This window comes from Elgaria multicarinata, chromosome 9 (assembly GCF_023053635.1).
Source record: "Elgaria multicarinata webbii isolate HBS135686 ecotype San Diego chromosome 9, rElgMul1.1.pri, whole genome shotgun sequence".
Classification (NCBI taxonomy): domain Eukaryota; kingdom Metazoa; phylum Chordata; class Lepidosauria; order Squamata; family Anguidae; genus Elgaria; species Elgaria multicarinata.
This window is the reverse complement of record NC_086179.1, coordinates 66,725,328-67,013,685: the sequence shown is the minus strand read 5'-3', so window position 1 is coordinate 67,013,685 and position 288,358 is coordinate 66,725,328. Positions and strand designations below refer to the sequence as shown.

Below are 288,358 nucleotides of genomic sequence, written 5' to 3'. Positions count from 1 at the left end.
ACTTGCTGCCTGTCAGGCAAGTGAGTAATGATGAGAAAGAAGAGAAGGAACAATGGCAGCTGGTGATAATGGTGGTGAGAAGATAGACTCACTGAGGGAGGATGGCCATTGAGGGTGTCTTATCCAAGAGACCCCAAAAACCTGCAGCTGGCACAGCTCGGCTGTACCTGTTCCTATTATTAATATAGTACAAGGCAACTTCACAAATCTGTAAGAATTGAAGCTCTGGGTTTTCATGATTATTGGTGATTATTCACAGCAATGGCATTTTGCCTGGTGTATCTTCCTCACTCTTCCTAACTCCAACTTTGGCCTGTCTATTCAACTTGCTTGGCCCTTTGGGTGTTGGCTACTGAGCAGCTAGAGGTTGTCATCGCTGTATTTAAGGGTTCTTCAGGATAGCTAATAAAACATATCAAACATATTGCATACACTGTGGAAGAATTTTGCTGGCATCAAGCTGGTGCTTTAATCATCTTTCCGCAATCTCTCATTAAAGCGTAACATTCAACAATAATCCAACCAAAGGCACATGATCCACACTTTGCCTATGTAGTACTATATAAAGTGCCAAAAAGGCACACAACTACTCCAAACACCAATAAAAGGTGATAATTATCAAATAACCCATTTATTTACAATTTATAAATTTATTTATTTATTTATTTATTTATTACATTTTTATACCGCCCAATAGCCGAAGCTCTCTGGGCGGTTCCAACTGATGTGTCTCAAAGTGGTGAACCATCACAATGTTGGGTACTGTAACAACTTTCTTGATGGTTCAGTAGTCTTTCTATGATGTCGTTGTGTCATCATCTGCAGATCGAGAGGCTGACCAACTTTGGGGAGAAGGTGAATGAGGTTGTTTGTGTGTGTCGTAGTGACGTCTGCGCAATTTTCAGGATTTTGAAGTATGCATGAAAATACACAAGGGTTCTGAGCAACTGGTGTGAACCGCCTAGAGGGCTTCAGCGATTGGGTGGTATAGAAATGTAATAATAAATAAATAAATGTGCAATCTTGCTGTATCATGATGAATAAATGGTCTTCTGAACTTCAGAGGACAATTTCATAACAAAGCACAAAATAAGAGAACTGGAAGCAACCTCACAGTTCACCACATTATCTCATACATATAGGCTCCTCAACCACCAGCAGGGATCCTACCTATGTGTTTTGTTGTTTACCATCCTATCCAGGAATGAACAGAGATTTGGATAACGGCCAAGAAGATACCTCCAGAAACTGTCCAAGTCCTCTTTCTGAGTCATGGATTACATTATATAAATTAATCTCATCCAAATTGTTTGTCTAACTTTCTCTTAAGCACCCACAGTGATAAAGATTCAATAGCAGGGGTGGGCAACTTGTGGCCCTCCAGATGTTTGGGTTTGCAACTCTCACCACCTCTAGCCAGCATAGCTAATGATGAGGGATCGTGGTAGGCCAAAAAATCTGGAGAGCTACAAGCTGCCCACCCCTGTTCCACAGCCTCCCTGAGCTCCATAACTCTTCCAGTTCTATCCCCACTGAGTTCTTAATCGGCTAAATGGTTAATCTTACTAGATTTGTGTTAGGTAATTTTACAACTTTTAAGTTGTTAAACTTACTACCTAGCCAGGTTCAAATGTAACAATCTCAGTATGATAAGCCATGCTTTATTGGACCAAGAATTGCCATTCCGCCTGTGCGCTCTTTCTTCCCATTCCCTCGTACCACATTTATTAAACCACAACATACATGAGGTTACATCCAATGAGGAAACTGCAGTTTTATATCTCTCTACAAACCAGGGGCCTTTCCACACTTCGTACCGAGACCGCTTCTAAGCGACCCCAGTGCGACCCCAAACCGATTGTCTAGCTTACTTTTGGAAGAGACGAAGAAGAGGCGTCCTTGCCGCCGCCACCGCCATCACCCACCGACATTGGGTGACGGCGGCGGCAAGGACGCCTCTTCTTCGTCTCTTCCAAAAGTAAGCTAGACAATCGGTTTGGGGTCGCACTGGGGTCGCTTAGAAGCGGTCTCGGTACGACGTGTGGATTCCCTCCAGGTTTAAAACCAGGGGCAAGCCCAATGGTAGCTGTGGATCTGTGCTGCATCAATGCAGGTGGAGCTTCGCAGCCACCACAGGGTTTTCCTGCAAAGCTGCGGATTGAAAACGTCAGGGATTTACCATGACTTTTTTCAATCAGAGCGATGTCAGTACAGCTCGGACACTGTCTGACATCACTCCGGGGCCAATCCAGGGATGGTGCCTGATGGAAAGAGACTGGCAATTGGTCACCAGGAAGAGGGGGGCAACTCCAGTACCCGTATGGCCACCCAGAAACCCTCACGCTCCCTCCTCAGTGTTGGGATTACCTGACATCACCCCTGGAGAGGAAAACTGCAGGGTTTCGGAGGAAGAGGCACCAACCCAGTACCGTGAAGACAGCTCCAGGATGTGACTAGAAGATGCTGGGCATTTGAAGAAGAACTTAAGAGCTTGAAGCAGAGTGGGGCTGGAAGGGAAGAAATTTGCAAAGAGGAAAATGCAGACTACTACTTGTTAAAAGTATCTAGAAACTAAAAAGCAACTTAATTGTGGGTTGAGGTGAGGGTGGTAGGGCAAGAGAAAGAAACTGTGAGTCTATAAAAACTATAGTGCTGTAATGTGTTATTTGTTCCAGCTTTGATATGGTTACCTTATTACTTGGTACTGCTGTTTACCATAGTGCATTTGCAATCCTGAACAGTTCTGATCCGCTGATCTATATTTTAAGAAGCATCAGGAAGCCTCTTAAATAAAGAGCACAGCTACTGTGACAATGGAAATACAAGGATAACAGAGTGGTAGAAATAATAACGCCCTATAAACGGAGAAAATAATGATGTCAAGTACTGAGTCTGACTAATAATATCATTAGTTTGGATGGATACTTTTATAGAAGACTTAGCTGAGTTGCATGTATGAGACCCAGATTCAACATGAGGTTATTACATTCTCATCTCCAGAGAAAACCTCAGTGGTATTTCTAAACAGGGCTGGAAAAGACTCCTATCTGAAACCCTGAAGAGCCACAACTAGTCAGTGTGGACCAGTGCCCTTCAACTGGTGGGTCACAACATCAAAGTGGGTTGTGAGATCAGTCCAGATGGGTCACAGCAAAGCTGTTGCTGCCATGTTGGCCACAGAGAAAATTAAGAAAGTGGGTCCCATGTTGCAGATTGGGAGTTTGAGGTGGTTCTTGGGTCTGGACCTGTTGAAGACCACTGGGGTAGACAATACAACTAGACCAGGGGTGAAGGACCTCTTTCAGCCTGAGGGTTGCATTCCATTCCAGAGAGGCTCTCAGGGGCCTCATTCTAGGGGCGGGCAGGGCCAAAGTCAAAAGGTGTGAGACAAAAATGCCTGCACAGTCAATCTCAAAGCTCTTACTACCTTAGGAGCAGCATGCCAGCCTATTAGAATGAGGAATCAACTGCACAAAACTCAGGAAACCACCAAATGATCAATGGTTGGAGGAAAGTGGGTGGAGCTAGGGAAAGGGGGGTGGCCAACTATAGAACACCAGAGGGTTGGATTTGCTGCCACCCCCACCCCCCAGGCCTGAGTTTCTGCACCTCTGTGTTAGATGGACCAATGGTGTGATTTGGTAAAAGGTAGCTGCATGTGATCATTAATCTAAAAAACAGCTTTTAAACCATTTCCAGTTAACAAATCCTGCCTTGATAGTGATTTAAAAATAAAGGCTCACACAACTGTATAAATAGCCCCACTTGATAAAAAAAACAAAAAACCCGTACGTCCTCTGTGCAAAGGAAAATGACTCCTATATATTATGCTTAGTATACTGTTGGGGAAATACATACATATTAAAAAGCTACGTACAGGTTATATTTAATTTAAACAAATTATTAATGAGATCCTGGTCTACTTTACCATGTCACTGCCTGCTATCATTTTATCTTCTTGGTACGTATAGTAAAACAATTATTTATCAAGGTTAAGGAAGAGAGAAAAAGGAAATCAGAAACGGGTTCCTTGCTAGTGCACAGAATAGCATGAAGTTATAGAATCTTAGGGCAAAAGGAAGTTGCTAATTGGCCAGACATTCCCACCTGGAAACAAAGTTATTAAAGGCTGAAAATCTTGTGCACACTTTCCTTGGAGTAACATATTTTTATTTATTTATTTATTTATTTATTTATTTATTAATTTATTTATTTTTAGAACTTTGATCCCACCCTTTAGCCAAAAGAGACTCTCAAGGCAGCTTACAAAAATATTTTTAAGTCAATCCCTGCCCACAGGCTTACAATCTAAAAAAAAAACATGACACAAAAGGAAAGGGGATTGGGAGGGAGAAGGAGGGGGAAAGAAAGCAAATTTAGGCACTAGATTCTTAGTTGCAAAGTTCAGCAGGTCATGGAGACAGTGGAAGGGCTGCCACTTCCTCTCCCTCTCCCTCTAATAGCCTCACACAGATCCAGGCATGATGGAAGGATGCCTGCCTGCTGCATCCTTTCCCTCTGATGGCCTCAGCAGCAACATATTGGCCCTGATCCTGAGTTTGCTCCCATTGGCGGGCTCGCTCCGAAGAGGCGTTCCACTCACAGATGTTCCTGCCAGTGGAATGGGGGAAGGCAACTTTCAACAATTCCTTCTTCACTCTGCAGCATCTTGTGCTCTTGAAAGTCTGCTCTGGAGGGCTGAGGGACCCTCTGGAATACAGGGAGAAGGGGGAATTCATGAAAATGGTCTCCCCCTTCCTTTCCATTACTGAGATCCTCCAATGGATCTTAGTCCCATCCATGAACAGAAGAGCTCCTTCTGTTCACAGATGCCTTGTTAGGATCCAAGCCAATGGGATTTCTGATAAACATGCATTACACTTTGCTCTTAAGCAACAAAGTGGATTAAAAATATGTTACGTTAGGGAGGATTGGAATACAGTATTAGTTTTACTGTCTGTAATTAAGATTTCAAGAAAAGTTGACATATGTGTGTGCAAGTAATTAACATACAGAAGTGCGTGCATGTACAGTACTGTGCAAAAGTCTTAGGCCACCCAAAAAAGGCAACAAGCAGAAGAGATTGCAGTACACAAAAGACCATAAAGCATGGAGTGACAACCTGTGGCAGAAAGTCTTATGGAGCAATGAATACAAATTTGAAATCTTTGGTCCACAAAGATGCCAATATGTCAGAAGAATAGTTGGCGAGAAGTACATTGATACCTATCTGCAGCCTTCTATGAAACAGTGTCATTGTCTTGGGGTGCATTTCAGCCAACAGTGAAGGCGATCTACACTACTGCATATTGAAATGCACTGATAACTATGGGGACACATTCCATATACTGCTTTCATAGTGTTATTTCCTGCTTTTTATTCCACATAATCCAAAATACTGTAACAAATGTCATTGTGTGTCCTATGAGATATAAATGCGCAAGATAGATATAGTATTTCCATGATGGGATCATAGTGATTTAACTCAAGGTGTAGATCTGGCTCTGGTTAAAAAAAATGGAATTATGAATGCTGAATCTTGATTCATGATGCTATACCTTCAGGAAAACAACTGGTTGAGGGGGGACCTTTATCTTTCAGCACAAGAATTTACCACAGGACTACTTGAAAAAAATTACACAATAGTCTACCAAAGCAAATTGCTTCAGTTTTGCAATCTGAGAGACCACACAAAATACTGACTTGTTTTAAAAACACAAGAAGTTTTGTTACTTTTCATTGTATTAATGTTTCTTTGTGTTTACTTCAATGTTATATAGCTTTTTTTTTCAAACAAATAAACACTTACTGCTCAGATAAATGGCTTTAATTTGCATTTTTTCAGAGTGGCCTAAGACTTTTACACAGTATTGTATATGTAAGTAATTGGTGAAGACTAGCATCTTTGGAAAGAGGCAGAGGATGACGCACAAACACATCAAGCCTAATATGCTGAATCACCCAAAATAAACTGCTGATTTTTTACATTTCTAGCTACAAAAACAGGTGAAAATGATCTTCACTGTTTCCAAAATGATCATTATTATTTCATTGGTCATCAAGTCTTTGTAGGAAGTTGGTGCAGCAGGAAGTGCCATATGGTTATTAGTGTATTTACTGAGAGTTGTCAACCATCAGTCAACCATCTGTCACGTATGCTGTAGGGTGGACTCCTGCACTGAGCAGGGGGTTGGACTCGATGGCTTTTTAGGCCCCTTCCAACTCTACTATTCTATGATTCTATGAGTTCTGCAAGGATATTGAGCAGTATTCTTCCAAGGGTACTTCTTTACACTGCCATGTTCATGGAATTTTATGGGGGGTCCAAATGTTGTCATTATCTTCATTTGGAACCTTTTCATGTTTCTTCCATTGTTTTTCTTACCAAAAAACAAACACCTCCTAAAGAAGAAAAGACAGAGGCTGGGTTCAGACATAATGCTAAGCCACCATAGGTCACGTTTGACAGCAATCCGCTGTGGCTTGGTGTGTTGTGGGGGGGGGGGGTGTTTTGAAATCCTTGACCACAATCACTAAAGACCTACCCCAGTTACCCACCCCCTGCAGTGGGAGTAAGGGATCTCAGAGTGGCTTACCATTGTTTCATTGTTAAATCTGGCTGCTCCATAGAAAAAATGCAGCAAATATGGAGACGAACACCTAGAATATCCAGAACTTCTGCAGACACTTTATGCTGTATAGCCTATATGGACTCTATGGACAGTGTCACATAGTGATAGATGGTGCAGCCAGCACAACATGATTCCACTGCAGCAGCCACTGGGATAAGTAGGGGTAGTGGGAGAATAGGAATTTACCTATGGAGAGGGTAGAGGTAAGTAAACCATGGCACTGTGTATGGTTGCCAGTCATTTGAGGGGTTTTCCTACCCACCTACCCCATGATTGTGTGAATAGGGCCAGAATTGCTGCACAATACTTTTTGACTGCTAGCACTAGAAGCCTTCTACCCAGAAGTCCTATATAAATGTCTTTCTCCCAAATGTTGGTGTTGTGCTGCAATTCACGCATACGCATTCACTTTACCCACATGTGTAAAAGAAGCCTTAGAGATGAAGTAATGAAAAACGCATCTATGGAACAGGAAACCAGAAATACAAGTTGCCTAGCTACAGGAAGCAATACAAATCTGGAATGCATTTGAGAACAGAAGCCCAAGAAATCACACGTGAGAGATTACAACAATTACCTGCACCAAAAAGGTGTGACAATAACGAGCGTTCATAGTGCAGACCAAATTTAATTACCCTTAGCGCATTTTGACCAGATTTTTTGATGATTACGTAGTTGTAACAGGATGGGTGTTCATTTAAAATTTTCAGTACTTGCTTTTAGGTTGAGTAGCTTGCCAGGCACAAATTCCCCAGAAGGTGCTAGAGTTGATAGAAAATGATAATCAAGGATTAAAATAAGTGAAGAGAGCTAGATGTGTTCAAGAATAAAAGCAACTGCTTCTTCAAGAGCCAAATTATATATAATAGCGAGTAGCTCCAAAGGATCTCTCCAAACTGGGAAAATGGGCATCTAAATGGTAAATACGGTTTAATGTAAGCAAGTGTAAAGTGGTACACGATGGGGCAAAAATTCCCAACTTCATGTATAACCTGATGGGATGTGAGCTAGTGGTCACCGACCAAGAAAGAGATCTTGGGGTTGTGGTGGACAGCTCGATAAAAGTGTCAACCCAGTGTGTGGCTGTTGTAAAACGACAAACTCCATGTTAGGCCTAATTAGAAAAGCAATTGAAAATAAAGCTGCCAGTATCATACTGCCTTTATAAAAAATAAGTGGTGCGACCACTTGTGTACAGTTTTGGCCACCATACTTTAACAAAAGATATTGTGGGTGCAGAAAAGAGCAACTAAAATGATCAAGGGGGTGGAGCATCTCCCCTATGAAAGGTTACAACAGCTGCAACTGTTTAGCTTGGGGAAAAAGAAGCTAAGGGGAGACATGATAGATAACATGATGCACAGTGTGGAGAATGTAAATTGGGAGTCAGTTTTCTCTGTCTCTCAAAATAATAGAACCCGGTATCATCCCATGAAGCTGATTAGTGGGAGATTCACAATTGATAAAAGGAAGTACTTCACACAATGTATATTAAACTATGGAATTCACTACCACAAGATGTAGCAATGGCCACCAATTTGGATGCCTTTAAAGGGGGTTGGATAAATTCCTGGAGAAGGTTATCTATGGCTACTAGTCCTGACAGTTATGTGCTCCTTCTAGTACAGAGGCAGTAAGCCTATGTACACCAGTTGCTGGGCAGGGGAGTACTTTTGCACCCATGGCCTGCTTGTGGGTCCCTGATCAACAGCAGGCTGGCCACTGTATGAACAGAGTGCTTGACTAGATGGACCCTTGGTCTGATCCAGCATGGCTCCTCTTACGTTCTTATTTTTCAGTGGCAACCCCTTCCCTGCACAAAATGTTAAATGCAGAGTTAAGGTCTAGAAAACACATGTTGATACACACATGTTATTGTCAAACTCATTCACAAATGAGTTGCATGGATTTTGACCCAGTTAAGGTTGGTAAATTTGTTTTCAGGCATCTATGTTTCATAGGGTTGTTGCTATGCAGGTGCTTTTTTATTTTTAGCAACCCATTCTTTTACCGCCTCATGTTGTGGTGTGCAGCATTATAGTAGAAGTGAAACTGATCAATTTTTAATTGACGCGCTTTGCAGCATTTCACTTGTTCTAGCCTTGTGTGATGCTTCTGCAAATAGCAAAGGAGTTGGGGGGGGTTGTTTTGGTTTTGGCCATTTAAGAGTGGTTTCCTGCACTTCCAAATGTGTCCGATTAAGATATTCGCTTCTGCTCATTCTCTTTTGCCTCCTGTGCAAATTGAATGTTGACTGCTTAGAATTGCACGTTTCTTTAGGAAAGGATGTGGGGGGGTGTAGTTACTATAGTACATAGTTGCAAGTGCTATGAAGAAGCCCAATGAAACAGACCATCAAGTTTCTAGCTTGGTATCTCCTGTTTAGGCTACCAGTTGGTATAAAAATTCTGTTATGCACACAGAATGCTCAGTAAATCAATAGAACACCCTCCGGGCAAGCAACCCGGCCACACACAAGCCTGCAATCACATGGGAAACGTTAGTGTCAATCTGAGTTGTGTGCAGAGATACAGCTGGAAGTAATTTCTGCTCTTGCGGCTGCACTCCTCCCCCCCCCAGCTGCAGATATCACGTGCAGCCCAATTCACAGGAATATTTTCTCCGTGCAGTCGTAAGCATCTGCATGGCTAAGGAAGGAGGAGCTGCCATGACCCCATACTGTGAGAAATGACTACATGAATTGTCCCTCACCTCTTGCCGTAATTTTCAGCAGCTATGATTGCTGAACAATTTTGAAACTGCCTGGTCCAGGCAGAAAGACGTTGCAGGGTTGATGGAGAGGGGGAGACGCTCCCTGCAACAAGGGTGCGTCAACTGGCCTTGCCTATGGAAATTGTCTATGGTTTCATCATATGCCAGTTATTATTAGGGGAGGTGGGTGGAAATGCTCAAAGCAGGCGGAGAACATGTTTGACTACTCCTTTCACATCCTTTCTCTTTATGTATGTGCTGCGTTGTTGAAACAATTCTCCTTTTGTTTTAGTAACATGTAACACTAAGGTTGTTAGTTTTTACAAGTATAAATAAGTGCAAGTATTCCAAAAGAGGTACAATAATAATAATAATAATAATAATAATAATAATAATAATAATTTTATTTCTTACCCGCCTCTCCTTTTGGATTGAGACAGGGAACAACAATAAGTATAAAATACATAAAACTGATTAAAAACATAGTATACAGTACATTATTAAAACATCCTAAAAACATCCTAAAAAAGATGGGAAAGACTCAACAGACACCTATTTTTGCCTTGTGGTAGAAAAACATCCTCCCAATATTCTTTTCCTATGATTGCCTTGCCATGCAATCTTATGCATCTGTCTACTCAGGGGTAAGTCCCACTGAGTTCAATGGTTCCTACACACAGATAAGTGTGCTTAGGCTATGTATCTACTTGAAAGTAAGTCTAACTGATTTCAATAGGGCTTACTCCCTGGTAAGTGTGCTCAGGGGTGAATCCATGCAACTCAATGCAATTGGCTGAAAGTAAACTCAGTGGGACTTATGCAGGGGTAATGAATCCCTTTAAGAGCTGTATACAATTTCAGATGGTTTGCATTCTGGGGGTGGACAGGATTGAAGGAAAAAGGAGCAGGGTCAAAGTCAAGGGGTTGGGGCAAAAATAAAAAATGCTAGGATATTACAGCTTAAAGGTCTTACTGCTAATAATGAATCCTTAGGAGAGACATTGCAACCATTTAGGTTGAGAGAAAACTGTATAAAAGCTAGGGAACCACCAAATGATCAGTGGTTGGGGAAAGGTAATGGAGAATCCAAGAGGGCCACACTGGGAACCCAGGTGGGTCAGGTTTGGTCCCCCAAGCCTGAAGTTCCCCACCCCACTTATGTGTGAGTAGACAGGTATAGGATTGTGCTTTGAGGCTTCTACATTGTACTCATGTTATTATTTCAAATGTGTTGGCAAGAAATTGGCAAGCACTTTATCATATGCCCCAATTCTCAATGGCAGAGCACTTCGGGCTGTCTATCATTTTCCTGTAATTCAGTTCAAGCATCAGGAGAGCAATTTTCTGGCTACCGTGTTTATTAGCATTCAGTCTGACCCTTGCAAATGTGCTGCAGCAGTTTAGTTTTTCTGTCCTGCCGAAACAAACTGCCCCCTTTGTTTCTGTGGGTTTTAGTTGCAAAATGAGAGCAATCTCATTCAAAACAGGGCAACATCATACGTTTCTTTTCCTAACCAAGTGTCTGTTTTCCAGGTTGCAAAATGCAAGTATGTATTTTGTGACCTTGGAAGGAATACTTCCTTTTTTGCTGCAGATACATGGATCTAGAATCCAACATCTGTGTCGGCTTTTGAATCCAGACATCAATGAGTACACTTTTCAAATGTTGCCAGATGTAAAGTTGAACAGCAGCTTGACTCTTCACAGTGTATCCCAGCCTGTCTCATATTATATCTTTGGATTTAAGCTCTCAGCCCTAGCCTGAAGCCAGGGCTGGTGCAAAGGGTAGGTATGGTTGGGCACCTGCCAAGGGCCCACACCCCAGCAGGAGCCCACTGATAACAACCCTGTGGAGTTGTGCCTCCTCTTCACCACTGCAACCTGCTCATTCGACTGTCTCGTAGGGCTTCTCTAAATGAGCGATTTATAGCACACTCGTGACTGGCCACTCATGGAAGTTTGCAGGTCGATTTCATGACTTTGTCAACAAGCAGGGCATCTCCCATGGTTCCCCCACCTCATTCCATTTAAAAAATATATCAGAGATAAGCTGGAAAAAGCCCTTAATAGCGCAAATTGGCAGTGTGCTACGAACTTGCCGAGGAAAGACTTTCCCTGCTATCAGAGGGAGAAGAGAGTAAAATGCCTCCCTACAACAAAAGGAGACAGATCTGATCCCCACCCCACCAAGAGCATCGCTTTAAGTTCAATGGGGCTTATTCCCAAGTAAATGTGCCATGGGGCTAGAGGGTTTTAGAAGCAACAAGAACAAGGCCCTTCATTTTGCTCCGTTAGAGTTGTGCTAGGTTTAAATCCAATGTGATTCTTTTTAATTATTTTTTTCTATTGGTTAGTTCTCCATGTGTCTACTCAGAGGTAAGTCCCATTGTGTTCAATAGGGCTTTCTCCCAAGGGTTGCAGACTTACAGCAAGACTCCCACCCCGCTCCTTTGCACACATGCCAGGGAGGGAGGGAGGCTCTCCCTTAATTCAAATGTATCTGCCATTTAAAGGAGCCCTCACCCTAGGCCCAGACAGGGAGGGGGGGAGGTGAGAAGGAACAGCTGTTGAATTATGGCTTTAATAGCTGATTAGTTATGGCACAGACTGGGATTCTGGCACATAACCTTTTGTGTTAAGTCTCTGTCTGGGCCTTCCAGAGACTAGCAGAGGTTGCAGCGGTTCTCAGCCAAGTCAGCAAAGATGTGAATTAAGACAGAGATTTATGTAGGTTAAAATAAACCTTTTACTGGCAAATAAATATATAATTTAGTTATGGCAGTACAGATACAAATACTTACAAACGGTCAGTCAATACAGCTCACATCAAGTTGGGTAAGGGACATGGAAGTAAGGAACAATAAAACACATTTACTTTTATAGACAACCTGTACAATGATGCAACTCCTTGCAACCCTTAATTGAAGACAATCAGTTAGACAATTATTCAATTATGACACTCAATGTCCAGGTGTAGAGTTGACCTTTAAGTTTCTGCTGAGTCTTCTGTTCTTCCAGATCCTCAGCAATTAACAAATCAATGGAAAACATAACCAAGATCCATTCCAGGATCCAACAGCAGCAGCAGATGCCAGTTCACTGGTTCTCTGCTTGTCAAGCAAACAAGTGGGAGCAATGGTGAGGAAGAGGAGGAGGAGCAAGAGCAAGAGGTGACAATGATGGTGAAAAGGTAGACTCACTGAAGGAGGTTGACTTGCTCAAAGTGGCTTATACTTAGAGCCAACACCACCTGTAGATTACAGCAGGAGTGGGCAGCTTATGGGATCTGCTTCGGCTTTTAGAACCCCAAGATCCATCAACCAGAAAGAAAAAGGAAAGGAACCTCTCGTGCAAGCACTTGAGTCATTACTGACTCCTAGAGGGACGCCTGCTTTTGCTGATGTTTTCTTGGCAGACTTTGTAGCGGGGTGGTTCGCCATTGCCTTCCCCAATCGCAGTTACCTTTCCCACAGCTAGCTGGGTACTCATTTTCCCAACCTCGGAAGGATGGAAGGCTGAGTCAACCTAAGCCGGCTGCCTGAGAACCAGCTTCTGCTGGGATCGAACTCAGGCCAAGGGGAGAGTTTCAGCTGCAGTAACTGCCACTGCAAAAAGCATACACTGAGAATTAAAGAATTCTGAGCCTAGAAATTTGCTTTGATCATCAGAAATGAGCGTAACTCACAGTCCTACCACACAAAAATCCACCAGCGTTATACTGTGCAATCACTGCAAATTGCATGCAAAGGACTCAGAAGTTTTCCACCTTATAATCTGCTTTGATTGTGAAGTATTCCCATGCATCCTGCCTTAATTGTGCAATAAAGTAAAAAGGTTCACTGCATTTAGCCCCTACATTTTGAGCGTATCTTCCGAGCCGCCGCTGGGGCGCAGGAGCAAGATTTTAAAGAAATGCTTACATCTGAGTAAGCTTTAAAGATAAAGACACCAAAATTGGCACAGTAATAGATATTAGGGAGAGCTTTAAGCATACCAAATTTGAATTGAATTGGGTCATCCATTGATTTTTTTTAAATTATTTTTTACATTTCCACCCTTAAACTCACTTCCTGGTATGCAAAGGATCACTGTCGCCCGGTAGCAAAAACAACAACAACCGCGAAAGCTTAGCACTACGGGGATAATCCGAGGGAAGCAGGTATGTGGGATGAAGCTTTAAATCACCCAGAGATCAACTAGTATTTTGAGATGTACTGTAAACCTATGGCTTACAGTAGCCAACTTGTGAAGATAACTTTCAGCAGTGCCCCATACATTCTTGTCTATGTGAATACATTCTATGATCGATTAGTAGAACCCGCAGTATGTCTTTTTGAAAGCCTGTCAAGCTTCAAATCAGATGGCTATTCTATCCAATAGGGCCTCTCTGTTTTTCTGTTAGCCCTAAGTTCTATAAACACTTTGATATCCTCATAATGGTTTGCCTATGGTGCTGCAGAATACTGAACAAATGGAAATAATAGAAATATCCAAGGTTATGACCAATTATCTTGAAGACAAATAGCAATTTTCAAAGTGCCCCTGCTGTTATGTATATCGTTGGCCCTGTTGCATCAAAATGCTTAAAGCTGAATCTTACAAGGTGTCTGACTTCAGCTGCTGCATTTTCAGATCTTGCAACAGAAAAAAGGACCCATGACGATAATTAATACCTAATGGTGTTTAAACGCTGCTGTTTCTGTCGTTGCATGGCAACCGACATATCACAGGCCTGTCAATATGCAATAAAAGAAAGGAAAGAGCCACTTAAACTGAGAGACGCACGATTCCCTCCCCCCTCTCAAACCGACTTACCCATTTTGTTTTCTAGCAGGACTTTTTTCTCTCCACCAAATCCCCCAGGAGCCCTAGGTTTATGGCATGGAAAACGGAAATTGAATCATATGGGAAAATCTATAATTGAATGAAACAAAAGACTACTTTTTTCTTTTAAAAACATAGTTTGGACTACAAATAGTTTGGACTAGTAATAGTGTGGTTATTTGTCAAAATCTTACATTGTCTTATTTGTGGAAGGTGGGTTTTTAAGGCATCCTTCCTCCCTGCTCATAGTGAGATTTCTTTCCCAGCCCTAGGCTGGAATTAATCTAAACCCATGAGTTACCTTTTGCTAGAATGTGAACTTAAGTCATACAAGAGTTTTCAATAGTTGCATACAGTATGCCACAGGTTAGGAAACGTAGCACCAAGGGCCTTGCTAGACCCAGCCGGATAAGCCAGCAGAGAGGCGGGGCAACGGCGCGCTAACTTTAGTGCGTGCCGCCCTGCCTCCTAGATGCACGACGCGCAGGGACAGCAGAAGCCCTGCAGCGTTGGCCATTTTGTTGTTGTTGTTAAAGGGGCCACGTGCGCCCCGAAGACTCCGGAGAAAGTAGGTGAGTTTTTTAAAATTAAGCCCCCCACCCTTTTTTTATTAAGCCCCCTGCCCCTGCCCACTCTTTCCCCATCCTCCCTCCCCGTCCCCATCCCCTGTGTCGCCCTCCACCATCCCCCCGTCTCCCGTGTCGCCCTCCACCATCCCTCCACGTCTCCTGTGTCGCCCTCCGCCATCCCTCCCCATCCCGTGTCGCCCTCCGCCATCCCTCCCCATCCCGTGTCGCCCTCCGCCATCCCCCTCTCTTGCCGGTCCGGCCTTCCCCCCCATCTCCCCCTCCCGGGATCCCCCCGGCCCGATGGGCACAGCACTCGTGTGAGCGCTGTACCCAGTCCGTGGCTTTTCCCGGCTACTCGCGAGTAAGCGAGTAGCCGCAAAAAGCCACGGACCTTGCTAGACGTTCCGCAGCCCCAGCCTCAGGCCAGGGCTGCAGAAAAGGCGTGCCATAAGCGACTTCGCTTATGGAGCGTTAGGGGAGGCTTCAGTGCGGCCTGACTCCGGATTCCCCTGTGCGTCATCTGGACGCACAGCAGGGAAACCGGGCCTCACAGCGCGCTAAGGCCTCGTCTAGCAAGGCCCCAAGTCCAACAGGTCACTGGCATAGTTAACAAGCAGTGTCAAGGTACCTATTTGAGAAAAGAAGCCTTCCTTCAGAAAATGGCAGTCTTGCCCAAATGAGGAAAACAAAAGGGAACACAAGCTTGCACAACGGAGATGAAAGCAGACAATAAGAGATGCAAAACAACAACAACTCATTTTGAGGAGCATATCACTAACAATATCAAGGCCAACAATGAAGAATTTTTAAATATATCAGAAGCAGGAAACCAGCTAGGGAGGCAGTTGAACTGTTGGATAAAAACAGTGTTAAAGAATACTAAAGGAGGATAAGGAGATTGCGGGAAAGCTGAATCAATTATTTTTATCTGTCTTCACTGCAGAAGAGACAGATCACATACCTGTGCCTGAACTGATGTTTTCAAGAAGGGAGTCTGAGGAAAAGAAGCAAATAGTGGTGACAAAAGAGGAAATTCCCAACTTCAATGACAAAATAAAAATTAATAGATCACCAGGCTCAGAATGTATCCATCCTAGAGTTTTAAAAGAACTCAAATGCTGGTCTGATCCAGCATGGCTCTTCTTATGTTATAGTATAAGAGCATCTAAGCAAGACAGAGTGTAGTTAGTTCTTCAGAGTTAATTTCTCTCTCTCTCTCTCTCTCTCTCTCTCTCTCTCATAAATAACTAATAATTTCTGGTATAAAACTCTTTATCTTCATTCTCTGAGGATCCATCCCTTCCAACAACTGGGTAAAGCTACCCAATTTGGCTTCCATTGACTTCTTCTCTTTAAAACCTACTATATTATCTAAAATTATCTCCAGTTTTATCAATATAAAAATATCTAGTTTCTCTCTATGTCTGTTTTCCACCTACCAAGGAACCTGTGTCTTTTGTCTAAGGATGGAGATGGTTCTGAGTAACAGCTGGATTTTTATTTTCAAAAATGGGGATCAACCATTGTTTGTTTTCTGCTTTTCCACAGCAACTCTTGGGAGGGTCCCGAGTGCAACCTGAAACCATCTCAGTATCCGGTAGAGCATATGAATGTCTGCAGCTCTCTCCCACTTTCCATCTTAAGATTGTAACCAAATGCAGTCTCCACAGCTTAAACATCAGCCACTTCCCCCACCCTACCCCTCTTTGTACTTTGTTTACCATCTTGCCTGTGAAGAGTTCTGCAAAACCCTACCCAGTAATTTACGACATCAGAGTTGGCCTAATAAAGGCATGAGGGCGATACAGATTTTAGATTTTTTCCCCTTTGGGGATTTTTCTTTATCTTGGTAGCATTGTAACATAAAAAACTCTGTGTATTCCTTTGATACATTTATTAATAAATGCAGCTGGCATCCTGCAAAAATAGAAACCTGACAAATACCAAATGAAACCATTGATGGTGAAGCTCAGTGGTGTTGACACCAAGGTAGAACTCCAGGTATTTTGGACTTCAATTTCCAGAAGCCCCTGTCTCCATAGCCAATGGTCAGGAATGCTGTGAACTGAAATCTAGATATCTACTTTCTGCCCATCCCTGGCCTTCACTGATTGGCCAGTGCCTGTCCAAGGTTTCCAACAGGTGTTTTTCTCACCCAGCTCTACCTGGACATCCCAGAGATGCAACCTGGGTACTTTTCATTACAGAGTTCCATTTCATGTACTCTGTGGCCCTTGCCCCAACATATACATTCCTGGCTGCTACTAGAAATCCCCCTCCAAGGCTGAGTTCATTGAGCTCCAAGAACCTAGTTTTACCTGCCTATTCAGCAATGCTTTGCTGTAGTATGAGATAAGCTTCACATCCTTAGTTTTGATGGCTACATGTAAGGATGTTCCGTTTTCAGACTTCACTAGTAATACTTTTGATTCCTGAGTGAATGAGACCCAAGCATCTTTATATGCAGCAATATCATTGTGTGCTTCACATTGTATTATACACCTAAATTAAATATAAAGCATGAATAGGGCATCCGGTCCTCCTTTTAATTATTAGTTCCAATCTCACTGTCTGCCTCTAACATTATTTTAGATATGGTGGTTCCAATCCACAAACTAAAATGATCAGAGTATTTGGTTTCAAAGTGTTTAGGGTTACTATAGTACTCTTCTATAGTAAGATTTTTGGGGGTTGTGGCCACTATTTCTTGTGTTTATGCTGTATTGCTATGCATACTGTGGAATTTGATTCTCAGTGAACATGCCTACAGTCATGCTACACAAGTTCTAATCTTGCTCAACTCAAATGCTTTTTCTGAAGTTGTATTATGATATGCTTTGAGATAGGGGTGTGATCCGCTCCGATTAGGAGCGTAGAAGCAGTAGCGGATTGGCCTGCTCCGCCTTACCCAGAGGCGGAGTAGGAGCGGACCGCGGACCCCCTAGAAGCAAGGCGAAGAGAAGCGCCCATTTTTCGGAGCTCCTAGTTCAGGCGGAGCGCTCCGGTCGCCATCTTGAAAACATTTCGCCATAGGATTGCATTGTGGCAAATAATCGCGCATAACTAGGTTGTTTTTGAAGCTATCGTTCTAGAAATTCTTGTGCACAGAGAGTCGTGGATGGGGGTCATTTTGAGACCACTCTCACCTCTCTGCGTTGTCTGGGTCGCGTGCTATATTTTTTTTAAAATCGGGTCAACCGCGCGGCTCAAACGGCGTTTTCGGCTTTTCGCCCATAGGATTGCATTGAGGGAAAGAATCGGGGATAACTGGGGGGGGTTTAAGCTATCCTTCTGAAAATTCTTGTGCACAGAGAGTCGTGGATGGGGGTCATTTTGAGACCACTCTCACCTCTCTGCGTTGTCTGGGTCGCGTGCTATATTTTTGTGAAAATTGGGTCAACCGCGCGGCTCAAACGGCGTTTTCGGCTTTTCGCCCATAGGATTGCATTGAGGGAAAGAATCGGGGATAACTGGGGGGGGGGGTTTAAGCTATCATTCTGAAAATTCTTGTGCACAGAGAGTCGTGGATGGGGGTCATTTTGAGACCACTCTCACCTCTCTGCGTTGTCTGGGTCGCGTGCTATATTTTTGTGAAAATTGGGTCAACCGCGCGGCTCAAACGGCGTTTTCGGCTTTTCGCCCATAGGATTGCATTGAGGGAAAGAATCGGGGATAACTGGGGGGGGGTTTAAGCTATCATTCTGAAAATTCTTGTGCACAGAGAGTCGTGGATGGGGGTCATTTTGAGACTACTCTCAACTTTCTGCATCGTACGGGTCGCGCGCTAGAAGTTTTTAAAAAATCGGCGGGAAAAATACCTTTTTCAAAGGGCTGAGGGGCAGAGTCAGCTCCCGGTCATGATGATCCCAAAGTTGGAGGAGGGCATAGGCAAAACAGGTAACTTGGGATTCTGGGAAACTTCTCTTTCTTCATCTGAACGGGCTTTTCCCCGTGTTTTTTAACACAGTAGCCCCACCAAATGCACAAACACAACCTGAAATCATATACTAAGCCAAGAATAAGAGATAGAAACACAGCACTGCTCCCCACCCTAACCTTGGTGAACAACTGAATAGATGTGGTGCAAGGGGATGAGCTCCCCTAGGGCATCTCATCGTGGACGTGCCCCCACTCTCTCCTGCACTGGAAGGCCATTAGAGCCTTCCAAAGAGAGTAAAACGGTGGAGCAATGCCTATCATGAGTTGAAGTGAATGGTCACTTTTCAGTGGTGGAGCAATGCCTGTTATGAGTTGAAGTGAGCGTTTTACTTCTTCTCAGAGCTGTTGGTGGCTGTCTTGAACTGGCAGCTACTTCCCCCTCCCCCGGGCACGTCCCCCTATTGCTGGTAAAAGACAGATATAGCCTTTTTAAAAAAATTCTTCTTGCTGTTTATTGAGCAACACTGCTGCTTTTAATTCCACCCCTCCTTTGTTTATTTATTGATTTATTCCATTTTATATGCATTACTGGCTTATCCTTGGCTCACTTCCTTATGCCCCGAGAAATGCCAGCTGCATGCCTGCCTGCCTTCCCTCCCTCCTCCCCTGCCCACCTCGCAGGGATGTTGTGTGTGGGGTGCCCGATTTTCAAAAATTCCCCAAAAATCAGGGGATGATGGGATTGCTTTGAAACTTGGCGTGCGTGTGTATATCCCCATGAGGTGTCACGGTGCCAAACATGAGGTTTCTAACTTGAACAGAAAAAAAGTTGTATAATTTTTTAGCTTTCAATGCAAGCCTATGGGGGGGGAAACGGAGCTCCGGATCCGGATCCGGAGCTCCGAGCGGAGCGGAGCAGAAGTGGGCGGAGCGGGGGCGGGGCGGAGCGGCCCGATCCGGAAAATGGCGGATCTGCAAGTGAAGCGGAGCGGGGGGTCCGTGCACACCCCTACTTTGAGATGGTACATTATCATCATCTGAGTAGTCGGATCAATGTAAAATGTTATTTTAAAAAATAAAATAAAATTGGCCAGAGCCAAGGAGTTCCAGAACTTGGTGCTAACGTTTCTGCCAGCCACAGCTGTCAACATCTGTGGCTGCATAGTCAGCAAAGAAGTAACAAGTATGTGGACAGACTTCCTGGTTTACAATTCTTTCTTTTTTATTAATTTTTATTATTTAACAACAACGCAAGATAAATCATATATATACATAATATAACATTCCTCTTATTTCTTAGCTATACATTCTACTTCTTAACTAACTCACATTAGTAAGTGCCCCCCACCCTCGGGATCTTATTCTAGTTTCCAAAATTGCATTGAATCGTCTGGAGGTGTTCCTCTCCCTTTTAACAATACATGCTCTAGGAACAATTTCCATATCTCTTCAAAATCATTGTTTTTTGATATTCCCCTCCTAAATCTAATATTTCATGTTAATTTATCGTTTATAGCAATAGCCCATATTTCTTTATACCAGTCTTCTATATCATAATCTCTTTGAACTTTCCAATTTCTGGATATCATTAACCTTGCAGCTGTTAACAGGTTCATTATTAATTCTTTTTCCATCTGATTACATTTAAGATTTCCATACACTGATAATAATGCTACACTTGGTGTTTCTTCTAAATCCATTCCAGTTATTTCATTTATTTCTCTATACACCATTTTCCATAATTTTTGTACATGTTCACAATTCCACCACATATGTATATACGTACAATCCTTTCTGCTCCCAAATTGCTTGCTGTATGCGCTGACTTACATTGCCAGACCATAAATCAGAAATAGGGGACATGGGGCCCTCCAGTTGTTGCTGGACTGCAACTCTGATCATCCTGAATCCTTGGATATGCTAATGGGAGTTGAAGTCTAACAACAGCTGGAAGGCCACACATTCCCCATCCCTGGCATAAGTCATGGTTAGAAATGAACCAAGGTTTATTTGGTGCCCTGAGCCAGCCTACAGTTCCCACATCCCCAGCCAGCATGCTAGGTAAGAATTTAAATGCTACATGCCCCTGAGCTGACTGCTTCTCTACCTGCGCCCTGCACTTCTCCAGCCTTTGGGAAACGTTTTCTTTTTGGACAGTTGTCCTTTGCAACATGCTGCTTCCACCACCACCACCCCATCACATCCTCCTCTGCTGCCTCGTTCCTTCCCCCCTTCCCCAGAGTTCCGCAATTATGGTTTTAACTTTTGTGAACCGCCCAGAGAGCTTGGGCTATTGTAATTAATAAATAAATAAATAAAATGTATAGCTTCACTCGTCTGTGCTCTGTATCAGCGCACGTGCGCATGTGCACATTAATAACTACATTTAAAAAAAAATTCAGGCGATAAATCACTGTTGCTGCTGCAGTGTGACACTCTTTGCCTAGATTTGAATCAACGAAAATTCGGGTTTATATTCAATGAGGAGCAATCCTGTTGTTGTATAGACAGGGGCCCAGGTTACCTTGTTGTTAAAGTCCAACATGGCCATTCTGTCACTATCCCTGAATTTCAGGCCTGAGAATTAAAACCAAATCCCACTCATCCATACTGTGGGAAGATTGTAATTGCTATTTGAAGTGTTTGTTCATTTATTTTTACTTTGTTGTTTAGTGTTTTGTTGTTTTCATTCATTTGAAAAGAAAAGCCATAAGATGGACATTACAAAAACAAATAAATCAATAATGTTTGGAACAGAAATTCTCTATAATCAGGGAAATACAGGAAGTATATTAGCAGTCTACTCCATCAATGAATAAAAGGTTAGGTTTCATATTTGCTGTACTCCAACTGAAGCAATGAATTCAGAGATCCCTTAGTGTGACTTTTCCTTCTGAAGTTGGATTTATCTATTCCCTTGTGTCATGGCTCTGCGGTGGGACTAACAACCTAGTGAAATAGTTTCATTTCATTAGCAAGTCAATGTCTCCTGTGCGAAGCATTTTTACGCAAACAGTGTTTCATTACCAGCTCCCTAGCAGAGAAGTTTAAACTTGGACCTGAGGGAGTTAACTCTTCATTGTTAAAAGGTTCTCTTGACAGTCAAACAAATTAACTTCCCTGAAGATGTTATTTTCCTCAGTAATGGAATTAACTTCCCCAAACAAGGCAAGTTTTGTGTGCATTGAAGACTCATCTGAAGCAATGTGATGCCATCTGCATGACAACATAGTTACCTCTCCAGATAGTTCAGTGTTCTGTTCAGTACTTGCCATGAGTAGAAGTGTCTTTTTTTAAAAAAAAAAGAAAAGAAAAAGAAAAAGAAAATGGCAGGCACATTTATTTCTTGTCTTTGGCAGCATTGACTTGCTGCTAATACCATAGTTCCAAGCCAGCAGTAGTTATCCCATTCTGTGTAGAGAATGTGTTGGAATATAAAATGAGAAAATAAAGCATACTTTCACATGTAGTTGTGTCATGGGCCCCAACAGTTGTCAGTGCACTTTCATAGTGGAATATCCTACTTGGTGTAGATGAGCCCAATGTGTGTATAAGCACTAATTTAAAAAGTTGATTTGAACTATAAACTGTCTCTAGCCTGTGTTTATTGCCTCCAATACTAAATCTGTGTTGCCACACTTTCTCTACCCATAAGGAACCCTGCTATAAGTCACACCAGACTTTATAATAAGCAGAAGGGTACCCCTTTAACCCATGCAACCTTTTTGCTGTTGAAATTGAGCACAAACATTTATGCTTTAGGGTGGATTCCTGCACTGAGCAGGGTGTTGGACTAGATGGCCTTTTAGGACCCTTCCAACTCTACTATTCTATGATTCTGTAACCAAAATTGACCCCAATGAAACCAAGGGTGTTGCTAGACCTGCCGGGATAAGACGGCAGGGAGGCGAGGCGATGGCGCGCTGACGTTAGCGCGCGCCACCCCGGCTTCCAGACGCGGAACGCGCAGGGACGTCGGGATCCCTGCAGCGTCCGCCATTTTTAAAAAAAGTTTAAAAGGGCCACTTGCGGCCCGAAGACTCCGGAGAAGGTAAGCCGTTTTTTTTTACTTAACCCCCCCCCCATCAGGTCCTGATCCCTTCCCATGCCTTCTCCCTCCGTGTGTCCCGTGTCGCCTGTGCTCCCTTCTCCCTCCGTGTGTCCCGTGTCGTCTGTGCTCCCTTCTCCCTCCGTGTGTCCCGTGTCGTCTGTGCTCCCTTCTCCCTCCGTGTGTGTCCCCCCCCCCCCGGCTGATGGGCACAGCACTGAGCGCTGTGCCCAATCCACGGCTTTTTGTGGCTACTTGCGAGTAAGCGAGTAGCCTCAAAAAGCCACGGAAGTCTCTAGACGTTCTGCAGCCCCGGCCTCAGGCCGGAGCTGCGGAAAAGGCGTGCCATAAGCAACTTCGCTTATGGCGCGTTAGAGGAGGCTTCAGTGCGGCCTGGGGCCGGATTCCCCTGTGCGTCATGTGGACGCACAGCAGGGAAACCAGCTCTCAAGGTGCGCTAAGACCTCGTCTAGCAAGGCCCCAATTGTGGGGCTAAATGTACGTTTGGGCCAACTGCGTGCCATGTTGTTGTTTTTAAGGTGAGTGGATTATATGGTAGGGTGACCAACTGTCAGGATTTCCCCGGATTTGTCCTGGTTTTTGTTCTTTCCATGGTGTCAGGGGGGATTTTCTATAATTTTCAATAATGTCCTGGAATGACACACCTTCCCCTTTAAGGCTGCCATTAGCATGGCAGGAGGGAATGACATGCTTTCTTGAGGCACATCATTCTCCCCCGCCGAGCTCCAATTGAGGTCTTAAAGGGGAAAGTGGGTCATTCGTGGACATTATAGAAAAGGCCCCAATTGGAGTGGATGGTGGTGGTGCAGAATGAAATCCTTTCCCCTCCTCTGCTCCAATCGGGTTCTTTAAGGTGGCGGGGGAATAACGTACTTTCTGCAGGACTCAGAAAGCTGCTTCCCCACACACACACTAGGTGTCCTCTTTTTTGGTTTCCCAAATATGGTCACTCTATTATACGGTCTATAGAAATAAAAACAAAACAGAATTCACCTGCCAGAAATCTCATGTCAGATTTTATAAGAAATGAAATCTAGAACATATTTTCAGATAACGGCCTGTTGTGTTATTTTGAAGCTTGTTTCCCTTTCCAACAAGCCATGCCACCTGGTTTGGGCAACATGACAAGCCGTACCTGGGTGGGCAATTAGCCAAAGGTTGCTCAGTACGTACTGCAGATTAAACAAGCTTGTTTAAACTGCAGTGATTGTGCGAACTGGATCAATATGTCTCCAAAGAGCAGTAGACTGCCCTACCATAACTTCTAAAAATGATCACATGCATACTTATTTAGGATTCTGTGAGGGTGTGAATGCCATGAAATTACCTTGTCCACTCTTCCCCTGAAGCTGTCAGTGTTTCCTAATTCCTAATTCCCCTGTTCAAATGATAAACGATGGTTAAGCATTTTGAACTAAATATTATGGCTTTGTGTGTTGTGTGAACCATTCCTAACCATGCTGGCTACATAACCCCAGTTTAAACACACTCACTAACCATTTGCTGCAGAAGGATTTAGTAGCCTAACCATGGCTTAGCATGTTGTCTGAACAGGCCTATTGGAGCAACAGCAGCAATCTTGTTGCATCTTAAAGACTAACATCAAAACGACCAACATTGTTATCTTTTCGGCGCCAGGTCAAGTCTTTTCTCTTCTCCCAGGCATTTAACAGCATATTTTTTTAACTGGCCCCAGAATAGTTGTTTTTAAATGGATATTGTCTGTTTTTGTTTGTATTTTATGCTTTTTATGGTTTTAAAATTTTGTATATTTCTTTTTAATGTTCACTGTTTTTAACTTTAGTAAACCACCCAGAGAGATTCGGTTATGGGGCGGTATATAAATGATGATAATAATAATAATAATAATAATAATAATAATAATAATAATAATAATAATAATAATACATTATTTTAGCATATGCTTTTGAGAACTCTAGGCTCATTAGATCCATGGAGTGCTACCAGGAATTTCAGTTTATATACAATACTTATTTGTGTATGTTTGTGTAGAATTATACAAAGTGAGGTCAGAACAAAATTAAATGCAGAAAGTACTGACAGTGACAATTACATTATTAACAGAGGCCATTCTCAGTATAGTTGCCGCTGATAAAACAAACATCCTGGCACTGGGTAAGCTAGTTAACTCATGTAGTGTGAGAAAAATCCTCTATCTTGATTGAAGCCTCTGGCAATAGAATTGAACTTGTTGAGGATTCTAATTCAGCAGTCTCTCCCTCTAATCTCCATTTGAAGTTTCTTTTCTCCACAAAGGCCACTTTAAGGCCAGTGATAGTGTCCTCTCCCGCTGAAATGCTCTCCCACTGGTTTCTGAATATTGCAATTTCTGATGTCAGATTTGTGTCTATTTGTTTCTACAGAGACTAGCTTGCTTGCCCTATGTAGAATGCAAAACAATATTTCAGTCAGAAGAAGGCATATATCACATTGAAAGATAAGCAAATGAATGAGCCCCTAATGTTGTGGTTGACATTATTAGATCCTGTAATATTTTTTTCAGAGTAGATATGGGGACAAAGTCAGCAGCTTGGTTTGTTGCAGGTCTGGTCACTGTGTTAGTACCCTTGTTATCTGCTTTGTTGCTGCTGAGTTGTGGCAGTGGGGTGAGTATTGGTGTCTATAAGCAAGTCAGGTCTACCACCCAAGGATTGTCCAGGATGGGTTGTACATCACTGACTATAAGTTTGAGTGGTTTTAGCTGGGAACAACAGATGACAAGCTGGTTGTTCTGTCACTGGCTGTTGAGTTAGATTTCATCAACAGGTTTAATTCTAGATGGACAAGGCCAGACTAGTATCTAGGAATGCTCTACTGTAGGACAGACTCAGAACACCATGTGTTGTCACCTACACAGGTGCATGTCTAGACAGAAATAAGTTCCTTTGAGTTCAGTGGGACTTACTTCCAGGTATTTGTGTGTAGCACTGCTGCCTTATTTGTCCAGTATGGGACGTGTGGCCTGTTAAATCCCACCATTACCATTATAGTAATCGAACTCCGGAACTAGAGAATTTAGTAGAGCCCTGACCTGAATCAATTGTCTTCACCCAGAGCTGAAGAGGTGCTAGCTTTTCTGCACAGCTACTGGCAAGTTTGGAAATCTACATAAGATACGCAGGGACTTACCTAGTTCATACATGTAATCAAATTTAAACATTACTGGGTTTGAGTGGTCTTCTTTTTCCAGGGCCCATTCTCCTCCCTGTTCTTTGACATTCTCTTTCCTATCCTTGACAATAGTAAGGCTGCAATCCTATTTACACTACTGTGTCTTCAATATCAGTGGGATCTCCTCTTTCTAAGTCAGGAATATGTTGCTCTCCAGATGGTGTTGGACTACAACTCTCAACACCCCTGGCCATTGGGCATGTTGGCTGGGGCTGATGGGAGGTGGAGTCTACCATCATCTGCGAGGCCACACATTCCTCACCCTAGATCTAAGTAAATCACCTAGTGAATGTATTGGCATCAAAATGATTATCTTCCTGGCTTTCCAAATGAGAATCCCTTTGATAATTTCTGTCACAACAACAGCTTAAACAACTTCCAACATTAGGATGATGTATTGGGAGCAAGTGGTCTGGGGGTGGATTTTAGCTGAAGTCCTGCTGGTCTGTCTAGTCTTTTCATGTCTCTTTAACTGAGATTTGAAAATGGTTCCTTCTTCATGATCAGAAATTATTTTTAAATCTATCTTCTCATGAGAAAGGAGAATTAATATTCTGAAATCTGACTACTGCGTGGAGAGACTAATTCAGTAATCATTTGGCTTATGATATGGTCATGCAGTAACCAATACTGAAGAAAAACGTATTTACATCTCTTTCTCTAAGCTATGTAGTTCCCAGTGAAAAGGATATATGTACTGCAGGTAGGACAGAGCAAAGATTCTTGGGGATATACAGGTAATTGGACAATTCCATGTGTATCAGCTAGATTTTAATAGCAATAGTAATCTCAGAGGGCAGATTCCAATGCTGCCCTTGCCTGCGCAACCAGACCCGCCAATTCCGGTCCAGAAGTGGCCCCTACTGCTTGCAGAACAGCAATTTAACACTTCCAGAGGCAAGCCAAAATGAAAGAAATACCTGTTTCTAGAAGGTCTGCAGAGCTCACATAAGGGACCTTCCAAAATATGAGTGTTTCTGTTTGTTTCTGGGCTTGCCTTCGGAAGTGCTAGATTGGTATTCTGCAAGTGATCGGGACCACTTGCAGACCAGAATTGGTGAGCCTGGCCGTATGTGGACTAGACCACATACTAGACCACATACTAGGCCAGCTCTGCTAGTGGATGGGAGCATTGGATTCTTTCCAGAGTTTTAATAATGTCATTTTTACAAAAGGAATGGAAATATCTAGCCTTCAATTTGGGGAAGATTAAGCACAATGTGACACAAAGATATTAAATTGGCTCCTGATTTTGGAAAAAGGATGCTTAAAAGCCCAATCCTTATTTGATTGATTAATTGATTGATTGATTGATTGTATTTATATCCCGTTTTTTCCTCCAAGGAACACAAGGAAGCATACATGATCCTCCTCCTCTCCATTTTATTCTCACAACAACAACCTTGTGAGGTAGGTTGGACATAGGCCAGATCTACACCAAGCAGGATATGACACTTAGGCCATAGCTAGACCTAAGGTTTATCCCTGGATCGTCCAGGGGTCAAACCTGTTCATCTAGGTGACACACAGGGGATCCAGTGCTCAGGCAGGGGCGAACCCTGGATGATCCCAGGATAAACCTTAGGTTTAGCTGTAGCCTTAGAAAACGGTTTGAAAACTGTATATAGAGTGTCACTACTGTTATAAATCATCTTAAAGCAGTAGTGTAGATCCTGCCTGAGAGGCTGTGACTGGCCCAAAGTCACCCAGTAGGTTTCCATAGTCAAGTGGGGACCAGAACTCGGATCTCCCGACTCCCAGTCCAACACCCTAGCTACAACTCCCAGCATGCTGCCTGGGAAATTGGCCATGATGGCTATGTGCTACTGCTAGTATCATAGGCAACAGTCCTACATACACCAGTTGCTGGAAAACATGGGTGGTAGGATCCTGCTGCACTCACATCCTGCTTGTGGGTTTGCACAGGCAACTGTTTGGCCACTATGTTAACAGAATTTTGAATTAGATGGATGCTTGGTGTGATCCAGCACGACCCTTTTTATGTTCTTGCATTCTTATTCATGCAGTTATTTCAGTCAATGATGTGATCACCTGTCATTTTAGTTGCAAAGCTGGGAGGAGTTCTTAAGATTTCACTGTGAGCTTTATTTTCACACTAATGATAGATTTCCTCCAAATGCAAATGAAAACTTCAGAGGAAGGATTTTTGTCAGGACCAGAGCAGGGGAGGAAAGGATTAGATTCCCCTTTCCTGCCTTCTGCAATCTTTACTATTATCTCCCCCCACTCCCTCCATGGATGCCATATTCATCTTCTTTGGATATGTTTCCGAGTTCAATTCAAAGTGCTTGTTTTGAACTATGAAGACTCTCTTCCCACACGTACCTACCCAACCCAACCCCCCTTGTTAATCAACAGAGGTCCTTCTCTGAAGTTCAAGGGGGGTGCCTTTTGCCCATAGCCCCCTGGCAAAGAACACTCTCCCTAGAGAAGCCCACTAGGCCTCTTCACTAATGCATTTCTGCTGGTGCCAGGCAAAGACTTGTCTGCTCTCCCATGCCTTTTAACATAATCTTAATCCTTTAAAGAACCGCCCAGAGAGCTGAACCACCCAGAGAGCTCCAGCTATTGGGTGGTATAGAAATGTAATAAATAAATAACAAGATAATCCTATAGATGTCTACTCAGAAATAAGCCCCATTGAGTTCATTGGTGCTTACTACCAGATAAGCAGGTGTAAGATTGCAGCCTTCAGGCACAATCCTGTGCTTGTTTAGACAGAAAAAAGTCCTACAGCTCCAAGCATTCCCCGGCCAGCCATATTTTTAATCTAGGTTTGTTTTCATGGTAGTTGGGATGTGTTTTCCTCATTTAGGTCATTTTAGTTTTCTGTAATTAGGTTATTTTCTCTGTTCTGGTGTTGCCTTCTGTTATTATTGGTAGAGGTTTTTTTTTAAGGGTATAATGTAATTGAATTTTATGGGTTCTATGCTTGTTTTTAATACTTCGATTGTATGTATGCCAGAAAACCCATGGTATTGGGCAACTAACAATTTCTTTTTTAAAAAAAGTGCATGTCTAAATGCAAAGATGCATTTAACACATTTAATATAATTTTTGGCTTGACTCTTAGTAAAGAACCTGAGCTGCCTGGCAAAATACTTTGCCTAGAAAGCTTGACTTCTGAATGGAGTACAGTTGTTTAGAAATATCTAAGTGAAAGGGAAACTGACCAGAACAAGGACAAAATACAGAAGTCAAATTTCAAATAGGAAAGAGAAAGTGGCCAGCTCTAAAAAATATTGTACTTTCCTGTTCAAGGATTTGTACACACATGCATCCCTAACTATTAGGTTCAAATTAAATAACAATTTGTCTATCTGACTGCCTTTGCTGTGCAGGCCACCTTGAACACAGTGGCACTGAGGAAATAAATGAGTTTCTGTGCTCTATTAAACTATAAGTTCAGCAAGGTTTGTGAGCTCATGTTATTGTCAAAAGCCAGCTGGGCACTGAAGAGAGAGTAATACAGTGGCATCAGTGTGGTGTAATGGCTAAAGTGTTAGACTGGGAGTTGGGAGATCTGGGTTCTAGTACCCACTCGGCCACAGAAACCCACTGGGTGACTTTGGGCCAGTCACAGACTCTTAGCCCAACCTACCTCACAGGGTTGTTGTGAGGATAAAATGGAGAGGAGGACGATTATGTATGCTGCCTTGGGTTCCTTGGAGGAAAAAAATGGGATATAAATGCAATATTAATCAGAGAGTGGTGGCTCAGATATCAGTGACGCAGTAACCCCCTGGCACCTTGCACAGCTCCTTTAGAGTTCTGACTAGTTTTGACTGAAACCTGGTGCGGACGCACCACCTTACTGACACCAGAGACTCCACTGACTGGCATAGCAAAGCCAGGACTTGCAGGGACTACAGTGTCAGTACACCTGCTCCCCCCACCCCTGGACTTCCCTCTGAGCTTAGTTGCAATCCTCACAGTATTTGGGGTGGGGGAATGAATTTTCCCAGCAACAATATACCGTTCCCTGTTGTTATTTTTTTTAAAAATTACTTTTTATTTGTACCCTGCCTTTCTACGAAGAAAAACGACGCTCAAGGTGGCTGCACCAATGAAACAAAGGCATAAAAATACAATTAATAAATAATAAAAGCGAATGGAGGGAGGGGTATCAGCAGAGAGGGAAGTATTTGGGGTGGGGGTGGGGGGTTGAATGGGCAATTTCGATCCATTCGCTTCACAAAAGAGCTGCTCCTTTTGGGAGAGGAATGCTGCTTTAGAGCTGGTTCGTTGACATGGTTCAACCCAGCTGCCTGCATTTTGGGACTCTCCTTGGTGGCGCGTACAGCCCTGGAGTAATCAGGATCTTGATATAGCCAACGGGATCGGCTATATGGACATAAAACAGAAAATCCGTGCCGGGAGCGAGCGCAGGGGTCGTAGAAGACAAGAGCTTGTGGGATAAATGCACATCTGTTTTGAAACGCCGGTGGCTATATCGATGCTGCTGACTGTGGTTCTCTAGATCTGGGGTTGCCGGCTGGCTTTCCCCGTTCAACCGCTGGCCGGAGCAGGACCGGCAGGCGGGCACAGAGGCAGCAGGCGAGGCAGCGCGGCTTTCGGGCCAATGGCTCCACCTCCCGGTCCGCGTCGCATGGCGGCGCCCCGTTTCTAGGAGGGAGGGACGGAGGGAGGGAGAGGGGGAGGCGAGCAGAGGGAGAGCGAGCGGGAGCTGCTCGGAGGCCGCTGCGTGCCGGTGCCGAAGGGGTTACGCGGCGGCGGCGGGGGCCGCCGCTCGGCTGGGCTCGACTCCGCGCCGTTCTCCTGGGCTGAGAGTCGGGGCTCGCGCTGCCAGCGGGAAGATGGCGACGGAGGGAGTGAGCGGGGAGCCCGGCTCCGGCGGCCGGGGGGATCCGGCGGCAGCGGCGGCAGCAGCAGCGGTAGGCGAAGCGCGGGCAGCTCTTTCCCGCGGCGGTCCGGCGGCCGAGTCGCCGCGCAGGCTTGCGGGGCTGGGCAGGGGGAAGGGGCGCGGGCCCGGCGTGGGTGGCGGGGAGCGCCTTTCGGGCTCGGCTGGCACGGGTGGCCGGGCTGACTTGGAGCGGGGAGGGGGGAGAGCGACTCTTCGGCGCTTGGAGACGGAGGGAAGAGCAGCCAGGCGGAGCGCACGGGGCTTGGGCGCACCGTCCGTTAGCGCGCTGGGGTCGGGGATCCGCAGTCCCAGGGGTGCCTCTTGGCTCGAGCTCCGCGGGGCGGGATGAGGGGGGGGGGGAGAAAGAGCTCGGGGCGCAAGGACCCCAGGCTGAAGGCGAGTGGAGAGAGAGGCGATGGCAGGCGGCGCTGCTCCGCTTGGGAGCGGATCGTGCGTCCTTGGCAGGGAGGAGTGGACACAGGCGCCTTTCTTGTAACACACACACGCACACACCATCTTTCTATCCGTCCGGGGAGCGGGGACTGGATCGTGGAGGTTTCTGCTCTTCGGTGATGGAGAAGATCCCTCGCGCCCCCCACCCCACTTCGTTCTAGGAGGCGGCTCCCTATTGTTTCCCTGCGTGTGGGGGGGGGGGGCTCTACGAACACGATCTCCTCCTTTCCAATGGGACGGGTTGAGAGGGGAGAGGGTGTCCCCAAACTTGCCCTGGCACCAGCGGCCAGGCGGGCTCGGGGGTCAGAAGGAGCTGTCAGCATCGAGTCGCCCCGTAACCGTTTCCAAGGCTGATCGCCCCCTGGCATTAACTCCCGCCCCCTTCCATATGTGCTGCTTCTCTCCCGCCCCGCCAAGCCCCTGCATAACAAGCGTGGGATATTGTGTGAAGCGTTGGAAGGGGACGCGGAAGGAGGGAGTGGAGCTGCGTTTGAATCCCGAACTCTCGTGGATCTAGAAAGGCTTTAGGTTAGAAAAACAGGGCATCACTTCAAACTGGGAAAGGTTTGCTTTGGGGGGGGGCGGGTGGGAGCAGAGGGAGGAGATCAGGTGCTTTTCTGAGAGGCAGACAGATAACAATAAGCCTGCGCTAATTCTCTCTTATTACACCCACCCGCTCCAGCTTCGGAGTGGTGGAGCAGGAAGGACCTACGTTTTTTCATACCTTGGCTAGAGGCTTTATCTCACGCTAATAACAAGCACACTCCGCTCTCTAGAATGCCCCAAAGTACAGGTACTTTTAGGCTTTGCCCCTTCTTGGAACATGCCTTTCTAGCAGCCTTTCCTAGCTAGGCTCCCTTTGCTGTGGCAGCTTTGCCCTTTCCTTTTCTCATTTGTAGGTCAATTTCTGGTCCCCTTGCTTGTCAAGTTAAGCTGGCCGGACTCCTCCAGCTGTAAATGGAACCGCATGGTAAAATCCGTGCTTTGATTATTGCCCTCAAAGGCATACGTCAAAATTCTCCTGCAGCTTGAACAGCATGCCTTGTTTGCCCATAAAATCAAGATGCCAGTCCTCTCTGTTTTTGCCTACTAAATCATTTGGAGAGGGACAGGTCCCAAATGAGGCCGCTGTCCACCTCACCAGGGTCCATGTTGATTTTTCTATGGAATCAAATAATATTCCCAACATTTCTATTAAGCATATTTGGCGGCTGGGGCAGGGGACGACTTTAGGGGATGGTTATGAATCCCGATCTCTAGAAAAATGCTTTTGGACAGCAACATAGAATCTAAGAAATCTTTTTAAAAGGTTATACTGTGAAATGGACCCAAATGGATATACTGCAATGAAGACAGTGCCACATGTTATGGCTGTTACACCAGTGTTTCTTGTAGTAAAGATGTAACATGTGAACTTCATGTATGCTGTGTACGCACTTTTTAAACCACTCACACATGACTCTAGAGAGGGGCTGTTTTGCATGCAGAAAGACCCAGCTTCTCCAGGTAGGGCCAGGAAAGAATCCTGGCTGAAACCCTGGAGAGTTGGCTGCTGCCAGTCAGAGTGGACAATATTGGACTAGAAGGCCTCGTGGTTTGACCCTAAGGAAGCTCCCCATGTTAATTAGAACAGGGAATCCAAGACATGTGTACACTGATATTTAATGATGCTTGGAACTGCTATAAACGGAGTCCTCTGTTGAGATTACTCATTGAATTTTTCAGCCTTATGGTACAAATGTTTTATTAAACTCCCATTAAAATGGTTTGAAACAATAACCATCTGCTACACAAGGCAGTAGACAGGTACATAGCTGAATACATTGTGGTTTTATTGCTTAAGGTATGAGAGATTCATAAAGTAAACATGCAAGTAATTGAATGGTGAATTAAAACTTGACGGGCATTGCGTTTTGTATTATGAAAAGAAAAAGAGTTGTTTGAAATACTAATCCAATGCAAACCTTTATGTGGCTGCTTTTTGGCTCAGTATTGCTATTAGTTTTGAAAATCAGATCACTTATTTCTATAGAGGGAGTTAGAAAGCTATTCATAGGCAATTACTCTGTTTAAAAGTTGTTATTTTAAGGCTGATGGGGACAGATTGTTAAGTCTTGGTGTTTTTATAAATGTTGAATTTGTTACGTAACTTAATGTAAAAGAGATTTTTCCCCAGATTGCTAGGACGTATTAGAAAAAGCAATGTTCAAGTTGCAATTCAGTGCATACTTACTTGGGAGTAAGTCACTTTGAAATTAGTGGACCTTGCATCTGAGTAAATATGCATTGGACTGCATTGTAAAAGCAACCTCGTTGGTTTCTATTCTGTATAAAGAAGAAAAGCCAGTATCTTTGCTAACAGATAGATTCTGGATTTTTGCCCAGATCCCAGATTAATTTGTAACTTGGAAGTTCAGTAAGATTTCCAGTAGTGTGTTTTCAATTGAACATAAGCCTTCTGGCTTAGCTTTTCCAGCCCTGAAAATATAGATAGTCCAATAAACAATTTAAAATGAACAGCAACAGTTATAGAGCAGAGGTTCAGTGTTACTTAACTTTCAGCATTGGGCTGCCATTTTAAGCTCAACCGCCTTAGGTATTTTATGCTAGCTACTGCTTCCAGGACATCTTAACGAAGAAGAAAAACCTCAGTAACTTTCAGCAATAAAGTTGGCAGGCTTCTGATGGGGGAAAATGCATAGAATATTATGGAAAAATAACCCTGCCTTTGAATGTCAGCAAGAAATTTATGACTGAGGAAAAAAGAAGAAACAAGTTCTTTAATGGGCATATTTGGGAAGGAAGCCAAAATTCTTCCCATTCTAGGCTTTCCTGAACTAAGCATAGCAGTTGGTATGTGGGGGCATTGCAAACCTTTAGTATCTGCGTTGTTGCCATGGTAATCGTGACAAGGGAAAAACTTGAAAGCCGTTGGTGTGATTCACCCCTCACACCTACATGAAGCTGAAATCCACATTCACAGTGAAGTCTCTGCAGGCACTATACTTTACTGGTTGAGTCTACGCTTTACAAACAGAAGGCTACTGGTTCAAATCCTGACATCTCTAAAGGCACCTGGGTAGCAGGGTTGGGAATGGCCCTTACATGAGGTATTGGGGGGGGAGGGGAGGGGAGGGGGGTTCTGTCAGTTGGAGTAGAAGATCCCAAACCTTTTGGGGCCTGTGAGAACATTTGGAATTTTGAGGGAGTATCACAGGTACTCTCACAATATGGCCACCATGGCAGGTTGCCTATTCATAAAACGAATGCCAATGGTGGACATAGTCACAAAACACTCATTTCCCAGAAGGCAAACTGGTGGGGCTAAGGAAAAGTAGTCTGCCCAAGAACTTTAGTACAAAGCAGACATGGGATCTGAGCTCCAAAACACAAAAACATGCCTGTCAACCCAAAGAAAGGTGTCCTGGAAGGGCAGCATTTGCTGCAGGCAAACCCCCTGGTTCATTTCTGTTAATTAAAAACACCTTACTAAAAAAATAAATATTAGAAAGAACAGGGGGCCCAGTGGATCCAAGAGAGGTGCCTGCGAGTGTATAAGTGCCTATGGGTACCACATTGGAGACCTCAGGGTAGAAGATGGACAAAACAGATGGACCAATAATTGGTCTTAATGCAAGATGGCTTCAGATCTTCATGTATGCCCATGTAGTAATACTTCCAGGGTAATAGCCAGTTTCGATGTTGCCCCATATGCAGGCCATAGAAAAGGTCTTATTTGTCCTGATGCTGGGAGTAACCTACTTCAAAGTAGGCATGCACAACCCTCAGCAGTGGTACTGTCTGTGCACCTGCGCCGCATGCCCCTGGTGCCACCAAATACTGACCACATTGGGAGCTGTGTATGTGGTTGCAAGCATTTCAGCATTACGCTTTTGTAACCAACAGCATTACTGTGGCCTGCGTTGTGCCTTGACAACATCAAAACGGGCCTGAAGGGCTGGGTGATCCATACCCTAAAGCAGAGATGAGGAACCTTTTTGCCAAAGGCAAACGTGGATGGAACCAACACATCCCCCCAAACACACGCTGTTTACTTCTATGCAGAAGTAGGTCCCTAAAGGCTGCTGCTGTATGGCTGCTGTTTTCTGGACTCACAGGCATGGTCTGTTCATATGATCGGACTTACGTAGGGGAGGAGAATCATGGACCAAATCCAGCCCTCCTGGAGTCCCAATCTGGCCCCACCCACTTTTCCCCAACCACTGATGGTTTGGTGGTTTCCCAGCTTTTATATGTCCTCCCCCACCTTCTTTGAAACGTCTCTCCTGAGGCTTAGTTACTGGCAGTAAGAGCTTTAAGCTACAATGTGCTGGTATTTTAGCTCCACCCCAATAGCCTTTGGCTTCACCGCTTTTGCCTTTCGCCCCAACCAGCAGTGGAATGTGGACCCCAAGAGTTTCTCCAAAATGGAGTTTGGCCCTTGGGCTGGAAAAGATCGAACATCCCTGGTCTAATGGAAGTGCTCCCCATTTATAAGGCACGTTTCAGAGTTTAAGAGGTTGTGGAGCTAATTGTGTCTGAGATCCATGAATGGTGTTTTTTTTTAACCTTCTGTCTTTAGGGAATCCCATTTTACCTCAGCTACATTTGCTAATTCAGGATTGCCATGGATCCCCAGTGGATTGCAGGGAATTCTGGATATATTATAATCTACAGCACATAAGGAGCGGGGGCAAGTCTTTGATCCCCAACTGTTGCCTTACTGAGAACATAATCTAGAAGAGACCCAACGCTCTCCCTGAGCTGCGCTTTGCAGGAGTAAGATTTGGAAGTGGTGGGCAAGCTTCTTTTCATGCTCCTTCACACCTTGTTCCACTGAGGAAGGGCTGATAAAATTCAAGGGTTCATTTGAACACAATTTGAAAATGTGTATGTTATTCTAATCGCCTGAGTAAAACTGTTCCTTCGTGAGGAAAAAGCAGTGGCAATTGATGGTGTCCTGGCCATTCACCGTGGCCCACAAGGAAAACAGCTGGATAGAAGGCAACCTAATTTTGAAGAAGGCCCAAGCTTTGATTCCTCTTAAAAAAAAAAAATAGCAAGAGGATGGTGATCTTGTGATTGCCCCAAGCATCCATGCTGATGGGTGATTATGCAATGGTGTACAATGGCAAAATACATGAGGCCTTTTACATGGCATGTCACACGCACATGCCTTGGTTTCATGAAAGGTGGTCTTGGCAGATGGGTAGCATCAGACAATATAGCTATTTAAAGACATGCCATGCAAAGCATCTGAAAGCTATGGGGGATCCATTAACACTTTGCATCATGGAAGGCAGACATTGCTTTTGCCATCCTCATTGGAAACATTTAACCGCCAATATGGCTGGTAAGCTTGTAGGACCTGTGAGATGATCCTGTTGCATTCGACTATGTATCTTATTACTGATTGGTTTTATTTTATTACCTGTAGGTAGTCTTAATTTGCACAAACATGTTTCCGTACAACTATTCAGCAATATCTTCAGGCTTTATATATAAAGGTGGCACTGGAACGATGAGTGCTTGAGCCATAACTATCACTCCCAGTCTCACACTTGCAATAACTAGGTCCGAGTAGAACCCACGCTTCATAAAAAACACACATTGATATGTGTTTGGGAAGGGCGGTAGGTCAGTGCTAGAACATGTTTTGAATAGGGTGACCATATGAAAAGGAGGACAGGGCTCCTGTATCTTTAACAGTTCCATAGAAAAGGGAATTTTAGCAGGTGTCATTTGTATATACGGAGAACCTGGTGAAATTCCCTCTTCATCACAAGGAGGAGGGAGCTATACTAGAGTGGAGCTATACTAGACTGACCAGATTAAAAGAGGGCAGGGCACCTGCAGCTTTAACTGTTGTGATGAAGAGGAAATTTCACCAGGTTCTCCATATATACAAATGACACCTGCAGAAATTCCCTTTTCTATGCAACTGTTAAAGATACAGGAGCCCTGTCCTCCTTTCCATATGTTCAGCCTAGTAAAAGGTCACAGGTTCAATCCCCAGTATCTTCAGCTAGGGTCGGAAAAGACAGCTGTAGGAAACCCTGGAGAATCACTGCCAGTTTTTTGTCTTAAGATCCTGTTCAGATGACATGCTAAGCCATGGTGGTTAATCATTTTGAGCTAAACATTATTAAGGCTTAGTGTGTCGTGTGAACCATGATTTAGTGTTGTGTGAACCGTTCCTAGTCATGGTGGCTACATAACCATGGTTTAAACATGCTCACTAACCATTTGCTGCAAAAGGGTTAGTGGCCTAACCCTGGCTTAATGTGTTTTCTGGACTGGGTCATTACCAGGTAGCTTTTCTAAGTTCCTAAAAGGTGAACAAAAACCCTCTTTCCCCACCTCATTGCAAGTAGAACAAGATGGCAAAAAGCTGTTAATAACCAATCAAGGTGTTTGGTATGCCCTCTTCCAGCATGATTCATTCTAGGATTTATCTTTTAAAAGTAAGTACCAGTAGAAAGATAACAATTTGGCGGTGAATATTTTCACCTGATCTCTCTCTCTCTCTCTCTTTTAAGTTTCCCAGTTCTGTGTTCATGGTTCTCATGAAGGTTTTCCACTAGTGGATTTCTAAACATATTTGGGACTTGCTAGGCATTCATAGTCCTTGGCACAGATGTTATCCTTATGTTATATTGTCCCACTCCTTGGTGTGAGTATTTTTATTTTTTTTAACATCAGAGAGTGAGCTTTTTAATGGGCCATTTCAGGAGTATGAAACAGATGATCCCATAGGAATTAGCAGCTATTATAAATGTATCTACTTTCTTTTTCAAGTACCTTTGCTAATGCACATTTTTGGCAACACACAAGCAACATTTCCTCTCTTGAAACCTCCATGCTTGCCCAGGAAAAGACTTGCCAAAGACACTTGGTGCAAAATGATACCAGGAGTCACCGAAAGGACAGGATTAGAAACCTGAAGGACTTTCTTCCTTTTTTCTTGCAAGGCCTTCTCTTGAATTTTCAAAAGATTCATGCTGTTCTGCACTTGAGGCTGAGAACAGATAACCAGAATGGGTGATTTTAAAGTCTGCTTTTTTCTCTGCAAGTGTATACAGCCTATTCTTGTATTTGTAGCTGCAATGATCTGTTATGAAAATGCACTTCTAACTTATTCTAGAATGGGTGAATTCGTAATTTATTAATACTGCTGTGTTGGATGGTGTTTGCAATTTGTAACTTGTATGGCACTTTTGAAAAGCAACCTGTCCACATCTGTTTATTTGTTACATTCATATCCTCCCTTTACTCCAAGGAGTCCAAAGTGGGGTATATAGATTGAGGGGAGACATGATAGCACTCTTCAAATGCTAGGTAGCACTCTCCCCTACCTAGGGAGGTTGTGGGCTCTCCCGCACTAGAGGCATTCAAGAGGCAGCTGGACAAGCATCTGTCAGGGATGCTTTAGGGTGGATTCCTGCATTGAGCAGGGGGTTGGACTCGATGGCCTTGTAGGCCCCTTCCAACTCTGCTATTCTATGATTCTATGAAATACTTAAAAGGTTGTCACACAGAGGAGGGCCAGGATCTCTTCTCGATCCTCCCAGAGTGCAGGACACAGAATAACGGGCTCAAGTTAAAGGAAGCCAGATTCCGGCTGGACATCAGGGAAAACTTCCTGACTGTTAGAGCAGTACGACAATGGAATCAGTTACGTAGGGAGGTTGTGGGCTCTCCCACACTAGAGGCATTCAAGAGGCAGCTGGACAAGCATCTGTCAGGGATGCTTTAGGGTGGATTCCTGCATTGAGCAGGGGGTTGGACTCGATGGCCTTATAGGCCCCTTCCAACTCTGCAATTCTATGATTCTCCTCCTTATTTTATCCTCACAACAATCCTTTGAGGTAGACTAGATTGAGAACCAATGACTGGCCCAAAGTCACCTAGTGGGATCCATGGTCAAGTGGGAACTAGAAGCCAGGTCTCCTGAATCCTTGGCCAACACTGTAACCACTACACCATGATAGTGAATTGACAGGTGAATCTTGATTGCAAGAAGAAGGCAGCCTGCCCCAACCTGGTGCCCTCCCAGACTCCCAGCATGACCAATGCTTAGGAATGCTGGGAGTTGTAATCCAAAATATCTGGAGGGCACCCAGTTGGGGAAGGCTATAAGAAGAGAAGATGGCTAATATTGCAATCCTGTTCACACTTAAGTTGGAGTAAGCCCCATTGAATGCAATCGGTCTTGCTCTTGAGCAAACCTGTGTTAAGAGAGTTTCAAAGATGATCACAAGAAGCCAGTTTAGTTATTGCCCCTCCAGCACTGATGACATCACTACTGGGCTTACTGCCAAGTGGGTGGAGTTAAAGTAAACATAAATAGCTCATGTGCACCTGCCTGTGTTGCGAGACTCAGTAATGATGTCACTGGCAAGCACAGCATGAGGATGCCTACTGCTGGAATTACATTGCGGTGAGGATATTTGAAGTAGTCCTGGGGGCTCTTGGTTTAACTGATAAATCCACAATGAGTTCATATTGCTATGAAATCGACCTGCAGGTTCTGCAGCAGCCTGGTTTTTCCAAGTGATGTGGATTCTGCAGAATTGCAGACCAATTTTTCACTTTTGGGCTGTATGATTTGTATTGACTAATGCAGATCAACACATTTGCACAATGCTCAAGTATGTATTAGTGCTAATGTGCATTATCGCAAGTACGCATTTGCACTAATGCATAACACTGCAAGTACAATAAAATCCTGGTAAAAAAAATCTGATTCTGTCAACGACTGGATGATGGAACAAAGGACAACTGACAATCCACAAAACACAGATGGAATGGATTTAATAAAATCCATACATTCCTATATGCAGTGGAATCCTAGGCAAGTTTGCTTAGAAGTAAGTTCCACCGGGGTCAATGAAGTTTACTCTAAAGTAAGTGTAAATAGGATTGTAGCCCTATTAACTTAGTGCTCCTTGAAACAAGGGATGCTTGAGGAATTTGTGAATTGGGCTGCACCTGATCTGTACTGCTAGGGCTAATCCTTAGACTGGGACTTAGTTATCCAAGAGCTTTTGAATTTCCTGAATATTCTGACAGAGTTCTCAGCTCACAAACATATGAAAACTTTTAGAAAAGCATATTTTGAGAGAGGTGTTGTTGTTGTTTTAAGTATTTAAATGTGTGTGTGAATGCAGTTGTTTCCTGGACTATTTCAGGAAGATTTATAAAGAACCCAGCTGGAATGAATTTATGTGTGAAAGTGTCACAGACCAGAAATAGATGGATCCATCTTTTCCTGCCCTGAAATACTACAGCAGCCTTCCTCAACCTGGGGCCCTCCAGATGTGTTGGACTACAACTCCCATAATTCCAGCCAACACATCTGGAGGGTACCACATTGAGGATGTCTGCTCCACATGTTCTTAGGGGTCTTTGCACTACCTTGAAACATGATGTCACACCTATCTCCAAGATCAGAAGAGCTAGCAATTTTGTGTGTATGTGTACATTTCTCTAGATTATACCAGGTCCCTGTGTGTACTGCCTACCTGTGGCTTACATTTGCTCTCAAATCAACACAGCGACTTGAAACCTGCAAACTGGGTAGTAAACGATTCCAAGCTCTGAAATGGAGATAGATGCCCAAAAGTCAACTGAGGAATTACATTTTTCAATGCTTTTATTGTCCTCTCTCACGCAGCGACCAAACAGACTCTTTAAAATTTAAATAAAATCTGCAGTGTTTGGATTCTCCATGCCAAACGTCACCCAAGAGCCACGTCTTCTTACGCCTCACTCATAAAACCCAGTGGAATGGCAGCACTGGGCTCAGTGCTAAACTGGAAATCCATTACCTCGGCCTGTTATTACACATGAGTTTGTGAGGGAATTGCCAATCAGCAGTGTGGTGGCAGGCAGAGAAAGAGAGATGCTGTTCTTCTGAGCATCAATATTTTGTCTAGCGGCCAAAGGGGTTACACGGATTGTTTTTCTTGGTGGGACCAGCTTTCAGCAGGGTAGGAAGAAAGGAAAGGAACCTCTCGTGCATGCACTGAATCATTACTGACTCTTGGAGGGACGCCAGCTTTCGCTGACGTTTTCTTGGCAGGCCTTATAGCGGGGTGGTTTGCCGTTGCCTTCCCCGGCCGTTATTACCTTTCCCCCAGCTAACTGGGTACTCATTTTACCGACCTCGGGAGGATGGAAGGCTGAGTCGACCCGAGTAACCGTCAATCTATTCAAGCAAAAAAGCAGTCTAGCAACACTTCTGTAGTTCTAGCTTCTTTATCAAACCACGTTTTGGGACAGGCTGCATGCTTGCTTTGCTCTGTTCTGCTTTCGCTGTTAAGGCTTGACATCACACACACTCTTGTTTGCACCATTATGATAACCTCTTAACTGCCTTGACAGAAGAGATGAGGCCTTACTCTGGGCTAGTTATAGCAGGGCTGGGCAACATGTAGTCTGTAGTTTCCCCCTGCCCCATGGTTGCTTTTTTGCTCCCCTGACCCACTATTGAATTTGCCACAGTGTGCCTTGTTTGCAAGCAAAATCACGCTCTGCGCTGCTTGCAAAATTGCTGCCTTTTTTGTTTTGTTTGTTACTGTCACCACCAATTCAGCTACTGTGGCAAGAGAAGAGTGCAGCCCCAGTGGGTTCCAGGGGGTGGAGGTGGCAATTCAGCCTCCTGACCCCCAGAAGTCGCCCACCCCTGAGTTAGAGGAACTTACCTTATTACCAGGAAGGAAAAAGCATGTTTGTACATTAGCAAGGTTTTCCCACCTACTACAGGAGGTATCTTGCATCTGCTTTCAGTCTAACTTTTTCTGAATGGCACCCACTGACATTAATGGCATGGGGTTATCTCTGGTTATCTGGTCTACATTCCTTTTTTCTTCTTTTTTTAGTAAGGCGCTATAAAGAATAGCCTGTACTATCATTAGGAGGGCGATATGAGAACGTTAGGAAAACACTGCAATCCTAAACAGACCTACTCAGAAGTAAGTCTCACTGAGTTCATTGGGGTTTACTCCCAGGTCAGCAGGGAGAGGATTGCAGCCTGATTCATATGACCCTTGCTGCACATTCAGATATGCCATTCATTGTTTGAAGATGTTGTTTCTTGACGTCTGTGAAAAAGAACAAGAGTGGGTAATATGAACGAAATCAAAACTGATGTTCAATATGCTGTACCTTTTCAGTGTTGCCTATCCAACCCTATCAACCGCCATAGTTCATTTTCGTTGGGGACGCATTTATTTGAGAAGTAGAAGCCGATGAATGATATTCCCAGTGCTTCATTTTATTTTTACGTCTTCCATCTCTTTTGAGCCACCCATCTTCTTTTTTTGTATCAATAAAGATTGTTAAAAAAAAAAGTATTGATCTTTTGTCCTGAAACATTTCTTTCCAATTTTAAATGTCCTTACTATTTATCTATTTATTATTTATTTTTAAAAAGCTCTATATATCAGGTTTTGCAATTGTATATGTCAGGTTGTGAGATATGTTTACAGTATTACACCCTCTTCGTCAGAGTAGCTATAATTGAAAGGTTAGTAAATATGTCATTTCCAGGCAGGGATCCAACATTCAGTCCTCACCCCAACTGTGAAGTGGTGTTCTCCTTCCCTGTAGTGTGCTCATCCCAATCTCAGTTTAGTTTCCACTAGCTGGGTTATGCTGTGCCTGCCTGTTTGGAAGCCCTGGGATTCCAAGGCCTTCCCAGTGGGATGGTCAGGGGGGCAGCTGCAATGCTGGAGTTAACAACTGATGTGGGACTAGAGAAGGGAAAGGCAACATTTTGGGGGCCTGTGGACACTTTTTGGCAATTTGACCAACTGCCCTGGGCACAACCACAAAATGGGTGCACTGCAGATAATAGCATCAATCTGCAGCCACCTGCCATCTTCATTTCCTAAAAATGTCTTTGAATCCCACATGGGGCTCAGAAGATTCATGGGAAAAGAAGATGGGAGCAGCTAGGGACCCTCACTTTTGCTTTGAAGTGATCCTAGCCACCAATAAGAAATGTTATTTTTTTACAAAATAAAAAGTGGGAGGTGTGCAGCACCTCAGCAGGCATCAAGGAAGATATCTGAGGGTGCACTGGTGCTCATGGGTGCCATATTGCCCACCCCTGGACAAGACCAAGCACAACATGGGGAAAGGACAAGAGGAACATCCAGTTCATAACCAAGGCAACTTTGAAAGGTCTACAAATATTGGCTGGCAGAAGTAGCCATCCAAAATATATGGTTGCCACCAACTCTGTCCTTTCTCCAATCCTGATGAGATATGCAGGCTTTGGAGGTACTCATATCCTGTGAGAAATAAGCAGTGAGGGCCTCTGAAAGCTCAGCATGGGTATACATACCAGCCCCATACTTCTTGTAAGAGGGATATGGGTAGAGACTAGGTCCTGTAGTAATGGCTGTGCTTTGAGGGAGTCAATAGCAGTGAGACTGCTTACTACCTCTAGTAGACTCCAAAGCCGTGTGTGCAGTCAGAGATGAACCCCTGCACAACTCTCCCTTTGGCCTGGGGCAGATGCCACGAATGCACTTTCCCAAATTAATAATATAAGAACATAAGAAGAGCCCTGCTGGATCAGACCAAGGATCCATCTAGTCCAGCACTCTGTTAGCACAGTGGACAACCAGCCATCGGCCAGGGATGAACAAGCAGGACATGGTGCAACAGCACCCTCCCGCCCATGTTCCCCAGCAACTGGTGCACACAGGCTTATTGCCTCGAATACTGGAGATAGCTTGCAACCATCAGGGCTAGTAGCCATTGATAGCCTTTGCATCCAGGAATTTATCCAATCCCCTTTTAAAGCCATCCAGATTGGTGGCCATCACTACATCTTGTGGTAGTGAGTTCCATAGTTTAACTATGCGCTGTGTGAAGAAGTACTTCCTTTTATTTGTCCTGGATCTCCCACCAATCAGCTTCATGGATGACTCCGGGTTCTAGTATTTTGAGAGAGGGAGAAAAATGCCTCCCTGTCCACATTCTCCATACCATGCATAATTTTGTACACTTCTATCATGTCTCCCCTTAGTCTCCTTTTTTCCAAGCTAAACAATCCCAGTTGATGTAACCTTCCCTTGTAGAGGAGATGCTCCAGCCCCTTAATCATTTTAGTTGTCCTTTTCGGCACTTTTTCCAGCTCTATAATATCCCTTTTATAGTGCCACAATAAGCTTGAAAACATATTTATGGACCCCTGCAGCTACTTGGCTGCTGCTATTGAGGGAGAAACATGGGCGAGTAGATTTAGACTTTCAAAAACTCCCAGTTTCTTGCTTCCCATTGTGCAAATGCTTGACTGTCCTCTCATGGGAAGGATCAAGCTCCCTTCTACTACCCTCCATTTTTAGCCAAGTGCTCAAATGAGTTCCATTGTCATATTGGGGCATGACATTACTATTTTCCTTACTTTTCTGCTGCATTTGGTGAAATGTCTTCATTTGTACATTATGGTAATCATTGATCTACTTTCGTTTTGCAGAAGAGAGAGTTTGATGTGGACAGTCTCAGCAGATCGGAACTGAGGATGCTTCTGAGTGTTCTAGAAGGGGAGCTGGAGGCACGAGATCTTGTGATTGAAGCTTTAAGGGTACGTTGTGGGTTGGTTAGATCTTTGTTTTCCTAGATAGAATTAACAGTTTTATGGCATTGTGTTATTATACTTAAACTGGGGCAGGGAACTCTTTTCACCCCGAAGGGCTAAACCTCCTGCCAGCAATGTTGGGGGGGGGGGGCACAGTGAAGGGTAGATGGGCCCCAAAGCCAAAAGTGGGCAGGGCCAAAGCCATGTAAACAGACACATACATTCATATGCACACACCCATTCTCACACATAAGATTCGTCCCCCTCATGAAGATTCCTACTTGTGCTGTAATTAAGCTTCAAAAAACCCTCCCACTGGCTCCAATGGGAGACTTTTTTCAAGCCAAACCACTGCTGAGGAGGTGAGGAGTGGAGGTGCAGGCTGGTTTGGGAGGCCCATGGGCTGCATCCCACCTGGTTCCCCACTCCTAAACCAATACCATTGGACCTTCCTTCTACCCATTGCTTTAAGTAACAACATTCTGTGGTGCTAAAGCAGCCTTCTCCAACCCGGCCCCCTCCAGATATTTTGGACTACAAGTCCGATCAGCCCCAGCCAGCATGACCAGCTGGGGCTGATGGGAGTTGTGGTCAAAAACATCTAGAAGGCATCAGCTTTGGGGAGGCTGGGCTAAAACATCTCGGGTTCAAAGCGGGGACTTTTCTGTTGCAGCTTCAGTCTGCCTGAACTTCCTCTCTAATGTATCCTTCCGGAGCCTGATATGTGTCTGAATCATTGCTTGCATACAGGAAAAACACTGTTTCATGACGTGATATGTGATTCTGTTATTGTTTTTCCCTCTGTTTTATTGACTTTTCATTTCAATCATGCAAAAAACCATAAAATCCAATAAAAAAAATCACAATAAATTTACAGATCAATTTGCAAATGAGCAAACCCATGTATCATAATTTCCTCAAACCATGGGATAATCAGACTAAAAAGTGAGAATTGCTTGGATGGATATTGATGTGATGATACTGTTGATGATGTTAATTGTTCTTGAATTATAAGTTAAGACTGCAGTCCTGCGGATCAAGGGTGGGCAACTTGTAGCCCTACAGTTATTTTGGCCTACGACGCCTATCAGTTCTCACCATTGCCTATACCAGCTATAGACACTTACCTGGGATAAGCGTCATTAAACATTGCAGGATTGTACAGTTAGTTTTTGTAATCGGAGGCAAACAAAGCTTTTTATAAGCGGCCCCTACTAATACACTTCTATGAAGAATCACGCCCTGTGGCTATACGAACTTTCTTTAATGAAAATACCAGGGCCAAAACAGACATTACTTTAAATCCTTGTCTAGCAGCTATGTCTTTTTGTTCATGTTTACTCTTGAGTAGGGGCAGCTCCTCCAATCCAGATCTCCACCCCACACACACTTGGCCCCTGATCCAAATTGCACCTATGTAGAGTAAAAGAGATTGACCCTGTTCAGAAGACACACTAAGCCACGGTGCTTAAACATTTTGACCTAATTTTTTTGGTTAAGAACCATTCTTAACCATAGTAGCTACATAACCACTGTTTAAACACACTGGCCTGGTTCAGAAAACACACTAAACCATGCTGCTTAACCACAAAATGGAATTTTGTGGTTAAGCAGCATGGTTTATTTAGCATGTTGTATGAGCCAGGACATTAACTATTTGCTACAAAAGGGATAGCAGCCTAACCATGGCTTAGCATCTTGTCTGAAGAGGCCTGGAGAGAGAGAAAGAGAGAGAGAGAGAGAGAAGAGAGAAGACATAGCTGCTGGGCACAGATCTAAAATAATACCTGTTTTGGTCCTCATGGAGAATATCAATGAGATGGTAGGTGAGGTGTAGATTTATTTATTTATTTATTTATTTATTATTTATTGCATTTATAACCCACCTCTTTTCCTCCAAAGGACTCAAGACAACATACATAATACTCCTCGTCCTCTCCATTTTATCTTCACCACAACAACCCTGTGAGGTAGTTTGGGCTGAGAGTCTGTGACTGGCCGAAAGCCAGCCAGTGAGCTTCCATGGCCAAATGGTACTAGAATCCAGATCTCAGGACTCCCAGTCTGGCACTCTAGCCACTACATCACACTGGCTCTCTAGATTTATACACAACTTTCCAGAGAAATCTTGCCCTTTGGGGCATCCTAAAGTTTAGCCTTTAGTCCCTATGTGTTTTGCATGATTTCCTGTTTGGCAGGCTGTTTGGCACATCTGCTTCAGCGTTATGTTAATTTAAGGGGAAACAATGAAGATGAAAAGCTACTCAGTGTGACATCTAAACAGTTGCTCTCTCTTGTACACACTGAAGGTATTAGGCCATACTTCTTTATAGGGTATCTAATATGACAGTTGCCACAAAAAGACGAGATTGAGAGGTTTTTCAGTAGTGCAAGTTGTGAATAAAGATCAGCTAGGCACACAAAATCCGACGTCCCTAAGTTTGGTTTCCAAGGAAGGCAACATTCAAAATGTATTGCGAACGCCCAGTCAAGCTACAGAGGCTGGTAGATTGTATACAACGGGCTACATAAAATATGGATGGAGCCGCTATTTATTGTTTGTAGCAGCATTCCTCTGATTGTGAACTGCCCAGAAAGCCTTGGCTATTGGGCAGTATAAAAATGTAATAACTAAAATAATGGTAGCAGGCGGCGAGTAAAAAGTTGTTTACAGGCGACCAGGCAAATTTGAAAGTTTTTTTGTGTTTTTTAGTATTACCCTAACAGTGCTATGTTTCGACCAGACCTATATATATTGCGCCACTCTTTTTTGTGAACTTGTTTGTAAGGTTATCCCCAGCTCATCCACAACATATGTGGGTGTGATGTGATATAGTGGTTAGAGCAGTCTTCCCCAAGCTGGCACTACAATTACCCAGGCCATTGGCAGAGTCCAGTGGACCAACAACATATTGCTGGTGATAAGCCCCTTAATGCTGCCCCCCTACCGAAGCCCCCTGCTGCACCACTCATCTAAGCACCCTGAGTCCGCCTGCCACCAGTGCCACCAAAGCCTGCCCACCTCCAAAGCCCCCACCACCATCAAATCCCACCTGCTGGCTGCTCAAGCCCCCCACCTCCCCCCACTACCAAAATTTGCCCACCACCAAAGCCCCGGTCTCCTGCCTGCAACTACTGAAGCTCACCTGCAGCTGCCCAAGGCCACCAGAGCCGTCCTCCCAAGCTCACCGCCCTCCCATCACCCAGCCAGCCAAAATTCCCTTCCAAGTGTTTTTTTTTACTGGGGGAGGGGGATTCCTACTTCTACTCCTCCTGCTCTTCCCCCTTCTGCTGGGTAGACCACTACTTAAGTGCCACGGGATGCAGCCAGCCACGCTTGCAGATCCCACAGCTTGTGACTTCCTCCGCAAACCTTCCATGTTGAGTAGCGGTGATCTGAACAATCCAATACTGTCTTTGGGAAAGGCTCAGCCATAGGAGCAACCTGAAGACCACCTTGTAACCTCATTGGCCATGTCTTTTCCCCTCCCCCTGTGAAAGGCAGCTTTATGCTCTTAAAAATATAAGTTGAAATAGGGTGATGCAGGAAGGGCACTCTGCTGGCCTGGCCTGATCTAGAAAGAAGCATTTCCACTCATTTCCAGGATTGTTTTTAGAACACAAAAGCCCTGTGGGACAACCAGCATATCCCACAGGTGCAGCGGAAGCGGCTCACCGCAGAGCGGCTCCGTTGGATACTGCCCATGGGGTGGTGGGTATCCTAGGCTCTCTTCTTTCCTATTCTCTACGCCGTCTTAACATACTGTACAAGCGTTGCAACTGGATCAAGCCTTTTGTCTTGAAGTTTATAATAGATAAACATAGCGGCTGATGCCTTATTTCCTTGACTAATTAAGTCATAAACATGCAGGTTTTGTTTTTGATATCAATCATCTCTGGGATAGTTTGTTTAGGTTTGTTGCATTTTCATTTCTAATTTGGTTTGCCTTTTTAAAAACTCTGCAGGTGGTAAATGAGTATTTGCCTGTGAAAATAAATTTAGATCTCACCTCATGCTCTGTCGTGCAAATAATTAGAGAGAAAGGAGATAGATGGCACTGGATTCCTCCAAAATTAACAGAGCACATGAGCTGAGAATAAATTGCATCAGATGCCAAGAAGTCACCCCTCTCGATACTTATTTCAAAGTTAACAGCAGAGGAGTCTTTAATGGAAATATATATATACCATAGTGCTAAAGCAGGGGGAAAATAAATTCAGTTCATAAATAAACAAGGGAATCGTTGATTTATGGGATGGTTCCAGATTTAGGGTCTGTTCACAAAGCATGTTAACCCACAGTCAGTAGTTGAGTGTGGGTTGTTGTTGAACCATGGGCTGTTTGTTGAACCATAGTTTGCTGAATCCAGAACACCTTCTGCTGAGTGGCTTGTTAACCATGCAGTGTGCCTTGTTAATCACCCTGAACAACCCAACAAAAAACCATGGGTTCTCAATCCGGCTTGTTCAAGAAAAATAAGCCATAGTGCATGCTTAACAAGCCACCCTTCAGAAGATGTCCTGGGTTCAAACCCATGATTCAACAACAACCCACACTCAACCACTGAGTGTGGATTACCATGTTGTGTGAACATATACTAAATTGCTCGAATTTTGGTGCAACTAATTTGCAGAGCAATCCTAGGTGGCGTGGAAGTGGGGAGTGAAGTGGGCACTTCCAAAGCCCCTGCTGCTGATTTGGAGAAGGGTCCGGCCTAACTTTACCCCAGCACCTGTGGGATTTTTTAAAAATCTCTCCTGGATGGTTCCAACAAGAAGGGAAATATCTGCCCTGAAAGGTCCCTCTAAGATCCCAGTCTTAGAGTTTCACAGGGGGAGTGCCGGGGCCTTAGATGTAAGGCTGTCTCTACCTATTTAGTGTCTGAGAACACTGCCAGCAGTAGATTTATGCTTGTGGAGCTTTCCGTGGGTGTACCAGGGGCTTGTGGCAGCATGTCCTCCTTGCAGTTGGAACTCTCCTCTGTCAATGGAGGGGCCCTTCTATCCCATCTGCTTTGCATGCAGAAGGTCCCGGGTTCAATCCCCAGCATCTCCAGGTAGGGCTAGGAAAGAATCCTGCCCAAAACCCTAGAGGGCTGCTACCAGTTAGTGTTGACAATGCTGGGCTAGAAGGACCAATGGTCTAAGTTAGGAGAGGGCAGCTTCCTAGTTTCCTTTTGGCTGTGTATTAATAGGAAAAATGTGGGTCAAGAATGCTCTTGCTTAGGCACTACATGTTTTTCTTAAACAGAATTCTCTAGTAAAATTCATTGCCTTGAGTTTGAACGGACTGGAATCCATTCAGGATAACTGGACAAGAGTGATAATGTTTTTATTTAAACACAGGAAAGATATGAGTAGGGGGACTGGGAAATAAATACCTCTAAAGATCAGATCTGAGGTCCCTAGACAGATATTAAAACCAAGCTTTTCGGATGTTTACAGATTCCAATCAGAATTTCAGTTTCAGAGGGTATAAAAGTAGCCAAGAAGGATCACTTGCTCAGACTGTAGCTTTAAAAAGACGAGCAACTTGTTAGAAGTGAATCTGGAGTGTTATGATGCTGTTTCAGATGAATGTAGCCCTTGCAAAATAGATTGCGTTCCATATTTGGTTATGTTTCTCTGATGCAGCATGTGTATAATTTTTAGAGCACAGTGGGGAGCTGTAAGTGGAAAAGGCACAGTATACATAAGCATTGTGTGTATAAAGTATGCTCACTCTGCATATAGTGCACTCCATGTTTTACAACTAGCTTGTGTTATGTTTAGGTTTAGATGCCATTTGAACTAGAAAATATGTGGACAGAACTGGTAGGGATTAGGCAAGAAGAAATATTTTATATTTTTGCAAGGAACTGTTTGGTGGTGGTAAGGATAATAGAAATGCTAAACTAATTTTTCTTAATTTAGGTTAGTCCTTCATCACAAACCATCTAATCAAAATACTGGCCAGGGTCTGTCTTGCATAATAAAGTAGCAACTAATACCAAGATCAAGACCATGAACACAGATAATACAGTATCTGGACTAAGAAACTTCCAGGTAACCTTTGTCCCAGAATTTCAGAGTAGCCCTGAAATCAACCATATCATAACAGCTGGGGTACACGCATGATCCACCTGCATGATTGTATGGATTAGTCCTGGAAAAGGCCAGATCATACATTTTTCTTAGTCACACTGTAACCATACCTCTAGAATTTTGTGCGGTATTGACATAAAGCTGGCTCCCTGCATAGTTTGTGCATTGGGAACATGCCCTCCCTTCTCTGGAGATAACTCTTCTCCTCTCTCATCTTGCAGTGTTAACCATGGTTCAAGAGTTCCATTTGCATTGATGAGAAATATGCAGAGGCGGCCTTCCCATGAGTCATGATGGCCCGTGTGACTCATGTGACAGACTGGGAGGGGTGGTGGATTACACTCCCGATCTGCACCACTACAACCATGTTTCCCTGGCCAGCTGGTCAGCTCACTATTGCTGACGTTGTCCACCACCCATTGCCACTATTGGTGCTGCCCACCTGGTTGGCCACTGCTGCTGGCAAACTGGGGGAGACAGAGAGGAGGGTTTGCCTGCTTCAGGTGATGCAATGGCTTGCACCATTCTTGTGACTATGGTTAATGCTATCTAGGTAATTTCTTGGCCATAGCTTAGGAACATAGGTAGCTTCCTTAAACTGAGTCAGAACCTTGGTTCATCTAGCCCAGTGTTGTTGGCCCTAACTGGCAGTGACTCCCAGGGTTTCAGGCAATGTTATCCACAGTTAATGTTATCCATGGATGGCACCAGCACGCACACAACTCTAAATCATAGGACCAAACATTCTCCTTAAGCACAACTATACGTGACTGGTTTATTTATTTCTGAGTAGGCATACATGCCACTGATTCTGATTGGGACTGCAGTGCTCCAGGGGAGGTGTTAAGCTTTCTTGAAGACATGTTTTCATCCTGAAATTTCACCCCTCAAAATGGAGAAGGTTCTTTCTGTTTTTAAATCCCACCCACCCCTTCTCACAGGGGGGTGGAATTTTGGAATGAAACCCCTTAAATCCCTCTTCCGGAGCACTGCAGCCTCAGTCTGACTCAGTCAGCCACGCACACTTATTCTGAAGTAAATTAGAAGACCATTTAGTTTAGCCCATAGTTCATGCAAATGAGAGAAGATAAGATGGAATTCTCTCCAGAGCAAGGGGTGAAGAGATGAACTTCCCAGTTCTAAGGCTGGCTTCTGATTGGTAAATCATGGTTTGCAGTAGTGATGGTTGAACTCCTCACAGCTCAGTTCAGAATTGGGTCAGCATTATGAGTATCTTTGCAGGATACCCCACCCCCACCCTGGAAGAGTACTAAACTGACTCACAATGAGAGTATCACTAGTTTCCAGTGATTCAATGTTACACTTGTAGCCAACACTTGTGAGATAATTCATATTTTGTTAATCCCCGTGCCGCTTACCCTACATCCAGGTTTTTGGGTTTACAGGCGTTCATCAGGTAGAGAATTCTTTGTGGAGATGGGTCTTAAGAAGATGGAAAAGGAGAAAAGGAGGAGAAAGAACATATAACTTGCCAGAAGCAGAACATTTCTTTAGAGCCCAGATAGTTCCTTAGGGAGCAAAGTATAATCAGCAAAATTATCTGCTTAATTTGCTGGTACACTAGAAAAGCTTAATTGGCGAATATAATCTTAATAGTTCAACTGTGCTCCTATAGTTAGATGGGAATTTCTGTTTGTTTTCTAAGCACAGTGAGCCTAAATCTACTAGATTTCTTGGAAGTTTAAAGACTTATGTAGAGAAGATCGGCATTTTCATCCGAATAATAATATTTGCCGGAATGTGGCTGGTCACATTATAGCATCATTCCCTGCAATGTTGGTTTAGTCTTCTGATGTAAGCAGTGGTACATTCCATCCTTGCTCTTACTGGTTAGAGCATATCATATGATTGGCGTACATGTTCAGTATTCATGATTTAGATGTGAAAGAGCATGTGTCGTTGAATTAAGGCAGAACATTATAGCAGAGAGAATGAAAAATGACCACAATATGTTATTGACAGCTCAGCAAAATACCGAACAGTTTATTGAAGGCCACAGAAAAGTTGGTATACTATCACAAACTATATCAAGAAAATGAATAAATTAAAATAGGTCATTTTCAGGAAAGAATGCATTTCCACTGGGCATGCCGTTGACATTATTTTTGCGAGAAGTTATCTATTTGAAGTTACATTGTTAATGAATTAGTTTAAAGGATGTTACGATCAAGACACAGGCAGCCTGCGTGCGAAATTATGAAACAGATTGGGGGCTGTACATCATTTAGAAACTGAAATTAATTAACATAGCCTTCCCCAACCTGGTCCTTTCCAGATGTGCTGGACTAAAACTCCCCAGGCAGTATGGCCAAACATGGACCAAAAAATGGGATGGTTTCTCTTTAGGATAAGTCTCCTTTTTTGTAAGGGCTGCCTACATTATGTGATCTACAGCAGCCTTCTCCAATCTGGTGCCCTCCAGATGTTTTAAAAGGTTGGAGAAGGCTGATGTTCCCCAACCTTCCACTTTCGAGGCTGCTGGTGTAAGAGAGTTTAGTCCTTTTGATGGTATCAGTGCTAAACCATCTATACTCAGCCTGATCAAACCATCTGGGCACCATTTCTTTGTAGATTGTCATCTCTTGGGGTCCCTCTTCTTTAAGGCTGAGTCATTTCTGTTTTAGAAAAGCTTTTGATCTCTCATAACAGTCTAATGTTAGCTGCTCTGCATTCTTGATCTGATGTAGTTGTTTTATGTATTATGTATGATTGTTTTTATCTATATTTTAATTATTGCAAATCTCCCTGATTTTTTACCAGAAAAGGTGGTATATAAATGATTTAAAAGAACAATCATAAATAAGAATAATCTTCCTCAGCCAAATGATCCTTGTTTCTTGATTTGATTGTTTATTTTATATCCCACTTTTTTGCCAAATAAATGGTCCTCAAGGTGGTTAATAATATTCGGATTAACAAAATCTTAATTAAAACATATTATAAAAACAAGCTAAACACACAATTAAAACCAGTCTTTCTGCCATTGAGTGTACAATTGGATGAATGAACATGCCATGGGAACCAATGACAGTGTTCAGTGTTCAGATGTCACACTAAACTATGGTTTAATGAAAGATGAACAAGCCACGCCTTGCCCCCCAGGCTCGCCTGTTCCCCTCTTCCTCCTGCATAGCAGGTGTGTCAATGATTGGCCAGTAAGAACTAGCATTATATCTCAACCAGGATTCCTGATTAGTTACTTTCCTAACAGATCCGAAGCCAGGGTTTGTAGCTGGCTTACAATTCCGGGCTTGTTTGGAAGTCAAAACTCAGGAGTCGGATCTGTCTATAATGCTCAGCATTTTCTTACTGGAGAATTCCTGGTAACTGAAAATGCTCCTCCTGGCAGGAAAAGGAAAAGTCAAATGTAGGAGATTAGGCAGTATGCTTGTTTGTGAATGATAAGCTAAGATTTTGCAGAATTCTGGCTTCTCGTTTGAGTGAACTCAGCCATTGTGTCCTAGTTCCACACACACACACACACACACACACACACACACACACACTTCAATGGAAAGTACCTTATTCAAAATGTGTTGGACTTTTTTGGTCAGATAGTCAAGTTTGTTTATATATATATTTTTTTAAAAATCTACCTCAGCTGGATTTGTTATTAATTGCAATTACATCTGCTTCAGTTGTTTTTAAAATGAACCCTAAGTTACTAAAAGTCTCAGCGTGTACACACAACAGACATCTGCTGAAACCAAATGAAATTGTGGGCTCCCAAAAAATAGCTCAAAGTTAGAATTGAGTTCTTTGAAAGGTTACGGCAGCCAGCTAGGGAAATTACTTTCAGATTCCTTGTTTGATTTCTGAAATTGAAAGCTCTCGCCTGAGAGTATCCTATAGCCTCTACCTAGGCACTTGAGTACATTGACCTTGGTTCAGCTTATTCGGTGTCTTGGAAATGGAGCCAGCAATATGAGATAGTTTAGCAGTATGCGCCCCATGCAGATAGTCAGAAGGATATGCCAGCCTTTCTCTGTTGGCTGATTTGAAAAGACAGGGAAGTTTGCAAAGGAGGACTATAATCAGAGACCTATAACTTCCATAACCCCAGCCATCATGGCCAATGGTCAGGCATTATATGGGTTGTAGACCAAAACATCTGGAGGGTACCAAGTTTCCTGTCCCTGGCCTGTATGGTAACCTGCATGAATTCTAAGCTAGTTCTGTGGAATTTCTCCAAACAAGTCCTTTTCTCCAGAAGCTATAATTTGGGCATTATCACGACTGGTCCCCTGGCTTGCTCGATTGTGGTTCATTGACTCCAGGATAGAGGTGCACAAGCTGCAAGCCCCACTATGGATACTGTGGTTCCTCCTTGCCACTGCCAAATTCCTCTCTTCCTATTTCCCCAGTCCCTGTACTCCCCCTCCCCCCTCCCCAAGATCTTCATACAGATTCATAAAGTGGAGGCTGAACCCAATGGGTTCAGCACCTTGGATAGCTCCTTTAGAGTTCAGACGAGTTCTGACTGAAACCCAGATTCACAGCCCTACTGAAATCAGACCCACCACCTCAACTAGATTTCTCATTGCTAGTAGCAAGGAAAGTGTGATCTGTGTCAGGATTGCTGAGGTGTGTGTGTGTGCAGCTATTGACCCCTGAGCCCACATCACCTGCAGCCCTTGGGGCCAAAGAGCTTGCACGCCCTGCTCTAAAAGTTGTGTGTATCCCTGTGTCCTAGTCATTCTCTTCTGGGGATCCCTATAGCAGGTAAACATGTCCCTTGTAGCCCCTCTGTTAGGCTGGCTCCAGATCCCCATTAATGAGAATGTAGGAAAGTAATGCAATTCACTGAAGTTGGTAGCTCATTCCATGTAGGAGTTCTTATTGAGTTCAGAAGAACATCTCGAGGTCAACAAAACATTGTCATAGTGAACTGCCCAGAGAGCTCCGGCTATTGGGCGGTATAGAAATGTAATAAATAAATAAATAAATAAATAAATCTCTCTTTGCCTTAGTCACTCCCTTCTGGAGAGGAGGAGACTAAGGCAGCTGTCAGAGGAGGAAAGTGTCATTTCCTAGACTTAGGATGATGGGAATATCAGATTAGACCAGCCTTTCCTGACCTGGTGCTTCCAGATGTTGTGGACCTCAACCCCCAGCAGCCCTAACCAGCATGGCCAATGGGTAGGAATTCTGGGAGTTGCCATCCAAAACATCTGGAGGGCAGCAGGTTGGAAAACTGGTCTACACTGACATTTCACAATTTCAGGCAGGGGTCTTTCCCAGCCTTATCAGGAGATGTCAAGGTTTGAACCTGGGACCTTCTGCAGACAAAGTTCATGCTGTACTACTGATATAAAGCTATGGAGGACATCTTTGGAAGAAGATTTTAGAAGATCTTCACTGTACTGGATCTTACAGGGTGCAAAGACAGTGCCTGGAATAAGGTTTTATTTAGAGTGACCACATGAAAAGGAGGACAGGGCTCCTGTATCTTTAACAGTTGTATAGATAAGGGAATTTCTGCAGGTGTCATTTGTATGAACGCAGCACCTGGTGAAATTCCCTCTTCATCACAACTGTTAAAGCTGCAGGAGCTCTGTCCTCCTTTTTGTATGGTCACCCTAGTTTTCTCCAAATGGGTGGGCAGACTCATATGGAGGAAGTCAGGAGGAGAGGCAATCTGGGAGATGTTTAGGACCTTGGATCTATAATAGCCTTTCAGGTTGGAATCAGCATCTTGAATTGGATCAGGAAGCTAACCAATAGGCAGTTCAGTTGCTGCAGCTCAGGTGTTAAACATCCCTTCTCTCCTTTCCTTAACAATAGTTGGCTAAGGCATTCTTTGCCAGATGGAGCTTCCAAACACTCTTCAAGGGCATTCCCAAACAGAGTTCCTTGTAGTCCTTAAAGTTACAAAACCAGGAACAACGATGCTTGCTAAGTCCTTCTGCTTAAGAAAATGTTTTCAGGATATATTATTATTATTATTATTATTTATTTATATAGCACCATCAATGTACATGGTGCTGTACAGATAACACAGTACATAGCAAGACCCTGCCGCATAGGCTTACAATCTAATAAGTTGTAGTTAACAATAAAGAGGGAAGGAGAATGCAAACAGGCACAGGGAAGTGTAAACAGGCACCGGGTAGGGTAAAGCTAATAGTATAGAGTCAGAACAAACTCAATATTTGAAGGCTATAGGGAAAAGAAAAGTTTTTAGCTGAGTTTTAAAAGCAGTGATTGAGTTTGTAGTTCTCAAGTGTTCTGGAAGAGCGTTCCAGGCGTAAGGGGCAGCAGAAGAAAAAGGACGAAGCCGAGTAAGGGAAGTGGAGGTCCTTGGGCAGGCGAGAAGCATGGCATCAGAGGAGCGGAGAGCCCGGGCGGGGCGATAGTGTGAGATGAGAGAGGAGAGATAGGGAGGAGCTAGACCGTGAAGAGCCTTGAAGGTCAGCAGGAGAAGTTTATATTGGATTCTGGAGTGAATTGGAAGCCAATGAAGAGATTTCAGAAGTGGAGTGACATGGTCAGAGCGGCGGGCCAGGAAGATGATCTTAGCGGCAGAGTGGTGGACAGAGACCAGCGGACTGATGTGAGACGAAGGAAGGCCAGAGAGAAGAAGGTTGCAGTAGTCCAGCCGAGAGATAACCAGAGCGTGAACGAGAGTCTTGGCAGAAGAGACAGACAAAAATGGTCGAATCCTGGCAATATTATATAGGAAGAAACGACAGGATTTAGCTGCAGCCTCGATGTGAGGAGTAAAGGAGAGCGAGGAGTCAAATATAAAGCCAAGACTACGAGCTTCCTTGACCGGAGTAAGCGTGACATCGTTGACAGTAAGAGAGAATGAGAGGTGAGGAGAAGGTTTAGGAGGAAAAACAAGCAATTCAGTCTTTGCCATGTTAAGTTTCAAACGACGATGAAGCAGCCAGGCTGAGATATCTGAAAGACATGCTGAGATACGATCGTGAACATCTGGAGAAAGTTCCGGAGATGAAAGATATAATTGTGTATCATCGGCATACAGGTGATATTGGAGGCCGTGAGATTGAATAAGCTTGCCCAAGGGCAGCATGTATAGAGAGAACAACAACGGGCCAAGCACCGAGCCTTGCGGAACCCCAACTGAAAGGGGAAAAGAGGAGGACGAGCTACCGTTAGCCGACACGCTGAAAGAGCGACCCTCTAGATAGGAGGCGAACCAGTTATAGACAGAGCCACAGAGTCCAAGGTCATGGAGGGAATCTAAGAGAAGATCGTGATCAACCGTGTCAAAGGCTGCGGTTAGATCAAGGAGAATAAGAATGGAATAATGGCCTTTAGACTTGGCAGTAAGGAGATCATTGGTGATCTTGGTAAGGGCTGTTTCAGTGGAATGCAAAGGACGGAAGCCAGATTGAAAGGGATCCAGAGCAGAGTTATTAGAGAGAAAGTCAAGACAACGAGAGTAGACCAGACGTTCCAGGATCTTTGAGACAAAGGGCAGGAGGGAGACAGGTCGGTAGTTAGACAGTGATAGTCGATCAAGAGTGGGTTTTTTGAGAATGGGAGAGACTGTAGCATGTTTAAAAGCAGAAGGAAATGAACCAGAGGACAGAGAAGAATTAATGATGTGAAGCAAGGACGGGAGAATAGCGGGGATAAGATTAATAAAGACGCGAGAGGGAATCGGATCACGGGAACAAGTGGAAGGCTTCGATGAGCGCAGTATTTTAGACAGTTCATCAGCTGAGACCGAAGGGAACGCCGAGAGAGTTGAAGGAGGAACTGACAGGTGAGGGGCAGGAGCTGGAAGCGGAGCAGAGTTGGCTAGATCTGAGCGTATAGTTTGGATTTTAGCATTGAAGAAAGAGGCAAAGTCGTTGGCAGACAGAGAGGCGGGGAGAGATGGCGGATTAGGCTTCAGAAGAGAATTGAAGGACGCGAAGAGCCGCTGAGGGTGCTTAGCATTTGACTGGATCAACGTTGAGTAGTGCTGCTGTTTGGCCAGTGAAATGGCAGAAGAGAAGGAGGAGAGAACAAATTTGTAGTGGACAAAGTCCGCCCAGTCCTTGGTCTTACGCCACAGGCGTTCGGCTGCCCGGGAACAAGAGCGAAGGTAGCGGAGGAAAGAGGTGAGCCACGGTTGGGGTTGAGAGGGTCGAACTATCCGAGTTGTAGATGGAGCAAGATTATCAAGAGTTGAAGATAAGGAGGAGTTAAAGGAGGAGACGGCTGAGTCCAAGGAGACGGCTGTGTAGACAGAAGGGAGAGAGGAGGCTAAAGACTGAGAAAAAGCCTCGTAGTTGATAGAATGCAGGTCACGACAAGGGCGTGAAGCGGGACGTGAAGGAGGGGGATTGTGAGTGATATTGAAAGAGACTAGATGATGATCTGACAGAGGAAAGTCAGCAATAGAAAAGTCCAGGACAGAGCAGTTCCGAGTGAGGACAAGATCCAGACAGTGTCCAAGGGAATGAGTGGGTGCTTCAGAGCAGAGCTTAAGATCGTAAGAGGAAGATAAGGAGCGAAATCGTAGAGCTGCAGCATCGTGAGGGTCATCCACATGGATATTGAAGTCACCCAAGATCAGAGTAGGAGAGTTGTCAGAGAGGAGAAAGGACAGCCATGAGTCGAGATCAGAGAGAAATTTAGAGGATGAGCCAGGGGGGCGGTAGAGAACTGCAACACGCAGTCGCAGCGGAGTGAAGAGTCTCACCACATGTGCCTCAAAGGAGGAGAAGCAGTGTGAAGGTGGAATGGAAAGAGGTTGGAACTGGCACAAACTCGATAATAAAAGACCCACACCACCACCTCGACCCTCTGGGCGACTCGAGTGAGAGAAAGAGAGTCCTCCAAGAGAGAGGGCAGCAGAGGTGGCGGTATCATGGGCAGGAAGCCAGGTTTCAGTAAGAGCAAGGAGGTGGAGAGATCTAGAGAAGAACAAGTCCTGGATGACAGGGGCCTTGGAAGCAATAGAGCGACAGTTCCATAAGGAGCATGAGAAAGGCAGCTGTGAGGGGGGGAGACACCGAATAGGAACTAAGTTGGGAGAGATGAGCTTGGAGCGAGCCATAGGGAACAGATATGAGGAGAAAGGAATTAGGAGAAGAAATGGGGAGAGAGATAGCAAGTAGGCAGGGAAGTAAGACATGCGCAGGACGGGATTAGCCAGAGCTAGCCTGGCCAAGACCAGTGTTAGCAAGCAAGAAGGTAGGTATAGTGAAGTGCAAACAGCTGGGGTATGTTACGGCAGTCACATTGCCAGACTAATAACCTGACAGTGCAGGAGAGCATGTCTTGTAGCAGAGGTGGTGAATCACAGTTCCCCAATAATCAGCTTCCCTGCTAGGCTGCTAGGCTTAATTGCATGTGCTCAGTTAACTGCTTCTCTGCCAACTGGAGACTCAAGTACCTGGAAGAGGCGAAGCACAGTCTCAAATTCAAAGTCACAGCGGCCAATCACAGTTCCCCAATAATCAGCTTCCCTGCTAGGCTGCTAGGCTTAATTGCATGTGCTCAGTTAGGCGATAAAATGCACTCCTGGCTACAGCCACCAGCTAGGAATCTAGAAACACTCACTATGTTGAGTGATACACACACACACGAGGCATATAAAATGTTAGTGCTTTCTTTTGGAGTATTCAGAGACTTCATATTCACTGGCCTGAAGATGGAAAACAGTCCATAGTTGTCCCAGGGACTTTCCCCCTAGTTTCCAATACACATCATCCCTTAATTAGAAAGATCCAGATGTAGTCATACTTAGAGTAGGCCCATTCAAATGAATGACTAGCTTGTTACAACTAACTTAAGCTCCATTGACTTAGTTAAGTATGTCTATATCTGGATCCAACCCATTTAACTAATTTGAGTGGTATTTTAGTAATCAAATTTCCCTAGCTCTCGAAGCGTGCATCTTCTTGTCACCTTCTTGAAAGCTGCCCTCAAGCGATGGCCCGAGTCCATATTATTTAATGCCATGCTTTCTATAGCAGAGTTTGTAAGACACCTGTTGCAATTTAAGCTGCCTTGTTGGCAGCCGGCGTTACCCATGAACTCTGCCTTTATTTCACCCCCTGCTCCCTGCCTTCCTAGCTTGCATCTGTCCTTTGGCAAAAGAAAGTACATGGTGAGGGGAAAGAACTTATTCAGAGAAGATGTAGGGCTCTTGCACACATGCATTTGTATTGTTTTCCCCCAAAGTCATTGTCTCTGTCACTCATTTCATGGTAGCAATAGCACTTAGGTCATTGACTCTTCAGTGAGTTACCTCTACCCGCTTCTTAGAGGCTGACTTGTAGCTATGTAAGGAAAACAAAGTGACTGGCTCTTCAAGCGGCAGACAAAGGCAAAACATACTTGCCATGGGCTAGCCAAATATGTGCCTGACTCTCCCATAGAAATCAATGAGACTTCAAAGGGTTTAACATTTTATTCAGTGAAGAAATGTATATCCCAATTGTTTCAAGCTAGACTGCACCTACAAAGCAGTTTGCAAGTTAAAAAAAGAACAATATCAACAAAGTCAACATAATCATTCAAACCAAAACAGAGAATGCCACAGAAACACATGGGGAAAGCTTTTAATGCAGTGGTTTATGATCTGCACAGGTTGCCTGTCCATTTCCAGGCAAATTCAAAGTGCTGGTATTAATTTCCAAAGCCTTAAACAGCTTGGGACCAGGTTACCTGAAGGATGCTCTCTTTCCATGTATACCTGCCTGGACCTTAAGGTCATCCTCAGAGGCCTTCCTGCAGGAACCCCCACAGAATGAGGTGAGCCAGCTGGCTATGAAGGAGAGGGCTTTTCTGTGGTGGCACCCTGGTAGTGGAATACCCTACCCAAAGAGGCTAACCTGGTGCCTACATTGTAGTCTTTTCAGTGCCAGGTAAAAACTTCTTTATTTTCCTAGGCTGTTTAGCTGTTCAATTTTAAGAATTGTGCTAATGTGTTCTTAGATCTTTGCACTGCTGCCGCTGTTGATCTTGGTTACTACTTTAGTTTTATTTTGTTTTCAACTTATGGTGTTATATTATGTTTTACTATAATAATATAATAATGATAACATATTTATTTCTTACCCACCTCTCCCTGTGGATCAAGGCAGGGAAAAACATCAAATACAAAAATACTATAAAATACATAAAACTGATTAAAAATATAAAAAACTAATACATTATTAAAATAACAGCCAGACATCTTAAAATTTGACTGGGTAGGCCAATCTTTATAGCTTTTTTAAATTCAGGAAGATAGTTAAGTTGGCGAATGTAATTGTATTTTATGTTTTTAAGCTTTGCCTTATAAACTGCCCAGAGAGCTTCGGCTAATGGGCAGTATAGAAATGTAACTAATTAATAAATGTTAATTTCAGCAAATTCTCCCCACCTCTCATATACCCATCCTAGAAATAAATTAGGAGGCAGATGCCTGCGCTGCTGCTTCTCTAGCCATTACTTTTTCTACTACTACTTCCTTCTTATCTTCCTCCATCCCTCAGTACTGTTACATGCTGTCCGTAAGATTAAAAAATAATAATACTGGATACGGGTCCTTCCTCTCTGTGTGTGTGTCTTAACGGGAAATGGCCCTTTAAAGCTTGTAAAGGGAGGGAGGAAGTAGCCACCCATGCCAACAATGTTCTTTCTGTTCAGCTGGAGTGTGCGGGATACTCAGGAAGGTGTGTGCGATTGTCTGTTGTTGTTTTTAATGCTTTGTAATTATTTTTATTCTGTAAACTATCTTGGGGAAAGAAACAGTAAATCAAGTGCAGGTCCAAGTCCATAGATAAGCCTTCCCCAACTTGGTGCCCTCCAGATGTTTTAGACTACAATCCCAGCATTCCCTATCAATTGGCCATGCTGGCTGGGGATGATGGGAGTTGAAGTCCAAAGCATCTGGAGGGCACCAAGTTAGGAGAGACTGACGTAGATATTCTCAATTGTTCTGCACCCTTTCCACAGGCCACAATTTGAGAATCTGTGGACTAGGTGAACTCATAGGCCTTTCCAGCAGGACTCTTCCAAGGTACACTCACGGCCTACTCAAGGCTCTGAGATGAGGAGCAGGCCTTTTATAGCTGCTGCTTTTCCACGTCTGCTTGTGGTAAGAACTGGGAGGGAAGGATAGGTGATTGCTTCACCACCAGAGGCATACATCACTGTTGCAAGAAGCCTTTCTTGCTGCATTTTCCCCCTGGAGACTCAGAAGGCAGTGCCGCTTGCCACAACAGCCGCGTACAGCCGTAAGTAACGATCTGCAGTGGGGACTCAAGCCCAGATTGGCGTCACAGGCATTTATATGTACAGTTTATTAAGGCTGAGGCAGTGGGTTGAAAGAATGTCAGCGATTCAGCTCCTGAAATGTCAGGCGTGTATGTAAACGTCTCCACTTTAGATGAACATACACATAAATTACTCACAGTTTATTTTCAGTACTCTCCGCAGTGCACTTCTAAATTACTCCCCAAGAAAACATGATATCAAAGTAGCTCAAAGTATCACTCCAAGGCTAGCTACATACATTTTCGTCTTGGGAAGAACAATGAAATTTTAGGTCTGAGTACATCTCGCTGTTGAATGCCAAACCCTTCAGTGTTATTAAATATAAATTTGGAATTGCTGAGATTTTAAGCCAGGTAGCCCCACATAGTATAGTGCATGGTAAATTACTGTTGTTGTTTTTTGCTTGCTGGCAGCCATCTTGGTACCTTTATGACAGGTAGGTATTTAGCAGGTGCAACTTTTTCCTGGCATGATGAAGAAAATTGAGAGCCTGTGTTGTGTATTAGTTAAGAGTGTTGGACTGGGACGCAGGAAATCCAGGTTCTAGTCTCCACTCAGCCATGAAGCTCACTGGGTGACTTTGGGCCAGACACTGACTTTCAGCTTAACCTACCTGACAGGGTTATTGTGAGGATAAAATGAAGAGGAGGAGGAGGAGGAGGATGTAAGCCACTTTGGGTTACTGGCAAGATGGAAAAGGGTAGGATATAAATTAGGGTGACCATATGAAAAGGAGGACAGAGCTCCTGTATCTTTAACAGTTGTATTGAAAAGGGAATTTCAGCAGGTGTCATTTGTATATATGGAGAACCTGGTGAAATTCCCTCTTCATCACAACAGTTAAAGCTGCAGGAGCTATACTAGATTGACCAGATTTAAAAGAAGGCAGGGCACCTGTAGTTTTAACTGTTGTGATGAAGAGGAAATTTCACCAGGTTCCCTATATATACAAATGACACCTGCTGAAATTTCCTTTTCAATACATCCGTTAAAGATACAGGAGCCCTGTCCTCTTCTTCATGTGATCACCCTAATGCTGATTGATGAATTATATTAATGCCTTGAACAGGAGTAGGCAACTCCAGATATTTTGGCCTGCAATTCCCTGCAATCCTAGCCTCAAATTGCCTGTCTCTGAGCTAGAGAATATGGTACTGCCCAGTTAGGTTGCTCTAGTGCACATGCAGAGTTGTATGCTGGTTTGAGGAGAGGCATGTGGTTTGAGGAGAGGCATATTACCTCACACAAAAGGTGAGGGAAGGTCACCTGGGTGTGCACTGTGTCCCCAAAGCAATTTGTTAGGTTTTGACAACTCCCAATACAGGGTTGATGGTTTTTTTTGTCAAGTTAGATGTTAATATCTATACAGAGATTTTGGCTATTTTTTTAGAATATAAAAATTAGTTGTTGAAATATTATTGAATTGTGGATACTATGTTTGAAATGCGTTCTTGTTGAAATGCTTATTGATTATTTTTATGTGTTGCTGTTACAGTTTGCATACTTTGTATATTGTGAACCATCTTGAACACAATGTTCTTTGTAGAAAGTCTGCATATTAATTTAAAGTCTAATTTAATCAATTGAGAGGTTTTTCTTTAAGAACATAAAGAAAAACTTCTTTCTGTAAGAACATAAGAAGAGGCATGAATCAGACCAAGGGTCCATCTTGTCCAGCATTCTGTTGATACAGTGACCAACCTGTGAGAAAGCCACAAGTAGGATATGAGTGCAATGTTCATGTTCCCCAGTAACTGGTATTCAGAGGGAAACTGCCTCTGATACTGGGGCTGTAGCTAGACCTAAGGTTTATCCCAGGATCATCCTGGGTTCGTCCCTGACTGAGTGCTGGATGCCCTGTGTGGCACTTAGATGAACAGGTTTGACCCCAGGACAATCCTGGGATAAACCTTAGGTCTAGCTATGGCCTGGAGGTTTCATAGAGCCATTGACAGCAATGAAGACTGGTTATCCTTTAAATACCAACATTTTGAATAGGAGATTTTTCCTTGACAACCTTGATTCCAGCTAATCCTCTGGGTTTCCAGGGGTGAGGGGGCAGGATTTCAGACAGCAAATGGTGGGGGAGGGTTAATCCCTCCCTCTCAGTGCATGGTGGTCCCATTCTTAATCAGGATCACATGCACTTACTTTAGAATGTAAGTTATTTTAAATTGAATTGGTTGTGTTTTTTGTTTGGTTTGTTTTTGTTTGAATCTTGTTGTTATTGTTTAATTTGCTTTTTGACATGTAATCTTATGGCTTTTATTTGGATTTGTTGTTAATTTTTAGTGTTGTACATCACCCTGGGATCCTGTGGATGAAGGGTGTTTCATACATTTTAAAAATAAAGAAATGCCTCGTCCCCTAAGCTTCCATTTTGGATCTGGCTCCAGATAATGGATCTCAGGGTTCTACCAAAAAAAAGGGGGATGGGGGGAAGAAAAGGTCCTGCAATCCTGAAATTTATACTCCCTTTCCATAGGGGATTAGTTGTAGAAGATTAGTCATCTTATATTTTGCATGTGGCAAAGGGCATTTTCATTCTAGACCCAATTATGAGTATTAGTGCACTGAAAAATAGAACATTTGAGTCGATGTCTTTGCAATGCATTTCCTACGTCAGTACGGGGTTGGAACAGATGATCTTTGAGGTCCTTTGAGTTCTTTGATTCTGCAATTCTATGTTTCTTTTTCAAGAGAAATTTGCTGTGTTTGACTGTTTTTCACATATCTTTTACCATATCAAAGCTGTACATCGTTTAGCTCATGACTGCAATAACTCTCAAATGTCCTGATTTTTTTCGACTAAATATGCACCTGTGTGATTATAAAAGTCATAACCTTTTGACATACTGTACTGTTCACACTCTCTTACAATACTCCTTGTCAACTCCATGCTGGTGATAAAATCGATGTGTTTGGCTGGCATGAAAATTTTTAGATTTTAGAAACACCAGGTGCCTGTGAGTCATACAACTCTGGATTTCTCTAGAGCCCAGCCAAAGGTTCCAGTACTATAAAAAGACGAAATAAACATGTTTTTACTAGAAAATGTTCCTTAGCTATTTCTGGAGGTGATGTTTAAGGAAACTTCCATTGACTTCTACTCAATGTGTGCCTTGATTTTGAAGGGAAACTCTGTGTTTGGATCTTGGCATTATAAAAAAGAAACGTTTAAGGATATGAGGCACTTTTAAGGATGCATTTCCCTTCTTCGCCTTCTGTAGGCAAAAAAGCACTGTTGTCTTGAAATTTGATCTGACTTTCACTCCCCTTCTGTCAGGATTTCTTCTTCTTTTTTGAAATTTCAAGGAAATATTAAACTTTCTGCCATATGTTAATTTGTGGAATCTGCAGAAGATTCTAAAATGTGTTTTCTCTATGCAGTTGTCAATGGTGCAGGATTTTTACTATAAGGTCATTAAGAAGTTTCCTGTGCTTCTGGTTTACTGCTGCAGCACCCAGCTGTGAGTGCAGGATACTTTCCAGAAAAGCTGGATATCTTTATTGCCCATGTCACTCTAACGGTTGCCATAGGAAGCCAGCTTTGCAGAGTGCACAGCCCATTAGCTGTGTCATGTTCTTTTAATTTCAAGGTTAGTCTTGAATTCAGGATTGTATGCACTTCTTGCATGGAACTCAATCATGGTTACAGAATGTAATCTGCAACATGCAAACAAGCAAACACTTTGATGACCTTTATTTTTTTGGGGGGGGGGAATTCTTAATATCGGATTGTATCCAATGTTAGTCTAACATAAGACTCATTCATTTCAATGGCTCCACTCTAAGTAGGGCTGCCATTGGATACAACCAATAACATTTTGTGAATATTGTGTGTGTTAGCTTTCTCAAATTACTTTAAAAAAACATTTTCCAAGGATAGGCTTGGTCGCAAATGGCACAATATTACATTTAGTAGACATGTGGGTGATAGAAGTCTTCAAGAAAGTGAATGAAGCTGAAATAGTCACCTTTTGTTACCTGCATTAAGGAAACCCAAATTTTAAATTACTGATTTTTGTTTTGTGTAAGTGTATATTTTGCATTTATTTATTTTGTGGTGTTACTTGAAACATCTTTAAAGAAATAAGATTTAATTTAGTTCACTCTCATAAAAGATTGGCATTCTAAAATACATTGACCTGGATTGCGTAACATGACCAACTTTGTTGGTCATTAACAACCCCAAAGTTAGTTGGGGCCAAGCCTGCTTAGTGCTTCTTCTTTCTTTCCACATCACAAAACAACCCAGGAATACCCCATTCCTTGCTTGTTCATCATGACATGCGAACCCAGGAAGCAGAAGTGATGAGCAGGCAGGAGGCAGCATGCTCACTCACTCCTGCTTGGCCCTGACTGGAACAGCTTTTGGGTTGTTTACAAAAAACAGAAAAGAAGCAGAAGCGTTGGGCAAGCAGGAAACTGCATACTCGCTCGTTCCCAAGAACCCATGGATTAAACAACCCATGGGGTTGTTGTTATGAGCAAACTGGTCATTGGCTGATTTACTGTTAAAAATATGGAATTAATTTGGAATATTCTAAATGTGCTACTACTTATTTCCCTGATGCGCTAGGTGTACAGCTGTTGTGTATGTGTTGGTATTCCACTTAACTATCCTCTGATTGATGGTTTTGTTTCTCTCCCTGTTTAATGCTTCAGGCACGGAGGAAGGAGGTTTTTATCCAGGAACGATATGGGAGATTTAATCTTAGTGACCCATTTCTGGCTCTGCAGCGAGACTACGAGGCAGGTGCTGGTGATAAAGACAAGAAGTCCATCTGTACCAACCCACTCTCTATTTTAGAAGCTGTTATGGCTCACTGCAGAAAAATGCAAGAGAGAATGGCAGCTCAATTGGTTGCTGCAGAAAACAGAGAAAAGAAGGTACCATGTTTACCCTTCACCCTTTCCTTTTCCTTTCCAACTGATCAGTACATCTTCAAAATAATTCATTCCCTTATAGTTTTATGGAAAAAAAATCTTTTTTAAAAAAAACAACACACGTTTTTGGTCATTTAAGAGTGGTTGTATTAACTTTCTTTTATTATTAATGCCAAATTTCTGGTCAATAGTTTACATGCTAATTTTCAATGCTTGAAGAATTCTCTTTAAATAATAACAATAATAACAACAACAATATAAATAATAATAATAATATAGTCTATGTGGTAAGAAAAACTTCACATTGATATTTCTTTATTTGATTGATTTGTACCTTGCCTTTCTGCCAAAAAATGGCATTTAAGGTGGCTTACAGACACAATTAAAATTGATTAAAACGATAAAGCAGTACATTAAAATACAATAAAAGCATAACAATTACAGAACAAAATGCAAACAAATAGCACCCAACCCAACAAACTGAGATGCAGAATATAGCACTTTGAACATTTATTATAGTATTTTGTACATGTACATGTATTATTTTGCTGTAATCCTCACAGGAATCCTGTAAGGTAGTTCAGTATTATTCTGCCCAGATTGCAGATGTGGGACTGAGGCTGAGTAAAAAAGAATTATTAATCTAAGGCCTCCTTCATTTGAACTCAAGGCATAGTTGATATTTGAACTTGAGACTTCCTGGTTCATAACTCAGTCTCTGAAGGAACTATGCTGCTCTAGCAATATTTCCCGTCCCTGTTACCAAGCTGTAGGTATGATCACTCTAGACTAGAGCACAAGGAATTATTATTCCAAATGCTGGCATTTCTACATTACGATATCTTCAGCAGAGACAGTTATTTTATTTATTTTATTTATTTGCAAATAAATAAATATTAAACCAATAAAATAAACAAATATTAAACCAATAAAAAACCCCAGCAAAGAATAAAACCATTACAACACCATAAAACTAGATTTCAGCCAGCAGTAGAACAGAGAACTAAAAGCAATTCCAAAATGAATGGTAGAATTAAAAGGTTTTCACTGACCACCAAAATGACCATACGTAGGTGCCAGGTAAGCCTCTGAGAAGAGCATTCAACAAACAGGGTGCCTCCACTGAAAAGGCCCTCTTGTCATGAAAGTAAAATACCTCAAACTGTGTTAGGATGCTCCTCCTTCTGCATCACTTTTTTTCTGGGGAGTGTCTGGACAGATCAGTAGGAGCCTGGGCTCATGTGTTTCCACCTGACTTACCCCATTCGCCTGATCACAGGGTAGAAACTTGTAGATGAACTGGGAGATGCTGCATTCAGATATGTGTCACTTTTTGACACCCTCCTTCAACCTGGTGGTCCACCAGACAGACTAGGCTACAATGTCCATCATTCCCAGGCAGTTAGCTGGGGATGATGGGAGTTAAAGCCCTGTCCATCTGGAGGATACCAGGTTGAGGGCAGCTGCTTTATGATGTGAGGCCTACACCTGAACTTTCCTGGGTAAAGTCCTTGGGGGTAAAGTAAGGCACAATCCTATGCATGTTTAGACAGACACCCCCCCTAAAACTCCCAACATTCCAATGCTGGGAATTGTAGGACCTTTTTCCATTTAAATATGCATAGGGTTGTGCCTTAAATATGGCACAGCTAATCGAGTAGCAGATTTCTTGAGGGGAAAATATTTTTAACAGAAGTCTTAAAAGAGCATTCTCTCTTCCCTCACTTGCAGGAGGAAGGCTTCTTCACATATGCCATGACACTCGTGTGTATCATCTAAATCAAGGAATGGGCAACTTCTGGCCCTCCAGCTGCCATCAGCCCTTGCCAGCATAACCAGTGGTGAGGTGTAACAAGAGTTGTAGGCCAAGATGTCTGGAGGACCACAAGTTTCTCACCCTTGATCAAAATCAGAAAAAGTGTGCTTCTTGCTGCAGAAATATTTTTTTTACCTATATGCAAATTTATGCAAATTTTATTGCTAGATTAACTGACTAAAAATCATACATTTGATCAACTAAAATTAAGTTAGTCAGCCTGAGCCCTGCCTTCCAGAGCCCTACTCAAGAGCAGCATTTTGAATGCAGATAGAAGGCAACTTTTAGAACTTTTGCAACTAAGAATGTAGTGCCTGAATTTGCTTTGCTTTTTCCCTTCCTCCTCCCTCCCAATTCCCTTTCCTTTTGTGTCATTTTTTTTAGATTGTAAGCCTGTGGGCAGGGACTGTCAAGAAATATTTTTGTAAGCTGCCTTGAGAGCCTTTTTGGCTGAAGGGTGGAATTAAAATGCTTAAATAAATAAATAAGGCAGTGTTGCCACTTTCTGAACCTGGCAGAGAGCATACCTTTACTCCAAGCTAAGAACTAACAATAGTGCAATGTATCCAATATAGCTGCTGCTGGTTGACAGCTCAACGTAATTAGATCAGTTGCATGACACCTGAAACCAAACTTTCTTTGGACTTTATTTACATATATTTTGCTAAGTAATGAAAGTTAAACAGGACACATACAGTGATCCATATGCTTGCAGACAGCTGTGTTACAGTACTGCTAGGAGGGCAAGCCTTTAGATGATGACTTTTAAAAATAATAATCCTCTAATGAGTTTCTTTAGATCAGAGAAAAAACATGCCCAAGGGGTTATTTTGTCTGGTTTTGTAGGCAGTGGGGACAGGGCTGCAGCATGTGGGTCGACTCAAGCCATGTGGGAGGTAGCTTCACAGTGTCTTTCCAAGGTTTGGTCTGGGAAATCAGATTAACGTCAAGTTAGGATCAGGTGTAGATAGGACAATTGAATAAGCATAAGATGTGTTGGTAGGCAAGACCAGCTCTGGAAATCCTTAGATCAGGCTTTGTCATGTCTGAGCTTGACATGGCACTTCTAGTGAAGACTGGTATGCAGCAGTGGCACTGTCTGCAAAGCCTGGGTCATATCCAACACAGCTTTTATATTATATATTACTGCTTTTAAATTATATATTGTTTTAACTTGGTTCGTGGTTTAATTTGTTTTAACTGTGCATATTTATTGTTTTATACTGTATGCTTTTATCTGTATGCTGCCCTGAGATCTTAATGATATAGTGCGGGATACAAGTGTTTTAAATAAATAAGGTCATATCTGATGAGGCAATGTGTTATCCAATAAGGCAAAGTCAGGTAAGGCAATGCAGGTCGCAATATGTCAGGCAGAATCTGTCAGGACCTTGGACAGCTCACAAGCTGAAACTCACCCATGAAGAACAGTTGTCTCAGCAACGTGCAGAGGCCTCCTGAAGCCTTCTGAAATCAGGCAGGTTTGAACCTTCTGTTTGATGCCTCCTGAAGCCATCCAAAGGCAGGCAGGTTTGAACTCCATCCACTCTGAGGAATTGTCTACCTCTTAAAAGGCAATTGTCTGCTTCTGCAGACAGTGATTGCTACAACATGGAGGTTGTAAGGACTGCCCTTCTCCTCTCAGCTAGCATGGCCAATGGTTAGGGATGATGGGAGGTGTAGTTGAAAACATGTGGAGGTACCCAGGTTGGAAGAAGCTGATTTAGGGAGTTCTAGACAGAAAAATCCAAGATCAGGACCACAGTCAGGGAGAGAGGAACAAACTGGGAGCAGATTGAAACTGGGACAAACAGAAGGATAGGCAGATAGCTAGTTATGATGGCTTGAGTGTAAGCCAAAAACCTTATAAGGCACATAAGCAAATGGGGGAAATGGCTGCTTACCAATTTCACAAATGCACCGGCCTATTCCCTTTAGCAGAGTCTGCAAGGTAGGAGGTGATGATATTGTCTGACAAGTACATTCAAATACATACACGTAAGTATTTCAAAAGTATACTTACATTCAGTTTAGGCACAACAGGGTACAGTTGAAGGGATAACTGAGATAACTAATGTTTAGTAAGCCCTTCTATTTATTATCTTATTATTTTATACCCTACTTACTTTTCATCCCCAATAAGCTCTCTCCCTGGCCACTTTCATGCTAAATGGAAATATGCAACCAATTTAATTTAAAATAATCTTAAATTACGATACAATTGGGGGGGAACTTGTATCGGCATCTAAAAAGGTAAGGTGAATCCTAATAAAATAGTAGCAGAAATAAACACATGCAGCCTTTGCAATCCACCACTGCACAGGCCTTTTGAAATGAAAAACAGCAACTACCTTTAGGGCTTTTGTCTTCTAACCTTAACTGTACTTTGTAAAGGAAATATTTTTTTTATTGATTGATTGATTATATTTTTTAATCTACCCAATAACCCATGTTCTCTGGGCTGATTACAAACAGTTAAAAGACTAAGAGACATTTAAAAACATAAAATATAATACAAAAAGGTAAAAGAATAAAATAAAGTACTATACAAAACAACAAATGATAAAACAGCTATAAAAATCTACCGCTGCGTCTCTAAAATGCCTAGGAGAAAAGAAAGGTCTTTAACTGGCACTGAAAAGATAACAACGTAGATGCCGGATAAACCTCTTTGGGGAGGTCATTCCATAAGTAGGGTGGTACAGTTGAAAAGGCCCGCTCTTTTGTAGCCATCTGCCTAGTTTCCTTTGCCAGGGCACCAGAGGAGGGCTTCCAAAGATGCCCTAATGGTCTGAGCAGGTACAGTATATTCGAGAGGAGACGTTCCTTTCAATATCCTGCTCCCAAATTATCAAAAGTGATCCGCTTTATTCTTATCTCTACCCATCCCCTTGTCAATTTGGTTTGAGTGAGAGGTGTTGCAATGTGACACTTTTATACATGTAAGTGCTTGTATGCAGTGTACAAGCAGGATTCCCCCACCCCACCCCATTTCCTGAAAAAAAGACAACTTTTTTATCGGCACATCATATTGTATTTAGACTGCAATCTAGTCCATGTCCAGGCCTAATTCAAAGTGCTGGGATTAACATTCAAACCCTAGACATCTTGATTATCTGAAGTATCACCTCCTCTCATATGTACCTGCTCAGACTCTAAGAGGGGGTCTTCAGGAGTGTTTCTCCATGAGCTCTTGCCAAAGGAAGTGAGGTGGGTGGTTACCAGGAAGAGAGCCTTTTCTGCTGTGGCACCCCAGCTCAGGAATGAGCTCCCTAGAGAAGTTCACCTGGCACCTACATTGTACTCCTTTCAGCACCAGGTGAAGGTCTTTTCAGTTTCCCAGGATTTTAGCATCCTAGACTTTTAGCTCTGCTGTTTTAAATCTGTACTTTAAATCTCTTTATTGCTGCTAAGTTTTATTCTAGTTGCACTTTGATATTGTGGTTTTAAGCTTCCATATTTTTTATTTTGTGCTGTCCCTTGTTTTAATTTTTGTGAATCGCCCAAAGAGCTTCGGCTATTGGGCAGTATAAAAATGAAATGACGAGACCACATCATGCCAGTCCTTTTCCAGCTTTATTGGCTGCCAGTCCAGGTCCAGGCCCGATTCAAAGTGCTGGTATTAACATTTAAAGCTCTAAACAGCTTGGGGCCAGGCTATCTGAAGGAACGCCTCATCCCATATGTACCTAAGGTCATCCTCAGGGGTCCTTCTCCGTGAGCCCCTTCCTTTGTTGTTATTATTATTATTACTATATAAATAATAATAATAATAATAATAATAATAATAATAACAACAACAACAACAAAGGAAGTAAGGCAGGTGGCTACCAGGAGGAGGGCCTTCTCTGCTGTGGCACCCCGGCTGTCCGAGCTCCCTAAGGAGGTTCGCTTGTCACCTACATTAATTATTTTAAATGCCAGGTGAAGACCTTTTTATTCTCCCAATGTTTTAACAGTCTATAAATTAATTTTTACTTTGCTGTTTTGAATTTGTATTTTAAATTTGTATTTTTGCATTGCTGCTGTTTTTATCTTGGTTGTGCTTTTATATTGTATTTTATATTATGGTTTTATACTGTTGTTTTGTTTTGAATTGTCTTAAATTGTAAACCACCCAGAGAGCTTCGGCTATTGGGCGGTATAAAAATGCAATAAATAAAATAATAAATAAATAAATTTATAAATAAATCCTCCAGCCTGTCAGCTGGCCTTCAGCTGTAGGATGTTGTGAAAGTGCTGCTGTGCTCGCAGGATGGCAAGCTGCAGGGCAGGGGAAAGCATTTTGGGGGCATTTGAGGAAGAGGATTTCCCATGGCATGCCACTGGCAAGGGAGAAAACTGATACCAGTTATGGGAGCTGAAAGCCTAGTGTTTGTCCTTGCAGATAATAACTCCTGGTTCTTAGTCACATCCCATTGCTCATTATCTAATGTCATATCCTGATCCCTGTATACTGGCATCAAATTTGGATCCGCACCCAGTTGCAAACTCTTAAAGTAACCACTGTAATGCTGTTTCACATTGTTCGGTTGTCCTTCATTATCTCAGAACATTTACTGTCAAGTATCTTTAGTCTCTGATTCAAGAAAATTCAGGGAATGATGCTGTAAAACTTGCTCCACCAGGAGGGTGGTGGTAGTTGTTTTTGCTGGATGTAAAGCAAAAAAACTCCTTTTCTAATAATCATTCTGCCACATTGTTCTCCTCCCACTCCTCTTGCACCGAAAAAACAGGAAAAATCTTTATAAACAGAACTTACAAGTGAAATTAAGATCTTTTAAGCCATTTCAACAAAGTACCTCCATTACATTATGGCTGATACGACCATATGATACAAATGCTTTGCCATCTGCATCGTCTTTCAGTTTGTATCTGGGCCAAGTTCTAAGTGCTGGCATAACCTCTAAAGTTTTAAATGGCTTGAGGCCAAGTGACTTGAAGAATTTTCTCCACACAGATCCTAAGGTTATCTTTGGAGAGCCTTCTCCCCCACTGAATGAGGGCCTTTTCCTTGGTGGCACCCTGGTTGTGGTATACCCTACCCAAAGAGCCTCGCCTGGCACCTACATTGTGGTCTTGTTAGTGCCGGGTAAAGATTCCCCCCACCCCAGGCTTTTAAAAATCTTACAGTGTTGTAGTACTTCTTTAATTTTTTGCTCTAATATTGTCTCCTCTTTTTGCTTTTAGTTTGGTTTTATGTTGATGCTGGGTAGGTTTATTTTTCTTTCCTGTTTTAGACTTCATGTTTGCTTTTCTCACGCATCAAAGTACCAGGCTTTAGAATTCATCGTTGTTTTTGACATGCAGCTTTATCCTATCTCTGCTTCCTCTTTAGTGTGGTGCCTAATGCACCTCTGCTAAATACAAATGATGTTTTATTTGAAGTGGGTGGGGAGGACAGCAAAGCTGGCATTAATGTCTTGTTTAAAGCTTTCTACAAAACAAAACAGAAGCTGACCTATCAGAGAGTCAGGAGGGAATGTACACAAACAAGCAAACCCTTTAGAGGAGCTGTCCAAGAGGCTAACCATCCCGTCCCCTCCCCCCACCCCCCAGATTGGAGGGAAGAGGCAGAATGCTATTGGTGAACAGCAGACCACTCAGAAAGTCACTGGCTTATAATGATTTTCCTTCCGCTAGCAACCCAGGCCAAATTTGAACCACTGACCTAGAGATGAAATGCTCCATATCTCGTTACCAGTCCTCTGGGCCATCTGGTTTCCCAGATTACAGCGTACATGAAATATATTCACCATACAGTATCTTCTTACAACTCTGAAATTAGTATGATTTTAGCATCTAAAGGAATGTAAAACCCTTCTGGGCTCTCTAGTAATCACAAATACTGGACTGGAACCATTTTTATTTAGTTAGTTACCCTTGTGTAATTATTGCCTAACTGTGGAATCGTGTGTGTGTGTGTCCGTCCGAAGTGAATGAGTTGTCCCAGTAACATTAAAAACCAACAACAGTGCTTTCAGATTTGCTGTAATTTTTCCTCATGTTATTTAGTTATCTGTTTGAATTTGTCTGTAAAGTCAGGAAAAAACTATTTGAGTGTAGTTTTCACTTAGTTTTAAAAAGAAAAGGTATACAAACATTTTGGCTTAAAATGGCAAACTACCTAGCCCAGAAATGGTCTCATTTAGGTCTCATTAATGTCTGTGGATATGTTCCCAAACTACCTTGAATGCTTTTTGTAACTTATTTATAACATAAAATGCCATTGATTTATTACTTGAGACAAAAAAAAAAAAACTCATCCCTGCAAACCCGATGATAATGGGAGTATTGTTCTGCATTTCTTTGTAGTTGGAAATGGAGAAATCGCAGTTGCAGGCACTTGAAATGGAACATAAGAAGCTATGTGCTCGTCTTGAGGAGGAGCGCGGCAAGAATAAACATGTCGTATTGATGCTAGTGAAAGAATGTAAACAGTTATCCAGCAGAATTGTCGAAGAGGCCCAGAAGTTGGAAGACGTCATGGCAAAATTTGAGGAGGAAAAGAAGAAAGCCAGAGAACTAGAGCAATCTCTTGCCATTGAGAAACAACGGAGCACACAAATGGAGGCCCAAATGGAAAAACAGCTTTCTGAGTTCGACACGGAAAGGGAGCAACTGCATGCCAGGCTTGGCAGAGAGGAAGCACACACGGGTGACCTCAAGGAAGAGAGGGAGAGGATGAGAAAAATGATTGAGCAGCTGAAAAAGGAAAACGACAGTAAGTTGCACCATTCCCTCCCACGGAGGAACAGAGATAGAGGTCCTGTTTCTGTCTCGGTTGGGACAGAGGGACCGGCTTTAAGAACTCTTGCCTGCCAGACAGATGCAGCATTGATAGATGGTGGAACTGAAAGTGTTAGGAAGTTGCCTTTAACTGTACCTATAAAGCCTTCAGCTATCAACCCTTTGCTGTCTGGCCACACAAAGATGAACGTATGTGCCAATGCGTCATTTGTGAAGCCCGTCATCGACAGGCATTCTTCCTGTAGTGACCTGCTCCTGTCCCCCTCAACTCCCATTCTGACTCAAAGCCAAAGCAGAATTGAGGAGAACGGACCAAGTTCATCACTCGACTTAACAAGTCTGCCTTCCCCTTTTCCAAATAGCATTGCTTCCTCTCCAGGACCCAATATAGCACCTCAGAACTACCTGCAAGCTTCATCTATGCACTCTCCGCATTCTCCATCTGTTGGCACCACTGGACATCAAGGTCTGAATCCCCGTGTCCAGGCAGCTAGATTTAGGTTTCAGACCAACGCTAACGACCAAGACCAAAATGGAAACACTACCCAAAGCCCTCCATCGAGAGATGTGTCGCCCACGAGTCGAGACAACCTAGTTGCCAAGCAACTAGCTCGGAATACTGTCACCCAGGTCCTTTCAAGATTTACAAGTCCTCAGGGCGCTGCCCCTGGACGGCCAGGAATATCACATTCAATAGACGTTGGCACTTATCCTCCCCCTGTCGGTAGAATGGGTTTAAAGACTCCCAGTGTGTCGCGAATTGACAGAGGGAACCCTCCGCCCATTCCTCCCAAAAAGCCAGGCCTTTCACAAACGCCTTCTCCGCCGCACCCACAGCTTAAAGTAATTATGGATAGTGGTCGCTCCCCTAACGTAGGTGCCAAAACTGAGGGCAAAACCCTAGTTTCTCCTCCTTCCAGTTCACATCAAGGAATCAGGGTAATAAATGAGGAGGTTATTTCTAAGTCCTCACCTCAGCTGCCACCAAAGCCAACAATAGATATATCTGTGGCATCTGCAGGCTGTGCCATACCAGCCATGGCCACGTCTCAGGTGGGTGCCTGGCCTTCCCAATCCCCTGGACTGAGCCAACCTGCATGTTCAGAAAGTTCCTTTGTCATTCCCACCACCATTGCCTGTAGCTCCTCCATAAACCCTATTAGTGCTTCATCCTGTAGACCATGTGATTCAGACAGCCTACTGGTAACAGCATCAGGTAAAGGGATTGTTGATATACTCCTAAACTCTGTCCCTCTAAGAATGGTCTCCTCTGTTACTACTTTGCCATATACTTTTCCCCATAGCTTTTCTCTTTTCTAAATTTGTTTTGCCTTTTTCTTCTCTCTCTCTCTCTCTCTCTCTCTCTCTCTCTCTCTCTCTCTCTTTTGCAAAGTTTGAATTTCCATCTGCATTTTTTCTGAGTTTCAGGGGTATGGGAAATCCATTCTGTTTCAAACATTCTGGATTTTTGTGTGTGGCCATAAATTAGTTGCTATTGTTTCAAAGAAAAATATGTATGAAGAATGTTTCCTTGCAAGATAGATACTCTTTAAGATTAGAATGAATCTTCATTATTCCATTATCCTTTCCCCACCCTCACTCCCATTTTCCGAGGGGTTTCTTTTATCAGGTAAAGCAGCTTCAGAGCAGAAGGCAGGGAAAAATCTATTTAACCCTTTCCTTCCCAGCTGTTTGTCTTCTCAATATTCCTTTCTCCACGCCCTGCTTTTCTTCCAAAGAGGTAAAGGGTTACAGCCTCCTGGATGTTTTATATATCAGTGGAAAGGGGGGTAAATGTCTGGGAAAGAAAGGGTTAAACAGCTCCCCTTCCCTCCTCCTTTGCTTCATCTTTATTGTCTACTTTTTAGTTATTGTTGATACTACTGTTGATGTTGTTGTTGTTGTTGTTGTTGTTATTATTATTATTATTATTATTATTATTATTATTATTATTATTACATCCAAAGCAACTACCATTTCATAAAAACGTTTTAACAATCCACTAAGGAGACATAAAAACATGATTTTTATAGCCAGAATAGAACAGTGATGAAGATGATGGGGCAGCTACACTTCATGAGGCAAGGGTTTCCATCACACAGGTGCAGTCACCGGGAAGGCCCTCTCGCTCTTATGAAACTACACAGCGTGGCCAGGTCTCGAAATGATGGGACTTGTAGTCCAAGTTGGGGAAGCTGATGTAATCTGCAGTTTCTCCCTCGATGCCATGCATGGGAGGCTACAACCACAAACTCATCTAGACATGAAGATCTTCAACTACCTTGCCAGGTTCAGTGAGCTATTTCAGAACTGTCTGTGTATTGTTTGTCATTATGGGTTCATTCCACTCAGTTTCTGAGAACATTCTAGGAGTGGTTTCTTCAAGGCCTCTCTTGTGAAACCAAACTACTACAGTTAATTTTAAAAGGGTTAGTCAAGTTTTAGCATTTTTAAAAATAGGACTGAAGTATTTAGTTGGCTTTATTTATGGAAAGGAAAGGTTGGCTTTTCCTTTCCTCGCCTGTAGTTCCACTGGCTTTATTATTTTTTCTGGGCCATTGCACAGTTGGGTGTGGTTCAAGAACGAGGCTTGGCAGTCTCAGGAACAAGGACACACAGTTCACATTTAGGCCAGATGGTCTGTAGTACTCTGAAGCGTTCCTGAAAGACGCCGAAGACAGTTGGAGCTTGTCTATATGCCCTATTTACCCTGTGGTGGCTGTGCAGTGGCTCTGCATCAGTTATACAATGCAGCCGCAAACTCACAGCCATCACAGGGTATTACCCCGAAGCTGCGCACTAAAAAAGTCATGGACTTTTCCATTTGCTGTGAGGTCACCACCATTTCTCTTCTATGTGTCTGTGGTGAGCTCGGTTTGACTCCATGCCTTGGGGCAGATCATGGCCACTGATTGGTCACCAGAAGCAAGGGGCAGGGGGCAGGCTCATGGCCGCCAGAAAGCCCATGCTCCCTCCTGCCATGGAGATTTCTCACCCCCCCACACACACACACACCTCACAGCTGTGATACTGCAGGTTTTTGCCAAGAAGGAGCGGCAAAGCGTCGCCGTGAAGACAAAGCGTCGCCGTTGCCCTCCAGATGTTTTGGCCTACAGCTTCCATCAGCCCTAGCCAGCATAGCCCATGGTCAGGGCCGGTGCCAGACTATTTTGCGCCCTAGGCAGACACGACGTACTAAAACTGCCCTGCACCCACTCTGACGCTGGGGTTGGGGGGCGGTGGCTTCAAAGCTGCGCGCCCGAAAGCGGCTTCCGGGTGCGCCGTTCTGAAGCTGCTGTCCCGCCCCCCAACCCCAGCATCCTGGCTTTGGATGCTGGGGTTGGGGGCGGGGCGGAGGCATGTTCTGAAGCCACCGCCCCCCAACCCCAGCATCCTAGCTTCGAAGCCAGGAGCGGCTTCCGGCCGGGCGCTAGCTTCGAAGACAGAACGCTGGGGTTGGGGGGCGGCCGGGGGGCGGCAGCTTTGGAACAGCACGCCCGGAAGCCGCTCTAGGAGAGCAACTTCCGGGTGCGCCGTTCAGCGCCCTCCTTTGCTTGGCGCTCTAGGCCGCTGCCTGAGCTGCCTCTATGGCAGCGCCGGCCCTGCCCATGGTAAGGATGGGAATTGTAGGTCAAAATATCTGGAGTTGCTCATCCCTGCTTTTGGCAATGCTCTAATAGAATCATGCAGCCATGTAGTTAACGCTTGTGGCCGTATGAATGGGCCTCCCTTGTCTTTGAACTGAGAGTCACATTTGCCATCAGCTGATATGCTGCTAACACCCTTTGTAAGTAAGAATACAGATACCAGCATTTCAGTCCTGCAAAGGACTGGATGTGTCCACAAGAACCACTTTGAGGTTACACCAATAGAGAGAGACCACTGAAAAGAACTGTTGAGATTAATAGAAAGCCATTGATGAATTGATTCTGATTCAGATTCTGGTAGTTTTTTATGGTTCATGTGGAGTTTTATTTATCTGTTTGGGCATTTATATCCCACCTTTCTATTATTAAATCACAGTCAAGGCAGGTTTGAGTGTTTGGGTTTGATATAACAAGGAGAGGGAAACCTAAAATTCCTTTTTATCAATTAATAGGAAAATGGTTCACCTATTAACTAGGTCTCTGTTTCTGTGGGGTGGCAAGGTTGTCCTATTGCCCTAGTAACATATTACCTTTCTTATAATGGTGTATTCTCATTTCACAAAAGACTAATTATTTGAAAGGAAGTAAAAAGAGATTAGAATGCTTGAGGAGCTCCCATGATACATCCTAATGGATCCACCTGGCAATACATTGGTTTTTAAATCAGCATTCCCCAACATGGTGCCCCCCAGATGTTTTAAGCTAGAACTCCTAGAAGTCCTGACCAGTGACCATGTGGGCTGGGGGTTGATAGGAGTTTATTTAGGAGTTTGTTGATAAGAGTTTGCGTATTCCTATACCGCCTTTCTGAAACCAACTGAGGCAATTTTAGAAAAGTATCACATCATCAAAAACATAGTAAAACATTTAAAACTACTTTAAAAACTGTTAACAACCATAGGAACCATAACAACAATTTTAAAGCCAAGTTAAAAAGAGTTGAAATTCAAAACATCTGGAGGGCACTAGTTTGGGGAAAGCTGTTTTAAATAATTCTTCCTCTTTATTGTCATCATCTTAGGAGACCCGTTGCTTTAGCTTATGTAATTAACCTGGCAACAAATCTCTAGGATATTTTTTTCTATAGGCGGCCTACATTAAAGCAACATTGCTTGCTTCCAGGGATTGCATACTGGCTGCCTCTATGAGGCATTTCCCACAATGCAACAGCACCACAGAACACCCTTCATACCGTTTTATGCCACTTTACTCATACCATAATATATGGAGTCATAGGAACACAGAAAGTTTTCTTATACCAGGTCAGACTGGTTGTCCATCTAGTCCAGTATTATCTATTCCAGGGTTCCCCAGTGTGGGTGCCACATTCCTCCCCCCGCCCCGCAATTGGGGAATGGATTGCTCCATTCATTTGTACTGAGGTGGTGGGAGTCAACAAGGCTGAGAAATGGCTGGAGGGGAGGGTAAAGTGTACCTTGGCGTAACTGCTTCCTTGACAGGAGAAGAGCTTTGCCTCCCCCCGCCCCAGCTGATTTTTTAGCAGGGAAATATTTGGAGGGGAAGTGAAGTCCACCCCCCCACACACACACCAAGGGCCCTTGGGGCAACAGGGGTTTTTTTTTGGCAGGGGGGATTTTTCTCGCCCCATGCAAATGAATGGAAAAAATTGTTCCATTCAGTTGCATGGAGAAAGGGAGAAAGAAAGAAAAGTCCAGGGAGGGAGGGAGGGAGGGAGGGAGGAAGGGAGGGAGGGAGGGAAGGAAGGAAGGAAATGGAGCCAAAGTCAGTAGCATACACATACACATTCATTTTTGTGATGCTCCACCAACCCACCTTCAGTAGTCAATTTGTGGTGGCACCTAGGACACTTTTTCAAAATGCCAAATGTGCCCATGGGCCCCAAAAGGTTGGAGACCACTGGTCTATTGTGAATGATAGCTGCTCTCCATGGCCTCAGGAAGATATCTTCCACATCATATGGTAAAGATCTATTTAACTGGAAATGGCAGGGATTGAACCTGGGATCTTCTGCATCGAAAACATGTGCTCTGTCATTGAACTGTATGGTCCCTTCATGAACTAGAAGCACAAGCATATATGACTATGGGAAAGGACAGGGCTACAGTGGGTAAGGGCTCTTGCAGTCTTCTTAGCTTCCAAAAATGCCACCCAGGTCACCATTAGTACTACAGTCCTGTGGAGCCTGTGTATGCCTGTAATTCTGGTTAACCTAGCAATTCAGCATGGCCCCAGACATATATGACCAAGGTCAAGGAATGAAAAGGGCACTACAACATATATGAATTGGTCCTAAGTGTGTTTATAGTGTAATGCAAATGAAAAGGTTTTGACATACTGCTGTTACGCAATACAACCAGCTCCAAATTCCAGCTGCACTCAGCACAGCTCCCTTCTCAACCATAAGGCTTATCATGGTGAGTGCAGTGCAGTCCATCCAAAGATGATGCCAAATTTTGGGAGTCCCAGGTTGAAGATTGCTAGACTCAGTCCACTACACATACATGGCATCTTCATGAGCTGTCCAAGGTGTGAATATGGCTGCTGCTGCTGCTGCTTGAAGACCTTGGAGCTTGTTCAGTAAGAGCACATTCAGATCCAAGACGGGGATGGGGTGCCAGAACCAAGGGATGCCAATACATTGGCTGCGGCTGATGGTGACATCCCCAGCTGCATTCAGCATGGTTCCCACCACAGGAGTATTATTGAAATTGTACATGGAATTGGGTGTAAGCATTGCCAGTTGTAATACTGACTATATTTGCTGTCTGGCCTCCTCCCATCATTACCAAATTCATTTGTCACTTAGAATTAAACAAGAAAGAAAGAAAAAGCAATGCAGGCCGTTTGCGTGTCTTTACACATTGGTCAGTAACACATGACCTGGCTATCAGATGTCCACTACCTAGGGGGCATTTTTATGGAAATTGCTTGGAAGACATCAGTAATTAGCCTTCATAATTCATCTCTCTTAAGGACAATGACTATCCATTGGATTTACAATCTAAAGGAACAGAAGTATGGGTTTTGAAATGTCTCTGAACGATTGAATTTCCCATGCCCTTGGGACGATCCATTTCTTTTTCTTCTTAGCTTTGCTCTCTCTCTCTCTCTCTCTCTCTCTCTCTCTTTTTAAAATCACTTTTCAATCAACATATGGTTTTATTTGGTTCATCCAGATATGATTTATCTTTTGTATGTGGTTTGCTTGTAACATGAATGGGGTGCAGGAGAGGTTGGTAATGGACTCTGAAATTAACCATCTCCACAATCTGAAGCTGATGCCAGAAGCTGTTTCCCCCCACACACACCCGTTCCTTCCATCCTTCATCACTGCATGCCCAACACGCTTTCCCAGATGCTTCATATTTGCTAACTTTTGCATATGAAACCACAAAGCTTTCTCATGTTTCCTCATTTTATTATGCAATTTCCTCAGTGAATACAAATCTGTTCCGCTTCCTCGTGAGACCTTTGAAATTGGTGCAGATCCGGCATTATGCTTAAACACTGGAATTTGCATATTAAATATGCAATGCAACTATTATCGCTTTCTTTTGTTTTTTTTAATATGCAGTGTTTTAGAAGGCTTCCTCCTCCTCTTCCTCCTCCTCCTCCATGTGGGGCTGCTTTACACGTGAAATCTCTACATGGATCACCTCTTCCCAAGGCTCATACATGCAGTGATATCTGTGTGCATGTGTGATTGTCGCATGTAGTTATCTACATGTAGGTTTCAGGATCTTACACAGAATTGTTTTCCAGGCTAGGACTCTGTTAATTTGTATCAGGGTCCATAAAGAAGAGAATATTTCAGCTCTGCTAGGAAAGTGAATGCAGTATTAATAATATCCAGATCTATCACAACTCACAGTAAACCCACATTATCTAATATCTATTTTACTGTGGGGAAATGTCTTGTAATAATTTAAAGCAAAATGGCTTTTTCAGAATGACATTTAGTCTCAGACTGGCTTTGCCTATGTTTGTAGCCATTGCCGAAGTCTTCCCAAACTTCCCTCCCTACATACATTAGACAATTACAAATGGCATCCCATAATTTGATTGCTAAAATTCCTAAATAAGTGTTAAAGTGCTTGTGGTTGGAAGTCCATCGCTTTCCTCAATTCGTCACCCATCCCTACCTGACAACCAAAGAAAAAACAGGGTTCAGAATTGTAGGGAAATAAGATGTTGGAGCCAAAGACTCCTTCTATTTAGCCATGATTGACTAACTCTTGTTCAGTAAATATGCTCCTTAATTAGGTCCATGACAAGCTGTGACAACAGACTGATCTGTCCACCTTCTTGCCACACCTGCTGCATGTTGTACCTAGATGTAGTTGGTGAGCTTAAGAAAAATGGCTACGTGCAAAATAGGCTTACTCCCACACTAGCCATTTTCTCTGTGATTCTCCATCCCTTGTTTGTTCACTTTTTAAGGAGCATCCAGGTGATGTCATTGCCAGTCCATTGCATGCCAGTGTGTCCTCAGACCTGATTTATGGTGATTTGAGGACAGCATAGTAAAATGCATAAATCTGGCTAGTGTGGACAGGCAAAGCGCTATTGAGGCTCTTAAGAACTCCTATGCCTTTAATTAAACACTTCTATTTCCATTTTCAACTAATTTAATTGCTTCCGGATGAACATAGATGGGGGGGGCATTAATAAGAAAAGCCCTCTTAAATAGCTTTTCTTAATTGCCCCAATATAAGTTCAATTTTTGTGGGTCAGGGAAGTTTTAGTTACTGCTCCCCTCTTATTATTTTTTCTTTTCATGTTTAGGGAGCGAGCAAACACTATTTCAGTAATGCAAGAAAAGAATAATGAGAAATTAGTAATTAAAGCCTTTCCTTGCCCCACCCCCACGGGAACAGAAAGGGACACTTGAGCAATTAAGAGAGGCTATTCAAGGTACAATTAAGAGGTTGTTCTTCACTAATCCAGCACCTATGCTAATTAGAAAGCAATAGCATGGACTGAACCTACAAGGAAAAGAATTAATTAACATTGCTGGAAACCTTTGTTGTACGGGATTTACTTCTAAGTAAACGTTATAAGAGGATCATGGCCTTGGAGAAAGCATTGCTGGATAACTCAGTACTATACTACATACTTGATTGGGATCTCCATTTTAATTCTCCTTCCAGCTAACTGAGGAAAAATAATGTCAAAGTTAAAAGACTCTAATGTGGAAGCAACTTAAGTTAAACAATAAACTTCTATCTAGATTTTTTTTGTTTACACTTCTGCTTCATCCATCTTTTCCATTAGTCGAAATCATGATTTTGAATTGTTTGAACTTTTATTTTCTTTATATGATGTTCCTAAATTCTTACAGTGGTTTGTAGTTCTTTGGATAAAAAGAAAATCATGTGGAATTGAAACTAAGTAGCTCTTCACCTTTCCTTTCCTTTTTTTGCTTTCTTTCCTTTTATGGAAATTCAAAACTTTCCGTGATAGCCTGCCCTGCATGACCTCAATGAAATGCCATTGAAACTAATTTGAAACTGATTCATCATATGTTTTAATTCACAACATATCAATATTTAAGCAGAGCAGACCCTTTTGTTAAGGACTCATTGTGATTGGCCGTAAGTGCAGCAAACAACTAGGCAACTGTCCTGGGCTACCAAGCTTGGTTCCCTCTACCTGCTAGATGCATCTTCATAAGACAGCCTAACATGGTCTATTGCCTACGGCAGGGGTGTCAAATCACAGACTTGCAGGCAAAATTCAGCCTGTCTGGGGTCCCAAATCAGGCTTCCCTCCCCTAGCCCCACCACCTTTCCCCTGACCACTAATTGTTTGATAGCTTCCTTGCTTTCGCTTATGCTTTCCCCATTCAGCCTTTGTTACTGGCAGTAAGAACCTTAAATTAAAATATGCTGGTATTTTTTGGCTCCACCACTTTTTGCCTTTGGCCCAGCTGTCTTTGGCCTTCAGCCTCACCTGCCATGGTAATGTTTCCCCTGAGAGCGTCTCTGAAATTGAATTCCGCCCTCAGGATGAGAGAATTTCGACACCCCTGGCTTACGGTATAGGAGTATTCTCCATATTTGTTCTGGGATGTTTGCTCCTTTCTTCTGTAGAAAGACTCCCAGGTTTCCACGAACTCATTTGTGGCAATGCTGTATTGGGCAAGGGGGCAGGAAATTGGTATTGCCAGTAGTGGCAAGGTAAGTACTGTCAAGAAGATAAGGACGCCCTTTCCTGTTACTTTACTGCCCGTTATCTGCTCTCCTTTTATCCTCTCTGCCCTCTCCTATTCTTTTCTCCACCTCACCCCCACTGCGTTGTCTTCTCCATTTAAGGAGCCTTGTTGCCCATTTTCAGTCCTCCAGTGCCTCCCTGTTTGCCCTCTTGTTGGTCCTTACCCTCTTTGCCAGGAGAGACTGCAGCCACCTTTAAATATGCCATGAGCACACCAACTTTAATGAGATCCTGTAACACGGATATGTATCATTAGTCGGCAATAGATAAATAATAAATTATAATGGAGATGAGAAAACAATGATAATATACTTCCTACACCGAAACGGCCATAGAAATGACAAATTACAATGCAAACATCACCATGTATGGTACTTTCCTTACTAAATACATGACCATTTTAATTTATAGTGTGTGCAGTTCTTGTAAACTGATGATTACTTAATAAGGAGTGAAAATCCATTTCGGAATTCTCTTTTTCAATGGGCAATTCATACTTAAAAGCATCTCTTATTTTCAATCCTCTTTTCTATTTCCTTTTGCAGCCATTTGATCAAGGAAGAGTTCACAAAGTCTTCCGCACCCTATACTGCAAACTTCATGTCCTTAATAAACTCTCCTCTAAAGCTGCTAACGTCTGATACCTGGAATGTCTAACCAAGATAACTCCTATGATTTTCTAAAGTTCTGCTCTGCTAATTGACTTTTTCACTGGATGATGTGAAGCTTTTGCCAGTAATTTTGATGTTATTCACTAATCAGTGTTCTAAAGCCCTTCTTGTAAAAATACAACAAAAATTGCAGCACTGCCAAGTTAAAACTACTCTGTGCAGTGTTCTGGCCAGCTGAGGAACTAGCAGGCATCCATCATAGGGGCAGTGATCACTAGTCTGAGTTTTAAATGCACATTTTAACTGAAATGTCTGCCATATTTTCTGCTGATTTAAAGTACAGTTCCTTAAGAAATAGAGTGTTGATAAGAGGTTCAGTTAGCACATTTTTAAAAGAGGGATAATCATATACATTTTTTTTATCATAATCCTCTTAATTTTAATTTATTTTAAAGCCCAAAGAACTTTGAGCTAGCTGTTCAATTTAATACTTAAAAAAAAATCTGGACCATGGCAACTGGGTAGAAAGTTTATCTAGTGTTTTCTTGTGTTTATCAGCAATATTAAGTATCTATTTAGTTTTAGTAAACAGTGAAAATAACTCGTCATGATTGCGTGTGACTTTAATTATCTTTGGATGCAGAATTAAAAACACACATCAGAATTGTGCTAAATGTTTATAGGTGCTGAAATGCCAGAGAGTCTGTTTCTTTTGTGGAACATCGTTTAATGCCTTGCAAAGTGTGCAGTTGTAACTTCTTCTTGTGTGTTCTCTCTAATTGATGTTGCTTTTAACTCACAGGCTGGTCTCCCTCCCTAACCCCTTTATTAATGAGTGGTGGTCCTGTCCCCCTGGGTGGCAGGCCCACCCTTCTTCACCAAGCTGCTGCCCAGGGAAATGTCACTTTATTGTCAATGCTGCTTAATGAAGAAGGTCTGGACATTAATGATTCCTGTGAAGATGGCTATTCTGCCTTGTATTCTGCTGCTATGAATGGACATACAGGTACGGGGTTTGCCAGAGCCATTACTTTATTACCATTGTGTATATATTCTTTTGTAGTTAAGGGAGGGATGGGTGAGAAATTTGTTCTATCAAGATTTTTATGGAAATTTACCAGTTTTGCACCTCCACAGCCAATTAGTGAGTCAAGAAAATACACAGTTGTTTGAGCTTCATGATGCAGTTTGTTGGGGAGAAATACATACCACAAATGTGGATAATAGTCATAAGTGTGCACAAATTGCATATGGATGGAAAGTACTTGGGGAAATGCGTATATTTGAAAATATATATATGTGGGGGGAAATGGACATGCAAAAGTGTGGGACAGAATGAGTTTAATCTTGAAAATCCAACAGTCTCAGCGAGAATAAGAACGACAGATCCATCCATCCATATGTTATTGTAATTAACGTTGCAGTCCTGCACATACATCTACCCAGACGTAGGTAGTTCAATGGGGCTTGCCCTAGGTAAGTGGGTATGAATGCACTGTTGATAATGTGATACTTACTGGCATGGCCTTGACCTTGAATTGCGGAATGATGTAAAGAAAGCAATATTGTGAGTTAATCTCGAATTAGCACTGAGAAATTTCAAAACTACTTAAGCAAATGAAAGCTTTTTTGCTCAAATAATTTTGATCCCATATTATGCATGTACAGCACCCTAAGAAATAACAACAGGAAACTTTGGTGAACACGCAATATGTTAGAAATGGGCAGTTGTCTAGAGCCTGTCAATGGATGGATTTGTTCTCAAAATAATGAAGTATATTAGTAGTGAATTCAGTATATTATTTGTGCCGGTGAAGAGTAGGTGGTTACCATGAAATCCAGGCTCAACTCCCCAGTTGGACATTATTTTCACTGAGTCGCCTCGAGCAAGTCAGTGTCTCTCTGCTTAACTATAACTGTGCTTAACAGGCATCATCGTAAGCCTGAACAGCTGCTTTGTGCTCTGCTTGGAAGGGCTGGAGAAAACCTTCCTGCTCTATGAACTAGTGCAGATCTTGTACAGCCTGATCTTGCAGCACTGAGAGTCTTTCCTGTTTGAAAGATTTCTGCATAGATACAAAGGAACAAGACTATTTTACTTCGTAGAAAATCTGACAAAGAAAGTTGGGTGATTGTGTTGAATGGGGTGAGGTACAGTGAGGGGATCCCCAAAAATCAGAGGCATCATACATGGAAGGCTGATCCTGGAACCAACTCCATGACTTTAATTTAATTTACCAATACATTACCACCGAGAGTTCATGGTCTAAGAGTTAAATTCAACATTATGCTAGTGAAAAAATTACAAGTGTTAACGTTATGCTAGTGAAAAACGTTATGCTAGTGAAAAAATTACAAGTGTTAACGTTGTTCCGCTAACGGTTGCACAACCGCTAGCAGAACCACTAGCAGATCTAACACAAGCAACATCTAGCCTAATGAAGTCGTAATGACATGTGCAACTGTTTGTGCAATTTTTCTGGAACAGGTTGCACAGCGCCTTGTGCAACATCTTGAGCAAGTGGAATCAAATTACTGGCTTTGACACATGTGCAGGGATAAAAAAAGGGGGGTTCTTCAAAGGGTAGCAGTCTTGCATAAGTGGAATGACACCATTAGATACAACCCTAACCATGTAATAAATAAATACATAAATAACAGAAGCACTGGGCCTGGTTTTAAATTTTGTATACTTTTAATGTCCACTGTTTTTTAACTTTTGTAAACCACCCAGAAAGCTTCAGCTAAGGGGCGGTATATAAAATAAATAAATAAATAAATAAATCAGCACATAGTCACTACTAGCATTGGGCTCTTTCCTTGTGCACATAAGGTGTGTCTCACCCAGATCTCTCTTAGGGCAGAATCCTTTGAACACTTTGCTCAGCTTTGATCAGAAGTTACTTAGAAAGCAGTTTGGTGTTTCAGTGGGGAAGGCCATGGCTGAAAGCGTAACTATCATAAGAACGTAAGAAGAGAAGTGCTGGATGAGAATTTATTTTATTATTTATTTATTTATTTATTTATTACATTTCTATACCGCACAGCTAGTCCAAGATCCTGTTCCCCGCCCAGAAACAGGACAGGAAAGCATTTTCTCCCATACTGCTTCTAAAGTTGAAGGTTACACCTAGCCATTATGACTACTAGTAATTTGATTGATTTTTTTCTTTACCAGTTTGTCAACTCCCCTGTTAAAGCCAACTCAACCAGTGGATTTTACCACATCTTGTGGCAGCAAATGGCATCATCAGAAAATCCGCCATGAATGTGAAGGATAGTAGTAGGCGGAACATGAGTCTCACTGAAACTGCAATCCTGTACATCAGAGATGCAAAACCTCAAGACCAGGGCCAAATCCGGCCCTCCTCCATTTCCCAGGCCCAATCCCATAAACCAGGCCACTGATCATTTGGTAAATTTTGTGCATTTCCCCACATGCAGTTGAAATGCTTCCCCTAAAGCTTAGTTACCACCAGTTAAGAACGTTACGCTAAAATATGCTGTAGTTTTGGCCCCACCCTTTTCCCTTCAGCTCCACCCACCACTGCAAGGTGGCCCCAAAGAGCTTCTGCACAATGGAATTTGGCCCTTGGTCTGAAAGTGATTCTGCACCCTGTTAGACATACTTATCTGGGGGTGGGGGTGAAGTCACATTAAATGATTTTCTCAGAGACATCTGTACGATTTGCACTGTAAAGGACTAAAAAATGAGCTGAGTGGATAGAATTTGTTCCTTTATATTAAATTTTATTTTCTTATTTTTTAAAATAAAAGTTTGCCAAGATGTCTGGTTTTCAGAACTTCTTCTTTTCTTATACGTACACCAATCAGCCTTTGTGTTTTCCAACTCATAGATTGTGTAAGATTGCTGCTGACTTCAGATGCACAAGTTGATCCTGTTGATAAAAATGGCTTTACACCTTTATGTTCAGCAGTTGCTCAGGGACATTGCAAGTAAGTAACATGCCAATTATATATTTTTCCCCCATGTAAAAAACCTCCTTAAGAATTACACTTGAGGGTATATAAGCGGTAAAAGCGAGAGTATGCAATCAAAGGCCTGTTCCTACCTATAATTGTTGCAGAATTAATTATTGTGGTTTTTTCTTTTAGAAATAGAGATGACTTGGGATTTTTGTGAATGCACATGTGTTTCTGTGTTTGTATTACAGGCAAGTCACACCTAAAAATGTTTGTTTTGACACCTGTGTGTAGGGGCACGTTTTAGATGTTATATGTTATTATATTATTATATTTATGCATTTCAAATTGTAACCTTTAGGCATTTTTTTAAAACAGGAGTGGGGGTGGAGGAGAAAATTGTGTCTCTTGTGTCTTCCTTTCTTCAAATGCATCTCCAAACTGGGACTTTGAACTGATTTATGGATCCGTTTTTTCTGAAAGGTTTATCAGCTATTTCTCTGAGCACACAAATTAAGATTAAATGAAAAGCATATGCAGTAACTGGCAGCTGATGGGGAGATTGCATTCATGGATAGTTATTTTTTGCCTTTGATCCTTCAAAAAGTGGTCTGCCTGTAAAAAGCCTTCTCCGATGGGGTATAGTATGTCAAAGAACGAGGATGTTTCATTTAACACAGTGCCTGGGGAAACTGCATAAAAGCATAAGCGATTTTTATAATGCTTGGATACTGACTAACTGAAGAAGTACTTAACCATTTTGAGAAGTTGATTCTGCTCTGGTGAAAATAGCAAGATACTACATTTTACCATGCTAAGGTACTGGTAGTAATGGTTGTGCAAAGTGATGATGTTGATATAAAGCAGATGTAAAATTTGTCTCTTCTTAGCTATAAAACTGTGAGATACTGTTTAATTAACCACAAAAGTAAGAGACGTATAATATTGTGACCCTCGTCGTGCTCTAGGTGCTTTGACAGGTGTCTGTCTGAGAGCTTTCATGCTTAAAATTGGAATAGGGCTATGATGCTTTAAGGTGGATTCCTGCATTCAGTAGGGGGTTGGACTTGATGGCCTTATAGGCCCCTTTCAACTCTACTATTCTATGATTCTAATGGAGATGCACTAAATAGACATCCTTTCACAGCTCTGCTGAGAGAGAGATGTTGAATTAGTGTTTTTTTCTTTTTCTTTTTTGCAAACCACAGTGATGGTTTGCAAAGAATATCCTGATATCCTGGTCCCCACCTAAATAAAAAAACCGAACAAAACCTTTCAGCTTGATCCTAACCACATGTATGAATTGGAAGTAAATCCCATTGATTGAAGTAGGACTTGCCATCAAGAAAATTTGCTTAGATTTGTAGAGTAGGGATTTTAAGAAGATTCAAATAAAATTCAAAATATACCGTTCCTATAAAATGGTATAATGCCATTTCTTATTCCTGTTATTTTCATTACTTCCAAGATCCTACCATGTCAACCCTATAGTGTTACCCTGTCTCTTGGCAAGAGAACGCCAGAACACATCCAGTATGGATTATTAGGTACACCCCTGTCTGACATGACATGGGTAGAAATCCTTCCCATGTTACTTTTTTTTAGTTGTAGCTAGGGAGTTTTGAAGTGGCTCTCCTATGAATGGAAATCATAACATGGGAAGAAGCTCATAATTTGTTGAATGCGCCCTGGAAGATAAACAAACTGACAATCATGTTTATTTGTCCTGTCTTATTAATTTAGCACTGGCAGAGATAATTTGTTTGCTTATTTATATTTATGTCCCATCCTGACAACTCTGAGTTGTAAAAATGCTCTATTATAGAGCATTTATTTATTTATTTATTTATTTGTTTGTTTTTGTTAGAGCATTTGTATCCCGCCCTATATCACAAGGATCTTAGGGCAGCGTTGTTGTTGTGAGAAGCAGTAAGTGACTTTAGAAATGCCATTCTATTCTGCTGAGTGCTTTACATTCCTTGCTCAATGAAGTTGTCACTTTTCTGTAAGAGATCATAGGAGAATAGAGCTGATATCCACTCTCTAGTATCCATCCACACATTTAGGACTCAAATAGAATAATAATACAGCAGAGATCCATATTTTACTGATGGTTTGATTATGTCTGGCAGTGCATCCAGTCTTAGGAACAGTATCTTCTGCATATTTTTGTGGTCTATTTTTCCTTGCCAGCCCTCAGCGTAGTTGGCATTGCTGCTGCCCCACCAGCAATCTGGCATTTAAATCACTGAGATGCTATTATTATTGGCTAGAGGCAGACATAGTTCAGACAGGTGTGGTACAGGTTTTCCAGAGGGGCTGTCAGTCAACAGGATTCCTGACCTGTGGGCACCCTGTTATTCCAGTTACAGATGACATCCCTTCAATAGAAATTGTCACTTCTGCCAAATCGCCTGGTGGCTTGTCAGATTGTAGCCCAGAGTTCAGTACACAATTGAGCAACATCTTCTCTTGTGGCTGTAAATTTGTTCCTCCCCTCAACACACACACACACACACACACACACACACACACGCACATACACACATTCACAGTCTCTCAATATATACATTTTAATTATTTCTGCAGTTTTTACTCTCATCTCCATTTCCTGTTTATCCTGCTTCCTCCTCTTTTTGCCCATTTTGAAATATTCTTGGGCTTCTGTTCCCTAAATTATTTGCTTCCCCTTATGTTTGGCCCCAATTATTGTTATTATTATTATATTTATTTGTATCCTGCCTTTTGCCCAATACTGGTCACCTGTTTTGTCTTCTTCCCACCTAGATCTTTTCTCATCTCACCTTTTTCATCCCACATACGTTCTGCCTGCTCTTACTCTGACCACACCTATTTTTCAAACACAGAGTTCTTCTATCTGCACTAAATTTCTATTATAAGCTATGAAAAAAGGAGTGTGATGGCCAAACTCCACATTAACACTAATCACGCAGCATGCAGCAGAGCCTGATACTTTTATTTACTGTTTTGTAAGCACACACGGCCCCTGATTTAGATCATGACCGCCAATTTCTGGAAGTCAGAATCAAACCTTTAACCACCCACTCATTCCCCTCTGCGCCCAAATTAATGGAACCCATGGGGCGGGGGGAAGGTTTAATCCTCCACTCCTGGAGCACAGTGGTCCCAATCCAAATCAGGGCTATGTGTGCATTCACAACAGCAACGAAACACCTAAACCTCAGCTACACACTATGCATTTAATGTAACATGTAGTTTGGATCTTAGAAGGCAGTAAGATGAGTTCAACATTTATATTACAATGGGAGCTATTTAGATTACAGGAGACCTGTGAGTACATGAAGGAAGAGTACTTCAAACACATTATAGAAGTAGGAAGAAGAATCCCAACTATTTGAGGAGTGAAATTCAAGAATATGGAATCCTTTTGGAACAAAGGCATGAGTAGATTCAAGGTCTTGGAAATTCTGTGTCCATGCCTCAGTTTTGGCCAGGACAGGGACAGGGACCATGAATGCAGGAATATCCCCACCACTGCCCTAAGGCCTCTCTCTTTAGGTAGGCCTGATGGCATCTCTTTGAAAGCCTGTTCTTATTTTGTTATCTGGAGTTTGGGCTTTTAATATTTGCCGCTTCTTAGGATAAAGGCCGCTAGTTCTGGGATTGGGATAGAATGTCCTTGCAATGACTGTGTTAATAGCAAAAACAAACAAACATCCATTTCTGAATTCTACTAAACTTTCTCAAGAATGCTTGTTCCTTGCGTAATGTATAGCCCTGAAACTTCATTAGCTCAGTCTCTCTCTACAAACCTGAATGAGAGTCTGGCTATTTTCAGTGTTCCTACACTGATTTTGGATTGAATATGGATCACTAATAATAAGGCATTTAAACTAATACCTTTCTTGTTGAAGTTTAAATATGTTTGAAGAAGGCATTGTAGCCGAGTGGCATTTTAAAGGTCAGGTTTTTTCCAGGTCAGGTGTTCTTCTAACGTGTTGTTGCCCAATGTTTCCACCCCTAGATGTGCAGAATTATTAATCATGTATCACGCTGACGTTAATCATGCTGCTGAAAGGGGAGAGACACCTCTCTACTTGGCCTGTGGAAATGGAAATAATGAATGTGTCAAACTCTTGCTGGAAGCTGGAGCAGATAGAAGTGCAAAAACCTGTGTAAGTTTGAAAGCCCATTTCTCAAAGTCAACATTTCAGGAAAACAGAAGTGAGACACTTCAAAATGGCTTCTGTTGAGGCATATATTAATAACCTTAACTGCTTGACTGCTGTGCTTTAAAATGGCTTCTGTTAAAGCATTTATTAATAACCTTAACTGCTGTACGGCATAAAATTCTTCAGAATTAATGAAAGGTTTCACTTTTATGTGGCTGTGCATCACTGTAGAATGCCTTCGACAACATTCAATTATTTATTTCTCACTAAGATTTTTGAAATAATTTTCTTTTCTGTCATCCTGGCTTACAAGACTTAATATTTGAAGTGGCTTTACTCACAGCCTGCTCCTATAACTTGCCATTTTTTATGGTGTTGACTTTGGGAGAGACCTTTCTTGTCTCTGATGCAAAACCTTGGTCAACTTGCTTACCAGAAAATTGCTTTTGTCCTTCCTACAGAAATAATCAGGGGTATCTCCAGCCCATTTTTGTTTTTAAGGCAAACTAACACAACAATCCTATGGGTGTCTAGGGAGTGCTCAGATCATCCAGCAGACACCCAGCAGAGTAGGAGGAGCAATGGAGGCGATCTTTGCTTCTCTGTCCCCTTTCTGGTTTTGAGAGCATCTAGTAGAGTTACAGAGGGGAGTAGGGAGGCTTTAGGGTCCTGTGGCTCTTTGGTGCCTCTCCTCCTGCTTCTTCTCATCGGCATCATTGGGTAAGAAAGCCGCCATGGTGCTTTCGGTGGCAGCTGCAAGTGATGGGAGGGTCAGGGAATAAATCTCCATTCAGATTTCCCCTCCCAAGGTCATATCAGTTTCTATGGCTTCAGAGGGAGAATTCGTTAGTATCCTATGGTCCCTGGAATGCTCTCCCAGGGACCATAGGATCGCTCTCTAGGAGAATTATGGATATGTTAAGAGGGATATAAAATCCAGCTAACAAAAATAAATAAAATTTGTCTTATTTGTCCCATGAATCTAATTCAGAACAAAATTAATAAGAACAAATAGACATTTTTATTACATTTAGAGAGCACCAAGTTGCCTACCATTGATTTAGACCAACAGGAGTGGAAATGTTATGGCTATCAGGTAAGTACTAACTCCAGGAAAAGAGACAGCAGGCCTCTGAATACCAGTTTCTGGGGAACAACAGCAGAAAAGGATTATTGTCCTCATATCCTAAGGTCTCTGGTTGGTCTCTGGGACAGGATGCTAGATTTGATAGTCCTTTGGTCTGATTCAGCGGGGTTCTTCTTATGCTCTTATGTCATCATAAATAGGCAGGAAAAACAGTCTATTGGAGCCTGTACTCTTATGCACTTCCTCTAGAGCCAGGGTGGGTGGGCAGTTTGTGGTCCGCCAGACATTTTGGCCTATAGATTCCATTACCCTTCAGCATTGGCTGGTAGGAGTTGTAACCAAACATCTGGAGGCCACAAGTTGCCTACACCTGGTTTAGAGCAATCCGACTGGCCAGTGTAGTAACAGGGAAGGTCAGTTATGCTGCATGCAGGCCAGTTGCACTTTGCTGTGGACTATGCATTCTTTTTAGAATCCTAAAATCTAAGCTCTTATTATATATCTTAAATATATTTGTATGTTTTATACATAAGTGTGTAGTTTTGAAGACATAGTAATATGTTAAAATATAATGGCAAAAATATTAAAGGCTGTGTAATAAATAAAGGAAATAAATCTCCCCATTTTTTAAAAAAATCCTCTCAACTCTGTTGTTTTCTAAGTCCATAGATCAACTTTGTTTTCTTCCCAAAGACTGATTCATGTTTTTTTATAGTAATGATCTCAGTGCATGAATATTATAGAGCAGTGATTTTCAGACTTACATTAAGGCCCTTCTTTCATGTAGATCTGACAGCTTGAGCATTTGCTGCACAACCCCCACAAATCCTACTGCAAAACATTCTGGGATTTCCTTCAGGTTACACTTTCAGCTCACGTTGGGCCTAGCTATCACCCTATGCAAACTGAGTGCACACCTTACAGCAGGGATGTTGAACTGCCCCCCTGGGGTCTCAATCCAGCCTTCTGGGATTCCCCAGCTGACCATACTCTCTTCCCTTTACCCTAACTTTTTTCTTTCAACCACAGATAGTTTGGTTGTTTTCCCCAGCCACACAGTTTTCTCAGTGTTTTCCCCCATTCTAAAAGGTATAAATGCTTCTCCTAAGACTTAGTTACTGGCAATAATAGCTTCAATTAAAAATATGCTGGTATTTGGAGTCATTTTGGCTCACTCCCTTTTGCCTTTGGCTGTGCCTTTGAGAACTTCTCCAGAATCGAATTCAGCCCTCAGGCTAAAAGAAGTTCAACAACCCTGCCTTACAGTGTTCCTGAAATTCCCTGTGCAACTGAGGCCTGGGGAGGATCTACACAGCATCCTGAAGGCGCTTGCGTGCGCCTCCAGTGCACCCCGAAACTCCTTGTGTAGATCCTCCCCTATCCTGGCCAGAAGAGGAGGAGGAGGAGGAGGAGGAGGAGGCCCCGCATCGCCCCTCGTGGGGACGGGGCAAAAAGTTTCCGGGCTCGGTGGCTTCTTCCGCCGAGCTCTCCGACCTTCGGGACACCATCTGCCAGGCCCCAGACAGCCCGGGAGAACTTTCCCCGGTGTGGCGGCGGTTGGCAGCGCCTGAAACCACACAGCGGTGGCAGCGAGATCCCGGCTCCCTGGGAGCCGCCTCTGTTGGGGCTGAGGGAGGGGAGTTCGCCGGGTGGGCCAGGAGACCCTCGCCCCAAACCCAGATCAGCAGCATGGCCGAGTGGGAGGAGGAGGTGAAGTTAGGCAAGCAAGGGGCTGGCAACGCGAGGCAGAGCGGGCTGGGGGAACGTGATCACAGCAAGAAGAAGGGCCGCCGCTGCCTCCTCCTCCTCCGCCTCTTCTGGCCAGGTAGGCAGGATCTACACAAGGAGTTTTGGGGCGCACTGGAGACGCACGCAAGCGCCTTCAGGACGCTGTGTAGATCCCCTCCTGGTGGAGTTAAGGAGTAAGTCTGCCATTAGCCATCTTCTACTGAGGAACACTTGATGAATTCCCGAGAACACAGTTTGAGAGTGAAACTTACAGAATAAGGATGCACATTGTTCTGGTTGCTGTCAGGATGTCGATTAAAATGATATATCTGTAACATTTAATTAAAATTGTATGTATTACATTCAGTGAAAACATAACATTTGCCCTTGGGCTTATATGTTCATTGTATCCCTCAGTACTGAGTGAATTAGTCAATATGGATTGTTTGTCTGTTGCTACAAGTTTTTTTTCTATATTGAAAAACTGGGTGTGTGTTTTTCTTCCTAAGGATATGGTAGATGTTCAGTAGGGTTAGCCTCACAGCAGAAAGCAGAAAGAGAGAAAAATAGAATATGGAGCAGGAGGAGAAAAGTATCTAGTTTCAAGGCTCAGTAGCTTCGGATTCAGGTGCATAAGGCTGAACTCCCCAACATTATAAATGCAACACTTACCAGATTCTTATATCTGTAAAAAAATTGTGAAATATGTCATTCAGAAATGCATTAAAAGGTAGCCTGCCTCTCTTTAAGAAGATAGATGTGATTGTTTTGGAAATGATAGCTCAGATCTGTGCAACATGTGGCTCCAAGCTGTTCACAGCACACCAGCCATGTACTGCGACCTGTCAGGTGCTTGGTAAACCTTATGTCTGTGTGACCCCAGGTGGACTGCAATTACAGTTCTTTTTAATGTCTCTGGCAAGCTATAGTACTGGGTACAGCCTAAAGATTCTATGTTGTGCAGGTCTGGGATAAAACGTAGTACTGAAAGCATTATAGAGGAGTCTTAGGCCTTTGTTAGACCAGCCTATATCCCAGGCTGATACCCGGGATCGCCCCTGTGCATCCAGACGACGCACAGGGGATCCCGAGCTCAGGCAGGGATCAACCCTCCCTGGCCCCAGGATAAAGCCTACCACTTTGGGCCCGATTTTTCCGTGGTACCGGGTTGAGCCCGGAACCACAGAAGGTGTGGGCCGTTTCCCGGCTTCACGTGGTTACTCACGCGCAGCCGGGAGCTGCACACGGGGCACAGCGCTAGGGTGGGGGGAGTGGGGAATCTATTTTTTTTTAAAAAAAAAAAAAACCTACCTGAGTCACTCGAGCGCTCGTGCTCTGCCGGCTCCTTTAAAAATTAAAAAATGGCAGGCGCGAAAGTTCTCTTCTTGAGCTCGTCACGCCTCTCGTGTAAACGAGGGTGAGATCTCGCATTATTCATAACGCGAGGTTTCCTCTCCTCTCCCCCGGATTTTCCCCTAGGTCTAGCAAAAGCCTTAGTGTGTTCCAAAAAAAAAAAATGGTGTAGCAAAATGGAAGGTATATCTTACAGGTATGAGGATTTTTCTTATGCTTTGTCAATGCATTCCTATACATGTCTCCTTAGAAGTAAATCCCACTGGTTTCAATGAGGGTTAATCCAAGGTATGCAGATATAGGATTGCAGCCTGAATCTCCTATCCTATACGTACTTATCTGGAAGCAAGTCCCATTGAATGGAGAGAAATTTACATTTGAATAAACATGCGTAGGATTCCACTGGACATTTGCTTCCTGGGGTATTTCATTAACATATTATAGGGGTCAATATAACTTTTGTTAAATTAAATTTAATTAATTTTTGAACCATTGATCAACAACTATTAAGCTGCAGGCCTTTGAAGACCTGCTACTTAAAAGGCAAGGCTCAGAAAGTGCTCTTGAAAACCTCTGATTCAAGCAGACACATCCCATTTGATAGCAACACTGCTAGCCAGTTCCATTCTTCTCATCCAGACCTTTCTGCCAACCTGGTGACCTTCTTTCTCTGCCTCCTTGTTAAATGCTTACTCTGCTTTATGATAACTGCCCTGTGGGGGCGATGCCAGTTTGCATAACTTTTATGTATTACCAGACTGCAGATCAGTCCACAGAGGCATGGCCAGGTCCCCCCATAATCTTCACAGGACTGGCTCTACCATTAGGCAGTGTGAGGCATTTGCTTCAATCAACTGATTTGTGTGTCATGAAAGAGGATAAAATGGTTACTTTTAAAATGTATTATTGTTTTATATTTCTAGCAGGGAGGGGAAGAGGCACTTGTGGGATTTTCTTTCTCAGGTGCCAAAATAACTTTGACCAGCCTTGGGAACTATCTACCTTGACTTGCAGGAGAGGGTGGAGAATGTGCCATTTGTTGCTTCACCTCAGGCAGCAAAATGTCTTGGGTCAACCCTGGATGGGGTTGCACTCCCTCTGAAAGACCGTTTTCATAGTTTGGGGGTACTCTTAGATCTATCTCTGTCATTAGAGGCTCAAGTGGCCATGGTGGCTCAGAGTGCCTTTTACCAGCTTCGCCAGCTACAGCCACTCCTGGACAGGGATAGCTTGGCCACAGTGGTACAGCCATTGGTAACCTCAAGATTGGATTACTGCAATGTGCTCTATGTGGGGCTGCCCTTAAAGCTGTTCCGGAAGCTGGAGCTAGTGCAGAATGCTGCAGCTCAGCTGTTGTCTAGAACTGCCCCATTCCAGCATGTAACTGCTTTGCTGAGGGAACTGTTCGCTACCAGGCCAGGTTTAAAGTTCTTGTACTAGTGTACAAAGCCCTAAACAACTTGGGACCAGGCTACCTGAGAGAGCACCTTCTCGCCTACCAACCTGCCTGGTCACTGAGGTCATCCAAGGGCATGCTCCTGGTGGTTCCACATAGACCTATTGTCCGATTGGAGTCCACCACGGGAGAGCCTTCAGTGTGGCGGCCTCCCTCCTAAAGAATTCCCTGCCTCTGGAGGTCAGGCAGGCGCCAACTTTGTATTCCGTCCAGCGCCTCCTAGAAACATCGTTCTTCCCTTAATGACCAGCCACAGTTTATTTTGCACTTTGTTTCTTTTAAAAATCTATTTTACTGTGTTTTTATTCTGCTTTATTTTATTTTATTTGTTCACTGCTCCAAAATTTTGAATGGGGAGCGGTATATAAATATTATAAATAAATAATTAAATTAAATATTAAAAGATAGTGGTGTCTTTTGGTTCGGTACAGTTAAAGTTCAGTCAAATGGAACAGTGAACAAGTACTATTTCCTTTTATTGGCTACCAAGATGCATTAAAGCCACAAGGAATTGCCTTTTAAAAGGGATTTTTAAATGTATCAATGAAATTCTTCTTCTTTCTCCTGTTTTTAGAATTGGCTTCCTAAAGGAAAAATGCATTAGCAAAATGATTGACTGATTTACCTAGCTGAGGGCAGAGAAGGAGACTGGACAGTTGAGCTGTGCAGAAGTATGGTGCCTTTGCTTTCTTCTTTTCAAAATAAGGACTGCTAGAAAGAAAGGCACATGCTTATAATTTGTTGTTTCAATGAGAGAGGGAAAATCACTGTACAGTCAGTTTGAATGTAATGATAACTTGGGAGAAAAAATAGTCACGAAGAAAAGATACAATTTCAGATGTTGGCTATTTAAAATAAATACATCAAAGGAAAATTAAGGATTGAAAATGCTTTTCCAGAGCAGCTGTGCTCACTTTGTTATGCTAATGTAGGGAAGACTTAACACTGTATAGAGCCAAAGAGAAGACGTGTGCTTATTTAAAGCTGTACGGAATTGCTAATAAAGAGATCAGACATCTGACAAGGATCCAGTAATGGTTCTATCCGCCTTCTATAGCAGGCTGTTTTTATGATTTAGTTTCATACAGCTAAAATCATCCTTTACAAAGGATTGATTCAGCCTGTTTTGACCCCCATTCAGACACACACACACAGCCCTCTTTCTAGAAGCAGTAACTTTCATCAGTATTGTTCAAAGGAAAGACTGTGATACTTTATGTCCCTTTTTTATATGCATACAGTTATTTGCAGGGACAACAGATGGGATGTCTTTGCCAAAACATTTATATCCAGACACTATTAAGTGCTACAGATAGTTAGCAAACAGCAAGTTTAACAGAACACATACATTATGTAAATACACATTCAAGTATCTGGAGTTGTTTTCAGCTTTTTTATTTCCCTCGCTTTAGGTTGGCTGGACACCATTTCATGCTGCTGTAGATGCTGATAATGTGGACTGCCTACGATTTCTTATGTACTATGGAAAGCCAGAAGGTGAAAACTTTCTGAATGAAGCAGATGCCAATTCATGTATCTTTGACTTAGAGTGTGAAAACGACAGCATTAGCCAGAAAGCAAAGCCCACTGTTTCTGCAGATCTCATCAATCACTCTGACAAAGATGGCTGGACTGCAGCCCATATAGCCGCATCAAAAGGTTTTAAGGTCAGTCTTAGGAGCTAAACTTAGGGCCAAACTAAATGCTCTTCAAATCATGCTTATTGAATTATTTACTTTAGTGTAAGTGTGCACAGCCTCAATTCAGATTGGGACCATGGTGCTCTGGGAGTGGGGTATTTTATCCCAAAATTACACACACACACACACACACACACCAACCACGTGGTAGTTTTAAAAAAGAAAAAAAGTCTCCATTGGAATCTATATCTCTGCCATGCGTGATTTTTTATTATTATTATTATTATTATTATTATTATTATTATTATTATTATTATTTATATAGCACCATCAATGTACATGGTGCTGAATCCTATATACTCCCAGGTAACAGTATATAGGATTGCAGCCTGAAAGACTATACTGCAACCTTCTCCAACCTGATTTATTTATTCATGTGTGGGGCTGCAAATCCTATCATCCAAAGACTACACGGCCAATAGCCTGCTGTCTATAGATGATGGGAGTTGTAGTCCAACACATCTGCAGGGCACTGGGTTGGGGAAGACTGTGCAATGTATAAATTGTTCTGTGAATGGGTAATGTTTGTTTTGTTTTTAATCTTAGTGCACGTGTTGGGAGATCATAAGCTGCCTTTCTGTTCCATATATCTGAATTTTAAAATGTATATATCATATACATTCATACTTTTTAAAAAATCATATGATGAGTCTCCTGGACAAAAGGATCCCTGACAGAAAGCCAGTTCTCTTAATAGATTTTTTTTCAGCCGTTGGAGGTACATATTTTCAGGGCTGAAATAAAGATTCTAAAAGTTGAATCCAGGCCTGTCTGCCTCAGGCAGTAAATGGTTCAGTCAAGTTAATTTCAGCTCAAGTTAATTCCTTGGAACCTTGAAGTAATGTAGCTATTATCTTCCCAGAGCTGCCTAGAAGTCTTGTGTAGCCATGGGGGACTGGAGGCCGAAAGGAAAGATAAATGCAATAGAACACTGCATGATGTTGCTACCGATGACTGCAAACATCTTCTAGAGAATCTGAGTGAGTAACAGTCCTCTCATGAATGTTTGAACATTTCCAGAAAACCCAAAAATTCAATGTAATGCCCAAATATTCCTAACCAGAAGGTTTGACCATATAACACCTGCTCTGGTCCACTTGCACTGGCTGCCTGTATGTTTCCGAGCCCAATTCAAGGTGCTGGTTTTGACCTATAAAGCCTTACACGGCTTGGGACCACAATACCTGACGGAACGCCTCTCCCGACGTGAATATACTCAGTCACTACGTTCAACATCGTAAGAGGCTCGGAGTGTGGCAACAAGGGACAGGGCCTTTTCGGTGGTGGTCCCCAAGCTATGGAATGATCTCCCTGACGAGGAGCCTGGTACCAACGCTGCTATCTTTCCGGCGCCAGGTTAAGACTTTCCTCTTTGCCCAGGCATATGGTGGCACATCTTAATCACCCACATGTTTAGTTTTTTGTTTTTTTAAAACGGTTTTTAATGTTTTATGTGTGTATGTTCTGTGTTTTAGAATTTTAAATTTTGTATACTTGTTTTTATCGCAATTTTAGAATTTCTGTAAACCATCCAGAGAGCCCGGCTATGGGAGCGGTATCTAAGTGCAATAAATAAATAAATAAATAAATAAGCCTGCTACTAGTAAATTAAATATTATTGCAGTGTTTTAGCTTGCTAATTAGCATATAAGTGGGATTTTGTGTGTGTGAGCGTGTGTGTGACTCTGTGTGTGTGTGTATTGTAGTACTTCAGTCTTAAAATCTCTTCACTGGCTGCCAATTAGTTTCCGGGTGAAGTATAAAGTGTTGGTTATCACCTTTAAAGCCCTACATGGTTTGGGTCCAGGCTACCTGCGGAATCGCCTTCTCCCGTACAATCCGCCCCGCACACGTTCCCAGACTGTGGAATAGCCTGCCGGAGCGGACTCGTCAGCTTGACAGTCTTTTAGCATTCAAGAAAGCTATCAAAACTGATCTCTTCCGGCAGGCCTATCCAGTAGAATTTTAGGATGCTTTTAGGATGCTTTTAGGATGTTTTTAACAATGTATGCTATGTTTTTAATCAGTATTTTATGTATTTTATGATTGCTGTTGTTCCCCGCCTCGATCCAATTGGAGAGGCGGATAAGAAATAAATTATTATTATTATTATTATTATTATTATTATTATTATTAACCTCACAGCTCATTTAGTTGAGGTCTATAGTCATTTGGCTAGAGTTAGCTTTTGTCAAAGGCTTTCCAGTATTACCGTATTTCTTCGATTGTAAGACGCACACTAATTTCAGTACCACCAACAGAAAAAAAAAATCTAAGACACACCCGCAATTCTAAGACGCACCCCTTTTTTAGAGATGTTTATATGGGGGGAAAAGTGTGTCTTAGAATCGAAGAAATAGGGTACTATTGCCTTATTCTTAGCCATATATAAGAACATAAGAAGAGCCCTGCAGGATCAGACCAAAGGCCTATCTAGTCCAGCATTCTGTTCCCACAGTGGCCAACCGGCTGCCTGAGGGAAACCCACAAGCAGGACCTACGAGTCTATTAGCCCCCTCCTGCTCATGTTCCCTAGCAACAGGTACTGAGAGGCATTCTGCCTCCAAGAGGTAACATATAACCATCATGACTGGTAGTCATTGACAGCCTTTTCTTTTATATATAGCACAGACTGAAGCTGTGGTAGTTTTTCATAATTTAGCAGTTTTGATTGTTCGTTACTTTTAAGATACTGAGCCCTTCCAAGGAGCATGTCACTAATCACTGATGGCCTGTTATGATGTCCTATTAAATCCTATGGACTTGAAAGTAAAAGGCCACACAAATCACTCCTATTATTTCATTTGCCATGTGTCTCTTCCACTGCTAAAATAATTTTGTGGGAAAGGGGTAGGCATCCTGGTGCTTTTCACATGTTTTGGACTACCCTTACTCCCTTATCAGTGGCCATGCTGGCTAGGAGTGCAGGGAACTGTGGTCCAAAATATCTAGAGGACACCAGATTGCCTACCATGCCTATGAGATGTACGATATAATAATTCCCATGTTACAGCCGAAAGCCTCCCACTGAGATCACACTGGAGCTGGAATTTAAAGCAAGCTTTCCCATCTTTTATGCACTAAATGGCATTGCTGGGAAGGGGCTTCTCGGGGTCTTCCTGCCAGCTTATAATAACAATACTCAACTGAGAGCATAAGATGTGGCTCTGGAAAGGGCAGATCATTCTTCGTTCCCCAGGGAGTCCCCTTATGTGATATTGGAAGCCCACCATACAGCAGAATTCGGGGTATATCATGGCCTCGCAGTAGTCCCTGTCAACTGTGTGGCTTGGCAGAGCACCAGGGTGAGTTTGTATCACTCTACCCCATTTGGAGATTGGATATGCTGATGCAGCTTATCTGGAACCCCAAATTAGCATCACATGGACATATCCCCAGGGTTAGGTCTCATGTGGAACTTTAAATGGAAGCGTTAATGGAGTTGTACTCTCTTACATGGGTCAAGGAGCTGGCCTAGGCAGCAGCAACATACCTTCAAGCTCCTGTAGCAAACCTTGTTCAGTGTTTTAAATTACGGAAGTATATTGGTTTTCTTTGCTGAAGTGGGAAGAGGAGGGTGCCTGCAATAGAGGGCTCTTCTGGAGCATGCAACTTAAGGGTGCAACCCTATGTGTGTTTAGACAGAAAAAAACTTGTACAACTCCCAGCATGGCTGGCTGGGGAATGCTGGGAGCTGTAGACCCTTTTTCTATCTAAACATGCATGCATAGGATTGCATCCTAAAGAGCTTTACCTTTCAGTGCTTTGCATCTTCCTTTCTCTAATCATGGGCATTTAAAATCCCATCCAACTTCATGAAGCAGGAAAAATAAGGTTGGAAAGGATAATATGTTTATTCATATGAACTTTCTCTTTCGTTCCTTGTGTGGGTTTTTTGTTTTTTGGGTGGAGCGGGTTGGTTGTTGTATCATGACAGCTTAGTAAGAAATGACTAATAAAATGACATTATTTTACAACAGTGTATTTTAAGAACATTTCTTGTGTTTATTTTCTGACTTTTTTATACCACGTAATAACCATAATAACTAGCATTATTTATTTTATTTATTATATTTATATACCGCCCCACAGTCAAAGCTCTCTGGGCAGTTTACAATAGTTAAAAATGGTAAACATTAAAAAGTATACAAAATTTAAAATCCATCAAAAACATAAAAACAACAGTATAAAAACAACAGTACAATGTACAATTGTACATTATCAGTACAATGAAAAAAGGCATCCTACTTCTACCATATTGCAAGCATTTGTAGTGTTTAGGCCAAGTTAATATTAGAGCAAGAGCAATTCACTATGTAGAACCTGTGATTCCTGAGACATGGGTTCATCTACACCAAGCAGGATATTCCACTATGAAAGTGGTATGAAAGTGGTATATAAAAGGTAGGAGCCACGCTATTGCTTTATAGTGCACTGACAACTGTTGGGGCCCATGACACATAACATATACCGCTTTCATACCACTTTCATAGTGTTATATCCTGCTTGGTGTAGATATGTCATGGGCCAGAACAGTTGTCAGTGCACTTCAGTACCATTATAAAGCAGTACTGTAGATCCTGCAATGCACTTCAGTACCACTATAAAGCAATAGTGTGGCTCCTGACTTTTATATACCGTTTTCATACCACTTTCATAGTGGAATATCCTGCTTAGTGTAGATGAACCCATAATCACATGTGGGCTGAAATGTAGCAGGAAGGAGCGACCGCCTCCCTGCCTTTTCCCTACAGCAAAGATTATCAGCAACTGATCCTGTGTAGTAAAAGATTAAAAGGGGGTTGAAATTGGAGAAATATAAAAGATTAAATTTATCTTGGTTCGGAAGAATAGCCTTAATAAAAATGAAGATATTAGCTAAAATTAATTTTGTGTTTAGGATGTTACCAATAAAAATATCAGAAACTGAGATAAAAAGTTGGCAAAATATTATTAATAAATATTGTAACGGAGAAAAGAGAGCAAGAGTGAATAAAAATAATTGGTATCTAAGCCAAAAAAAGGGTGGATTGGGTCTCCCAAATATAAAATTATACTACGTAGCAAATAGATTAAGACATATTGTAGAAGCAATTATAGGAGTAGGAGATTTATACTGGATGGAAGAAAAAACTATAAGTAACGTAGAGATGAATTTGGACAATGTTTTTTTTAAAGATGAAGGGAGAAAGTGGGTTGGAAGTATAGATAATCCACTCCTGAGGACTCAATGGGAAATTTGGAGTAAATTTAAAGGGAAGCTGCTTCCGAGCAACTCTCCTTTAGCACCGATAATAATGTTAAAGAATTTCCCAGAGGATCTGAAGGGTAGATTATGTAAAATATTAAAAGAGAAAAGTAAAATGAAATTAAAGGATTGGTTAAGAGATATAAAAACAAGAGAGGATATGGAAAAATTGTTAAAGGAGAAAAAATTATCTTGGTTAGAATATGGGCAATTAGAACAATGGAATAAAAAGTGGATTAAAGATAATAGAGTTTGTAGAAAGATGACGAAGTTTGAAGAGTTAATAGTAAATAAGGAAAAAGGGAAAGGAGGTAGTATAGTTTTAAAAGGGTTAATGAGTGAAATATATAAATTATTGTTAGAGAAGGAGTTTAGAGAGAACCCAGAGAAAATGGTATGGGAGTCAGATTTGAAGGTACAAATAGGGCGACAGAGCTGGGAGGGACTATGGAAACAAAGAGTGTTGAGAAGTTTATCAGTGAGAATAAAGGAGAACTATTTTAAAATTTTATGGAGGTGGTACCTAACCCCGATTAGATTGAATAAGATAAATGATCAGCATTCAGCAAATTGTTGGAGAGGTTGTGGGGAAAAAGGAACGTATTTACATATGTGGTGGCAATGCAAATATGTACAAAGATTATGGAAGATGGTGTTTTCAGAAATTGAAGAAATAGTGGGAATGAAAATAGAACAAACACCAAAGATTGCATTGCTGTCACTATTTGAAGATATAAAGTGTGGAAAAGGAACTATAGAGCTGATATCGAGTTTGCTGGTTGCAGCGCGATTGATGGTAGCTAGGAACTGGAAGATTCAAGGGGAATATTCTATTGAAGAATGGTATAAAGAAGTATGGGATATAGCCATTAATGATAAATTGACATGTAATATTAAGTGGAGAAAAGGCGTAACTAAAATAAATGAGTTTGAAGGAATCTGGAAACAGTTCCTAATATTTGTGTTTACTAAGGGAAGTGGGAAACCGCCAGCAGAGGAAACAATTAGATTTTGGACTCAGGAATGATCCCGAGGTGGGGGGTGCACTTTTATGTTAAGAATGATTATGTTGTAGTATGATAATGTATAGGTAATAGTTATTCAACATATATGTACTCAACATTTATTCAATATGTATGTAGCAGTTGTTTGATGTTTTTCTTTTGTTATTATTATTACTATTGTAATGTTTTATGTATGTTTATATAGTGTAGAAAACAAATAAAAACTATAAAAAAGGGGGTTGGGTACATTCAAGGATTTCAAAGTATATAAAAGAGTGTCAAAAAGAAGTGAAAAGCTTCACTTCACTCACTGAGACCAGGGCAAGAATCAGTAGTGTTGTGCAGGCAGCTTTAAACTAAATTAAACCCTAAGAGTAGTATCCAATACTGCCACTCACTTCCGCTGGTTCTGCTCGTGCGACCCACCACACCAGCAACAAGAACTAGCACTTACTAAAGAAACCTCCAAAATGGGTGGAAAGGCTTGTTTCTAGAACAGGATAGGTCAGAAGCGCTTCCTTCTGCAAGCTCCATTGATAAGCATCGTCCCAGAAACTAGCATTTCTCCAAATTTCCGATTGGTTCATGGACTGCTAAGTTCCCATTGCACTAGCAGAACATCCTTGTACTAGCACGCAGGTGGTATTGAATGCTACCTAAAGAGTCTTAGTGACTGTAGCTGTTGAATACATTATGTGTAGAATCTCTTTCACTAAAGGTTTTCTGTCAGGATATCTCTCTTCCTATAGGTTGCATGAGGCATCTGTTTGGGATGAGTTTAGGACTGGGATATTACAGGGTTAGGCAACCCACTGCCCTCGAGATATTTTGAACTACAACTCCTGGAATACCTTACCATTGGCCATACGGGCTGGAATGGTAGTTCAAAAATATCTGGAAGGCACCAGGTTGCCTACCCCATGGCCTACCATATGTTTGGGCAAGCAGTTAAAGCAGGCAAGCCAATGAGTCCCCTCATAGGTGGTAGTCATTTTCACAGGTGCTGCAGAAATAGATTTAAAGGCATGGTGTGTCCATGACAACAAGGCTAACTCTAGCATTATGAACTGCATCTGGAGTTCTCTGTCCAGTTCTGTGTGCCACATTTTAAGAAGGACATTGGCACACTGGAATGTGTCCAGAGGGTGGTGATCACGATGGTGAGATGTCAGAAAAACCAAGTCCTATGTGGAATGGTTAAAGAGCTGTGTCTATTTAGCCTGAAGAGGAGAACATCAAGGGTAGACATGGTGGTCTCTCCTTTGTTGGAGATATTAAAGCAAAGGCTGTACGGCCACCTGCCAGGGACGCTGTAGTTGCATCCTGCTTTGTAGATCCTGTCTTGAGGAAAGGGTTGAGCTAGACCTCCATGTACCATCTTTTTGAATGGGAGGTACCATGCTTCCAGGATGGAGCCCAGAGGCTTCACTTGTAAGACTGACAGGATGGGAGCCAAGAGGTGACACTTGCAAGACTGACAGTTCAAGATCATGTCCATTCCTGGAAGGCAAAATGACACAACCAGCATTAAATGAAAATGTAAATCTACCTCACCCCGCAATCAAATTTAAAATGTGATCAGCATGTGACATACTCAGTTACAGTTCTTCTGGGTAGATGTGGAAAATGCTAAAATGCTGCCCTATGATTACTTAGGGGCATCTCAGTCAGACCTGATAGAAATTAATACAGGCAAAGACACAATTGCACAATTGCCACAGGTCTGTAAGTAATCAGCAAACGGTTTCTTGCGTGGAAGTGCTTTTTGTGACCGAATTAAGTCTGTCACATTTGAAGTGGTTTTCCGATATTTGTGGTGCAAGATTTTTTGTCCTATGCCGTTAAATGAAACAAAAGGCGATAATGACTATTTGCCTTTATATTTTATTTTGGATTTATATTCTGGTCCATCTTTGAGATGAACAGTTGTACTCAGGAATTGCATATTGCTTTGCAGATATACCAGTGAATAATACTTTTTATAGATATTTTTATTTTTAGTGTCTGTGTCACTGTGTGCAGATTTTGTTATATTTAAGGTTTCTGATTCTATTAAAACAGATGCTCTCAAAATACCTTTACGGATTGCAGTTAGCCAGGTAGAGCCATCCTATTGCGGTGCAGAGGATCTTGAAATGGAAAACACCATCTGTGTGTTAAACATCCGCAAACAGACAGCCTGGGATGATTTTTCAAAAGCAGTGAGTCAGGCGGTGACAAACCATTTCCAAGCAATCACTTCTGATGAATGGAGGAGCCTAGAAGACTTGACACTTAATAACACCCCAGAATCCAGCATTGGGCTCACTGCAAGCAGTATATTATCCATCAAGCTGGGTAACTATCAGCACTGTTACTTTGAAGAAAAACAAAACTTTCCCCTGTTTTTCAGGTTACATGACATGTGACAAGTACCTTGGCTGAGTGTGTTCAGGACTGCTTGTGGCAGCCGTTAGTCAGAGCTGACTGCATTCATTACGCAATGGGCTTGTGGAATATAAAACCTGTGTTTGCGTGTAATGCTAAACCATGGCTTCATGTTAAGAGCATGAGGCTCTGTGAGCCTGGGTAAAGCCTTGGGCTCACAAGCTTCCCGCACTTCTGCCCTTCTCCTGCACAGATGGGAGAAACTATAAACTTTGGCTGTGTTTGCACATACTAAGCCAGGGTTCATGTTAACCATAAACCAGGTGGCTTTAGCCATGAATTGTCTTGGCAAATTGCAGCTTGTTTGCCCGATTTCTTGTTTGTTTCTCTCTTCAGAGCGTTTTCGTTTTCAGGCTGCTCTTGCTAAATGCCTGTGTTTCAGGGCAGATAGCAGCTCAAACAAGCCAGGAATAAGCCACAGTTCCACATTGAATCATCAGAGCAAGCCATGATTTTGTATGGCTTCTATTTGTAGTTTGTAGCTGGTTCAGAAATCATGTTTTTTTTTTTGTGGGGATAGCTGTGGAAATGATGACAAGCCAGAGATCAACAAACCACTTCATGGCTTAATGTTCCATGTGAACAACACCTGTGATTCAGTTTCACTTTTCCCTCTTCCTGGCTTGTCATTACATATGCATCATAGTTGATCACAAACTTTGGTTTGTTAAACAACCCAGCAAAACCATCCAGGATTTGTTGCTGGTTTGTTTTAGCTGTCAACTAGCATTTATGTTAAACCACAGCTCATGGTGTATAAGTACTGACAAGCCAGGAAGTGGGGAAAGTGAAACTGAAACATAGGGCATGTCTACACCTGAGGGTAGAAGGAGGAAGGGAGGGAGGAGGATCGCGGACTTACCTGCTTCTGCGATCCTCCCCCAGCATCTTGACAGCTACGCGATGTTCCGGAAGGAAAGAGGAACGTTGTGGACACCATTTTTTTCTTTCAATGGAGATGGAGCGCAATTGTGCTCCACTGCAAAAGTAAGTGTAACTCCCCCCCAAAAAAGCCCACTACCCCCCCATCCATGGGCACAGAGCCTGCCCGTACAGCTCTGTGTTCGTTTTCAGAGCCCTGCTACTTGCGGGGAGGAAAGGAAGAGGTGGGAGTGGTGGCCACGCGGGATGCTCCCTGGGACCGTGGGAAATATTGGGTTTTCTGCAGTTCCCGATATCCCATAGAAAGCCCGTGGCTGTGTCCGCTTACCCCTGGGATTCCCTGTGCATCATAAGAACACCTCCGTGCTTCTCCAGCATGGGGAAAAGGATGCTTGGCAGGGAAGGTGAAAAGAAAAGGTAAAAAAAACACATGGGAGGGGAGCGCACATTTGTTTGATGGTGCACAGGCACAGCGGTGTATGGGTGTGGCAGCAGCTTCCCCGATACAAACCCCACACTTGCTCCTTAGCCTGTGGACAACCCGCAGGCGCACAAGGACAGAGTTTTCAGGGCTTGCTGTGCCAACGCATCATGAAGACAGCCCCAGAGAATGAACAATTGAATATATGCATTTTTAACTCCACACTGCTTTGGAAGCATTTAAGCATTCCAAAATAAGAGAGCTTATGGTAAGAAGCAGTACAAAAAACAAACAAAAAATGTCCACACTTCAAAAAGAGTTTAGAATCCAGGAGGATTCCAACAAATTCAATTTCCATTTTTTAAATATAGATTTTATTTTAGTATTGAAATATGATTTGAAAAGTTTTTTTGAACAATTTTGAGCTAAATCCTTTATCTCAAAAATGATGCACCCTATAGACCCTCCAGCCAAATTTAAGTGCATGTTATGTGAAATACATTCTCCATTAGCGTAAAAGTTAAATACATAGTCTGTTATAGATACATATGCCGTGCCCTCTATTTGTGCAAGTACGCCTCTGATAGCCTTTTTCTCTTTTTAACAGGTAATGTTTCATGGTCAATAGGCCAGCTGTTTCCCCAGGCACCTTGGGAATTTTTGAAAAGGAACCAGGTGGAACATATACTCATATTTTTGCTTGGTAAATGCATTTACTCCTGTTTTGGCATCATGTCTTACATAAATGTTCATTGTGATTGATGATATGTGGATTGCTACTAGTTGTCATCTGCAGTATTCTTATTAGGCTCTGAAGTTTAGAACAATCTCTAGAAGGGCTAGTTTTAGATGTATATTATTCTTTCATATTATGCAACAAAATAGCAGCATTACTGAAAATATCTGATTATTCTTAATGTTTGTGGTCCATACACGAGTAATTTGCAAGTAAATTATTCTGAGCATAGAATTTGTTTGTACTGGTGTATAGTATAATAGTTAAGGAAACATATTCTGAGCCAAGAAGTCCCTGATTCAAATTTCACCCCCAACATGAACTCACTGGGTAGCCTTAGGCAAGTCAGCAGTTCCCAGCTTCAGCCTCACCTTCCTTTGAAATAGGGAACCAAGAATACCACCTGCTTTACCAGTATTACTGAGACAATGTATATAAACAGGCTTGAACACTCTAGAGCAGCCTTCCCCCAACCTGGCACCCTCCAAATGTCTTGGACTACAGCTCCCATCATCCCCAGACAACAGGGTCCTGGAATTATGGGGATTGTATTCTGACACATTTGGAAAGGTGCCAGGTTGGGAGAAGGCTGCTCTAGAATGTGATATAAATAAAATATATTTTAGTTGTTGCAGAATTTTTTGTCTTGTTGCCACATACAGCCAGAATACCTCAGCAAAATGCCAAATGGGATTTTTCTTTACTAAGCCCCATAGCTGTGGGGGGATTTTCGGGGGGGGGTGCTGGGGAGGGAAGGGATAAGCCTCCCTTCCCTGTAATCCTGCTAATAACCCTTCAGCAGCTGTAATCAATTAAAGTAAAACAACAAATGTAGCTGCACACTACGCATTAAGCATAACGTGTTGTTTGGCCCTTAGCGCCCCTCCCCCCATGCCCCAACAGTGCTTAGGACTATGTTCATCATATCCCTTCTCTTAAAGGTCCTCAAGAAGGCTCTCTGCACAGTGTGACGTATGCATCTATGATCCATCTTCAGACACTACAGAATTACCTCAGACTGGTAAGGACCAGCTTTATTCTTGCTTAACGGTGTCACTCACTTTCTACCACTTCTGTATACCTTTGCCTTTCTGAGCAGTTTTGGGAAACAATCCACTGAACCCTGCTCCTGTTCAGTACTCTCTAGTGTAAATGAAAATGGAGCCCAGTAGCCACTGCAACAAAGTGGTGTTTCCTCCTTTGTGTGCTGCGCCATGATCCATGGCATCATGGATTGTTGCAACAGGGCTCAAGCTCCTCTCAAATCTTGCCATAAGATGATGGCATAATTTGTTGGGTGGGGGGAGTCATGTGAATCTACCCTTAATCTAGATCTTGAGACTTTTAACTGTTTGGGTCCTGGCTGTTCTGAGCAGCTAGTTCTGGAATCATCATCATCATCATCACATATTTATTTCTTAATATTAGTACAACAATACAATATAAATCAAATACATAAAATTAATTAAAAGAGCATATAGAACCAATACAATATCAAAACAACAATCAAGACATTTTAAAATTCTTGGTTTAAAATTCATCTGGGTAGACCTGCCAAAAGAAGCTAGTCTTTATAGCTGTCTTAAACTCGGAAAGTTAAGTTGACAAATGTCCTTTGGATCAGGCCAAAGTTCCATCTGCTTTTGCATCTTGTTTTCAACAAGATGCTCCCGTGGGAAGTCCACAAACAGGACCTGAAGGCAGGCAGGCCCTCCCCTTCCCCCAGCAACAGCTTATGAACATGGAGGCTCTATTTAAATATCAAGGGGAATAGACATTGATAGACCTACCCTATAGAGCATGGATGGGGAACCTGTTGCACTCCAGATGTGGTTGGACTACAACTGTCATCTTCCATGGCCATTGGTCATACTGGTTTGGGCTGATGGGAAGTAGAGTCCAATAACATCTGGAGGGATGGCACAGGTTCCGCACCCCTGCAATAAAGTTTCACTCTACTATGCGTACGTGTGTGTGTGTGTGTGTGTATATATATATATATATATATATATATATATATATATATATATTATTATAAATGTTGCACTTGAAAGCAAGCTTAAAAAATAAATTCCTCAGAAGAAGCATTTCAACCTTCAAAGGACATGACTATTACAGTGATAGAGAGCAATCCAGTTTTCTTGGAATTCAGTTTGTATTGTAAAGCTATCTTCAGAACCTTCTACGACTAGTTATATTGCCAGGAAACTGAGACATAAGCATTAAATTTCATCTGGTAACAGCAGCATGGGAAACACAGAACATTTGAAAAGGGCTTCTCTGTAGTTACTGTATCCAGGCCTGTCTGGGTTTGTTTGTTTGTTTGTTTGCTTGTTTTTGTTTTCTAAATTCGTACCATGGTCAAGATCCACAAGACTGCCCAATTCCTTCTGTTTAGCCAAAGGATCTTTGGTCTAGTGATTCTCCCACGAAAGGTCTCCCTACCATTTAGCAACATGCTTGCTCAACACTGGGAGCATTGTGACAGTTAAAGGGGGACACTACAACAATTCCATGGAGTGTGTCCAAGCCCTTGGGTGCACTAAATTTTTGGAAATTTGGATCCTGGCCTTCAATTTTAACTAGCATTTAATTGTTCAGCACAGAGACAATAGTCGAGACTAAGAATTGTACTAATAATCCTAAACAATATAAGGGCATTCATCCTTCCCGACTTTTGATTTGGAGAAGGTAAGATTAGACTCCCTGGTTCTAGTAACTCAGAATATAGACCAATTCATCAGATTTAATATTTGTAAAAGCTCTTTGTTATCAGCAGTTTCCTTTACCTTCAGGTGGGTACTAGTGGTGCAGAGATCCATATGCAGAGATGTGGGTGTGAGCCCCAATGAATTCAGTGCGGGTTACTTTTGAGTAAACAGGTATAGGATTACTCCGTAAGCAATATTTATAGAACAATAAACATCTGTACCAAATTCATATCAGTATTACTCTGCTTATCCGCAGGTGGAACAGTACCGTAACATTATCTTTCACGGTCCAGAAGGAAGTTTGCAAGATTATGTGGCATATCAGATAGCCCTCTGTATGAAGGTAGGGAGATAAAAACATACATTGGGGGGGGGGGTGGAGAGCATATTATAAATACCTTGGCTAAATTTATGAACTTTTAACACAGCATAAGCAACTGGCTGCGGGATTCTGCTGTGAAATAGTCAAAGTGAAGATAGATGCCGATTTCTCTAAGGAGCAGCTTGCAGAATTATTCATCAATAGCGGTAAGATGATTTTTAATAAATCAGTGGATTTATTAACTACAAAGCACACTTTTAACCATGCTTACACAGGAAACACTCCCAAGCGCTTTGTTTTAAGACTACTTTTTAGGAACTTGAGAGACAAAGAAGGATGTCTCATTAGAGCTTGAACTGAAGATGATGTTTAGCAGTAAAGCTTTGGATACTTTTCCATCTCTCTTGACAGGTATGGGGATTGGTCTGGAATCAAAACGTTGGTTTTCTGAAAACACAACATAGAAAAGACCAATTCACTTTAGTCTGCAATCCACTTAACTGGGGGCCTTGCTAGACGAGGCCTTAGCGCACCTTGAGAGCCGGTTTCCCTGCTGTGCATCCACATGACGCACAGGGGAATCCGGCCCCAGGCCGCACTGAAGCTTCCTCTAACGCGCCATAAGCGAAGTCGCTTATGGCACGCCTTTTCCGCAGCTCCGGCCTGAGGCTGGGGCTGCAGAACGTCTAGAGACTTCCGTGGCTTTTTGCGGCTACTTGCTTACTCGTGAGTAGCCGCAAAAAGCCATGGACTTGGCACAGGAGAGGGGGAAGAGAGGGGCAGGGGGAAGGCTGGACCCAGCAGGAGGGGGAGGGAGAACAGGCATCGGGGATGGCAAGGGGGGAGGCGGGTGAGAGAGAGAGCGCCTGGCACTGCCGCCCGAGCGAGCAGGCAAGCGGCGCTGCCAGGGCAAGGCCTGGCATGGGGGGCGGCATCGCCCGGGCAAGCGGCGCCAGGGCAAGGCCGGGGACAGGGAGGGGGGGTTTCGTTTTTTAAAAAAACCGGACTTACCCTTTAAACTTTTTTTAAAAATGGCGGACGCTGCAGGGATCCCGACGTCCCTGCGCGTCCCGCGTGTGGAAGCCGGGGCTACGTGCACTAACGTCAGCGCGCCGTCGCCCTGCCTCCAGGCTGGCTTATCCAGCCAGGTCTAGCAAGGCCCTAGGAGTAAACTCAATAAATGCCTGGAAACCACCTAAAGATTGGTGGTTGGGGGGGAAGGGGAGGACTTCTTGGGGAACCCCAGAGGGCTGGATTGGGACTTCAGAGGGCTGGATTTGGGCCACAGCCCTGAGTTTTACAGCCTTGCCAGAAACTACAAAAACAAAAGCAACATGAAATCTCCTACCCGCTCTAGATTAGCCTTCCTCAACCTTGTGCCCTCAGGATGTTTTGGACTACAACTCCCATCATCTCCAGACATCATGGCTATTGACCATGTTAGCTAGAGTCTATGAGAGCTGCAGTACAACAGATCTGGAAGGCACCAGGTTAGGGAAAGCTGCTCTAAATACAGGCGTATGTAAAATGCACTTTGTAAACAGAGAGAGGATTTCTTCTGCTAAACATAATGACCTCTTTGTGTTTACAGGTTGCCTGATCCCAGTGAAACAGCCTTCTGTAAGCAACAGAATCATTGTAATTTTGGAGAATTTGGAGAAAGCTGCATTATCAGAATTACTGGGGGAGTTTCTTCAACCTCTTGAAAACCGTGGCTCTGATAATCCCTGCACGGTAAAAAAAGGTACAAAACATTTTCATTCCATTTGAATGTATTGTGATAGGTAGCTACTTTAAAAGAACAAAATTGTGTTTTCTCCTATGATTCTTTATATTAAAAAAATATCTGGAGGACAGACTTGAATGTCTTCATTATTTCTGATTTTTTTCCTCCCCCCCTTTTTTTTTTTTAATTTAGCCAGTGGTGTATCTGACACTTATTACTTTCATGAGAATTGCTTTCTTATGGGGACCATTGCAAAGTCTCGGCTTCAAGGCTCTGACCTGATGATTCAGCAACATTTCCTCTGGGTTCAGCTAAGATGGGATGGAGAACCTATCCACGGCCTCCTGCAAAGGTTCTTGCGAAGGAAGGTTTTAAGTAAGGTAGGAAACCTACAGGCCTGGCATCTGAGGTCATTGTTGTTCACCACAGTGGATGTTCAACATTATTAGGGACAAACAACAACAAGAAGAAAGTTTGAGAAAGTTGGCAATTCCATTTTGAAGACCAAAGAGATGAATCGTATGATCTTGGAATTGTTTTATACTAATGCCGACTAATATGTTTCTCTGATTGGCTTTGATTTGGGGTGGGGGGTGGGGGAATCACCAGTGGGATTTCCTGGTCTTTTCTATGAACCAGCAGCAAGCCAGTAATTTTTCATATGCCATACCCTGTTGATCTCAAACGGCTTAGCCATTCTGAGCGGTCTTGGATTATGGGTGATCACTGATGTCACTAGGGGCATGTTTACAATTATGGGTGTAGAGGAAGGGAGGGGGAACATCTTGCAATATGGTGATCGCGAGATCCTCCCCCTCAGTCTGCACGCAACGTGTGACATCCCAGGAGGACGTTGCACCTGCCTTTTTTTTTTTTTTAAGATGAGCACTCAAGCGAAAAGGTCAGTGGTTTTTTTTTAAAAAAAAATCTTCCCACTCCCCCACCCCACCCCCGATGGGCATGGAGCTCCTGAGGTGCCCCACGCCCGGTTCCAGGCTCCTCGCGGTTACTCGCGAGGAGCTGGGGCAAACCAAGGCGGACAGCCACACATCCCACAGTCCTGGGACGACCCCGAGACAGCAGAAAAACCGGGATTAAAGGGCATGCCAATATCCTGGGGAAAGGGAAGGATCATCCCTCCCTGCTCCCAGGATCCCCTGTGCATCATGTGGACGCACAGGGATGATCCCAGGGCGATCCCCAGGATATCCCGTCATCTAGCCATGCCCTAGGCTGTGTTAAGGAGGCATTTTCTGTCTGCTGTAATTGTTTCCATTATATACCCCAGTAAAAATGTCGCTGCTTTAAAAACAAGTCTATATTGGCTTCTATCTCTTATCTGCGTACCGCAGGATGAGGTGTGTTTTTTCCCTTTCAGGCAGTTATTCAAAAACCTGCTGCAGTGCAGTAGGTTTTCTGCTGACCGTAGGCCTCTTGGGAGAATGGAGAGTTCCCAACCCTGTTGCCTACTTAGCAAGAGATGGTTCATCATCCTTTCCCCTTCAAAGTATAACTGTAAATCATTGCTGCTTAGTGGAACTAGTGTGGCTGCCAACACCTAGAGTTAAAAGATGCTCTTGAGCCTGCAATGACAGGGAAATGCTCCCTAGTCTATGTGGTGAGGAGACATTTAGAAGATGTGATTTGTTCTACAAATGAAACCAGAGGGACAATTCCTTGCTACACAACTAATTTAGAAGGGCCCCAGAAGCCCACACTGATTAAAAGGCTGCAGCCCCTAAGGTTCTGTCCACAAAGTAAATGAAAGATAGTTACATATTTTGTGCTTAGATATTGGGAAAAGCTGGGCTTCCCATGTGCACTTTGCATCAAGGCACTTCACATGCATTATCTCAATAATCATTACAATGGCCCTGTGAGGTCGGCTAAACATGAGAAATGGCTTAAGGCCACCTGGCTGAGAGTTGAACTGCAATGTCTTCTCAGCTCAGTTTCTTACAAAGCTACTGCCATACGGTAGATAGAGCTGTCACAGAAATTTGTATTTCCTGGCTCAGTATGAGCTCAGTATCATGAGCTATAATGCTTGCCTCAAATAAAAGATGATCATTACAGTGCTGCAATTCTTCTACGGCTTAGATTAAAATAAGAGAATAATCCCTTTTTTTTCTCTTGCCACCTAACCAATATGACTGACCAACACTCCTCTAGCCCTCCTTTCATCTTCCTTCCTATCCCCTTAATTGCGTATGAATGCAGTAAAGGGAATTTGCAGTATGCCAACTCCAGGAGGTAGGAGAGGAGAGAGACATTCTTCCTGCTAGGCATTGCATAAGCAACAGAAAGTAAGGGTTTTTTTTAGTGCTTTCCTGGAAAAGGCTGTGTAAAAATCCAAGTTTTAGCTCGGTTTTCTGAGAAAGCTCATGAAAAATGAATATTTTCCAAGATAAGCTGGGGTAGGTTGTGGGAGGGTGATTGGTGATAGATTGGGTATTGTATTATTCAGTATGGGATTGGAAATGCATAGATCAAGGGGGTAGGAAACCTTTTGGACCTGTGGGCACATTTGTAAATTTGAGAATCTGTCTTGGGTGCAACCATAAAATGGCTGCCATGGACAAGTAACATGCGCAGAAGAATTCATGGGAAATTAAGATGGCAGCTGGTGGATGCCCCCACTTAACTTTGAAGCAGTCCCAGTTGCCAGTAAGAAAACATTAAAATGTTTAAAAAATAAAAATTGGGTGTCTCAGTGCACACCAATAAAGGTATCTAGGGGCCCAGAGGCACATTAGTGCCCAGAGGCACCACGTGGCTTACCCCTGGCCTAGACCATGTCAGGTGGAATCTACAAAGCCAGAGGCTTGTTCTGTAGGATTTCCCAGGGACAGGATATCAGTGCCCTGCCTAGCTTCTTATGTCCTGTGATGATTTCAAGAAGAATAAATTGTGCAGAATAATCATGCAGGATGCAGAATTTGGGTTACCTTGGTGGTGACCTTTCTGTATTTTAAGCAGAGATATGCACAGCCCTGATTATGATATTCCCTTTTAAAAAAATAATTTCAACTAAATGTCCACAATAGGGCCATTAAAGCAGCATTGAAAAATAAGGCTCTTTCTCATGCAGTTGGTCTTTCAAATCTGACTGCATGCCACAAAGCACTGCTTATAATGAGATTAGGAAGAACATGAGTTCTTTCTTATGAAAGGATTTCCTTTTTAGCTTTTGCCTCAAAGCAGGGCTTTATCCCTTCACTGAACGCCTGTGTTCAGTTCTTCTGTCATATTCCAAGCGTCGTCTCCATCTTTGTTAAATGCCTGGAGTGCTCTCTGTTTTCTACGAGTGTTTTTATTGAAAATTAGCAAAATGGGGCAAGTGTGTAAATATGCCAAAATAGCTGCAGCAAATTAGCAAGCCAGCACAATGAAAATTGAATAGATAATTTGAAGCCATTAATAGCTGTTGCCTGTCACTCTGTGGGAATGCTAGTACTTGGAAGTTTAATGTTGTTACAGAGCAAGAGGAGCCTATATTTTTCAGAAACCTAAAATTATTTACATTGGAAATAAAACTTATTTCAGATGCAAGCTAATTTAATTTTGTCTTAAATCAATTATAGAATTTTCTCTAAATTGATTATGGCCAGTTAATTAGCATCTTGACTGTCGCCAGGATGAGAAAGGACGAATCCCCATTGACAAAATGTATTAATAAGCATGTGTGAGATCTGGGCTTAGTAATCATTCTTGGCTTTTTCTACCCTTGATGCTAATTTGCTTTTATCATCATAAAAAAAAAAGTTAACAGGACCAGCTCCAGGTCGAACCCTTCTCCATTGGTGGACACTGCTGGGCTTATCTGATATTGAAGGACAAGGGTGTTCTGACCAGCACCTAGCAGCTGGGTCTTGTTGGCATTTTAATTCCCCACATTGCCTATACTGAAGGCATTGTGGGAAATTTAAATGGTAAGAGACTTAAAGGGGGAGGCCTGGCAGCTGTCCAGAAATGCTGGGTGCTGAAGCTAACCCTGCTAATTAGTTTTACTTCCTACATCCTCAACCTTTTGAGGAGGTCTTAGAAGTTGGTCTTAGAGCTCAGTTGGGACCTGAGTAAATAATTTAATATGTGATTTCTGTGTGCGTTTGAACCATCACAGATTGAGCATTGTCACCAGAAATGAGAAAATCTGAACATGTGCCCAGGTAGCATGAATCGTTAATTTTATTTATTTATTTATTTATTTAATGATTTTTATGCCACCATTCAGCCAAAAAAGGCTCTCACGGCGGCTTACAAAAGTATTTCTTGACAGTCCCTGCCAATTGAGAAGGATGCTACAATCTCAGATGCCTAATTTGTTCTTGTGTAAAGTTAGATGGGCGGCAGGCATGTTCCCCAAGCATGTTTTGGCAAGATGGTTTGTACAATAGCATCTGCATTGTATAAATTATCCTTTGTGTAAATGCAGTTGCCTTGTAATATTATAACTTATTTCCTCTTGAGGTGCTGGTGTGTCAGCTGCAGACTACATAGCAAACTTCTCTGTATGGGTTCTACTGAGAGTTAAGATAAAAGCTTCATGTAATATTGGGTTGTATGCTTATTAAGCGCTGGGCCTGTTCACATGACATGCTAAACCATGGTTAGGCCGCTAACCCTTTTACAGTAAATGGTTAGTGAGCATGTTTAAACTGTGATTATATAGCCACCATGGTTAGGACTGGTTCACACGACACACTAAGTCATGGTTCAAACGACACTCTAAGCCATAATGTTTAGCTCAAAATGCTTAACCATCGTGGCTTAGTGTGTTGTCTGAACAGGATCTATATTTATTTGTGGATACAGCCTAATGGGGCACAAGCTCCACTGAAATGAGTAAGAGTATAACTCTTGTACAAACACCATCCATTATTGTAGTGCTTGCTCAAGAAATGTTCCTCATGTTATTACCATTGGCTGTTCAAAATGAAATTCTCATAGTTTCGCATATACTAAATTTTACCATGGTGCACTTTGCTGTGTGTTTTGAGCAGACCCTGCATCATCTAAAAAGTGCTTGAATTTAGGTGTGCTTGGAGTTGTAGTTCTATAAACCTTCAGGCCACTACTTGTGTTGCTTGAAAAGAACTCAAATTGTTCATCTTTCCAGATTCACGAATGATTCGCACATGCATAATTTAATTTCTCATCCACACAGTGACTTGCAGCCAAATGTGTGTGAATGGACTCCATTGAAAAGCATTGTGTTTGGGCGTAATGGGAAGTGAGGTGAAAGATCTATCGGTAGTATTTCATCAATGGTGGTCATTCACACATGCAATCACTATTTAATGCTAGTTTTCAAGCAACAAACAGGCTGGTGTGGACTGGGTTATACCTCACAGACCGTTTTGGCTTTGGTGCAGTATACAAATGTAATAAATAAATACATAAAAATAAATAAATGACACTTCTTTTTTAGTGGAAGTGACTTCTTACATGCAGTGTGTTGAAGTGTAAAATTGTTTTCTTTCTTCAAAGAAGTACAAAGCACATCTAAAGCAATAATCTGTTCTAATCTCTACAGTTCAAAGGAAAAATGCCTCCTCTGTGCGATCCAGTGTGCAAGATAGTAGAGTGGATTCTTGCAGTCTGGCACCAGCTGAACTCATGTCTATCACGGCTTGGTGCACCCGAAGCACTTGTTGGGCCAAAGCATTTCCTTTCTTGTCCAGTGGTGCCTGGTCACAGCCACACAACAGTGAAGTATGTCTTACGTTTATTTTTCGTTGTGCTACAACACAGTGTCTTCGTTTAAAACTCTTCCATCGTCACTACATCTCAGCAATCCATTTTAACACAATTCACTTCCATCTACAGAAACTGACCAATCTTTACCAATCTTTCTGAGCAAGTAGAAATGCTCAGAAATAGTAGAACTCAATGGGAATTTCTCCCAAGTAAGTATGTTTACAATTGCAGCCTTATACTAAGAGTTCAATTGGACGTACACCGGCAAGCCCCATTGAGCATAGGGTGGGGGAGATTTACTTCTGAGTAAACATACATAGGACTGCTATTTTAATTTAGGCACTTCTTCATTCTAAGACAACAAAATACTAAATGCTCTTTCTGTGATGGAGCAATGAAAATGCAGATGACATTATACAAGCTAACCATAGTAATATTTCTATCCCATAGTTAGTACATAATTTGAAATCATCATCATCAATAACAAGTGCCTCAAATGGGTGTCATTCTATATGCATCGTAGGATAATTTATGTAAATATTCTATGACCAGGATGCATGGGATCTCAGCCTAGAGATCTCAGTCGGCTTCCTAAAATCGGATCCCATTTTCAAAAGGTCGCAATTCATACCATTTGTTTGCAAAATAAAATCAACTGCATAGCACTTCTCTTTGAAAAAGCAAAAATATTGTAAGATGTCTGCAGTATAGAAGGGCTGCCGACCAAACTAGCAATTCCTGGTAGATGTAGGAGTCCCAGTGCATGCAGTGATATTGCCCACTTACTTCCAGGGAGGGGATTGCTCCATGTTGTAATGGTATTAAGATTTAAATACAGTGAAATGTTTGTTGATACTACAGTTATGATGTTTGCTGCTGCCTTTGATTTTTATTATGAGGATTTTTTGTGTGTGGTTGCTGTAGTTGGTTATATGATTGTTATGGTTTGGGCTGTATATCCTTTGTCAACTTTTTAGATGATTAATTCACTGTTATAAATAAAGAAATGCCCCCAACAGAATATGCTGTTGGCATTACGCCCATGTGATGTTTTACTGTTTAGAGTTAAGTTGTAAAGTATAAAGTATTAAGAATTGTAGAGTTTAAAAGGTAGTACTTACATTGTTTATGTTGCAGGTTGGTAAGTATGAGTCATGAAAGGGTTAATGAGTCTTGGATGAAGGTGAGTGTTGATTGGATGTTGGTGGGGAGTGCCTGGATTGGCTGTGTGTGAGAGGGGGAGGAGTTGGAAGACTGAGCTGAATAAAAGAGAACGGCTTCTGAGGTAAGGTGTGGAGAGAGAAAGCTTTGAGTTAGAGTTAAGAAGGGTCTGCGGGTTTTGTTGTTTTGGGAGACCAGAGTGTGGGAAGAGGATAGTGTAGTTAGAATGGGTAGAGTAGGCAGGAGGCGACCGTAATCAATAACAATTTGAACAATTTGACTACTGAAAGTTATACTGTGAAACGTTTAAGTGAATGAACCAAAGAAACCATTACGCTCTGTGCTTGTAACCATACGCTTGTCACTGAAGGAAACCAATACGCTTTGAACCTGAACAATCTCCCTGTTAAATAAATATCATTTAATTAATCCTGGTGTGGACAGTGAAGTACCTGGGAAAGGGTACAGGTGAAATCTATGGTGGCAGCGGAAGGGAGAAGGTTTGGGTAAAGGTGTTGATCTGGGCTGCTGTGGGGCCTAAGCTGAAGCAGACGCGCCACAGAGACAGACTTGGCATCTATAGCCCTAACTTGTGCACCTGAGCTGGGTCCTTTGGGGTTGCAAAAGTAGTGAAGTGATCCAGGAGGATACCCAGTGGAGGGTGGACGTCTCTCCCATGGCAGCAGGCGGATTAAGAAGAGTCCTAGGGCCAAGGGAGACCGTCACACCCCACCATTCAAGTGAATAGGAAACTGATTTATGAAAGAGCTCCATCTTAATTGAATTGCATCAGTGACCTACGAAGTTACCTTCTGTCAGATCTATCTAGCCCATTGTTGCCTCCTCTGACTGGCAGCAGCTCCGCAGAAGTCATTCCCACTACCATTTGATCCTCCAGAGATGCCAGGGATTGAACCTGGGACCTTCTGCATGCAAAGCAGGTGTTTTCCCACTGAGCTAGAGTCCCTCCCCATAAACATGACAGAGGCATTGTCTCCTGTCAACATGCAGTGAAGAGGTAATTGCTGATTGGATGTAGCTTCTATCTTTTTAAGAATTATAAAAATCTGTAGGGTTTACAGCTAAGCTGCATCCACCCCCACCCCTGTGGCTGAATTTATTTTTATGGCAGTTTGAATTTTGTGCAAGTGCATGCTTTGGCAATGTGGACAAAATTCAGCATACTGCAAGTCTCGGGATTTTGTTGTTTTGTTTTGTTTTTAGTTTTAAACAAGTTTCTAACCCTTATCGCTGCAAAGAGAGGCTTGATAGTGAATAGACAATGCCTGATACCAGATCAGAAGTCCAAGGTTGGGTTGAACCAGATTATTCATGGTTAACAGCAGGGCTTTAGTGCCCTCCATACCTGTTTATCACTCCCCATGACTACCGCTGCTTTTAGCTCACTCCAGTAGTCAGTGTGCTGGACCTGAATCCCAGCTCAGCCATAGTCTTAATAGGTAGCGCTGAGCCAATTTCTGTCCCTCAACCTCAATATTCAGTCTATAAAACGGGAAACACAATAAATCTGCTTTCCAGAGATTGTTGTAGAGATGAGAAATTTTGTTGCATTGATGTCTCAAAATAATAATAATAATAATAATAATAATAATAATAATAATAATGATGATGATGATGTTTTAAATAGAGCAAGATTTTAAAGTGGTCTGATATCATTACTAGACATGAGTACTCATGTTTAAATATTTATTGGCTTGATAAATAAAACACGAGTGTGTATACTAAAAATAAACAAGCAGCAAAATTGTTAAGCATGTGTCTATCTGAAAAATGTTGGCAATGTACTAAATGAACACGCTTCGTTTTCAAAGTAAGAAGCTTTTAGCCTTTTTTGCGGTGGGAGCGAGAAGTTGTGTTTTATTTAATGGGTAAAAAGAGTTTATATATGTGAAGCACATGGACCATGATATTAAAGGTGCATTTTTGAGCATGGTATCTTCTTCCTACAGTCCTCCCACCAGCTTCCCTTCTCCCACTTCTAGTTTCCTGATCGTAATACTTCAGTGCTCCTGTTTTTGGCTTCATTTCAAACTTCTGTTTCAACCACATTTGTATAATGTAATAATCAGGAATCTTTGAGGCACAGTCCAAAGGCGCTTTCTTGCAGATGGTGAAATGTGTGAGAGAGGCCATGGCTAGACCTAAGGTTTATCCCTGGATCGTCCAGGGGTCAAACCTGTTCATCTAGGTGACACACAGGGGATCCAGTGCTCAGGCAGGGGCGAACCCTGGATGATCCCAGGATAAACCTTAGGCCTAGCTCTGGTCACAGTGGGCTCATCTACACCAAGCAGATATTCCACTATGAAAGTGGTATGAAAGCGGTATATAAAAGACAGGAGCCACACTACTGCCTTATAGTGGTATTGAAGTGTACTGACATCTGTTGGGACCCATGGACACATACCATATAATGCTTTCATACCACTGTCATAGTGTTACAACCTGCTTGGTGTAGATGTGTCATGAGCCCCAACAGTTGCCAGTTCACTTCATTACCACTATAAAGCAGTAGTGTGGCTCCTTCCTTTTACATACCGCTTTCATACTGCTTTCATAGTGGAATATCCTGCTTGGTGTAGATGAGCCCAGCCTCTATCTGTTTTTGTTTTAATCCACACTAATTCACATTTTGAGGAGACACACAGACAGGGTTTGCAAAGGAACACACACCTCCTACATTTTTAAGAGCTGCGTAGAAGAGAGAATTTCAATAGCTGTAGTTTTTTCACCCTTGCATATGAAGCTGCTGAACTTCCCTTTTTTGGAGAATGCACCCTAGCACAGTGGCAGAGTACATGCATTACATGCAGAAGGTCCCGGGTCCAATCCCTGGAATGTGATGGTAGCAAGTGATGGTAGCAAGTGAAGGACATTCTGCCTGTGACCTGGAGAGCAGCTGCCAGTCAGAGTAAACAAAGTTGGATAGATATACCATAAAAGTACTGGATCTCTGTTCTCCTTCACATTTTGTCACCCAATCTGCACAAGTTTCTTTTGTAGGAGTTTAGATACATTTATTCAGTGCATTCACACCCAGCAAGCCGCATGCCAACTTAGATGAAACCATCTAGTCCTCATTGAGGGAATCACACTGCAGGGCTTGTGTGAGCAACCAAGACCATACACAAAAAAAAGCCATACAAAAGCAGCACTGTCACTTTTCTTTCCAATGTTGCTCTTTGCTCTTGTGATTTAGTACCAAAGCAAAGCAAACTCCTGTAGAGACATAACCTTTAAATCTAGCTGCACAATTGTCACCATTTTCCCCCCGGCAGGGCTTTTGTACGTATAAATTGAAAGCTTTGCTCATCGTGCCTCTCTGGGATGGAAAAGTCTTCTTGCATTTCTGCTTACCTGCAGCAATTAAAGGAGCCCCATTAGGAAAAGGTTGCAAACACTTTTCCAGCTATGGTGAACAGGTGCTTTTGCTGGATAGATGGGCAATGAAGAGTTATTGGCCCTTATTATAGTTTCCTCTGGTCCTGTCATTTCAAAGAATTCAAGAAGATATCACTGACAACCCACTTTTGTGGTTTTGAAAGCTATTCCTGCAGCCTTTGTTCTTGCTTTTGACAACTAAAGTTCACCTTCTGGATTCAAAGCCCTAAAAGGAACACCTCCTCCCATATGTACCTGCCCAGACCTTAAGATCATCCTCAGGGGTCCTTCTTCGTGAGCCCCTGCCAAAGGAACTGAGGCAGGTGGCTATTGGAGGAGGGCTTTGTCTGCTGTGACACCCTGGCTGTGGAACGAGCTCCCCAGAGAGGTTCGCCTGGCACCTACACTGTATTCCTTCTGTCGCCAGTTGAAGACCTTTTTATTTTCTCAGTATTTTAACACCTAATTTAACTTAAATTTAAACTTTACTGTTTTAATTCCGTATTTTAATCTATATCAATTTCTGTTGTGTGATTTTATCCTGGTTGTGCTTTTTATATTGTATTTTGTATTTGTGTTTTTTAGACTGTTGTTTGTTTATTATGCTTTTCATGGTTTTAATTTTTGTGAACTGCCCAGAGAGCTTCGGCTATTGGGTGGTATAAAAATGTAATAAATAAATAAATAAATAAACTTATCATAATGTAGGAAGCAGGTACAAAAAATTTTTGTCAGTTTTTTCCCTTTCCCTTACCCTTGCTGTCTACCACAAAAATCCCAGCCAGTTCCAGGACAAGTTTCTGTGGAGTTGTTGGGAAAGTGGTAGAAATTGGAGCTTTATCACTCTCTTAATTAAAAGTCATGTTTAATTTTAATTTCTATAATGATAGGTGCTGTCTCCCTGAAAGGCAAATTGCACATGTTTGCCTCATGCACATGTTCCTCCTAATAACCCCAGATACACATATGTAGAGTTATGGTTATTCAGCATTGAGGGGGAAATACTTAGCAAACGTCAGAGGCACTTGCTCTTTATAATTCAGACATTCCAGGACTGATCTCCCACTCAGATAATCTGTGGTGAAAAGGTGTAAGAATTTAATATTAATAGTGATTCTTCCAACAGCTTTTAACAATTCCAGATTTAGTATTTTGAAAATAATCTGTGCTTTGAATCAGGTAACTTCTCACCCACATTCAGGTGCTGATTCACGTACTAAACATTCAGCTAGTGTTGTGCCAAAACAGCAACACTATCTCTAACTCTGGAACAGTTAAGTGCTTCTTATTTGAGGTATTTCTTTTTGCACTTCCTGTTTTGGCATTACCATTGCTGGTGGGAGTAACATCTGGAAGCACTCTTAGCTAAAGGAGTGTTTGATAAAGACACTTGAACTACTTTGGATGAAACTGTTGCAGTCTATCCAGCAGGTCAAATGAGAGACATTTCTTACTAACCTTTCTTACTATGTTTCACAAGTCCTCAACAGCTTGAAAGTTTCCTCCAATATGTTAAGTGTTTTTGGTAACCATAAGCATGTTTTCTTGCTATTTCTTTTCCATGTGTGCTTCAAGGTGGATGTCCAAATTATGGAACGCTGTCATTGCTCCCCGAGTTCAAGAAGCAATTCTCTCCAGGGCTTCTCTGAAAAGACCACCTACGCTGGGACAGATGGCAGTCAAGAAAAGTCCAAGCCAAGGGCAACAGGCTGTGGTGAAAGCTGCACTCAGCATCCTGTTAAATAAGGCTGTTCTGCATGGATGTCCTCTTCCCAGAGCAGGTGAAGCACAATAAATGGGTCAATCTCTAAAAGCAAAGGCCTGCAAGTAAATGGAACGGTATAACTCAGCAGCCCTTGCACATATTGACACACAAACCCCATTACACCATATCAGACATGATTTCAAGGAACAGGTTTTAGAGCAATCAAAAGAGCTTGAGCAGGCCACACATTACCTTGAGATTAGAACCAAACACAAAAAAAATTTGCTTGCTGCTCTGATCTGGGACCACAATAATATGGAGATCACTGAGGTGCCCTTGTCATGTTAAACTAAAGTTGAGGATATACTTTTCTAAGGGAACTAGAATAACGATTAAAGTTATGCTTTAATGAATGTGGATAATCACATGGGTTTTCCCCATACAATTGGCATTCTCACCGTTTTTATTTTGGGAAGAGCTTGATGTGCTCACAGATTCATCCAAATTCCAGGCTAAAAAACCTCATACCAGGCACGGCGAGTGTGCGATAAATTGCTGGTGTGATAGAATCCTAAGTCTCTTAGCTCCCCTAACTTGTCACCATCTAGTAGTCCAGACACTGGTGTGCTCTGTTCTCTGGCCATTAGGAGGCAGGTTGGCCTCTGGTCTGAATCTCTCTTTGCTCCTCAGACCTCTCTCTCTCTCTCCCCACATTCCTCTTTGTCCTGTTTCTGGTGCCTCCTCTGTTATTTTTGCCTGTTTGTGTGTTTCTTTGGGAAACCAAAGTTAGTTCATTTTAACATTATGGCTACCTGATTTATTTCTGCTGGGGCAGTCTGGAGCCAATCTACTTGTTATTGCACCACCCATAAATTAACCTTTTGGTTAATCCTGGAACTATGGTAAAACTCACAGCTCTTAAAGAAACTATGGGTAGAAATATTTCTAGACCAAGGTAGATATTTTGGCATTACATTATAATTCAAGGCTGGATTATTAGGACATTGTTTTAAATGTTTCAGAGCTGGATCGGTATATCGCTGATTTTAAAGGAGGAAACTTCCCTCTCTCCATGGTATCAAATTACAAGAATTGTCCCAAGAAAAGAGGGGAAAGCACTGCTTGGAGAAAAGTAAGCACAAGTCCTCGTAAGAAGTCAGGCCACTCATCAGCCCAGTCCTGGAGTAAAAAAGAAGAAAATGCAGAAGGTAACAGCTCATGGAGGTGGAAGGCACTGGGGATAAATAGACCTGTAGGAGTTGTAGAAAGGGTCTGAAAACTCTATTTAATTCATATATCCATGTAAGAGCTTAATCAAGGTCCTTTCAGTTCTGAACTTTTTACCAACTGAGTGCACCTTTCGTTTCCCGGGGCATCCATAGAACCATGTTAAAATGCAGATAGAATGGACACCAGCAAAGTGCCTACTGACTGGATGTGTGTCAATGTCTCCCATCTTTTCTCTTATGCAGGTGTCAAATCAAAGAACATACTGCAGGGAAATGGCAACAAAATGGCCTCTCTAACAAAAATGTAAGTTACATTTGGGGCAGCAGGGACTAGTGAATTTAGCCAAGGAAATTTAAAGAACCGAATTGTGTCATAACCTAGCTTATTCTTATATGTCTTACTTCTGTCCTCTTTTCAGAAAGGTTTCAGAAAATTGGTAGCCACGTCAAATTACCAAATGGCATCAATCACCCAGCCATGTGGTGAAGTGAGCAGAATCGCAAACAGGAAAGCAGGGGCACAGTAATGTTCGCCTTATAGTATTGTGGCCAGATGTTATAGCCAAAATATATTTCCGTTTGCAGTTTGCAAACACCACATCGTGGTTCCATAAGCTGCCGGAATGCCACAAAAGTCAGAAAGCACAACTGGAGTTGAAGAAATTCAGGCTTTTTGCTGCCAGTTCACATAGTATTGGAAAGGAAAGTTTTACTAAAATGTAGAAGTGGTTGAAAGCAATGTGCAGTCAATGACAGACCAGGAACATTCCATGAGACTCTTTTCCAGGCTTATAAAGGGCAGAAAGCTTCCCCACCTCATTTGAATGGTTCACAGGAAGGACTCACCACCTATTTTAGTCTACTGAATGGACTTCCTGAATGGAAATCACTTTGATAGCTTCCAGAAATAATGTGCACTTCTCTGTATGCATACTCTGTATGGTATTGAGAAAATCGCCAAAGGCACTGATGCATTGAATAAATTTCAAGTTCTGCTTAGGTTTAGTTCTTCAAAGGATTTGCAAGTTTGGACAAAACCTTAACATTTGATGTCTCAACAGTAAATCTGTGAAAAATATTGTGTTTGTATTTATGTTGTGTGATGTAAAAGGTCTGTCTGCAATGTTTTATCTCTAATGGCTGCTATCATGTTGTATGTGTAAACTATTCGAGGGAAACTTTTTTTGGGGGAAAAAAACCCCAAGAGCTTAAAATTGAGGGGCTTGAGGTAAATTCAGAATAGCTCTGGATTGAATATTAATTGTTTGAGTGGTTTCATTAAGCATTAAACAGAAAGAGAGAAAAGGCCTTTTCTCAGGCTCCATCTCATCTACTGCCATCCTTTAATTATGCACTTCTAGGATAAATGTTTGTTTGTTTCATTTTGCTTTCCAAGAAATCTGGAAGATGATCCACTAAGTGTGTTAAACCTGGAACAGAGACTATCCCTTGGTTCTGATGATGAGGTAGACCTTGTGCAGGAGCTTCAAAGTATTTGTTTAAGCAAATCAGAATCTGACATAAGCAAGGTAAATCCTCTCTACTCCTCTCTGCAATATAATCAACCCATGCTTTTCCTCTAGTTTTTTCCATGCTGCCTTCAAACACATCACAATTTTTCCCATTTTCAAGAAAACACCCCCTAAGTCTTCTGCCTCTCTAAAATACTATAATGTTCTGCTTCTGTCCATTGCCTCACAATTCCTGGAGCATACCGCTTACTTCCACTTTCTCAGTGTTCTCTCCTCCAACTCCTCTCTTCACTTGCTACAATCTGGTTTCTGCCCTCTGCTTTCTACTGAAACTACCTCTCTCCAAAATCACTGATAATCTCATTGCTGCCAGATTTAAAGGTCTCTACCCTGTCTTTCTTTGATCTCTCTGAATACAGTTGATCACACATGATTCTTTCCTCAGTGGACTCTCTTCTTATATGACTAATCTCTCATTCAACATTTCCAGAAGGAGAAGCTCTTCCTCCATCTTCCTTTACTAAATGGGGTCCCTCGGTGTTATAAAATTGTCCTTACTCCTGGGTTCTGTCATAAAATCCTATTGTTTTCAGCGCCACCTTGATGCCACCCCGCCACTCACATCCAGTCTTTCCAACAGCCGATCTGATTATTATTATTATTATTATTATTATTATTATTTATTTATATAGCACCATCAATGTACATGGTGCTGTACAGAGTAAAACAGTAAATAGCGAGACCCTGCTGCATAGGCTTACATTCTATATTTTTGCTTATATGTTACATACTTTTTTTCAAACTCAAGACCAAATTGTCTAAGACCAAATTTCTCATCCTTCACCCCAGCTTTTTATCTTCTCATATTTATTGAAAACATCACCACCTATATGATTGATTAAGCACACCTTTGATTTTTCCAACTGTTTGCTGCCATATTCAGTCCACCATCAAGTCATGTCATTTCTCCCCTGTGAAAATACAGTCCTTTTTTCTGTCCTGTCAGCAAAAACTGTTACTTTGACAACTGCAAGCTTCTCCTCTCTTTCCTTCAGTTGTTTGACATTAGGCCTATTCTCTATCTTATTCTCTATCTAGAACTCTGTCACCAAAGTAAGCCAACCTCTTTGTTGTTCAGACCAGATGAACCCCCTCCTTAAATCCTACACTGGCTTCCTGTCTGGGATCCAGTACAAATTCCTCATCCTTACTTTCAAAGATCTCCATGATTTTGCACCCTTTTATCTCTCCACCCTTATATCCAGAGTTGTGACGGATTGCTCTTCCAGCTCCACCACCCTCAGCTGCTCAAAATCTTCTGTTCCCTTAAATGACTCCTCCCTTTCTCATGCTGCCCTTTGTGCCTGAAACTCTCTTTCAAAACACCTACATGACATTGCCTGTCTCTTCTCAAAACCCACATTTTCCTTGAAGCCTTTGGCACAATCCCTTAGACCTTTTCACATATAAAAACTAAACATAATTTCATAGAACTGAACTGAAAGCGTACTCTTCCCTTGTTACCTTTGCTCTCCTTATCCATCCCTCTATATTTTGTTGTTACTCTGCAAAACACCATGCTTTATTTATTTATTTATTACATTTATATCCTACCTTTTCCTCCAAGGAACCCAAGGCGACATACATAATCTTCCTGCTCTCCATTTTATGAGGAAGGTTTCACAGAGTGTCAGTGACTGGTTCAGAGTCACCCAATAAGCTTCATGGCTGAGTGGGGACTTGAACCTGTGTCATCCCAGTGCCACTCCAATGTTCTAACCACACTGTATCCCATAAATATTAATATAATTAATAATAATAACAGATCTGATATTAGAATTGAGTCTTGACTACACTTTGCATTCTGGAAACACAACTCTGGTATCTCCTCTGTGTGGCAATAATATCATATAGGGTAACTCAACATATAGAAAGATGCCATCATGTGGAAACGTTCAAAACCACATAGAAGAATGTCTGGTGAATGTCATGTGGACACTTTTAGTTGTGGTAGGAGCTCTTGGCAGCAGCAGTTTCCAATAGCCTGCTTGGAACCGCTCTTTTCAACTCCGAAAATCTTTGTAACGAGTTTGCAGAGTAGATTACAGAGGTTTAAGAGGTTTACCAAAATAGATTAAAAATGTTTGGATCATTGGATTATGATAGAGTACTTGTGTGTGTGTGTTTTAATAGTTCAGCTTTCAATGTTATGTCATCCATTTGTGGAGGCAAAAATGTACAGAGAAATGTACATTTCTCTTTCATGTGTCTCTTTATTGTTAGCAAGAATGAGGCCTTTTGGACCATTCCTGCTTTAAAATATTATTACTTCCAATACTGACTTTTCCCTCCCCTCCTTCCCCACCAAATCTTATATAGATCGTAGATTCAAAGGATGAGTTGATGATGATGATCAGTACTTCTCAGAAGGATCCTGTGTTTTCAGCAAACATCATTAATGCAAATACATCAGCATCACAGCAGGTATGTGACAAGTTACAGTGCCATGTAATAGAGGGATGCCTGTCCGTATTCAAATCATCCATTTAGAGTTGTTCATTAGATTTGAAAGAATTAAGGCAGCTCTGAACATTCTGAGCATGACCAGTGCATTAGGGTTGAGACTCTTTATATTGCATTATCCTTGTAGCAGAGAAGTCTTACCACATGTATATGAAAGAGAAGCACAGAAACCGAGATAAGCCAGAGAAAGTCAAAGACAAGAGAGAAGGTGGGCAAAGAGGGAGAGCATGCATCAGATATGTGGGTGAGGGACAGAGAGATGGAAGGAAGGAAGAAATATTATCCTATGGACCTTTGATTATTGTGGAGTTTTTCATCATTTAGGGCTTTAAAAATTAAAACCAACACTTTAAATTGGACCTGGAAACAAACTGCGAGCCAGTGCAGCTGACAAAGCCTAGGCGTATTGTGGCCAAAATGCTCCCTAATAATCTGGAAGCCCTATTCTAGGCTAACAACCATTTCCAAACAATTTTAAAGGCAGCCCCACATACAGGATACTTCAATTGTTTGAACAGGAGGTTACCAGAGAATGGGTAATTGTGGCTAAGCTACCTCCACCCATCCTAAATATCTAAAAGTGGCTTGCCTGTGTAAGTGATATAATATTCAGAATTACTTCCTTTCTGTGAAGACATTTCAAGCTGAAAAAATAAGGGGGGGAGTTTATTCTGAGGAAAACAATTGAGAAACTCAGACTAGCCAGATTATGATGAATTTGGCTCCAGCCATTAATGAGTAGGCCCAGATTCAGCAAACTCTCCAGATGGCTGCAGTTGCCATGGAAACTAGAAAACACTGAGGAAGTGGCTGACTAAAATAGAACTGAGGAGGAGGGTGGGTTGGAGGTGACAATTAGAACTGCTAAGTTGCTGAAAGGCTTTTCACTCTCCCTTTGAGACCATTGCCTTCTACACATGGGAAGTAGGAAAGAGGGAAGTTACCGGAAAGATCAGTAGAGGGACTGGAAATTGACACAAAGACAGTCTCATACAGAGGCTGATTTGAAGAGAATGGCACCTGTGTAGGGCCCATATGAATACTAGGATGTTTTCCCCTGCCCAGAAAATAGCAGTCAATTAGGGTGCAATCCTATGCGTCTTTATACAGAAAAAATTGTTACAACTTCTAGCATACCCTAGCTGTTGCCCTCTGTTGAAGGACAGAGCAGTGTATGCCACACATGTCGTAGCCTGCTGCCTCAGATATGTTGGAAGATATTATCCCGTCACCAGTTTTTGACGTAAAATTCAACTGCCAATCCAGTCAGCATTACTAGAAGCAAGTATATTTCTGAGCACTTTTTGTGCGTGTCTGAAAAATGCAGGAGATGAATGCAGTAACTTAATAATTTCCCTCTTTTGGTCAGATGTGCTTTGCCTCTCCTCTATACACACCTGAAGCATCGTAGGCATGGACCATTTTTAAAAAGATGACAGATGCTTTTACCTGGTCAAGAATTTTGCCCATCCCACAGAAATTCCAGCAATGTTTAGCAGCTTTCAGCCTCCCCTGTGAAGGTCATGCATTTATTAGTAGGCTTCTATATCCAAATTAGAAAAGCAGCAGGCTAGCTTTGAAAGAGTGAAAAAGGCAGAAAGCAGATGGCTGTACCCAGATACGCCTGGGGCGTTTCCATTTGCTGTTCAGTGTAGTTTCTATAATCACAAGATGGAAAAAGAAGTGAAGAGAAGACGTATATTTAAAAATAGAAATAAGAATATTACCCTCATCATTGCTAAACTTTCAGATATGGTGGGGGATAAAATCAGTTCTAGTCTAAAATGGTATGCAGGCAGCTTCACTCTGTAGTCATCACTTCTTCTCTCTTCATCCAAAAATATACTGGAAACACTACCAACCCTGCAGTTTTGAGTCATGGAACCATAGATAATGTAGACCTGGAAGAAAATAATTGCAATAATCTGCACTGAAAACTATTTAATATGCAAAACGTTTGCTTTTTCAGGGAGGATTAGTTTGTGTGGCTTCAGAGTAACGCAGAAAATTTGGAGTGGGGATTCATGGGATCTTGTGTTATAAGTACAGTGGTGCTGCCCTTTTTGGAAGTTGGGAAAGGGGAGAACAAAGCAGATGGGTTGAGTTTTTTGAAACATAGGGGCTGATTTGTTATGAAGAAGAAATATTTTGTTGTCAGTCAATTTTGTTTAATTGTTAAACACAAATTCAGAGAATTTCTACACAATTTCAGTTACATTAAATTAATACTGAGACCTCAGAATATGGTATGATATAAACGGGAATAAATAACATGCTAATAAACCCAAATACAACTTTAAGGGTAGGGCCACATGTTATACATGGGGCTGCTGCCATAACAAGTAACTCAATCCATGATATATAGCTCAACTTGCCTTACCTCTTTTTTTCATTTGTGTTTTCCTATCCCTCCTTCTCACACAGCATTACTGCTGTCAGCAGCAGTGGGAACAAGCTCAGTGTAATGATACCAAGACACACATTAATTTATGAACAGTGAAGGGAGGGAACTTGACATAGGACTGGCATATTATAAATGTGCCCTTTTGCCCACATTGTATTGGCACATTTCCTTGGACAATCACAGAAACTTGAAGTAAAACAGAAATCTTAAAAGGGTATTAGACAAAATTTGTGAAGAGAAGTCTATCAGCGGCTACGAGTCATAATGGCTAGATGCAACCTCAGGATCAGAGGCAGTGTGACTGGTGGGGAACAACCACGTGAGAAAGCGATTGCCTGCCTTCCTGCTTGTGGGCTTCCCAGAATACCTGGTTGGCCACTGTGGGGAACAGGATACTGGACTAGATGGACGGTTGGTCTGATCCAGTGAGGCTCTTCTTATTTTCTGAAGGTAGCAATCATACACACATTAGAGAGCAAGCCCTACTCAACACCATGGGATTTACTTCAAAGCAAACATCCATAGGATTGCCTTGCACAATATCAGAGAACGGCAAATGGTGAAATCCAGAGAAATCACCTGCATACCACAAAGAAGGGCTTCCCATTATCTGCTATGGTATAGTCAAAGTAAATGTACATTTCACTCACTCAGTGCATCTGTCACAGCTGGCAACAGAAGCTTTGTGTAAATTCTGAGCTGTTGATTGCAGGCAGTTTTCCTGTCTTTGATTCTGTCAAGAATGAATGCATTTATGCTGCATAATGTTATTCTGTTAACAGGATGAAAATCCTGGGATCTGTCCTCTCAGCAGCAGTCAAGCCGTGGAATGCAGCAACAGTAAATCAAAAACTGAGTCTTTCAAGAGTGGTGTTTCAAGAGTGAAATCTTTTCTTCCTGTGCCCAGAAATAAAGTCAGCCAGTCTTCTCAGAACACTAAACGAAGCAGCAGCAGCAGCAGCAGCAATACAAGGCAAATAGAGGCAGTCAATGACTCGAAAGAAGAAATTTGGAACATGCACAAAAAAATATAACTTGAAAAATACAAATAAATATATCCATCTACCATTCAACTTCCCCTTCAGTCTTTGCATACTCAGTTATCTTCAAGAACAAATTGATTCACATGTGTAAATAATTTTAAAATGGTTTTCTCAGTTATATAATGTATCTATGGGACCACAGTTTAATTTTTATGTAAATAAGCTGTTTATAATGAAAATATTAGATTATATTGAATTGAACTTTAGAAGTAGAAAGTGATAGCTTCATAACTGATTTTCTAATTTGAAAATGTTTTATTGTTTAATTATATTCAGGGGTATCATCACAGAAAGTGTGTGTGTGTGTGTGTGTGTGTGTGTGTAAATAAAATAATTAAATAAATAAATAAAATATATTGGACTTGATCCAGAGATACCTGTGTACAAAAGAGCTACTATTAAGTGTAATATTTCAGTGGAGATATATATATTCTCCATTGAATTAACATGCAGATAGCCAATTTGGAAAGATTGACTGGCTATCCATACTGTATTGTCAGTGTGGCCATTTCTGCATTTGCATCACCTTAGACATTCAGGGACTAATCTGCAGGTCTACTGTGTTAGTATGGGATTCCCACATGGCAGGATCCTTTGTGGATTTCTGCATGTGGAAAACTAAGCAATGGATCTGCTTTTATTTCCTGTGTATTGTTTGATCCTGCAGGGTGTTGCTCATGTGAAATGCTACTCAATGTGTGTAACATCCCTACTACCTGCAGAATAGTATCACTGGATTGGGGTGATAAATTTATATAGTTATATGCTGAGTTTCCTGTGTTATATTTCATACATTGGGTTGCACAATTCTGTACAGTTCTAGCTTAAAGCTAATATACACGTGTTTTCAAAGCAAAAAAAAAACTATGTTCACTTTCTGAAAAGTGAATGGAATGTGGCAATAATGGGAAGAATTGGGAATACTGCCCAGTTACATTCAGTTATAAACTGCATTAAATATTTCAATTGCCCATATTATTGGGTAGTTTGGTTTATTTCTTGTCTCTCTTAAGCTGTTTTGTTGCTTTGATTTCGCATTCCAATGCTTATACGAATTAAGATTTGTGCAGACTTTGCTTCTATGGTCAAAACAAAAACCTCAAAGCCATCATAATAAGCAATCTGTGGTTATTTGTCCATACCTTTGTGGGGGTAGGCTCATGAGAAAGAGAACACTTACAATTATATAAGTTATTGTATATGCTATTAAAAAAAAACCCTCCCCCACTTCTTCATTTTTGACACACACTAGGATTTAGGGCATTCTACAGTGATACAAGTTTTTCTCATAAAGGGCAACACTAGATTAACACATAGTAGTTATCAGGAGACAAAGCAGCAGCAATAACTTGGGGCAGGGAGAGACACATATGATTTACCTACTTATGTGTTCTGTCTAAAATAATGTTTTAACTGGTATTCACTGGCAGTTCTCTCCCTCTTTCTACAGTCTTTTTCCTTACAGAAGATTGTACCCCTTCAGTATTCATGGTGGATACTGGTGTCCACCTTCTCTTCTAAGATGATGTCTTAATATGACACCTTTATAAAATGAATAGACACAGATTCCTTAAGAAAAGGCTTCCTGGTGAATTACTTATCACATGCTCTGACAGTGCTATAAAGACACCAGCGTCTTTGCAAGAGAGTTGTAAAAGTAAAGTCAGCAGTTACATTCAGTGTTCTCCTGGAACGTCACCTGTCATGCCAATAAAACCCTTTTGTACTGCAAATATGTTTGTTTCTGTCTTACATCTGCATATATTCAGTGTTATGCGTATACTGTGTGTCTGTGCTAAAAGCTGGATTTTGATACTAACTTCAGTTTCTTGTGTGTCACTGCATCTTGTTTTAAAGCATGGCGCGGGCAACCTATTTGCCCCCAAGGGCTACATGTTGTGGGTCAGGAGCCACATGCTGGTGGGTGTGGCCAAGGCTGGTGTTCCTTTCCCAGACACATTCTCTCCCTCTCGCCCTCTCTCTCTCTCCCTCTCTCTCTCTCTCTCTCTCTCTCTCTCTCTCTCTCTCTCACACACACACACACACACACACACACAGAGAGAGCGCGCTTCATGGGGAGGACTAGTACATGGGGCATGGTGGGTTAACCATCCCTCTATTAATTTCTACCTAATATGTACATAGGGAGGATGGCATGCAAGAAGGGTCATTCCTTTGTTGCATGCCATCCTCCTCAAGAAAAAAACACTCACCATCATCCAGGCCTGCAGGAAGGCTTATTACCACTCACCATCATCCTGAAGAAAATTGCACTGTCTCCATTCTTCGAATAGCTGAGGGCTCGGGGAGTTGTGGGGATTTCAAGCATAAAATCATGAAAGATTTCCCAGCAAACATTGCCAATTCTATGCATCTTTCATCAAATTTAAGTCCCATTGAATTCATTAGTATTTACTCCTAAGTAAATATGATTGCAGCTGTAGTTCTTTAAGTAGATCTAAAGCCAGGGAACTTCCTACTCTCCAGACCTACGAAATTCCCTGAAAACACCAGTAATATCAACTAAGCTGCAGTAGAAAAATTTTGACCTGGTATTGGTGATATGTTTTCTAGAGTAGGAATTCATCTACTTCCAAATACAACTGCAGTTTATGAATAGAATTTTAAGTTCTTAACAAAATCTCCTTTTGCCTCATTGCGTGAATCAACTAATAAATATCTCAGCTGAAGGACTGGAACTACTGGATGCGCAAGAAGTGAGTGAAAAATGTACTTAAATAAATGTTCCATAAATAAAATGGCCATACTGCATTCAAGCAGGTAATTTAACAGTTGGGTGGATTGCAACAAGAAAGCAAAGATATAAATGTTGCTAGCTTTAACTTAAATTAGATCTAAGGACATGCTCATGATCGTGAAGCACTCTGGTACCATACAGCCAAGGGCAAAAAATCTCAAACATCAGTCCTCACCCTCAGAATATTTTGGAAAATATTCCTGTGGAAAATAAAAGCTGCTGTCTCTCGAAACCAGGTTGAATGCTAACCAGCAGTAAGTTTATTTGTAGCAGTTACTGGACGTAGCAAAAGCAGTCTTCATATGTCTTTATCTTGTCCTCAGCACTGCTATTGAGAGGAGAGTAAAGTGCCCATTCAATTACTGTTGGTCGTCTACAGCATTTAACAGCCAAGAAGGGCCCGGTACCAGAGTATAGGGGAAACAAACCGGTTTCTAATAGCACCCTGTAGTCGTCTGTATGCAGCAATAGAGAATGCAGAAATGTTTTAATGTTAGCAATTCATAAATAACATTAAATAAATAAATACATTTTTGTTCTAATTTATAGTCCTTCTCTTTGTTTCTATAATTGTTTGTTCTTATTTTTTAAATTGTAATTAATTACTGATACTTGGACAAGGGCAAAACAGGGACCCAGTGTGTGGTGTTGATTTTGGTAGGCCTGTAACTACCATCCAAAGTAACTGTCCTAGCCTGGATTTGTTCTCACTGTCTGTTTCCTTCTGTTTCCTAATTCTTTCTCAGTTTTTCATCTCAACATACATCATCAGAATGATTACCTGAGACTTTATCCAATCTTACATGCAACACAGGAAAAGTTGTCCTGTGGTAAGATCTCTTATCATACTGGCTTCCTATCAAAAGTATTTACAGTAAACTTTGTCCTGTTATACCATTTGTCTTATTTGCATTTTCTTGCATTCATTCATTTCATTTCATTTATTACAATTTTTATACCACCCAATAACTGAAGCTTTCTGGGTGATTTACAAAGATTAAAAACCTTGAAAATACATTATGCATAGTATGAAAACCGTTTACATACAAATACATAAACACAGAGACACACATATATCTAAACAATTTTAAACAATAAAAAGTTCTTCTTCGTGGTCTCTGTGCATCACACATATGTGCCTGCGCGGGGCCAGCTTCTTCACTAGCTGAAAATCTTTTAGGTGGGAACCCCTCCCCCACTGTCCACTGAGCATGCTCAGGGGTTCGCGCCTAACTCCCCAGTTCTCTTCAACCGCCTGTGGGTCAACAGCTTGTTGGAGACTTCACTTGGTATTGTTATAAAATCTACCGTTTTTCACTCTTTCTCTTACCTCTCAGTATTTCTCTCTTTACTGTATAGTTAGTATATATATATATATATATATATATATATATTGTTAGTTAGTCAGTACTTGTGCTTATGGCACACCAAGGACCTTTTAAAAAGTGTTCCAACTGCGGTCAAAAGATATCACAGACTGATGGACACTCTCTGTGTTTGCTTTGCTTGGGGGAGACTCATGTGGTAGAGTCTTGTGTTTTCTGCTTGAAATTCTCAAGACAAGCAAGAAAAAACTGCGCTGATCACCTGCGAGCGATTCTTTGGGAAAAGGCTTTGGAGGCAGTAGATAAACCGAGGCAATCTCGTGTTTCTACATCTCCTCACAAAATGGAGACTATGCCCCAACTAAGGCACGGAGTGAGGCCTTAGCGGTTACCTCCTCCTCTCACTCCACTTCGTCTAAAGCGGCCAAGAAAATATCTAAGAGAGCAAGAGAGTATGTTGGGTCCGAAGAACCCCAAAAGAAAAAAAGCAAACTGAAATCGAAAAATGAAAAGAAAAAATTGGCCAAGGCAAATCCATTGGTACCGAAGAGCCCGGTACCGACGACTTCGATACCGAAGCGTTCAACGGTACCGAAAAGCCTGATATCGAGGCTTTCCTTACAAACAACACCTCCAATATTGGCGAGTCCGATACCATCACTGTCGGTACCGAGAGCATTCTCGATACCGAGACGGGCAACTCCGTCTTCGCCTCCGGTCCTAGCGCTACCGCAAACGGAGCAGCTGACCGAGCCTTCGGTATCGTCCCCCTTCAACATCATCACGATACCAGAGGGGGAGACAAGCGTTCGAGCATCAGTCTCAGAAGGAGAGATTAGAAGCTCTTTGCAGGATATTACTTTGCCAGAAGGGGGCCCTATTTCCCCTCGATACTGCCAGCATCAACAACTGCTGCTCGATACCGATGGACATCGATATCGACAGCATGACTCACAACCGGCAATCAAAACCGAGCCTCATCGGTACCGAGATATGCCGCGGAACCCATATCCAGCACCCGATACCGACGGCCGTCGGTACCGTCCAATGTCTCCCTACAGCTACTACCGTGATCGCTCACTGGCTTCAGTCTATTCAAGCCAACGGCATTACGAATACGGAAAACACCCCCACACACCGAATAGGAGACATGACCAGGATTGGCAACCTCCACAATACCCTCCATACTACTATGGGGATTGGAGACACGGGCGTGAGCAAGACTATTACTGTTATCAAGAACAGTTTGCTCCATACCCACAATTTCACCAACCCCCTTCAGAAACAATTTCCCGCCCTCCGCCTGCGGAAGTTGTTGCATCTATGCTACCACCGCCTCAACCTTCGGTACCGAGGCCCCCGCCTCCGCCGCAACTGGTGCAGACTACGGTACAGACTGCTTCGGTACCGTCACAGTCATTACAGACATTGCCCGCGGCAAGGCTGAGGAGAAATACAGTGGATGAACCCTCTGACGAGGACTATTGATCTGACTCCTCACAGGAAGCATCACCAGCACTATTCATCCCTTCACCGGATGACCTGGTGGTATCGTCGGATGTGGTCTCCCCCTCGGAGGATTTGGCACACTTTGCCGACCAAGTACAGAGGATGGCGAGGTCCCTGGGAATTGAAATGTCCCAGCCAATAGAAAAACTAAACGACCCAGTTTACGACGATGTATACTGTGAGTCATCAACCCCAGCGGCCATTCCATATTTACCTGTGCTACTACGCACAGCACAGCAATCTTGGAAGCTGCCCTCCTCTATGCCACCAACGTCGAGGAGGCTAGATAATATCTACAAATTCAGGAAAAAACAGCCCCATTCCTCTTCACCCACCCTAAGCCCAACTCAATTATTGTAGAGGCATCTCAAGGACGCACTCAAAGGAAACACAATGCGCCAGTAGACAAGAAAGGCCATAGGCTGGATGGTCTGGGAAGAAGAATTTACTCTTCGTCTGCATAGTCCCTTCGGGTGCATAACTACCAAGCCACTATGGCTAAATATCAACTTTTCCTGTGGGAAAAGATGGCATCCATTTCTGGATATCTCCCAGATGATCAAAGGGAGCTGGCAAATGTTTTTTATACGGAGGCTATGAGGCTATCGCGCCAACAGCTCAATACAGCGCGACACGCCACTGACTGCGCCTCAAAAGCAATGGTAGCCTCCATTGCACTAAGACGGCATGCGTGGCTTAGGTCCGCAGGACTATCCCAGGAGGCACGAACCCGGATAGAGGACCTGCCCTTTGATGGGGAAGGACTGTTCCACTCCTCTACGGATGAGTCCATGGAGAGTATCCAAAAAGCCAAGAACACGGCTAAGAAAATGGGAATTGGTCAGCAACAACTGCAGAGACCATTCCGCCAGAGGCGTTGGCCAAGAACGCAACAACAGTTCCAGCCAAGACAACAACAACTACAATTGCAAGACCGTGCCACCCTGTACCAACCCCAAGGTCAATACAAGAGGCAACAATACTCAGGACGTTTCAAGCAAAATAAGAACAAGCCTGATCCGAATCAAAGACGGTGTCTTTGACTACCATATACCAAACAGTTCAACACCTAAGTTTGGTGACATCCTCACCCCTTTTTTTCCATAATTGGACCACTATTACGACCGATACATGGGTCCTTAACATCATCTCTCGGGGCTACAAAATTGAGTTTACCACCCTCCCTCCCCTAGGAACCGCAAGGTTCTCCCCACCTACAGACGCTCTATTGCAAGAGACCAAGTCTCTTTTGGAGAAGGGCGCCATAGAGCGATTACCAACTCATGGCCTAAAGTGCGGGTTCTATTCCCGCTACTTTACGGTTCCTAAACAGGATGGGGGGCTAAGACCTATTTTGGACCTTAGAGACCTAAACAAGTTCATCAACCCTAAAAAATTCCGGATGAACTCCTTAGCAAGCATCTTACCTTTCCTCTCCCAAGGAGACTGGTTTACTTCCATTGACTTCAAAGATGCTTACCTTCATGTCTCAATTTACCCTGACCATCGCCAATTCCTCCGGTTCATAGTAGGGGAAGACATTTTCCAATTTAAAGTGCTTCCTTTTGGTCTTTCTACTGCCCCCCGAGTTTTCACAAAGTGTATGGCACCAGTTTGCGCCTTTCTGAGAACTCGAGGGGTAGAGATTTACCCCTACTTGGACGATTGGTTGATAGTGGCTAGTACGGAGTAGGAAGTCACCCGTAATACCCACCTCACCATTAACCTCCTCAATGAATTAGGCCTTTGCATCAACAAAGAAAAATCAAAATTTCAACCAACTCAAAAAATTAAATTCCTTGGAGCAATTCTGGACTCAACCCGCTCCAGGGCTTTCCTTCCGGAGGATAGAGCTACAACGTTAATTAAACTTGCACTTAAGCTCTTCCAGTCTAAAATCACATCTGCTTTCCAGGTACAAAGGTTACTGGGTTTCATGGCAGCTACTGTCAGCGTCGTCCCTTGGGCACGCCTACACATGAGGCCCTTACAGTTGTGGCTTCTACGGGAGTACGACAATACATTGGACGCTCATCGAGTGAAATTGTCGCTCCCTACCAAAGTAAAGGACACACTCCTTTGGTGGACAGATTTGTCCAATATCACGCAGGGCTTGGACTTCAGACCCCCACTGCCATCTCAACATCTAATGACAGACGCATCCCTATTAGGCTGGGGAGCCCACTGCGGAGACCTAACCATACAGGAGCGCTGGGGTCCTCTCGACAAGAAAAGACACATCAACGTTCTGGAGTTGATGGCCATCCAAAAAGCACTACATGCCTTTCAGCAGACCTTGTCAGGACATGTAATCCAGATCTATACAGACAACATGGCTGCTGTCTGGCACATAAACAAGCAAGGTGGGACACGGGCTATGGACCTGATCTCCCTAACTTTGGACATTTGGCACTGGGCAATCGCCCACGATATGACTTTATCGGCCATTCATATCGCAGGCCAGGACAATATTCTGGCAGACGACCTCAGCCGCACCTTCGTAGACACCCACGAGTGGCAGATGAAGAAGTCTGTACTCGACATAATATTTCAGGCATGGGGACAGCCTGTAATAGACTTATTCGCATCACCAGAGAATGCCATCTGCAACCTATTCTGCACGTGGGCGGGTCATGGGAGAGCATCCCTAGGAGACGCCTTCGAGAGGACGTGGACAGGACAGCTCCTGTACCTGTTCCCTCCCATACCACTCCTATCCAGGGTCATTGTAAAGTTGCGCAGAGACAACGCCAACGCCATCTTAGTAGCGCCTTGGTGGCCAAGGCAGCAGTGGTTTACTCCGCTACTCAAACTGTCCTCAGCGGAGTTTATCAGACTGCCCCAATGCCACAACCTCATATCCAAGGGGAAGGGACTCATTTTCCATCCGGATGTCCGGTCCCTGAACCTAACAGCATGGAGGATAAGGCAGCGTTAGACGACCTATCCCTGCCTACTGACGTATGGGACATTATTCTAGCAGCTAGGAAACCAGCTACTAGAAAATCATACGCCAAAAAATGGGAAACATTCTCTGCCTTTGCCCTCAGCAGAAATGAGAACCCGTTTTCAGCACCAATAGCCATGGTGCTCTCTTTTCTTTTTTTTCTTTATTTAAAAAAGGACTCAAGTTCTCATCACTTAGAGTTTATTTAGCAGCTATCTCTGCCTTACACCATTGGATTCAGGGCTGTTCGGTCTTCACACACCCTTTAACTAAACGATTCATGAAGGGTATGAAAAACACCATCCCACCAGTTCAATCTTTTGTTCCTCAATGGAGCCTCTCCGTGGTGCTCAAGGCACTGACTGCCAAGCCCTTTGAGCCATTAGCAAAGACGGACTTGCGTTTATTGACTTTTAAGGTGGCATTCCTTGTTGCAGTTACATCTGCTAGGCGTGCATCTGAGCTAGCAGCGCTCCGCGTAGACTCACCTTACACGGTGTTTCATGCTGACAAGGTGGTCCTTAGACTGGACCCAACCTTTCTCCCGAAGGTTGTTTCTTCTTTTCACCTTGGGCAGGATATCACCCTCCCAAGTTTTTTCCCTTCGCCGACAACTCCTCTTGAGTCGACACTACATACACTGGATGTTAGACGTGCCCTCGCCTTCTACCAGTCCAGAACGGCTACCCTCCGGAGATCCCAAAGACTTTTTGTTTGTTATGGGGGCAAACAAAAGGGACTTCAAGCATCTCCACAGAGAATTTCTGCTTGGGTTGTTCAGACTATTAAATTAGCTTATGAACTTGTTAGCCTCCCATTGGAGGGTAAGTGCGCTCCCACTCCACCAGAGGAGTAGCCGCTTCTACAGCCTTTGAAAAGGGGATCGCTCTACCAGACCTCTGCAAAGCAGCTACCTGGTCGACACCTCTGACCTTTGCCAGCCACTACCGTCTGGACATCAGAGTGCGTAGAGACTGCGCTTTTGGGCGTGCCGTTTTATCGGCAATCCTGTGAATTTCATCCATCATCTGACACCACCCACCTCCGGTAAGTCAGCTTGTTATTCGCCCATATGTGTGATGCACAGAGACCACGAAGAAGAAAGACAAGTTGCTTACCTGTAACTGTAGTTCTTAGAGTGGTCATCTGTGCAGTCACACAATCCTCCCACCGTCCCCACTATGGTGTCATTTTTTGATTACCTGGTGGTTCACCTCAGTGAGACTGTTTAGGCGGTTTCAGGAACTGAGGAGTTAGGCGGGAACCCCTGAGCATGCTCAGTGGACGGTGGGAGAGGGGTTCCCGCCTAAAAGATTTTCAGCTAGTGAAGTTTCCGAAGCTGGCCCCACGCAGGCGCAGAGCCCATATGTGTGACTGCACAGATGACCACTCAAAGAACTACAGTTACAGGTAAGCAACCTGTCTTTCTAGGAACTAATTAAAATCTCATCATATGCTGCCAGAGTCTGAGAGAAGAGGAAGGCCTTAACTTGGCACTGAAAAGATAATAATGTTGGCACGAGGCAGGCCTCATTGGGAAGATTGTTCCATAATTGGGGGACCACCACTGAGAAGGCCCTCTACCTTGTTGCCACTTTCTGAGGCTCCCTCGGAAGAGGCACCTGGAGGAGAACCTTAAATGATGAATGCAGTGTATGGGTAAGTTCATGCCAGAAGAGGCGTTCCATCAAGTATTGCAGTCCCGAGCTGTGTAAGGCTTTATAGGTTAAAACCAGCACCTTGAATCAGGCTTGGAAACATACAGGCAGTCAGCGCAAGCACACCATAATCAGTGTTATATGTTCGGACCTTTTTATCCATGTTATCAATCTAGCTGACATATTTTGCATAAGCTGCAGCTTCCGAACCATCTTTAAAGGCAGCCCCATTGCAGTAATCTATCATAGACAACTGAAGCCAGGTTATCCCTGTACAGATAGGAGCTTAGCTGGACCACCAACCAAAGTTGGTAGAAGGCACTCCATGCCACTGAGGCCACCTGAGCTTCAAGTGACAAAGACAGTTACAGGAGACCTCCCCACAAGTTATGAATCTGTTCCTGGTCAAGAGGGCAGGGCTCCTGCAACTTTAACTGTTGTGATGAAGAGGGAATTTCACCAGGTGCTGCATGTTTTCCTCCTCTCTTCCTATACCTTTTTCCTCTTGTGCATCATGTCTTTTAAATTGTAAAGCTGAAGATAGGGTCTATCTTTTTATTGAGTGGTAAGCCACTCTGACAGTTCTTTTGGTTGAAAAGCAGTAAAAAAGAAAAGAAAAAAGCTTTACATACATGCATACTTCTGAATCTGCCGTTTCCACAAAGCCATCGTGACTGATAGGCGTTGATGAACACATCCTCTCAGAATTTGCCTAATCCCCCTTTAAAGCCAACTCACTATTCCCTAGTTAGTTGCAACCATAGTAACCATTGCTGCATCTAGCACCACTGATTAACCTATCATCCATGAAATTGGTCCTCCCTTTTAAAGCCATATATACTAATGGCCATCATCATGAATTCTATTCAGTTCGTTGGGAGAAGACATACTTCACCTTATCCATCTTCCTTCTACTGCCAATCAATTTCATTGGATGACACACCAAGTTTTAGTACTATGGGAGTAGGAGAAAAACTTCTATTTTCTTCACACCACACATCATTTTATAAACCTCTTATAAGCTCCCCACCCCAGTCCACGGCTGGCTTTGTTGTAAACTAAAAAGGCTCAAATGCTTTTTAGTTTTAGCGTTTCCTCCTAGCAAAGATGCTCAGTGGTTTTTGTTCCACCATTCAAATATTCCTATTGATTCTGCACAGCTGGAATATTCCAAATGCAGCCACACCATAGATTTGTATAAAGTCATTGCAATACTGGGATTTTAGTCTTCTGTCTGTTTTGTCAGTCATTCCCAGCACGGAATTTGTTTGTTTATTATCTGCAGCACACTGAGGTTGATCCACTGCAACCCCAAGATTTCTCTTCTGGCCAATCATTTGCAGCTCAGACACAATCAGTGCATGTATGGAATTTGGATTTGTTTGCCCCAAGGTTATTACTCCATCCATACCATTGGCTATTATTGCCATTTTGTTGTCTGGTCATCTACTTTGGAGAGATCTCTTTGGAGCACTTCCCAATCTGCTTTGGTTCCCCCTCCCCCTTGACTAAATCATCTGCATACTTTTCTACTCATCCCAGTTCCAGGTCATTTATAAGCAAGTTAAATAATATGTTTAGGATTGCAATCTTGTGCATGTCAACTTAGAAACAAGCCCCATCGACTTCAATAGGAATTACTCCAAGGTGTGTATACTGTAGGACTGCAAAAATAGGCAGACACTGGGCTGGGCAGTATTTTTCTTCTTTTTATCTCTCGAAATGTGCATGAATTAGGGTGGCTCATTTCCTATTCTTAGAACATTTATAAATAAACATAAGGCACAGCAAATTATTCCAGGACGATCAAAATATTGCATAGGCTTCTTTGTCATGTTAGGTGGTGAAGGTAGCTAATGTTTAGTAAGATTACTAAGTGAATGTTGTATAGCTTAATAAATCCTGCATCTTGATTTGTATGTTTCCTTCCCTAGAACTAACACAGCAAACAAGAAAAATTAAACTCTGCAGCACCATCTAGTGACAAGAAGGCAAATAGAAGCAAATGTTCACTATTTTCTGACATTTTGGTTGGCATAATGAAATACTACGGATTTGGGGACTTTCTGAAGAACATTGCTTACAAAATATATAGGGTCTCAATGTTGATGTATTGGATATTGGTGTGCTAGATAGAGAACAGCTAAAATCTGTTGTCTTGGATGGTTCAGGAACATATATTTAGCTTGTTCACCCCAACAGGCTCTTATTTAATTTTTGTTACCATATGACAGAGAGGTAATATACAAAGCAATCATTTTATTGACTTATTGTACACAATAATGTCAATGGGACATAGTAATAAATATTTACATGGTTTTTAAAAAATGAGCAGTATTCACTTAGTACCTTTCTGTATTACCTGAAGGCAACCGGAGTGGCAGGTATTGTAGCTTGTTACATATGGTGTTTAAGGTTTTTATACTCATACAAATACATACAATTGGCACAATCTAGTAAAAATTAGTGACAGCTATGGGATGCTTCACACACAGCCCCTGAGCTGGGAAGGCAAGGTAGCTAATTTTTAGAGACTGAAAGTGAATTTTGGAAGTGAATTTTGTATAGAACATGCATAGAATGTAAAGTGTGGTGTAAGACCCACATGCCTACACCCCAGTCTTGTGAACTGTCTACCACTTTTACAATTGAGACATATTGTGTCTATGAGACACATATGAGACATATGTGTGCAGGCCTTATAAGAATATTTTAAAAAAATCCATGTTGGATCAAATTAAAGGTCCATCTGGCCCAGTGGCCAGCTAAATCCTTTTGGGTAGCCCAAGAATGGGGAACCCAGCTGGTACTCTGGAGCATACTGTCTGTGAATCTGGTGGTTTTGTCAAGACTAATAAAAATTAATAACCTCTATGAATTTGTCTAATCCCTTTTTAAAGCCATCTTGTGTCTCTGTGAATTCCAATAATTATGCATTATATGAAGTATTTTATTTTGTCTCACATCACACACACACTGTGTTTACATCATATGCTTTGCCTTATGTACAAGGGACATGCACATAGTTCATACAGGGGCCATGTGTGAACTTGCCCTAAGTCCCACAGAAATCAACAGAACAAAAATGCACACATACTTAGGTTACCTTGGTTTTAAGTGGTCTTGGGTACAACTGAGGATGTGAAGAGCCATAACATTTTCAGAGTTTGGGGAGTAATTGAGATAGCACCATCATTTCTTACCATGCACACACATTTTTCTGTCATGATGTAATATCGGGTTTTAAGGTGTTTCACATTATACCTGGGAAAATGCATTCTTTGCCCTGGAAGAAAGATGATTACACAGATGCATGTAAAGCTATTAGAGATGCTTATTGCCCATGTTATCATTGGAGCCAAGAGAAAGACAAATCATAGGCATGTGGGTGTTTTAAAAAATGGAACAAAATAGTGCAAAGCTACCCTGCCATAAAAAGATAATTTACCTTAAATTTCTTTTAAACTATTTTTAATTAAACACAGTAATTTTAATTAATTTTCAATTAAACACCTTTGTCTAGAATTAAAGCCTTCTGGGTTTTAATGGATTTTTTAAAACAACAACAAAAAGAGGTTTTACCCCTACTTATTTCAGTCTGAGGCCTGAATTCCATTTCAGAGAGGCGCTCAGAGCTGCATTCCAGTGCTGAGTAGGGCTGAAGGCAAAAGGGGCAAGACTCCAAGGCCAGATCTACACCAAGCAGAATATAACACTTTGAAAGCGGTTTGAAAACGGTATATGGAGTGTGTCATGGGCCCCAACTGTTGTCAGTGCATTTCAATACTGTTAAAAGCAATAGTGTAGATCCTAAACAGCATATTTTAGCTTAGCGCTCTTAACTGCCAATACCTTAGGCCTTCCCTACATTAAAGCTAAAATTCTGTACCCTTACTGGGCTTTCTTCTTATGGTGTCTTTCCGGGTTTATGAGGGGCACAATACATGTGCCTCTTCCTTTCCTCCCCTCCCCCTTTTTTTGCAGTTTCCTTTGTGGGGAAGTTCTAGCCAGCAGATGGCTCTATGACATTGCAGCAATATTCCACGACTCCGGAACTACACCAGCTCTTTGATGGCAGTGAATATTTGTTACTGCATTTTCATCAAGTTAAATCATGGTGGAATAAAGCTAATAAAATGGCAGGAGAGGCACCGGAGGATGACAACATTGTGAAAAGGACCTGCAAACTTCTGTAAGGAACTGATCTTGATCATACTGCATCAGCACCATGTAAAGGAGAAGCTTGGCCAGGACCTTCTAAAACTTGAAGTCGACCCTTGCCTCCTATGAAAAGCTCTGTCTCCATTATATTTGTCTGATTATCAAGCTACTGTAAAAGTCATTGTAGCAGTAAAGGGGACATTGCTCTGAAAAAGTTATAGCTCTACATAACCTCACATTTTCTGGATTGGGACCAGCATTTGTATTGTATATTCAAAATAAGGCAACAACAACAAAACAAAATATGTAATGCAGCAGTCAATATATCTGTAGGATATTAGCTTTTTTTGTTTTTTACAGTTCTTCTAAAATGTGCAGTAAATACAGACTAATAATATTTCTTTCAAATATATAACAATTATCTGTATACAAATATAGTCTTCATGGTACACAATTCCTTTTAAAATTCAGAATTGTCTTAATAAATGAATTTCTCAATATCTTTTAATAAAGATACTAAATAAATATTCTAGAGAATATTCAAGTTAACTGCAAAATGGTACCGTATAAAAGAAGATTATCACAAAGTCAAGTTCTCTTTCATCCTTGCACAGAAGCTATGATTTCTAAAAAAAAATAAAAAATAAAAAAGCACTAGTTGAAAAATGTGTGGACCCAAATAACCATTGTTACTCTTAATCTTCTGTGATGCAGCAGCTGCTACCCACCAAATTGCTAGGGCAGTAAACAAGTCTTGGAAGACTCCATCTGAAATATCAAAATTCTCACTATCATCTTTAACTGGCTAGAAATTACGTATGTTAGCCAACTGTATCCATTATGGTTTGCATATTCAAACTGTGTCCCTTTCCCCAATCATTGCAATGCAATTACTGTGAAAATGTTGTACCTTGTCTTGTCTCTTTCCAGTGAATAAGCAGAAAACTAAGTGTAAAAACTTACTGTTATTCCAGCTGTTATCTGCAGTTCCTCTGCTCAGCTTCAAATGACTTCAGGTCTAACGGACTCTGCATCTTATTGCATCAAGTCTTAGGTCTTAGCTAGACCTAAGGTTTATCCCGGGATCGTCCCGGGGTCATCCCTGTTCATGTAAATGACACACAGGGGATCCCGGGATAAACCTTAGGTCAGGCTAAGGCCTTAGTGAGTCTAAAATAGGAATATTTGTTTCTAAACCCACACTTACAACTCCACATTCATAATAGTTGGACAATTAGATAATCTAATTGTCACTGTTAGCCCACCTTTTAGGGCGAGATCAGAACTCAGATCAAGACACTTAAGTCTTTGCTTTAAATCTCCTTCCAACTTTTTAATTCATATATTTTCTGAGCAAGCATAGCTGTTCAGAGCCTCTGTAATATGCTTTTTGCACTACAGAATATATTTATTACTTAGGGAGCAAAACCAAAATCACTTACTTGAAGACTTAAATGCCCAGAACTTTCCAGAACCAAGAGCTGGTAGTTAACTCTGCTGTCCTTGAAACAGAAAGTAAATGCCTATGCTGTTTGGTTGATAGTCTAAATATTTATAATTTCCACAGTAATAAATACAATTAATGATGTATTGTGCCATATAATAAACCTTGACCTCGTTCTTTTGCTTTGTTCTTTTACATAGAAAAGCAGGCCTTTAACTCAATGTGTTGGGTTTGACCATAGATTCAATTTTAAAAGATGAGTGTGACTTCACATTTGTTTTGTATTACATCCAGATATTTTATGCCATACTGTTTTTAAAGGGGAACCAAATACCACTGAAATGTTTAAAAATCCAATTTAAATCTTATAAATCAAATTATCTATCCTGATAAAAGATTTTCTGATGTCAGTAAAAAGCAGAAGACATTTTCTGGGGAACATCTGGGGGAATATTGTTTAATGTACTAGTCTTTAATAACTACTTTGACCTTTGGACTGAACCTTTTTGCACAGATAGATACAGATTCATAGAGTAATTCTTAATCTGTGTTTGCTTCTTTACTGGTGCTTTTTTCGTTGTGCTTTCTGGTGTTTTTCTCATAACTGTTCCTGTTAATTCCAATGAGACAAAATATCGAACACTTTCACAGGCGGGTTTCTTGCACTTCTTCCTCAGTTTCTTCTTGCAAGGCGGTGATTTTAGGCCTGGATCTGCGCTTGCTTGAGTTCCTAGGATGTATTGGGAAGAGTTTGGCTCGATCAGAATGGCTGATGGCTTGTCGGAAGGAATTCTTTTCACTTAGCAGCTTCTGGATTGATTCATATTGCCTGACTTTATTCTCTTCTATCACCTAGTAAAAAGAGGTTGGCTACATTAGAATTAAAGACATTGTGAAAGCTATTTTCAGGAAACTAACACCACATAAATAAATGACAATAATAATTGTAATATGTACAGCATATTCCATCCTTTCCCCCCAGGAAATCTTGGATTTACATACTGTCTAATACAAAACTGGTTATCTTCAGAGATCTGCATCTCAGGCTGTAATCCTATACCCACTTAACTGGAAGTAATGCACACTGAACTATATGGGAGTTATTTCTGAGGAGACATTTATAGGATTGCACTGACAAGCATCTTCAGATCATTTCTGTGGATCAAACAAAATATTTCTATTATTCAGTCTGTTTGATAAAATTTCCATTGTACAATGTTAATAAAGAGGCTTGGGTCTTCCTTAAAGATAAACAGGTTTTATTATGGTATAAGCTTCATGGACTAGAGCACACTTCATCAGATGCATGAACATTAGTCATCCCAAAGCCACACTTACTGAATTTGAATATGTAGCCTGCCTTTCCTCAGGAGCTCAGGGAAGATGATATTACAGGCCCAATATCAGGGTTTGACGTTTGCTGTCATTTGCTGAGGCCACAAGGCTTCTGGAGGATCCACCGGTCCACCACCCCATCTCCCTTTACTTTGAGGCAAGCAGGTGCGATGACCATCAAAATACTCTTGCCAGCGCCCACCATTTAAATTCTGTCACAGTGTCTCAGGGTCCTGAATCAAGTATTGCTCCTGTTCAAAACTCCATTGGGACTTCAGATGAATTTTTGGGAAATTAAAATGGCAGACAGAGCAGCAGCAATTACCAGTTTTCTGCTCCATGGTACTCTAGCTGCTGCTGCCCATGGGGGTCAGGATTGCTGTGTGTATGTGTGTGCAACAAAAGGGAAGGAATAATGGGAAAATAGCATAGAAAATTGGAACATGTATACAATAAAAAATCTACTCACGGAATATGTACCTGGGTAGCTATTTTATCTATCTAGTTCGTCTGACTATGAGAAATTCTGCTGCTGTTCTTAGTACAGTTTGTGCTATTGTTTACTGATGTGTATTATGTGCTCTTGCTACAAAAATTGTGCAGTACAATGGTAAATTATTTAATAGAAAGTTGTGTCCGGGACATTCAGTATTTTGATATGGAACTTGATGTTTCCTTCTAAATATCTCCCTTTTATAAAAATGAAAGTATTTTGACAATAGTGGTTTCAAGCCAGCAAATATTGGCATACAAAGTGGTGAACTATCTCAGTTTGTAGCATGCCCTCTCTTTTGCTTTAAAAGAAAGAAACTTACCTTAGTTTGTCTTGTAAACTTTAGAGGGCCCCAGAAACACAAATTTGCCTGTTTCTTTTTTTTTTTTACTATTTGCCCAATGCTGGACTCTCTAGTTCTTCCTTGTATATCAAATTAAAAACTTCAGATATTTTGCATGCATTCTAGTTCTAAGTGTTGGCTTGCACATAATATTGTTCATGCTCCTCAGCCTATAAACCTGATCCCTGTGGTCCTCATTCTACAAAATAATGTTCTCTAACTAGCCAACATCACCACATCTCAGGCACTAACAAGTATGTTCGGAGCACCGTTAACTGTTCAGAGGAACAAAGCATCAACAATACCTGGTGAGCTTCCATGAGAAATAACTATGGGATACTATTGAAAGCAAACACCGTGATCACAAATAATCCTTTTGAATAACTTGGGTCCCTGGATTAAACTAAAACAAAAACAGAATACTGGCTGCAAAGATGCACCATATTTTCCTCAGCACCCCTAAAGGAGCCAGAATAAGGAGAGGCAGCCAGTATTCTGACTAAGGGCCTTGCTAGACCTGCCGGCTTACGCCGGCAGGGAGGCAGAGCTGAGGCGCGCTAATGTTAGCGCACGTCCCCCAGGCTACCACATGGCGGACGCATAGGGACGTTTTTTTATTATTATTTTAAAGGGGCTGGGTGCGGCCCGAAGACGGCGGACAAGGTAATTTTTTTTTTTTTTAACGGGGGGAGAGGGCGAAGGATGACAGGGTGGGTGGCAGGGTGGGTGGCATGGGGGGAGGGCGGGTGCGATCGCGCCGCGCGCCGCCCGAGCCCGGGCAATGCCTGGCATGGGGCGGCATTGCCCGGGCAAGCGCCGCCCCATGCCAGGCATTGCCCGGGCGGCGCGCGGCGCGATCGCACCTGCCCTCCCCCCATGCCACCGACCCTGCCACCCACCCTGTCATCCTTTGCCCCCCCCCCGTCGATGGGCACAGCGCTCCTATGAGCGCTGTGCCAGGTCCGCGGCTTTTCGCGGCTCCTCAGTAAGCGAGGAGCCGCGAAAAGCCGCGGAACTCTCCACACTTTCCCCAGCCCCGGCCTGAGGCTGGAGCTGGGGAAAAAGCGCGCCATAACCGCATTGGCTTATGGCGCCTTGGAGGAGGCCTCAGCGTGGCCTGCCTCCAGATCCCCCTGTGCGTCATCTGGACGCACAGCAGGGAAGCCGGGTCAGAAGGCGTGCTAAGGCCTCGTCTAGGAAGGCCCTAAGTCATAAGGCCCTACTTTAGAACAGTCATTCCATAAAGAATTAAATTGAGCACAATTCATATAATTTACACCTCTTAGGACATCACATTGATTGAGATCCAAAGATCCGACATGTCCAAGGGGCCTTTGGGCTTGAGTTTCTACAGATATCTGCATGGTAGTGGAACATGGTAAACCAATTCTGATACTGAAGGGACTTCCGAAAGTAGCTTCTCATATTGCACGAGGTTCTGCAGTTCAAATAAAATTAGTCAAAAAAGCCACTGAGCATGTTCAAGCCCTTGGTCATGCCTTGTAGGTCTTTAGATACCAGACATCGTTTTTAGTATTTGAAAGACACTCACCAAAAATCGCTGACATTCTAGTAGTGCTTCCAGTCTGTGTTCTGACAGTATCACTGTGCAGTTTGCAAAAGCTTGCTTGAGAGTTTTTTTAATCACTTGGAAAGTCCTGAAAGGTAAGCAATTTTAATATGTGAATTAATGCAATATTTTAAAAAATAGTTACATGCAACAGACACTTTTATAATGTTTGCTAGGTTTTTATAGCTTTGTAAGAGGGAAGCTAAACTTCAGACTATATATCTCCATGACACACATTGCTAAGTCAGGCCTAACCAGTTATTGCAATTACTTCTGCTGCAATACAAGTTGCAATTTGTAATGAAGTAATATACCAATATTCTTATTTTACGCTGCAACAATTATTTTTATTTATTTATTGCTTTGACCAGAGAAGGTTGGAACAAACTAATATTTGCTATAGCCAACCACAAAGGACATACTGACATTGGAGATTTAAATTGGTTAAATAGTCATTCCCTCACCCAAAGCAACTCTGGGTACTGTAGTTCTAAGCACAGGGCTAGAGAATTCTGAACATCTTCCCCAGGGTTCCCCAGGGATCTTACAACTTAGAAAAGCCTTACATGGCTTGGGACCAAAATACCTGACGGAACGCCTCTCCCGTCACTACGTTCAACATCTAAGGTCCTCCTCCGGGTGCCTACTCCGAGAGAGGCTCGGAGTGTGGCAACGAGGGACAGGGCCTTTTCGGTGGTGGCCCCCAGACTGTGGAATGATCTCCCTGATGAGGCTCGCCTGGCGCCAACGCTGCTATCTTTCCGGCGCCAGGTTAAGACTTTCCTCTTTGCCCAGGCATCTGGCGGTACATCCTAATTGCCCACATGTTCAGTTTTTAAATCGGTTTTTAATGTTTTATGTGTGTATGTTCTGTGTTTTAGAGTTTTAAATTTTGTATACTTGTTTTTACCTCAGTTTTAGAATTTCTGTAAACCGCCCAGAGAGCCCTGGCTATGGGAGCGGTATATAAGTTTAATAAATAAATAAATAAATAAATATTATCAGCTGAAAAGTATTAAAGTACTGTTGGGATCGGCAGAGATATTACTGATGTAGTAACATATTGCTACTGTGCTTTTATTATCTGAACAACAGAAAAAAGTTCAAAAGGTGCTGCTTTTCTAAGGTGTAAGATGCAGTGATGAGAAAGGGTGCTACACCTGTTGAATGCCTGTCTGTCACCCAGCTCTTAAAGACACAATAAACATGTGACTTTATTATTATTATTATTATTATTATTATTATTATTATTGTTGTTGTTGTTGTAGCAGTAGTAGTAGTTGACAATAATGGAAAATCAATGCATAATGAAAATAATATGATTATTTTTAATGGCAGTGATGACTTATGAAAGGTTTGAGTGCATAATGATGGGAAATGTCTTAGGTGTTGCTGCAACTATTTCAACTCCTGTTCTTTTGAAGGTCCCATGGTGATACCCACCCCCACTCAAAGTGCTCTCCTATAATGGACTTTAGCACACAGATCCACCAATATCTCTTCCTACTTATGTCCCTATCCCAAACCTCCACATTACAGTATTACACACAAGTACTGCAAGTTCAGTGGGCTGGAATTCAGGTTGTAAGAAAACTCTACCTCTTGGTCAATTTTATTTAAGACACAGCTCTGGACAATGTCTACATTTTAGCTTTAAATGTTGCCTCCTCCTCCCAACAATCATGATCTGCTCCCACCAATTTTGCTGGTAAAAAGTGCACAGGGATGACTCTCCTTGCACACCCATTTCTCAGCTGAATCTGTTCCCACGAGCCTGCCGAACAATCAAAATCAAAATGATATCAATATAGAAATATAAAATGAAAGAAATCATTATTATTATGAAAGTAATAATCAACATTTACCCATATTCCGGTATGAACGCACACATAAAATATAGTTACAGTACTTACATAGGATCAAGATGAGCACTTGGTTCATCAAGAAGAAGAATTTTAGCTTTGCTGAGAATTGATCTGGCAAGACACATCAACTGTTTATGTCCATGGCTGAGGACACAGCCTCCGTCCAGAAGAACAAAATCAAGCTGTCCTGGAAATTGCTCTATTACAGATTTCAATCCAACCTGGAGGAGAAAAAGGGTATGGGGGGAGAAGGAGGAGAAGTACTCTTTTTCATATAACTTGGTTTGCTTTGTCACAAAAATTAAATCCTGCCCATAATATAAACAATCCATGCAGCTAGTTACATATGCCAAAGTCTGCAGGAGATTTAATTCTTGAATAACAGTCTTCCACATAATATGGCAAGCTCTTTTTGGGACTGGAACTGGAAAGCCATCTGAAATATGGTTCAGGGATATATGGTTTGCTATGTTGTTGTGGCTGGGGGATTATTCTTCAAGACATAAAAATCCAAAACCTTTTGGGCATGTGGGACCATTTTTGAAGCAAAACAATAGTTTGTTTAGTTTAACTCTGGTATGTATGCCAGAACCTGACCAAGCTCATGAAGTAGGTGATCCAACAAACCAAGATATGCAATCATGGTTTGAAGTAAATTTGTGAATCTTGACTTCCACTAACTGTGGTTTGTCATTACATCAAAGCCCAATAACCTGGATTAATCCTTGTTTGTAGTGTTGCTTAACGTTCACTGCCCACCTGGCTACAGAGACATAAAGAAAAAGTGAGTAGAAAATGAGACTAGACAAACAGCTGTGAGACTCTTGCTGGTGCCTGAACAGACCTCCCATTCCTTACTCCTTCTGCCTTAAACAGGGTCTTTTCACTGCCCACCTCTTCAGTGCCTAGCTTGCAGCCTTGCCAAGGAATTATTAAGGCTCATTTTAAAAGGTTTACACATCTCTAACAATGAATATATATTAGGAACATACCTTTACTGTTACACAGCTTCATTCTTAGCAAGCTATAACAGATGCATCTTCTGCAGCTGGCCAATGGTAATGATAAATAGACACTTTGCCCATCTTTGAACAATGCAAATAGCTTGGCGTAACCCCCCGCCCATACACACACACACACACACACACCAATTCTTTTATGCCACACAAGCCATGGATCCTGCCAGTTCTGCAAGTAGGACTCATTGCTTACTCAAGAGAAATTTAGCACTTCCTAGGTGGAGCCCTGAAATGAGCAGAAATGCTCATTTCTGGAAGGAAGTGGGCCGGCTGAGTTCCCTTATGTAAGCTCCGCTGACCTGACTTCTTCCAGAAACAAGCATCTCCGCTCACTTTGGGTTGACTCAGAAGCACTAAATCACAATCACACAAACAGGGTGGGTGGGCACATGCGCAACAGAATTGGTGGGGAGTAAGAGAATCAGTGAGGGTGTAAGTGTCCCACTGGATTCTGCCCATTATCTGTAAGCCAGATCTTGGTATGTTAAACAAACATGGTTATAACAAATGATGCTTTTCCATTTTGCCTGAATGCAGCCATTGTGAGATTCTCTGAAACTTGGTTGATTGTTTTCCATAGAAATTATAGCTGCTAAGTTTCCCTGAAGGGATGCCAAAGCCTATCGCCATGGGAACAAAACAGAGAGATGCCACCGCCTAGGATGCCCAGGGCACAAAGGAATGCCCTCCCCTCCTTCCTTTGAAAATTTAATGGTTTAAGTTTGCACAGTACAATAGTTAAGGCATTGCTTTTTGCCTAGATATCCAGCAACACTTATGTTGCAAATTAAAGAAATTTCATCTGTGACTAATATTACTAATATGTACATTATCAGTCACCATAGAAATAGTTGCTTCTTAAGTGTTGTAACTGGGAGCCTGCGTTAATTCTAAAGCTAAAATACCAATTGTTCCTTCCTTCCAGAAATATGAAACACAGTTCTGATTCCTAGGATGCAATGTACAGCACTTGATTCATAAATAATCACATGTACACTATCTTAAAGAGCTTCTAAATATATATCACACAGTTTCCATAACTGATCATCTAGAACAAAGGGACTTTTTTCAATTTTAAGAAGCTTGCTGTGGTCAGTAGGCCTTATCAGATTTGCAGTATTTCAATTAGATTCAGGGTGGATTATACTACCATGAAGCTAAGAGTATCACAAATTTATTGGTTAGTAAAAAGCAGTCCTGATATATTTTGGGAATGTGTGTTTTACTAGATTTGATTCATAGCCAAGTTGTGGAGCTAACGTGTTCTTAAACAGACCTCCTAAATAAAACCAAACATATTGCAAAATTAGCATACTTAGCAGGCAGATTCACAAATCTGGACAATGGATTTTCTCTAAGGATGTGCACAGATTTTTCATGTTATCCACTACTCTTGCTACCATATTTAGCTTGCGGTATTTGCATTACATCTTATGCTTTGTCTCAATTACACCTCTAATCCATTTTCTAATCCATTTTAAAAACAGGTAGAAAAGCTGAAGCAGTGCCCCTTATTTATAGTGCTGCATTTGCCCTCTGCTCTCCTTCTAGAGCTCAGGTTTTACTTCATGGCTCTCACACCGGACCAGGTTACATGTAATGATTTAGTGATTTCCCAATTACAATTAATTTATTGCTCATTATGTAGTGTATATAGTAGCATTTTTTTTGCGCCTCATACCACACTCCTCTCCGCAGTCAGGACAAGAACAGCACTAATTCAAGGAAGCTTCTTTGGGTAAGTTACTTTTTATCTCTTATCTCTCGACACTATATCAATATTTTGACTACAAGTGTGAACTTATACTTAGAACTGTTCTTACTATTATTATAGTTGTCAACGGATACCTTACTCAAACAAATTAGTATCCAGCATCCACTTAAGGAGAATTAAACTCCTACCTAGGAAGTGCACAGTCCCCTACGGATTTCAGAGTGAAAACATATATACACTCTTACATCTATGGTGCAATTGGAAACGTTTTCGCATTGCATATACCACATTTACTGATGAAGTTTAATTGGAAACGGAGTACACAATCTAGAGTTACCGTTTACATTTGAATAAATGCAACTGTATGTATGATTTAAACATTGTATTTCAGTCAGTGAAGCAACTGATAAATTCATTTACACTTATTTAATTATAAGCAACTTACTAAAAGTTGAAAAACTGCTATTGTATATATGACTCAATATCAGCAATTACATGTTAAAATTGAACTATGATTCACGTATTAGCAACTTTGTTAAAATTGTATATTTACAACTGTACCCTTTCAAAATCATCAAAGTTTGATTTGTTTGATTACTCTTGTGCTCGGCGTTCAAATACCATTGAATTACTATCAGTTTTATTACTATTGATAATAAGAGAATTCTTGTATTTCAGTCAGTGTACAACAAGAGAATTCTTGTATCTTTGTTGGTAACACAATCTCTTTTTGTTGCTTACAAGCTTTTGTTTATAAGCTTTCATTCATACTAAACACAAATATTTTATTACCGAGCCTGTTTAACCATTAGCCGTTTATTAGGTCCTCTCTTCGTTTATAAGTTTCACTGTGAGGGTCCTTCCCTTTTCTTTGTTGTTTGCTCCTTCTAGAGAAGGCATGCACCTATTAATGGATGTTTGTGCTGACTGAAAAAGGAGGATAGCACCAAATTCCAAAGCCAACCAACCAAGGCAATCTTTAAAATGTTTGTATGTTACACTCACATAGTGCATTCCTGTGTTTGTATTCTTAAGATAATTTTAAAAATCATTCTTAAGATTTTAAACTCGGTGCAGTAGTATAGTGGCACCAGTACTCGCAGGGACAAAGTGCTGGGACATTTTGATTAGCAGGGACACTGACATAATCTATCAACTCCCTATACCCTCTGAGCGTAGCTGCAATCCTCACAATGATTTTTTTCCAGCAACAGTTTATTGTTCCCTGTTGAAATGCAAAGTGTTTGGGGGAGTGGCCTGGTCTTGAATGTACCTTAAAGCCCTTCATAGCTTAGGGTCAGAATACTTGAGGGAATGCCTAGAGCCATACCTGATTTTGGGCAAAGGTCCTTCTGTGGGTGCCCCAACATCTGAGGCAAGGCAGGGAGACACAAGGGAGAGGGTCTTCTCAATTATGAAATGTTCTCCCTAGAGAGGCTTGCTGGTGCCTACCTCATTGTCTTTGGGGTGCCAGGGAAAGACTTTTTTTCCCCAGGCTTTTTATTTTTGGATTTTCTTCTGAGAATTGATGCCTTTTAAGTAAGCTTTGGGTTTTATTATTGTTTTAATTGTTTATTGAATGTACTGTCCTATGTACATTCAATTTAAATTCCATTGACAGGCAATATAAAAATATAAATAAAATAGTGGAAAATTTAAAAAGAAGCAAATATTAGTGTGTTTTCTCTCTCTATTACACTCATCATGCAGACAGTAGATTGTCAGAATCCATTCTCAGAAAGAATATAATACTGAACATTTCTCCTTGCTTATACTGTAAGCTGTATTCAGAAAACTTCCAATTGCCATCTCTAAAATGCCTGATCTCCAGGGACAGGTGCTTCATCATAGTTTTTTTCAATTTTTCATCCTTGGGCACCAAGCATTACTCAGAGAACATAAAGAGCATTCTTTTGAGATTTCTGTACCGCTTTCACTGAACAGTGTATAGTATCAGGATGTGGCCAAAAAAATAAATACTTTTTATTTCTGCTAGTTGGCAGGTGTGTAATAATTGGCATTCCCTTATTAAGGATGCAAAATTTGAAATTAAAAATAGGAACTCTTGAGGTCTTTATGCAAGCATACAATAAAGTTGTTCAAACAAATCCCACCTTTATTTCAACCCTTAAATCAAAGGCTCCTTTGGTAAACTCTCTCTTCCTACGCTTTTATGTATTTATTCTTGAAGAAGGTCTCCTACAAAGTAATCATATGTTGTCTGAATTTTATTGTTCTACCTGTCAGCATGTTTAAGTCAGCCATTCCAAAATGCAAGGTAATATTTCACCTAAGACAGGGCTAAAAGTATCTGCTTCTTCAATTGGACTTTAGACTCAATGATCCCCTTGACCTCTTGACCCCTGTCCTGCCCTTCTGGCTAAGCTAGAGGTGCCAGTTAAATGAGCAGATTCAAGGTGGGCACACTCTGCTGCCTGCAGGCTATGGTCACCTCAATTCTGCTTTCCCCCTTCCCCTTAACTGCACCAAGACTAAACATCTACCTCGGGGCAGGGGAAAGTCCAGTGGTATTGTAGCCTAGGACTCAGATTATGATGCCTGAGAGGATCAGAAAGACTAGGGCAGGAACCACAATCAGAAGTAGCCCTGGAAGCACCTGCCTCGCTGGTGACTCTCATGAGAGAGAACCCCCAGGAACTGTCAGCATCTGCTTTGCCCAAAACGATAACCCTGTCCTCCTTCTTTGATTCCTCAAAACTCTCTGCATTGCAGAAGGGTACCCTGTTACTACTACCCAACAACCAAAGGCAGCAGGAAGCCCACCAAAACCAACATGTATGAAACAGGGACCAGCTCCTTAAAGCCTCAGAGGGGAAGGAGATAGATGCTGCAGCCAGGCCATGGAGCTATTAATGACTACAGTCCACATCCTTAGCTTGCTTGGAGTTGCCTCTGGTGCTTGCTCCAAAGGGAGCTGACCAGAGTCCTGATTTGTTGATGTAGGCCTGCCTTCTTGCTGAGGCCTGCCATCTCAGGATAAACAGCAACAGGTATCCACAGTTCCTAGCAGAGTATGTTTTTGTGACTGGGACAGGGGGCACGGCCTTCAGAATCCCCAATGGGAAACTGATATATCAAGGATCATTTCCATAAGAACACAAGAGCCAGGTGGGTTCAGACCAAGGGTCCCTTTTCCATGGAGTAACTGTGTGGCAAAAGACTAGGGATGGGTGAGAATTTCAGTTGCTAATATTTTATAAGAACTTACCAAAATTCACAAATGCCTTCATAAATAGGGCAGAAGGAATTTGAGATTTTAAAAAATTGAATGTGGGAAAAAGCAAAACTGACATTTATCCACCCCTTCAAACAAACTGTAGTCATGAAGCAGAAGGGGAAAGAATAATTTGAGCAAAATCAACATGGTAACAGCCTTGCAAATACTTCATAAGCCTTTTTGAGGTCTAATGGGAGGTTGATCGGCCATTCTCTAAGTTTTATCCTGCCTGGATTTACAACCAACTGAGGAACCAAGAGGAATTCATTTTTGCTTTCAGCCTGTCTTATGACAGAATCAGGAAGTGACCGTAATTACATATCCCCAGAAAGTGCTAAAAGGTTGAGAGAGAAAGAAATGGAAATGAGTAACTAAGTTTTGCAGTTATCCCCATGGTGCTTTTCTTAACGGGGCTTCAATTTCTGAAGGAATGGATAAAAGTCTGTTCTGCAACAACTTATAAGATATGAGTAATAAAGTTACTGGGCTAGTTTGTAATCCATTGTGCGACTCCTCTACCTACCTTGATTACTTGGAAAATATATTGATCTTACTGAAAATGAAAAATGACAGAAACATGCATTCCTACCTCCTCAGCAACATTCCATAGTTCTTCATCACTCCATTGTGTATAAGGGTCCAAGTTTTTCCGAAAAGATCCAGAGAATATGAATACTTTCTGCAAACATAGAAAGTAGAAACAAGAACAAGGTATTAACAGCGTATCACAAGGAAGAAATGCCCAACTTTTTTCAACCTTTTAAATTCCTCCCAATTTACAAATGTGATCTTTGGTATTGTTGCATGCTTTACACTTTCCTAAGTGTTGAGGATCTCCAGAGAAGCATCACTTGGATTTGGTTTTCTTTGGATGAGAAAACACTGTAGACTGTGATTTTAAAACAACAACACCTTTTTTGTTGCTTCTTAAACAAACAAGTAGGACCTAAATGGAGTTAAAAAGAAGGCACACCAAGAAGATGGCAAATCTGCTACCCCATATCAGATCCACAGAGAAAGTCCCTTCACCAGCAAGGTTTTTTAACCAACTCAAAATTATCTTTCTACCTTTTCCATATTGCCTGTTTGTTTACACATACACACCTTTCTCCTCCACTTAGCTGGGCAGGAGAAGGGTTCTGATGGATATTTCATCCAAATAGAAAGATTTCTGATGATACCCAACTATCTTCTACAAATATTAGCCACTGCATGCCACCTTCAGCACTGAAAGGGCTGCTAATAAATGATTAAAATAGAATAAATAAGAAACAACCACAAGTGTCTGACAAGACATTTACTGGCCCTTATGGAGTATTAACCAGCAATCTACCCCAAACTGTCAGCCCGCAATTTAACAGAATTAATGGTTCAAAATTTCTTCCTGCTACATCTGCAACCTGAAACAAAAAAGTTGACAGGTCCAACACAAAATGTTCTGCTGCCCCTGTACGAAAACAGCCATGTTCCACAATTCCCACCCAGACTGTGTGATCCTGCAGCTTTATTTATTAAATTTATGTTCCACCTTTCCTCCAAAAAAATAGTGTTCAAGATGGCTAACCAACAATGAAATACAAGATTATAACAAATCCATTAAAAAACACAGCCTTAAAAATAAGTAATAAACAGTGTCATACTGCATGCAATAATAGACAGGATTTCCACTGAGCAGCTAAGCCTATGACTGATAAGAGAGGCTTACTCTTTTTCAGCAGAAACTCTGTTTATATTATTTGATAGAATTGCACCATGCAAAATTGCCACTGGGTCAATGGGATTGGCTTTGATTTTGCAGCCTTGGTCCATCTAATTTACCACACTTTCCACACACACCCCCTTTCCATTGTTGTCTCTGATCTTCCCAAACAGCAGTTGCTGCACACAATTGCCTGAAAATATCTCATAAGAAAAGCAAGAGATCTTTTCAACCCTTGCATGACAGAAAGCACACAATGGGCTTTGACTGGTGAAAGCCAAAATAACACCAATATGTACATTACTGTAGATACCCAGAGAAATGTATATGATGAGAAAGGTCAAAACCCACTGAAAATCTAATATCTTTATGTTTAAGGGATGATTCCATATTACTGAAAAGGTAGCTAAATTATTTTTATCCTCAATACAAATTAGGTAGAACTCCCCTTTGGCTCATCTGTGATTTTCTTTATATTCTTATTATGGATTAACTTTGTCATATTGACTTCTACTGGTTTTGTTTTATTAACTTTTATTGGACTGTGACTGAAATAAGCTATTATTAATTAACCAATTCAGAAATCTTGCACAGTTGAAGTTGTGGTATGTTTTCGCTCCTTCCAGTGTCCTGTACGGGAGTAGAGGAGGTGGGTTTAGATTTCTTATTAACTTTAAGTTTGATCTTCCCCCATACACCTCCCAACTCCTGCCGAAACTAGATTGTTGCCAGTGGTTGTAAACTTTAGAATCTAAAGGAAGCTGAAATGTTTTCTGCCTTTCCCCTCCCCTCCACCACCCAGTCTCCCACGATTAGAAATGGACACCTCTTAGTCACTCTTGAGACTGTGGCTTGAGGGAGGGGGGAAATATCCCAGCCCAAATTCAATATTTGCTTAATCTCTTTGAACACTAGATGAGTGTGAGAGACTTTGTATCACAATGACAGGAAAGATTTATTCTGCTTCAAATGACAGTAACCCTTTCACAACTGTTCCAAGAAGGTGAAACAAACGTGACAGTTGCTGCGTCACCAGAGAATATAGGTTTCTCAGGGTTTTTTCCTTCATTGTGCACGTTGAACAAACACTTTCTATAAAAAAAAAAGCTTGAGAGTTTATAATTCCCCCCTCTTTCTTGTCTGCTTTACTTTTCTAAAGGAAAACAAAAATCAAGTAACAAAGTCCCCTTTAGCTCACATAGGAATTGGCCTGACCTAACAACATCAGTCATAATCTAGAAAATAATGTGGTCACATTTTTAAATGCTTCATAATATGTTTACTTATACTTATTATTTCCATACAAGATATAAAATGCTATCCCAAGGGCTGAGACGTTTGAGCCAAAATGGAAGATGTTAGAGTGAACCATTGCACAGCTGACTACTTCTGATATGGTTATGGCTGGGGTAATTAACAGGACTTTATTGGTTCTTCTTGTGCTAGGTTCAATCAACAGTTTAGGATCAGGATACCTGAAAGATCAAATCCTGTTGCATGATCCTGTAGGAGGTGGTGTTGAGCGCCCTACTAAACTGGGAGGCCCAGTTTGTTAGGAAGTGATTGAAGGCTAAGTTGAATATTTCTCCCAGGAAAGGGTATGTTGCTCCCTTCTCTCTCAAGCTCTAAGCAAGCTGTCAAGATCTTTTTTATTTTCCCCAGATTTTAGTTTAATTTGAAGTTTTGGTCTCTCCTGTTGATTAAGCTGCAGCTGTTTATTCTGTTCTCATGGTTTTATTGTACTTTGATTTATTCATTGGATTTTCATTTGTTGTTGTTTTTACTGAAAACTGCTTTGGGAGTACCATTGTGAAGCAATTCTTTGTTGTAGGACTCCTGCAACCCCATCCTATGCATGCTTACTGAGTTCAGTCAGCCTTACTGTGCACAGGATTGCAGCCTTAGACTAATATTCTACTCCAGAACAACTGTCAATTAATTAAATCCCTAAACTACCAAAGATTATATATATTATTTAATCAGCAGTAAATATATCAGGCTCTCTTTTCTCATTAGCAAGTATATATACTGCATTATTTGGATATCTATCCCTGGCTAGAGAAAAATAACTTCATGAGGCACGCCATGTATACTGAGGCCTTTGTTTATATTTGTTGATGGTTTCTTAAAGTTAGTGGTGCCACCAGTGTTCTCTGCATAGGGATTACTGGGTGTGGTGATACTAGTACAATAGAGGAAACCATGTCTGGCGTAGATCTGTTTACACTTGGTTTGCTGTTTATTAAAATAATGAATTACATATTTGGGAGTCTTGTGATGGCATAGAAAACTGAACTGAACAAACTGGTTTTCGCAAAAGAAAGAGACACCTTCATAACACCTGTAATATTTCTTACCAATTGCTATCCACAGATGCATGAAATACTTGTTTTCGTGTTCTGAATGAGCTGACTTTCCTAATAGTGCTGCTCCCTTTGTAAAAGTAGGCCTTTAAAAAAAATGCTCTTTCGCTGTTCTGAATTCAAAACACAATTTCCTCATTTTATCTTTTTAATCCAGCCAAACATTTAACTGACATCACAGGTGCAATTAGAATCCATTGATTAAAGAACATAGCTTTGTTGGTTAAACAAAACCTTTCTGTTTATCCAACCTCTCAACCCATTCACTATATAAACAAACTATCAAGCATTATAATATATGTAAACATTTATAAAATAGTTCATGGTTAAAACTAAGATTAGAATGTCATACTTTCAAATGTGTATCAGCCATAACTGCTACACATGTGAATCAATTCCGTTCAATGAATAATAGAATTTATTAAGGAAAATGCATCCATATTGTTTAGCTGCTATGGCAAATAATGCCACCGTGTAAGTAAAGAAAAACTGCTTATCTGTTAATAGTTCAAGCACTATATTTTCTGGTGTTTTATCCCAGGCATATGGAACTTGTTGCCCTCCTGATGTTGTTGGACTGCAACTCTCATAATCTCTGACCATTGGCCATGTTGGCTGGGCTCTGATAGGAGCTGGACTTCAACAACAGCTGTAAGGCCAAAGGTTCCCCACCACTGTTTTATCCAGATGCTTAGAAATGATTCTTAGTTAAAATGTTTTCCTTGAATTCCTGTTCAATCATAATTCAAGTAGACCTTTTGATTTCGGTACTCTAAACAGTGCTAAGTCTGGATCCAACCAGTAACGGGGGAAATAATAAACAATTAAATATATCTTCAGTTTGGTTACAACTGAAATCACATTTTTCCTCCTGCAGCAGAGTAACTATGTATCTCCATTTATTTATTTATTTATTTATTTATTACATTTATTACATTTCTATTATGTTTCTTACATTTCTATTCTATTACATTTCTTATTTATTACATTTCTATTCAAAGTATGCAGATGACGTTACTTTAAATCTAAGTTCTGTGAAGTCCCTACATAACTGGGAAAGGTCAGTATTTGAAGGTAATAATCTGATTAATGATCATTTTACAAAGAAAGATAAAATAAAAACCTTAGAACATTGCAAACAAACAGAGCTAGTAAAAATCCCTTCTTTTTACATGCATAAGAAAACAACAATATGGAATGCAATAAGATATATGATTGGCAATGTGTATGTGGTCAATGTGTATGTGGTCTCTTGTATCTCAGCCTGAGCATCCTTCCCACATCATGGAGGGATTCCCAAAATAGGCTCCAAGAAAAAATTATGTAGATTCAATGCCCTCCAAAATGGATCTGATCCTGACACTGGCTTCTATGGACATCAATGAAAGCTTAAGAAATGTGTACATAACAGCTAGCAGCTGAGGCCAGTGGAGGGAAGAGACAAGAATGAAAGGAGGGAGGTGAAAGCAGCAACACCATCCCTGGGGTGGGTGTACTTACTTCAGTATAATGTGAAGCAGCCTCTAAAAAAAGAGGTGTTTGCTAGCAAGCAAAGCACCAAAGTGGAGGTCATTTTCAAGAAGGAGATACTGGTGTGCCTGGCTAAATATCAAAGCAAAATAACAATAAGGAACCTGGCAAACATGTTCCCACATCCACTCAGAAAATTATTTCCTTTTTGCGATTGGGTGCAGAGGTGGGGAGCCAAAAGCAGTTGGCAGCTGCAGGAGAAATGGAGTTTTAGAGGCAGGTGTCCTTATATTAGTGTGATGAAAAGCAACCTTTAAAGAAAAGGTTTTTGGGAAGCACCAAACCAGAGGATGAAATTGACAATGACATCGACAAGAGGGGGATGTTGATATGCTGGACTAAGGGCGTCGCTAGACGAGGCCTTAGCGCGCCTTCCAACCCGGTTTCCCTGCTGTGCGTCCAGATGACGCACAGGGGAATCCGGCAGCAGCCCGCAGTGAGGCCTCCTCCAACGCGCCATAAGCGAATTCGCTTATGGTGCGCTTTTTCCCCAGCTCCGGCCTCAGGCCGGAGCTGGGGAACGTCTAGCCACTTCCGCAGCTTTTTGCGGCTACTCGCTCGCGAATAGCCGCGAAAAGCCGCGGACCTGCCTGGCACAGCGCTCGTATGAGCGCTGTGCCCATCGGACCGGGGGCGGGGGGGAAAGAGAGGGGAGGGGGAAGGATGGCAGGGTGGGTGGCAAGGGGGGAGGGCGGGTGACAGAGGGAGCACACGGCGCACGGCGCTCCCTTGGTCACCTGCCCTACCCCCTTGCCACCCACCCTGCCATCCTTCCCCCCCACCCCAGTTTTTTAAAAAACACCCCTTACCTTGCCACAGTCTTCAGGCCACCCGCGGCCCCTTTTTTTTTAAAAAAAAAAATGGCGGACGCCGCAGGGCTTCCATCCTCCCTGCGACTCCGCCGTCTGGAAGCCTGGGCGAGGCGCGCTAACGTTAGCGCGCCTTGGCCCCACCTCCCTGCCGGCGTAAGCCGGCAGGTCTAGCAAAGCCCTAAGTACAGGACAGGCAGTGGTGTGCTCTTGCAAGAGTGCAAAACCACAATGTACTTGTTTTTAAAGGTTGAAATTCATCTGGGCTCAGAAAATTAATTACATTTGGCAACCTAATGCAGGGTGGGGGAAGTTTCCCTCAGGAGCCAACAACCCCAGTAGACCAATTGCAGAAAGGATGCCGACGCAAGGACTGAAGTAACTAGGAGCTCTGTCATAAAAGTGCCTGGAATACATGCCAGAGCCAGCAGGACAACTGAGGGGGACTGAAGGTTGGTGGAATAAGCCATGGCTAGCCACAGAGCGCCCGATCATCTGTTAGGTTAGTGAGTGAACAACCAACCCATGGTGACTTATTCTGAGGGTGGTTTATCATGACATGTGAACTCACCCATTGTGTTACAGTAAGACAGGCTGAATCTCTGCATGTTTACTTAGCTCACACTATATTCAAGTGAATATGCATAGAATTACAACCTACAAAATGAAAAGAAGTAGGCTCATGTCTAAAAACTTAATAAATAAATAAACCTGAAAATAAACAACAGAAAAATTTAGGCTGGAACAGAAGGTCTTACTGGGAAGAGGTCACTCTTTCCAGAATTATCTTTAAATTGTTCTCTAAAGTATCTACATATCAAGTTTAGTTTTCTTTTTAAATAATTGAAATTCGTGTTTTAAGCTATATTTCCCCAAATTTCCAAGACATTTGGAATGGTTAAAGTTCAGTGGGAAGCACTTATTTATAGGCAGATCTGCAAAAGAAAGGAAGTCACATACAGCCCAAAACATAATATGCATGTGATTTTAGATTGTAAGCCTCTAGGCAGGGTATCGCTGTTTTATTTGTATATTTTGTACAGCACCAAGTACATTGTCGATGCTATATAAATAATAATAATAATAATAATAATAATAATAATAATAATAATAATAACAGTAATAATAATACTCAGAGGCAATTCCCTGTAATACCAAGCAGGTGTGTATATGCTTGTAACCTTAGAAACTCAGTTCTCAGATTATATATATTTTTTCTTAATTTCTGTGGGTTTGGCAGAGCCTGTGTCTGTTATATAACTGCTAAAAAGTGAAGATATCAAGGATAAGATTTCTTAAGCAAACTTGAACACTTTAAGAGGCTACAGTTGTGGCATGTGTGTTCATACAACAAAGATGCCATATCCCCCCACCCTATTTTTCTTGCACTTACTGGCTAGCATGTTAGTAGGTGGCTAATGGCGCAATCCTATGCATGCTTAGACAGAAAAAAATCCTACAACTCCCAGTATTCCCAAGTCAACATGGCTGGCTGAGGAATGCTGGGAGTTGTAGGCCTTTTCCCCCCTGTCTAAACGTGCATAGGGTTGCATCCTGAGAAACTCCGCTAGAAATCTCATTTCTGCCATGAATTTAGGCAAAGCCATCACTCTCAGCTCCCCATCTGCAATGGGGATAATTTCTTAAAGGTTCGTTGCTGTGTAAGGATTACAACAATTATGTGAAGTGCTTTGAACACAAAGTGCTATATAAATGCTAAGCATTATTTTAAGCACAATCAGTCAGCTGGGATGAAGGGAAAGACCAGAAATTATATTTGGAAATCATATTAGGATTCAACTTCCAAAACATGAAATCATGAACTCCATTGTATCATCTTTTCCTGAACTGTCCCTCTGAACTACTCCCATTATTTGTTACCAGAAAATTACCTTACAAAACTTCTTGACCTAATAATGTATCCTAGTATACAGTCGGATAACTATTATTCTAAAAGCCCATTGTAGCACTAGCTATGATCCCAAGCGTGGGCTTGTTGCAAACGCTGTACGTGTCCATATGCTCTTCTCACACTTTCCCATTTGCCCCCAATTGCACTTTTTTCTGACAGAAGGAAAATTGAACAATAGGAAGCAGAGAAATGGGATAGCTGCTTAGAGCTGCCATGTTTTGTTTTCTCCTGACAGAGGCTTAGTGTCTTTCACAGCTATATGACAGGCAGAAACACAAGAGCATTACTAAATTGCAGCTGTATTGTATCTTTTACGTCTTGAAACTGAATGGCAGTGTTTAACTAGCCTGGGTAGAAAGTCCAGTTAAGTAATAAGAGTTGACTGTGGTCTAGGAAACCTCTCTGTGCAAGGCCTAGGTGAGAAAATGTCTCCGTGATTGACCATGCCAGTAGGAGTTAGGGACAGGCCATCTCAGTCATCTTCCTCCTCCAATATAGGAAATCTCCTTGCAGAAAATAAACCACTGAGAGTAAGCAGGCTGAAATTGAGAAATAGGATTTGAACATTTTTTCCAGGGTTTTAAAAACAAACACGTTCCTCTTCCAAGTCACTGAGGAATAAGTATTTTTAGCAGCTGATACTGACATTGAAAGCTAACAAAGAAAATGTTCCCTTTGTTCTCAGCTTGCAGCAAAGGTGGTAGTGGACACACCAGTTCAGTCAGTAACTATGAACCATTGAAGAATAACTTCAAGTTTCTTGGCAAGTGTCTAATGTGTATATGTCAGGCTAGTTGTCATTAGTCAGATGAACAGATATGTTAACCTGGGAATAAAGCAAACACTTCCGTATCTGGGAGTAGATTCAACTGATTATGTGTTCCCACCAACAACTGTTGCCTTTTAAAATCACAAATTAAAAAACACACCACTGAATTCAGTGGGACTTACTCTTGGGTAAGTATGTGTAGGATTATAACTTAATTCCCCTCTTTACTAAATCCTACATTTGAGCCCTGTCTTGTCTCTCTCTTTTTGACTGCTACCTACTCTGAGGTATTTAAGGGGAGGAGGGAAACTTGCCAGTTCACATGTAACAACAGCTGATTGGCTAAATGACCCATGGGCTCTTAAAGTTACGTGGGAGAGAGTGGACATGCTGCCTGCAGCATGCCAACCACTTCCACTCAGCAAACCATGATCAGGTTTTTTTTGTTTGTTTTTTGGTAGGTTGCTGAAGATCACACGTGAATCCAGATCACTGGTTTGTTTAGTGACTAAACAATGCAGTGGTTAAACCAACAACAAACCATGGGTTAACTGCTGGGTTTGTTTAACCTCTTGGTTGTCATAAGGTGTGAACTGTCATTAAGTGCAAAGTGGGGATTTACAGTCAAGAAGAACAGGGCTAGGGCATGTTATACAATTGCCCATATTTCTTTCTATTTCAAGAGAGAATTCCCAAGGGTAATTAATACCCAAATACCACACATACTAATTTAATTTCCATAGAACATCCTCCTACCCAAGGACTACTGGGACTTTGAGTTCTGTGAGGGGACAGGGATCTCTCTAATTGAGCTATGATTGCAACAAAGTCAAAGATATTTAACTTCTGGTAAGTATGTTTAGGCTTGAGATGTAAACTAATGCATAGTCTGTATGATATGATTTAACAGCTTCAGAAATCACTAGAAGAAATTGATTAATATAAATACACTGGATGGTTTCTTCATTATATGATACTAGTTTAATAGGCATCAGCATATGAAATGCTTAGACTATAGCCAGTCTCTGAAATGTTTCACTTTCTGGATATTGTATCTTACATTTTTACTAGTGTACAGATAGAATTACAGAATATGGACTGCTGAATTTTCACCTAATCCAGATGTAATGGCCAAACCATGCCACTGGCAAGGGCCTATTTGCTTGCATGCTCTCAGTTCCGGTCACATACTCCAGTTTATCCACTAATTTCTTGGTTTGCTGTGACTTCTGAATTGGGCAAACTATATTTTGCACATAATCTCAAATGCCTCCACAGCAGACTGGTTTGAGATGGATTTAAAATTATTGTTTGGAGACTAAATATGAGATGTGCAACTATAGTTTATCTGATTCAGAAGCCACAGCAAACTATGGTTTGCTGAAACTATGTGATAAGTGAGTGAACTGTAATGCACTGGGGTGGGGAGAAGACAGAGCATAGATGCTCTTTCCTACTTAGATGTTTTATATCCGACCTTGTTTTGTTCCTGTTCTACCTAAACAGGTTATTTTAAATCTGAAATCTATCTGAACATTTTATATGAACAAAGTGTGTGGTTGGGCAAAATGATTTACATAAAAGCCAATTTCACAGGCCAGTGTAAATTTACCTGGGGTATTACTCCAAATGCTTTTCTCCACTGCTGTACAGAGACGGTGTTCCAGGAGACATCATCAATTTGAATATCCCCTTCTGTATTCAAGAGCCTTAAAAAAGCAAAGAGCAAAGTACTTTTCCCTGAGCCAGTTCTTCCTAAAAGGCCCACCTGCAATATTTATAAACATAAGTTAATGAAGAAATTGCCACTCATACATTATCCATATACATGTTAGAAAAAACAGCGGTTCATGATGGAATGTTTTTGTGCTGAGATGGGTTTGTTACCATATGTATTAATATAACAGCAGGAATGTGCAATGCTAAGGACAGATTCTTCTGATTTGTGGCACCCATATAAACTTCCTCAGCTAACAAATAAGAGAATTTGTCATTGTTTTCATAATAAGAATACATATTTTTATATGTTTGCCCCTGTTGTGCCCCTTTAGCTGTGGCCTCCAAATTCAGCAAACTTTGGTTTGCACAAACCATATCCAAACTATAACTGGACATCCTAAATGCATTATATTATGTTCTAGGACCTCAAGTGCCAGTCAGGAACACTATATGCCTAAGTTATTATTAATTTATATTATTTATTTATTACATTTATTTGTTGTTGTTTATTCATTCAGTCATTTCCGACTCTTCGTGACTTCATGGACCAGCCCACGCCAGAGCTTTCTGTCGGCTGTCGCCACCCCCAGCTTCCCCAAGGTCAAGTCTGTCACCTCCAGAATATCATCCATCCATCTTGCCCTTGGTCGGCCCCTCTTCCTTTTGCCTTCCACTTTCCCTAGCATCAGCCTCTTCTCCAGGGTATCCTGTCTTCTCATTATGTGGCCAAAGTACTTCAGTTTTGCCTTTAATACCATTCCCTCAAGTGAGCAGTCTGGCTTTATTTCCTGGAGTATGGACTGGTTTGATCTTCTTGCAGTCCAAGGCACTCTCAGAATTTTCCTCCAACACCACAGTTCAAAAGCATCTATCTTCCTTCACTCAGCTTTCCTTATGGTCCAGCTCTCGCAGCCATAGGTTACTATGGGGAATACCATTGCTTTAACTATGCGGACCTTTGTTGTCAGTGTGGTGTCTCTGCTCTTAACTATTTTATCAAGATTTGTCATTGCTCTCCTCTCAAGAAGTAAATGTCTTCTGATTTCCTGGCTGCAGTCAGCGTCTGCAGTAATCTTTGCACCCAGAAATACAAAGTCTGTCACTGCCTCCACGTTTTCTCCCTCTGTTTGCCAGTTATCAATCAAGCTAGTTGCCATAATCTTGGTTTTTTTGAGGTTTAACTGCAACCCGGCTTTTGCACTTTCTTCTTTCACCTTCGTCATAAGGCTCCTCAGCTCCTCCTCGCTTTCAGCCATCAAAGTGGTGTCATCTGCATATCTGAGATTGTTAATGTTTCTTCCTGCAATTTTAACTCCAGCCTTGGATTCGTCAAGCCCAGCACATCACATGATGTGTTCTGCATACAAGTTGAATAGGTAAGGTGATAGTATACAACCCTGCCGTACTCCTTTCCCAATCTTAAACCAGTCCGTTGTTCCGTGGTCTGTTCTTACCATTGCTACTTGTTCGTTATACAGATTCCTCAGGAGGCAGACAAGATGACTTGGTATCCCCATACCACCAAGAACTTGCCACAGTTTGTTATGATCCACACAGTCAAAGGCTTTAGAATAGTCAATAAAACAGAAATAGATGTTTTTCTGGAACTCCCTGGCTTTCTCCATTATCCAGCGGATATTGGCAATTTGGTCTCTAGTTCCCCTGCCTTTTCTAAACCCAGCTTGTACATCTGGCAATTCTCGCTCCATGAATTGCTGGAGTCTACCTTGCAGGATCTTGAGCATTACCTTGCTGGCATGCGAAATAAGTGCCACTGTATGATAGTTGGAACATTCTTTAATGTTTCCCTTTTTTGGTATGGGGATATAAGTTGATTTTTTCCAGTCTGATGGCCATTCTTGTGTTTTCCAAATTTGCTGGCATATGGCATGCATCACCTTGACAACATCATCTTGCAATATTTTAAACAGTTCAGCTGGGATACCGTCGTCTCCTGCTGCCTTGTTATTAGCAATGCTTCTTAAGGCCCATTCGACCTCACTCTTCAGGATGTCTGGCTCTAACTCACTGACCACACTGTCTGAGCAATCCCCGATATTATTATCCTTCCTATACAGATCTTCCGTATATTCTTGCCACCTTTTCTTGCTCTCTTCTGTTTCTGTTAGGTCCTTGCCATCTTTATTTTTGATCATACCCATTTTTGCCTGGAATTTACCTCCGATGTTTCTAATTTTCTGGAAGAGGTCTCTTGTCCTTCCTATTCTATTGTCTTCTTCCACTTCTGCACATTGCTTGTTTAAAAATAATTCCTTATCTCTTCTGGCTAACCTCTGAAATTTTGTATTTAATTGGGCATATCTCCCCCTATCACTGTTGCCTTTTGCTTTCCTTCTTTCTTGGGCTACTTCCAGTGTCTCAGCAGACAGCCATCTTGCCTTCTTGGTTTTCTTTTTCTTTGGGATGTTTTTTGTTGCCGCCTCTTGGACAATGTTGCGAACTTCTGTCCATAGTTCTTCCGGGACCCTATCTACTAAATCTAGTCCCTTAAATCTATTCTTCACTTCCACTACATTTATATCCTGCCTTATTTCCTCCAAGGAACCCAAAGTGGCGAACATAATCCTCCTCCTCTCCATTTTAATCCTCACAACAACAACCCTGTGAGGTAGGTTGGGCTGAGAGTTTGTGACTGGCCCAAAGTCACCCAGTGGGTTTCCATGGCTGAGTGGGGACAAGAACCCGGATCTCCCAACTCCCAGTCCAACACCTTAGCCACTACACCACACTGGCTCAAATTATACAACTTTATGCCTGATAGTGAATTCCATTAAAACAATTTGCAGTACTATATTATTTCAAATAGCGATTAAGGATTGTTATGTTGCAGGTCTTGATTCTGGTGCCTTCACTGAATCTGAAACGGTCAGTTCACACATTTGCCTCTTCAGGAGGCCCCAGGAGTAGAAACCCTTCTCTGACTGTACAGAAGGGGGCCAAAACAAGCTACTGTCATCCAAGTTGCCTTCCTAGCCCTATCTTGCATCTTTGAAAAAAGAAGTGATCTGAAACACTAGGAGTGCTTTTATCTCTAGAAGGGGCTTCCTCTCTTCTCTTGGAAGGCAGGAAAGGGTCTGGAGAGAGGATCTGTGGGGTCTATAAAGACATCAGTTGACCCTATAAAAATATTGTCATTCCCACCTCAGCAGCTGAAGGTGGAAAACTATATTTCCTGATTATTCATCTTATTTTCAAAATTGTGGCAAACCGACTTCATACTAGAGGCATTCAAGAGGCAGCTGGACAACTGTCAGGTATGCTTTCGGGTGGATTCCTGCATTGAGCAGGGGGTTGGACTCGATGGCCTTATAGGTCCCTTCCAACTCTACTATTCTATGATTCTATGACCTTTCTTTTTTTATCAGTTATTATTATTATTATTATTATTATTATTACTTATTTATTTATTTATATAGCACCATCAATGTACATGGAGATGTACATGGAGTAAACTGTACATGGAGATGTACATGGAGTAAACTGGAGATGGTTTTATTTTCTAGCCTTTATCCATGAGGACTTTGCTTTAGTACAGGCTTATAAATTACACTGAATATGGGGTGCTGAAGAGTATATTTTCTTGGCTATGGGGCACTGAAGAGTACTTAAGTTGAATTTTGTGCATTTTGCCTCAAAAGAAAATACACAGTTGCTTCTTCTACATTAACTTTCCCAAAGGATGGAAATACTCTAGCCTAGTCTTTCTCAAACAGATGCCCTCCAGATGTTTTGAACTTCAACTTCCATCAGCTTCAGCCACTATGTCCAAGGGTCAGGGCTGATGACATCCGGAGGGCAGCAGGCTGAGGAAGGCAGCTTTAAATGAACACTCCATATTCATTTATTTGATTTCTACCCCACCTTTCTACCAAGAAAAATGGCACACTCAAGCAGCTTACAATCATAAATAACTTCACTAAAACAATAATAAAACAAATGCATTAAAACACAATTAGAATAAAAAATATAACAGAATAAAAACAGCTAACCTAAGACTCACTTACACACCCAAGGCCCGCTTAAATAAAAGGTTTTGGCCTCCTGGCAGAAGGACAGCAGAGAGAGAACCAGCCTAGCTTCCCTCAGCAGGGAGTTCTACAGCCTGGGAGCAGACACCAAGAAGGCCTTCTTGTGCAGGGGTGAGAAATCAAAAATATTTTCTGGTGTTTTTTTAAACCCATACTTTTACAAAGATAACAAATTCTTATTTTTCCTGAGCTCTAACTATTCCCAGCTAGCAATTTTGTTCCCAAATACTAAACAAGTAAGTTCTCCCAGTTTTTGCAAAACTTGCTGCATATTAAAATCATCATCATTATCATCATCACCACTATCATCATCTACATGTTAGAATCAAGGGGCTCATCTACACCAAGCAGGATATACCACTATGAAAGTGGTACGAAAATAGTATATAAAAGGCAGGAGCCACACTTCTGTTTTATAGCAGTACCGAAATGTACTGACAACTGTTAGGGCCCATGACACATACCATATACCACTTTCATACTGCTTTCATAGTTTTATATCCTGCTTGGTGTAGATGTGTCATGGGTCCCAACAGTTCTCAGTGCACTTCAGTACCACTATAAAGCAGTAGTGTAGATCCTGCAGTGCACTTCAGTATCACTATAAATCAGTAGTGCGGCTCCTGCCTTTTATATACCGCTTTAATAGTGGAATATTCTGCTTGGTGTAGATGAGCCCAAGGTCTGTTTCACTTTTTTGTTTTTGTTTTGGAGCTGATTCTTGTTTAGAAGTAGATTAATTGAGATGGATTTAGATGCAAGTATTCTCACCCTTTGTCCTGGACTTATTGAAAAGGAAATGTTTTCTAATATAGCCAATCCTCCATCTATATATTTGGCTGTGAGATCCTTCACTGTCATTTGCCCACCGGATGGCCAGACACTCTCTTCCTTTACATGCTTATTCTCAATTATGAGAGCATGGGACAGCTCCTCATTTTTTGATGGTGATATAATTTTGGATTCTTCTGTTGGCATATCAATGAATTTAAATATTCGGCTCACAGAACGCATCTGAAATCCAGAGTAAACACAACTGAAGTCATTCTTCTTACAAATATATACTGACATATTAATAAGGCCTATATAACACTTCATATACAAAACTATACAATGAAAAGTACTGTTAAAGATCAAGTTCTAAACTGTGTTACTTAAATTAAAAAGGGAAATCATTTGCATTATCATCTTTTTTCTTTGTCATCTACACTGTTCACTGTAAATGATATAGCGGTAAGATGTGTACGTAGCCTACTGCTTAATTCTATAGCAAGACTATTTATTATTTTATTTATTTATTACATTTCTATACCACCCAATAGCCGGAGCTCTCTAGGTGGTTCACAAAAAACTAATCACAGTCATTAGTCTATGTTGACCTTTCAGATCTGAGGACAACAATGTGAGTTGTTCACTATGGGAAAGCAAACTTCATGATAAAGAATCTTTGTGCATTAATGATGGGGAAATAGAACAAAGCTTTGTACTAGTTGTTTTTTCTGTTTGGACATCAGTCATGCAATGACTTCTGAAAATGAGTTGGATCATAGATGTTGAAATCACCAGGACATATATTAACCATGACTAACTTAAATCCCATTAACTTTGAATCCAGTCTGGTAGGTATTCTAAAAAAAATTGGAAGTTTGCTAAACCTTGGTACTTAGCAATTTATTTTCTTCTGTCAACGTTCAAAATGACCACACAAGATCATTCTTTGTGCATTATATTACTACCACGATACTAAAGAAACAAACAACATGCAAATAAAGGGATTCTGATTGGTTTCCTTCTGTCATAGCTACCTCCCCAGCTACTCAATGTAGACCAGATTTCCCCATCTTGGTGCCCTCCAGATGTTTTGGACTGCAACTCCTAGAATTCCTGACCATTGGCCATACTGGCTAGGGCTCATGCTAGTTGAAGTCCAAAAGATCTGGAGAGCACGAGAACAGGGAAGGCTGATCTAAAGAGAGAAAAACTGTTAAAAACAGCTTAGCATATGCAACTCTGTGCATCATGGTTCACCATTGGCTAAGCTGCCAAAGACCGATAGGAGTTACAACCCAAAACATCAAGATATATTAATAGATATATTAATTGTGAACCCCTTAAAAGATCTTTGAGCATGACAAGGATAACTATAATAAGCCTCCAAAAAATATAAACAATCAAAAATGATTTATTGATAAATTATTAATAATGATTTACGAATGCAAGTATATTTTTAAAAGTATATTCAACAGCCAAAGTATTAAAATAAAATAACATTTACTTATTGTGGTGCTTACCAGGCTGTCTACATCTATGCTTGAGTTTACTGCCCATTGTAAGGTTCCCATAATATTCATGGCTAATGTAAGAATAATGCCAACTGTTCCTTCCCCACTACCTGTAGGTAAAAAGACACATTTTAAAATCCCAATGTACTATTATACACACAGCTATACCTATATATTAAATTTAAATACTGGCAGCGGGAGGTTGTATACCTGATTCAGTCATATATCCATACCCAGATATGAGAAATGCAGAGATGTTAGTACTAGAAAGAGGGACAAACTGCACCAAAAGGCAGCTCCATATCAAAGTTATCTGGAGTCAGCTTACTAGACTGTACATTCAAGAAAGCAGGATGGGATTTTTCAGATGTATCCATTTGTTAATATCAGAAAGGTGAACTTTGTTCAGATCCTTGAGTCAATCTTAGTGCATAATTTGATCAGAATAAGAACTGTTTGGACTAGGACATTAAAGAGACTGTGCTGTAGAATTGCATATTTTCTAATGTTACTATGCTGCCAGTATGTTTGCTATTGATGTTTCTTTTTATCAGAAATGATATGCTTCTGTGATCTAAAGAAATTTGACAAGGTCTAAAACTCAGAGAACTTGATATTCTGTGATCAAGAATTAGCAGTTGAAGGTGCAGACACAGAAAGATTAAGAAATACTGGATGCAATAAATTTGAATCCTCTTCCAGCAATCCTCTTTCTACATGAAGATTAGACCCACACTATTACCATGGCTTCTGCTTCCAGATTCTTTGTGGAATTAAGATAGGCTCCTTTACATGTATTTTCTTCTATGCCTCTCTGTAGGTTCAATTACACAACCACTAGGTGGCTCTGTGCACAAATACATGACTATTCTATAACGGTATTCAGAAAAAAAACGGACTTTCCTCACTAGGGGAAAAGACACAGGACATGCTCTGGAGGACGAAGATTTGTGTAAAGGACCGGCAAACTACCATGAAAGTAGAATCACAAGTGCACAATAAAAGCCTCGTAAAGAAAGGCTGTCTATTGATTTTTCAAATCTCAATAGGTTTAAATGTGTAACAAGGACTTTTACCTCATTTTAGTATAAGAGCAAAGTTATATACCTGTAGTTGCAATAGAAACAAATGTGACAACGATGAAGAAGATGATGAAAATCATTTCTATTCTCATCTGGAACCAACGTAACGTGGACAGATATAGGAACCAATTTGCTGTGTGCAAGTTCAGGGCTTTATGAAATAGAGTCTCAAAATATGGCTGCCGTCCAAAAGCTCTCAAGGTCCAAAGTCCCTTTAAGCTTGTAACGAGATGTGTAAAAATTGGACTTCTTGCTATAAAGAATGTAAATTTTAAAATAAAGATATTTTTAGTACATATTTGGATTAGAATTGTATTAAAATTCAAATATAACAAATGCCTTTCATTTCTATTACAGATGTTCTTGTTGTCCTTTGTAACTATATCATGTCACAGCACTCAGAATGGCATTTCACTGATTATTTGCTTATGGGTGCAAGTAGGCAGGTAGGACTCTTGACTATGCTTAAGTAAGACAACTCCCCCTTCCCCAATAAAAAATAAACTTTCTTGCAGTATATATGCATACATGAAATCTATTTATTTTATTAAATTTATTTATTTATTAAATTTATATACCGCCGCATAGCCAAAGCTTTCTGGGCAGTTTACAAAAGTTAAAAACAATGAACATTAAAAAAGTATACAAAATTTAAAACTACCAAAAATATATAAAAACAACAGTATAAAACAGTATCCAACAGTTCTGGGGTCCATTAAAAGCAAACAAACTTAGCATATGTTGTTAAATGCCTGGGAGAAGAGAAAGGTCTTGAACTGGTGCTGAAAAGTCTCTCTCTGTTGGAATTATACCTGTAACTCATTTTTTTCATGCAAAGCAGAAAATACTTTATTCGTTTTTTCTGAGCTAACACAGAAAGTACTAGGGCCAAAGTAAGTGTTCTGCTAATGAAGAATAGTGTAGCTAAGCGCAATAGTTTTCCTTGGTCTTATGTAATTATGAGTAGCCCCTGATTTGGATTGGGATCAGGGCATTTCAGGAGGGAAGTTAAACCTTCTCCCACCTAGGTTTGTTTTTGAAATTCCACCTGACTCCCTGGGGGGCAGCGGTGCTTTAAAAAAAAAAAAAGCTAAAAAGTATTTTCTTTCTTTTTTAAAATCCCTCCATGAGTGGAGGGTTGTTGGAATTTCAGAGGGAAAGGGGATGGGATCACCCAGAGCACCATGTTCCCAATCAAATATTATTATTATTATTATTATTATTATTATTATTATTATTATTTATTTATATAGCACCATCAATGTACATGGTGCTGTATAGAGTAAAACAGTAAATAGCAAGACTCTGCCGCATAGGCTTACATTCTAATAAAATCATAATGAAACAATAAGGAGGGGAAGAGAATGCAAACAGGCACAGGGTAGGGTAAGCAAGCACAGGGTAGGGTAAAACTAACAGTATATTCCACTATGAAAGTGGTATATAATAGGCAGGAGCCACACTACTGCTTTATAGCGGTACTGAAGTGCACTGATGACTGTTGGGACCCATGACACATACCATATACTGCTTTCATACCACTTTCATAGTATTATATCCTGCTTGGTATAGATGGGTCATGGGCCCCAACAGTTGTCAGTGCACTTCAGTACCACTATAAAGCAATAGTGTAGATCCTGCAGTGCACTTGAATATCACTATAAAGCAGTAGTGCGGCTCCTGCCTTTTATATACTGCTTCCATAGTGGAATATCCTGCTTGGTATAGATGAGCCCCAAATCAGGGCCATGCATGTTTACACAAGGGTAAAAATTATTTTACATGGCTACACAAGGCATGATTAGCAGAACATTTAGTTTGGCCTTTAGTGACAGTGGAACCTTGTAATGGGAAATTGGATGAAAAATGACAGGGTAAATCTCTATTTCATTTATTTTTGTATATTTTTGAAGTCTACCCACCATTTTGCTTGACCTACCTTCAGATTCCAGTTGTTTCAGTTGCTGTGAAGTGTGTAGGAAGTATGCTCTTAACATAATGAAGGCTCCTATTACAGGCACAGACGCCAGGAAGATGTAGGGTTCCATTACTGAGACTACGACTATGGCACCAATCACAATGAGCATTAACTGCAGAATGAAAGAAAAATGGTATTGACCCAGTGCCTTCCCTTATAGGATTTCCATCTGAGAACAAAAAGGTACTGACAGTGTTTGGAACTAAATGTCTCAGAAATTAATTCATAACTTGCTAAATCAAGTGATTAATACATTGAATGATATTATGTTCCTAAAATCCACATCTGTACACTCAAAAACAGTGAAAATACTTTTGTACAATTTTCATGAAATGTTTTCCTTTATGAATCTATATGAATATATATATGAAATATGAATATGAAAAAAATACAAAATCTATATCTAGTCTGAAGAAGAGATCCTGAGTAAGGAGCTGACATTATTTCTTCTTTGTGTATCTCAACACATGGATTTTGCATTCTGGTATAGCTTTCTTCATTTACATTCCTCTGTGATTATTCTTCATTGGACACAAATCTTACATGTCAATATGACTTATAATTATTCTAGGGTGCTTCCAGACACAGCCCCAGTACAAGCTCTCCTGTCAACTGAGGTGGGAGAACAGACATGCTACACATTGGGAGGGGGGCTTCCCACTGCTACATCATGTATCGTCCCCCCAGTTTACACATTCCTACCCACTGCTGTTCCCTCTGCGTCACATCCTCCCTCACCTTCCTGCAGCCCAATTCCATGTTTGAGGTGGGGTGATGGGATAAAAGCCTCATCTTGAAGCACCCCTACCCTTCTTGAAGGGAAAAAGGCCTCCTCAGAGCTCATCCACACATTTCTATCAGGATTTTTTAAAAATTACGATTTAGCAAAAAAGGAAGAAAACCTGGTAATAAAACCAAAAGTAAGGGGGACTTGATCCTTCCTGAGGATGAGCCTTAGAATCAGACAACATGCTAAACCATGGTGGTTAAGCATGTTGAACTAAACATTATGGTTTAGCATGTCATAGGACCCATGACTTTAGTGTGCCATGTGAACTATTCCTAACATGTTGACCACACAGCCATGGTTTAAACACGCTCACTAACCATTTGCTTCAAAAGGGTTAGTGGCCTAACCATTGTTTAGCGTGTTGTCTGACCATGCCCATAGTGGATCAATCAATCCTTAAGACTAGCTTTTGAATTCAGTAAATACTTTAAAAATTACTACAACATTTGTTAACTAGAAAATCTAAACTGGTCATTTTCTAGTATAGTTTGTGTGTGTGCATCCTGTGTAGATGGGACCAAGAGGACTAATGGAGTAAGTAGCTGAGCTAACAACTTGATCTGCAAGGACTTAAGGTCATGGAAGCAGTATACAACAACAGACAAAGAGAATGATTTAAACAGTTATAAAGGCAGAGAAAGACAAGTCTTATATAGCTGAAAGCACATTACATTGTGTCTTCATATTGATGAGGCTTTATTATCTGACCTTCTTAACTGATGCATATGTCCTCCCAAAAAGAGTCACCCACATTGCAAAACATATTTGATTTTACAAACCTGGATGAAGTCAAATATTGTGAGTGGCAGTAAGTCATCCAATATTGCTATATCTTTTGAGAATCTGTTAAGTATTCCACCTATAGATTAAAGAAAAGGAAATGATATAGGAATGTTATTTTAACATCAGCACATTTTGTTCATATGACATCAACTATACATATAACCTCTCTAAGTAGTAAATATGCCTGAGTATTTTAAAAGTTACAGGTGGGGATCTGATCTAATTTAGCATTACATTTAAGTCTATTATAAAAACACTGTTTAATTATGAGGAAAAGAACTTTATGCAAAAGTCATTAACCTGAATGAAGATCCTTTTGTAGCATTTTACATAGGCCCACTTTACACATTGGATAGTCTAACAATTCTGTATGTGCAGAATCCATACATGCATTTGCCATCTCACAAATGACATGCCAATGTATCATGGGCATAAGTGAATGCACTGATATGTTGAATATAACCAAGTAATATTGCACAATCCAATGTATATGCTAGGTTACATCACAGTATGTCATATATATAGGGGGCTTTTATTTCTGGATTCACTGATGCAACAAGCCTTACTTAGAATCCCAAAATAATATTAAGAAAATGCACTGTTTTACAGTGAAGAAAGAAAATAATAAAGAAACCCTCAGACCATCTCATAAGGAATGTGTAAATACTACTTGCCCTCCCACTCAAATGTTTGGAAAATTCTTTCCCTCCTCCACAACTACCCCTCCCACCGAAATTCCCTTAATTTCTACCCCCAACCATGGTTGGAAACAAAGGTCTGACAATGATGAAGTGGAGAGATATTATTCCTAAGCCCTAATAAAAACCTGGAACATCCCTTCTAAACTTTTATTAAGTACTATAAAGCTCATGTAAATTGAATAGGCTGGTCTAGTTCTACCTGCTTTCAGCTTATTGAAGGAAGACATGGGTGCCTGAAGAACTGCATGCAGCATCTTGCGGTGAAGAGTTTTAGAAACTGTTATAAGAGTATGCACGAGGGGTATGCCCCTGAAGATTCCCATGGCCAGCAAGGTATCTGCCACGCCCACATAAATGTAGAAGATGTAATATTTGCTTGTCTCAGTAATAATAACTGCAGTTTTGTCCAATGCATCTGAGGTAGTATTTGCTGGCTTTGTAGTATTTGGATTAGGTGAAACAGACCTATAAAACACACATGCACACACAAACACACACACGCACACACACATATAACTACTAGGTCACTGCATCTCTGAGTTAACTTTTTTTTCTCATTACAATATTGCAAGGTGGAGAAGAAATCACAACTAATTTTAAATAAAATTTCCCTTTCTGGAAAATGTAGTTTTGATAAAATCTGGGTTTTAAATAGATAAATGTTGATTTTAAAAGAAAAAAATATTTTGGTTTTGCTCTGATAATGGTATATGCATTTTGATCTTCCTCTTCACTTAAAATTATGGACAATGTTTAAACATTGACCTGGTAAGAACAAGCCACTGTGGGTTAATTTCTCTGTGGGGCTTGTCATCATGGCGTTGGCTGCCATTTTTAAAATGCAAGCCATGGCACATCCCCGCCCCCATACACATTGTGGCTTGCATTTTAAAAATGGTACCCAGTACACAACAACAAGCCCCACAGGGAAATTAACCCCAGGGGGCATGTTATTACATGAAGCTCAGCCCACTTCACAGGACAAAATATTCAGTTCAGGGAAAGTGCCTCTGCCTGATTTTTGGGAATGGCTCTTTCCCCCCATACCACAGCCTACCCCATCCTTTGTGTAGCATTTTGCAGGGATAGAGGGTTTGTTATGGAGAAGAGTGGGCGGGGCAATCTGCTTTAACCAGCCCCCTCTTGCACATGCCTAAATCTAGATCCAAACCATGTGGTCTACTACTTTTGAGTAAAAATACATAGAGTTGTGCTGTACGATTGCAATCCTAACTGTACACTCTTGGGAATAAGTTCCATTGAACAGAAGAGAACTTACTTCTAAGTTAAAAGATATTGGATTGGGCTGCAACACATAAAACTTGCATCATGCTTGTAAGAACAAGTATGGTCCAAAGAAAAGATGACATTAATTGACATGCACATGTTTTTTTGTGCTAATAGCAGCCCTGGGGAATCCTGAGCAGCCTTGGGACTATAGGGAGACAGGATGAAGAGGGGGAGTTCATCTGTTCCTACATGGTCCTGACCCAAACAATAATAATTTAAAATAATAATAATAGCTGTCTGAAGTAGCAATTTGCTTTTCAAGGAAAGCTCCAGTTGGTGCAAATGGAGATGTCCCTTGAAATTCAAAGAGGAGCTTTTGTTGGGACGATGGCAAAGAGAGAAGGACCCAGTTCAGACAAGAGGCTGGGCTCGCCATGGGTTGTTTAACTCCCAATGACTTTACATAACTCTCAGCTTGTAGTAGGGTTATGCGAGGTTTGTTAACTAGTGGCTGGATTCCCATGACACGACAACCCCTGATCACACCAATCGGAGGATGCATATTCATAACGTTGCCCAGCACACAATGCAACTTATCAGAGGTTTAAACAGCCCACAGTGAGCCCAGTGAGTTGTGGGAACTAGGCCACCCTTAATGAGCTGCTCAGCCATCCCTAAGGCTGTTATTTTTATCACACACAAAAAAACCCCACATTAATTGCATTCATGCATTAATAGCATTCCCTAAATAGAAGGATCAAAACTTACTGCTCTTTAAACCTTCCATAACATGAGGGAAACCTATTGTTCTTTTACATTTTAAATGATATAACAGAGGGAAAGCTTCAATTCATATAATGCAATAAATACTCACCGAGTGATACACAATACGCCAACCAGAGAAGCAATCACCTGAAAATAGGAAATACGTGGATACATGTCTCCATTATTTACTAATTGCTTTATCTAGTGGAGGCTGGTGGATCTGATTTCGGTGGGGGTCTGAATCCATTCTGGGTTTCAGCCAGAACTCTAAAGGCGCTCTCCCAGGTGCGGAATCCTCCCCCAAAATAGGTTCAGTCGGCACCAGCCAGGCCTCTAAAGGAGCCATCCAATGTGCTGAACCCTATCCCTCAAATAGGTTCAGCACCTTAGAGAGGTCCTTTAGTGTTCTGGTTGGTTCTGATTGAAACCCAGAATGGATTCACAGCCTCACTAAACTCAGAGCCATCAGCCTCCACTGGTTTTATCCTGTTTTGATTCCAAAGAGGTTAGGATGACATATACAGAGTGCTTGCAGATGAGGCATGCATTCTGCAATCACCTCGCATCAGTCATGGACTTTTATAGGGGAACCACATGACATCTTTTCCATTGCTTCTGCCGTCTTTTTTTTCTTACCAGAAATAATCCATTAAGGAGAAAAAGATGGAGTAGCAATGCCTTTTGATTGATATCATTAGGAACCCTCCATCTGGAAACAGCCATAGGCTTCCCAATTTTCTTTCCCATCCAATTCTCAAAACAACCCTATGAGACAGGTTCATCTACAATGGAGAGTGATCACCCCAAGGTCATCCGGTGAGTTTCATGGCTGACTGGTATTAGAACCCAGGCCTCCCCAGACCTGGTAAAGCACATTAACCTCTATACCACACTGACTCTCACATGTCGTTCTACTAAATCCCTTTCCTTATGACTAGCTATGCTTACATATTACTTCATTTGCTATTATACTACCATCTATTCAGAGAAAATTTAGAATGACTGGAACACCAGCTGCTTACAAGGTATAAAATAAAATTAAATAAAGTGAAAATGCACTTTTTAAAAAACAAATTCTTATTCTTACATAATTCCTTTGTACATGTGTACCATTTTGAGTATCAACTGATCTCACCAAAGATTGGTCCATGCTTTACTAGTATGATCATTTTGAACAATTGCTCTAATGAAGTTGTTTGGATTTATTTTCCGAACTTTGCCTTCAATATCTTCCTCCTTACAACACAATCCTATGCATGTCTACACAGAAGTAAATCTCGCTGAGATAAATGGAGATGACTTCCAGGTGTTTAGAACTGCAGACTTAATTTGTAAATGGTAACATGTTTTTAATTAACCACTGGTCAGTCTAAAACATGCATAACTTCTCTGTAAAGTTTAAGGATTATGTAGTCTCATATTGGGTAAAATTGAATATTTGCCATTATTATGGGTTGCACCCTGATCTCTCATTTATTTATTTGATATCCCTATTCTTTACCAAAAAAAATGGCACTCAATGTGGTAAACAATAAAATCCAAATTAAAAATAAAATCTTAATTAAAACATAACATAAAACTAACTAAATAAAAAAACAAGTAAAATCCCATCAATAAAAGAAATAAAGAAAAAACTAATTAAAAACCCTTCAGCTAGACAGATTGTCAACTTAAAAACAGAGGTTCTGAAAACAATGGTCTTACCTCAATTGAAAAAATAGCTACACACATAAATAGTATAACAATCAACTTTTTGTGGATGGTAATATATCTGAAGTATGTATTCCATGTAGTAACAGCATTCATGGTCTCAGAATCATCAAAGAAACATTCCTGGTAAAACATTTTACAAGCACACAATTAGAATGGTCTAGATAACTATTTGTTCTTGCATAACCATAATATATAGGTATAATTTGCATCTTGTCCATATTAATAAGAACTGGCCGTGTTACTGAGATCTGCATAAAATTTTGATTCTACTAGCTTCCTTCTAAACCAGGGATTGGGAAATTGGTTGGGGTGAGGGGGCAGGTGACAACAACCCCACCCTGAGCCAACGCTCCACGATCCAAGAATTACTCTCAGATCATTGTTTCAGAAGATATAATTTAAAGTTAAAGGGGGATGTGTATAGGAATAAAGGGTCATGTTATATAGATAATTGGCAATTAAAGCACTTCTAGAATGTACTTCAATTACCAATTAACTATATAACATGACCCTTTTAAAGGACTACATACCTTTAAATCCTCTTCATTAAGCTCTTCAGTTATCTCTAACACACTGTCCCGAGATAAGCGCCTGGCATAGATGTCTATTTCGCAAGACTGGTGGACTACTGACATTTTACGTACTGATACGCTGCCCCTTTTGTAAAGGCTTTGACCTGGATGAACTGAGGTTCTGGTCATCAAGTTAAGCACAGACTGTCTTCTTTGTCCTCTAAATGTGGGGCCTGGATTGAATACATTGCTGCGGGGAAGAATTGCTTCTCCTTGTTCCGAGTCTGGCACCAAAGACAACCTCCTTTCTACTGGTTCCCCAAGACCTTCCTCTATACCATTGACCTGCAGTGGTGGTTTTTGCATGAGAGAAAACTTTCGGCTGGAATTCAGTGCATTCATGACAGAGTTCTTCCTTTTCTCAGTAAAATCTGAAGTTTGCTTGAATGACGGTTTTTTAATTTCATTTCGCGAACCCATTCCATTGTTGTCAATTGAGAACCGCCTCAGCGTTTCAGTCAGAATGGATTTTCTTCTTTCTGGACTGAACTGATCAAAAGCATCAAATCCCATCAGCTCAGAGCTGAAGTTGGGTCGCTGACCCTGAAGTTCAGGAAATGTTCCATAGAAATAACAGCTTCCTTCATGTAAAATTAATATCTTGTCTGCTATCTTTAAATGTTCCAGTTTTGAAGTGACAAGTATTCTGGTTTTATTGACAATAAGCTTGCAAACACAACTTTAAAACAAAAACAAAAAGACCATTATTAACAGACTTTAAGAAGGGTAATCATTGTTCATTTTCTTTACCTAAATGTCTGGTTTTACTTATTCTCTGAGTCCTTTCCAATTTAGGAAAAGTAGTCCAAATTAATTTAGCTGAAAGTTATTTGAGGAGTGGGAGAAAATGAGTATCTCAATATTATAAGACACAGCACAATCTTGCTGTGTTCAGTTATCTGGTAGAACACTAGGGGCATGTCTAGACAGGGCGATATTCCAGGGATATCGCCCGGGGATCGGATGCACAGGGGATCCCGGGAGAAGGGAGGGATGATTCCTACCTTTCCCCAGGATATGGCCCTACCCTTCCATCCTAGTTGTTCCCATGGTCTCGGGATGATCCCTAGATCCCGGGACATGTGGCCCACTGTCACAGTTTTGTCCTGGCTCCTCACGAGTAAACCAGGAACCAGGCATGGAGCTCTGCAGGGGTGGGGGGAGCGGGGTGGGGGCTTTTTTAAAAAAAAAAGCCTAACCTTTGCGCTGGAGTACTGATGCACTCCAGCTCCTGTTTCTTTAAAAGAAATGGCATCCGTGACGTCCTCTTCCTCCTGGGACATCACACGCTGCGTGTAGACCAGGGGGACGAACTCGCGATCATAAAATCGTGAGATCATACCCCTCCACCCCCCTCGTCTAGACATGCCCTAGGTTAACACACAACATTCTTATATCAAGTTGTAGTTTTTCTAAGTCAGGTTGTTGATCTAAATCACTCTTCCAAATGTTAAAATACGTTATTCTGCCTCTTTCTGTCATATTTTGTCTGCTACTATTCATCTGTGCAGACCATGATCCCTAACTTGAGTACAGTGACAGTGTTTCTAGTGTGTTGATTTGTATACCAAACACCAGTAAGACCATCATATATCATAGGCTCTGTGTATCTATAATTTTTAAGGTCACTTTCTGAAAACTTATTACAAGGGCTTGATTACAAGGATTTATTACAATTAAAATAGATTATAGTATCCATAGAGTAATGTTTTAACATGATGCTTTGACATTAAAATTACTCCTAAAAGCAATAAGCTTTTGCACAAAGTTACACCTACAAGAAGGCAGCTCGGGTCCTTATCCAGGAGTAGTGACGGCATGAGAAGATGCAACCCCACAGCAGAGACTTTTGCCAGAATGATCATTGGTATGTGGGCAGCCCTGGCATTGTTTAAGAATGGGGAGGTGTCTGATAGGGGGTGGTCTCAAGTGAGGCTTTTCTGCCTGAGTTATCCCTGGACTTTAGTCCTTGAACAGGGGTGTACATGATATTTCAGGTGAACTCCAGATTTATGGCATCTGACAGGGTGGGGGACCTGAATTTCTTGCATGATGTTGAGTCTCTAACAATGTGACTGAGAGGCGACCTGTCTGTTTGAACCCACCTCATGCTATGCGGAGGTATCAGCCAAGGATAGTGCATCTGGTCGGGGCCCTTCTGGTTGGAGATGTTGTGTCTCCTAAGGATTTCACTTAAGACCAACTAGTGAGGCAAAGTCTCATGAGTGTGAATTGCAGCTCTAGTGGCTGAATCCTGTCCAGTAAAAGTACCAGAATCTTTCCAGTTGGACAAGTGGAGCGTGCACCTCCACACCTTCTGGCGAGGTGGGCTTAACCAAACACTGAACACCATTGTGGACAATTGAAAGTTGGCCTTGCAACAGATGGGCTGCCCGACGGCCACAATGTGTGGCTTTTGCACTGAACAGAGTGCAAGCTCTTTACAGAAGGCAGACCAAGTCTTTTCAAGCATATGCCTAGCCATCCTTGGAAAATTCTAACAGCTCTTGTCTTCTCAGATTACTGAAGATGAGCAAATGTCACATTAATCCTCAGTTTTCAGAAGCGAATTGGCTGGTGTGCCAACATACAGTGGCTTGACAAATACAACATGCAATGCGTGAGCCACCAGTCCACAGATGAGTGGGGCTGAAAGAGAAGCCTATGTGTTACAGGCTTTTTGCGTTTTTTCAGGATACTGGCTAGCATTTGCCTGGGATGGTGAGTATGTGACCTGACTGGATTCCCAGAGTGAGCTGGGAAGATGGCATGTACCCAATTGGGCGGCAGCCCAGAACTGCGATGCAATTAAGCCTGATTCACAGAGATGGGTAATCATGAGTATATGAGTATACAGAATGAGCTGCAAGAAGGGCATGCATGCACCCACTTAGGAGAGAGAGAGAGAGAGAGAGAGAGAGAGTTGGAATTTAATGTATTAATTAAACAGTGGGATTGGAGCACCCAACACTCCGCAATTGTAGAAGCACGGAAGGAGCATGATAAGAAGACAGGGTACAATTGTCAGAACTTCAATGGCTTATATTTGCTAGATCTGCAGAAGAGCCTGCTGGATGTGATCCTGTGCGGGAGTGTGGGGGAACAACTAAGCAAGAGGCGTGTTGCTCCCTGTGGCAGGTGTGCAGGCATCTTGAGCGGATTAGGGTTGGTGAGCATTCAGAGGCACTGTTGTGGTGGTTGGTAATGATTGAGGCTCCCCAGCTGCGAGCCTTGCAGCCGAGCTGGCAGAGATAAGGCTTACCTTTGAGGCCAACCTTCCTCACCCACTCGGAACTATACGGCGCGAGGGGGGGGAGACATGGAAGGCCTTCCTACCCCAAAAGGGGGAAGCCTGGGAGTGCAAACGTCGAGGCGCCACTATCAGGCCATGAATGTCTCACCCAATAAAACAACGGCATGAGGCCGGATTAGAGAAGATGCCAGTTTAGGATTGCTCTTTCTGCAGATCTGTTAATAAATGTGACCCTGTTTAAATCCCAATTTTGTGTCCGCCTCATTATTTCCCACACTCCACATTCCCACAATAAGCTTTTGCACAAAGTCACGCGAATTCAAATTTTGTATTTCTGGGATGTGGGCACAATTTTGCACAAATTCTTTTCTGTCTCATTGACATAATACCCTTCTTCCTAATAAATAAGCAAATACATCAAAATGTACCATACCTTTCAAATATTTCTTTTTCGGTTAACATGTCTAAATAACCAAACGGGGAATCCAAGAGATATAAATCAGCATCTTTATACACTGCTCTAAATAAATGACACAGAATTTAAATTAGCTTCCATTGTAAAAGACTGCTTTAATATATGGGTTCAGAAGTCCTTTTATTATTATATGTAATATAAACTGTGTCCAGGGAATCCATAATTTCAACCATATAGGCTTGAATGATCCATCATATTTGCATTTAATCGTAGAAAATATTTTCAGTCTGAATGTTCTAGGCATTTTCCCAAGAACTCATTTATTCCCTCTGCGCTGGCCATAAAAATATTGTGCTTTGCTTGGGCTTACATCCTTAGATATTAGCTCTTTTTGAACTTGCCCATTGTTGCTTTGCATGGTGACAATCACAAGCTGTACATCACCTCAATATAGCATTGAGGGCTCTGTAGCTTGATTTAGAGCCCCGGTTCAGTGCCAGGTGAAGATTGTGGGTAGTATCCAATTTTAGTCTAACTTAAGTCCCATTGATTTCAATGTGTAGGTCTAACGTTGAATACAACCCTGTGTTATTTGCCCAGGCCTTCAGACATGTCATCTAGGATGGTTTTAAATGTTATCAACCATGTATTTATTTAGGATATTTTAAATGTCAGCAATTCATTTAGAATATTTTATATGGCACCCTTCAATGTGATAGCAACAAAATGTTGTTGACAAATTCCTTACAGACTCTGCTGTTTTATTGCCATTTTTTAATATTCTATTTTAAAAATATTTATTTAATTTATTTAGGAGTTATATTTACATTTTGCCTTGTAAGTTAGCTTTTATTTTGGCACTGCTCCTGTATTTTGTGGCTAGCCTGCCTGGAAGCTGTTAAACTGAAGAGTGGCATACAAAATATCCTTAATAATAATAACAACAACAACAACAACAACAACAACCATTGTATCCCAAGGAAATTCTGCATCAAGCTTATCTTCAGCTGAGTAAAAGGGAATATTTTGAAAGGGATACCTTATTGTGCTGTCGCAATGTTTGTCTGTCAAACAATAAATGCTTGTATAAACAATCAAGTCTTCCTTATGGCACATAAAAACACTAGGAAGAAGGTAATCTTAGGCTGCAATGATGTATCAACTCACCTGTGAGAAAAGTCCATTAAACTCAATGGGACTTACTTGTGAGCAGACATACCTAGGATTTGCATTGGTAATTATATATAAACAGCTTGAATAATCCTCCATGGTAAAAGATCTATCATATCTCACTCATGGAAAAAGCAGGCCTAAAGTGTAGGGCCATATCTCAGGGCAAGGGAGGGATCATCCCTCCCTGATCCCAGGATCCCCTGTGCGTCATGTGAACGCACAGGGATGATCCAGGGGATCGCCCTGGGATAAAGCCCCGTCTAGCTATGGCCATTGAAGACCACGAGAAAATTCAATGTAGTATCAAAATGTATGAACATGGGCTACATTTATTAAAATCATAATGCAATTATTTCAGCTCACCTGGCTAGCGAGATTCTGGCTCGCTGACCGCCACTGAGTGTGATTCCACCTTCTCCCAAAACTGTGTCATCTTTCTCTGGAAACTTTGAAATGTCCTATTGAGATGTTTTATTAAAATGATATTAATTTTCCATTTTTCAGATTCCGCTAGGACTTTTCAAGCCTTCCTAAGTTAAGAAAACAGCAACCGAGGGCCAATTTACACAACTATTTTGCTATGCTAGAATTTATGAACCAGAGAGATGCTTTACTCCTGGTGGTGTGACTTGTTCAAGGTGTCACAACCCAGTAGAGAGCGAATCCACATGGAGCTGAATTTAGAAAGCAATATTTACGTGACATATAGATATAGATGTGTGCACTGACTCCAAGACAAAATTAAAAGACATAATTAAGTTTTTTAAAAGATCTGACCCACTTCCCTAATGAGGTGTGCCAGGCACCAACATTGAACTCCATTTGGCACCAGGTTAAGACTTTCCTCTACTCCCAGGCAATTGACAGCATATTTTATTTATTCATTTATTATTTCATTTATATCCCACCTTTTTTCCTCCAAGGAACCCAAGGCGGCATACATAATCAGCCTCCTCTCCATTTTATCCTCACAACAACAACCTTGTGACATGGGTTGGGCTGAGAGTCTACGACTGGCCCAGAGTCACCCAGTAAGTTTCCATATGATAAGTTTTAATAAATCCTGAGATTTTTATTGATGTTTCAAATTGTTTTTGTATGTAAATGGCTTTTATATCATGTTTTATATTGTATTTTTAAGGTTTTATGATTTTGTAAACCACCCAGAGTGCATTGGCTATAGGTCAGTACAGAAATGTGGATGAGGATGACGACAACAACAACAACAACAACAACAGTAATTCTATGGGTCGTAAGTAAGGCTAAGCTATTGAAATGGGTGGCCTGACCTATTTGCACCATTCCAATGTAGCCATCCATGAATTGATATAAAACCATCATGAAATTGCCAGTCTTACATTCAATCTCTTTCCGAATAACCTGTAGCATGGAATTTGCCTTGTTTAAAAATCCAGCACACCAAACAGATGTTTACCTAGGGGTGTGCCACACCACCAAGTCACCATCTGGTCTATAATCACAGGATTGGACCCCATCAATGTATGCATAACATAAGTTTTTATTTAATTTTATCCAAATATGCATCACTTTATGTTTACATTGACCCTCCTTTGCCATTTTAACCATTCCTGGTTGGGAGGGATCTATTTTAAGATCTTCTTGCAGTCCTTCAGGATATTCCTAGCCCTTATAATTTGGTGATACACAGAATTTGGCTGGTTTGCAGCTCAACCATGTCTCCTTTATGGAGTCAGTTGCTCTTTATGTACAGGTCAACTGGCTCCAGTCCTATTATGGGTTCTTTAGGGACCCACTACTTCCTTCCCTTCATTACAAGGAGTGCTTAATTGTTTCTGTCCTCTGCTTTCCTGTTATTGAACAACTTATAAATCCAGAGGAAGAACGGGCCTCTTCTCCCACAATGCTTAGTTGACAAAGTTGCCTTTGGTGAGGGACTTGGCAGATATTCTTGGCAATCAATGCATAAAATATCTAATGGATTGCCCCTAGCCACATACTGTTTGATGCTTGAAGGCATCCCAAAGGGATGATGAGTCAGGGTCTCCCTTTTCAGAGGCCAAGCGTTTCTTCCGCAAAAACAGCAGACCTGTTACTATATGCTTAATAACTTTTTCCCTTTTGTAATGCTTTCCAACAGTATACTAAGAATGGGCATTTACCTAACTGGCTTGTAATTTCCTGGATCCCTTTTTTAACTGGCTTCACATTGGTTACTTCCCGATCATCCAATTAAAAAGGCCCATTTACATTTAGTGACATGAGGCGTAATTTCTTAGGAAGTCAGCAATTTTGCATTGAACTCTTTAAGAACGCACTGGTGGATGCCTTCCCAACTAGTAGGTAACTGATTGTTTTTAATTAAGTCCTAGACCATCTCATTGTTCTTACTGTTATCACACTGTATTTGGTCAGGGTCTGCATCCCTCCACCTCATTTTGGACAAGACTTTAAATGAGATAAATGTTCCATGTGCCTTGTGATTTCAGGTCTGAGTACACATCCACATGGGATGAATACTTCCCAGTTTAAAGGGAAATAGATGACTATTGCAATCAGGCTGGCACCACCATTATGCAGAGTGCTGCAGGGAGAATTCAACCAGCATGGCTCTTCAGAGCACCTACCCTCTGTCTCATCCTGAGGACTGCGGGAGACCTCTAGGGACACTCTCTCCCACAATACCCGGCACTGAAGTAGAACTCTCTCAGAACAAAGCATTTGGGCCTGGACATCTCTCTGCAGAGCTGCGCAGCCCACTTTTTACATGGGGTGGGTGGGAAGATGTCACACAGGGAGACTTATGTGTGCTCTCCTGCCTCAGGCAGAAGGAATACTTATGCCAGCCCTGATAGTCAGACAAATCTGCTGCCAGCAATTTTAAAGTCTGATTGCTCCATAATTAAACTAAATAACCTTGAGCTTCCTAAGTCTTTCATATTTCTGATCTGAAAACACTGCTTTGGTTATTTTCTGAATACTTTCCAAAAGTGTCATGATTATTTTAATTGTGAATACCGAAAGTGGAGACAGTAGACTAGTCCATTTGCAAGCTATTGGGATTCTTTTGAATAGGATGACATGCATATCCACCAATCCTAACTCATTAAATATATGTATAGTAATAAAATTCAGTCCACATATTTACCCTGATCATCTGCACTGAGGGCCATATACAGGGTCTCTATGATAGCAGATTGCAGCAGAGGTATAATTGACCAATTAACAGCCCAATCACAAGAAGTTAGCTCAGAAATAAAGCTCAGTGTGTTCAGTGGGACTTACTCCCAAGTAAGTGTGGATGGAATTGCAGAGTAAGGTTAATTAGACAAAAGGGAAGATTTAGCTTTAAAAGGCAACTGATGGAAAAGTAGGCGCAGACAGAAAGAAGCAAAGCTATTGTGAACTAATTTCCTGAAAATATTTCCTAACATCATTAGTGTCAATGACTTGCCATGTAGGGGTGCTGAACAAAGCAAATAGAGGCCTTTTCCATTTCCTCTGAGTTGTTCTCAGGAAGAAAGCTGAAGCTCAGTTGCATTCTCATTACAGCCTACTTCCCCCTAACAGCCCTGGTGAATCAGGTTTTATTTTGGCTTTCCTTATTTTTTTCTAGCCTTGGGGACAACTTGAGATCATCTGGCAAGGATTGTTCTTAAATGCTATATTCAGTGTAAATGTAAAATACAATGATTCCAACATCTCTGATGAAACCCTATAGGCACTTTAATAAATATAATAAAGTGCCCTGATAGCTTTTCTGAGGGAAACAACATGCACCCTGACATGTTCCATCTAAAATATTTTTGGATAGAAAAGTACTGCCAGGGAGGGCTTTCAGCTTTGTACACACTAAATCAAAGTCTAACAAGAAAAACACTCCACCCTGCAAAATGTACTTCATACCATTCTGTAGACTGAACATTTTATTCCAATATCTCAAACCCAGAAAGTTATGTAAACTATTCACTGTCTCTTTATTGCATTTGATAAAGCGACCTCACACATCTCCTGTAATTCCTCCAGTGAAATTTAGAGATAAAGTCATCGGGAATGCATTGCACACCATTTAAATGGGTTATTAAGGCACTAGCTTCTTAACTTGAAGATTTCGCACTGACCCAGCCATGAATAGGGGAGAAGTGGTCAGAACTTGCACTTCTCAGCTTGGCACCATATAGTCTGCTGCTGTGTGCATGTGAAAAATCAATGACAGCAAATTGGTTCAGATACTACATCTGCTCTCTTGCCCATTAAACTGTTCGCCTGAATGTTCTACACAGATGAGCAGAAAAGAAGAGATAGGAGCTCTTTAACTGCCATTGTAACTTCTGAATCCAATGTTACAGTAGTGGATAAACTAGCAAATTAATGCAAGCAACACTTAGCCTAATGAAGCTGGAATGAGATGTACAATGCCTTGCAAAATTCCTTGTGCAATGCCTTGTGAAACAGTTTGTGCAACTTCTTGTGCTACACCTTGTGCAATGGCTTGTGGAACAGCTTGTGCACCAGCTTGTGCAATGGCTTGCCTGAGTGCCTGATAATTTATTCTATCATCCAGCCATGGAACAATTCTATTTTATTGAACTACAAAACATAGACAGCTAATTGTCTTCAGTGATGCTTATGATATTTTTTCCACAAGAGTCTAACACATCTCAGAAAATATATTCTTGTCTAGATAACCCCTTCTCATGCTTAGTTGTGCATTCACATAACTATTTTTCCAGTGTTTTTAAAGAAAAGTTGGCTTGAGTGTAACTAAATTGTAAGCCACTTAATGTTTAGAAATTTTCTTTTTATTTCTATATATACAGTAGGTTGGTCTGTGCTATGGACACATGTTGAACCATTCGCAAGACCAAAACATGCAATGGGAACATGCCTACTTTCAAAAACAGAGAACTGTACTTTCAGAGTAGAAACTAAATTCCCCAAGCAGTGGAGTTCACATAACCTACCTTGAATGAACAAAATTGAATAATGCATTTTTGAATTCTTGAATTAAGAAACACTTCTTATAGAGTGCTGTAATTAGTTATAATCCTCCCTAGAACTTTTAGCTACAATCATTTGCCACAAACAAGAAGAAAATATTGAATATTGAAGACTGACCTCTTCTAACTGACAGGCTTTGATGACGCTCTTATATCGGAATTCATCATAGGAAACACCAAATATTATGTTTTCTTTAATTGTTCCAGGCATGATCCACGATACTTGCGGGCAAAAGGAAATCCTTCCACTGTGCTTGATTTTACCTTCCAGAGGCTCCAACTCACCCATGATCAGCATCAGGAGAGAAGTCTGTCATTTAAATATTAACATTAATTAATATTAGTTAATTCATAGGGAGGTCTGAATAACACATACAACAAGATCTAACAGCTATAACTATTCTCATATTGCTGCTACATACAATGGCACCATATACAGTAAGTTTGTATCAACATGTCTGATAGGAGAATGAATGCTGGGTGCAGGACAGCATATTCATTCCAATACGTCTCGAAATGGGAAATGATGAGAAACAAGCTGATAGTGGAATCGGTTCAGATATTAGCTTCTTGATCGTTGTCTTCCATGTTTACAGAGAAAACCGGAACTTGTCTATTTGGAGCTCTGACATCTGGCAAGTTTAGCAAAACATGAGAGGTAAATTAATTATAAACTCAGAGATATGGCTATCTGTGTAACTTTGGACAGTACAATTGATTGCTTTTTAAACTGATCATATTAAGAATTTTGTTTGCTCTTACGTTTCCTGATATTTCTCTCTGTGAAAAAATATAGAAGCATCGGTAGTGATTCATACTGCCTTATTCACCTTTCAGGAAGCTATTGATTAAAACATCAGATCCCACTTGTCAACTTTACTAAGTCCATTAGTGAGTACTAGTAACCTTGGCCCTTTCTACACCCAAGGATTATCCAAGGAAAACGGAGGGATCATCCCTGCCTGCTCCCAGGATGCCCTGTGTGTCATTTGCATGCACAGGGATGATCCCGGGACAATCCTGCGGGAAAAGGCAGGTGTAGAAATGGCCCTTGTGGTAATTCATACACATCAAAAAGTTAACAAATACAAGGAAATAATGTTATTTCTCAATTTTTGATATCTACTAATTGCCACAAGGTTCCATGTTGTCAAAAGTAAATGCAATTAGCTTCCACATCTTCCTTTCTTTGAAGTTCTTTGAATGCATGGAGTCTCATTTATGAAGGGAGCTCCAATTGTGACCATTTCCTTATTACCAGACTGAAAAGGCCTTCAGAGCAAGGTGCAAACCCCCTGTCCTGTCAGCCTAATCTGGCCTGCAGGGTTCTCCAATCCAGCCTGTGGAGCCATGGTTTCCTCCAAGGGCTTTGCCTCCAATTCTACCCCCTGGAGGAAGCCCCATCTCCAATCGAACAATGGGGATGTGGGCTGGTGGAGATTCATCTAGCACTGCGAAGAACAGCTGTTCTTCCCAGGACTGCGTGAGTTGCTTCATAGGAGGATGCCAGATGAAGCCACAGACTCAGGTGGCACCAGGAAGAGTGGCCACTTTGTCGCTTCGTACAATGCACCCACAGGGAAACGAGATACCACGTGAAACCCGGGACTGAGAAGTGATGAGAGGAACTGGCTGAGTCCCTTTCTCAGTGCTGTGAAAAGCTAAAATGGAGGATGGAATGGTGATAATGTCATCTGGCCTATGGAGGGCAATCTGCCCTCCCCCTCCCAGATATTGTTCTGCACCTCTGCTTTAGAGTAAGTACAATGTTCAGGGAACATTCTTTTTAAATCTCTACATGGGTATTTACTGACAGAACTTGTGCCCTTAGGAGCTGGTGCAGATCCTTGGCCTGGTAGGTTATGAAGGAGCACAGGAGTCAGAGCTGGTGTATAAATTATATTAATCATATACAGACTGCTAGAAATTGTAGCCTTTGGTCAGCATCATACACAGAGGCCTTGATGGTGGACGTAACATCCCAAAACCTAGCAGAAGGCAGATTGAATCCCATATCTCAGTCTTGACAAATGAGAAACTACTACTCAGGCTTCAGATTCCATTAGGCATTTTTGAAAGAATGAACAATTTCTGGCTTTGTTTCAACTGCACATTTTTGGAAACATTGCCAAACCTTATTTTCAAACCTTCTCTTAAGTAGCAGTGTCCACAAGCTGACTGTTGTTAGTGAGGGGCAATTTAAGTATCTTATGGCCAGATTGTAAAGACAAATAGATAGATACACACACATACACACACACACACACACACTCATTGAACTTGGTATGTAAAAAGATTTGGCAATTTGATACAAATTAAGTAATGAAAAATTATGGCTATGATTATGCCTGCATGATTCTAATACTTGGAATGTAACTATTAAAAGGTGGGAATTGGCCACAACTCAGGGATAGAGCACATGCTTTTCATGCAGAAGATCCTGGCTTTTGTCTCTGCAATCTCCAATTAAAAGGATCCAACCTAGCAGTGCTGGGACAAACATCTGCTCAATGCCTTGGAAAAATGCTGCCAAACAGAGTAGACATCATTGGCTAGACTTAGGCCGTAGCTAGACCTAAGGTTTATCCCAGGATTGTCCTGGGGTCAAACCTGTTCATCTAAGTGCCACACAGGGCATCCAGCACTCAGGCAGGGATGAACCTGGGATGATCCTGGGATAAACCTTAGGTCTAGCTATGGCCACAGTAAAGGCAGATCCATATATGTCTATTTGCAACGGTAAAAAGTAAAAAATGGATTCCAATCCAGAGAACATATTTTCATACATGCAACCATATGCAAAGCAGTTATGGGAGTATCTGCTGAGTTCAGCCTGTCTGAATGTACAAAGTTAGCCATGCAGATCTCTGAATTGTGGCCAATGTCCTTAAGAAATACTAATTTTTAGGGTTTTCTCCTTCAGTTTCATCCTCTATCACAACCTCATCATTTTTGTAATGTGGCTAGTGTTATGCTCTCACGTTAAACATTTAGAACATGCACCAGCAAGCCATGTTATTGCTAGAAATACGTAATCTAATGTCACAATTTGGTGTCTCCTTCTCCGCCTCTTTTCCCCCAAACATATAGTAATACAATACATGTAGAGGCATCACACTGGTGTTTTTCCACCTCACACCATTTCATTAGCTGCCACTTGAGGGGTTACTGAATCTCACAATGCAATCATGTCATGAACTTTGAACTGTTAGATATTAACAGTGAAAGAAAGGCTGCTATGAGAGGCAAGCATGTGTGCCACCATATCAAATTCTGGCCTTAGTTTCTGCAAGTAAAAAAAAAAAAAGAGATTTGGTTGGAGCCAGAATTTTAATCCTGCCAGCAGGAGCTTTCCTAAATGGAATTCCACTTCAAACATTCCCGCTGGTGGGAAGAGTGGAAGAGAATATTTTTACCAATTCCCCTTCCCCTCTGCAGCCTTCAATGCCACTTCCCCCATCCTTTTGGAGGGTCCCCAACTCTCCAGAGAACATTTTTGAGAGACACAGAAAACTGCAGGGGAAGGGGGGAATCAGTGATGATCACCTCCTCCTCATTTAGCCAGCAGAATAGCTCTGCTGGATCAAAACCTTCCCATTGATGGAACCAGCCCTTCTATCCATAGCAGGCTTTTGATGGATCCAGTTAACTGATATATATAATATATATGCATACATACATTTTGCTGAATAACAGTGTATTGTAGTTTTTGCAATCTGCATCAGTACCTTGCCTGCTCCAGTAGATCCAGCAACTGCTAGCAGCTGTCCCTTTTCAATTTTGAAGCTGATGTCCTTAAGGACAGGAGTAAAATGAAGTGGGAAATTACTGAAGAAGAGGCCACCAGTAGTGGTGGATATTTTTCTGTCGCCATTTTCCAGTTTTGATTTTGCAAAAAGCTCCCCAGTTCCCTGCAAAAAACAAAAAATAAAAAAATCAACAAGCAAAATGACATAGAAGCAACAAGTAGGTCTATGCATACAATAAGTAGGCCTATATAACACATATCCATTATGCTGACATTAGTTTTCATGTTATGTATCCATATCATTATCACATTAAAATACTTGCATATGTTATGGTTTTTTTTATTTAAAATGCTGGTATTTTGGAACCTAATTTATAACCAGTATGTTATAGAGCCAATGTAACATTTACTGTATGCACACCAAGCAACATCTTTGTACCTCTCTTACAAATATGCATACACATACAAACAAACACAAGCACATCAGGAGCCAACCTTGGAAATGTGTGTCCCTTTCCATCCTTGGACTAAGGCCTTAGCTAGACCAAAGGTTTATCCCGGGATTGTCCTGGGGTCGTCCCTGCGTGCTCCCAGGATATTCTGTGTGTCATTTACATGAACAGGGATGACCCCGGGACGATCCCAGGATAAACCCTAGGTCTAGCTAAGGCCTAAATCTTCCCTCCCAGATTAACTGCACTTAAGCAGTATTTCAGCACAGAACTATTGTTAAGGTCAACCAGACTGCCCTTTCAAGCAGAATCTACTTCAAACTAGGCCTTTGGTTCATGCTTAAAGTGCAGATATATTGTATAGCCAGTTAACTTGCCCTAGTTCTTCAAAGTTTTTTAAACTCTCAAGCTAAGAGAAGACAGGGGCCCTTTCTACATCTAAGGGTTATCCCAGGAAAATGGGGAGATCATCCCTGCATGCTCCCAGGATCCCCTGTGTGGCATTTGGATGCGTAGCAACGATCCTGGGATATAGGGCTGGTGAAGACATGCCCAAAGTATATCATCATCATCTGTTACTAGGATTGTCAGGGTTCAACCCAGGGAATGAACATTTACATTAGAATGCATGGATCAAGAGAGAGATGAGATAGCTGCAGCTGATCCCAATTGTTGCTCCATTGCCCTTTTCTCTACCTACCTATGTAATTAGACATTTCCATAATTAGAAAATGTACCTACATATCAATAACTATCAATATTTGTCTACTGTGGTGTGTTTAGGAAGTTGGATTAGGAGTGAAGAGCCCAGGGCAGGGTTATAGTGAAGGTAAAAGATAGATTGTGGTGGGGAGAACCATGAAGTTACTTGAGCTTCTTGGAAAAAGCAAAATTAAATAAAATACAAGACTCTATTTTTAACACTTTTTTCCCCTTTTTGCAGAACCCAGCGAATAATAGCAGAAAAGTTAAACCTATAATTGTGCAATTTGGGCTGAAAGTATGAAACTTGGCAGATGTATACATTGATCATACTAAGTGGGTGGTTTTTTTTAAAAAAAAATGGATCCGGGAGGGGGAAGGGGGAGGAGATTGACAAATCCTAATCTACAAAACAGGACAAAAATCCTTAGCATATGTGACAAATAACAAAATGTGGCTTTTGCAACATCTGCATACCAAGAAATGGAAATTAGGGATTGGACATGCTGCTATGACATTATTTTATGCATAATTGCAACTTATATAAATTTTACCCAGGGGCAGCCCAGCATGCAGCAAGGTGAAACAAACTGCTTAAGACAGCACCAGTGGGACACACACACACACACGGACCCACCCCACGCCTCTAGTACATTGTCTTCTATGAGTTGTCAAATATACTGCCACCACACAAATAATAGCTAAAATACATTCAAATTAATTAGGAACTGGGGGTATGCACTAATCTTTAGGCCATCTGAGATCATTAATACACCCAAACAAATTCAGAGGCGTAGTCTTTACAAAATGGATGACCCTCAAGACGCTGCAGCTCTACGATTTCACTCATTATCTTCCTCTTATGATCTTAAGCTTTGGTCCGATGTACCCACACATTCCCTTGGACACTGTCTGGATCTTGTTCTCACTCGGAATTGCTCTGTTTTGGACTTTTCTACTGCTCACTTTCCGTTGTCAGATCATCACCTAGTTTCTTTCAATATTACTCATAATCCTCCTCCTTCACATCCCACTTCTCGCTCTTGTCGTGACTTGCAATCTATCAATTATGAGGCTTTTTCTCTGTCTCTAGCCTCCTCTCTTCCTTCTGTCTTTTCGGCTGTCTCCTTGACTCAGCTGTCTCCTTCTTTAATTCCTCCTTATCTTCAACTCTTGATAATCTTGCTCCATCTACAACTCGGATAGTTCGCCCTTCTCAACCCCAACCGTGGCTCACCTCTTTCCTCCGCTACCTTCGCTCTTGTTCCTGGGCAGCTGAACGCCTTTGGCGCAGGACCAGGGAAAGGGCGGACTTTGTCCATTACAAATTTGTACTCTCCTCTTTCTCTTCTGCCATTTCATTGGCCAAACAGCAGTATTACTCAACGTTGATCCAGTCAAATGCTAGGCATCCTCAGCGGCTCTTTGTGTCCTTCAATTCTCTTCTGAAGCCTAATCCACCATCTCTCCCCGCCTCTCTGTCTGCTAATAACTTTGCCTCTTTTTTCAATGCTAAAATCCAAACTATTCGCTCTGATCTGGCCAGCTCTGCTCCTCTTCCAGTTCCTGTTCCTCATCTGTCAGTTCCTCCTGCAAATTTCTCTGCGTTTCCTTCGGTCTCAGCTGATGAACTGTCTACAATACTGCGCTCTTCGAAGCCTTCCACTTGTTCTCGTGATCCGATTCCTTCTCGCGTCTTTATTAAGCTTATCCCTGCTATCCTCCCTTCCTTGATTCATATTATTAATTTTTCTCTGTCCTCTGGTTCATTTCCTTCTGCTTTTAAACATGCTACAGTCTCTCCTATTCTCAAGAAACCTATTCTTGATAGGCTATCTCTGTCTAACTACTGACCTGTCTCTTTGTTGCCGTTTGTTTCAAAGATCCTGGAGCGTGTGGTCTACTCTCGTTGTCTTGATTTTCTTTCTAGTAACTCTGCTCTGGATCCTTTTCAATCTGGATTCCATCCTTTGCATTCCACTGAAACAGCCCTTACTAAGATTACCAATGATCTTCTTACTGCCAAGTCTAAAGGCCATTACTCCGTTCTTATTCTCCTTGATCTAACTGCAGCCTTTGACATGGTTGATCATGATCTTCATTTAGATTCCCTTCATGACCTTGGATTTTGTGGCTCTGTCTATAACTGGTTTGCCTCCTATCTAGCGGGTCGCTCTTTCAGGGTGTTGGCTAATGGCAGCTCGTCTTCTTCTTTCCCCTTTCAGTAGGGGTTCCGCAAGGCTCGGTGCTTGGTCCGTTGTTGTTTTCTTTATACATGTTGCCCTTGGGTAATCTTATTCAATCTCATGGCCTCCAATATCATCTGTATGCCGATGATACACAATTATATCTTTCATCTCCGGATCTTTCTCCTGATGTTCACGATCGTATCTCGGCATGTCTTTCAGATATCTCAGCTTGGCTGCTTCATCGTCATTTGAAACTTAATATGGCAAAGACTGAATTGCTTGTTTTTCCTCCTAAACCTTCTCCTCATCTCTCATTCTCTCTTACTGTCAATGATGTTACGCTTACTCCAGTCAAGGAAGCTCGTAGTCTTGGCTTTATATTTGATTCCTCGCTCTCCTTTATTCCTCATATTGAGGCAGTAGCTAAATCCTGTCATTTTTTCCTGTATAATATTGCCAGGATTCGATAATTTTTGTCTGTCTCTTCTGCCAAGACTCTTGTTCATGCATTGGTTATTTCTCGGTTGGACTACTGCAACCTTCTTCTCACTGGCCTTCCTTCTTCTCACATCAGGCCGTTGCTTTCTGTTCACCACTCTGCTGCTAAGATCATCTTCTTGGCTCGCCGCTCTGACCATGTAACTCCACTTCTGAAATCTCTTCATTGGCTTCCAATTCACTTCAGAATCCAATATAAACTTCTCCTGTTGACCTACAAAGCTTTTCACTGTCTAGCTCCTTCCTATCTCTCCTCTCCCATCTCACACTATTGCCCCGCTCGTGCTCTTCGCTCCTCTGATGCCATGTTTCTTGCCTGCCCAAGGGTCTCTACTTCCCTTGCTCGGCTTCGTCCATTTTCTTCTGCTGTCCCTTATGCCTGGAACGCTCTTCCAGAACATTTGCGAACTACAAGCTCAACCGCAGCTTTTAAAGCTCAGCTAAAAACTTTTCTTTTTCCTAAAGCTTTTAAAACTTGATTTTGTTCTGACTTTATACTGTTAGTTTTACCCTACCCAGTGCCTGTTTACCCTACCCTGTGCCTGTTTGCTTTCTCTTCCCCTCCTTATTGTTTTATCATGGTTTTATTAGAATGTAAGCCTATGCGGCAGGGTCTCGCTATTTACTGTTTTACTCTGTACAGCACCATGTACATTGATGGTGCTATATAAATAAATAATAATAATAATAATAATAATAATAATAATAATAATAATAATAATAATAAAAATACCACAGCATCACTCATGGCCCAACATCACAATGTTGCCCCTAGTTAAAGATACTTTCCCCATGGCAGTAATGTCCAATGTACTAAAAATGGATTCAGAACTTAGCTGTGACTAAATTTACCTTCAATCCAGTATCCTAGGTTACTGAGCTAGGATAATAGCCGGAGCTATCCAGAGCTCCGGCTATTGGGCGGTATAGAAATGTAATAAATAAATAAAATAAAATTTTCTATCGAACATTATTATTGTATTTATATCATGCCTTTTTTCCTCCAAGGAACCCAAGGCAGCATACATAATCCTCCTCTCCATTTTATCCTCACAACAACAACCCTGTGAGGTAGGTTGGGCTGAGAGTCTGTGATTGGCCCAAAGTCACCCAGTTGGTTTCCATGGCCGAGTGGGGACTAGAACCTGGACTCCCAGTCCAACACTTTAGCCACTTCACCACACCGGCAACTACATGCATGTATAACTATTATTTTGGGATTTCATATAACTTTGTGAATATGTTTTGTTTGTTTTTGATTAAGTATATTCAATTTTAATTGTCATCTAATTCTATTGCTACTTTACAATAGAAAGTATTCCATACTTTCTATGGAATACTTTCATAGTTTCATAGAGGCCCATTCTCTCAGTGTAGAGAATATTTATTTATAAGTGAAAAGGATATACATTGATACTCATTTATTTCAACCCAAGAGTACATGGGGGGGGGGGGCACATCAGGAATTTCTTAGGCATTATCATTGCATGTCTATAGCAAGTTTGTTGCTTTTGACCCAAGTGCACAATTTGATAAGAAGTCATGATTTAAAATTCCACCATAAGATGATTAAATGTGGGAAATAACATATTCTGGGATTCTTCTTACAACCATTCTTTCCTACTACTATTGGTAAATTTAACACAATGCCCCCCCCCCACATTAGGACTGCCATGTTAGTTTCTGGATGAATATATGTGCCTTTAAAAGTTGTATGAGATATAGCAATTTATTGGGTGAAGTTTTAACCAGCATGGCAACTTTCACATGTTGAATATCAGTTTGTCATGTAGCTGTTAAAGGCACAAAAAACTATCAACATGCACATTTAATAATGAGCAATTATTTTAAAAGAAAATCCAAGAATTCAGCAAAATTGATAGAAATTACAGTATTACCTCATCCCAGAAGGCTGTAACTTTATCCAATTCAAGTCCAGTAGTTGTTAAATTATATTCCAATGTTTTATATTCTTCTTTTAACAAGAAATCCTGCAAATTTAATAATGACAGTTTTTAAAGCACAAATACATATAATAAATTCTGCCCATTAATGTTTTTTATGCTTGTTTATTCTCCAATTTCAGCATCAAATCTTCTCTTTTCCCCCATTTCCTTAGTGAGGACTAGTTATGTTGTGCAGATATTGGTTTACACCAGCACTATTTCATTAGCACTAGCACTGGGGCACATTTGGATGTTACCCTTCATCTGGAAGCAGTTTCAGACAAAAGCTGTCATCATGAAACTGAGGTGTAAAAGTTAACAGTAAATGCCTCATAAGTGCACATATGAATCAGACATAAATCATCCTTTGTAGTTGGTTCATTAACACTATCCATTCTAAATCTCTTTGTATTAAAAGACCACCAATCAACAATTTAAACCTATGCTTTTGAACCTCAGCATAATTACATGTAACTCAGGCCAGATCTACACTATTGCTTTAAAGCGCTTTATAACAGTTTTATAGCACTTTAAAGCAGTTAAAGCGCTTTATAACTGTTATAAAGTGCTTTAAAGCAGTAGTGTAGATCCGGCCTCAGTGTCAATGCAAATGTGCAGTTGACATTGGCCCTTTCTACACCTAAGGATTATCCCAAGCAAATGGAGGGATCATCCCTCCCTGCTCCCGGGATCCCCTCTGTGTCATTTGGATGCACAGGGAGGATCCTGGGAGGATCCCAGGATATAGGCATGGTGTGGACATGCCCTAAATCAGCTCCCTTCTTGTGACTGAATTCTTGTTGTTTATATAGAAGCTCCCGTATCATGAAACTTGTATCCCAAGTTTACAGCTTACAAATCTGGGAGATGTGGCTAGGCTAGAAAATGACTTCCTGATATGTATGTTTTTCATACAGTATATTCCAAACAGGTGAAGGGAAGTAGAAGCTGCTGCTGCGTCTCCTCCTCCTCCCCTTTTTGTTTTCCTTCTCAATGATTTCCATTCTGTTAGAGCCAATGGAAGAGAAATTATGTATACCTGCTCTAGGGTTGGTGTACAATTCCCCCCATGTCAGGGCCATATCTAGGGACTGAGAGGGCTTTGCATCCTGTGGATCCAAAGCGTTCTTTGATCCATCTGACATGCTTCTCAATCCACCCTATTTTTTCCTCTACTGACATCCAATGGTGGATAGGCAAGGGCCTTGGAGGTTTATGTGGGGGGCTGAGAGGGGGCACTCAAGAGTGGACTTCCAGAGTGGACTTCTTCCTCTGTCCCTCCGAGGAAGTCAGCCAATCTATCTTCATTGTTAAATAGTTATGGGCTCTCATTCTGAAATTTCTTTATACATAAAGAAAATGGTCACATCCAAGTGTTGCAGGAGACGCAAAGATTGGGAAGTTTACTATGGATACAACCCAGCTCAAAGTTAAGCAGTGTAGTTGTCTTCCCAACTGAAATCACTGATATCTACACAGATTAAACTGTAGCTGGATTGTTCACATTTTGTTGATTGAGCTTTATCCCACAAGTCAGCAGTGTTAACTGAAAATTGCTTCTTGCCCCCAGCAATGTGTATCAGATACTAGCTGCAATTCTTGAAACACTTGCACATAAGTAAATCCCATTTAATCTCAACAGGTTGTATAGTAAATGGTTGAATCACTGCAGCTGAAGTGACAGCAATGACCTCAGACAACTGACATTTCCTCCAGAACAACAGTAGAGAAGTACATCAAAACTGGTTCCACAAATAGCAGTTAATGAAGTGCAATAAAATACTGTAAGATACTTGGAGAGATAAATTGGCAACATAATATACTACAAAGGATTAGTTAATATTCCTGTAGTGAACTAGATTTATGTGTTATACCTGTATTTTGTTTATTGCTCCAAGAGAGTCATACCATGTCTGCACAGCCCAAGGAAACTGTCTAGTGACTGTCATTCGAAGAACAATGCAATATGAGATGGTGGTAAATATTTTTCTGAGTTTAATTCCATGGATTATTGCATATGGAAGCACAGCCAAAAACACCACAAAGAACCCAGAGAAGAAGAATGCTGAGCTATTGAAATATCTCACATAAGCAGCTTTTCGGGTCAGCTTCAGTTCAGTCCTGTCAAAACGAAAGGCAAAAAGACATTATATCTGGTGTCATCCTAAAATGAGAAGCAATGAGAGTTGCAAGGAAATGTCTGAAAAATAAGGATAGCTCAGAATGTGGCTCGGGATGATATGAATATTCAGTGAGAAGGTTCTCCGCCCCTTCAATTTTATTCTCAAAACAACCCTGTGAAGGTAGGTTATGCTGAGAGATATCGGGGATGTCTAGACCTCCCGGCATTCCGGGAGGGAGGGGAAAGGATCTCGCGGTATTCTGCTCACGAGATCCTCCCCCTCAGCCCACATGATGTCCCTGGAGGAAGGAGGATGTCACACCCACCATTTTTTAAGAAAGAACAGGAGCTGGAGCGCACCTGCACTCCAGCGAAAAAGTAAGTGAAACAAACCAGCCGACCCCGCTCCCCTCCCCACCCTCAATAGGCACGGAATGCTTGAAGAGCTCCATGCCCTGTGCCTGGTTCCTGGCTCCTCGCGTTTTCTCACAAGGAGCCAGGACTAAACCAGGACAGCTGCCCACACCTCCAGCAGCCTTGGGACGATTCTGAGACCGTGGGAAAAGTCAGGAATAAAGCCATCCCAGTTATCCCAGGGAAATGGAGGGATCACCCCTCCCTGCTCCCAGGATCCCCTGTGCATCATGTGGACGCACAAGGACAATCCCGGGGCGATTCCCAGGATAAGGCATGGTGTAGATATACCCTTTGTCAGGTCTAGGATCATCTAGTGAGCTTCAGAGCTGAGTGGGAATTTGAACCCAATTCCAAAACTCTATCCACTAGTCCACATTTTGCACAACTCAACATTTTAATAAAAATGTGTTTTCTCTTACAAGAGAGATGTTCATTCTGAGACTAGGGATAGTCTCCAACTGTACCCCAGCACTAATGCTAATGATGTTGTGCTAACAACCCTTGCAAGCGCTAGTTACATTGTGGAAGCAAAGGTTTACACTAGCACAATGTCATTACCACTAGCACTGGGTCTCAGTTGGATACTAGCCCAGGAAGACCCCTGAAACTATAGCAACCATATTCACATCTGGGTGACAAAACTATGACAGCATCATTATTGCATGTATTTTGTTATCAAACTGCAAGGGACAACCGAAAATGTCATAGGCCAAAGCGTTTGCAGATAGGCTCAGTATGATCTTTTTTCCCAAAAATATGGATACGCTTGTGGTTAAGGAGAACCAAAACCTTAAGCTTCATACGAAGTGACTAGGATGAAAGCTGGACAAGTTCCCTTTTCTTCTGTTTCTTTTTCTTGCAAGTGATTACACTTTCTCTCTCATGTGGTTTTGAAGAGACCCTAGACCTACCGACGTCAGACTAACTATTGTCCAAATAAATCAAGTTAGGACTTTTTATTAGTTACCTCCTTGGGTTGCTTCTACAGAGAGGTCAGCAAGGTGCACAAATACAGAAACCATACCAAACTGAATAAAGGGAGGGCAAAGGAAGGAGGCAAAAAAAACCCATTCAGAGCTGAATTTTAAAAAGCAAAAAACAAACAAAAATGTCCTTAGGGACACATTAACGAGGAAAGGGCACAAAAAGAAAAAGTGAATAGCTCTGTCTGCAAAACTGTTTCATCAAAATGCAAACGTTATCTGCAACACTTTGGGAAATTGTAAAGTTCCTTATCAGCATTACTCCAGACTGAAAGAAGTTTCCATAAAGCAGTGTAATAAAGTCATAGGAGAGAATTGAGCTTTGGATCACCGTTTACCCTAGTGGAACACTATAGCTACAGGTTAATCATTCAATGAATATACATCATCAAGATTGTATGGGAAGGGGAACTCTTTTTCCAGGCAGCTTGATGGCCTTTAAATTCCTTGGCATGAGTTTGATGAGATGTCCCACACTAAAGAGAAAAGTTATAGAAGAGACTTGCAGAACTAAGTGCCTGAGCAATAAGACAACAAATCAAATTCAGTATTGACAGCTGGAACTGGGGTGGTGGTGGAGACAACTCTTTGTAAACTCAAATTTACAATTCAGGCAAAGTCAAGGTAGGGTGACTTTTAATGAGTTTTAATGGGTTGAAATGTTATGTAGATTTCAACCTATATATGCAAAGTGTCTGCTCCTGGTGGTTCCACCTAGATCCATCCTCCGATTGGAGTCCACCAGGGGAAGAGCCTTCAGTGTGGTGGCTCCCCTCCTGTGGAATTCCCTGCCTCTGGAGGTCAGGCAGGCACCAACTTTGTACTCCTTTCGGTGCCTCCTGAAAACATCATTATTCCAGGAAGCCTTTCCTTAATGTCCAGCCAGGAACTGCCCCTTTCCAGCATGTAACTCCTCTGCTGAGGGAATTGCACTGGCTGCCTATTTGCTCCCCTCCTGTGGAATTCCCTGCCTCTGGAGGTCAGGCAGGCGCCAACTTTGTACTCCTTTCGGTGCCTCCTGAAAACATCATTATTCCAGGAAGCCTTTCCTTAATGTCCAGCCAGGAACTGCCCCTTTCCAGCATGTAACTCCTCTGCTGAGGGAACGGCACTGGCTGCCTATTCGCTACCGGGCCAGGTTTAAGGTTCTTGTACTTGTGTACAAAGCCCTAAACAACTTGGGACCAGGATACCTGAGAGAGCACCTTCTCCCTTACCAACCTGCCCGGTCACTGAGCTCATCCGAGGGCCTGCTCCTGGTGGTTCCACATAGATCCATCCTCCGATTGGAATCCACCAGGGGAAGAGCCTTCAGCGTGGTGGCGCCCCTCCTGTGGAATTCCCTGCCTCTGGAGGTCAGACAGGCGCCAACTTTGTACTCCTTTCGGCGCCTCCTGAAAACATCATTATTCCAGGAAGCCTTTCCTTAATGTCCAGCCAGGAGTCACTGTATTTGCTTCTTTTAAGATCTGTTTTAAGTGTTTTATTCTGTTTTTATTTTCATTTTATCTTGCATACCGCTCCGAAATTTTCAATGGGGAATGGTATATAAATATTGTAAATAAATAAATAAAAGGTTGTATTCCAGATTAATAGTTCCTTGTCAGAAATTACACATTTCTCTGGAAGTACCTGAAACGAAGGGGATGTTCGGCTTCCAGCAAAACATGCATTGAATTTGGGATGCTTATCTTAATTTTTGTGAACCACCCAGAGAACTTCGGCTATTGGGCATTATAGAAATGAGAAAATCAAAATAAGTAAAATAAATAAGATACTCCTAAAGCAACAGTAGCGTTGTTAAAAAAGTTAGAGAAAACAGCTCTGATATGAGTTGATGATTAAGTTGGAGGTCTATACTTTCTCATAGAATTAATGAATGATAATTTAAAAAATGGCTATAACTTGTGGTTTAAAAGTTACAATTCTATACTCAAGGACTCCCCAAATCTGAGAAAATCTAAATTTGATCAAGATCAATAAATGCCTCATTGCCTTTTTTGTTCATTAAATCATATGAAGCATCCTATAAGTATAAGACTGTTGGCTGATTAGTCAATATGGATATGATATTTCTTTTTACTCATTTCCTACCACATTCTTGAATTTTATACCTCAAATTACACTTTCAAGCAATACAGAAGCTTGGGTCTAGGCTGAACTTCCTTCAATTTGGGGCAGGCTGACTCCAACATAGTAAAATTTCCAGTTTCTAGACATGTACATTCCCTGCAAAATTCTCATTGAAATGTTGCAATATTGAATACTGCTATTCTTATTTCACATTTGTATACTGTGTGGCAAGCACTAAGCCTACAGGATATCGTTCTCAAAAACAAAATATAATGACACACCCAGTACTACAATCAGTTCTGTATATCAAACAGGAAAGTATTTATTAAGGAAAACATATAGTAACCATACAATATTTAAGGAAATGAATAATAAAACATTCTTAACATTCCCTAAGCTGCAAATATTTATATACTGGTGAGAGATTTTGTTATACTTAGCAGTATATAAATATCACAAATAAATAAATTTTGATTCCAGATGGAAAAGCTGAAAGACCTACCTCATCACATGATTACCCACTATCTAAACATTCTGTGCTGGCATCTAAGATATTAAATAATTTTTAGCTCTTTAGCTAGAAGGTAAAACTAAGCTGATGGCATAAGAATCTGAACCAATTATTCATTTCTGTGCAAGACTGTCATCTTGGAATTTGAAATATTTTTCTTTTTCTACCAGATGGCATAGACAAAATTGTAAACTTTTTTAAAAAGAGTAATCTTACTTGTCACATGCTTTCTAGAGTCCTGTATTCCAATCCTCCAAACAGCCTGATAGCCACCAAAAATGGGGGTAGGAAACAGGGTTACATTAACTCACTAGCTTGGCTCTATCTAAAGATATATTTCTCCCATTAAAATGTGTAAATGTGTCATTTCAAACAATAGTTTTAAGTGCAGTTCTGGCCCATCACTTGCAGCCTGCACACTGTTCCTGGGCATCGACGTATGAATGGTTTGACCAAATACGCTTCAATTGTGTGGTTGATCCCCAGATAAAAATGTACTATGTAATTGAGACCTGTCTATGTAGACCATATTCAGATGGGCCATTCTTAGATATATAGCCAGTGTCAGCACACCAGCTATACATACTAGGCTAGATCAATTAATTGTCATCCAAAATGGCCCAGTATCTTTATTTATTATTAAAACAGAAACAAAAAGAGAAAGGCAGCTGGGTGGGGGACAACCAAAAATCATCCAATATATTTTATTATAGGAAAGATAGGGATGCAATCATTTATTTTATTCCAATCCAAACTTTTTGATCCCATTTGGAGGGGATAAAAATTGGCTTGATCAAAGTAGTTACCAAATCAGAAGATACCAAATAAACTCACAGGCATAAAGATTATGTGCAAAATCTTGGATGGCAAGTACATATACTTACTGTCGCAGACTTTCAATCATATTTTCCATTGCATTCTCCCAACAGTAAGCCTTGACTGACGGTATATTCTCAATCATTTCTGAGGTGATCACAAGTCTCTCGTTGATCTTTCCTGCTCTCTGATCTCTGTAAAACAGATAACCCCAGTTGTGTTCTGTATTCAGTCCCAGTCCCATAGAAACACTATTAAAACACTGCAAATGTTATATGACCAATAAGAATGGTCTATTCAAATTCTTAAAGAGGATAGAATGTTACACTAATTATTACAAACTGGTACCATGATCCTAAAACACTTACACTAGCACAACTGACTATGGTACAGTTCAAATGATCCCTTGGCTCCAAAATTTTCACTTTTCTGAAGCTCCATTTCCCCAGAGCAGCCACTGTACAAAACTCCTAAAACATGACCCAGAGATAAAGCATTTTCAGTCCCCATGGGTTTCAATACGACAAGTCTATGCAGGTTTATTTAGAAGTTCAAATTTAGTCAATGAGGCTTAATCCCTGGTAAATGTACATTTGCAGCCTCAAGTATGTATTTGACCTGCAAAACCCCACATCAGGAAGTGCCCTTACCGTACTCATGTATTATATGGATCCTTAAATTGACTTTCAATTAATGTATACTTAAAAACTCCAAGTGGAAATAGGCAGCTACATGTGATAAACCAGGAATAGGGCACAGCAACAAGATAGATCTCTCAAGCTTTGGCTATGGCAAAGCTTCCCAATTAGGTTCTATTCTTTGTTCTGACTTAATAATGCATGGAGGGAGCAATCCTATGGTCCTTATACAGAGTTGGGGGGCGGGGTATAGGATAATTTAGACTCCTGGATCCAAGGTCCAAGACAGCGCTCTAACGAGGATCCAGGAATGCACACACAGACACATACAGAGATAACTGAGAGGGCAACCTCAGAGAAGGGTAAACAGAATGTGCCATAGGGCAGGGAGAAGAGGAGACTTGAGAAGCTGGGATGCAAAGTATCTGGAGGTATTCCCCACCTTCTCCCCTCCTGCTCGGTTGCATCCCACATAGATGGGTGACAAAGTCTATCTAGCTGAAATGCAGAGTGGGAAGAGGTTTCCACCACTTCTCCGCTCTGCATTAGATGCCCATTAACTGCCAAGTTTAGAGGGTTACAGGCATCACCATAGGCTTGCACCCTAATAATGTAAAGTCTGCCTCACTCAATTAAGAAACAGGACCACAACACCTGCCCCTGACATCATGTGGCTTCCCAGCCACATTCTGATGTCCTCATGTTGAACATGGATGTCTGCAGGATGTCTCCCTTATATAGACCTCTCTGTGTGTAGGCTCTCCAACATGCTGGAACCCCAACTGTGCAAGATTCAAACTTACATGGAAGCCTACACATGTAGGTTTTCCTGCTACAGACTTGCGTGGATGTAGGCGGAAGAGTCAAGGAAGCTGTGTGATGTTGGGGTGGAGGCATTGGCTTAGCCCAAGGCCTTAGCTAGACCTAAGGTTTATCTCGGGATCATCCCAGGGTCATCCCTGTTCATGTAAATGACACACAGGATATCCCGGGAGCAGGCAGGGATGACCCCAGGACGATCCCGGGATAAACCTTTGGTCTAGCTAAGGCCCCTGTTTCCCATAATTGCAATAAACTAAAGAGTACTTGTGGCAGTGAATGCCCTGATAGTGCTTGACGGAGCCAGTGTGATGGCACAGTTGCTGAATAAATTAAATTGTTCATAGACCAGCTTCTGTAGGAAAAGCAGTCAGGATTAGCTGATGTTTGGAGTGCTGAAGACTGCTGGCTCAGAAGCCCAGAAGGCATAGAGTTGCTCTATCTTGAATTCTGGAAGTAGTGATTTCTACTGTTGAGCTTTTCTACCCGAGGCATTTATTGTGTGCTTGTCAGTGCTTACTCACAATTGCTTATGGGGTCTTTAGACAATGTTATGCCTCCACCCCAGTTTCTCTTATTTTTGTAAACAATACTTTCAGCAATTTTTTTTTTAGAGTAGGGGAAATTAGGTATAATTTCTGACAGTGAAAGAACACACTGTTTCCACTTGTGTATTTTTGTTATTCCACTATACTGCAGTGCCTCCTAGAAGTTATGTAGCAGAAAAGCTGGAAAAGATACGCTCCTCATGTAGTGCTCAGATCTCAATCCTGTGATGAAACCTAAAGTAAATGCAGTGGATTAACAGACTCATGAAGAGAAGCCCATTGTCACAGTAGTATAGTAACCTCAAGAGGCTATGAAGAACCAAAGGAGTGCACAAATTAAACTTCACATGCTGGTTTGAATGGGAGATTTCACCAAGTTTTATTGTTCTTTGGTTTAGAATATGAATGCTCACCTTAAAAATTAGAATAGAGTTATGACGTAAAACAGCTACATTTTAACATCAGAGCAGATAAGGAGTTGGTTGAGTTCATGGGGATTTGGAAGAAGGACCAGATACCTATGCACTCTTTATATCATTGGGAGCATTACAGGTCTGAATTGGCTTAGTAATAACCATTGCTATTTTCTGATATTTTAGGAAAATAGCTCCATTGGCAAAGTACAATTAGAAATTGAAGTGGGGTGGGGTCCATCCATCACTAATAACTAACACGATAATGATTTGGATGTAGGCTTCTAGTCATATATAAAGAGCTTTTCTTACCTGTATACAGTGATAAACCTAAATTCTAATCATCTTCCAATATAAGCTAGAAAGCTAACCTTTATAGTTTCTCTAGAAATAGGATAAATCCTAAACCCAAGAGTTTGTAGCTTTGACAGGAATAAACAGTTCCTCCTCAAATTTTGGGACATTCTTGATGCTTTTAAAGAAAAAACATTTTTATGCTTAAGTAGATTTACATTTAGCACTTTCCCCCCAATTCCACCAAGCTGAATTGAATGCATTGATAGAAAGGTGGTGGCAGTCCTGTTAGCAGCAGGTTGTTGCATGTGTTTATCCAGAACCCTTAATCATCAAGCTTTGTACAACCTCAATATTTTTTAAAAAAAAAATACCCGTAATTGCTTTGTCACCTGTATTTCATCATCATTCGTCCTAGCCATGATTGGAAAAGAGCGACAAGAATTAGGAAACCAAGTCCACAAAATGCTGAGGCCTGCAACATCTCCCAGAGAAGCCCCATCAGAAGCACTACTTGTAAAGGTGAAATCCACACAAAATGAGCCAAGGCTAGACCCTGAAAAAAGATCACAGCAAGCAGTCAAGCTATGCTCAGAAAGCAACATGAAAGTAGGCAGGTAAGCAAAAGAGACAAATAGTTCCAGGCTCTTAACTTTCCACATTCCTCTACATCTTCATCACCATGTCTCACTTTCCTATCCATCACTGAGACAGCTGCTTCTGGCAAAACAAGAGGCTGGACCAGGCTTCCTTTTCCAAATCTGGTCCTACTCTCCACATTTCCCTTAACTGAGAATTGGTAAAGGTCCTTCTGAAACTAAACTATTTTGGGAAGGTGGAAGCTTTAAATACACCTCCTCCCCGCAAATCCATTAATCCATATTTTCATTCTGGCTCTCCTCTGTGGGGCTAAGGATGGTGCACATGGTCCCCCACCACCACCACCACCATTTTGTCCTCACAAGAACTGCTTGAGATGAGTTAGGTTGAGAGGCAGGCACAAAGTCACCCAGTATTGCAACTAGAGTGTCCTAGAATAAATACAACACTCCATCCATTGCACCACAACACTGGCACTCAAATCTGAACAGCCCTTCAGGAATGGGGAATTTAGCCTCCCCTCCCCTCTCCCATTGTGGTACTGAGGAGGGCATGGAGATTGGGCAGATATACTATTGGGGGCATTGATGGCAGAAGGAAACTGTCAGTGGTTTCCCAGGGCCCCAGCCCATTCCCATAGCATGCTCTTTCTGTACAGAGTTCTCTGGGAAGGTGTACAGATTTTGCTTCCACTGGAACTTTCATACAATTATGTTTGACCCTGAGCTCTGGTTGGAGTAGAGGTCAAGGAGTCCTTTCATGTAGCCAGAGAGATATGCTGTCTAACTGGGAGTTGAATATCAATAGCATACCAGGCCCAGAACATCCTGCTGGCAGCTCTGTTAGGACAAGTGAAGCAACTTAGGCCTTAGCTAGACCTAAGGTTTATCCTGGGATCATCCTGAGGTCATCCCTGTTCATGTAAATGACACACAGGAGATCCCGGGAGCAGGTAGGGACAATCCTGGGATGATCCCGGGATAAACTTTAGGTCTAGCTAAGGACTTACTTTCTCCATAAGAATGAACGGCAGGCACTCAGGAACAATATTGGCAGGATGAATCTCCCTTAGTGATTTCAATGTCTGGAGTAGGTAGCAGAGGTTTTTTCTGTCTAAACCAGCCTTCCACAACCTGTTGCTGGACTACTGCTGGCTAAGGGATGCTGAGAGCTGTAGTCTAACATATCTGGAGGGCACTAGGTTGAGGAAGGTTGGTCTAAAATGTATTGCAGATTGTCCTCCATTTACTTTGTTTCATAGAATTCATTAGGATTCACTGAAAATGGAACCAGCCTCTATCTTCATATCTCCACCTTAGATTCTACTTCTCTAGTAAATTTGCACTTAATAGCTCAAATAGCATTCGTTTTCTCTAGCAATGATCTTGTCAGTAAACTCTGTGCAGCCACTGAGGTGAGGAATACATGACTGCTTTTGTTGATTTATTTTGGCCTCTGCCTGAAAGAAAAGTAGTGGCCCCCTCCCGCAGCCCCACATAAAGGCAGGATGGTGGCTTCTGCCTTTCCAATGGGATCCCTACCCAACTATTTCTGCCCAGGAAAGCAGATTTAGTGGGACTGTAAGCGTGAGTGATTTTTATAGTCACTTCTAAACATTCCAGGGAAAAGAGCAGCAAACAAATGCTGTATCTTTCAGCAATACTTTAACTACTGGAAGTCAAGTGCAAAACATGCAGTGCTAGGTGCCCATATAACAGTTATTCCAGCAGTAAATCAGCAGTATACAGCCAGATACGCCCTTAGTCAAGCCAGAGTATGATGGAATTCTGAGGATAGTGTATGCCAAAGGAGATAAATGTTGGGAACTGGCTATTACTTAAATTACACTACTCTTAAGATTTCTTAATTATTTTATAAGCCATCTTAAATAACAGGAATGGTAGATTATAAATATTTTTTTTTAAAAAAACTAGATCTGTAAGAGCTAGTGTATTTGGGTTTGAGACAAAAACCAAGGGGTGTGTGACTAATACCTTTATGTTAGCATACCTAAGACTTGGTTGCTTCTTTTTCTTTTTTTGTAATTAGTTCAAGCCCCACAATTCAATAGGATTATTAATTGCAACCAGTTAACTTTGGTACTGGTGATGCTAAGCACTTTTAAATGGCTTAGAATCTGTAAATACCCACTCTCTTTAAATGAAATGCAATAAACATGTGATTATATTAGCACCAACATACTTCATCAAATTTGTTCAGATTGTTTGAAAGAAGGCTAACGAGTTGTCCAGTACTTATTTTATCTAGGACTCTGCTTGACAATTTTAAGGTCTGTAAAACAAACAAACAAAAAAGCTAAGTCAACCGATCAGATGAAATAATACAAACAGAAATTAAAATGCTACATAGTTATTATCAGCTAGATGCTAGTAATTATCAGTGGAATAATACCAATTCTTTTATGTTCTTACACAGAAAAACATTCATTAATTGTGTAATCCTATGCTTGTTTATTCATAAGTCCACTGTAGTCAATGGAACTTACTTTCTCATAAGTGTTTTAGGATTTCAGTCTAACCCCTTTTTATCTATCACAGTTTTCATATATTCATTACATCACTTTGAAAATATTGACCTTTTGAGGGCATCTACTGCTAATTTCCTATTACACATTAATGCATTCTGTGTTGATTTAGATGTAACAGTTAAATCATTTGACTTGTCAAGCCTGAATCTTCTCCTTCCTTTGCACACTTCCAATTCCCTCCCTGATTTCCAGTTTCAAGTAAACCATAAGCCCAGTTCAGGTGTTTGATTGAATGCATGAGGGCTTAAAGTGTGTAGAGGGTCGGGGCCATCATGCATGGCCCCAATCCTACATCTCCAGCATGCTGATCCCAGTTTGTGGAATGGCTTGCTGGGGGAGATTCGTCAACTTAACAGTCTTCCAGAATTTAAGAAAGCCATAAAGATTGATATCTTCTGGCAGGACTACCCAGTTGAATTTTAAGATGCCTTTTTTTAATAATGTGCTGCTTTTAATAATGGATTAGTTTTAAATGTTTTAATTCGTTATGTGTATTTTATGGTGTTTGCATTTGTGTTGTACCCCGCCTCGATCCAGAGGGAGAGGTGGGTAACAAATAAAATTATTATTATTATTATTATTATTATTATTATTATTATTATTATTATCATCATCATCCTGCTCCCCTCAATTCTGACCTTTCCGCGTTGAATTGATAAGATCTGAACAGGAGCCCGACTAACATTCCCTTGAACATGAGTAGAACTCTATGCATGATCCGGAACTTTGATGTGCAGTCAAGAGTTCTACTCATGTTCAAGTGCATGCGAGTAGAACTGCCTTACAGACCTTGCTGTTTCAACACAGCACAACAAGGGCTGAACTGAGGGGAGGGGAGCCAGTGCCGGAGACAAAGGGAGTGGGGTCAGCATGCAACAGCCATATTGAGCTCCATATGCCATCTGCTGTGACTGACCAAGGGAAGTTCCCATTTACCAAGGCTCCCAAGATGAGCTGAAAGTGAGCCATTGTCACCAAGGATGCTGTAAGGGGTCCTCCAAAGGACGGACTTGCAGGGTGTCTGCCCCCCTGCCCCCACCCCAGGCTTTGGTTTCTCAGTGCCAGAAAAGTTAGTTGTGACTGAGCTAATAACACAAGAATGAGAAAGCAAAGAGAAACAAACACCATGTTTTTTGCTGTGAAGAAAGCAAAGGCCCTGGAAGCACATGGCTAGTCAGGAATGCAACTGAAATTCTTTTCCAGCCCTGTCAACCAGCGACTAGTGAACAACCCTTGTAAAGGAAGTGAGCAATAACAGCAGCAGAGTTTATTTATTTACCATGAAAAGTATTTTAAAATATCTCTAAATGGTTATAATTAGTTATAAGGAGGGTAGGAGGTTGGCAAGTGCTGCTAGATGACCCCAGTGGCCATCTCTGTTCTTGCCACATCCCTCAGCACTGGAGACAATGCAGGATTCCTGGCTGAGGTGGGGACAGAGTTTCCTCAAACACAGAAGTCATGGAGGAAGGCAAGGAGAGAAGGGAGTACCTGAGCCCAAGGATGGCCAAACCATTGTTACTGTGTTTCATGTATACTGTCTCACTGTATGTTGCTGATTATAACAACAACAGCTAGTGTACAAAAGAAATTGCCATAGATGTAACAACATATTTTTGTGAACCACCCAGAGAGCTTCGGCTATTGGGCGGTATAAAATGTAATAAATAAATAATAAACAAACAAACAGATGAAAATACTCTGAAATGGAAATCTGCTTTAACAGAATCACAGAAGTTCTGGTTTCTAGGTCAAATTATCACATCCACAATGAGGTCAATGCACCATTTATTTAATTTTTTTATCTTTTCCACTCAGGGTCCACAAATTGGTGCACAATAAATAATATAAATCATAACATCTAAAAGCAAACAATAAAGTAGCATATTTAAAGCAAAAACTAGATCCAAAAAAGAAATCTGAAACCCACATTGAGCAGCAGCCACAAATTTAATAAAGAGCCACCAAAATGATGCACCTTTCCATGGGCTAAACACTTTCTCCAAAAGCAATGTGGAGCTACTTTTATGGTTAAAGTCTCCCATAGCTTTAAATGCTCTTATAGTTTATTTAAACAAAATGGAAAACTTACCTTCTTATAAATTAAGCTAAACATGGCTATCCTTATTTGCATTCCGATATGATGGAGGCCAAATATAGCTGGGTGGAGAAGCAACATCCGTACAACGAAGAGAAGGCAGAGTCCTATGGCTAGATAGTAAGCGATTGATCGTTCAAGTGAATTGGAAGGATCAAAGGAAGCAATTATTCTCCCCAGTAAAAGGGGCTGCACAGATTTAGTAACTTCCTGTGGGACGTGGGCAAAAGTGAAATATATATGTCAGTTTCCACCAATAACACTCTAAATAAACTGACAGTCTTATATTAAAAATTTTAATTTGATTTTTATTAAAGGTTGCATTCAATACATCAGGATTACAACTTTTTACAACAGTTTAGACAAAGTTCTAGCTTCTGGTTGATAAATGAATAGCACTTTATGAGCCAAATCTCCCCCATCACCTGCCAAGTTGTTTCAACTCAGCAATAACAATAATTGCTTGTCCAGTCAGTTTCTGTATGTGGAATTGGTAGGGAGAAGGAAACACCATCTTGTAATTTGCCTCAGGTAGCAAAATGTGTTCGGCCAGTCCTATCCATGATTCCTATAACCTACATCAATCAGCCTTTCCCAACTCAGCATCTCCAGATGTGTTGAACTGCAGCTGCCATAATTCCCAACAAGCATGGTTAGCTGGGAATTATGGGTGTTGAGGCCCAACACATCTGGAGGGTGTGAGGTTCAGGAAGGCTGCCCCACATCCTATGAGTGCAATGCAAAGTTGCAGAAGCAGATAGGATTTCCCTGTGTTGTGCAACACATAATGTATCCGCATTTAATAGGCTTGGGATCAATGTCTAGTTACATAATAAATAAACTTCTTTCTAGTCTGTAAAATGTGCCTAGCAATTTCCTGAATCTTATCAGAAACTGTTTATACACATGTGACCACCATACATGAAAATAACTTTTCTTCTTCTTCTTCTTGCAACATCTCCCCCTAAAAAAGATTCAGGAAAGGATACAGTTTTAGACATCAAGTTGAATTTAAAAGTTCTATAGAAAGCCTCACCAAGGCCTGTCTTAGCAGAATCTACATATGGCTTTTATGTTTCTATGGAATAGAAACTTGCTTTTCTATGATGAAAGCTGAACTTGGGACTCCTGAGTTACCAGAAATACTATAGCAATGAGGATTATACAGTAATCATAAACTATTAAAGCCTTACCAGAATAACAACCTTAGCAACCTTTGGAGGTCATATTAGCTGATGTAAACAAAAATGGATTTCAAGTGAGACTGTGGGTTAACACTTTTAAAAGAAGAAAGCAGGATCTCATTACTTAGATTACATTTGTCCAGGATTAATCAATTTGTAATAAATATCACCCCCAGCTCCTCACTTGAAATCTGTATTGCTGATTAAATTACTACTCTATATATAATGTGCATTGAAAGAATGAGGAAATTCAACCTTTTAACCATTCTTTAATCACTCATAGAATATATAACAGGAAGTTTAAGCATATTAAGTGATTTTGATGTTCCCTTGGAGAAATTTGGGGCATTTTATATGGAATAATTATACAGTGTGTGATTTACCACAACACTAGACCAATTTAGTAGTGAAAGTGATCTGTCATTTTTTAAAAAACAAAAAGAAGAAAAGAAAAGAAGAACTGCTATCCTCAATACAAGCACTCCATTTTCCTAAACTATGATTAGCTGGTCACTAACACTGTTTTTTTCACCACAGTGGAAGAATTTTGGCTTTCAAAGGATAAAAGAAGGGGAACAAGTATCATAACTATTACATCAGATTATCACCTCTCGTTTCTCGAAAAATCCAGTTAAGATGTGGCTGCAGTTTAAGCATTGATAATGAAATCTTATTTTTAGCCAACTTTATGACTGAAAGGTATGATTATATCCATAAAAGGTAATCCTAATACACTAACAATTTAAGGTGCTTGAGTCTTATCACATTCTAAAAGGCGTAGTGGATAAATTAGGCTCTATCCTAAAGATCATCGCCTCCTACTCTGTAAAGAGGAGAGAGACTAGGGCCGCAGCTAGGCCTACCTGGTCTAGCACAACGGAGGGGTGAAGATCTCACAATATTTTTATCATCCATGTGTGGTCATAATATTTGCATAGGGCCTATGCAGGTAAAATCTAGCAGATTTAGATCTGTGCAGCTGATATTCCACATACAATCCAGGACTCAACAGTTCAATTTGGGCCTATGCACATAGTATTTTATGCATAAATGTTAATACCAATGCATGAATGTCCAACAGCCTCAGAGGTCAATGGGACTGGTTATCTGGTGGATGGCGTGGAAAGGAATGTTCTTATTTCTCCACCACAAGTAAAGAGAAGAACAGGGAGATTATCAGGCCAAATTCTTCCTCTAAACCTTGTAGGTCTTCTACAGCTGATTAAAGAAACAGATCTGATATTCAAATGAGAATTAGTTTGAACCTCTGGAGATGAGTTTACAATATCCTAAGTGATTTGTGGAATTCACTATCTGTGTAAAGTAGTGCCTCACTCACTGACAAAATGAGAATTTCAAGTTTTATTTTAATACTGTACATTTATTACCTTTTAGGTAATAAGATTGTATATGTATATGCATTCTAGACTCTCAACGCTCTTTCATTCTTCTCTATCAGGTCTCCGTGTCAGCCTCAGGCAAAATAAATAATGCAACAAAACCTGTACAAATACATGGTTCTCTATACACATCCTGTATAGAGAAAGAGAGAAGTAAACACGAACTCAAAGGAAACAATCCAATGGTTCAGAATTCCCCAGTTCTAGTTCAAAGGAATACTTGTCCAGAAACTTCTCAGGCTCCCCATTTGAGCTAAACAACTGATGTGGGATATACTGTCTTCTATCCCACCCGCAAAAGGAGGCACAATGACGACATTTCCTCTATCTTTCCAGCATGTGGGCTGCTTATCTCTCTGCCTATCCAAATTGAAATGTGCACAGCATCAAGAGAGGCCAGACAAAGGCACTATGTGGCTTGTAGTGTTTGGGTAGGGCTGAATTAACCAGTAGACTAATAAGGCAATAGTCTTACATTCTCATCATTTTTAAGCCCTCAATTTCTCAGCTGAACCAAGAAGCTCACTCAGTGACCTTGGGCCAAATACTGTCTGCCTTATCTTCCTCATATGGTTGTTGTTGTTGTTGTTGTTGTTGTTGTTAAGAAAGGGGTGGAGAATCCATGTATGTATACTACCTTGAGTCCCTTGGATAAATGTAAAAAGGACTTATTTATAAGGTGGGGAAAGCAGAATTCATACATTGTCAATCATGCAAAGAGGATCAATATACACTGGCAGTTGGCAGCCATCATGCTTGAAAGAAAATCAACAACAGAATTGATACCCAAATTGAAAACCCATTTTGGAAGTTCATGTTTATTGGAATAATGTTCTCAGATGTGTAGATGAAAGCATAATTTTTCTTCCTGAGTGTGATCTGCCATTCTGTGGTTCAGATGAGATGGTGATTATCTTGGGGTTATGGAGTTCAGCACATCGATGAGCACAGAACTTGGTGAAAAGATAATCCATTCAGTTCATTGCACTACTGGCAAAGAAGGCCCTACCAGGGCATTTTTCTGTGTCAGTCAAATCAAAGTGAGATGGATCTCATATAGATCAGGTGACTGTAATTTTGCATTATGTGCTTCACAATGGGCCAACTGAATGAATCATGACCTTCATATACATTAGTAGCCACACAGGGGAGAAACATGCCTTCTACCTACTAAATTTTCTCACCCAAAATGGGAGAGACATCAGTCTCTGTCATGGCCGAAGCTATAATTTCAGCAATGTGAGTGGCATATGTTAAGGGATGCAGGCAGTTGATTACATACTATGAGCTGCACTCTCACTTAGCTTTGCTGGCCAGACTTCCATACATACATTAAAGCAGTTTTTGGAGTTGTCCAAGAATGATACATAATTTTCTCTGCATCAACAAATTGGATGATTCTTAAAAGATTCTCTACTAAAGATGCTTAATCCCTAAACCCTCTCAGGGACATGTTGGGTTGTGAAAAATGAAACTATACATGCATTTGTTCTGGGATACCACAACATCCTCAAAGTTCTAGAAAGAATTAAGGAGGATGATTCTCAAAAATGGTCAACAAAAAAGATGCAAAAGTTTTGTGCAATGTAATGCACACTTTGTACACTGATATTTTGTGTGAGGCCTGAAATGACATACATCAGCCATTCAACCGATGCAGTCTAAGCTTGCAAAGTGCTTAAATTGACTTGTCTTGCTGTTGTAAATTTACTAAGGAGTCTTGTAACTGTTCTTCAACAAATGAAGGGCAGTTACAATAAGTACAAGACTAAGATGGTTGCAAGTATTAGCCAAACAATGCAAAATACAGAAGGTATGTGATGATGCAACAGCCCACATATTCAGCCAGAAGGAAGCTTTCAGAGTTAATACTTTCATTACAATCCTTGACAAACTGAAGCATGCTTTAGAACATCAGATCAAGGGCGATTTTGACAACAACATTCATGTCCTGGCACTTAGTAATACTAAGTATTCCACTTAGTATTTCAAGTTCCCAAATCAATGTAGGCATCAAACATCTGTGTCACAAATTCCAAAAATCTCCCAGAAGATTTTATTAAAGGTTTTCAGCAATTTGTTGAGTTCAAATCCTTCTCAAACATGGTACAAAAAGATGATGAAAGCAAATTATCTTGATGTACCGTATAATAATTTAATACAATGTGATAGAATGTTTCTGAAATGTAGAAATACCATTGTGGTTGTATTCATCATTAATTATCACTAACTGTAGTATAGAACATTCCCTCTCAAAAGATTAAATTTTGTTGGCTAGTTCACCAGAAGTGAAGAGAGTCTTGCTGCTCCATATTTGTTGAATTCAGATCATTGAATTACGAATGTCATCATTATGACTGCCACAGCCAAAACCAGGAAAAGAAAGAATTTTTTTTTGAAGAAACGAGTGATGTAAATTAAGTTTGAAGTTTTTCTCTTTGATGTTAATACATTTGTTTATTTTAAATAATTTGTTTGATTATTATTCTTTTGGCCAATATGTAGCACTTAGGCCCCTCATACTGTTAATCTTGGGCTGGGTCTAGATGTGGTGAATGTTCAGATGTGCTTTGCGGTAATTGGTTCTTGCCCGCATATGTCATAAGTATGCTTTAAAGACCATGGGAGACATACCCTATGGAAGCACTAAACGTTCAGAAAAAAGGCCCTCTGCAGGGATAGAAGACAAGGAGAAATGTTAATCTCTCCTGGCAAACTGCTTAACCACCACCATTTTGACAGTTTTTGAAGAAAAATGAGTTTTAAGAGTTTCAGCAAGACCTGTCAGGTAAGGTCATGGGTCCCTTTGTCTTCTGTCCTTTAAATGACCTGAGGTCAACATTATGAATTGATTTTTCATTATTATGTGTAATCACTTCCTAATAGGCCAATTGTTGGAGTTGTTATTCATGCAGTGTTTTCAGAAATGATGTAAAACTTACACACTGAATCATATAGCTTCTGTTTTAAGTACTCACATAATTTTACATGATTACATATAATTTTACAAAAAAGACAAACACAACAGACCTGTGTTTCACCAACACAACAGTGTTTTGAGTACACAAGGAGTAATATTTATAAAAGAACAATTAAAAAGAAAATTGGACAGGTGTGTTGAGTCAAGCTCCAAAGCAAAATCATAATGAAAGCTGCTTTGTATTTTTGTATATGTGCGTGTGAGATTCAAGGGCAAGAATAACATGGTATTTCATTGAAATACCTTTATCAGGACCAACTAAAATGTCACAAAATAGCAAGCAAGGTTTTTGAGGTATCCATCAGGCTCTTAATCAAGCTAGCTGGTACAAAACGCAGGTGGTAGTGGAAAAATGAAGAGAGAGAAAACAGGCTAGATGTTGTAGCAATGAGGATATTGTTTTAGATCCAGTCTCAAAATGGAGGTTGAAGACTGAATGGGTTAAGTTATTGCTAGATGCTACAAGTATCAGATTATACCTATGATTTTGGAATGAAGAAGCAAGGGCTGACCCACACCCCACCCCATTTTTCAAAATGAAACTCTGCATTTACCCAGATCTGTCTCCAACCTTGGATGTAAACACAGTTTTCTGTATAGGCAGAGAGCAGAAGTAAAGAGAAACATGACAGTCTTTATATTAGTTGGAGATTAATTTTAGGTAGTGTGCGCGCGCACACACACACACACACACACACACACACCATCATTTAAAATGGTGTAGTATTACTTGGTAGTTGGACAGAATGGAACCCTTAAAATGCAAATTCTTTTTCAGTTGGTAAAAATAATAATCTACCTCTGATTGTAGATCTGGTTCCAAGAATTTTCTACAGTGCTCTGGTTTTTATAAATCATACCTTTTGCACAGCACTGGGAATGCTACTCTTTGATACTGTTTGTTGTGAATACCATACAGAGATAGCAACTGTGTTTTCAGATTATTGTAGCAAAGATTTATAGCATTTACAAGAATACTCCCAGGCATTTGACAGCATGTGATGCAGCTTTTAATATGAGTTGCTTTCATCAGCTCCTAGTATCTTATTGTACCAGTTTTTAGCTGTTTTAAATGGTTTTAAAATTATGTTAAAGATTTTGTATTATATTTAAGTTGTATTAAGTGGTGGTGTGATTTTTGTGAATTGCCAAAACCTTCCAGAGAGCTTTGACTATTGGGCAATATAGAAATGAAATAACTTAAATGAAATCTACAAGAAATGACTAAAGATAACATATCACTTTACTTACTAGCCATAACGGGGAGGGTGGAGAAATTACGGTCCTGGAGGAGCATCCTAGGAACCATAGGTTATTTTAGGTTTCACACACACACACTCCTACGATCACAGCAGAGGAGGAATCTGTGTTCTGCTCCCTCCCACCACCCCAGCTCACAGCTGCTGTGGAAAGAACTGTGAAAAGAACTGCTTCCCAGGTCGCATATGCAATTTCAGGAAGGCAAAAAGGGGCATTATGGTAGGTGGGGAGAGAATAGGCCATGATTCAGTATCCTATGGCCTCTCCAGCCTGAGCCCCACCTCCGGCAGAACGACTCTTCTAGGCGGACTCAGATGCCCATTTAGTGAATAAAATGGCCTCATTTGCTCTGACAGAATGTTTGATATTTGGAGTTCTCCTGCATCAGAGCACTCCTTCAAAAAGCATAGAGTTGTGCTCTTAAATAATATTGCTTCCGAAAAGATACATCTACAGTTTCTTGTACAACTTCCTTGTTTCTCTTATAATAGGGTGACCATATGACTGGATTTGCCCGGATTTGTCCAGGTTTTTGATGACAAATCCGGGAGGGGAGGGGAAATCTGGATTCTTCCAAAGAGCAGCTCTAATGGGAATTAACAAAAATGCTTATAACTCCGTCATTTTTTAAGATAAAGACATGAAACTTGGCATGATGGTAGCTTTTAGGAAGGGCTTTAGTCATACCAAATTTGAAATAAATCTGTTCCTCCATTGATTTTTTAGGAATTTTTTAAAAATTGAGGTTTTAAAATTATTATTCATTTTCATTTTTAAAGATAAAGAGATGAAACTTCGCACCATGATAGATTTTAGGTAGAGCTTTAGCCATACCAAATTTGAAACAGATATGTTCATCCATTGATTTTTATAATTTTTTATAATTTATTATTATTATTATTATTATTATTTATTTATTTATATAGCACCATCAATGTACATGGTGCTGTACAGAGTAAAACAGTAAATAGCAAGACCCTGCCGCATAGGCTTACATTCTAATAAAATCATAATAAAACAATAAGGAGGGGAAGAGAATGCAAACAGGCACAGGGGGTAAACAGGCACTGGGTAGGGTAAAACTAACAGTATAAAGTCAGAACAAAATCAAGTTTTAAAAGCTTTAGGAAAAAGACCGCCCAGAGAGCTTATAACTTAGCCCCATGGTGCTGGCATGAAACGCAGGGCATTAGGAAGAGGGTCTTAGAGTTGCATGTTTGTGCAGGAAGTAGACAGGAGTTCAAAGTCTGGATGTGCAAAGTGGTTCCAACACACAAGCTTTGAGAAGCTAATGTATATAAGTGAGAAGTGTGAATGGGCAAAGTAGTGTTCACTGCCACAACTACTCTAATGTTAGAGTAGAGAAACTTGTGACAATTATACACAAGCTTTTTTAAAAAATTGAAATTAAAAAAAGCCAGCCATCTGGCCGGCCAGTAGCAAACCCTGTTAACAACAGCAGCTTGCAATGAGTGAAGATACAGTCAGAAAATATATTTTAGGGAAGGGGAGAATTTAACACACAGAGTATAGCAAAAGCTTCAAAGTACAGCAAAACCTACAAAAGTAGGAGTGAGTGACGTTAATTTCAGATACATTGAACCTCTCACTTGTTCTTCATTTCAGTGATTTTAACATTAAGATGTTATGTAGAACAGATTTGTCTTAAATGTGTGCTGTAAAATCAGACATGTGACCAAGGCTATGTTCGGGTGGGCACGCCCTCTTGGTGCTGGACACGCCCCCTTGGGGGCCGACCATATTATCCTCCTTTTTGGTTTCCAAAATATGGTCACCCTATCTTATGATGTAGAGAGAAGAATCTCCACAGTGTGAGAAAGTGAGCAAGCTGGCCAGCTAGTGACACTGGCCTTTAGGGTGGCTGGAATTAAGTTCTTCAGAGGACGCTCCACCTGTCAAAACCAACAGCTGCTGCAGTCAGACAGAGGTTTCTGATCAGGCCTATTCAGGCCTTCTTTGTGAAGGGACCGAGTCTGTACATAAAAAGGCTATTGCAACTTATAACAAGTTCCTTTGAAAACCTGGTATTGTTTGTCTATGTTCACATGAACATACCCCATTATAGTTGTGACAGAGAACAATGATGATTTATGTGTTTTGTACTAACAAGTTAACTGATGACATAAATCCTGGCAACTGAGGAATTTTTTTTACCCATGTTGTTGTATGCAGTGTGAAAAAAATAGAAGGAAGGTAGACAAGAAAATAGTAGGAACTTAAACCAGCATTGTTTTAAACCTGTGTTTTAGGCCAAAGAAAGGGAACAAAAACTTAGAAAACCAGATGTTACTTCCTGTTCCTTTGGAAGTAAATGGCAGAGAACTTCCAATAATTTCAGTGGAGCAAAACCTTAGGGTGATAACAGAACACCAGTTTCCAGCAAGAGGTTTTATCTCTGTACCATAACATAGTACCATGTTGCAGAATGCTGATCCATAGGGCTAATCTACACCTGCAGCCTTTTCGCAATGGAAGAGGCATGCTCCCGAAGGTTCCCCACTTGCACGATCACCCGTCACGTGGTGCACGGGACTGATTCCTATCACAATTAGAGGAGTGTCATTGTGGGAGCACTTGTGCCCCATTATGGCGGTTCCGCATGTGTATCAGTAGAAGTGGGTGGGGCTAGGCAGATGGCTACGGGGCACAGGATTTTAAAAAAATTACTCGTGAGGGATGTGCATGAGTGCAGACACGCAGCAACACATGGAGGGATAGAAACTCTGTCGAATATGCGCTCCTATGCATATTTTTTTAAAAAACACTCGGAGGTAACACATGCGGATACCCATGCACATACCCCTCACAGCTAATTGGCTGTTCGCTAAGCCTGGAACTCATGGCGAACAACAACTTCACAAAGGGGGGCACACTGCAAACATTCTTTGCAATGGAAGCGAGAGAGCTGGAAAAACTGTGACAAAAGCAATCAGGGATATTCCGGGGAAACTGAGAGGTGGGACTATGATCACTGTGGGAGCAGGTGAACATCATCTGGCCTGTAAGCGATGACTATGATACAATCCTGCAATAAACGGCTGGCGTAGACTCCCCCACAGTCTCACATACCTTGTTGTATTTTATATACCATTATTTCTTAAGCAAAAAAGAATGTGGCAAGCATATACATAACAACTGCAGTCAAACTGTTATGGCCCCCAAATTAGTTCCCCCCCCCATTTAAAATTAGATTTCTTACTGAATTGATCTTTCTTGCAAATGCTTTCAACATGAAATGTATGCAACTATTGATAATTCCACCATGAATTATGATTTGGCTCTTCAGTGAGAAGAGTGACAGACTGAATTTCCTACTTGTTTTTTGTGCCCACTGTGAATACAGAGGTGAGCAATAGTTCTGTTTAAATATATTTGACTTAGGAAATGAACTATTACACTGGTATGTTTTAATAGATTCAGGCATTTTATTTGTATTGACGCCAATTTAATCAACATTGATTCCTGTAGGATTAAAACATCAAAACATCAAAATAATTGAGAGCAATTGTTGCCTCATTGTTTGGAATTTCCCATTGATATTATAAGATGAAATAACAATGCAGTAAGTTAAATGAACATAAAGGAAACTCTTACCCCTAAATATAGTATTATTCCATAGAACATAAATTTCCAGAAAAAACACCGTCTAAGAGCATTGATGAGTCTAGGTTTTTTCTTTGAAGCCAACTCTCTGTCCCATTCTCTGAGGGGGGAAAAACATCATTAAGTTGTGTGATCAAATGCACTGTTGTTGGCTCTAGCATAGTTCACTTCACTCAAGTATATCCAAGGAGATTTAGCTAAGGTGACTAATGAAATAAAGGCTTTGCAAAAAACCCAAAGTTCTGATCCTCAAAGACTCGATAGCGCAATAAAAGTTCAAGTGTAGTTCAGTCACATATTTGGCAGATTTAAATACCTAGCTATATATCATTCTGCAGGGAGTTAATTCATTAAAAAGGTCACACTGTATGTTTTAAAGAAACCTGTTGTACTTCTTAAGACCAATACACAAATAATAGGCAAATAAAGCTTTTGGACCTCCTCCAGTCCCAAGAGAGCAAAAAACAAAGACAGACTATTCTAAACTATTCTGTTTTGTGACTTTTTCAATGTCTTGAATATAAAGCATGTCAGCTATTGCTGAAAAGACTTTTTGATAGTATAATTTAACAACCCAGTAGTCAGGAGAAATGCCAAACCAGATTTAACATATAAAAAGCATTATCTCATTACTTTGAAACATTTTAAAATGTATTATGAAATATGCTTCATACTTTATTTATGTAGCGTAAACTTTTAAAATGGTGCATGATATAAACAGTAGCAGTTGGCTGCAAACTTGGACACCATGAAGATGATGTCACCAAAATAAATTGAAGTTACATGTCTTTCCTATGTATGAAACAATTTTACCTATTTTTGTCTAGTATAAGTAACTCTCTTTAGTAAGCACCTTAAGATCCAACAGCCCAGCCCCTACTTTAATCCAGTACCCAAAGCCTCAGCAGCACACAGCCATCTAGCTATGCTCCTAGCTGCCTCCATCAACCATGTTATGTTCCTGGACGATCTATCTGGGCTGGGCTTGAGAGGCATGGTGTTACAGTGATTTCACTACTTCCTCAAGGATCAGTCCCAGAAGACTATTGCTTGGAGACTATTGCTTTGGTCCATGACCATTGGCTATGGGGTGCTACAAGGTTTTATCCTTCTTTTTAATATTTACCTGAAACCAATGGGGAATCATGTGGAGGTTTGGACTGCGATATCACCAATATGCAGATGATGCTCAGCTATACCTATAATTACCAACTACTCATCTTAGGGAAACTATGAAACTCTGGAGACAGTTTTGAGATGGATGAAAGCAAACCAGATGCAACTTAATCCACACAAAATGGGAACTTTGCTTCCATAATCCATGTCTAGTGAGATCCAATGGATGCCTAGGGAAATTACTATGCTGGATGGAAGCTTGCAACCTGTTCTGGAGAAGTCAGCATTCCCCTTCAAGGATCACTTATTCAGTTTGGGAGCTCTCCTAAACCCTATTCAGTCATTCAAAAAGGAGTTAAAATCAACACTCAATGGGAGGGAGTGCTCCAGCCCCACCCCTCTCCCTCATTGTGTTCATCAACCTCTATTCATGGAGGGTGACTGTCCGAACAGGAGGGCCTCTTCTATCTGTGGAGGCTCTCCATGCCATTGAGAACCCTGATTTTCCATCATTCTCAATGGCATGGAGAGCCTCCGTGAATAGAGGAAGCTTTCCATGAACACAGGGGGATGGACACAATGCAGGAGACAGGCGCAGTGCAGGAGACTGGAGCACTTCCTCCCCTCACATGTTGATTTTAACCCACTTTTTAATGACTGAGTCGTTCTCTAGTATTGGCCTTAAAGCTACAAATGGTTTGACTCCAGGTTTCTTAAAGGGCTGCTTTCACTCATACTAACCTGCCTCACTCTGAAAACAACATGGGATGCCCTACTTGTGTGCCCGCTTGAAAAAGCAATAAGGCAGATTGGCATGAGGGATGGGTCCTTCTTAACAGTGGCTTCCCAATTGTGGAACTCTGTTCCAATTGATGTCCACCAGGCTGTAAAGTCTTATTTAATTACCTTGGCATATAACTGAGTCAGGACTTTACTGGGGCCTCAGCTAGACCTACCTGGTATTGCATGATATTTTTATCGTGAGATTCCCCCCCCCCCCCGTTTACATGTGGCGTGCAATGACCTCAGAGGGAGAGAACATCGCACCCGCCATTTTCTTTTTAAAAAACAAACAGAAGATGTGCAGGAGCGCTCAAAGGTAGGTGGGTTTTGTTTTGTTTTTTAAATGTGCCCCCCCCCCCACCCCCTATGGGTGGGTCTCAGCTCCTTGCAAGAAACTGCGAGGAGCCGGGACAAACCGTGATGCTCGCACACATGTTCCACGGTCTCAGGATTAGCCCAAGACCATGGAAAAAGCAGGCTCAAAGGGCAGGGCGAGATCCCAGGGCAAGGGAGGGATGATCCCCCCCCTGATCCTGGGATCCCTTGTGTGTCATGTGAATGCACAGGGATACGGCCTGGGTTTCATCGTGCATATAGTGTTAGTCAGGTTTTAATAATTAATTTTGATTATGTTATTGCTTTATTATTGTTTTTATCAATGTATTGCTGAGTTTTGTGGTTTTAAATTTACTATACTCTCTTTGGATAATTTCCCCTAAAAGGTAGCTTTTACATCTTTTAAATAAATAATAAAAATTAATAAATAGAATTCCTGACATGTCCCTGAATCTGTCCCTATGGCCCTAGCCAACGCATTCTTCATTATTGGCTGATGCATGGACCATAAGGTGTCCACTTATAAATCACCAAAAAAGAGGGCAAAAGAGGACCAGTACATAAATACTGTATATTCTTATTCTTATTATAACATTATGCTGTGAAAGACTGTAACCAAATCACCTGTGTGCCTTCCTGTTCAGACTGTTAATTACATGCTGATTGTTCATGAGCAAAAATTCTTATGGTGCATTATATTCCAAATTCAATTGGACAGGACAGCCCTTCAAACAGGACAGTGTTCTGACACCTGGCTACTATCTTTCTTCTATTACCATTGAAAACTCTGGGCCTTCTTCCTCCACTAATTCCTGATGCCATTACCACAATCGTCAGTCTTCCTCCCTTTTTTTTAACTGTTGCTATCACTTTCTCCTCCTCCTCCTCCTCCTCCTCCTCTCCTTCTTAGTAAGACGGAGAATTGAGGGAATATGCATGCATCCAATATAGTCTTTATTTGAGAGATTTTCTCCCTAGTACTAGTTGTGGCAAAACAGCAAGGAGGTGTTAGAGCAACTAATATACTCAGGGTTAATGAGGCAAAATGCAGCCACCAAGTGTTAATGGGTTCAACTGTGAGACCCTATAACTCTGCTCCTTTAAAGAGTTGAACTTGACTGCCTGATTGTCACTGAGCCAAATTCAAGGTGCTGGTTTTGACATGCTGGTTTAAATGGATTAGGACCTTGCTATCTAAAAGAGTGCCTCTCCATGTATCCAACCCATGATTATTACCTAACAAAGTCTGGACTAGAATACATAATAGGATGTTCTCAGTGGTGACACCTCAGTATTGAAATGGTTAGACTGGTGCCAATACTGGTCAGCTTTCAGCAGCAGGTGAAAACAATCACTTTTCTGACAGGCCTTTTACTTACATGATTGGCCCATATGTATTAGAACAGGATAGCTGATGGGTGATATAAATAGAATTTTTGATGGTAAACAATTGTTATGTATGTTTGTTTTATTTTCTTGGTTTTAATAACAAGTTGTATATTGTGACCTACCCTGGGATTGTCTTGTGATGAAGGATAGGATATAAAATGTATCAATCAATCAATCAAATATTACCTTGGTATCATTAATCACCAGGACATATAAATTAATTAAAAAAACTTAGTTCTTGCTTGGAGATGCCTAAATCCAAGGAGTATGGTTACATTTGCTACTCACATATATGAATAATTCTTATTCCAAGAAGGATATATTATATCCTGATCTCACAATCTGAGAGAAATTTGCTTTGCCATTATTAGGGATAATCTTTTAGATTAGAACATTTTTACACTTAAATTTTCTTCTGTTACAAGACAAAAGGTTAAAGGCAAAAATTGTAAGTCATATAAATGATTATTTTTAAATAGTATATATATATATATATGGCTTTCAAAGGTTGGATAAGGGGTGCAATAACTAATGCTTCATCTCACAAATATAATAATTAATAAAATAAACTGGTGATATAAATGATAAATGAAGTAGATGATTTGAACTACACTATTATTATTATTATTATTATTATTATTATTATTATTATTATTATTATTTATATAGCACCATCAGTGTACATGGTGATGTACAGAGTAAAACAATAAAATAGCACATGGGCTTACATTCTAATAAAATCATAATAAAACAATAAGAAAGGGAAGAAAATGCACCAAACAGGCACAGGGTAGAGTAAAACTAACAGTATAAAAGTCAGATCAAAATCAAGTTTTAAAAGCATTAGAAAAAAGAAAAGTTTTTAGCTGAGCTTTAAAAGCTGCGATTGAACTTGTAGTTCGCAAATGTTCTGGAAGAGCGTTCCAGGCGTAAGGGACAGCGGAAGAAAATGGACGAAGCCGAGCAAGGGAAGTAGAGACCCTTGGGCAGGTGAAAAACATGGCATTAGAGGAGCGAAGAGCACGAGCGGGGCAATAGTGTGAGATGAGAGAGGAAAGATAGGAAGGAGCTAGACAGTAAAAAGCTTTGATATATTATCAATCATTACTGGCCAGAAGAAACTGAACGTAATGTATACTTAGACGACTGGAACGTCAGTATCACATCTGAAATAAATATATTTTGTTACAAGAGCCAAATTGGATAAACTGTTTGCAGATCAGCTGGGATAAAAGCAAAATCTTTCCAGAGTAGAAACCTATAGAGTAATTTGTTAATGGAACAGAGAGTATTAAACAGATTTTTCATCAGTGCTATACACAATTATGTTTAACTGATAATCCTCAGTACGATGGATTGTTTCATTCTTAAATATTTACAGAGCCCTAAGATACCTAGGGAGGTCGTTGACTCTCCCACACTAGAGGCATTCAAGAGGCAGCTGGAAACCACCTGTCAAGGATGCTTTAAGGTAGATTCCTACATTGAGCAGGGGGTTGGACTCGATGGCCTTATAGGCCCCTTCCAACTCTACTATTCTATGATTTGATGATTCATTAGAAGATAAACTACAAATAAACATCCCTATTTCTGCTCAGCAAGTAGTAAATCAGATTAAGTTCCAAAGAAACATAAACCACCATGGTTGGATGGGCTTTATGATGGAGATATATCAAGTTTGGGAGTCATACCTTGCCATCAGTTTACTGTATGGAAAACCAAATAATTTTGAAATGATGCCAAGGTAAATTTTATAATGAAAGATCGTAAAGACCTGACCAAGTTGGAAACTTATTATCTTATATATTTATTGACTAATGTAAACAGGTTGCTATATATCTATCTGGTTTTATCATGGGTGGGAATCTGGTGAGTAATATCCAAAGACGAACTGATATTATAGGTTGTGTCAAGATCACTAAGACTTCAACTGATGTTCTATTATGTTAAAGATGCTGCTAAAGTTTTTGACTGAATAGAATGGTCCTATATGATATTTAGGCTGTTGGAAGCATTTAATATAAGGAAAGGGTTTAGAGCATGGATTCAATTAATATATATTTGTCATGATGCCCAGCACTCAGCAGCAACCAGGATTCTGACACAAGGAGGAGCACCCCACTAGACCAGCAGTCCAAGCCACAGAGGTGCTGAACCATGGCCCCAATATTGAGCCTGATCCAGAGTGCATCAGCTGAGAGCTCCTTTGTTCCAGAGTTCCCAAAGAGGATGGAACCACAGAAAGAGCATATCAGAGATAGGTTCCCCTGAGGAAACAACCCCCTTTACATAAGGGACCTCATGATTTTCAGTGCAGGCAGTGTGTAATACAGGTGCTGACTGAGAGTTGACGGGGTGCTTGGCTCCATTCAAGGCTCTCTAGGAAGGGAGCAGAGCCTGGGCTGAGTTATCTGGACATGAGGCTTCAGATGCATTCAAGATCTCTCAAGGCAAGTTGTCTGCCTGAAGCTATTTAAGGTCCTGCAACCCTAGCCTAACCTGATTTGCCCTCTGGTTGTCTCAGGTTGATAGGCCAACCTGAGACATCCATTGTGCCCCTTGGAGTCCTGCTTGTGGTCAGGACAAGACAATATTCAACTTCCATGGAAAGTAATAGTGAACCCTGAATTGACCCATCCCCATTTCATTATCCTGAGGGACAAGACAGGGTTGTCCATAATGACTTATATTTTATTATTTTATTATTTTCACGTGCTTTTCAGTTAACAAAGCTCTTAGAGCAGCCTGTTGTTATTTAAATGGATACTGTTGTTTTTTATATTTTTGATGGTTTTAAATTTTGTATACTTCTTAATGTTTACTGGTTTTAACTTCTGTAAACCACCCAGAGAGCTTCGGCTATGAGGCGGTATATAAATTTAATAAATAAATAAATAACCAACCTTACAATCTAAAAGCATTATTATTGGCATATAATTAGAATCAATAGAAAAAATTAAGACAAAATCAGTATATTAGTAGTGAAATACCAGTATATGCCAGTGTTGTTATGTTATCTTTAGAAGATCCTTTGGGTTCTTTAGCTAATTGATAATATATTCCTCACTACCTGGAGTGATTTTTTTTTAAAAAAAGACAAAATTACTGAATTTAAATTTATCTTAGAGTAATATGAAATTTGCTTTGTTTCTTCAGGTGGATCAGTCAAATTCTTGGGTACAACACTGAATGATCTATCTAAACAGTTCAAACTGAATTAGTTTTTCACTATACACAGGCATGGGCAACTAGTGACCTTCCACATGTTTTGGCCTGCAAATTCCATCATATCTCAATGCTGGCTACACTAGCTAGTAGGGGTGTGCAGAGTGGTTCTGCTTCTCTCTGAAATTCGGAGCAGAGCTCTGATGAGGCACTTTTCTGCTCCAATTTTCAGAACAGCTGTGTCTCTCCACACCGTCAGATTACCCGTTTTTGGATAACCGCTCTATTATAGTCAATGGGAATTAACAAAAATGCTTATATCTCCGTGATTTTTAATGATAAAGAGATGAAATTTGGCACTGAGAGAGCTCTTAAGTAGGGCTTTAGTCATGCCAAGTTTGAAACAAAGCCATTCATGCCTTGATTTTAAGGATTTTTTAAAAAGTTTGACAGCTGACAAGTTTAGCTGTTGTAGGCAGATTTTTAATTTCTTAGAAAGTATAGAACAATAAATGGAGTCCATTTTTGGTTCATGAAATGATTTTTGTGAAATTACACCAGAGGGCATCTCCTTGATATCACTGTTTTCAAGTCAGATATTTTAAACTTCCGGAACTTAAAAACAGAGGTTACTGAAGAATTCCACTCTTTGTGCAGTTTTATTAGAAGAAAAATAAGACCAAGGACATCGTGATATAGGATGATAGCTAATCTGAAAATTAGGAGAGTAATATAAAGCAAAATGAGCAAGAGACCTAGGAAGTTATCTATCAGAGGCTCTGGGGAAAGATATATAATTTAGTCTCAAGATTTTAATTATGTTCCTCTCTAACAGAAGCCCAATATAAATTGATGTTTCAGTGATACATTACAAATATAAAAGTAAATTAGATGAGACCACATTACGCCAGTCCTTTTCTAGCTTCATTGGCTGCCAGTCCAGGTCCGGGCCCGATTCAAAGTGCTGGTATTAACATTTAAAGCCCTAAACGGCTTGGGTCCAGGTTATCTGAAGGAACGCCTCCTCCCATATGTACCTGCCCGGACCCTAAGGTCATCCTCAGGGGTCCTTCTCCGCAAGCCCCTGCCAAAGGAAGTGAGGCAGGTGGCTACCAGGAGGAGGGCCTTCTCTGTTGCAGCACCCTGGCTGTGGAATTAGCTCCCTAAGGAGGTTCGCTTGGCACCTACATTATATGCTTTTAGACGCCAGGTGAAGACCTTTTTATTCTCCCAGCATTTTAACAGTCTATAAATAAATTTTAACTTGGTGTTTTAAATTTGTAATTTTGCATTGCTGCTGTTTTTATCTGGTTGAGCTTTTATATTGTATTTTATACTATGGTTTTATACTGTTTTATACTTTGAATGTTTTTTATTTTTGTGAACCGCCCAGAGAGCTCCGGTTATTGGGCAGTATAGAAATGTAATAAATAAATAAATAAATAAATAAATATGTAAAGGCCTATGCTGTACTGTATTTTAATGTGGCCAGATAAAGATTGCACTAGCTCAGGCCTGTGGTAATTACTACATAGATAAAGGGCCTGTTCAGATGACACTTCAGGCTCTATGGTTAGCAAAACTGTGGTTCTCTGACGTTAGCACTAACCACAAGCCATGCTGTCGCACAGAACACTTTAAGCCACGGTTAGAGCTGCTAACCCTACTGCAGACAGTCTGACTGTGGTTAGTGAGTGAGCTGGGTTTAGCAAAACACATCACACAGGACACCTTAAACCCTGCTGCTTAACCAAAAGCCTTAACCAGCAGGGTTTAAGGTGTCTTCTGAGCAGGCCCAATGAGTTGTTTGTTTTTATCACTGTATCAGGCTGTTCACATGACACAACAGTCCACCATGCAAACTGAGGTACATGTGGCCCACCATTTTAAATATGCATCTCCTACTTGGGGTTTGTCGTATCGTGCAAACCTGGTGAGTATGGGTTATGCAAGGGTTTAGCAACCCTCACATAATGCATGGGCTCCTTTAGGGTTATGCAAGGGTAGTTTAACTCTCACATAACCCATGCTCTCAGGGTTCACACAACACAACAACCCCCAAGAGGGGTTTTCATATTCAACCTGGTGCCTCATGAGAGCCGCAGCTTGTCATCCAAACCTGTCCTACATGTGTTAATCAGTTTATCAATGCAACACATCTCTGTTATCACCCAACACCTGTTTTGTGAATTCCCACTGTTAATAAGATAATATCACTGTCTGTACTTTCTGGATTTCATTTCCCACCACCACCATGTTCATACATATGGTTGTAATTCACTGTAACACTTCATGTATTTGATGAAGTTAGTCCACAAAATCTTATACCAAGACTCTTCACTGCTTTGCTACAAGACTAACACAGTTACCCTCTGAAAATTGAACTATTTTTGATACTCATTTATTGAAATTATGTTGTTTGCCTTACAAAAGGAAGAATAATGTTAATACATACCTTTCCAATTTTTCAGAAAGATTATCTGCAGAATCTGTGGCAGGGATCTGATAAATGTCTGACAATTCTAGGCGCTGTCTGTAACCCTTTTTCAAAATAGGCTTTGTCCACCTAATAAATAAGAATATATTTCCCAAATTAATCTTTAGGTATATACAACCTATACATTTAAATTCAGAAATAAAACTCCTACACAACTAATTCCAAGTAGGTGGGGAATAGGCTTTCTCCAAAAACAATCCCTGATGCCTTGTGACCAATCACTTCTAAAACTGAGCAGATTTTCAAAAGCAGTTTGTAATACAGTATGAGAGTCTACTCTTCAAAGACAGAAAAGTCAAAATCCCTTTGCACATGTGCAAGCATTTTAACTTCCACAAGCCACTGCCAAAATGCCCTTTCTACTGCACACCACCTTCACTGAACTTGAAAGAAGGGTTTCGAGAAGGACCTCTGAGATAGATATTAGCATATGGGAAAGATAGAATGGATGGAGGTGTTTCTTCAGAGAACATTTATTCTCCATTATGGCTTGAGTCAGGTTAAGAGAAGCACTTTGAACTGGGCTGGGAAATATAGTGGGAACCAGTACAACTAATGTAAGATGCAAGTTATGTATTCAGATTTTCTATCCCCGCCAGAATCTGCTACTAGCTGTAGCTTTCAGGCTGTCTTCAGAGACAGCCTCATGTAAGCTGCATTGAAATAGCCTAGTCTAGAAGTAATCAGAGCATGGGTAACAACTAACTGTAGCCATGTTCTGGCTGAATCTCAACCCTTATCCTGAGCTTGGAGCCAAGCAGTGGGGAGAGGATAGTTCCCACGGTCATGTTGTACATTGGAAGTGATGATCCCCTGTGATGATCCTCCTTTCACTTCCCATCTTGGAAGAATAGCCAAGGTTCATCTCGCTTGCCAGAGAGCAGGTAGGTAGTGCTAGTGCCAAAGCAATCAGCCCCTAAAAGTGAGAATATCACCCCTGGACATACCTATAACCAGTTGCAAAAACCAAAGGCATTTTTCTCTGGCAAAAATTCTAATTATTGCTGAGGTCTCCTCCACCCCCCCACCACCACCCACCCCAAAAAACCCTTCAATCTCTAATCATTCAAAACTGGGCTTCTAGATAAAAGGCAGGTGTTGTTTTTAACGTTCCATTTTTCCTCAGTAGGAGTCTAAGAAGACATTATGCACTGATTTGCAACAGTATTTATTTAGAAGTCCATTTGTTCTCCAATGTGTGTTTGGTACATAGCTTTTGTAACCTGGAACACAATTTGCTTTATTTATTTATTATTTATTTTATTTATTACCATTCTATACCTCCCAATAGCCAAAGCTTATAAAATTCTCAGGCATTTCAAAGTTGCAAATTTATGACAAGTTGAAATACAGGAAAATATGTCCACGGTATAATTATTTGAAGATTAACTTTACCTTAACTAGTTTATCTTTCATTCAAACACTATGTGAGTAAAACTAGTTCAAAATAAACTATTTGGTCTCTAGTATATAAATATTGTGTGAATGGAAAAAGATGGGGTCACCTGAATTTTTCTATAGGAAGCCACATATAAAAGTTATCTACTACTAAAATTGTTTTTATTTACCTCTTACATTTAGAACAATCCAAAATGTGTTCACTAGCATCCCTGGGTGGTAATTTGCAAAGGATGGAGCTGGGCATGGTAGCTGTTCATATTGTGCAAACAGTATTTATCAATTTATTACATTTCCAATCCACCCAATAACTAATAATCTCTAGCTGAATTACAATTAAAAAACTAAAATGCCATAGAATAAGTAAAAATATAAAATACAGTACAAATAGTTCAAAGAATACAATACAATGCAATGCAAAACAATAAACAGCAGAGGAACCGATACAACAGCCATAAAAATCTAGAACTAGCACCAATCCCTATCTTTCAGAAATGGAAACACTTTTGTACTTCACATAAGAATTTACTGCACATTCACAGCATTTGCCATTTAGAAAAACATTGAAGCTACTGTAAATAATGCAAAACACAGATTTTTCTCTCTTCATTTTAAACTGGAGATTATAATGCAGGATCTCTTCTTGCATGGATCTGTTGGTGTTTGGTGACTGGAAACATAAATCTATAAACATTATGTTTGAAAGGTCATAAATCATCCCTGCCTATTTCATACCATGTATATTTCAGGGAAACAATCTTCAATAAAGTGTTACTATCTCTATTTTTGTTTCGTTTCTCCATCAGAATACAGAATGACAAAGCTGAGTGGTTCTTATATCCTTCTAGGAAAACACCATTGTGTGAAGCTCAAAAGGTATTTCTGAATCAACTGCAACTCCCTTTCATCTAAGGCAGTGTTTGCACAAGTAGTCTGATGCAGATATTTCTGCATGACAGTATAATCTGTAGGAGTTATCCCAAATATGCATCTACCCGACAGAGTCCCATTATCCTATCCCCATTGGTTTAGGCAGGAATACCTGTGGTATGGAGTTATTTCAGTACCAAATTGCCTTTGATTAAAGAAAAGCAGAGGTTCCCAAGCTTTGCATAGGAACACCCTTTATACAACATCAGGCATGGATCCAGATATAGTCATACTTAGACCAAACCCACTGAAATCAATGGAACTTAAGTTAATCATGAATAACTTAAGTGCTATTTATTTCAATTATTCTAAGTATGACTAGGGCCTAATCTACACTTAAGCCCTTTCGCAAGGGAGGAGGGGTGGTTGTGAGTTTTCCCACTTCCAGAATCGGCACTCACAGGGCACACGTGAGCGAAGTTTCCAACATTTTCAGGAGTACCGTTGCAAGAGGATGTGTGCTCTGTGACAGTGCTTCTGCATGTGGATCAGGAGAAGTGTTTTGGATAGGCAGATTATGGAGCTACGGGGATCATTTTTTTATTACTCATCAGAGATGCCCAGGAATGCAAATGCACAGCTGCACATGGGGTGGCCAGGGAGTCCATCAAATGTGTGCTGCTGCACAGATACGTTTGTTTAAAAAAAAGACACTTGGCGATTAAACACGCTGATACCCATGCACACATCCCTCACAGGTCATTGGCTGTTCGCTGATCCCAGAACTCAGAGAGAACAGCAACGACCTCGCAAAGGGGAGGTACACTGGCTGCGGACTTCGGGATTATAGTGAAGGGTGGGGGATGTGACAAAACCATTCAGCGAAATCCTGGAATAACTGAGTGGTGGAACAGAGATCACAGCAGGATCAGCTGTGTATCATGTGACCCGGTAGGGACAACTTCGATATTATTCTGTAATAAACGGCTGGTGTAGACGCAGCCTAAATCTCGATCCAATCCATTATTTGCAGATCAACAAAGTAGGTTGTTCATTGCTGGAATAACAATGGACAAAAAAAGAACCATACCTTCTCTAGTCCTGAAGGCTATGTGCTTCCTCCAGTATCCAACCAGTTGCTGGGGAACATGTGTGGGAGGGTGCTGTTGCACTCATTTATTTATTTATTTATTACATTTTTATACCGCCCAATAGCTGAAGCTCTCTGGGCGGTTCATGTCCTGCTTGTGGTTTCCTGGTCTACAGCTGGTTGGCCACTGTGTGAACAGAGTGCTGGACTAGATGGATCCTTGGTCTGATCCAGCAGGGCTCTTCTTATGTTCTTAAATGATGAAAGGATTGCGGGGGAGGGATTCTTTCTCCACTTTGGGGTGAAAATAGACCAAGAGCTTTGAGTACTAAAATTGGAAAATAGGTTTTAATTATACCTTTCTTTGATAATTTTAATTGGCCACTGAGCATCCATTCTTATTGGGCTGTTAGATGGGGTTCCCTAATTTATTTATTTTTCTATTCCTCCCAATAGGAATTCTATTCCTATTTTTCTTGGTTCCCCCAGACATGCCGATACCTCCCTCTTATTTCTCAGTAGCCTTTTGGGGGCCATATAGCCATCATCACCTGACTTCACTATTAGTATATATGATAACTATGTACCAAGGCAAGGCAAAATTTGTGGACTCTGGATAACACTGGACAGAACTCAATCCCATAATGTCCAAATTAATACACCAGGAACCAGGCTATGCTAGCTAAGGGAATGTTGATACTGGGTGTGGATGCAAATGCACAAATTCAAAGTGACATACTGTTTTAAAAAATGTACACAGAACTAATATTAAGAAAGGGTGAAACCAATTGCACATCAAGAGAAGGATGTGACATGGGATTATACCACACAACAAGTTGAATCATTTTTCCCTACAATCCAGGCGTGTCACAGCACTCTTGTATTCAACTTACTTCATAAGTTTCTTAAAGAGCTTTCTAGCACTGGTTTTGATTAAATTCTTTGACCATAACCAAGTAGGCAGGTAAGCATTTTTGCTTCCTTCCAAGGGACCAATCCCAAGGAGTCATCTTTAAATTACATTCAACTTCAAACAAACTATTCTGCAATTTGTGAAAGAAGCCATTTAACAGATGTCCTAAATCAATAGTCCTGATGAATAATAAAATTCTGCCCTTCTTCTGCCCAATATGCAATTTTACCTGTTACTTATAAAACAATAATTTAATCCATAATAGAGTTCCCTCTAATAAACTGCAGTGGCTGAATGCCTAACAGTTCAGAAGAGAAATGGGGCACCCAGAATTAAGTCAATCTTTTCTACTTAGCTGGGGGACAATTCTGTGTACATAGAACTTATTAAAGTTAAAGAAATTACATTAAAAGGTTTTTTTTTAAAAAAAATCTGAAATAGCCCTCTGAGTTTCCAGAGCTACAAAAAGTTGAGAGCATTGAGATAATAACATTTAGATAAGTCAGCTCTTTGCCTGGATAGGAAACTTCCAGTTTTACAATGAATGCCAAAACCAGGAACTCTTTGCTGTTACTTTTAGTTTGAAAAGTACAAACTTTTCAAACTAAAAAGTGGGGAGAACTAAAAGGTGGGGAGAAAAGATACATTCTGCTGCCTAGTCACATCTACACTGAGAGTCAAACTAATTGACATATTTGTCACATAATTTTCTCTTGCATGGTTTATTTTTCTTGACCAAATAGCTGGAGCACAGCAGGAGGTGGGGTGGGGTGGGGTGGAGTGGGGCTGAACTATATTGAGGACATGTCATGGATGAGGGGGGTTAACCCTCTGTCCCCAATCAGAATCCCAATCAGAATCACACACACCCCACCCATAGTGGGAGGAAAGCTCCCACTGGCAACAACTGTGAGGCCCTGACCTCAGAAAATGAATTAGATGTTATGTTTATATAGCACAACTGCTGTGTAAATATGTGAATAGGCTGCAATAAAAAATAATGTAAAGAGGAGAGTCACTGATGTAGCTTGAGTGTTTTATAATGTAATGATGTAAGCTGGGCATAAACTTATTTTATAGGATAATTAAATTAGGAGATTGGATAGCATGCGGTGCAGTGGTGGGACAGAACAAAACCAGCACAATATCATTGTGTGAATGTCTCTCTAATTTTCATTCCTCGATAAGAATTATAAATATCAAGCCTATATTTCCTAATTTCTAGCTCTCAGCTCTTGTACCAAGGGGAAATCAATTTTTAAACAATGAAAAATGTTGGTGGGAAGGGGGCAGATTGTCTTTAGTACATTAAATTAGCACAAATCTCCAGATTACTGGCTGGCATTTAAAGGAACACTTTCTTGGAGGAACCTTTACTGCTGTTAGAGTCCTGCCAGTGACTAGGGATGTTATTATGGGCACATACTCAGAGAACGCAGCAGGGAACAAGGGTGTTATATAGGTAAAAGAAGGAAAACAAGTTCCACCTCTTCTTTTCACTGCTGGGTAACAAAATACACCTCATAAGAATGATACAAGGCTCTCACGTACATGAGATATTGTCTTAACTTTTCTTTTATTTGTTTTATAGCTATGGGATTTTTTCTTTGAAACATTTCCTCCCTTTATCACTGCATTTGGAGCTGCTTGTTCTAAGTTTGCTCAACCTGCATTCTACATAACAAATGGAAACGTATTTTATGGCTTCGTTGTTTTTTAAATGTAGGTTTTATTTTGTGGGGGGTGGGTTTGCAGTTGCAGGTCTCTCATCTCAGCAGAGACAATTCCTCCTTCCTCCCCACTGAATTTAAGGCTACAATATGCCAATAATCAGCTCTAAGTAAGAAACTTCACATAATTGACATCAATAGCTGCTGGAAGACTAGCCTAACTTATGAATCATGGGGCACAGGATAGATAATATAGAAATTCGTATCAAGATAGTGTCCTATCTTAATTATGGAACTTGATCCTTGGAAAGTGGTACAAGGAGTTCCTAGGAAGTGTGCCATACAGGTAACTGAAGGTAAATGCTGAGCAATTCCAACAACCTTTGGACTTTTTGAGGAAACTCTCTTCTATGCTGTAAATTATGCATGGTGGGGCAGCAGGCTAGTTAGCTACTTTCCTACACCACACTTCCTGGCCTTGCTCAACTTTTAAAACATCTATATTCCTGTTCTTTCTCAAGATGTGCCTCTTACATGCTTCCTAGAAAGAAGCAAGTTAACACAAATAACCTCTGAATGAGCCCAGTGAGCCCAATTGTGATCTGTATGTTTTAATAACCATCAGTTTCTAACCATTCAGGTATCCCAGGATGCTTTATTCCAAAAACCTTATTGGAAAAGGCAGACTGTGGTAACAGTTAATAATCACTACAATAGTCATCTGAGGTCCTCCTCCAGGTACCTCCTCCATGGGAGGTTCAGAAGATGGCAAGAAGGGAGAGGGGCTTTTCACTGATGGTCCCCCAATTGTAGAATGCTCTTCCCAGTGAGGCCTGCCTGGCACCAACGTTGTCATCCTTCTGACACCAGGTTAAAACTTCCCTCTATGCCCAAGCATCTGACAGCATATGACAAGATTTTAACTGGTCCTGGCACTTTTATTGTTGATTGTTTTAGATTGTTTTTGTCTGTAAATTGTTGTTGTTGTTGTTGTTACTGTTTATTTTATATTTTAAGGTTTTAATCTTTTGTAAACTGTCCAGAGAGCTTTGGCTATTGGGGTTATAGAAATGTAAGAAATAACAAAAACAAGATGCAGAATATTAACTTCTAGGAAAGGCTACATCAGATTAAAAGAACAAGAAGCTTTCAACATAGGCAGGAAGCCATAAAGGCTCCAATAGTAGTTTCTGCCCCTATGATATTATAATTAAGTGCATCCATTGTAAGCATTTGCTTCTACTGTCTTGCTAATAGGGATGTATGCGAATTTCATTTTTGCTCACAAAATATATGAGCATGTCCCATTCTTAGCCTCAAACATTAGCACGGGTGCGAGTATGTGTCTGCTGAAAATATTTTCAAACTGCTGAATACATGCTCATGTTCATCGCATTCCCAATTCCCAATTCAATTTGTACAAATTTCTCAATTTGTGCGAATTTCCTCCAGAGACAGAATCAGGCCCGATTTAGTCTGTGGAGGAAATTTGTGCATATTTTGGGAGATTTGCACAAATCTCATGCTTAATAATTGCTCAAGTTTGCAAGTTTCCTGTCTACACAAAGCAATAAGTGATCACAAACTCAAGCAGGGATTGGACACAAGATAAGCAGTGAGGCAATTCTAGCAATCTCAAACAGTGCTAATTCACCTTTCCCTTCTTGCTATAAAATTCACTTTCTAGCAGTACAGGTCTCCTAGCAGTACAGCCAAGAGAATCATATTAACAACATAATCCTATGCGTGTCTGCTCAGAAGTAATCCCACTGAATTCAATGAAGCTTACTTCCAGATAACTGCAGAAATGATCCAAAGGATACCTTAGTTATATTCTGATTGAGTTTGGGGTATCATGAAAGCTGGTGGGTTTTTTTTAATATGTTAAGTGGTATATATACATCTAATAAAAACATAAATAAATATTTCAGTAATTCTAAAATCTGCAGTTCCGATGTACAAAATGCAGAATAATATGAGCTGTACAGTAAGCATGACTGGATTCCCTTGGTGTGCATCAGTTTTACCCCAGGACACTTCAGATTTCTGCCTAAGCATTACTGTGCCCAACCATAAATATATAAAGCTATCCTCTAGGCATGCCTCCAGTATCATCTGCTCACTGCAAGTTTAGGAATAAAGTATTTCATTCATTTTGTATGAAATACTTCACGCAGAGAATTGTTTCAAACATTAGAAGCGTTGCAACGGTGCTGCTGAAAAAATATTTCTACCTAGCGGGGCAGGTGATGGCTCCATGCTGCACCTTTGTAGTCAGTCTCCATGTGGGATGGTTGGTAAATGCCCTTGTGGCTCACAGGGAGGGGCAGCACTTGCATGGTACTTACCACAGAACCTTCTGACTGGTACAGGAAGAGGGTTACAAATATTATTGGCAGGGGCACAATATCACACTGAAGTAGTTTTTTCCGCAATGGCATCCAATCCAAGCTCAAACTGTTTGAATCAGATCAGCTGTGGTTCAATATAAAAGCACACGCTGAAATGTGAGCAAGGCTGCCTTCATGTGTATAAACTTCTCCCATGCTAACTCCAACATCATCTGCTTCATTTCTATAGCGCACACACATTGACTTAGCTTGAAATTCATCAACGTCTGTTTTACTTTGCTTTGCCTCAGTGTCCACTTCATATCCACAGACCGCAACCTAATCTACACCAGGCAGGATATTGCACAATGAAAGCGGTATATAAAAGGCAGGAGCCACACCAAGCACTATATAGTGGTATAAAAGTAGTATATGGTATGTGTCAATGGGCCCCAACAGTTGTCAGTGCACTTCAATACCACTATATAAAGCAGTAGTGAGGCTCCTGCCTTTTATATACTGCTTTCATACCACTTTCATAGTGCAATATCCTGCTTGGTTTAGATTAGGCCCACGTTGTGACTATCCCTATTCCCTTCCCACAAGCAAGGGAGTCAGAAAAATGCTGTTCCCTTGTCTGAGGCACTATATTCTGTGAGCAGTAAACCTACTCTCTACTTGTAGCACATTGTAGTCTGAACTGGGACAGAACATTCTGTGGGAGGGTACAAGGAAGATGGACTAGATGGCCATTTGATCCATACCAGCTATATGATTCTATAAAAAGGACACTCTAAGCTAGGGGGTGGCAAAAGTGTTGCCCACGGGCAGCCCCTCCCCTTATGCCTTGAGACTTTTAGTATCTGTCGCCACAAAAAAAAATGGTGGTGCGGGGAGGAACAAAGCACTCTAGGAACAGGTTCTATAGTTCCTGACACAGAAGCTTCATTTCTTGTGTGTGTGATATGTGTGTATGTATGTATAAGAATGCATAAAAGACAAAATTTGAATGAGTGGGGTGTGCATTTTCTGCAAATGTGCATATGTGTATGCACATATGTACCCCACCAACACACCAGACACCCAATGCAGCCCTCAGGCCAAAAAGGCTGTGCACCATTGCTATTGCTATTTAGAAGTTTTGACTTTCAATTTTGGCTGGCAGAATCTTCATTGCCTCTCTAGCTCTAGTTTCCTTGAGATTCTCAAAATGAATGCAGTGTTTTAGAATGGCTACTACAAGTAACACCATAATAAGCACTGATGCAAGTAAATTCTGTGAGTATTAAGCCATTACCAATGTGCTAAGGGCTGGTAGAGGGAATGCAAATATTCATAGTATTTTCCTTTGTGTCCCTTCACTCAATAAATATTTGTGCCTGCTGTTGAGTGTGATTTGACAATGAAAACCTTTAGCTCTAATAACACAGGCTATGCCCTTTATAAAGGAATAATCAATGTTTCACTCCAGGACGCTAACAGTTAGCCTTAATTAGAATTATTCAACAGAAAAGCTTAGACAACAACTGTATTTTCTTTCATTTTTGTTAGTACCCAATGGTTATTGTGATGTGATATATGTATATTATTGCAGTGTAAGTTTTTTTCTAGACAAATTGTTACTTCCATTTGGTAATGAATAACCAGACTTATAGCAAGGAAACCCTCAGTTGTATGGGCTAAACGAGATGTATTTCAAGTATATTCTAACCACTGACAGCCAGAGCTTTTCTACAGGAGGTTGTTAAACTACTGTATCTACTTTCAGTTTAGTCACAGAATTGAGATTTGAGCACTACATGAACAATGCTTCCTTTCCTGCTTTTCCACTGCATAACCTTTAGGTGGTACAGTAGAATAGTGCAATTTCACAAGATGAAAAAGCATTTTCTTTCACTTTTACAAATAATACCGTATTTTCCCTGCTCTAAAAGAATGTGCTGAAAGTGATGTTTAAAAATAGAATCAAACTGGAGGGACTAAAGAACCCATAAACAACCGTAAGTAGGAAATGATGAGTGCACAATAAATGCTTCATGTAGAAAAGCTCCCAGTGTGGTGTAGTGGTTTAAATGTTGAACTGGGGCTTGGAAGAGGAGGAGGAGCATGTAAGCTGCCTTGAGTTCCTCACAGGAAGGAAAAAGGTGAGTTATAAATGCAATTAATAATTGATAATTAATTGAATAATTATAATCTCCACCTGATTTCTCAGTACCAAAACATGCTAAACAAGGCAGAGAACCAATATGACCTGATTCGCATGTAACAAAAATCCATCAGTTAAACAACTTATGGGTTGTCATGCATGAGCAGGAGAAAGTAAGGAAGCTGCCTGCAATGACCCCACTACTTCTGCTTTTACTCCACAATCGGCTTATTCATAGCTTGTAGAACATAACATTTAAATCAGCACCAATGGATTGTTTTGGAAGCTAAACAACCTAGCATAGTTTGTTGGGTTAATTGCTGGGCTGTTTAAGGCCACAGCTAGACCTAAGGTTTATCCTGGGATCATCCAGGGTTCGCCCCTGCCTGAGCACTGGATCCCCTGTGTGTCACCTAGATGAACAGGTTTGACCCCTGGATGATCCAGGGATAAGCCTTAGGTCTAGCTATGGCCTAAGTTTCCGATCTGGGTTGTCACAATCCACAACATATAAACAAGTCAATTGTGGACTGTGGAGTAAAAGCAGGCAGCGCACCCACACTCTCCCTCTCATCCCCAACAGCCCATGGTTTATTTAACCGTTGGGCTGTCGTTACATGCAAACATAAACTTTATAACATAAATATATCCCAAAAACTTTCATAAGAACATAAGAAGAACCATGCTGGATCAGAGCAAGGGTCCATCTAGTCCAGCATTCCATTCACACAGTGGCCAGCCAGCTGCTCATAGGAAATCCACAAGCAGGACGTGAGTGCAACAGCATCCTCCCGTCCATGCTCCCCAGCAACTGGTGTACATAGGCATACTGTCCAAATACATCCTTGTAGAATGCCACATTTTTGCTTATCTTGTCAATCAGTCTTACAATTACATACCTTACAGTTTCAAAGGGTACAGAAAATAGGGAAACTGCAAGAAAGCAAGGAAATACTCCTGCTCAAAATGGAAACCACATCCTAAATTTTAGCACAATTTTTGGAATCAACAGAGTCAAGGAAGTGTTAGTGAAGTAATGGGGGGGGGGGGGAAACTGGCCCTGTCCACCTTGAAATGTTATACCAGAGTCTAAAATCTTGGTTTCTTTTTTAGCTCTATGCAGGATTAACTCTTAAAACTCCAATTATATATTCTGGGAATTTGAAATAAGATTCCCCACCCCCAGTCATGTATTAATATCTTTACACAAGGTACTAACGAGGGGTAATTTGCAATATTGAAGAACAATTATATAAGGATAAGTCAAAATAGTTTTCTTGTGGTTCACTAGAAAAAAGCAGGTGGCTTTCAATCCAACCCACAGAGTTTAAATAAAATGTATATAAAAATGACAATTAAACATTGATTTTAAATGAACTATTATTACATTAGGAATTACTTGTCGTAACTCATAGTAATAGTCATTTTTACTAGGTTTGGAAATCAGGTTGTTGTTTTTAAATTATCAGATGAGCAAAGTTCTCTAGAACAATATTCCTTAACCAAGGAGTCAGAAAAAAGTGCTGGCAAGTAGCAATTTTGGGGTCAAGAGGATCTCCTGCTACTTTTTCCTTCCAGATGGAGCCATTTCCAATACTCTGCATTGGGTTATAGAAGGAGATGCTCCAGCTAACAGATTTGCTCTCTCTTTTGCAGCCAGAACGTCACATTGGCCTGGTCTCTCATATGTCAGACTGGTTGTATCCAGCCTAACCCACAGTCCCTCTGTGATGGAGAAAAGTCTTGTTTAGTGTAAACAAAAAAGGCTGAACAGAGAATGGGGAGTCTGGCTATAGTTCTGTTTCACCCAATCTTAGCATGTTTAAGCTGTAAATCAGGGATATCAACCAAAAAAGTTGGCTTCAAACTATTTGGTGCCAAAGCTGTCACCAAAATTGCTAAGGACCAGGGCTGAGCCAAGACATTTTGCTGCCTGAGGCAAAGCACACACAGCTTTGCCCTCCAGCACATCACTATCATTCTCTGCCCTTCAGTCTGAGGTAGCGGCCTCGTTCCGACTAATGATGAGCTGGTCCTGCTAAGGACTATGAGAGAAATGGAATATGAAGATAATTTTATAAAATAATTTAATATGTTTTATATTATGCTGCCATTGTTAGAAATGGAAAAAAGTGTAATGTATATATGAAAACAATCAAACCACACACAAGTACAGTTTTGATTTCTTGGAGTGTAATGTTTATTATTGTTGGGTACAGTGTCAAAGTGACAATTCTTTATAAAATATCTATGGATTTTCCCATGAATTCATTGCTTATATTGTTTTAATGTTTGCATGTCATTTTAAATTGTCATCATGCGGAAAACAAAAAGTTAAGAAAAGAGGAATTGTAGTCTGTAAACAATGGCCTTAGCTAGACCTAAGGTTTATCCCGGGACCGTCTCTGCCTGCTCCCGGGATGTCCTGTGTGTCATTTACATGAAGAGGGATGACCCTGGGACGATCCCGGGATAAACCTTAGGTCTAGCTAAAGCCAATGTTTTTCATCCATTAGGACTGACTTTTCCTGTGGAAGAAGAGTTATATTTTGGATACCTGGCTCGCAACAATAATGCCTGCTCTATCTTTAGCTTGTTTAGTGTGTGTGTGTTTTTAGGAAATGCTGTTGGCTGGTCTGTCTTACCACTCTGATTATGAAGGGAGAAAGGTTTCTTACAGCCCACTTCTATGCAGATTTAATCAGAAGCCCCGCTAGTCAATAGGCTTTACTTCCAAATACATGCCATAAGATTCCTGGCTTAAACGTATGATTCTAAGGCAGAGCAGAGATGGTATGGTAAGATGTGAAGTAGGATTGTCAACTGATGCGAAATCATAACTTTTAATCAGTCGTTAAATCTATATAATCTTACATATGAGGCTTGGATCCTAACTTCTGGTCCAAGAATAGAACAGAACTTTGTTCATGGAACAGGGCTTCCCCAGCTTCCCCCCTTCTCCTTACAGCCCCTACACCTACTGGAACTCAGCTCCTGGGGGGGGGGGGTGTTTAGAAAATCTCAGGGACAGAATGGCACATGGCATGAAAAGCCACTCACACACCACTACCTATGGGTCCATATTGCTTTAAAGAAGGAGAAAAAGCATTTTAGATTATGAGCACATATATTGATGCAGGCATTCCCTGTTCTTCCTTTCAGATGGTGGTTCGTTTGTTTGTTTGTTTAACATCCTGTTTAAATGGGATCACTTTTTTACGATCAGAATATTTTAAATGGGTTAATCTACGAATAAGTCAACTAATGTTGCAGCCCCAGTTCTTGTGACATGAAGAAGGGGACAGGACGCTTTGTACAGTGTTTGCATCAGAAGACTACAGGGCTTGAATAGGAGATGCAGAATTCCATTATTTCCTATATGCATACACAACAACAAACATGCACTGACCCAAGAGTCCTCATATGCAGCCTCACTTCTAAATAACACCATAATGTGCTTACCATTTCTGTCCTTTTGGTATTGCAACATAGCCACAAAGTATTTGTAGCCAATGCAGTCTCAGCCACTCCTGTTCTTTTACGGTCTTTTCCTGACATCAAAATGACATCATAAGGTATATCAGTTACCCCCAGAGCAAACTTAAGCCACTCATACAGGCATGGTTGTTCATAAAACGGAAGTAAACGGGTAGATAACCCCATCCTTTTTTCTTTGCATGTGTGTGGGGAGTAGTGATTTTAATTGTGTGAGTACAGAACTGAGGATGATAGCTATTTTGAGTTAATAAAGATTGTTATCATATACACGTGCCCTTAAGTCACATCCTGTACCTTGGCATTATCCCTGCCTAGGGTTGGCACCTTTTAATCTTGCACTTATGGATAGACCAGGCATTCGGTATGTCAGCAGGGCAAAATGAATCAAGAGGTTGCTTTCTCAGTCTCCCCCCACTCACACGTGGTGAAAAAAGCCGCCTGGGAAGGGCAGTTTTGAGCTGGAGGACATCTAAAGAACATTTGCTGTGCTTCTGTCAAATCAGAGGGCAATCTAGTCCAGCATTGTGCTTTCCACAGCAGCCAACTATTTGCTTTCAGCAACTCTTGGTGGTAATAGTCCTCTCCCACTGTTGCTCCGCATGAATTGGCATTTAGTGAGATACCCTCTGAACCTGGATGTTACTTATATGGGTTCATCAGATAAGCGTTTTATCACACATTCACTACTGCCTACTCATGGTTTTTTGTGTGTCCTTTAGATGACACCACCCACCTCCTGTTCCTTCTTTCCTTTTTCCATCACAAAAAGGACCGCTTTTAATCTGACTTTTTTGGGGGGAATGGAATGTGCCACCATTTCCTGCTAGAAAAGCGCTGCAATAAAGATGGCCCCTGAATGGCCCATGTGGCCTTTACTTCCTTTCTTCTCTGGGAAGAAAGAAAAAGTAATGTGGCATAGGAGCGGTGGTGGAGAAGTGGCGGTAGGGAACTACAATTCCCCCCCCACCCGCCTGATGACATTCACAGTCATCATCATGAATAGACATACCCTCCATGAATGTATCTTATCTTCTTTTAAAGCCACAGCAGCCATCATCACTGCATCTTGTAGCAGCAAATTCCTTAAAGTAATGGTGTGTTGTGTAAAGTGGTAGGTTCTCTTGACTGTCCCAAATCTACTGCTGATCAATATCAATGGATGACCCCAAGTTCGGGAATTTATGACAGAATGAGAAACATTTCTCTCTCCACACCATGGAGGTGAAAGTACCAAGTAGCCTCTCTCCACCATAAAGACACAATCTACCCCCAGGGTGCTGTGGCTTTAAAACAAAAAGCAGATAAGATAGAATCAGGGAACTCTCTGATATAAAGACCACATGAGATCTCTAACCACAGTCTGAGTGGATATGATGGAGCCACCTTGCTAAAGCTAAGCAGGTCTGGATCTGGTCAGGATTTGGGAATCCTATGTATTCTGCCTTGATATAAAGTAAGATATAAATGTACTAGATAACTATCACGTTTAAATGTTAATTTTAAAAAGTAAATGGTTTGAGCTCAGGCTGCAACGTTATGACTACTTTTTTAGGCTTAACATAGTGGACTTTATTTCTCCTCGGAAAATACCAAGCAGAATCGAAGCACAGGACTGGCCTGTCCTCATTTCAGGTCGATACTGATGAGCCCGGCACCGGAGAGTTTGGAGCTGTTTTCTGCACTCGACGCTCGGAAAGTCACCACCCAATCGCCGGAAAATCTCTGCTTCCCAGGAGATTCGTCCTTAGCATTATCTCTCTCTCAGGAATGCGCAACAAGCAGATCCCGCAAGTGAGCCAAAAGCAATCTACCTGCCAGCCAAAGGTTACTCGGGCGATGTTTCTTTTCCCAATCGGTTTACATGACTTTCGGATCTAAAGTGACGAGCCTCGAGCCTCAGGACGTCGGAGGCGTTTGCCGGCGCTAACAAGGGAAGGAAAAGTGAAGGGTCCCGAGAAATAAGGCGGCAGGGAGCGCGGTTCTCCTCTTCCTCTTGGAACAAACCTCCGCTTCCCTCTCCCTTTGCCGAATGTTTTCAGGAGGACTAATTATTAGCATCTCATTCAGCGCGGTGGTATTTGCCAAGCAGAAATTCTCGCTGTGCTTCCCTACTTGCGGAGCAGGAGGAGACAGGAGATAACCCGGCTTGAATCCAGTCATTAACTTCTTCATGGTTTGAGTGAAGGAAGGTTAGTGAGGAATATCCGTCTCTCCGCGTAGTAGCGCAGCAGCTGCCCTGCGGCGCATCGTTCCCACGGGCCGGTCGGCGTGTGTGTTTGTGGGGTTTTGGTCTTGGAAAGGGTCCCGGCCGAAAGGCGCAAACTCCCAGCCCACCACGCGCTGCCGGATAAAGCGCCCTCTTTTCCCGCCCGAACGTGAATAAGCCTCTGCCCCCTCCCGCTGGCTTCGCACGGCGCGCGCTCCTTCTCCCACCCCACTGGTAGCACGTGCCCGCTCGCGGGGGGAGGCACTCACCTGAAGAAAAGTTTGGAGAAAACGTTCGCTTTTTCCAGAGGCGACCTCTGCATGGCTCCCACCGCCCGGGCTGCCTCTCGCAGCGAACCAAAGAAAGGCAGGGCGGGGAGGGGGTTTCGCTTCGACGGATTGCGCCGTTTATGTTCTGCCTTCCCCCCCAAAAGCCAACTCCGCACTGTTTGTACCGCTCTCTCGCACCTTATCCGCTCGGAGGTCACCGCCTCCCTTCTTCTCCTGCCCCTCTCCCCGCCTCTGCAAGCCTGCCCGGCTTCATAAGCCTGCCCTCCTCCACTTCACGCCCCGCACTCCACCTCACGGGAGACAAGCACATCCTCGCGAAAGGAATCGCTCCTTGCGGCTGCGAGGCAGAAGCGCCTCGCGCCAGGTGCTTCAGGCTCGGCGGCAGCGCTTCGCCTTCGCGCGCGCCCGCGCGCTCTCACCCTCGCCTTCTCCGTCGGGGCAGATTCCGAGGGAAGGTTCCCTCTGCGAGCGAAGGAAGCCTGCCGCTTCCTCCTCCTCCTCCTCCACCACCACCACCGCCCACCCTCTCTCGCTTTCGTTGAGCCAACCTTGTCAGTGGTCGCCACAGCCTTGAAAGAGCAACCTCGCCTCCCCCAGTCTTCTTGCCAGTGATTGTGCCTTTCCTCCGCGGTGACTGCTAGCCTCCTGGCGCCTTCAAAGCGTTTCCCCTTACAGCTCCTTACCATTATGCCTGGCTCCCCCTGGGTAGCTCGGTTTGAAGCAGACTCAGCCCCAGCAGCGGTGTTAAATGTCAAGGGCTCTGACTACAGCGTGCCCGGGAAGGAGAAAGAAAGAATAATGGCGTTATACATTGACTCGGTGTCAAGTACCTTTCACCAGATACGAGTCTCTGCCTGGTCTTTATAATCTGCGCCTCCTAAATATGTTGAGTATGCATTTCACTACAGGCACGCGCACATATCTCGAAATATGCATGCCTATGCTTATTTCGTTTTCAGACCAAGGAGTGGCTTTCAGGTGCATGAGCCCCTGCACCTATTTTAGATTCTATCCTTTCTTTTCTGGGCTGAGTTGCAAAACAGGCTCACCTTTGCAAGGCAGCCCAAAAACTGCTTTCTCGTGGATTCGCTTAACTAAAGCCTAGAGAACCCATTTCTGTGTGCTTATTTGTAGTTATAGAATCTTTACTTCAGTTAGATCTTCACTAGTGTTTTTATAAGTATTGAAGTGAACTGCGAACTGTTGGGACACATTACGTATTCCGTACACTGCTTTTCTGGTGTTATCTCCCACTTTTTAGTCCATATTATCCAAAATACCACAACAGATGTCATTGCGTGTGCTACAAGGTATAATGCACAAGAGGGATATAGAGCTCCATCTGATGAACATTTTCCTGCACGCTTGTTACTGGGCACACACGAATTACTCACATGACATCGTCTGACTTTCGCGCGTCTTCCGCCCCTTCTGGCCATTATTGCACTGCAAAAAACCCACCCTCATTAAATCTGGTTGCTGCTCTCTCCTACCAGACTGAATGTGGCTAATTACTTCCTGTTTTCAGGAAGCAAGGTGGGAGCAGCAACAAGAAGTGACAGAAGAAGTGACGGGAGCCACGCATTTGACTAGGTGTGATGAAGCTTATAGTGTCACCATGATAGGATCATACTGATATGACATGAGGTGTAGATTATATATAACCATGTAACAAAATAGTGGGAATAATTGATAACAAAGAATTCAGCATTTTTTAATACTTCTCCACGTAAAAACGGGGTCCTCCTCACCTGCATGTTGAGCAAACAAAAAACTAGCCCTTAACTGAGAGAGTTTCTAACCCAGCCCATTCCCTGCTGTGCTCATTTTCTGATTGCAGGGAGTATGGCTGTTTTACCAAGGGGAACATTAATGTACTCCACCTTCTAAAGTCTGAAAGAAAACAGGGTGCTTCCTGACAAGGCTTTGATTATGTAACTGCCCTCCCTCATTCAGAAAAAAATACCAGGGGTCCAGATGCGGTCATCTTCCATTTGTAATCTTTCTGTGTTTTCCCTCCTCTTCTTCTGTCTTTTTTCTTACCACACATAATCCATTAAGGAGGGAACAGCTGCACAAGGCCTCTTGATTGGTAGTGATAAGAACTGTCCATCTGGAAACACCCACAGCCCATTCTACCACCTGAGGGAAGAATTCTCTCTCTATATATATAACTAATCCAAGTTAAGTGACTTTGAATATGTGCTCAGAGATGACCACATATGATCCATTTTCTGATAAAGTAATTAGGCTAGTAATGTGATACAACAGTTTACCAGCATCAGGTGCTTCAAGAGGAGGCTTTTATTGTGCCATCAATGGCCATATTCACATAGTTTTATGGGGCTCCAGATGATATTGTCTACCAGGCCAGAACTACATCAAGGAGGATATAGCACTATGAAAGCAGTATATAAGTGGCAAGAGCCACACTACTGCTTTATAGCGGTACTGAAGTGCACTGACAACTGTTGGGGCCCATAGACACATACCATATATCGCTTTCATACCACTTTCAAAGTGTTCTATCCTGCTTGGTGTAGATGTGTCATGGGCCCCAACGGTTGTCAGTGCACTTCAGTACCACTATAAAGCAGTAGTGTAGATCCTGCAGTGCAGTTCAATACCTCTATGAAGCAGTAGTGTGGCTCCTGCCTTTTATCTACCACATTCATACTGCTATATCCTGCTTGGTGTAGATCTGGCCCCAGTCATAACTCTATCATGTTTTCTCACCACTTTTACTTTTTTTTTTTACCATGAAAAACCCATTAGGGAAGAAAATACAGAATAGCTGAATGGTGCCTTCTAATTGTGAATGCCCCCTCTGTCTGGAAGCACCCATCAAGTTGAGGGTTTCCCAAAATGCATTAGAAACAAGCAGGGGGCAGGAAAACTGGTTAAGGGGGTGGAATGTACTTCAGGATAGACTGAAAGATGGATTTGGGGGGGGGCAAGGGTTTGTTTGTATTTCTGAATGGGCACATGGCCAAAATATATAAAAAATTAACCCCTTAATGCACATTATAGTGTGTTGCAGACAGGAGGAGCACATCCTGAGATAGGCATGAATAATAATAATAATAAAATTCAGGGGGAAATCCATAGATATTTTATAAAGAATTGTCACTTTGACACTGTACCCAACAAATATCTACACAGCATTGTTGAATTATTTTAAAAATGACTGGAAGAGGGAATTTAATTACCTGCTTCTTTGGGTTTTAGGGTTCATCACACAGTGATCCATTATGGTGGCATTTTTCAAATGTTTATGAACAAGTATGTGATCAAGAAAAAGAGTTTATTCCTGAAAGATTGCTAGCCTTTGTAATCTAGGGGTGCTTCCAGATCGAAGGCTTCTAGCACTAAAAACCAAAAGGCATTTGCACAGCTATTCCATCTTTCCCTCCTCAGGAACATAGGAAGCTGCCTTATACTGCATCAGATCATTGGTCCATCTAGCCCAGTATTGTTGACACTGACTAGTAGCAGCTGTCCAGGAATCAGGCAGGATTTTTTCCAGCCCTACCTGGAGATGCCAGGAATTAAACCTGGGACCTTTTGCATGCAAAACAGGTGCTCTGCCACTAAGACATGGCCTGATTCAAGGATCGGGATTCAATCTGTTCTAGAAAAGGTCCCCACCACTGCAAGATTTAGTTCATAGCTTGATCCTACACTGTCCCTGGATTTTGAGGTGGCAGCAGTGGCAAGGAATGCATTTACAAAACTACACTGTGCCAGCTGCAACCATTCCTGAATTGGTCTGATCTGGCAACTGTTATCCATGCCTTGGTTAGCAGCAGTTATCCATGCTTCCATCATTTTAGTTATTTATTACATTTAGATCCTGCCTTTTGTCCTCCAAGGAACCCAAGGCGGCATACATAATCCTCCTCCTCTCCATGTTATCCTCACAGCAACAACTCTGTGAGGTAGGTTGGGCTGAGAGTCTGTGACTGGCCCAAAGTCACCCAGTAGGTTTCCATGGCTGAGTGGGGACTAGAACCGGGATCTCCCACCTCCCAGTCCTTAGCCACTACACCACACTGGCTCTTTAATATTGCAATGTGCTCTATGTACCCTTGAACAGCATTTGGAAGCTTCTTTGGGTGCAAAATGCGGCAGCTAGGTTGCTATCGAGTGCATGGTATTGTGCTCATATCACTACTATGTTGGAAGATCTGTATTGACTGCCAGTTGCTTTTTGAGCTCAAAAACCAATTCAGGGTGTGTTGGTCTTAATCTTTATGGGCACAGTTCTATGCATGTTTAGACAGGAAAAAAATCACAACTTCCAGCACTTCCCAGCCAGCATTCCCCAGAGAAAATAAAGAGACTCTTACCTCAGACCCCCAGAATAACAGCACATTAGGATAGTGAGAAAGAAATAACTCATTGGATCTCCTCCTTTCGTACAGGTGGTGAATCACCACTACTAGGGTGTACAATAGGGATGGGCAGAACTAGATCCGGGATCTCCTGGTTGCAAGGCTTTCTGACTCCCCATTGTTTAACAATAGCAACAACAAAAAGGCTTTAAAAAAATATGTTTTTAATTAGGCTGCTAAAACAAAGAAAGCTTGGGTAAAAACCAGGAGTGGATTTCCATGTGTAAAAGGACTATGAGCTTAGTTCTGGTATTGAAAACAAATTCCCGGGCTGAGCATGTGCTTAGCCTATTCCTTAATTCTATCTGCATCCACCCTATTTTGCAGCTGGCTCAGGTTGGTGGACCTTGGAGCCCCAATAAAAGCAATGTAGATTATGCCACCTTGCACGTCTGCCCATCTCCGGTATAAGGAAACTCCATGTGCTATATGTCCAGGGGAGCAAAATCAGCCCTCTTATTCCCAGTATAGTAATTGGGATTAAAAACAGCACAATGCATTCTCATTGCACTAAGATACAGCATTATCCTATACTTGCCTACTTAGAATTAAGTCTTACTTCTAAATATGTGTGGACAGGATTGCAGTTGTGCAGACTGATTCTACACATGTTTGCTGGAGTATTAGAATCCAAATTCTCTGCCTACTCCTGCTGGAGAAGTTGGCAGAGTGCTAATAAATACTCTGGACAGGAGGGAAAGTTTAACTGTAGATGCCATGTTCACGTGTCACTTTAAGCCAAAAATTCTGGCTTAATAAACCATGATATGAATGAGCTGCATGTTAGTATATGCAGCCCATTTGCTCCTACTTTGCTCCCCATTTTGTGAGATTGGGGAAACAAACCAGGAAGATAGCTGCACATGATGTTTGAAACCAGGATTATGTTTAAGAGCATCATCAGATGGGGAAAATCACGTTTCCTTACAGTCGCTTTACTCCCCACTTCTGTCCCATAATACTTCCCTTTACACAAGGGAAGAAAGAGGAAGTAAACAATAACCACATGGCTCATTCAGTGGGTGTTTTTATTGCACGACTTTTCCTGCACACATTTTGTTTTTTAAAAAATATCGGATTTACTGGGATCTATTTTGTGATGGAACAAAAGTCAGGAGCGGGAGACCTGTGGGAGGTGGACAGCAGTAGTGGTGTCTAAAGGATGTGCAAAAAAACCATGAGAGGGCAGTAATGAACATGTGATAAAATACTCGTCTGATGATCTAAGTGTGCCCAAACAATCCAGGATTATAAATGAGATTAAAGTCACTATTTGTTGTTTGGCTATATTTAACCATAATCTTGCATTAAGATGTCAAGCAAAGCTATCCTTTCATGGTAGGCTTACCCACAATGGTGACTAGAGGAGCAAATAGGTAGCATTAACAGCACATTGCTCATTCACTTTGTGGTTTATATAGCCAGGATTCCTTGCTTAAAGTGACATATGAACATGGCCAATATGTTCCACTTACTTTGTGCATGGACAGAAATGGAATAATTTTATAGACTTAGTTTTCCAAAAGAGACAAGTGAGACAATTAAATCACCCCAAATAATTGCAAACCTCTTTTATGCATCATTGACAGACTACTCATGCCACATAAACAAATCCTTAATGTGAGTGGGTGGTCATCTTTTGATAAGTGATCTGGTAAACAAGTAAAATGTTCTGTTTCAGCCTTCACAAACTCTTGATTAATTCAAAGATAATGCAGTACTGACCTTTTCAAATAAATTAGCAGAATACCAATTGGGTTTAACAAAGAGAAAATGTAAACTCTTCTATCTCAAGGAAATCCAGAATGCCAAAGATCAGCAAAAACATGAATTAAAATCCCTAATCCTCTCTCACCTTCTGAAGTTCGTTGTATGTCTTGTGTTACAGCCAGGAATACCTGCTAAAAGTATACATTGACTTCAGAGTGCAGAAGATCAACAAATAGAAGATCAACAGACTTAAGAAATTTGAAGATTTTCTATCTTTAAACTTTAGGTTTTCTATAGCAGACTTATTTATTTTAAAATTATAAGATTAAGGTAACTGCTGTCTGAAGACATCTATCAACACTCAAGTATACTGATCCTGAAATCAAAAGTCACATTTGCTTGAAAGATATATTTGTTGTAATCCCATCACAATAATTATAGGTGTGATTGTTTAGACTCATGGACACAAGAGAAAAAAGCTTCCTCACAACTATCCTTTGGTTAGCAGCTGAATTAAAAGTTTATGGGACAAATCCTTAAAATGCTTTGTTACTGGATGTATAGGGTTTTTGCATTGCATTGTACTTCAGAGAGCATAACCTAGCCTCTGTTTTCTCAGGGATGATTAGCATGCAAACACAGTCTATTTTTCCAGGCAGCTTGCCATTGGCAGGCACATATTTTATTCTGGTGAGATTACCCATTTGTCTCCGTAGCCTGGAGAAGGGTGGTAGAATTCTTGTAGTTCACACATCACATTCAGAACTACCCATGAATAAGTAGTCATGAATAAGTGGGAGGAAATGAACATGCTGGCTCCCAGCCACCTATCCACCCATGCCTGTTGAGCTAAACAATTCAGGTTGTTGTCCATGCCATATGAATTTGGATTGTTGTGGGAGGAACAACAGAGACGTGTAACCCATGGTTTGTCCTTGGGTTACAAGTCTGTGTTGGTCCTCCCACAACAAGCCACAATTCTGAGTTTGGACATCATGTTAAAAAAAAAAAAAGCCTAGAATAAAGCATCCTTTAGGAGCAGCTGGCCAGCCAGGAACCAGCACACTTGCTTGCTCCAGCTTGTTTATTGTACAACTACCGAGGGTTTAAACAAACTTTGGGTAGCCATGAAATATGAACTGGGTCAGTGACTTCAAAAGGGTCAGAAAACAGTCACACATCTCTGTCACTTTTGTTAGGGTGGCCAGATGCAAAAGAGAGCATCTTTTATAGTTGCATAGAAGAGAACATATTAGTGTGAAATTCCATTTTCCACACAACTATTAAAGATTAGGTTAAAGAGTAGAAGACAGTCCTATCTTTGAAGGGCTGCTAGAGAACTGTTCTCTATTTGCAGGAGTCCTCTATTTGAAGGGCTTCCCAGTCCAATTTCAGTTTAAAGGTAAAGAAGAACTGCTGCTCATCAACAATTAGCACCTGAACAGCAGACTGAACAAGCAGACACACAGGTCTCCTGGTCACAGTCTTCTGTACTATGGTGACCTGCACTGTATGTCTATTGAAATTTTAATAATATTTCTAAATCTGTATAACATCTAAATTAGTATCTGAATACATATGGAAGTCGCTGTCCTCTTTTGTCCTCTATTTTGGTGATGCATTTAATCTTTTATGGCAATTCATAAGCGGCCACACTATTAAAGATGCAGGATCCCTGGCCAATTCTGCATGTGGCCACCCTAATTGCACTGATATATGCTTGGGAAGTAATGAGATGACTCCCTTCCTTCCACTCTACCCAGTTTACAGTTGGGGATGAGAGTAGAGAATACCCCTGAATCCATATTAGGCCTCAGAGGCACTCATCTTGCATGGTGTCACTATAAACGCCCTGGCCCTCCCCGTTCAGGGAGGATCAGAGTTAATGGCAAATATTTTATTTATTTATTATTACATTATATCCCACCTTTTTTCTTTCAAGGAACCAAGGCAATGTACATAATCTTCCTTCTCTCCATTTATCATCACAACAACAACCCTGTGAGGTAGGTTGGGCTGAGAGTCTGACTGGCCCAAAGTCACCCAGTGACCTTCCATGGCTGAGTCAGGAGTAGAACACAGTTCTCCTGACTCCCATTCCAACACTCTAGCCACTACACCACACTGGTTCTCATTTTCGGGAGCTATCAAAGCCAGCCAAAATGTACAGCCTTCATTAAATCTCATTTTAAAATAGTTTATCCTGATTTAATTCCTTCAGAAAAAGAGAAAAGAAACTCTTGAAGAAACAGGGTAAGGTTTTCTTTGCAAGAACAAAGACAAACAATTAGGAATATTTGTGGGGGCTGTTCAGGAAGACATGCCTTTATTCTGTACTGATCATGCCAATATTTACAAAAGCTCATGATGCTTCAGGATGCTCCTGTAATGAGTAAACCCATTGATTTCAATGGAGTTTTGTGTTGGGCCTAATCTACACCAGCCAGTTATCTCGGGGTCAGCTCAAGATCACCCCTATGCATCCAAATGACAGACAGGTGATCCCGGGGTCAACGAGGGATGAGCTCTCAGTTGTTCTGGGATAACTGGGACTAGGTTTTCCCCATTTTTCCCATGGTCCTGGGACAACCCCAAGGTCTGTGGGCGGTGTGGTGCTCACTCCCAGGGTTGACCCTCTTCCCCACGAGCAGCAGGGCTTGCCAAATGGGCACGGAGCCGTGCCCATATGGGTGAGCATTTTCGCCATCCCTGGGATGGCGCTCGGTGGTTTCCAATGCTGAGTTTCCAGGTTTTTTTGGATTTAAACTTCCTTTTGGCACAGGATCGCACCCATGCAGTTGCACAATTGTCTCCTCCTTTAACACACACACACACACACACACCGCCACGCTGGATTGTCCCTCTTCAGTTCCGGAATGACATGCTGGCATTTGGACCCTGTGGGGCGATCCCAGAAGCTGGAAAGCCCGAGATCCTCCCCCACCCACCCCGCCCCCTGTCCTGGAAGGCCTGGAGGTGTAGATAAGGCCTCGGAATGTGCTGGCTGTGAATTGCCATTATAATATAGAAGTTCATTTCCTAGCTCTTTCCCACCAATTCATAAGTAGCAAAGTCATGTGACAATATCACAGAATTCTGTTCTCTGTTTTAAGAAATAAACCAGCTGACAAGGGCTGGAACCATCCTATTATTCAGGCATATTTCTCTTTGAAGTCGAATCTGCCTCCCTTCTTCCCCATCCTCCTTTTAATTTAATTCCTTTCAAGCAAAGTGTTTGTCAGCAAGTAACTATTTGCTTGAACATGACCAAAATTAACTGGAAGTCAGGAGATCTGGGTTCTAATCCCCACTCGGCCATGGAAACCCACTGGGTGACTTTGGGCCAGTCACAGACTTTCAGCCCAACCCACCTCACAGGGTTGTTGTTGTGAGGATAAAGTGGAGAGGAGGAGGATTATGTACGCCACCTTGGGTCCCATGCAGGAAAAAAGGCAGGATATAAATGCAATAATAAAATAAATAACTAAATATTTTATGACCATAAGGCCCCTTAAGTTTATAATGAAATTCTGTACATGCCAACTCAAAAGTAAGTCCCACTGAATTCAATTGAATTATTTCCAGGATACGATTGTAGCCCCTCCCTTTAAAACTAATTGCTTTAAAGTAAGTATAATAATGAGAATGTACTCCAATGCTAGACTAAAGAAGTAACTACACAATGGGAATAAAACCAATTGACCACATTTTTTTTAGTAAAATGCATAGGATGAGCTGCATGACACTCACACACCTATCATATATGTTAGCATGCCCAATTTGATGTGTGTATGTATGTATGTATGTACCATAGAAAGCATGTATCACATCTCTTGCATCTGTGTTCTGTCATATTTCTCCATTTGGAATATGGTCAAGAAGAGAGATTTTACTCATATAGCTCCTTGCATAACAGCTAATTTTTCTTCATCAGTTAATATGGTTTACAAACACCCTGCACAACAGTTCATAGCCAGTGTGACAGTTGAGAAGATGTACTTTTCCCATCATTGGTAGTTCATTGTCAAGTCATTATAACTTTAGGATGCAATCCTATGAACATTTAGGCAGGAAAAAAGTCCTACAATTCCCAGCATGTCCTACCTAGCATGACTGGCTGAAGGGATGCTGGGAGTTATAGGACTTTTTTTTCTTATCTAAACATGCATAGGATTGCACCCTTATTCTATTAAATCTTCCACATGCTGCCTTTTGTAATCTGCTATACTCATCCCTAAAAGTTTTGGGGATACTTCTTCAGGTATCCTATAGCCTCTTCCTATACAAGGAAACATTTATATAAGATGTTGAAAATTGTCTTGAGAAGTTGTTGCCTACCCTTAGCTTAAGCAGAAAGGGCAAGTAAAAGTCTATTTTTTATTTATTAATGAGGAAGGAAAAGGAACAGAACCTCTTGTGCAAGCACTTTAGTCATTGCTGACTCCTAGAGGGACGCCTGCTTTCGCTGACGTTTTCTTGGCAGACTTTGTAGTGGGGTGGTTTGCCATTGCCTTCCCCAGTCATAGTTACCTTTCCCCCAGCTAGCTGGGTACTCATTTTACCAACCTCAGAAGGATGGAAGGCTGAGTCGACCTGAGCCGGCTGCCTGAGAACCAGCTTCCGCTGGAATCGAACTCAGGCCGTGGGGAGAGTTTTGGCTGCAGTAACTGCCGCTTACCACTCTGCGCCACACGAGCCTATTAATGAGGAACATTTATGGAATTAAATCATTTAAGTGTAAAGTCCTTGAACAATACGGCTGTGTAAGCCACAATCCAGAGAGTTGTTTCAGGTGCACACACATAGAAGTATACTGCTATTTTTGTTCAATCTTATACTAGATCACTTTCAAGCTCTCTTGAGTTTCAAAATCAGTTGGACATCCAGTGTGGGGAGCTACTGTTCATAAAACACAGATCCAAAGATGCTCCCCTCCCCAGCATGGGTGATAGTCACACGGTTCTTTGGAGTGCAGCCAAGAACAGAATGTCACCTGCTGTGCTCTAGAGGTTCTTTAATATGAGCTCTGAGCTGTTAATAGTCACATTCTGAAAATTTAAAGGCCTCGATTCAATGAATATGTTAATGCACAAACATCAGTCGCCTCTGACTTTTTGTACATACTTCTGCAACTAAAAAATAAAACATTTACTACTGAATCCTGCACAAAGTCACCACAGAACACAAGGCAAATAGGTTTATTATATAGCATATTACAAGGGCTTGCTTGATAGTTGTCACTGGGATAAATTCCACATCTTTCTATGCTTATGAAGAAACCTTCAAAGAGCACAGCAAAATAGGATTCCTTTTGGGTTGGATCCAAAGTTAATTTAAAATGGAAAGATTCCAGTTGACATCAAAGAACTTCAGACAGAGCCCTTCCTGAGGCTATGAAAGATGATAGACAGGTCCCAAATAACCAATTATATATACCCTGTCCTATAGACAAAGGATAATAGGGGAACTAGTTCTGCATATTTCCCATTCTAGTCTCTCAGCATGCCAATTTCTCAGCCTGAGGAGAGGCACATACAAACCTGCTCAGGGCAAAACCCTAAAGTGATGTGAAATGCAGCATCTTTGTGCGTAAAATGCAGGTTTTAAAAATGCAAGTAGCATAAGCTGAGAAAATGCAGTAGACCTGAAATAGAATTTGTCCCTTTTCTCCCCTGGGCTAAACCAGACTAGGGGCTCATCTACACGAAGCAGGATATTCCACTATGAAAGCAGTATGAAAGTGATATATAAAAGGCAGGAGCCACACTACTGCTTTATAGCAGTATTGAAGTGCACTGTTGGGCCCATGACACATACCATATACTGCTTTCATACCACTTTCATAGTGTTATATCCTGCTTGGTGTAGAAGTGTCATGGGCCCCAACAGTTGTCAGTGCACTTCAGTACCACTATAAAGCTTTAGTGTAGATCCTGCAGTGCAGTTCAACATTGCTATAAAGCGTTAGCGTGGCTTCTACCTTTTATATGTCACTTTCATACTGCTTTCATAGTGGAATATCCTGCTTGGTGTAGATGAGTCCTTCATGCTCTGTCTCCTTCCAGAAATGAGTGTTTAGACTGCATCTATTGAATGGCTGAAGTACAACATTCTATAATGTCATTCTCACACAAAATTTTAGTCTCCGAAGTGTGCAATACATCACTCAGGATCTCTATGCCTTTTCTAGTTGTTGGTTTTTGGAATTCACCATTCTTGATTCTCTTTAGCACTTTGAAGATTTTGCAATATCCCAGATAAGCTTCAGTGTTGGCAGGCCAATGGATTTGGGCATTAAGCATCCATTTGATAGTGAATCTCTAAGGATCAATATACTGGATGATGTAGAGAAAGAAGTATAATTCTTGGACAATTTTTTTTAAATGAAGCTGTTTCAGTGCAACAATCCACAGCAGACTGGCCAATAAAGTTGAGTGACTGTGCAGCACATTGTTATGTAATTAACCAGTGTTGCATTCTTTTTATCTTTGCCTGCATCCCTGAATATGTACCACTCGTATAGCTTTGGCCATAACAAAAACTGATGTCTAGCCCATTTGTTGGTGGGGTGGGGGGGAGAGACAGGTACGAGGCAAACTCTTCCCCTTTGTAGCTAGTGATGTTTATGAAGGTCATGAAGCATTCAGTTGATTCATTGTGTAGCGCGTAATACAAAATGACAGTCAGCTGATCTACATGTGACACATCTGCCATAGAGTTGACAAGCAGTGCAATATATTTTGCACCCTTGATTTCATCAACAACTTCTTTGCCAGCAGTGTAATGAATTGAATGGAAATAGTCCTTGATAGCTATTAAGCAAGGCCTTTACAACAATTTGCATGCTCATTGATCTGCTGAGGACTAAGGAGGTTGAACTTAAGCATTCTGTATGTTTAATATTAACATTTCTCTTTAGGGTTTGTAGTATGTAATGCCCAGCCATGATGCCCAAGTGAACATCTTCATAACCGCAAAGCCCTGATTATTAGATGTCACCAACTTTAACATATATCCTGACCAATGAGGGGAGTCAAGTTGTCTGACAAAATACATTGCTAGTTCATGAACCACTGTTTTTCATTTACAGTATTAATACACACCTATCAATACAGGAATGTGAGAATAGTAAGCATAATAATATAGCAGTTTAGATTGTAAGCCATATGGCAGATTGTCTTGTTTTGTTTTATTCTGTACAGCGCCATGAATACTGATGGCACTTTATAAATAAATATTATCATTATTATTATTAATAATAATAATGAGCTGGAATTAAACAGATGTGGAAATTCTACTGAATTACTTTTTTTCCTTTCCCAAAATGGAGGTTGGGTCAGGATAAGGAGCTCCCCTTTCCCCTAACCAACAATTGCTGGATTGTTTCCAAGGTTTTTTCCCCCCTAAAAGGTTGAATATCAAAAGAAAACCCAGAAGTTAAGTCATTTAGAGAACAAGCAGTGCCAAATGAAACATAAGATCTTTGTTCAAAATAGATAAGTATGCTGCATCATCAACAGTATTGTAAGATGATTGGTTATATTTCTGCTAATATCCCTCTTTTTAGTAAGGTCCTTGAGAAGGTGGTAGATGGCCAACTATCATATCTAGCCCTGATCCCCAAGGGTTGGAAGAAGGTGTTTGAAGAGATCAATCAGAATCAGACTCTGAAGTAGAGGAGTCAGTGCCAGAAACATGCCAGCCTATACCAGTGGGAGAGAAAGCTCTCGTGGGCTCTTCACCAGCTGGAAGCAAACCCTCCTCAAGGGCAAACTATACACAGTCACTGAGAAGCCAATATTCTTCTGAGGGGGAGAGCACAGAGAAGTTAGCTGATCCTAGAGTATACCGCAGACTAAAATGGGTGGAGCTAAAGGAAAGCTAGAGAAAGTCAGCCCAGATGGCATCCCATCAGAAGCTGCATCACAACTAGTCTCTCTGAAGTTAACACATTTTGGGAAAGGGCTTTTCATTCTTCTTGAAAAGACAATTGTCTCGCTTAGTTTGCATAGTTTTGCCTAGGGGAAAGTTCCTAGAGATTAGACTCTCTTCAGGTGAGAAGATGTGTTTATTGCTTGAATAAAGCTTTGTAGATTACTTAGCAAGCCTCGTTATTGTCTCCCAAGAAGGTGGGAGGTTTTTGAGAAATACAACACCAGCTCCAGGAGCACTTGGAGGAAGTGGATTATCTTGACCTATTTCAATCTGGCTTCAGGCCCAGATTTGAAACTGAAGTGGCTTGAGTTGCCCTGATGGATTATCTTTCCCAGGAGGAAAACAGGGGAGTGCATTCCTGTTGATTTTTTTGGACCCCTTGGCAGCTTTTGTTGCCATCAAAAATGGTATCCAGCTAGATCGACTCTATGGACTGGGTGTTGGGAACATGGTAAAAAAAAACAAAAATCTGGTTTCACTCATACCTGCAGGATCATTTCCAGAAAGTGGTATTGGGGGACTTCTGTTTGACCCCCATGGCAATTATGCTATGGTGTTCCACAAAGTTCTATTCCATCCCCTGTGGTTTTTAATATCTAGAAGAAGCTGCTGGGAAAGGTCATCAGGGGATTTGGGGTGAGGTATCAGCAGTATGCTGATGACATCAAGCTCTTTTTCTCCTTTTTATCAGAGTCAGGTGAGGTCATACAAGTGCTGAATTGGTGCCTGGAGTTATGCAGAGGTGTGGAACCTCAGGCCCTGGGACGAAACCTGGCTCTTTGAGATCTCAACCTGGCCTTCTGGGTTCCCCCAGAAAGCCACGCCCCCTTTCCACACAACCACTGATCATTTGGTGGTTTTCCAGCTGCAGTGCAGTTCCACCATCCCCATTCTAAAAGGTTGAAATGCCTCTTCTAAGGCCTAGTTACTGGCAGTAAAAGTTTGAAGCTAAAATATACTGGGATTTTTGGGTTTGGAGCCCTATTCACCACTGGAATGGAGCTCCTGAGAACTTCTCTGAAAAGGAATTTGGCATGTGGGCTGAAAAATGTTCTTTACCCCTGCAGTAATGGTTTAGAGGATGACCAATAAACATAGACTCATTCCTGACAAGACAGAGGTCCTGTAGGTAGTAGTTCTTTGCTCCAGGAATTGAGTAGATGGCCTGTTCTGGATGGGGCTGCACTCATCCTGAAACAGCATGTGCACAGCTTGGGGGGGTAGTCCTTGATCCAGCTTGTCACTGGAAGCCCAGGGAACCTCAAGGGCACAGAGGGCATGTCTACACCATAAAGTGTAAAGGAAGGGAGGTGGGACTTACCTGCTTCCGGGGTCATCCCAGGGTGTCTACATGCGGCACACGACATCCTGGGAGGAAGAGGATGTCGCGACTACCAGTTTTTTAATCAAAAAAGAACGCAGGAGCTCTCCATCACAAATGTTAGTTTTTTAAAAAAAAAAAAGGAACTTCCCACTCACCACCACCCCCAATGGGCACGGAGCTCCTGAGGAGCTCCGCACCCCATGCCCCATTTCCTGCTCCTCTCAGTTACTTGCGAGAAGCCAGGATGAAACTGGGACAGCCAGCCATATGTCCCGCAGTCTCGGGATCATCCTGAGACCACGGGAATTGTTGGGATTAAAGGGTAGGGCGATATCCCACAGAAAGGGAGGGCTCATCCCTCCCTGCTCCTGGGATCCCCTGTGCGTCATGTGGATGCACAGGGACGATCCTGGGATGATCCCCGGGATATCATCCTGTCTAGACATGCCAAGAGTGATTTTGCCCAACTGCAGCTGGTGCACCAGCTACAGTAGTTACTGGATCCAACTAGTTTACTGCTTGCTCTGTAAACTCTTACGTGGATTATTATAATATGCTTTACATGGGACTGCCCTTGAAGATGTACCATTGATTGTAGTGGGTGAAAAATGTGGCTGCCAGGTTACTGCCAGAGACAGCTATCAGGAATCCTGATAGCAGATTCTGAAAGAGCTGCATTGTTGTTTATCTGTTTCTAAGCTGAATTCAAAGTGCTGGTGTTTACCTACAAAGCCTTAAATGACTTGGGATGCATCTCCCTGCACCAACCTGCAGATCTTAGATCTACTGCAGAGGCATGTCTCATTACCCTGCCACTGGGGGGCTTCTCTGTGGTAGTGCCCTGACTTTGCAATGTGGTCCTACAAGAGGTATGCTGGCATCAACTTTGCTAATATTTTAGTAGCCATTTGATATTTAGAGTTTTATCACACCTGCTTCCCTCGTATTATCCCCGTAGCACTTAGCTTTTGCGGTTGTTGTTGTTTTTGCTACCGGGCGACAGCGATCCTTTGCATACCAGGAAGTGAGTTTAAGGGGGGAAATGTAATTCAATTCAAATTTGATATGCTTAAAGCTCTCCCTAATATCTATTAATGTGCCAGTTTTGGTGTCTTTATCTTAAAAGCTTACGCAGACGTAAGCATTTGTTTAAAATACTGCCCCTGCGCCCCAGCCGCGGCTCAGAAGATATGCTCAGAAAGTAGGGGCTAAATATGGTGAATCTTTTGGCTTTGAAGCACAATTAAAGCAGGATGCATGGGAGTACTTCACAATCAAAGCAGATTATAAGGTGGAAAACTTCTGAGTCCTTTGCATTAGGGGTGTGCACGGACCCCCCGATCCGCTTCTCTTCCAGATCTGCAATTTGCAGATCAGGCCGCTTTGCTCCGCCCCGCCCCGCTCCACCTATAGTCCACTCTGCTCCGCTGCAGAGCTCCAGATCCGGATAGGTGCTCCGCTTTCCCCCCCATAGGCTTGCATTGAAATCCAAAAAAGTCTACAACTTTTTTTTTTGTTAAAGTTAGAAACCTCAAGTTTGGCACCATGACACCTCATGGACGTATACACAGGCATGCCAAGCCTCAAGCAAATCCAAGCCTCCCCTGATTTTTGGGGAATTTTTGAAAATCGGACACCCCATTTTCAAACATGGGATTTGCTCTGACATTTTGACAGATAAATTTTTTTGAAGTGGGCACCCTCACAGATGCCATCTAGATCCACATTTATGGCAAGTTTCAAGCAAATCCCATCATCCCCTGATTTTTGGCGGGGCTTTAACCTCTAACACAGCACCCATAACCCCAATTCACACCCCTTTTGATATCTCCGTCAATTTTCATGTTAGAAACCTCAAACTTGGCACCATGATAGCTTATCCATGTATACACATGCTTGCCAAGCCTCAAGCAAATCCAAGCCTTCCCTGATTTTTGGGGAATTTTTGAAAATTGGACACCCCATTTTCAAACATGGGATTTGCTCTGACATTTTGACAGATAAATTTTTTTGAAGTGGGCACCCTCACAGATGCCATCTAAATCTACAATCATGGCAAGTTTCAAGCAAATCCCATCATCCCCTGATTTTTGGCAGGGCTTTAACCTTTTAACTCATCCCAAATCAAGTCCCATGCTAGAACTACGTCAATTTTCATGTTAGAAACCTCAAGTTTGGCACCATGACACCTCATGGACGTATACACACGCATGCCAAGACTCAAGCCAATCCAAGCCTCCCCTGATTTTTGGGGAATTTTTGAAAACCGGACACCCCTGTATCTCAGGGATTTAAAGCTGCAGACAGCTCAATGGGGCCATTTCAAAGGAAATCCCAACATGCCATGAATTGAGGAGTAGATAAACCTATATGAATCTTCTTCCACACTTGAAAAATTGATTTGGAACATCAAAAAGTCTAAGTGAGCGCAGGAAGGACTTATCCCCTGAGTCAAAGCAAGACACACACAAACCATCCCTGCGAGGCGGGCAGGGGAGGAGGGAGGGAAGGCAGGCAGGCAGCAGACATTTCTGGGGGCACAAGGAAGTGAGCCAAGGATAGTTTCAAAGCCAGTAATGCAAACCATCCCTGTGAGGTGGGAGCAGCACAGAGAAATGCCTTTTCTTTTGCATCCCATAACTAACTAGGAGGCTAGGAGGATAAGAGTAAAGCTTTGTGATCCTTGCTTCAGAGTTGATTGACTGCACTGTGATCACAGCCATTATTAAACAACAACAACAACAATAGGAACATTAATAATAGCAGTACTAATTAATATTAATGGCAATAACAACAACAACAACAACAACAAGGAGTTGAAAAGCACCAGTGCTGCTGAATGAAGAACAAGAAGAATTTTTTTTAAAAGGCTATGTCTGTCTTTTACCAGTAAGAGGAAAGTGGACGTGCCCAGGGGGAGGGGGATATGCCAATTGTTGACTGGCCCTAAGTAAGTACCAGTCTTAAGAAGCGACCTGCAACTTCAACTCATGATAGGCATTAGTAGTCTCAAGGGCAGGACACAGTGTGTGTGCACTGGGCACGTCCACATGCCCTAGGGGATCTCATCCCCTTGCACCACATCTATTCAGTTGTTCACCAAGGTTAGGGTGGGTAGCAGTGCTGTGTTTCCTATCTGTTATTTATTTGCTTAGTGTATGATTTCAGGTGTGTTTGTGCATTTGGTGGGGCTACTGTTTTAAAAAAACACTGGGAAAAGTCCGTTCACAGACTAAGAAAGAAAAGTTTCCCAGTATCCCAAGTTACTAGTATCCCGTTTTGCCTATCCCCTCCTCCAACTTTGGGATCATGTGATCATGACTGGGAGTTGACTCTGCCTCTCAGCACTTCAAAAAGGTACCTCTCCCACTTTTTTTACCCAATTTTTTAAAAAAAAATTCAAGCAAACTGCACCACGCAGAGTGCTGAGAGTAGGCTCAAAATGACCCCCAGCCACGACTCTCTAAGCACAAGAAATTTCAGAAAGATAGCTTAAAAAACAACACAGTTATCCCCTATTCTTTTCCGCAATGCAATCCTATGGGGAAATGATCCAAAATGGCGGGCGGAGCGCTCCGCAAAAAGAGAAGTGCTTCTCCTATGGCCACTTCTCTTTGCCATGCTTCTAAGGGTCCGCAGTCCGCTTCTACTCCGCCTCTGGGCAAGGCGGAGCAGGCCAATTCTCTTCTGATTCTCTGATTCTAATCGGAGTGGAGCACACCCCTACTTCGCATGCAATTTGCAGTGGTTTGTATAACGCTGGTGTGATAAAGGCTTTAGTAACATGGCATAGTGAATGGCCTAAGACCCATTTGTTTACCTGGGCATTCATGAGCAGTTAACTGCCACTGCAATGAGTAGAAGTGGATCTATGACTGATTTGTTTTCTGTGGTGATTATGTATTGGTTTAATTACAACAGGGGTGTAGAACCTCTTTCAGCTCGAGTGCTGAATTCCATTTCAGAGAATCTCTTGGGGCCACATTCCAGGGATGGGGGCAAAATCCCCCAAATACCAACATATTTTAGCTTAAAGCTCTTACTGCCAGTAGCCAAGTCAAAGGAGAGGCATTTCAGCCTTTGAGAGGGGGGGGGGAATGCACAAAATACAGGAAACTGGATTTTGTATATTGGGAAAAGGAGTGAGTCCAGGGAAAGGGGGCACAGCTTTCTGAGAAACCTTGGAGGGTTGGATTAGGACCTCAGGAGGACTGGATATGGCATTTATTTATTTATTTATTATTTATTTATTTATTACATTTTTATACCGCCCAATAGCCGAAGCTCTCTGGGCGGTTCACAAAAATTAAAACCACAGTAAAACACCCAACAGTTTAAAACACAATTACGAAATACAGTATAAAAAGCGCAACCAGGATAAAACCACACAGCAAAGTTGATATAGGATTAAAATACAGAGTTAAAACAGTAAAATTTAAATTTAAGTTAAAATTAAGTGTTAAAATACTGAGTGAATAAAAAGGTCTTCAGCTGGCGACGAAAGCAGTACAGTGTAGGCGCCAAGCGGACCTCTCTGGGGAGCTCGTTCCACAACCGGGGTGCCACAGCGGAGAAAGCCCTCCTCCTAGTAGCCACCTGCCTCACTTCCTTTGGCAGGGGCTCACGGAGAAGGCCCCCTGTAGATGATCTTAAGGTCCGGGTAGGTACATATGGGAGGAGGCGTTCCTTCAGATAACCTGGCCCCAAACCGTTTAGGGCTTTAAATGTCAATACCAGCACTTTGAATTGGGCCCGGACCTGGACTGGCAGCCAATGAAGTTGTAAAAGGACTGGCGTAATGTGATCTCGCCGGCCAGTCCCTGTTAATAACCTTGCTGCCCTGTTTTGCACCAGTTGAAGTTTCCGGACCGTTTTCAAAGGCAGCCCCACGTATAACGCATTGCAGTAATCCAAACGAGAGGTTATCAGAGCATGGATAACTGTAGCTAAGCTATCTCTGTCCAGATAAGGGCGCAGCTGGTATATCAGCCTGAGCTGATAAAAGGTGCTCTTTGCCACTGAGTTCACCTGTGCCTCAAGTGACAGTTCTGGATCGAAGAGCACCCCCAAACTACGGACCCGATCCTTTAGGGGGAGTGCAACCCCGTCCAGGACAGGGCAAACATCACCTCGCCGGACAGAAGAACCACCCGCTAACAGTACCTCCGTCTTGTCTGGATTGAGTTTCAGTTTATTAGCCCTCATCCAGTCCATTACCATGCCCAGGCACTGGTTCAGAACAGCCACTGCCTCACCTGGGTTTGATGAAAAGGAAAGGTAGAGCTGGGTATCATCCGCATATTGATGACACCTCAGTCCACATCTCCGGATAACCTCCCCCAGCGGCTTCATGTATATGTTAAACAGCATAGGGGATAAGATAGAGCCCTGTGGAACCCCATGGCTTAGGTGCCACGGCACAGAGCAATAATCCCCCAGCACCACCTTCTGGAATCGGCCATCCAAGTAGGAGCGGAACCACTGCAACGCAGTACCTCCAACTCCCAGCTCAGACAACCTATCCAGAAGGATACCATGGTCGATGGTATCGAAGGCCGCTGAGAGGTCCAGGAGAACCAACAGGGTCGCACTCCCCCTGTCTCTCTCCTGACAGAGGTCATCCCACAGGGCGACCAAGGCAGTTTCTGTTCCAAAACCAGGCCTGAAGCCCGATTGAAATGGATCTAGATAATCCGTTTCATTCAAGAGTGCCTGGAGTTGTCCTGCAACCACCCGCTCAAGCACCTTGCCCAGGAAAGGGATATTAGCCACCGGCCTGTAGTTGTTAACATCTTCCGGGTCCAGATTAGGCTTCTTCAGGAGTGGTCTAATTACCGCCTCTTTTAAAGAGGCCGGCACCACTCCCTCTCTCAAGGAGGCATTTACAACCTCCTGGACCCAGCCGGCGATCCCCTCCTTATTTGATGTAATGAGCCACGAGGGGCAAGGGTCAAGCACACAGGTGGTCGACCGGACTTGGCCAAGCACCTTGTCCACATCCTCGGGCCTCACTAACTGAAACTCATCCAATAAAACTGAACCGGACGGCGCTCTGAACACCTCTACTAGTGGAGCTGCATTAAGTGTGGTGTCCAATTCATGACGAATCTGAGCGACTTTATCTTCAAAGTGCCGTGCAAATTTGTCACAGCGTGCTACCGAGGGTTCCACCATCTCTCGCCCTAGCCCAGAGTGTAACAGGCCGCGAACCACCCGGAAAAGCTCCGCCGGACGACACTGAGAAGACGCAATGCTGGTGGAAAAGAACTGCCTCTTTGCCACCCTCACCGCCACAGAGTAGGCTCGATAGTGAGCTCTAACCCGTGTTCGATCAGACCCAGCACGAGTCTTCCTCCACCTGCGTTCTAGCCGTCTCCCCTCTTGCTTCATTGCCCTCAGCTCAGGTGTATACCAAGGAGCTGACCGGGCTCTGCTCAGAGGGAGAGGACGCTTGGGCGCGATCGTGTCAACCGCCCGAGTCATCTCTGCATTCCACAGAGCGACCTGGGCTTCGACAGGAGCACCGGCCATATCAGCAGGAAAATCCCCCAGAGCCCTCTGGAATCCATCGGAGTCCATTAGCCTCCGGGGGCGGACCATTTTAATAGGCCCCCCACCCTTGCAGAGGGGAAAGGCCGCCGAGAGTCTAAACCTCAGTAGGAAGTGATCTGACCATGACAAGGGGGTAGATGTTAGTTCCCCCACTTCCAGATCACCATCCTCCTGCCCAGTCGAGAAAACCAGATCAAGCGTGTGTCCCTTTGCGTGTGTTGGGCCGATGACATGTTGAGACAGCCCCATGGTTGTCATGGCAGCCATGAAGTCCTGAGCCGCTCCAGAGACAGCAGCCTCGGCATGGAAGTTGAGATCCCCCAGAACCACCATCCTGGGGGTTCTCAACACCAGGTCCGAGACAACCTCCGTCAGCTCAGGCAGGGAGACTGTGGGGCAGCGGGGTGGACGGTACACCAGCAGAATCCCTAATCTGTCTCGAGTACCCAACACACAGTACAGACACTCAAGATCAGCACTCGACTGAACAGGAAGCCTAGAGAGGGAGATTGTATTCCTATAGACCACGGCAGCCCCCCCTCCCCGGCCCTCGAGTCTGTGCTGGTGCTGCACCGAGTACCCAGGAGGGCAGAGCTGGGTGAGAGCAACCCCTCCCAGTTCCCCCACCCAGGTCTCAGTGATGCATACCAGGTCAGCCCCCTCATCCACAATCAGATCATGGATGAGAGAGATTTTGTTTTGGACTGACCTGGCATTCAGCAGCAGCACCACCAGACCCGAGAGCAAGCTGATAAGGCCGCCAGGAACCATCTGGTTGGGGGAAGGACTAGAAGAGGGGATAGCTGTAAGGAATCTGTCCCCTCTTCTCCTCATCTGGCCTGTTCCTCCCCCAGCACCATACCTCCCCCTACCCGTGACCACAGTTATGCAGGCACCCCCATATTCCCCAGAGCTCCCCAGGCACATATTAAAAATTATTTAAAAATTGATTAAAAGTTTTTTAAAAAATTGCTGTTGGTTGCTGGTCGGCTGGTGTTCTTCAAAACAGGGTTCTTCAAAACAGGGTGGCTCCTCTGTGCGACGCGTCGCCGAGGCGCGCGCCGAGGCACTGCCTCTGGCCGGCTGGAGCTTTACCTGGAAGCAAGGCGGGGCACTAGTCAGCAGATGTTCAGCAGCTGGGGGAAAGAGACTGCAGAGCCCAGGCTCCTGCAGCCCCAAGGTCTTCTCTCCCCACTGCAAGCAGCAAGCACACCCCACCTTCCCCTGGCCGGCTGGAGCTTTACCTGGAAGCAAGGCGGGGCACTAGTCAGCAGATGTTCAGCAGCTGGGGGAAAGAGACTGCAGAGCCCAGGCTCCTGCAGCCCCAAGGTCTTCTCTCCCCACTGCAAGCAGCAAGCACACCCCACCTTCCCCTGGCCGGCTGGAGCTTTACTTTATTTATTTATTTATTTATTTATTTATTTATTTATTTATTTACAATCTTTATATACTGCTCCCCATTCAGAATTTCAGAGCAGTGGACAAAATAGAATAGAATAAAAACGCATTAAAAGTACATTTTTAAAAGAAACAAAATGCAAAATAAACTGCAGCTGGTCATTAAGGGAAGGCTTCCTGGAACAACAACGTTTTCAGGAGGTGCCAGAAGGAATACAAAATTGGCACCTGCCTGACCTCCAGTAGCAGAGAATTCCATAGGAGGGGGGCCACCACACTGAAGACTCTTCCCTTGGTGGACTCCAATTGGACGATAGGTCTATGTAGAACCACCAGGAGCATGCCCTCGGATGACCTCAATGACCGGGCAGGTTGATAGTATCCTGGTCCCAAGTTGTTTAGGGCTAAAAACCTCTTGAACCTGAGGTTCTTAACCAACATTAACATTTCTTATATTTTAACGTTGTTGTTTTTAATATTGTTGTTACCTGCCCTGGAAATTCTAAAATGAGTGGGACAGAAATAGAACTACATAAATACATAACAGTGGGAGAAACCTCTGCTATTGTCACACACGTGGATTGATAAGTGGATGTAAGGTGCATTCATGCGTTATAAAACTAGTTCCGGATTGGCTCTGTAGAGGGACAACCTGACCCAGTGCCAATTTTCTGATGTGTGCATTCAGTATATATGGAGTGAGATCCTGATTGGCTGCCAGACAGGTAGTTTATATTCCATAGTTTGGCAGGGTCAGCTGAGGCACCTGCTCACCATTTGAATGACATCTGTTTTTATAGAATCCACACCCAGTTCAAACTCTGCCTGTGGCCACTTTCTTGCTTAGAGTCAACCCAAGGTTAGTTTTCATGGTGTGAGATATAGAGAAGTATGGTAAATCTCAAGGGGGCAATTTCAGAGCCAACACAATCAATTTTACTAATGATGACAATGGACTTATATCTGCCTAAATTTGCAGTTTTCTCCTTTAGGGTGAAAACTTGTTCAACACACGGACAAAACTCAAAGGTTATTTTGTAACCTTTTTTTATCTCAGGATTTAGTTAATAGTCTTTTGCTGCAAACCAGCTCCTCCATTTATTTCAATGGTAGAAAGCATATCTATGGATGCAAAGTCTGCATAGATATGGTCCCACAACTGAAGTGGGTGAGGGAGCCCCATAATCCCATTTGTTATTCATTGAATCAGTACACTGTATTGCACAAAATAAATTCTTTTGTCTCATCTATTCTCACAACTATTCAAGCAGCTCATCATTTTGTACACAGGGAACTGAGTTCCTGGGCTCATCTACACCAAGCAGGATATTCCACTATGAAAGTGGTATATGAAAGGCATGAGCCACACTACTGCTTTATAGCGGTATTGAAGTGCACTGACAACTGTTGGGGCCCATTGACACATACCATATACCACTTTCATACCGCTGTATCCTGCTTGGTGTGGCTCCCGCCTTTTATAGACCGCTTTCATACCGCTTTCATAGTGCAATATCCTGCTTGGTGTAGATGAGCCCCTAGAAAGAGTAACCTACCTAAGATGACGGTGTGTCTATAGCCAAAGCATATTCACAGATCTGTCAAACCCCACATCCCTTAAGAATTGTGTAATGTAGCCCTGGTCCCTTGTTGTTTTGATACTGAGGGGAATGAATTGCAAATGTTTTTGAGGAACTTTCAATCCTCTTTGAGGGCCAAAGTAAAGGGAGGAGGTGCTGAAAGCCTGAGAATCTTGCTCTGGCCAGCTCATAAGGTTTATGTTTCTAAAGGCAGTTTTATTTAACTTCTTCTTTCTCATATTGTCATTTAATAATCCTAGAACAATAACATTATTGAGGCTGGGAGGGCAAAAATCCAAGACTGATAACTCTTGTGACTTAATAAAAGGCACATGCAGGCTGTCCCACACAGTTAAACAACAAAGAATATCTAGCGGTTAGAAATGGTTTT

The 288,358-nt window shown here is 41.6% G+C and overlaps 2 protein-coding genes across 2 annotated transcripts; one reads left to right on the top strand and one right to left on the bottom strand.

Annotated features, from left to right (window-relative positions):
* The first annotated feature begins 30,665 nt into the window (after positions 1–30,665).
* On the top strand, positions 30,666–138,880 carry CTTNBP2 (cortactin binding protein 2). The gene is made up of 23 exons (XM_063134051.1): positions 30,666–30,793; positions 44,708–44,815; positions 67,811–68,035; positions 76,164–77,814; positions 87,854–88,057; positions 90,909–91,008; positions 94,982–95,132; positions 102,166–102,420; positions 103,316–103,433; positions 110,767–111,042; positions 113,043–113,138; positions 114,113–114,192; positions 116,139–116,225; positions 116,311–116,410; positions 117,796–117,948; positions 118,123–118,310; positions 123,467–123,645; positions 129,769–129,974; positions 130,921–131,106; positions 131,371–131,431; positions 132,524–132,656; positions 134,979–135,083; positions 138,309–138,880. The coding sequence occupies exons 1-23, from the start codon at positions 30,716–30,718 to the stop codon at positions 138,558–138,560; spliced, it is 4,992 nt and encodes a 1,663-aa protein (XP_062990121.1). The 5' UTR covers positions 30,666–30,715; the 3' UTR covers positions 138,561–138,880.
* A 16,136-nt stretch (positions 138,881–155,016) lies between these two features.
* CFTR (CF transmembrane conductance regulator) lies at positions 155,017–263,146 on the bottom strand. The gene is made up of 27 exons (XM_063134054.1): positions 263,054–263,146; positions 246,622–246,732; positions 237,369–237,477; positions 226,924–227,139; positions 224,486–224,575; positions 222,076–222,239; positions 219,040–219,165; positions 213,924–214,170; positions 212,002–212,094; positions 206,243–206,425; positions 202,633–202,824; positions 197,899–197,993; positions 196,381–196,467; positions 192,653–193,373; positions 192,114–192,242; positions 190,531–190,556; positions 188,614–188,879; positions 187,710–187,789; positions 186,098–186,252; positions 184,188–184,411; positions 183,090–183,190; positions 181,570–181,812; positions 176,643–176,798; positions 166,538–166,627; positions 160,026–160,198; positions 158,095–158,200; positions 155,017–155,223 (listed from the first exon to the last, which is right to left on the bottom strand). The coding sequence occupies exons 1-27, from the start codon at positions 263,104–263,106 to the stop codon at positions 155,017–155,019; spliced, it is 4,443 nt and encodes a 1,480-aa protein (XP_062990124.1). The 5' UTR covers positions 263,107–263,146.
* Positions 263,147–288,358: the final 25,212 nt, after the last annotated feature.

Coding starts and splice junctions, on each gene's coding strand:
- CTTNBP2 (XM_063134051.1), top strand. CDS start 30,716: ATGGCGACGGAGGGAGTGAGCGGGGAGCCCGGCTCCGGCGGCCGGGGG. Junction 132,657..134,978: donor CAGAATCTGACATAAGCAAG/GTAAATCCTCTC, acceptor AATCTTATATAG/ATCGTAGATTCAAAGGATGA. Junction 135,084..138,308: donor ATACATCAGCATCACAGCAG/GTATGTGACAAG, acceptor TTCTGTTAACAG/GATGAAAATCCTGGGATCTG.
- CFTR (XM_063134054.1), bottom strand. CDS start 263,106: ATGCAGAGGTCGCCTCTGGAAAAAGCGAACGTTTTCTCCAAACTTTTC. Junction 197,994..202,632: donor AAGCCTGTCAGTTAGAAGAG/GTCAGTCTTCAA, acceptor ACATCTCAATAG/GACATTTCAAAGTTTCCAGA. Junction 192,243..192,652: donor TTAATGAAGAGGATTTAAAG/GTATGTAGTCCT, acceptor ATGTTTTACCAG/GAATGTTTCTTTGATGATTC.